A 288,358-nucleotide genomic window follows, 5' to 3' on the forward strand; every position below is an offset into this window, starting at 1 on the left:
TGAAACCAGGAGCTGGTCCTTTGAAAAGATCAACAAAATGGATAAATCTTTAGCCAGACTCATCAAAAAAGGAAGAGAGAGGTGATTCAAATAAATAAAATCAGAAATGAAAGGGGCGCCTGGGTGGCTCAGTTGGTTGAGCATCCGACTTCAGCTCAGGTCATGATCTCACAGTTCATGGGTTCGAGCCCCACGTTGGGCTCTGTGCGGACAGCTCAGTCTGGAGCCTGCTTTGGATTCTGTGTCTCCCTGTCTCTCTCTGCCCCTCCCCAGCTTGCACTCTGTCTCTCCCTCTCTCAAAAATAAATAAACATTTTTGGGGCGCCTGGGTGGCGCAGTCGGTTAAGCGTCCGACTTCAGCCAGGTCACGATCTCGCGGTCCGTGAGTTCGAGCCCCGCGTCGGGCTCTGGGCTGATGGCTCAGAGCCTGGAGCCTGTTTCCGATTCTGTGTCTCCCTCTCTCTCTGCCCCTCCCCCGTTCATGCTCTGTCTCTCTCTGTCCCAAAAATAAATAAACGTTGAAAAAAAAAATTTAAAAAATAAATAAATAAATAAATAAATAAACATTTTAAAAAATTTTTTAAAAAATGAAAGAAAAATAACCACAGAAATACAAAGGATTATAAAAGAGTATGATGAAAAATTATATACCACCAAATTAAACAATCTAGAAAAAAATGGATAAGTTCCTAGAAGCATGCAATCTTCCAAAACTGAATTAGGAATGGAAAATTTGAATGAAACAACTGCTAGTAACAAAACTGAATAACTAAGCAATATTTTTAACAAACAAAAGTCCAGGACCAAATGGCTTCACAGGTGAACTCGACCAAATATTTAAAGAAGGGTTGATATCTATTCTTCTCAAACTATTCCAAAACAGAAGAGGAAGGAAAACTTTCAAATTCATTCTACAAGATGAGCATTATCTTAACACCAAAATCAGACAGAGACACTACAAAAAAAAGAAAACTACAGGCCAATATCTCTGGTGAACATAGATGCAAAAAATCTCAACAAAACATTTGCAAACCAAGTTCAACAATACATTAAAAAAAAAAAAAAACCTCGATCAATTGGTTCAATATTCGCAAATCAATGTAATACATCACATTAACAAGAAAAAGAATAAAAACTATATGATCATTTCAACAAATGCCAAAAAAGCATTTGACAAAATACATCCATTCATGATAAAAGCTCTCAACAAAGTGGATTTAGAGAGAACATACCTTAAAATAAAAAGGCCATACATGAAAAACCTGCAGCTAACATCATACTCAGTAGTGAAAACCTGAAAGCTTTTGCTCTATGATCAGAAACAAAACAAGGATGTCCACTCACCACTTTTATTCAACATAGTATTGCAAGTCTGAGCTGCAGCAATCAGACAAGAAAAAGGAATAAAAGGCATCCAAACTGGTAAGGAAGAAGTCACTATTTGCAAATAATATAGTATATATAGAAAACCCTAAAGCCTGCATGAAAAAACTATTAGAACTGAAAAATGAATTCAGTAAAGCTACAGGATCCAAAATTAGCATACAGAAATCTGTTGTGTTCCTGTGCACTAATAATGAAGTAGCAGAAAGAGAAATTAAGGAAACAATCCCATTTATAACTTCACGTAAAGGAATATAATACTGGGGCACCCGGGTGGCTCAGTCAGTTAAGCGTCCATCCGTCTTTGGCCCAGGTCATGATCTCACGGTTCGTGAGTTGGGCTCTGTGCTGACAGCTTGGAGCCTGGAGCCTGCTTCGGATTCTGTGTCCCCCTCTCTCTCTGCTCCTCCTCCACGCTCAGTCATGTGTGTGCGCACGCTCTCTCTCTCTCTCTCTCTCTTCTCAAAAATAAGTAAACATTTCCTTAAATTTTTTAAAAAAGGATACCTAGGAACAAATTTAACAAAGAAAGTGAAAGACTTGTACTCTGAAAACTATAAGAAGTTGTCGAAAGAACCACAGATGACACAAACAAATAGAAAGATAGATCATGCTCATGAACTGAAAAAATATCGTTAAAAAGCCCATGACACCCAACTCAATGTACAGATTCAGTGCAATCCCTATCAAAATACCAACAGCATTTTCCACAGAACTAAAACACATAATCCTAAAATGTGTATGGAACCACAAAAGACAACAAACAGTCAAATCATTCTTGAGAAGAACAAAGCTAGAGGGATCTCTTCTCCCAGGATTTCAAGATACATTACAAAGCTAGAAGAATCAAAACAGCATGGTACCAGCACAATAACAGACACACAGACCAATGGAACAGGATAGAGTCTAGAAATAAACCTGCATCCATGTGCTCTAATCTACAACAAAAGAGGCAAGAATATACAATGGGAAACAGACAATCTTCTCAATAAATGGTGCTGAGAAAACAGAACAGCTACAATGCAAAAGAATGACACTGGACCACTTTCTTATGCCATACACAAGAATTAACTGAAAATAGATTAAAGACCTAAATGTGAGACCTGAAACCATAAAACTCCTAAGGAAAATGCAGTCATCTCTTGGATATTGCCCTTAGCAACATATTTTTAGATATGTCTCCTCAGGCAAGGGAAACAAAAGCAAAAATAAACCATTGGGATGACGCCAAAATAAAAAGCTGTTACATAGTAAAGGAAACCATCAACAAAAAATTATATAACCAATAAGGGGTTAATATCCAAAGTGTATAAATAACTTCTACAACTCAACACACACACACACACACACACACACACACACACACACACACACACAACCCAATTAAAAAAATAGTCATGGGACCTGAACAGACATTTTCCCAAAGACACAGAGAAAGCCAACAGAAACATGAAGAGATGCTCAATATCACTAACCACCAAGAAAATACAAATGAAAAACACAATGAGGTATCACCTCACACCAGTCAGAAAGGCCAATATTAAAAAGACAAATAACAAGTGTTGGCAAGGATGTGGCAAAAAAGGAGAGCCCTGTCGGTGGGAATGTAAATTGGTGCAACCATTATGTTGAAATTAAAAAGTAGAAACACCACATGATCCAGTAATTCCATTATTGGTATTTACACAAAGAAAACAAAACCACTAATTCAAAAAGATATACACACCCCTATGTTTACTGCAGCATTTACAATGGCCAAGATATGGAAGCAAACCCAAGCGTCCACTGACAGATGAATGAATAAAGATGTGGTATATATATATACAATGGAATACTACTCAGCCATAAAAAAAGAATGAGATCTTGCCATTTGCAACAACACTGATAGGCCTGGAGGGCACTACGCTAAATGAAGTAAGTCTGACAGAGAGAGAAAGATACCATATAATTTCACTTATTTGTAGAATATGAAAAAACAAAACAAATGCACAAACAACAGAAACCAGACTCTTGAATACAGAGAACAAACTGTTCTTTGCCGAAAGGGAAGTAAGTAGGGGTTATGAGCAAAACAGATAAAGGGATTAAGAGCTACAAACTTCCAGGGCACCTGGGTGGCTCAGTCGGTTGATTTTGGCTCAAGTCATGATCCCAGGGTGGTGGGATTGAGCCCCGCATTGGGGTCTGCACAGAGCATGGAGCCTGTTTACCATTCCCTCTCTTTCCCTCTGCTCCTCTTCCCTGCTTGTGCCATCTCTCTCTCAAAATAAATAAACTAAAAAAAAAAAAAAAAAGATACAAAGTTCCAGTTATAAAACAAATGACTGAGATGAAAAATACAGCATACAGAGTATAGTTGATATGAGCACTGAGTAATGTATAGAATTGTCAAATCAATATGCTATACACCTGAAACCAACATAACATTGTATGCTGATTATACTTCAATAAAAATAAATAAATAAGCTAGGAAAATTTTTCTCCAGTGATTTATATGTAAGAAATGATAAAGGACACCTTTCCAATTGCAGAGAAACTCAGATCTACAGAAAGGAATGAAGATCTCTAAAAATGGTAAACATATACTGAATAAATATAGAAATACTATGCTTTTACTTCTAACCTCCTTAAAAGGCAACTATTAAATACAAAAATAATAACAGTGTAAACAGAACATAAGTAGAAGTAAATGACATAAATATAGCACAAAGGAGTGGGCATAAGGAATTAATCTGTTGTGAGGTTATTACATTTATGAACTGATAAAAAAAGAATACGAAATGGAAAGTGAGTGGTGCTAAGGTGACAAACGGGAAATGCAAAGGTGTTAAATGAGAGGCAGGAAATAAATGTAAATTGTGACATAAAGTGGTACAAATATTAAAGTAGATTCCAATAAGTTAAAGTAAACTTTGATCATTTAAAGACGCTACTGCTAGGTGTAAAAATATTATATAAAGAACTATAGCTTAAAAGCCAATAAAGGAATCCCCCAAAACATTCACTATCCCAAAATGTGATAAGAAAACATCAAGAGAAGAATAAAAACCAGAAGGATCAAATGGGGAAAAAAGACAACTGGCAGACCAACACTCAACCATATCAGTAATTACATTAAATGTAAGTGGACTAAACATTTTAATTATAAGTAAAGACTGTCAGATTTAGAAAAGCAACATCCAGTCATACAGTGTCTACAAGAGATATTTTATACATAAAGATACAGATGGTTTGGAAATAAAATAATGGGGAAAAGAAATCCTATGCAAACAGCAAGCATACAAAAAGTGGTACAGTTATATTATATCTGACCAAGAGACTTCAAGACCAAAAAAGAAATAGGGAAACATTTCATTATAAATGAGTCTAGTCATTTACAACACAAAACTGTAAATGTATATGCACTTAATACCAGGTCTAAAATGGCAGATCCTCATAGTTGATCGAAGGAGTAGACAAAAAAAAAAAATCAGTAAGGATACAGAAAATCTGAACACTGTAAACCAACTTACCAACTTGATCTGACGTTCAGACTCAACAACTATAGAATACACATTCATTTCAAGTGCATACGAATCATTCACCAAAGCAGACCACAGGCATGATTACTTTTCAAAAGATTACAATCTCAAAGTATATATGCTCTGACCATAATACAGTGAAATTAGAACTCGGTAACAATATCTAGAAAATGTCAATATATAGAAATTATTAAAAAACAAAACTCTTAACCTATGGCCAAAGAAAAAGAAGGACAATGGAAATTAAAATGTTTTCATATTGAATGGCAGTGAAAACACAACATATCCAAACTTATAGGAGACCACTTACAGAAAACTAGAGGAAAAATGTGCAGTTTTAAATAAACATGTCACAAAATTGAATAAATATACAAGCACCCTTCATAATCTAAATCTGTTTGGCTCCTGAGTTTTAAATAACAAGTAAAAAGATTTCAAAGATCAAGAGACTGATGCGTAGATTTATTCAGATTTATTTCCTTCCTGAATTAAGAGTGCATAGATTACATTTCGGGAAAGTGACATTTAGGGAAAACTGTAAATCTTGCATTTAAACTTGATTTTAGTAATTATATCCTAACAAAATGCTAAGTAAAATGTCTCAATTATTCCAAATTAAATTATTTTATAAAGGGTGTAGTTTATAACCCAATGAGTTCATGAGAACCTAAAAACACTTCAAGTTATCCCAAATGCATAGTTCTTATTAAAACTCTAACAAATGAGAATGAACTTAAAATATACTCTTAGGGGGGCACCTGGGTGGCTCAGTCCTTAAGCGTGGGACTTGGCTCCAGTCATGATCTTGTGGTTCCTGAGTTGGAGCCCTGCATGGGACTGTGCTGACAGCTCAGAGCCTGGAGCCTGCTTCGGATTCTGCGTCTCCCTCTCTCTCTGACCCTCCCCTACTCATGCTCTGTCTCTCCCTCTTTCAAAAATAAATAAAATTTTTTAAAAATTAAATATGCTTTTAGGTAAGCACGCTTACTATGAATGTGCATACAAGTAGCCCTTTGTTGTGTACCTACTATTGACAAAGACTCTCTCCTTAAGCAAAATCTAGTCAAGCTCCTGAGTCCTCTTTGTGACTTGGTCTGGCCTTTCAGCTCTGCCCTTGACCCTTTGAGTCCCGTTTCAGCAAGAATCTTGCTGAGTCCAGTAAAGGGAAAAACCCTCATCTTTGAGAGCTGGTTAAATGCTACATCCTAACGTTGTATATCTGACCACCCCTGATATCTGATCAAAGTCCTTAGCACGCGGGCCTGCCTTCGGCTAAACTCCTGTCAAGTCGGTTCAGCCCGTTCCCTTTACCCCACGTTTCCTTAGTAATTTTCCATCCACTGATCCTCCCCACGGAGCTCACTCGTCCTTGCTGTATTCGGAACACAGCCCAATTTCTCTCTGCGCCTGCAAAACCCCGTTGCGGTCGGGCCCCTAAATAAAAAGCCTGCCTTACCGTCCACAAGGAGACTTAGGAGTAATTTTTACTCCAACAGCTACGCATCAGCTCCTTATTAGGCCCTGTTCCTGCCATTTCTAATCCTGGCGGATTAGGAACCTCTGATGTTCACAAGGGGCGGCCGAACTGGAACCCAGGAAGCTCCAAGGAAGGCCTGTGCTCCGGGGAAGAGGAGCCCCCAACGTCGGGAGATTTGGGGGGGGGGGGGGGCGAGTTTCAAGGCTGGTTCAAACTGCAGGGGAGTTAGGGGAGTGCCGCTGGCATTCTGCGTCCTGGAGGCCGAGGCGGCGCTCCCCACCCAGGTGTTCTCCACGCCGGGCCCCCCAGCACCCTTGGCACGCCGGGGTGGGAGGCTCCGGGCTTCAGCGCACGAGGGGCCCCTGCCTTCCAGCCTCTGGGGGAAGGCACAGGGAGCGGCCCGGTTTAGCTGCCAGTCTAGGGGCGCGGCCCGGGAGTCCGGCGGGGTACGCAGGATCCGGGGCACAGAGCCAGCGCAGGGCAGCAGCGTCCCCACAACCCCTGAGCCCGCTCGGCCCCGCCTCCCTGCCCCTGCCGCGGCCCCGCGCCCTCCGAGACGTCCGGGCGCGCGTCCGCCGGCCCCGCCGTCGCCCCTGCGGGCCCAGCTGAGCCCCGCGCGGACGCGGGAGACGCCACGCCCGACCCCGGGTGGCCGCGGCCAGGCCCGCCCAGCCCGCGCGCGCTCACCTCGGCCCGCGACGCCGGCTCCGGGCGCATTTCCGGGAGGCCGGCGGCTGCGCGCGCCGCCGGCGCCGGCGCCGGGACGGAGGGGCGGGGCCGGAGCTGGGCCGCGGGCTCCGATTGGCCGTCCGCGTCGCCCCGCCCCGCTCACGTCGCCCAGGCGCCGTGGCCGCTCGCGGTTGCCCGCAGGGGGCGGCTGGGTCATTCATTCCAGCTTGGAGCGTTCGTCCCTTCTCTTGTCGCCGACAGGCTGGGCCGAGCGCTGCGGGGGTCTATCAAGATAATTCCCGTGTGTGTCGCATACCCCGTGCCCAGTCCCACACCTTTGCGACTCTGCCCGTGTCCTAGGTGCTCAGCCGAAGCCTCCCTGCTGCATTGGATTTGCTCCCCGACCTCCTCGATGCTCCAACTCACACTAGCTCTGCACTTCCTGGGCTCTCTCTTTCCACTCCCCCGTGTTGGCATTCCATGCGTTGCTAACCTGTCTCCCGGCCTTGGCGTCCCGTGTGTCCTTCTGTCTCCCTCCCTCTGCCTCCCCCAAACTCACTCTGCTTCAACAGGGATGCCATCCTCCCTCCTCCCCTTCTCCCTCCCTTTCCCGCAGGCCAGAAGCTGCGAAGTGCTACTATTTTGCCTCATCGCCCAGACACCTTGCCCTCTCTCCATTCTCCACCTGTCTCTTCCACACCCATCCTGCGCTCAGCCACAACAGTCGTTTTGTGATACTAAATTGCGCTGATAGAAGTATCCAAATCTGGAAATCTAGATTCCTACGTGTATCCTATGTGTGTTCAGTCTTGGGCAGTTGGCAACACTGGGGAGCGTTCGGAAACAGAGTTGCAGTGTGGCGAGCTGCCCTGTGGCACGTTTAGCGGAATTGGACACATCTCTGGAGAAAAAGGCTTTGGAAAGGGGGGAGGTGTGAATCATGGTATCTTCACATATCTGAAAAACTAACCAAAGTTTTGGGAAAAAAAAGAGATTTAACGTGTTCTTCCTGTTCCCAGGGCCAGAACAAGACCCAGTGTGTGAAAACCATTTCAGCTTAACCCAAGTGGAAATTTCTAAAGTCGACTTGTATAACAGTGCTACTTTATGAGTTCCTGAGCAGCAGGGTAGCAATTAATTGGGGGCATTTTAAAGGGATACCAGCAGTGGCTGTTTCTTCTGACACCGAGGGCTTTGCTTCTAAGAAAGTCAAGAGACAAGCTGGTTTGGAAAGGAAGGTGATGAGTTTTTATCTTCAACATAGTAGCTCTTAGCTGATCAATACACAAAGAAGATCATAACAATCCAAACCCTTTAATTGGGCCATAGATACTTTGTGAATCTGATGGAAGCTACACTTCTTTTCCCAAGGGAAAAGAAGTCTACATAAGTCTACATACAACGTTTTCCACACAAATTTAGGGAGTTCGCAGAGCTCTGAAGCCCATCCTCAGAACCCGTGAGAACTCTAACCCCGATAGATGATTCCTGACATAGAAATGACACTTGGTAGTTTAATAATGTCTTTATAAACTGGCACCTTGAGGTGAAGCATGAAATCTCCCTTCTTTCTGAACAGACTGAACCACTAAAAAATATGTCTTAAAATTTGGGAGATCTATACCTCAGTTTAGGAAATAAGGGAAAGTTATCATCTCTTTCCATTCATTCACTCATTCATTCAATAAATATTTATCAGATGCCTCCTACAGAGGCATTGTTCTGTCAGCTGGCTATGCAACAGTGAACTGAACAGATAGAGTTCCTGCCCTCAGAGGGCTTCTATTTTATGAAGGAGCTGGACAATAGATACACAAGTAGTAATAAGTATGTTGGGTAATGATAAGAAAATTAAATCAAGGTGAGAGGGGATGGACAGTGTTAAGGATGGAGTATAATTTAAATGTCTTTTTTTTTTATGTTTATTTTTGAGAGAAAGAGATACAGGGCATGAGCAGGGGAGGGGCAGAGAGAGAGGGAGACACAGAATCCGAAGCAGGCTCCAGGCTCTGAGCTGTCAGCACAGAGCCCAACGTGAGATTCAAACTCTAGAACCATGAGATCATGACCCGAGCCAAAGTTGAACTCTTAACCAACCAAGCCACCCAGGTGCCCCTAATGTTTATTTTTGAGAGAGAGAGAGAGAGAGAGAGAGAGAGAGAGAATGGGGGAGGGACAGAGAAAGGGAGACACAATCTGAAGTAGGCTCCAGGTTCTGGCTGTCAGCACAGAGCCCAACATGGGGCTTGAACCCATGAACAGTAAGATCATGACCTAAGCCAAAGTGGGACGCTCAACCCAGGCACCCCAGGATGGAGTGTAATTTAATCAGACAGTCAGGGAAGAGCTAACTGATGAAATGACCCAGATATCAGACCTTAAGTGAAGGAGCAAAGCTTATGGATATCTGCAGGAGCTTCCCTTCCCGGGTAATAACAAATGCCCAAATCCTGAGACAATGAGTGAAAGGAAAAGAAGATTGTGGGGAGTGAGCCCTGGGATACACCCAACATATTAGGGTCAAGGAGATAAGGAGGATCCATCGAAGGAGAAAGAGATCAAGGCTCGTTGAGGTAGGAGGCAAACAAAGAGAGAATGGTGTCCTGGAGCCCAACTGTACAAAATGTTCAAAAAGGAGGCAGTAATCAACTGGGTCAAAAACTAATGATCAAAAGTATGACAAGGATTGAGAATTGACCATGAGTTTTAGCAACAGTGGAGTCATTGGTGACCTTAACAAGAGTAGCTGAGAGTGGAGAAAGCCTGAATGGAGCACTTCAATAGAGAAAAATTGGAGTGACAAATATAGACAAGTCATTCCAGAAGTTTTGCTATAAAGGGAAATATCAAAATGAGAGAAATGAGGAGGGAGGTACAGGGTGTTTATATGCTGAGTGCAATGATCCAGCAGAGAGGACAAATTTGCAATGCATGAAAGGGAAGACCAATAATTACTGAACACTATCCTTGAGCAGAGGAGAGGTTGATCTTTGAGTAACAAAACTCCAGGGTACTCCCATCGGGGCCATGTGGGGCACCCAAGAAAACATTCTTCCCTGAGGAGAAGCTTGAAAGCAAAAACTATAAACTGCACCAAAAACAATGCATCAAAAGAGACAGCCACCAGTTTTTTGGGGTTTTTTTAATGAAATTGTACCCCCCAAATTAGAGATAATAGAGCAATCTGAAAGAGATTTTTAAAGGAAATATTCTGGGTTGTTCCAAGAGTGAAAGAGCTAGAAACCATGAAACAGAGGACATTATGGAAAGAAGAGAAAGAGGGAGAGAAGGAAGGATAAAACAAAATAAAACCGCAGGGCCAATTATGTTCTTTACAAACTAAAAGGTGCTCACTTGGAAAAGAAAAAGTCCAATCCTCATAACAGCAGACACAGCAAAATCCTTGCTCCTGAAACCACTATAGAAATGTAAAGACGGATGGAAACAAAGATAGATACATTGCTGCGTCCTTCGAGGCTTGACTTTAAACTAAACACATTTTTCTCTTCCTCATTCTTGAAGCCTCCCCCTCTCCCCACCCCCACCCCCGCCCCCAACCCCCTGCCTCGGCCACCTTCTCTTGTTTTTCTGTGGAAACCTTTGTTCCAAGGATTCAGTATCGATATTGACATCTCGCTGACCTCAATGTATACTTAGTAACTGAGACTCCGATCGATCGCCGGTGGCAATGCTAGTCATGAGACCACCTTGAAGATGTGACAAACACGGCCGGTAGCATGTTCCAGATTCCTCGGAAACCGTCCAGATCCTGTATTTTCCTGCAAAACCCCTCAGCCTTTTACCCTTGGCCATCCTGCAGTTCTGGAGGCATTAGCCTGCCACAGCCTCCTGTGCCTGGCAAAGTAATAGACCACCTTCCTTCTTCACCCCCAAATTCTGTCTTCACGTTACATATTTCAGCTCCGGAGCACAGAGGTTGGTTTTTACGACCGCACCTCCACTGTGAAAATAAGGAAACAGATCCAGGGGGGTAGGCGCCTAACTCAGAGCCACAGAGATATTCGGTTGCTGACTCTAAACTCTTTGCCGACTCCAAATTTCACATTCTTGTCTCTCTCTGCTGCACAATGCTCCAGGATACAGCTAGGCAGCCAGGACATGCTGCTCAACGGGATTGTGTAAGGTGTGAGAGTATAAAAGGAGACCTCTTAGGAGAAAAAATTTACCCTTTCTATGAGGATGAAGTTAAATTGCATGGCATTGCAGTAGACCAGATGAGTTACCTCATTAAGTCATTGTCTACAACCTAGGAACAGAAATTTGAAAAGAGATGCCTAGGGGGCGCCTGAGTGGCTCAGTGGGTTGAGCATCCGACTTCGGCTCAGGTCATGGCCTCACGGTTTGAGGGTTCAAGCCCCGTGTCGGGCTCTGTGCTGACAGCTTGGAGCCTGCTTCAGATTCTGCGTCTCCCTCTGTCTCTCTGCCCCTCCCCCGCTCTCTCTGTGTCTCTCTCTCAAAAATAAATAAACGTTCAAAGAGTTTTTTTTTAAGAAAAAAAAGAAAAGAGATGTTGACTTGAGGGGGAGATTCAGGTTGACTCCAGGCTCAGGAAGTGAAGGATACCAGTGGAAGCTGTATGGAAACACTGACCCCACGGACTAAGCAAGGAAGGGAGACTGGAACAGAAACCAGCCTCGATACGCTCATCAAGAGGTGGTTTGTATCCTGTTGACTTCTTTGAAGCGAACAGTGATTCAACCCATGGCAAACGGAAGCCGCATTGTCTTCTAAGGGCTGTTTAGAGAGTAGAGGAGTTTTAAGAATACGGCTTTTTCCTGGTGAGAAGTCCCAATGTATCACTTGTGTTATTGGGAATGTCCTGAAGGAGTTCTTTAAGATGTTGAAGAAGGTTCAGGTGGAACTGCGAGAAGACGTCCTGTGTGCTTACAAACAACACAAGGGACCACGGACCTGGCTGGAGACATCTGAGTCCTAGAATTTATACCTTTAAAGAAAACCTGTAGATGAATCCTGATGACCAAATCAAGTTCCTGAGGACATTAAATGTCTTTAGACAAGGGGTTCTTTCCCAGTCTGAGGTTTCGGGATTCCAGTGACCAAGGCCCTTCTGCAGGTTGTTGGGAAGTTTTCCGGAGACTTCCTCAAATAGACCTATGATTTTTTGGGGGGGATATTTATTTATTACTGGGAGACAGAGAGAGAGAAAGAGAGAGAGAGAGAGAGAGAGAGAGCAAGCGGGGGAGAGGCAGAGAGAGAGAGAGAATGAGAGAGAGAATCCGAAGCAGGCTCCAGGCTCCAAGCCGTCAGCACAGAGCCCGACGCGGGGCTCCAACCCACAAAGCGTAGGATCATGACCTGGGCTGAAGTCAGAGGCTTAACCTACTGAGCCACCCAGGCGCCCTATGATTTTTTTTTTTTTTAATATAAAAAGTCATTGCATCCTTAGGCAGATGCCTTTAAACATCTAAATCCACAGACCTGGAGGGGTGCCTGGGTGGCTCAATCAGTTAAGCTTCCAACTCTTGGGTTTGGCTCAGGTCACGATCTCACTGTTTTGTGGGTTCAAACCCCACATCAGGCTCTAGACTGGCAGTGCGGAGTCTGCTTGGGATTCTGTCTCTCTCCCTCTCTCTCTGCCTCATGCTGTCTCTGTCTCAAAAATAAATAAACTTTAAAAAAATAAAAAAAAATAATAAATAATAAGTCCATGGACCTGGAGAAATGAGAAAAAAATTCGGCCCCACCAGTATTGACTATAATGGACTGGCATGTCCCCTCACTTGTCATGCTGAGCAGACTTGAGTCACAGAAGGGGGGTGCCATGAGGGAAGAGGAGAAGGTCCATGCCATGGGGCAGTTAACAGTAGGGTCCCACATCTTCCTTTGCTTTCTAATTATTGAAATATAATAAGCGAGATATGCTGAGATTGACATGTGTTGTATTCAGTGGAATTATGGATTACATTACCTAGTTTTAACTGAATGAATCCTAACAAAATGAACACATCATTTTTAAAGTTCCTGCAAAGTAATCTCAGTTTGAAGGGCACACTAATAATGCAGGGACAGGGGTGCCTGGGTGGTTCATTCAGCTCAGGCCATGATCTCACTGTTCCATGAGTTCGAGCCCCGTGTCAGGTTCCATACCGAGAGTGCAAAGCCTGCTTAAAATTCTGTATCTCCCTCTCTCTCTCTGCCCCTTCCCCTACTCTTGCCAGTCTCTGTCTCTCTGAAAAATAATTACATACACTTAAAAAAATTGATGCAGGTACAGTTAACCAACAGGAAAATGATAGAACTACACTTGTAGCATGAGCTCTTGTTCAGATACGTTGGGAAATTGTGCCAACCTGATCGGACCTGACCAAAACTCAAGCAAAGTAATTTCAAATATTAAGGAGTCTACTAGAGGGGCGCCTGGGTGGCTCAGTCAGTTGAGCGTCCGACTTCAGCTCAGGTCATGATCTCACGGTTGGTGGGTTTGAGCCCCATGTCGGGCTCTGTGCTGACAGCTCGGAGCCTGGAGCCTGCTTCGGATTCTGTGTCTCCCTCTTTCTCTGTTCCTCCCACACTCACACTCTGTCTCTATCTCTCAAAAATAAAGATTTTTGAAAAATTAGAGTCTATTAGAAACGTCTATTAGAGTCTATTAGAAAGAAGTCTATTAGAAATGTACGATTGTATCCACTATTACATAGTTAAGGTGACTATTATGTTATCCTAACTATATATGTATGTATATTTATGTATAGTATATATACTTATATATACAAAAATATGTCTACTTATATATTCTATATGTAAGTATACGTATGCATGTATATATATGTATAATTACACAGGAAAATATAAGTATATACTCTGTATGTAAACATGTATGTATATGTGACAGTGTATATATACAGATTATTAACCATATACAAATTACAAATACATAAAGATTATATAATACAGATTAGATACGTATATATACAGAGAGAGAGATTATATACATACAGAGCATATATTTAATCTATCCAGAAAAAATATATATCTAGAACATGAAGATAATTTTTCAGCAATGTTTAAGGTCTTACCCTGTCAAGTACTTTATGAATTTTCATTAAATCTAATGAAAAATGCTTGATATCCCCTTTTGAGGTCCTAATGAATAAAAATCCATCCGTGTAAAAAAAAAAAGTTTTAGTGCTTCTCGTTTTAAGTCTGCAGGTTAGCGTTGTTAAAATGCAACGTGCCTTCCAATTAGTTTGCAAGAGGTACTGACTTACATCAGGGACTGTGGAAAGTGGTAGCACCGTTTCATCAAAAACTTTTGCTTAATTAGCGGACGGTACTGAAAAATGAATGTGTACTGCCTATGATGTACTTTTTCCATTTGGAGGGTTGTGTGCGTATGTGTGTGTGTGTGGATTTTCGCTTATGGCCACCATTAACGCTAAGTGTCAAAAATAAACTTAGAACAAGACCTGAAAAATCTCGGCATAACAGAGCACGAAACCAAGACTCGATCGGGGGCGCCTGGGTGGCTCAGTGGGTTAAGCATCTTGATTTCTGCTTGGGTCGTGATCTCACAGTTCAGGAGACGGAGCCCCCTGCTGGGCTCTGAGCTGAGTGTGGAGCCTGCTTGGGATTCTCTCTTTCCCCTCTCTCTGCCCCCTCCCCCACCCCACCCCCTGCGCACACACACACACACACACACACACACACACTTTCTCAAAATAAATACACTTTTAAAAAAAGAGAAAAGGATGCTTGATTAGAAAAGAGTAGAGCCCACTGCTCTACATCAGGCTTCTCAAATCTGGCTGAAAATCCATGGCACAGAAGGCATGTTAAACCCAGATTTCTTGCCTTTGCCCTTAACACGATTCTCTGCAAGGTAGGACCTGGATGTAGGACTTTTAAACAAATTTCCAGCGTGATGCTTTTAGCACTGATCTGAGGAGAAGCATTCCAGCACACGCTATCGATGATGGTCTATTAAGTCAAACTTGAAAAGACAAACAGGTCTAGCGGGTTTCCAAAACTTACTTGAGCACAGCGCAGGGAGTAACACAGTTGACGGGTAATTAGGATGCTTTTGACAGAAGCTAAAATGGAACAAGTTTTCAGTGCTGACTTTTATCCATAGAAACCTCTTTAGGGGACACCTGGGTGGCTCAGTCAGTTAAGCATCCAACTTCATCTCAGAGCATGATCCCCTGGTTCCTGGGTTCGAGCCCCGCATCGGGCTCTTTGCTTTGGATCCTCTGTCTGCCTCTCTCTCTGCCCCTCACTAGCTCCTTCTCCCTCTCAAAATAAATAAACATTTTTTTAAAAAGAAAGAAAGAAAGAAAGAAAGAAAGAAGCCTCTTTATGATTATAGTGTAGCCACCTTTGGGCACCTCAAGTTTTCTCATTGATAAAATGAGAGATATAATACCATCTACTTTGAAAAATTTTTTTGAGTTTATTTATTTATTTTGAGAGAGACAGAGACAGTGAAGGTTGGGGAGGGGTAGAGAAAGGAGGAGAGAGAGAATCCCAAGCAGGCTCCACACTGCCAGCACAGAGCCTGACATGGGGCTCAAACTCGTGAAGCTGTGAGATCACGACCTGAGCCAAACCCAAGAGTCGGGCACTTAACCGACTGAGCCACCCAGGTGCCCCATAATACCACTTACTTCTTAGGATTGTTAAGAGAATTAACTGAGATGATGTATATAAAATGCCTGCGATGAGGGGCACCTGGGTGGCTCAGTTGGTAAGCATCCGACTTCGGCTCAGGTCATGATCTCGAGGTTCAGGAGTTCAAGCCCCGCGTCGGGCTCTGTGCTGACAGCTCGGAGCCTGAAGCCTGCTTCGGATTCTGTGTCGCCCTCTCTCTCTGCTCCTCCCCCACTCACACTCTGTCTGTCTCTCAAAAATAAACGTTGGGGCACCTGGGTGGCTCAGTCAGTTGAGCATCCGACTTCGGCTCAGGTCATGATCTCACAGTTTGTGAGTTCGAGCCCCACGTCAAGCTCTGTGCTGACAGCTCAGAGCCTGGAGCCTGCTTTGGATTCTGTGTCTCCCTCTCTCTCTGCCCCTCCACCGCTCATGCTCTGTCTCTGTCTCTGTCAAAAATAAATAAACAATAAAAAAATAAAATAAAATAAACATTTAAAAAAATGAAAATGCCTGCGATGAGCCTGGCACGTAATAAAATCTCCCTGTTACCAGTATCCTGATTTTTATATACCATCCATTTTAGAATACATTCATGAAAAGAATTACCATAAAAAAATTATTATATCTGAGCATAAGCATTTTTGCCACAGCGTTTCAACATGATGCCCCAATATCAGAGAAGGAAAACAAAACACTTTGTAATGATTAGACGTGTGGTCTCAACTAAATGAATTTAGTAACCTAAACTGTGATACAGTCTGCAATAGTGTAGTACATTTCATCTTCTTCTTCAAGACTACAAGTAATCCCAGAAGAAAATTGTGGATGCCATCTCAATCTACAGTTTATTGTATCTCTCTTTGTTCCGAGCTTAATCTCTGTCCTTGTAGAGACCAAGACTCCAGTTTCCCTCACGAAGGAGAGTGTTAGGCCTAAAATTCACTGAATGCTGGGATCAAACCTGGTCAAGACTCTCTATACACGTTGATCCCCCTTTTGAATTTCAGTTTGTGCCAGAAAAAGAGCTCCAGCTTCTTTCTCTGGAAAAATGCTGATCTGGAAAGCATCTGACTCGAGAGGTGATTCTTCATTTCATTAACTGACCAGGGCCCCTTTAAAACTTGGGGAGTTCTATTCAGGTAACAATCTTAGAGGATTGAGTAAGAGGAGTCAGACCCCCTGAAACCTTCCACCACCCAGGATTCTCCTTCTCTGGCCCCGTATAAGTGCCTCATCTCGACCCCTTGTTAACTGACTCCTGTTTTTTGCATGGTCACTTCTCGGCACCCATGAGCCTCCTTTGGCTTAAGCTGCATGACCTTTTACTGAGCGGACAGACAACTAGACTTTGCCCCTGCTATGTCGGTGACATTTACCTCTTCTTGATGGCCTTGACTCCAGAAAATCCCATCAGCACTGAACAGTGGGGAGCCCCATCTGTGCCTGCTGTCTGATGCTAGGAATGGCTGGACATCTGCCCATGTTGAGTTTCTGTCAGCACTGGCTTTTGCAGATTGAACTTTCCTCTCTCTGACAGAAGCTTCCAGGAGCATGTGGTGACTCCTGAAGGTCTCCTAGATCAATAGGAGAAGCAAGCTTTTTCTTCCCTTGGGGAGATAGCAAGACAGGTGACTCATCTGCCACAGCTAATTAGCAGAAGGGGTCTGAACATTGGAGAACATACAGACGCAAAAGCATTGGGATTAACCAGACACCACGGTTTGTTTGTTTGTTTGTTTGTTTGTTTAATGTTTTTCCAGAATGTAACCTATTCATTATGTAGTGTTAGAAGGGGGAAAAAAGGAAGTCAATCAACAGTGGTAGCCCGTCTTAGAAAGTCTTGAAGAGGGTCACCGCAGGGAGGCTTGGGTTGCCCGTGGAAACGTGCAGAAAAAACAGCATGTCCCAAAGGCACAAAGCAAGCCCATGTTGGAAGGAGCCGGTCACCAAGCATTAGGCACGGCACATATACTTTAAAGCAAACAGAATTCTATCCAAGACCCCTTCTCTCCGATGCCACTGTGGACCCTCCAAACCAGGAGTTGCAAACTGGCAGCCAGTATTTTGTGTGACACACACAATTTTAACACTTTCTTTGAATGGGAATGCCTTCTATGGTGCATGCTCTCTGTTCATCCTAAGTCTGACCATCCCTTTAAATCAGGTCTCTTTGTATGTTCATAGTACTTTACTACCTGGCCTCTGAAGGCATTTGCATCAGATTGCTCAGGAATATTATCTAGAACACAGGAGATGAGATGTGAATGATGCCCAACTTGGATTCCGGGGTTTAGAGCCCATTGGGGATGTCTAAGAGCTTTGCCGGCCAGAGGGTGTAGGGGTACTCGGCGGAGAAAGACACGGCTGACTGCTGCAGACGGGGCTGGGCATCGCCTTTGTCAGAGCCGTATTCCTTGGTAATACCCTTGTGTGTTCACAGCTTGCTCATCTGGCTGAGGCACGAGGCATCTAGGAACTTTGCTTCTCCAATTTCCCCATTTTTGCAGGGGAACTTCCAAGAGGGAAATACTAAGGAATTGGCCAAGGTCAACAGACAAGAGTTCAGCCTGGGTGTACTGTACCTGTATTTCCAGAACCAGAATTGAGATCTCATGGTTCATAATTGGGAACATAGTATTTGCAATTGTGACTGCCCTGGAAAATTCATGATATACGAGAAGTAGAGTTATATAGATCTCAGCCAGTGTGCACTGGGGGCAAAAAAAAAAAAAAAAAAAAAAAAGGAAAGAAGGAGTTAGAATCTCAAGTCCCATCTCGGAGAGGGAAACAAGAACAGTAAAACCTTGGTTTGCTAGCGTAATTCATTCTGGAAACATGCTTGTAATCCAAAGCACTTGTATATCAAAGCAAATCTCCCGATAAGAAATAATAGAAACTTAGACGATTCATTCCACAACCCAAAAATATTCGTATAAAAATGATCACAATGCTGTAATATCATACAAAATAATAAAGAAAATACAAAATATAAAGAAAAAGAAACAAATTCACCTGCACTTACCTTTGAACACCTTCGTGTTGGTGTGACGGAGATAAGAGAGAGGAGGGTTATTGCGTAGGAAGACGTTCACTATCGCTAACAGAATCACGGCTATCTATTGGCTCAGTGGAATCTTTTTCTTTTCGTACAACTTTAACAAGGAGCCTATCCAATGACACTTGCTTTGTTTGCCTCCTTTTGAGAATTTCAAGGAAATGTGACATTGCATTGAACGATCACCCACAGTCCCTCAGCAAGAGAAGAACCATTGTGATCACTCAGTTGTGATTGTGTGACGTTCAGCATCGTGTGACGCATATGGCAAGACATCGATCATGTATTAAGTTAAAACTTATTAGAAATGTTTGCTGGTCTTGTAGAACACTTGCAGAACAAGTTACTCACGATCCAAAGTTTTGCTGTATTTGGGGTTGTCCTCACTTATAAAGTGGGATCTGTACTCTTTCCTCAGTGAAGAATACACTCAATGCTCTTGGATTTCCTCCATGTGCCTGAAAACATATACAGTGGGCCTTTGGACCACATGGGTTTGAAACGTGTGGGTTTTCTTATAAATGAAGTTTTTTTTTTCTCTCAAAAAATAAAGTGCAGTATTGTAAATGCACTTTCTTTTTCTTGTGATTTTCTTAGTACTATTTTCTTTGCTCTAGCTTACTTTATTGTAAGAATACGATATATAATACATATGATATGCGAAATACAACTTAATTGACTATTTGTGTTATTGGTAAGGCTTCCAGTCAACAATAGGTTTTATCAGTTAAGTTTTTAGGGAGCCAAAAGTTATGAACAGATTCTCCACTGGGGGTGTGGGTCAGCACCCCCAACAGTCACATTGTCCCAGGATATGTTCCAAGAGACACGGACTGGTGTAGACAACCTTGTTTGTGAGCCTATGTGTCCCACAGAGCTACTCTGAGAACCACTCACACCACCCAAGTTTGCAAATTAAAAGAACCAATGAAGACTTTTTTTTTAATGTTTATTCATTTTTGAGAGAGAGAGACCTTAAGCTATAGAGGGGAGGCGGCGGGGGGGGGGGGGAGGGGGAGGACAGAGGATCCAAGGCGGGCTCTGTGCTGACAACAGTGAGCCTGATGTGGGTCTCGAACTCATGAGCCATGAGTCATGACCTGAGCCAAAGTCAGACACTTACCTGACCGAGCCACCCAGGACCTCCGCCAAAGAAGACTTCTAAGTAAAAAAGTACTATCGATGAATTTTGCTGTATTAATCCAGTAATAAATGTCTACTGAATTCTTACAGGATTCATCATCTATGTATCTTATAATTCTTTGGTATTCAAGCAGAATGGTAGCCAAGAATAAAAACTCAGTACATTTCCGATTTAATAAAAAGAAAAATGGAAACATTTTCTGGAAGTCAAATAGAATCTATATGTATAAGAAAAAGACCTTTTTATAAAATACTTCAAAAATAATTTATGTTTTTTGGGGGCGTCTGGGTGGCTCAGTCTGTTGAGCAGCCGACTTTGGCTCAGGTCATGATCTCGTGGTCCGTGAGTTCGAGCCCCGCATCGGGCTCTGTGCTGACAGCTCAGAGCCTGGAGCCTGTTTCAGATTCTGTGTCTCCCTCTCTCTGACCCTCCCCTGTTCATGCTCTGTCTCTCCCTGTCTCAAAAATAAATAAAACGTTAAGAAAAAAATAATGTATGTTTTTGAGTCATTGTAAAAGGTAACTGTTTAATCGCTTCTCGGCCTTTTGGCTAAGATCAAGTGTAAAATGTAACTGTTTAGGGGCACCTGGGGGGCTCAGTGGGTTAAGTGTCCGACTTTGGCTCAGGTCACGATCTCGCGGTCCGTGAGTTCGAGCCCCGCATTGGGCTCTGTGCTGACAGCTCAGAGCCTGGAGCCTGCTTCAGATTCTGCACCTCCCTCTCTCTCTGCCCCTCCCCTACTCACGCTTTGTCTCTCTCTCTCTCTCTGTCTCACAAAAAATGAATAAACGTTAAAAAAATTTTTTTTTAAATAAGTGTATCTGCAGGAATAAACTCCTAGAAGTATATACTCTTTGGGTTAAAGGGAAAATGCATTTGTAATTTTGATAGATATTGCTACATTGCCCTCCAGTGATTGTGCAAATATGTATTCCCATCAGCAATGTATAGAATGTCCATTTTCCACACTCGTATCAACATATTGTGTAAATTTTGCTTGTTAGATAATTGAAAAAAAATGGTAACTCGGTGTGGTTTTAATTTGCACTCTGTTTTCTTTTTAATTTTTTATTTTATTTATTTATTTATTTTTTCAACGTTTATTTATTTTTGGGACAGAGAGAGACAGAGCATGAACGGGGGAGGGGCAGAGACACAGAATCGGAAACAGGCTCCAGGCTCTGAGCCATCAGCCCAGAGCCCGACGCGGGGCTCGAACTCACGGACCGCGAGATCGTGACCCGGCTGAAGTCAGACGCTCAACCGACTGCGCCACCCAGGCGCCCCTGCACTCTGTTTTCTTTGAGTGACGTTAAGCATCCTTGCCTTTTTTTTTTTTTTTTTTAAAGTAGGCTTCACATAGTTTTGGGCTTGAGCTCATGACCCTGAGATCAAGACCTGAGCTGAGATCAGGAGTCCGATGCTTAACCGACTGAGCCACCCAGGCAACCTAGTCTTTGCATTTTTAAAACTTTTTTTACGTTTTATTTATTTTTGAAAGCAAGAGGGACAGAGCATGAGTGGGGGAGGGGCAGAGAGAGGGACACACAGAATCCGAAGCAGGCCCCAGGCTCTGAGCTGTCAGCACAGAGCCGGACATGGGGCTCCAACTCACGAACCACGAGATCGTGACCTGAGCCGAAGTCAGACGCTCAACCGACTGAGCCACCCAGGCGCCCCAAGAATTGATTTTTAAGTAATCTCTACGCCCAACATGGGGCTCGAACTCACAACCCTGAGATGGAGAATCACATGGTCTACCAACTGAAGCAGCCAGGCGCCCCCAAATCTTATTTCCTTATAACAAATTCTGAGGTCACATCAACGGAGAGTCTTAACAACTCTGAACTGGTATGAGGATGCGCCTGTGTTTTGTGAGCTATCAGGGGCCGTGTGCCAGCTTCTGTCTGAGAACTGAGATAAGATCAGGGGGAGCCCGCCTTTATACGAATGAAGTGACTTTAGTTAACCAAAACCTTTCTTCAAACTAATGGCAGCTTGTACCTGAAATAATTCATTTGTTAGAAAGGTCAACAGAAGGGGTGCCTGGCTGGCTCAGTCAGCAGAGCATGTGACTCTTGATCTCAGGGTCATGAGGTTTGAGCCCTATGTTGGGTGTCAAGATTACATAAATAAATACTTTTTTTTTTTTTTTTTTTAAGTTCAACAGGGCACCTGGGTGGCTCAGTCAGTTAAGTGTCCAACTTTGGCTCAGGTCAAGATCTCACAGTGTGTGAGTTCAAGCCCCGTGACAGGCTCTGTGCTGACAGCTCGGAGCCTGCAGACTGCTTTGGATTCTGTGTCTCCCTCTCTCTCTCCTCCTTCCCCACTGGCACTCTGTCTCTCTCTCAAAAATAAATAATAAACAGTAAAATATATTTTAAAAAATAAAAAAGGTCAACAGGAAAATATATTATCTAATCATATTTGTCTATTTTCTAAGGAAGTGTATATTATTATTTTAATGCATATTACTATAATTATGAATGAGACTTGGAATCACTTGTTTATAAGTTATTTGCATTTATCTTTTACTCATTTTTTTCTATTTCATTGTTAATGTTCATTTGCTGGTTTATGTGCTTTTTAGGTATTAAAATAAATAAAAGTTGGGGTGCCTGGCTGGTTCAGTAATTACAGCATGTGACCCTTGATCTCAGGGTCGTGAGTTTGTTTTTTCTTTTAATTTTTTTTTAGTATTTATTTATTTTTGAGACAGAGAGAGACAGAGCATGAGTGGGGGAGGGGCAGAGAGAGAGGGAGACACAGAATCGGAAGCAGGCTCCAGGCTCTGAGCTGTTAGCACAGAGCTCGACGCGGGGCTCAAACTTGTCAACTGCGAGATCATGACCTGAGCCGAAGTTGGACGCTCAACCGACAGAGCCACCGAGGCGACCCTCAGGGTCGTGAGTTTGAGCACCGCAATGAGCATAGACATTACCTAAAAAATAACAATAATAAAATTAAAACTTCAATAAAATTTGTCTGGCATTTATGTACCACAAACAAATAAACAAACATATGAAGTGTTCCTGGGGTTCAATGGGGTAGTTTTCATAGATGTATTATTTAGTATTAACAAAACTTGTAGCATCTGGCTAATGTAAGGTTAAGTTTCATTTTCCCAAAGACTCTATCTGCTTTGTCTTTTTATAAAACCTAATTCTGACTTTTTGTTCTTGTGACATCTTCTCTCCTGCTCATTAACATTTTTATGCCATGTATAGTGTATGACTTCATTATTAATTCTGAATATTGGGTAATTCGATCTTTTCAACATTCCAAAAATAGAGAATTCCTACATGTCTAGCAATAATTTGTCAGTTAATCTACATTGCTGATAAAGTACTTTATCAACTATTAATTAAGTTTGGTTACTGATTCTGATGGTTAGAGTAAGCTAACAGCTCTGTGTATATCTCTTGGGAAAAGGCACAGCTTTCTTGAGCTCTGATTGGTATAGTTAATGTAGTCTGATTATACCTAAAGTGACTGATCTATGGTCACAAGAGTTTGTGCTGTGATGGCTCTTCTTCTTTTTTTTTTTTTTTTTTTTTAATTTTTTTTAATGTTTATTTATTTTTGAGACAAAGAGACAGAGCATGAGCCGGGGAGGGGCAGAGAGAGAGGGAGATGCAGAATCCGAAGCAGGCTCCAGGTGCCGAGCTGTCAGCACAGAGCCTGACACGGGGCTCAAACTCATGGAGTGTGAGATCATGACCTGAGCCGAAGTCAGACGCTTACCCGACTGAGCCACCCAGGTGCCCCAGATGGCTCTTCTTGAAATGAACGCCTGATTTTATTTTTATTTTAGTTTATAAAATATACAGTGTCTGCCATTGTGCATTTCAGTGGTCACTGCAGGTGTATACAATGTTAAATACAATGTCCAATACAATGTTACCCACAAGCGTAGCTATAATCAGGCTGAACTGTATACTTCAAATGGGTGAATTATATGGTATGTGAATTACAGCTCAAAGCTGTTACAAAAAAAAACAACAACAATGAAACAAAACAATGTTATTAAATTCAAACCAGATATTGTTACTTAATCTGGAAAACAAAAACCACAATGTCCTCCTTTAAGTAATTATTAAATCCTAAGATCTTGACTTAGCTAGAGGTGCCCGTATGGTCTCACTTAAGTCCACAGCAACATATATCCTTGCACATGAGGACCCTATACAGCTGTACCCTAGGTGATTCCTTTCCTTTAGATAAGAAGTTTCAATAATTTCTGATTTTTATAAGAAACCTACTCAATTAAATTAGACAAATTTATACTCAGTCATTAGAAGTTATATTACTTGGTTTGTAATTTTGGGCAAGGAGGCAATATAATTTAGCAATATGTTTAATGTACGTGTGATTTTTGGTTTTATTGGGTTTTTCATTTCCCCCTAATATTTTATTATGAAAATTTCATGCAATTGAAAAAAATCGTTCACACCAGTCTACTCACTACCTGGATTTTGCACATATGTATCCATTTATCCATCCCACTATCCTTTCATTCGCCATCTTGTTTTTGATACATTTCAAAGTCAATCGCAGATATCAGTATATGTTCTCCTGAAGACTTTTACATTCATACTTTTAGCTAGAACTTGATATTTCTAGATTTTTTTCTTTTGATGTATACTTTACCCACATTGAAATGCACAAATCTAGATCATATATTTGCAGCATTTTAATGAGTGCATACACTTGTGTAACCCAACCCCTGTCAAAGTACAGAACATGACCATTGCCTTAGGGAAAGTTCCCTTCTGCCCCTTTCCAATCATGCTTCACTCCTTCCTTCCCCCCAGAATGCCCACTGTTGTTGTATTTTTGTTTGTTTGTTTGTTTCATTTTGTGTTTTTGTTTTGTTTTTGTTTTTCTAATAGTGAAGATAGATCGACAGAATATAGAATATGAAGACAGCCTGTGGGTATGTTCTGGCCCATGAGAATCATATCCTTCTAGTATATATTTGTATCAGGTCAGACTATGGCTAATACTTTCAATGTCACTTTTCACATAGTGGTAAGTGACTTAGAGTGAGGTATTTCCATTTTTCTACTCTTTGAACAAATTTTTAATGTTTATTTAGTTTTGAGAGAGAGACAGAGCATGAGCGGGGGAGGGGCAGAGAGAGAGGGAGACACAGAATCTGAAGCAGGTTCCAGGCTCTGAGCTGTGAGCACAGAGCCCGACGCGGGGCTCGAACTCGTGAGCTGTGAGATCATGACCTGAGCCGAAGTTCGAGACTCAACCTACTGAGCCACCCAGGTGCCCCTTACCTATCAATTTGTATATGCATGCATGATTTTTAATTGTCAAAATCAATTAATGTTTTTTTATATTCAATTATTTTGAGAGAGAGCGAGTGGGGTGGGAAGGGAGGTAGAGAGAGGAGAGGAAGAGAATCTCAAGCAGGCTCTGTCAGGGCATCGTCTGACACAGGGGCTCAAACTCATGACCTGAGCTGAAACCAACAGTCGGACGCTTAACCAACCAAGCCACCCAGGTGTCCCTAATTAATGCCTTCTTTTAGCAGAACTCGACAGAATTTTGGCTCTTTTGATGGCAGTTAAAAGCTTCTCACATGTGCTTTATTTCCAATTAAATGCAATACTCAACCAATACCCAGAAACCCACACAACTTGCAGCCCTCTGCCTGGGGAGGCAAAAATCAGTCATTGGATGATCTGGTCTTGAGCCCTCAGTGATGGGGGGGGCGGGGAGTGGACAGGAGATGGTTTTGCTCAAAGCCAAGCTGCTGAGCCTTTAGAGGGGCTATGATAATGGTGATTGGCCGAGCCAAATAGTGGTGTTTGACCCTTCTTGCTTTCTCAGAGGCTGACATTGGGGTCCTAAAGTGAAATCTAGTTAAATACTATTACTTTATTTGGAATGTGAAGTGAAACATGTCTCTGGAATCTAACCATTGAGACATAGGTATCAAAAAGAACCAGCCAGGGATCCTTGGGTGGCTCAGTCGCTTGAATCTCCAACTCTTGATTTTGGCTCAGGTCATGATCCCGGGGTCATAAGATCGAGTCCCATGTCTGGCTTGGCTCTGAGCATGGATTCTGCTTAAGACTCTCTCTTCTCTCTCTCTCTGTCTCTGTCTCTCTCTGTCTCTCTCTGTTTCTCTCTCTCCCTCTGCCCCTCCCTGCCCCTCCTGTGCTCTCTCTCTCTAAAAAAAAAAAAAAAAAAAAAAAACACAAAAAACAAAAAACAAAAAACCCAGCAAGCTAGATTTCTAAACAAAGATGATCCCAGCCGCAGATATGCACACTTCTCTGCACCCTCTTTTGGGACAACGTACTCTGATATTGACATACATTGCTCACAGCAATGGTCTTTTTAAAAAATTTTTTTAAAGTTATTTTTGAGAAAGAGAGAGACAGAGAGCGAGTGGGGGAGGGAGACACAGAATCCGAGGCAGGCTCCAGGCTCTGAGCTGTCAGCACAGAGCCTGACACAGGGCTTGAACTCTAAGAACAGAGAGATCATGACCTGAGTGAAGTCAGCCACTTAACCTACTGAGCCACCCAGGCACCCCCATGGCAGTGGTCTTAATCTGTCATTCCCATCCTTTTTAGAAGGAAAGAAATATCATTACATGGCAGAGCTGAGAGCTTCGAGCTCATTTGGGGATTTTCTCAAGGAGCTCTTCCAAATGCGAATTTTTAAAAAGATTGATTGATTGGTTGATTTATAATTTCTGTACCCAACATGGGGCTTAAACTCAAGACACTGAGATCAAGAGTTGCATGCTCTTCTGACCGAGTCAGCCAAGTGCCCATGAATTTCTTGATTATTGACACTTAATCGCTTAGTGGCTTTCCCACTCCCCAAAGGTTATGCCAAGTACTCTTATTATTACTAAAAGACCTATCCTTTTAAGCAATTCATTTTCTGAACCATGTATGAGTTGGCGAAGGCTGCCATAACTAAGTGTCACAGACCAGGTGGCTTAAACAACAGGTATTTATTTTCTCAGAGTCCCGGAGGCTCATAGCATGAGGTCAAGGTGTTTGCAGGGTTGATGTCTTCTGAGGTCTCCTTGCTTGGTTTGTAGATGGTCACCTCTTCCCTTGGGTCTTCACACAGTTTTCCCTCAGTGTGTGTCTGTGCCTTATTCTCTTTAGAAGGACACCAGGCAGGGCGCCTGGGTGGCTCCGTCGGTTAAGCGTCCGACTCTTGGTTTCGGCCCAGGTCACGGATCTCACTGAATCACTCCTCCTCCTTTTCTTGGTCATTTGTTCTCTTTCCAGGAGCACCACGCAGAAGCCATAGATGGAATACTTAGCCTGTCCTCTGCACTGAACAGCCTGGACGGGAAACTTTTCTTTCTGGTTCTCGTAAGATTCCCCCAATGACCCCACATACAGGATTCCCCAGGACCAACAAGATGGACTCCTGATGCTTAGACGGCGATTCGGCAACGTTTATAAGGAGCTAGACTTGAAGACACTCAGTCAGCCAAACCTTCTGAGGGCAGGCCTTTCCGAGGCAGACTCCGTGAAAGGCTCTCCCCTTAAGTACATCTTCCTGTTTTCATCTTCAATATGCCTTGGTTGCCTCCCCGACTTACTTTTCCTAAGCCCCATCTGCAGCCCCTGTTAGCTTCTGAGCAATCATGAGGAGGCTGAGGTTGGGTTCACAGCAAGAAGGCAGAGGGCCCTTGTGACCGAGGACACGCTTTTCCAACATGGTATGAGGAAGTTCCAGCACAGATAAGGTCTGTGTGGAAGGAGGTTTGAAAACGAGGCCCTTGCATACATTGTGCAATGCTTCCAAAGGGCAGGGATCGTCCAGCTCCACAGTTTAGATTAATTGCGATAGTGCACAGTTGGTCATTCAATTATAGGCAAGACATACCCCTGCCTGGAGACCCGGGTCTCACCATATCAATTACATTTCCATTGGCCCAGAAACTCTTAGCCTCACAGAGGACTATTTTTTTCTGCTTTTAGCTGCTGCCTTCCTAGAATCAAAGTCTCTGTGCAAAGCACTGGAGGAAACCTGAGTTTGGGGGGGAGGTTTTCATTTTATATAGTTGGTAATAATGACCATGGCTGGTCTTCTACGGTGTAGAGCAGGTGGGCAAAGGAACCCAGTGTGTGTTGAGGGGGAGTTGGGGATGTAAATTGTGTATTTTGGGAGGCCAGGGAGTGTTGGGGGCTTAAGATACCGTTTTTCACATTTAAGGTTCATACAAATTACTTAGAGATACTATTATTATTTAAAAAAAAAATTAACGTTTATTTATTTTTGAGAGACAGAGAGAGAGAGCACAAGCAGGGGAGGAGCAGAGAGAAAAGGAGACACAGAATCCGAAGCAGGCTCCAGGCTCTGAGCTGTCTGCACAGAGCCTAACCCAGGGCTCGAACTCATGAGCTGTGAGCTCATGACCTGAGCCGAAGTCTGACGCTTAACTGACCGAGCCACCCAGGCGCCCCTCCTGGGGATATTATTTAGAATGTAGATTCTGATTCACAGTTTGGAGAAGAGTCCGGAGACGTCGCTTTGAGTAGCACCCCGTAGCAGCCCCCAGGTCAGCGTGGAGGGTTGGGGTGTTGGGCGGAGCTTAACAGGGGCTCCTGATGGGACCACAGCTAGAGCCAGCGTGCCCTCTGGAAGTGCCCTGCCAGAGGCTGGACAGGAAGCACGACCCCGGGGGTCCTGTTCAGCTCGACCGGTCTGATTTCGGCTTCTGTGGTTTCCAGCAAGGGGGCCCGTAAACTTCTTGGGGTCGCAGGCCTCTGCGGGAGCGACGAAAGCTCTGCGTCCCCTAACCTCCCCGGCGCACCCGCGCTCGTAACGCTGCTGCAAAGCGCCTTAGGCCCCGCGAGCCGGCCCGCAGCGCCGGGGCAGCCCGGCCGCCCTCCTCCGGGGCCGGGCACCCGCGCCCTGGGCGGTTCTGCGGCTCCGCAGCTGGCGCGGCTCGGCGTCAGGCTCCGGAGCGCGCGCGCGTGTGCGCGCGCGCGCGGGGAGGCGTGTCCGGGGGCGGGCCGGGGGCGTGGCCGAGGCGGGCGCTGGCCGCGCCCCTCGGCCGTGCGAGAGGCCGAGCTTGCTGCATTGCAGCCGCCGCGGCGCCGCTCGGCTCCTCACTCCCAACAATGGCGGCTCCGAGCCCGAGCGGCGGCGGCGGCGGCTCCGGGGGCGGCAGCGGCAGCGGCACCCCGGGCCCCGTGGGGCCTCCGGCGCCGGGCCACCCGGCCGTCAGCAGCATGCAGGGTAAGGAACGCGCCAGCGCCGCGACCCCCGCCCCCCCGGCGCGGCCGTCGGCGTCGTCGCGGCCTGTCCCCGCGGCCCGCGGACGCCCCCGGACCCGGCCGAGGAAGCCGCCGGGGCGGCCCGCGCCCCCGCCCGCCGCGCGCCCGGCCCTGCCCCGGCCCCGCGCGCAGGCCCCGGCCCGCGGCCTCCGCGCGCACCCCCCACCCCACCCCACCCCCCGCCCCGCTCGGCCCCCGCCGGGCCCGCGGGAGGCCCACCTGGCCCGGGCCCGCCCCCGCGGCCGCCCCCGCCGCCGCCGCTCACCTGGCGCCGCCCCGCCCGCGTTTCCGGGCCCGCGCCGGGCTGGCCTCCCGCGGGCCGGGCCGCGCCGCGCAGGTAGGCGGCGGCGCTGCGTCCCCGGCGCCCCGGCCTGGCGCCCCCCCTGCGCCCCGCCGCCGCCGCCGTGGGGCCCCGCGCAGGGCCATCTTGGCTCCCCGCGGGGCGCCGCCAGAGCCGGGCCCGCCCGCCGACTGGGCGCCCTCCGCGGGGACCCCCCGCGCCTGCAAACTTTCCCCGGGGGCGGGGGCGGGGGGAGGGGGAAGGGGAAGGGGGGGCGGGGGAGGGACGGGGGTGGGGTGGGGGAGGGGCTGCTCCGGCCTGTGCCACCTGTAAGGTTAGTAGTTCCGACGGCCGTCGGGCCCGGGGTGACCGCGTTGGCGTGGCACAGGCTCGAAATATCCGCAAATACGCGAGAGCCCTGGATTCGGTTTCAATGGGGGAGACGCAGGAGACAGAAAGGCAGGGGGTCCCAGTGGTACTGGGTCGCGTCTGGACGTCCGAGGCCGCCGCCTCCTTAATGAATTAATGCTTCTCCCCCACTGGGAAGGCGTATTCAAATCCGCGTGGCTCCTGACCGAGGGGGTGTTGTGAAAACACCAGCCCCCCACCCCCCACCCCCACCCCCACCCCTCCCCAGCCCATCAGGGGCCATTCCCTTAAGTTTTCGGGGGGCTTTCGGGGGAGTCCCGTTATTTTTAAAACCGGGAATCTCAGCGACCTCTTGGACGACTTCAGCTAACCGCTTGTGTTACATTATCAGCAGGATGGGTCGCGATACCCTCGGCGGTCAGTGTCACCATGGTGACATTTTCCTCTCTGATTACAACCTTCCCGACAGGGCTCCTTGCTGTGTCTTGAGCCGCGTGCCCGGGTCTGTCTCAACCGCCTTGGGGTCTTCGTGTCGATGAGAGGGTGCGTGATTCAGGAAAGCAGAGACAGGATGCCCTCAAGTTTTCCCTCCCGGCTGGTTGCGCTCCCTGGGAGATCATTTCAATACACGTAAAGAATGGTGATGTACAGACGGGATGATGTCAGAGCTCCGAGGACACTTTCTGTGCAGGCCCTCATGATTAATTCAGACCGAAGTAGTTGTTGGCCGCTGCTGTGTTGCACAGCCCAGTGTGTATATGAGTGTATGCCGACGACGTAAAAGATGGGTTTTCTGATAAGGACCGCTTTGCAGTCCAGTTGTTGCTGGAAATGAGGCGGAAAAACGACAGGTTAGGATTGTATGGCTTTTGCAAAATGGGTGACTTCTAAAGCTTATAAAAATAGTGCATTTGTGTGTGTGTCTGTGTGTGTGTGTGTGGTGGGGAGTTTATTTTGGTGAGGGTAGGGATGCTGATAGTTTGAAAAAGCTGTATACATTTATCATTAATTATTATTATTTTGGTTAAAAAATGTTGAGCTTCCCAGTGCTGGGCATAGATTCTAGAGCTGGGTATACAGCAGAGAGTTAGTTGGGCATTCTCCTCCCTCCTGATGAGACGGGGCAGGAAAGACAGTCCGCAGGTACATAAGAAAAGTTACTCACGGAGAAGAGTGTTAGGAAGGTAACAAGCGGGGTTTTGCGATGGAAGATAAGAGAGGAGTGTGTGCTGTGCTTCGACAAGAGGGGTAGAGAAGACCTGTCTGGAAAGATGACTGTCGTGCTCCGGGCAGAGGGGACACTGTGTGTGTGTGAAGCTTCCGGAATGGGGAAGAGCTTGCGGTGCTCTTGTGGTTGGGCAATATTATGAGGCTCTCCATTCTTCTCCGCCACCTCTGTGTTCTGATGTCTAGTAACCTTTCCAACAAGCGGAACCTAGTTTGAAAAGGGAGAAGGCGGACATAGGCCTCTCTTTGGATTATTGATGAATTTTCTTTTACCAGCATCATGTCTAGCCTTGATTGGCCGAGGAACCTGCTAGTTATAAGTGTCTTGTTCTTGAACCTTTTTTTGCTGACTCAGAACGAAGAGAAGCACCTGAAAGTCGCCGGACGTTGTCTAGTGCGATCCAGGTTATAATCCATGAGCTTAAAGAGCAGTTGAGGACCTTTTTTGTTTACTTTGTATGCTTAGAGCCCAACCTTTCATGCTTCCTCTGCTTGAGACCTTTGGTTTTAGATCGGGCTTCAGACCCTTAGAAGATGTTTTGTATATACCACCCCCTTCCTCCAATCTGTTTCTACTTGCTGCCCTGTAAAACATTGCCTTCCTGGGAGGTGTTAATGACCCTCCTCTTTCAAACAGCTAGTTGCAGGACTTACGGAATACATTTCATCTAACAGACATGCGAGGTCCTTCTGTGTGATAAGCTCTGTGCTGGGCACTGGGTAACCCTGTACACTGTTTTCATGGCTTGACGTTTGTGACCCAAGAGTGTGGTCCCCATTGGGAAGTATTGTTTTCCTAATGCCATAACATTTAAGAGCTCTGGAGTCCTGGATTTGAATCCCCTTGTCAGGATTTAAGAATTTTGTGACCTAGGGCAAGATACTCAACCTCTGCAACCCTCAGCTTTTCAGTTGGGAAGTAGGAATAATGTTCACTTCACAAGTTCTTTGTGAATGCATGTAGGGCATGGGTCTGACATAGTAAGGATGTGATACATGTCAGCCATCATCATTGTTTTAATGTTTTTTTTTTCTTTAATGTTTATTTGGGGGGTGGGGAGGGAGGGAGACACAGAATCTAAAGCAGACTCCACGCTCCGAGCTGTCAGCACAGAGCCCGACGCGGGGCTCGAACTCATGAACCATGAGATCATGACCTGAGCCGAAGCCGGACACTTGACCCACTGAGCCACCCAGGCGCCTCCCTCCATCATCATTGTTAATAGCAACAATGCGTTGTTTGTAATATGGTGTCATTAATAGTCTCTTTCACTATTAGTAGACAAGCCCCTAATCCCTCATGATGTACTACACAGTTTCTTTAGCTTCATCATTACTGGGTCCCACCCTTCTCGCTAATCTGCTGATTTCTGCTTTTCATTATTGAGCCTTTCCTTTAAGAATATCCCTGATGGGTCTTTATTCTACCTGGATTCAGGAAACTGCTCACTCCTCTGCAGGCGCTGTGACTTGGGGCATTTACTCACCTTTTTTGAACTCTGAGTTTCTCATCTGCTAAAATAGGAATAATACCCATATGGCCGGGCTGTTGTGAGGGTCACGTTATTAGAGTAATGCACATGGAAATGTTTGGAAAATGATAAACTATCAGAAACAAGGATTATTATTAGACATGGTTATTTACCTCCTTGAGTTACGATTCGCTTAAAATGTATAGATTTGAAAGCTCTCATAAACACAAGAAGTTTATTCTAGAAGACTTAAAGCAGGGGAATATATAAAACTTCCTTAAACTTTACTCTGGTAGTTTAAATGTGGTTAGAATAGTTAGAACCTGCAATTGATTCTGAAGGATCAGTTCTGGAGGCATTTGTAAAGTACTTGTTACAGGAAATAGTCCTAAAGTATACATTGTAGTATACAAAGTATACATTGTATACAAAGTTTACAAAGTATACATTGTATATAATATAAAGCATACGTTGTGGGTACCTCTCATAATAAGCTGTTCTAGGCAGGCAGTTTTTCCTTTTTTCTTCTTGGGTCTTAAATGCAGATGTGTAACAAAACTTATGGACCAGTCCAGTCCTTACCTACTTAGCTTCACCTGAACAGTTAATAAATATCAATTTTTTAAAAATGTTTATTATTTTTGAGGGGGGGGGGGCAGAGAATCCCAAGCAGCCTCTACACTGCCAGTGCAGAGCCTGACACGAGGCTCAGTCCTACGGCTGTGAGGTCGTGACCCGAGCCAAAATCAAGAGTCAGATGCTTAACTGACTGAGCCACCAGGGCACCCATATAAATACCATTTTAAGTGAAAAGATGATAGCTTGATTGTCCTTAAACACACAGAAAATAATGTACGGCCTGGCAGCTATGATTAATAATGTCATATTGCGTATTTGAGAGCTGCTAACAGCAAATCTTAAAAGTTCTCATCACAAGAGTAAAAGTTGTTTGTGTATGCGATGGATGTTAACAAGACTTACTATGGTGACCATTTTTGGAGATATACACATATCGACCCATTAAGTTGTACACCTGAAACTAATGTAATGTCAGCTATACCTCAATAATAAAAAAAATGCAAAAGTAAACACACAAAACTTTCAAGTGTAATGACGCATATCTGTTAAGAAAAAAATGAAGATTTAAAATCAATGCACTTTTTTTTTCTCCCAGTAATATTGGAATACATAAAAGATGTGGGAAGCACCCTATCTGTGATTATATTTGACTATTTGTTTTACCAGTTAGTCTGTGGTTTTCAAGAACTATGGGGAGATTCCTTTATCTGGATTTTAAAGAACTGAACTGTGCAGACAGTGGATATAGTTCCAAACCCTAGAATTTCTTGCCTTTTCTTCCCAGTGTGCTGAGTACTGTTTCTCTACCATTTATTTGACATAACCTGAAACAAATGCAGCTTATAGCAAATTGGTCCCCCCGCAAAGCACATGGCATTTCTGTGTTCTCTTAAAAATCAAGCAACCCTGATCTTCAAAGACAAAAAAGTAGAAAAACCATGCTTTCAACACACTTTCTCACCTTTCCCTCTCACGTGCTTTCTAGTGAATGTGTCCTGAAACTTGTTTTGAGATGGGATATTAGCTAACCCTGTGTTTTGAGTCCTGTTTTCTTCTTTCAGAAATGTCTCTGTTTTCCTTCCGCTTTGTTTACCTAATCAGAGAGGCTGGATGGATTTGGGCGCAGAGAGTTTCCCTGATTTCTAGGGGTCAGGAGATCACAGCTCCTGCATACGTAATCCAGGTCAGTCTCCTCTGCGACCTCCATGTCTCAGAGGTAGAGATACGGCCCACATTACACAACCTGGGCAACTGTAATTCAGGTTTAACCTTAAGAAGGGAAACTGATAGTTAACACAGGTCTTTTCCATGGTCTCTACCTAATTTGATGCTCACCAGCACCCTCGAAGGGGAGGTGGGCACAGTCCCCTTTCGTAGGTTAGGGAACTGACCACTTCAGGTAATTCGCCCCAATGGAGGCAGATTTTAACCCAGCCTTTCTTCTTCCTGGTCAATAACACAGTTTCTCTGTGCTCTAAGTCATAGAACCTCATAACACAGGTTCTCTGAGCTCTAAGTCATTTCAGCCATCAGGTCTGAGGGAAGAATGTTTGCCAGCAGAGATGCAGATTCAGGAATAGAAAGGGGAGATTATTTTAAGTTGCAGTCAGGGGGTGGGAGCTCTAAGCCGCCAGCCATGTTTGGGTTGTTTCTGGAGCCTTGTCCTTCCTGATGCTCCTTTTTATGTCACAGTTCTAAACTTGCTGGAGGGTGGACAGCAGCATTTTGAATTAGGGGGCGTTTTTCTTTCTTTTTCTTTTTTTAAAAATTTTTTAAAATTTCTTTTTGAGAGACACAGAGTGAGTGGGAGAGGGGCAGAGAGAGGGAGAGAGAGGGAGACACAGAATCTGAAGCAGGCTCCAGGCTCTGAGCTGTCAGCACAGAGCCCCACATGGGGCTCGGACCCACGAACCATGAGATCATAACCCGAGCTGAAGTCGGATGCTTAACCGACTGAGCCACCCAGGCGCCCTAAAAAAATTTTTTTTTGATGTTTACTTTTGAGAGAGAGACAGACAGACAGAGGGCAAGCAGGGGAGGGTCAGAGAGAGAGGGAGACACAGAATCCGAAGCAGGCTCCAGGCTCTGAGCTGTCGGCACAGAGCCCTATGTGGGGCTCAAACCCATGAACTGTGAGATCATGGCTCGACCCGAAGTCAGACACTTAACCGACTGAGCCACCCAGGCGCCCCTGGAACATTTTAATTATGCATTGGCCCGGGGGGGGGGGGCAGTATGGATTTGAAAGGTAGTGGAACTCTTTCAACACTACACATGCCATGGCAAAGGAACCCAGTTAGCAAAAGAGTTCATAATTGATGTCACCATCCTGACTGGATCTGTCATCTGGGGCAAATTACTGTCTCTGCTTTGTTTCTACCCTTATCCCCCCAGCTCCAGAAGAGGAGACACAGTCTTCATGTGTCTCCTCACACTCCTGGCAAAGTTGAGAAGTAACGTGTGCTTCTAGAAATGATTCGAGGGCCAGGAGTGACAAGATCTGCCTAATTTGGGGCTACACAGTCAAAGGGAGCATTGGTTAGTAGTTAACGCAAGATGGGCCCCTGGAAAGACGATGCCGTTGCTACAGCTGGATTCCTGAACAGCACATCATTCTCCACGACGTGGAAAGATGATCGAGGTAGACACCACAGCAGCTTTTTCAGGGCCTACCTTGTTTCCGCTTACCAAAGATCGCTCCGACAAAATTTTTAAAAGGGGGGAAACCAGAAAGGTGTTGCCAGACATATTTGGTAATGCATTCATTGTCTGACTTTGCTGGAAACACTAAGTGACACTGAGTGGCTCCTCCTGATGGATGCCGGTATCCCTGAGATCTGGGTTGGGATCCTGCCAGGGAAACTGTCCACCTTCGTGGACACCAGGACACCAGGCTGTGTCTAGGAAGGGCTGTGGCAGAATGTAGAGCCCGGGGTGGGGATCCCCGTGCTGTCTGGAGTCCCTCCCTGTTTCCTCCCTTAGGGTGACAGGAAGTAAAAGGAGGGGGACTGGTTTTGTGTAGGCGGAGCTGGTCCCGATGGGGAAGGTGCCACAGCCATTGCTCACCTGAGGGAGGGACCAGGAGGAATTACTGTGGTGGTAATAACCTCTAGTCCAGGCGCAGTGCTGGACGTTTTAGATGTGTTGATCATCACAAAGCACTTTTGGGTAGGACTCTTGTGTTCTGCAGATGAGAAAATGGAGGCTCACGGAGGTTCGATACTTGCCTCAGTCACAGTCAGGTACGCTGGGGCTTCAGTGAACAGGTTGGAGATGATAATATAGCCTTTAGTTACATAGCCAAAGAGTCAATGGGGTAGTTTATTGGCCACAGGCAGAAAAAAGAAATGGCTTAGGAGGACTGACAAGATCCCGAGTTAAAAACAACTTTGGAGAGGATTTGATCGCTATTTTTTTAAATTGTTTGTTTATTTTTGAGACAGAAAGAACATGAGCAGGGGAGGGGCAGAGAGAGAGAGAGAGAATCTGAGGCAGGCTCCAGGCTCCAAGCTGTCAGTACAGAGCCCGACGCGGGCTTCAAACCCACAAACCATGAGATCCTGACCTGAGCTGAAGTCAGCTGAGCTCTGCAGGCACCCCGGATTTGATCAGTATTTATGAAATCACGAGTGGTTCTGGATGATGCAGGCAAGCTGGAATTAGTGAATTAGGGTGGCTCCCCCTTTCAGTTAGTGAGTGGCGAAGCAAGGGAGGCAGGAAGCAAATCTTGCGGAAACCACTCTTGAGCACAACGAAAACACACATTTTGGACAAGCGGAGATCAGTCCTCAGATGTTAGAGCCCTAATGATGTATTCTGAATAACTCTGCAGTTGGGGCCACATGCCACAATTTTGAGGTTGATTTTGGAAAGCAGCGCACACGAGGCTCTTCCTGCTCCTGCTGGAAGCAAGACTGGGTAGCTTGCTCTATGGGCGTGACCCAGTAAGGGGGTTCTGATTTCCTTCCTTCCTTCCTTCCTTCCTTCCTTCCTTCCTTCCTTCCTTCCTCCCTCCCTCCCTCCCTCCCTCCCTCCCTTCTCTTTTTCTTTTTCTTTCTCTCTTTCTAAGTTTATGTATTTTGAGAGAGACAGAGAGTGGGAGCAGGTGAGGGGCGGTCAGAGAGAGGGAGAGTCCCGAGCAGGTTCCGCACTGTCAATGCAGACCCCATCCAGGGCTTGAACTCACAAAACCATGAGGTCATGACCAGAGCTGAAATCAACAGCCAGACGCCCAGCCGACCGGGCCACCCAGACGCCCCAGGCTCTGATTTTCTTTACACTAGCGTGGATGTATACTGCGGCCTATAGTCCGTTTTCAGCAGTACCAGACTCGGCTGTGAGGGAGCTGGAAGGAACTGCCCGGGGAGCTGGAAACCACTGGTGCCCCTGTCCCGCACCCTCGCTGGGTTATACCATCAACCCAGAGAAGGGGACCCGGGATAATGCAAAGCCCCACGGGGCTGTTTCACAGGCATAGCAGGTGTCGACACACTGTTCCCAAATTCTAAGATAAGATTACCTGATTACTATTCTTGTTTGTTTTTAATTTTTAAAAAATTATTTATTTTTTAAATTTACATCCCAGTTAGCATATAGTGCTGATTTCACAGTGATTTCAGGAGTAGATTCCTTAGTGCCCCTCACCCATTGAGCCCATCCCCCCTCCCACAACCCCTCCAGGAACCCTCTGTTTGTTCTTCATATTTAAGAGTCTCTTATGTTTTGTCCCCCTCCCTGTTTGTTTTTTTTTTTTTTTTTTTAATGTTTATTCATCTTTGAGAGAGCGTGAGCAGGGGAGGAGCAGAGAGAGAGGGAGACAGAATCCAAAGCAGGCTCCAGGCTCCGAGCTGTCAGCACAGAGCCCGACTCAGGGCTCGAACCCACGAATCGCGAGATCATGACCTGAACCAAAGCTGGATGCTCAACTGACTGAGTCACTCAGGCTCCCCTCCTCCCTATTTTTCTATTAATTTTGCTTTCCTTCCTTTATGTTCATCTGTCTTGTATCTTAAAGTCCTCATATGAGTGAAGTCATATGATTTTTGTCTTTCTCTGACTGACTAATTTCACTTAGCATAATATCCTCTAGTTCCATCCAGGTAGTTGCAAATGGCAAGATTTCATTCTTTTTGATTGCTGAGTAATACTCCATCGTGTGTATGTACATATATATATATATATATATATATATATATGTATGTATGTATGTATATGTATACACACACACACACACACACACACACACACACACCACATCTTTATCCATTCATCCATCGATGGACATTTGGGCTCTTTCCATACTTTGGCTGTTGTCGATAGTGCTGCTATAAACATGGGGGTGCATGTGTCCCTTCGAAACAGCACACTTGCATCCCGTGGATAAATGCCTAGAAGTGCAATTGCCGGGTCGTAGGGTAGTTCTATTTTTAGTTTTTTGAGGAACCTCCATACTGTTTTCCAGAGTGGCCGCACCAGCTTGCATTCCCACCAACAATGCAAAAGAGATCCTTTTTCTCTGCATCCTCGCCAACATCTGTTGTTGCCTGAATTGTTAATGTTAGCCATTCTGACGGGTGTGAGGTGCTGTCTCATTGTGGTTTTGATTCGTATTTGGATATCTTCTTTGGAGAAGTGTCTGTTCATGTCTTATGCCCATTTCCTCACTGGATTATTTGTTTTTTTGGGGTGTTGAGTTTGATCAGTTCTTTATAGATTTTGGATACTAACTCTTTATCTGATATGTCATTTGCAGATATCTTCTCCCATTCTGCCGGTTGCCTTTTCGTTTTGCTGATAGTTTCCTTTGCTGTGCAGAAGCTTTTTATTTTGATGAGGTTCCAATAGTTCATTTTTGCTTTGGTTAATTTTTTTTAATGTTTATTTTTAACAGAGAGACAGAGTGTGAGCCACCGAAAGGCAGAGGGAGGGAGGGAGGGAGGGAGGGAGGGAGAGAGAGAGAGAGAGAGAGAGAGAGAGAGACAGAATTAAGTAGGCTCCAGAGCCCGATGTAGGGCTCGAACTTATGAACTGCAAGATCATGACCTGAGCCGAAGTGGGATGCTTAACTGACTGGACCACTCAGACACCCCCCTCATTATTATTCTTAATTTTATAGTTAAAGGAGGAAACGGAGGTTCAGGTGAAATGACTTGACTTTCACAGTTGGAACTAGGACCCTGGATTAACATTTTTTATTTCGTGTTCTTTCTCAAATACTCTCTGCCTTTTGTTTTTGTATACACTTGCTCGCCTCCTAAATGGCCTTCTAAACTAATGCAGACAAGCTCACTTTGTCTGGCAGATACCGTAATGGTAGGTTTCCAGTCCTGGCCAGTGAAGGGCTCTCACGATTGGGGTAAGAGCGTGAGGTTGAGGAGTGTGGGAAAGAGGGTGGCCCAGTGAGAAAGGGGAGGAGAAAGCCCCACAGAGCTCCAATTCTCTTGACCGCTTCCTAACACATTGTCATATGTATACATCTGGGTATTTAGTCTTGGTTGGGGGTGGGGGGGAGGGTTAAGATTTAATGCAAATAAACTTACCTGGGACCAGATGAAATGAAGATTCAAAGTGGAGGATCATGTAAAATTTAGTCCCAGCCTACAGATACGAGGATAAAAAAGTGGGAGGAGGCCCCTGAGATTTTCAAAATTACCTGGTTACCAGCAACAGATTGAACTGGTACCTCGTGCTCCTGGAGTTGTAGTACATGAAGCGAGTGCGTGGAAAGACAGAATGGAGATACGGGTGACCTCAAAAATTGAACATTTGTGAATGAATAGTGATGGACTAATTATAGCCTAGCCACAAACTGGCTTTTTATAAAGCTGAGAACATTGGAAGTTTTCCTCATCATTTCTTTCCTCCAACCTTTCTGTTCTCGGACAAGGTTGCTGGTGGTCCCCTTGGCCCCTCCCTGCCCTTTGAGTTTAATGAGCTAGGGGAGCTCTAGAAAGATTTAGCTAATAGCCTTTTGTCTGGTTTAATTGATAGGATTAAGTGGGATTCCAAGGTGAGCCATTATGTTTGAGTTAGTTTAACCCTCCTTGCCTGTGAACTCCGCGTCTGGTAGCAAGCCTTTTTTAATTTTATTTTTAAAAATTTTTATTTTTGAGAGAGAGGGAGACAGAGAATCTGAAGCACACCCGCACTGTCCGCACAAAGCCCAACACGGGGCTCGAACTCATGAACTGTGAGATGGTGACCTGAGCTGAACCTCAGCTCAACCCACTGAGCCACCCGCAAGTCTTTTCTGAGGGAGAAGTAATGCAGAGATGGACAGATCCGTTCACCTGGTCACTGTATCCGTAACTAGATAAAAAGAACAAGTCTGTACTTAGGTGGTGAGCATTTCAGCCTCCTCCCTTTTTATCTACCTGCGTTGATTCCTGTATCTAAGGTGGATTTAACCTCCCATGTGGTTAGAGCAGTAATTGGTGACATTGTAACACTATCAGTTACATATACATTTAAGCATTTTTTTTTTTCTGTTTCTTAAAATTACCCTGTAACTTATTTTTAGCAGTTGTGCAAACAGCCCCAACTCCTTCTTTTTCTTGTATCTTTCAAGTTTATTTTTCTTGCTCCTTTCTCCATTCATATTGTTATTTTGTTTTCCTCTCCTGCTTCCCTTTAATTTTGCTAACTAGTATCGAACACTGACTATATTTAGAGCTGAAAAGAGAAGAGTGACTATTGCCTTCAACTTGTTTCAGTCTTTCATCAGTTTCCCCTCCAGCTGTCAGGTGGATTTTGCCTTCAGCTCAGCAGGGAGAGCTGGAGACCCGCCTTCCGAACTGAGGCTGGGGTTCCTCTGTGCTCTCTATGCCACTGCTGCTAACAGAGAGCCAGTTTCCTCTCCTTCCGACCTGTGTTCACCTCATTGGGCCCGTGGGAGGGTGGCTGGGCTGGCTTTTAGTTGCTTAGGCTTACAAGGGCCACGGATCTCCAACTTTTTTCTTTCTGAAGTCTGTTCCTGCCACACATCTGCTGGGGCAGCAAGTTGAACTTGAGGGGTAGCTGCCTCCAGGTTTTCCCTGGGTCCTCCAGCCCGGAGCTCCCCGGTGCCCACTCCCCCTGTGTTGGCATTTGTGTGGTTAGCTAGTAAGCAGTGGGTTACTCTTGGGCAAAGTAGCTATGTTGGAATTTTTCTGGTATTGTACCTGATAGGTGATATCTTTATCTTAGAATCCTAAGCATTCTGATAATTGGATGGGAGAGAGTACTTAAACACATCCTTCTTTTAGTCCTGGCTCTTCTCCTAGAAGTTTTGGTTGAATTCCCATAAATACAGAATGAGTAGTGATACTCATTCTGAATTTCCCATGTTGTTTCTGAAGGCATTAATAAACGCACTCATAGGTGGACTATTGAGAAAGCCAGGCATTCACCCCCTAAACCAAGGGGGTGAAAGAATATTTTAAGAATATTTAAATATTTTATTTAAGAGCCTTAAATATTTTGTTGTCAACAGCTTATGTCACTGGGTGCATTTTACAAAAAATTGACATCTATATAAATGAATACATAAGGCGTAATCAGGTCCAGCTGGATTTGGGAAATGTGTCACGTTCTTAAGGAGATTTCACAGGTTTTCTTCCTGTAACTTGTAAGGTCCCACCCTGCATATCATTCCTAGGGACACCACCTCCTCTCAGGCCTCCTAGAAGAAGTTGAGTACCTCCTCAGTAGTTCATGATTTTACCAGTGAGGTTAGCGAATTGACTAGAAAATGTTGCTTTGGTTTAGATTTCGTAATTTATGAACTGCTTTTGAAGCTTTTGAATCAGGGGTAGTAGTTAATCACAGATAGTGTTAAGTCAGCAATTAGGGTTAATAAAAGTCACTTGTAACATGTTCTGAATTTGTAGATTGAAAGCATTGATAAGATTACCTTAAAAGTTACTCTTGACTTCCAAGGGCTAATGGCTATTCTGTTCATCGAATAGACGTGAAACATTAAGGTAATTGCAGAATTTAGAATTTCAATCTAATTTCAGCTTCATTTAATAAAGTACTACCCCAGAGAGAGCTGACTTTTTAAAAGAAAGCCCACATGTTAGAGTTTTCACTTTCCTAGTGGGGGGTATGTGATTCGAACTGTTCCTGAATCGGTTTTATTCAAATGTGATATAGGAATGCAATGTCATGTTCTAATTTTGGTTTGTTTGATTTACAGTCAATGAACTGGAACTTATCTCTTTTACTTTAGGCTTTCAGATAAACTTCTGTGAAAAGGCACAAAGTAAGCTACAAATTTTATGATCCTATGCTACTTGGTTTTTTTCATATCCATCTTGGTATTGGGAATGTGTCCACGACTGTTTCAACTAACCAACCATGGCGGTTTTACACTCAAAGAGCTTCCATTTCTCATTCTTTTTCCAAATACAACAATAATAATAGTAATAATAATAATAGTTCTATTCTTGATTGTAAATTGTTTTTGCTCAAAATTGAAATAGATACAGGTATTCAAATGCTTGTAGGTATAGAAAGTTGTATGTAGATGTGCAGATAACTTACAGATATTCAGATGTATATACGTACAGAAATCATAGATTTGGAAAGAGGTATACAGGTATGGAAAGGTATATTTATGTGTATGAGTTATGAAAAGATATGCATAGGTATTTGGATTTCGCCATAATGCAAACTACAAGCTGAGGAAAGTTCTCTTTTAAGATTGTGGTGCAGAGTATTTCATGGTACTCAGAGATTTCGTGCTTTAAAGTTGATTTTTTGGAACCATACACATAGAGTGTTTTCATTTTTTTCTTTGAAACGAAGCTTGTTTCTTCCTCCTGCCTCCCCCTACCTCAGTTGGACTAGTGTTCTCTATTAGGACACCAGTCTTAAAAGAATGCAGAGTAACTTTTCTATTCAATAACAAGCAAAACTTATTAAGCTAAAACAAATGCATTAAAAACATTTTAAAATTTATTTATATGTTTTTAGAGGAGGGAGAGGCAGAGAGAGAGGCGGGGAGAGAGAATCCCAAGCAGTCTCCACACTCAGTGTGGAACCTGATGTGGGGCTCGATCCCATGACCATGAGATCATGACTTGAGCCGAAATAAGGAGCCAGCCAGCCACTTAACCAACTGAGCCACCTAGATGCCCCCAACAAATGCGTCTTATTTATTTATTTGTTTAAAAAAATTTTTTTTAACATTTATTCATTTGTGAGACAGAGAGAGAGAGAGAGACAGAGCGCAAGTGGGGGAGGGGCAGAGAGAGAGGGAGACACAGAATCTGAAGCAGGCTCCAGACTCTGAGCTGTCAGCACAGAGCCCGAAGCAGGGCTTGAACTCATGAACTACAAGATCATGACCTGAGCTGAAATCAGATGCTTAACTGACGGAACCACCCAGGCACCCCAGCAAACGCATTTTGTTTTTTATTTTATTTTTTATTTTTTATTATTTTTTTTAAAAAAAATTTTAATGTTTATTTATTTTTGAGACAGAGAGAGACAGAGCATGAATGGGGGAGGGTCAGAGAGAGGGAGACACAGAATCTGAAACAGGCTCCAGGCTCTGAGCTGTCAGCACAGAGCCCGACCCGCGGCTCCAACCCACGGACCACGAGATCATGACCTGAGCTGACATCAGATGCTTAACTGACTGAGCCACCCAGGCGCCCCAGCAAACACATTTTAAACTTAAATATCATTTGTATAAATGCAGTTAAGAACTCCCCACTCAAGGAGACTATTCTTCAGTTAACATAAAAAAAATCCCCAAATATAATGTAACTAGTTTCATCTTATTTATTTACAGAGTGAGGAAGAATGGTGGCCACTTTTTGATACACATCCTTCTTCTCCCCCAGCTTTATTGAGATGTAATTGACTTGCAATTATGTAAGCCTAAGGTGTACAATGTGATAACTTGTATGTTGCAAAATGATGATCGCTGTAGGGTTAACACCTCCCTCACCTTGCATAATTAATACTCTTTTTTTTTTGTGCTGAGAACATTTAAGATGTACTGTTTTAACAATTTTTTAAAATATTTTTTGATGTTTATTTTTTTATATTAGAGAGAGAGTGAGTGAGAGAGAGAGCATGAGCAAGCAAGGGAGGGGCAGAGAGAGACAGCGGGAGAGAGAGAATCCCAAGCAGGCTCTGCACTGTCAGTGCAGAGCCCGATGCAGGGCTCGAACCACAAACTGTGAGATCATGACCTGAGCTGAAATCAAGAGTCAGAGGCTTAACCAACTGAGCCACCCAGGCACCCCTAACATTTGCCGATGGAATCAAAATGTTTATAATTTCCATTGATTGAACATTGTGACTTCCTTTGAAATGTAGTTAGCAAACAATGTATTTCTTGAATGGCTCACTCATGACACAGACCCTAGGATCACAATTTTTTAAAAAATTTTTTTTTCAACGTTTATTTATTTTTTTGGGGACAGAGAGAGACAGAGCATGAACGGGGGAGGGGCAGAGAGAGAGGGAGACACAGAATCGGAAACAGGCTCCAGGCTCTGAGCCATCAGCCCAGAGCCTGACGTGGGGCTCGAACTCACGGACCGCTAGATGGTGACCTGGCTGAAGTCGGACGCTTAACCGACTGCGCCACCCAGGCGCCCCTAGGATCACAATTTTTTAATCGGTTCATTATTATCCTTCTCTTACCTTAAACTGAAGATATTATACAATTGCCTGCCCATATTTGATATATATCTGTGTATAATGAAGTTACAACTTCTATTTTATGCTATTTTAATTTTAATACACTTACTATGATAATTTTTTGCTTTTGCTTATATTTTAACATGTTTCTCTTTATTATAATTTTTAGTTTTTCTATATTGGCAACATTTAATCTAAGAAAAATGCTGACATTTAAAAAATGTAAAGCTGCATTCACATTGTTGCCCTTTTTTCAAACTTAGTCCAGTTGTGAACATAAAACCAGATTTTGTTAAGCTTAAAGTTGTGTATGCAGTGTCCATAAAAAGCTCTGTAGCTAGATTAAAAGTGCCTTTGGACTGTCTAAATGGTTCTGTCCCTTCTCCGTTGTTACAGAAACGGCAGATTTGTGGTGCTGCCTGCCTGGAACCCGGAAGAATCGAACAAGGAAGCATATGTATATAATACTCCCGCTTTGATTCTCACCTCTGGGTTGTCTTCACTGCCTCTTCACATTGACTGCCTTCTCACATCTCCTTTTTTATTTCCCCCTCTCACTTTGGGACATCCTCCTCCTTGTTTTCCAGCTTTTGGGATTCAACACCGTTTGATACGTTCATTCACGAAGCACCTGTTGCACGCTTCGATACCAGAAAGTGGGGGAGCCGATGGGTCCGGAAATGAATAGGTCCCTGCGCTTGCTGACTCTTAGTGTAGTGGACCTGAGTTGATCCGGGTTTGATTCTGAGTGTTCAGCTGCTGATGCCACAGATTGATTAGCAGCTGAACACAGGGTGAGGTGGTGCAGGAGGCAGGGGTACAGGGCACGTCTGCCCTGCTGTTGTGAGAGAGAGCAGCATGGGGCTGGGTGGGGGTGGGGGTGCCATGGGTCTCCTGAGAGCTGCTTTCCTGATTGGAGAACGGGGCTCAAAGATCCAGCGATGGGCCTGCCCTACTTTGGAGTTAAGCAGAGCTCTCTGCTGGCTGGGACCTCAGCGGAAGACTCAAGTAAAGGGAGGGTTGGAGCAGGGATGTTGGTAGGGATGGCCGGCTCTAAGTTGACGGTATTTATTTTTGTACTAAACGTTTAACTTTCCAGTTGCTTACATACATTAACTTTTTTCCAAGATCGGTCCTGTCCTAAAGATTAAAGTACAACTTTGTAATGTTTGTAGACAACCAGGCTTACGTTTGGGATATAGACATTGACTTTATGTTAAAGGCGGTCACTGTCTCTTTAAAACTAAAGGGCTTGAAATCGCGCAGGTAGCATTTTCTCATCGAATAGGACCTCCTGTAGGGCCAGAATCTCCCATCTTATTCTCAGGATGTTTCAGAATTCTCAGAAGGACTTAGATTTAGTTCATTAAAAACACTTCTGTGCATACGGTAGTTGTAGGAGGGGACGGAGCGCAAAGAGCACAGAATTATCGTGAAGAACCCAGTGAGTGCGTGCAGTGGCCTCACATGCTTGATTGATTCTCCGTCATAAGTCAGAAAGACTTATTTTAAGACGATTCTGATGACTAATGGAAGCTCTGAAGGATTCACTTTTTCCCATTGTTTGACTTTCACATAGTTTTTGTTTTTCATACTGTGTTATCACTATTCCAATGAGTGTATCACAATCGCCTGTTACAAGTTAGTGGAGCTTTATTGGAAATGTGTGGGGGGTGTTTTCGCACACGGTATGAGATCACTTTTAATTTTGGAACCGGATTTTTACAGATCGTCAATAAAAATCCACTTTGCATCTCATGGCCTTCTTTTGATCAATTATAGTTTGCATTTACTTGCTTTTTGGTTTTTTCTATATGAAGTTAGTATGTATTTAAGGTAATAAGTAAACAAATGAAGTTACAATTATTTATTTAAGACAATGGTGTTATGTTTCTCTTAACCCTGTTGGATTGTCAAATTATTCTGAAGTCTAAACGAAAGACTACTTCAGGGAAAGATACTCTTTCTGATTGAGAGTGCTTATGTTTAGAAGGTTGATTAATTCATCATTCGTCATTTGGAGATCATGATTCTGTACTTCTAAAGGTGTTTATGTGACTTATGACCAAGTTTTGAATGATCATATCTCGATGGCTTTAATCAGAGAACTTGTAAGCATGGTTCTTTAGAACATGATTTGCTTTGGTTTATAAAACCAGTGTTTTTGTTTTTGTTTGTTTGTTTGTTTGTTGGTGGGGGAAGATGTACCTAGAAACACTTTTTGAGAAGTCACTTTTTGAGATGTCAAATTGACCCTAGTGTGTTAGCATTCTGATTTTCTTATTTGGATGAGAAGACTCATTAAGGATCCCATGGCTGTAGGGGTCTTGGCTGAAGACAAATTTGGGTAGTATTGAGTTTTGTAGCTTTTATACTTTTGGTAGCTTTAAAAACTTTTTTAGTAGCTTTTAAAAATTGTTTTACTTGGGGATGTTTGCATAAGCAACAGGATGTTTCTTTCTTTCTTTTGATTTATTTAGAGAGAGAGAGCATGGGGGTGGGGAAGAGAGTGGGGGGGAATCCCAAGCAGGCTCTGAGTTGTCAGCACAGAGCCCGATGTGGGGCTTGAGCTCATGAATCCTGAAATCATGACCAGAGCCTAAATCACAGGGCAGACACAACCTACTGAGCCATCCAGGCGCCCCAACAGGAGCTTTATGTAGAAAGTTATATGCTCCAGAGCTGACTTTTATTCTTGAAGTCACTAATAGAAATTAGATTACAGGTAGTGATTGCTTTTGGTAACACTGCACATCAGAATATTTTTGGAGAAAAAAGTGGAGGTATTCTAACCACAGATTCTCATTTAATTGTGAAACTACTCTTTTACAATAAGGATCCCTAATTGGTTTTAAGTTGGTAATAGTAAAAAGGAAACAATAAAGAGGAGGAAGGATGTTTTGTGAATGCAGAAATTTGAGGAAGTCATTAATACGTTTACTGACCTGATAAGAAGTGTCTGTAAAAGATGATGTGTTGCTCAAGAGAGTATTTGATTGTATTGGAAGTAGGCTGTGTAGTAAACCAGGAGAAGGAAGACGTGGAGGGGGAGTCAAGCCGTTCTACCTTTACACTAACAGCTTAGGAAATTCACCTGGTTAGATTTCTTTCTTTTTAATGTTTTATTTATTTTTGAGAGCGCACGCAGGGGAAGTGCAGACAGAGAGGGGGGCAGGAGAGAATCAGAAGTGGGCACCCCACTGACAGTGGTGAGCCCAACGCAGGGTTCGAATCCACGAACTGCAAGATCATTAACCGAGTCAAAGTCGGACGCCCAACCAACTGAGCCACCCAGGCGCCCCACACCTGATTAACTTTCTAATTTTCCATTTTATGTAGCAAAAAATCTACACAGTGACTAAAATTTTATCATTTGGAATTTATTAAGCTCAGCTGTGTTTTTCAGCAGTCATAAGAAACAATGCTGCTATTGGAGATTAACAAGTTTTATTTAAATTTCTATAGAATTACTTATATTTATATTTTTATTATTTGGTTTGATTTTTTTTTTTTAATGTTTGAGATAGAGGGAGAGAGAGAGAGAGAGAGCACATACAGGGGAGGTGCAGAGAAAGAGGGAGACAGTGGATCCAAAGCAGGCTCCATGCTGACAACAGAGAGCCAGATATGGAGCCCGGACCCACAAACCTGTGAGGTCATGACATGAGCTGAAGTCAGATGTCCAACTGACTGAGCCACCCAGGCACCTCTATTTATTTATATTTTAAGTTTATATGCTGAATTTAGTTGAAAAATGAGATCTTGTAAGATTTGCCATAAGCCCGACTAGCATCCAGGAGATTCATCACTATCTTCATGGACCTCGTGGTAAAACTGCCAATGGAAAATCCATCTGCTTGAAAACAGCTTTTTACAAATTAAAGCCCAAGAATTGTAGTAACGGTGTAGGCAGAGGCGACATTCACATATTCCCTTTGTACTTCCTCCCATTCCGAGGGGAATGTTGCCTGATTATCTTTGATCTGGAAAGTAATGGGAACATTCATTTCTCCTGAAACATGGTTTTCATTGCTAGAAGAAAGAAGGTTTTGAATAGCCATTGCACCTTAATAATCATTTAGAGAAACTTAATGTGTGATATTTTTGCATGAGAAAAAAATGAGTGATTCTCCCACAGTGCAGAAAGTTTCCCATGTGCCAGTCGAACTTCGCTATTAGCAGTGCAGGGCTGTTTGACAAAACTTTTGTGGCTGGACAGATACGGGGCAGAAGTGATGTGGAAAGTTTCCAGAAGGTGTTACCAACCAGATCTCCAATTCATCAAAGTGGTTTTCTTTTCTTTTCTTTCTTTTTTTTTTTTAATTTTTTAAATGTTTATTTTTTTGAGAGAGCATGAGTGGGGTGGTAGGGGGCAGAGAGACAGGGAGACACAGAATGGGAAGCAGGCTCCAGGCTCCGAGCTGTCAGCACAGAGCCCGACGCGGGGCTCGAACTCACAGACCGGGAGAGCATGACCTGAGCAGAAGTGGGACGCTCAACCGACTGAGCCATCCAGGCGCCCCATCAAAGTGGTTTTCTTTTCTTTTTTTTTTTTTTTTAATGTTTATTTATTTTTGAGACAGAGAGAGACAGAGCATGAACGGGGGGAGGGTCAGAGAGAGAGGGAGACACAGAATCTGAAACAGGCTCCAGGCTCCAAGCTGTCAGCACAGAGCCCGACACGGGGCTCGAACTCACGGACCGCGAGATCGTGACCTGAGTCGAAGTCGGATGCTTAACCGACTGAACCACCCAGGCGCCCCATCAAAGTGGTTTTCAATTTAGCTTATAAATTGAGGGTGATGGTTTTCAAATAAGGTATAGTAAATACTTGAAATTCTCACGACATGATTTTACGAGTGCTTTCAAAATTGAGACACAAGTGTCTAGATGAAAAGATGTACTAGAAGAAACTTAAAACACCCGGGTTGCTGTTCATCTGATCGTTACGTAGAATTAGGTGAACATTAATCAGAAATGAAAATCAAGTGTATGTAAGCATACTCGCTCCCCTTTAGAGCACCCCTTCCAAGATTAAATGGGCACAAATGAAACACTTAACAGACACATATACTGCTAATGATAAGGGGCCCTGGGGTCTTTCAAGAAGAGTTAGATGTAGAGCCTACTCTGAAGAAGCTTATGTTCTTTGAGAGATTGAACTTGTAGAGTCAGTCTGTGTGGCAGAAATAATCGTAGCTCATTCACTGTGTGCCAAACCCTGTTCTAAGCACATTCTGTTAACTCCTTTAATCCTTACAACCCTGTGAGGTTGGTATAGTAACTAGTATGGGTGAGGAAACTGAGGCACAGAAAGGTTAATAAGGAAATTTTTCAAAGTCATCTGGCTAATGAGTGACCCTGGTCTGGTCAAGTTTATATGCTATAAACAATAGTGTCTTATTCTTGAAAGAGAACAGTGGGTACTCATAGGAATGATTTTCTTTCTTTTTTTATTAAAAAAATCTTTTAACGTTCATTCATTTTTGAGAGAGCGCAAGCAGGGGAGGGGCAGAGAGAGGGGGACAGAGGATCCCAAGCAGGAACCGTGCCGACAGCAGCAAGCCCGATGCGGGGCTCGAACTCACGAACCGTGAGATCGTGACCTGAGCTGAAGTCCAGCGCTCAACCGACTGAGCCACCCAGGCACCCCAACATATGGCCAATCTTATTTCTTGTGTTCCTCCTCCCTACACCTATCTCTACTGAAATATCTTCAAGCAAGTTCAGATTATCATTATTTCATTTTTTTCTGGCCACATCTATGTCAGTCACATGCCTTGTCAGTGATAACACTCTTAAATGCAGAGCCTCAGGCGCTTATCACAATGTTAAAGAAACAAAACAATATTATCAGATAGCCCCTCGTTGCTCAGATCTCCTCGAACGCCATACAGATGCATGTTTACAGTTGATTTGTTCAAGTTGCGATCTCAGCAAGGGCCACACATTCTGCATTCTGCGTTTGATTGCTGTTTCTTTATAGTAGTTCCCCCTTTTTTCTCTTTGCCATTTATTCACTGAAAAAATTGGGTCATGCATTTTGTAGCGTTTTGCACATTTCACATTTGGCTGATTACATCCTTTTAGTCATTAGTGTTTCATGGGTGTCTCCTTGCCCTGTAGTTTCTGTTAATTGGTGGTTAGGTGGAGAGGCTTGATCACATAGAGATATGCATTTTTGGCAAGAACGCTTTATAGGTGGTGCTGGGTATTTCTTGTTGCCTCACATCAGGGGGCACATGATGTTTAAAAATTTTTTTTCAAATGTTTATTTTATTTTTGAGAGAGAGAGACTGAGTGTGAGCAGGGGAGGGGCAGAGAGAGAGAGAGAGAGAGAGAGAGGAAGACACAGAATCTGAAGCAGGTTCCAGACTGATCTGTCAGCACAGAGCCCATGCGGGGCTCAAACTCACAAACCGCGAGACCATGACCTGTGCCAAAGTCGGATGCTCAACCGACTGAGCCCCCCAGGTGCCCGATGAAGGCGTATGATTTCTGACTGTAGCTCTTGTTAAGATTAATGGCTGGGTTTTAGGTGCTGTCCATGTGATTCCTATAGGAGAAAGTTCCCCATCAGCTTTTCACCTGTTGTTTTTGGCCATCGTTGATGATTTCTGTCCAACTTATTTTGTTAGGTACTGGTTAACTCATACTGCCAAATATCTGTGGGCTCTTCAAATAGTAGCTATGATCAGCCAAAACCCAACATTTGTGTTTGGGGCATACCAACGAATGCAAATTAAATGAAGCATTAATCCTCTCTGACTTAGCTGTACCAGTGTTGAAGGATACGAACGTATGTGTATGTGGGCACACATGTGTACACAGACGTTTATTGTGCTTTTCTGTACTTGGAGAGAATTAAAACTGGAAATCTGTCTCTTCTTCATACCCTGGAATATGAGCCGACCTCTTCATTACCAGGGTTTTTTAGCTTTTTAAAATTTCTTAATCTCTGAAGATGATTAAAGAACATGCCAAATAATTCTTGACGTTTTTTGGTGAGGAAGAATCCGTGGGTTATGGGAAAGCAGTTCTGCCAAACTGAGATCAGTTCCAAACTGGAGTCCAGCCTTGCTTAAAATTAATTTGTATTCCGTGCTTAGATGGCTCAGGTCCTGTAGGGCTTCGCCTTCCCATTACTTGGGAACCAGGATTAGTCCTCAAAAGGCAGTTTGGGGAGAATAGAAGTAAGTATGAGTTCTCAACCAGGGTATAAAAAAGCTTGGCGAGCTCCTGCCTTCCAGTGAGCACTTAACCTTTTCAGTGACTGTGTGTTCTTGTCCAACAGGTGTCATTCTTCACCCTTCCGTAATAGCAGCTTCTTAACCAGCTCTTCTTTCTTACTCTTCCTGTTTAGCTACCCATCTTGTAACTAAATTATTGCAGTCTCCCCTTGATGGTGTTCTGAAACTGATTTGGTCTCGCACAGTTCGTCAGTAACTGATTAGAGAACTTGCCATCAAAATACTCTCGTGTGCCATATATTCCGGAAGCAGAAGGGATACAACATACCCTCTTTGCCATTTACTGTCTTGATTAATCTTACTTCAATTCTAACCTTTCAAAAACTTCAATTTATAGAAGGCAGGTAACATGGTGGAGTATTCATGTGTCATGCAATTCTGTCAGGAGCATTTCTCTAGCTAAAGCTTCTGGCTAACTTTTTCAGAGAACTTAATTTCTAGTTACAGGTATTTTGATCAATGAGGGGGAAAAATGAAGCAAAACCTGACCTTGGATTATCCACTTATTCAGGAAATATTTGTGTTGCTGAGATATGGCAGGTGCTGTTAGGAAAAATACTGAGTCCTTGGAGGGCTGGATCTCATTACCATGGTCAGAAGTCATCCGGATGAACATTTAGGTTCCGCATGGGGAGATGCTGGTGTTCAAATACTGACTGTTTCTGAAGAAAGAAATATAAATGGTGGCTATGTGATAAACGATGACTATTTAAAAATGGTATAGTGCGATTTTCCCCCCTCCTATGCAGTTATTAAATGATTGCTGAGCCACCGCTGGTGTTTTAGAATTGGGGGAGTTATCTTTGAAATAAGGCTTTCCTTCTGCATTAGGTAGTGGAAGGTACCGGAAAAAGGCTTGTATTCCCCTTCTTTACAGCAGTGAGCAGCTCACATTTGAAGGCAGGCTGTCTCTGCATCAATACAAATGGTCAGTAAAAGCCTTCTTGTCATTCACGAGTGCCGTTTAGTGGTAACAGATTACCGGAAGGCTCTCCAAATTACCTTAATTGAATGAAGATATACGCAGAATCGTATATATGAAAGAAATTGATTCCTGCCTTTGCCTTTCTGGATTCCTAGTGACATATGACGATAAAAAGGATTATTACAGGTGAAATTTTATATGCTGGTGTCAACTTTTGCTTTGGGATAAGCTAGTGGGGCAGTACAGCACGGGAGTTTAGTGTTCTCCCTTCCCAGAGTGAAGTCAGCTTGGAATAAAAAGTAAACTCTGATCCTTAAGCAGCCACATAGAAAGGAAAAATAAATAAGACCCTCTATCTGATTTTCCTGAGCTAGCCTAACGTGGTCATGTATGTTCATTCTTTGCTCTAAGAAGACCTTTCTTAAATCAACATCACAGGTGGATAATATGTCCATTCAGTTTATAAATTGAAAATTTATTGAAATTTTATGAAATTTATTGAAAATATATTCATAAACCACATTTTCTCACTTTATCTCTAATTGAATTGGGGTATTTTCCTCCTGTTTTTGGCTTGCTTGTAGATTTGGATAGCATAGAAAAATCAACGACAAGTGTTCATGGAAATAAGAAAAGATTTATTCCTTGAAACTGACCTCATATTCTTCACCTTTCAGTGTTTCAGATTTTAACACTGCAGTGTTTTCTCACCCCCAAGCATTCTCCAGTTCTCTGACATCAGCTGGGGGTCCAACAATTCAGTTGCTGGACACTATCTAGCTGGAGTTGGAATCAGATCCCCACGTTAAAGGGGTCAGCCCCCCAAATGGCCCCACTTCAGATCCAGCTGCCAGTGGGGTACTTAGGCACCCACACTTCTGCTTGGCCAATCATGAATTAGATAGGGCTCCCCTGACTCCACCCCCAGGTTGCGTTATCTGTTAGGGCAGCTCACGGAACTCAGGAAAACACTGTACTTACGTTTATCAGTTTAGTCTAAAAGAGACAACTCGGGAACAGTCAAATGGAAGAGCTGTGTAGGGCTAGGTATGGAGAGAGCGGGCAGAGAGCTTCCATACCTTCTCTGGGCTTGTCATCCTTCTAGTACTTTGATGTGTTCACCAACCTAGAAACTCCTGGAACTCCTTCTTGGGGGAGGGTTTATGGGAGTTTCATTACATAGGCACAGTTGATCAAATCATTGGCCATTGGGTGATGGAACTCAGTTTCCAGCCCTTCTCCCCTCCACGGAAGCTAGGGGGTGGAGCTAAAAGTTGTAGCCCTCCTCTTTGCCAGGTTTGTTTCTCTGGAGACCAGCATCCCCTCCTGAAATTATGTGTGTGTAGTGCCTGTGGGAGAGGCCCTCTCCTCTGTCCCCTCATTAGCACAATCTCTGGTTTGGTTGAAAGGGGCTTGTTATGAATAACAAAAGACTCTTCTATCACTGGGGAGGGGGGTGGGTACTGGAAGGGTCATAGGAGGTCTGTGCCAGGTACTTGGGACAAGTACCAGATACATTTTTTATTACAACACAGACACTATAGCAAAACTACCTTGCACACATAGACCCAGAGCTTTGGATCTGTAAGCTTTCTAGGAGGGCTAATCTATACTTGCCTGGAAAGAAGAATGGGTACTGGTATCATTTTGGTAACGGATGGTTGGTTTTGTGTTGTGAAAAAGATTCATATGCTGTATCTCCCAGGACCAAACGGGTACCTTCACTGTGATGCTAAATTGCCCGTATCTTACAGTTTCTTTATCCTAACCTAGTCATTAGTGAAATTCATATAGGATTGGGTCTAGAAGAGTTATTTATGGCTGGTGGGAATCCTTATTGGCATTGTAGGAAGATGAGGGAAGACATTAATGTTTGACAAAAATATTAAGAAACTAATATTTGCTTTGTGGCTAATAACATTCCTCTAAGTAAACTCTTCAAGGAGAAGTCTGATATGACTGTTTTGCTAGCTCCTCAACCTGGGTGCCGCTAAGTTACCTGTCAGCTGAAACACAGAATGCCTTGGCCTGCGGCCTGGGGCCACTCGCTGCAGCTCAGGTCAGTGGCCTTTAGCCAAGAGCAGGCTTGTGTTTCCTTCATTGGGTTGCACGCGTGCTCTTTCCTTCACTTCGTGGCACATACGAAAAAGGTTTGAAGCACTGATTGAAACAATACTGACGGCATCATTAGACAATATGGTTAGTGTCCTTATTTCATTTATGGGTGGCGGGAAGTTAAAATGGTATTGTTAGGATCTTGTGGGATTGACCAAGCAGGAAAAATAAATGCGACCTAAGACCGGCGGGCACTTTGGTTCCTTGTTAGAGTTCGAGCGAGCCGTTCTGAGAATATCTGCTGTGCGATGCGTTGCCTCTGCCTGGACAGTGAGGTGGGCTGGAGGCCACTTGTGTGGGCTCTGGGATGTTGATGAAAACCGGAGCAAGCCTTTGGCTTTTCTTGACCCAGTTTTCACAAGTTTGTGTAGTAGGTGCCCTGTCCCACTAGAAGGATGCTACCAAAAAGTAGGAGTTCGTTATGTGGGTGATTTTTCAGAAATCCTAATATCTCACTACTGGTGCGTGGTAACAAAATAACTTGAAACTTTGGGGAGCTGATGAGGAACTTAAGTAGAGTGTGGAGGGGTCTGACTGGGAGGCAGAGGTTGCCACATGGCCTACCCATCGGAGAAGAAAGGCTCACTGACCATTCTGAATGGCAAGTTTTGTTGGATTTGATCAACACAGCATTTGTGTCTTACTTGTCTCTGTGGGACCCCTTGTTGATGTGTTGGAAGATTTAAGGCTTAACCTAAATGCCCTGTGGATTTGGGTGAGTTTTAGGCATGACGTGGATTTAAAGTGTCTGAGCACCTGGACAGGGTGCTGAGTAACTAGAAGAATTTGATGGTTTTTTTTTTTTTTTTGATTCTATGCGTACTCTCTCTTTGTGAATTACCTGTTCCTAGTCTGTGTTTATTTTCTAATTGGGGTATTTGCTCTCAAATCCATCAGGAAGTCCCTTATGTCTATGTACTGACCTGCTGTGCTGTAAACCTTGCCCCTTCCTGGCCAGAACTCTCAGCGCCCTAAGAGCAGTCATGCTGTGTGAATGGAACTAGTGCAGGTGCCTAGCAGGTTAGGCCTTTCTTGTTAAGAATTGTGATGGGTGATGGTATAAAAGAGAGCTCCGAACAAGCTGGGGACAAATGACAAGCTCAGCATTATTACACATTCTTCCCCTTCTCCCCTAAACTGGGGGTGGAGGCGTGCTGGCAGGGATGGCTGCCACCTTTTGGGTGTCCACTTGGAACCTTCTCAAGGTGGGTGTGTAACTGGAATTTCTACCCTTAGATTCCCATGGAGGCTGTGCTTCCCAAATCTGTGGAGTGTGACTTTTGGGGCGAGGGGGCTGTGTTGAATAAGCTTTTCCTGTTTTGGGGGGGGATTAAAATATTATTGAACTTAGCTGGTACATACACCTTAAAAAAAAACTCAAAAGATATGTGTGAAATATTACAAGATTTTAGGGGTATGGAAATGTTCAAGTTGGATTAGCAGATAGATATATGAAAGTGCCTAGATTTGTGTTTTTAAGGACATTTTACTTGTTCTCTAGGCCTCAGTAAATTTGGGTTTAGAGAACAGATTGGTCTCTTTTAGAAAGCTCGGGTGTGAGTAGCAAGGAGATTATAATTGAAACAGAAACAACAAATACTTAGTGTAGAAAACCGGAAACACAGCAAAGTAGAAAAAAATGACCCATAATTCTAGCACCTGGAAGTAATCACCAGTCATACTTTTGGAGAAAGACCTGTGTGTGTATTATAAATTTATCATATGCACATATGCTTTACTGAAATAATTTATTAGACACATTACTTATTGCTTGATTTAAAAAAATCTCTTACTATTACTAATGTCAGTAGTCTTTTATGGTGTGGGTTTTTTTGTTTTGTTTTTGTTTTTGTTTCTGGGTTTTTTTTTTTTTTTTTTTTGGTGGTGGTGGTGTAGTATTCCTGTTACGGATGTGTCGTAATTTTTCTATCTAGTCTAGCATGAATATCACGACGCTGAATACTTTTCTTTGCATAATCTTTAACTTCCTAGAGAATGAATTCTTAGGAATGGACTTCATTAATCATCAAGGACATTTGGAGATGTTTGCAAGATCTTGCCCTCTGGAAAGTGGGCCAGTTTATATTCACAGCAGTAATTGGTTCATTTATTTGTCTCTGTTCATCTGTCTACTGGACAGATGTTAAGGATCTGTGCATCAGGCGCAGTTCTAGGCAGGGAGGCAGGTGAGAAATAGAATTTCTGTGCTCCTGGAGCTTAAGGTGTCGTGGGGATGGTAGGCATCACATAACCACAGACCGATGTGAAAATACAGCTGTGGAAAATTCTGAAAAGACTGCCCACTTCTTCCTACTCTTATTAACGTTAGTATTGGGATTCCTGGAACGCCTGGGTGGCTCAGTCGGTTAAGCGTCCGATTTCGGCTCAAGTCACAATCTCACAGTTCGTGGGTTTTGAGCCCCACGTCAGGCTCTGTGCTGACAGCTCAGAGCCTGGAGCCTGCTTCAGATTCTGTCTCCCTCTCCCCCCCCCCCCCCCCCCCCCCCCACCGCTCCCAGTCATAAACGCTGTCTCTCCGTTTCTCAAAAATAAATAAACATTAAAAAAATTAACATAAGGATTCCTTTTATTTACATGTGGTATTAGAGGCAAAAATTGAATTTTAATTTTGTGGATAGCTAGAAGAATTTGATGGTTTTTTGGATTCTGTGTGTATTCTCCCTTTTGTTAATTACCTGTTCATATTCTTTGTTTATTTTCTAACTGGGATATTTGCTCTCAAATCCATCAGTCAGTCCCTTATATCTACCCCAACCCTCCCAGCCCCCCCAGTGGGTCATTTCAGCTGGGGCTATGTAGTTTAGACAAAAGTACCAAGGTACAAAGTTGTTTTCTTTATCTCCTTAATGAACCTGCAGCCCTCACAGGAGCACTCGGGACCATGGGAATCCAGAGCAAGTTCTGCTGGACAGTCTGTTGACTCTACCCGCATGAGTATCTGAAGTCCTGTTTATCTCAATAAAGCCTTGACATTTGTGCTGCATCGGTCATCCTGAATTAGCTGTCCCTCTGGTATTTTTAAAGAGTTTGGACTAATCAGGACTTGGTCAGTTTAGCCTGAGGAATTGTATTTGTTTGTTGGTAGGAGACATCCGGCTCAGAGTCTGATCAAAGCAGGTGTTGTTGGCTTAAATGCTAGCTCAAAGGTGTGGCTGCACATAGAAACTCATAATAGTGACATTGTGCATAATTGAGGCAAAATCACTGGTGACCATAGAGGGGCTCATGTCATCAATGTCAGAGTTAATGGTTAGTGGGATCAAGGGACGAAGAATCATCACGAGTCTCTCTAATGTTAGGTTTGGAAGGATGTTAGGGCAGATTGTCTGTTTCATTCCAGGAAACTTGATGAACTCCCCATTTTACTGTGATAGAAAATGAGCTAAAAACATTTTTTTTTTTTTTTAATTGTTGATTGATCAGCTTTGGGAGCAAGTTGGGGGCTTTTCAGCCTTTACACTCTCCCTGAAGACTTTTGTTAACCAAATAAGGTCTCATAGTAAAATGTAGTCTACAGAAACTAAAATGCTTCTTTTGCCTTTGCCTGGAGTCCATAGAATCTGCTAGAAATTGTTATGCCATTGTGTCAGAGCAGTACCCCTCTAGGCACCGATAGAGAAATAGCAGAGTTCTCGATATTACAGGTTAAAAAAAAAAAATCTGTCTACCCCAGGAGAGGTCCGTGAATCATCCGCCAGAGGTTGGCAAGGCAGAGAGTGAATCGTTTCGGTTCTTTCTTTGGCAACAGAGCCTCTGAGGCCCGAGCTTATCAGATGAGGAAGATGCTTAATGTTTAGGAAGCACTGGTGTTAGTGGTCTCCCACCCACCCTGGTTCAGGACCTTGCCACTATAAACCTGCACCCAGCGGGTAATACAAGGTGGGAAACAATGAGTGATGGTTGGCTGACCCTGACCTACACAGTAACTCCTTTCCTCCTGCCAGCCCCCCTCTGAGGAAGGTACTATCAATCCCATTTGGCAGGAATGGGCCTGTGGCAGAGAGATGACGTCACCTGCCTGAGAGTGCATAGCCAGTAAGTGGAAGAGCTGAACTCCAAGACTAGGTAGACGGGCTTCACCACTGGTTTTCCTAGTTTCTGGTTGAGCACCACTGGGATGCTGACTGTGGGTAAGAACAGGGACTTTTATTGGCACAGTAGTTAAAGGGAATCTACAGAGCCAGTCGCATTTCTTTCTTGTTGCTCCTACGTGTTTTTGGTTTAAAAGGTATCAGACAAGGGGTGCCTGGGTGGCTCAGTCATTTAAGCGTCCGACTTCGGCTTGGGTCATGATCTCACAGTTCAGGAGTTTGAGCCCCGCGTCGGGCTCTGTGCTGACAGCTCAGAGCCTGGAGCCCGCTTCGGATTCTGTGTCTCCCTCTCTCTGCCCCTCCCCTGCTCATGCTCTGTCTCTCTCTGTCAAAAATAAATAAACATTAAGGAAAAAATTTTTAAAAGGTATCAATTTTTCCCAGTTTTTTTCTTTTTTAGAGAATTTAATAATTTAATCAACTTTTCAATTGGGTTTCAGTACTTCTGACTAATCTCACAGTTAGTTGCCATTTTTTCATCGTTACTCGTTACCAGCCATTGTATTTTTAAGGTATATGACTCCTCCCTGCAGCATCACCAGAGCAGTGAAAACAGTAAGGGACTGTTTTTGTCTTGATTTTACAGATGTGTAAATTGCTTGACCGCGGAAATAGCCCTGTGTCATCTTTATCAGTATTTCAGTGATCATCATTTAGCGTCTCGCAGAAGTAATTTTCTCCCCTAGTCTGCCATTTAGCCCCCTCCCACCACATTCCTTTTTAATTTTGCTAAGGTGAGAAACAAAGCAGTCTTTGTGGGTAGGTCAGCCAGCTGCCTGATCGGTTTTTTTTGTCTATACTGCCTGGCACAATAGCTTGTGTATAACCGTGACGTTTCTCTACCTCTGGCCGTGTGAATTACTACGTTGGACTTCCTCCAAATCCATCTTCCACACAAAAGTGTTGAACTGTGCCAGAAGGGCCTGTTGGCATATATTTGTTTATCTCTTCTACCCAGAACAAGCCACCTTCCAAACTGCTTAGCTGTATGGATGAATAACCGTGTTTTGCGACATCAATGGGAGTTCAGAGTTCTAAGTGAGATTTTATAAATTTTTGGAACTCGTTCACTCTTACGTACCCAGGGCTGGAGGAGGAGAGGCGCGGTATGGTATTAGCCGACAGTGACTCATTCAATGCTCAGATTGCTGAAGATTGCAAGACTGGGACATAACGGACAGTTCCGAGTCTAACATCCTTCGTGTCCTGCCCTTCTCTTGAGCTTATCAAAGAAGTTAGGGCCCTCATCACTGTAGTAATTTAGGTAGAAAAGGAAACGAGAGTAAGTCCTTGTTTACCATTTTATTTTCTCGTTTCTGAAATTACTCGAATATAAAGTTGTGTAGCTGGAACTGTGTGTTCCTCATTTTATAGCCAGTGATTACAGATAATTGAACGAGTTACTCCGGATACTCCGTTTGGAAATGAGGTATGAAGAGTTGGAGCCAAGGGAGAAATGAGAATTTCAGGCGGTCCTCACCCCTCCGTCCCCTGGCGGGATGCTCTGGGTACTTGTAGGTCAATCGCTCATGTTTTTGAAGGTGTTCTGTGAGTGATTTGTACATCGTAGTTTCAGTTCTCGCTTTTTCCTCTGCTAGGTTCTGGGAAATCCCTAGTGGTGGCAGTGGGGGTTCTTAAGATCCCCAGAGAGACTGATTCTTACTGGTTTTTTGATGATTCCTACCTAGCTCCTTTGGCTTCTGAGTAGTGGCTTTAAAGAGTAACTGTGACGTTTTCGTGATTCTGTTTGGTAGTCGGGTGGTGGTCCTGCTGGTTTAACCTGAGCTCTGCTATGTGTCTGTATTCAGCTAGTAGGTCTGTGGGTGGAGACGAAGCTCAGTGGGGATGACTGGGCCCTCTGGACCTTGTGCATGTGGATTTCCATCATCAAGGATGCTACTTGGGCTGCTTCACGTTTAGACGTGGTCACTTTCCAAGAGGGTGAAAGTGGACGCTGTGGGGCCTCCTAAGGCTTAACTTTGGAAGTCCTACAACAACCCTTTCTGCTGTGTTCTTGGGGTCCCAGCGAGTCTGAAATCCAGCCTGATTAGAGAGGCAGGGAATAGTCACATTCTAAAGAGGTGATTCACTGGTGGCTATTTTGATAACAATCTACCACATAACCTGAAGTGATGCATTAATATTACAGCAAAAAAGCTAACTTCTCGATGCATCATTGGATCCTTCAGTGATCTTTATTGCCACCAGCAATGGGAAGTTTTGCTGTTACTATTTCAAATTTGGTGAAATCACGTGTCGAAGGCACGTAGATTGACTGCAGTATTTTAGAGATGGTCTCCATTCTTACAGGTTGGGTGGGAAGAATCTGAATCAGAGGAACAGAATCTTGCTTTCCTATGATCAAATAAAAGAAAATAAGCCCTCTAGGTTGTATGAGAGGTTAGTGCAATGTTGATAAAAAAAATTAATAATTTGAATTCAACAAATATTTGTTGCACTGTTATTTCGTCGTAGTTACCTATTACAGGTGATTTGTAGAATTCAAAGATAAATTAAGCTAGTTAAACATTTAGGACAAAATTGCTCACAATTTGATTATGGGAACAGGCTTGAGAAGGATGGGAGAGAGCAACAGGGTGGACCCCATGTAGACATAGTGTCTCTCTGAGGACAGGCTGGTTCTGACGTTTTGGACATAGAAATAGTGTTAGGAAATACTTTTTCCTCATCTGTGGAAGGTCGGGGAAGGATGTTTTGGTGACCTAGATTGCAAAGACTGGTCATCTTGCATAGTTGACTGGTAGACTCTTGGCTGCTCTCGGATAGAATTTTTGACCAAGGTTGAACTCAACTACTGGGCCAGCTTAGCCGATTGTGGAAAGTGATGTTAAGGGTTTGTATCACTTGAGAAGTTGGTGGAGTACAATATTCAGGGATGGCTCCTTTGTCTTCTTGCTTAAGGCCAAGTAAAGTTGAAAGATATCTTCCACCTTCAAAATTCTGTGAGTTGCTCTGTGGTCAGAATACAAGCCAAACACATTCCTAGGCCTTACTGAGTATGGATATCAGTGGACAAATCCTTGTTCTTCAGAATCATAGCTCTGAATGTTCTTGAAGATCCCATCCTTGGGACTGTGTCTTTCATGAGAAGCGTGAGGAAGAATTTGGATGTCGATGGGGAGAGGTTGTTTGAGGCAGAGCTTTGAAACCAGACCTTCAAAGGGTGGTGCAGAGAGGTCGATCCCCAGTCCTTGGCGAGCCTGAGTGGGACATGAGGCTGTGAGCCACCTGGGTCGGCCGGTGGGCTGGCGGAGATTCTGGTCTTGCCGGTGTGCCAAGCAGGTGTCCTCATTTCCTGTATGAGCCGGCATGAGAAAAGCTGGGCAGTATTACCCTGAGGGGTAGAGCAGTGCCTTGGAAGTATGATGATGGGACGAGGGCACACACTGTTGTCCTTAACAGTCAGGGTTCTTGGTTACAGATGGCAAGAATTTATTCTAGCCAATTTGACCCACATCGGTGTTGTCTGGGGCAATCTGTGTGAAATTTGTTCTCAGACCGATCTAATACGCATTTGAGAGCATTTTCTGTTATTAGCCGCACTGAACTTAGTTTTTAGGTACACAAAGACCGTCTTCGCTCACAGGAGACTCCTTCCCTATGAATACTTTAAGATGTTTGATCAATGGCTGTTTTCTCTTCTGCTGTAGATAAAGGGGAGGCTCTGTTTATCTCTGACTGGTTAGGGATGGGGATTATTTGGTGACAGTCTCCCCAAAGGGAGAATTACAATCACAAGTTTATAATCTCTTTTGATCAACTAGTTTAAAGCCTGCTGTACAAATAACTTAATCTCTGTTAGCTTCTAAAAATCTCCATAGGCCATTTGTAGGAAAACTTCCTTCCTTACTCCCTCTACTCCCTGTAGAAGTTGCAGGCTTTTGAAAAAAAAAAAAAAAAAAAAAAAATCCCCGTTGCTCTAATGTCGTATTTGTGTGTAGTTTTGTCACTAAAAATAACTGGCATAGAGACGGGTTGCCTTTAGGATTTAGGTTTTCGGGGTGAGAAAGAGAAGATAAGAACCAGTCATAATAAAGGTTCTTACTTAGAGAAAGTGAATGGGGGGGAAAAAAGAAATGCTGGGGGAAACAATGTTCATGTCCACAGAGATAGCCTCTCTGAAGTATCGTAAAAACTGCTCTGCTCCTTTCTGCCTCTCCCCACGTCTCGTCTTTGACTGACTTTCTGGGACCGTCCTTCTCCTCCTCAAAACTGCCCTGTGAGTTCATCTCCAAATGGTCAGCCTTTGGAGAGTGGGAGCCCTGCAGGACCAGCCCATGCAACTCGATCCTCCCCTACACCCCCTGGCACTGGTTCCAGGCCCTGAGTCATCACCTCCGCTTAGAGAGGCTGTGAACTTTTATAGAATTATTTAGCGTATTTTGTTGGTGGACGATCAGAACATGTGCTTGGACGGCGTTCAAGACAGTTGCAGATGTGGTGAAGTAGGGCGTGTGTTCAGACCTAACCTGTGTAAGTCACGTGGTGTGATGTTTGTGTGCTTGTTCATTTCTGCGGGAAATGGCCTTCAAGACCCCAGTTTATTTTTGCTCAGGTGTGAAAACAGTGCTGAGGAAGGATGTGTGTGTGTGTGTGTGTGTGTGTGTGTGTGTGTTTGTGTAAATATTTACTTTCAAGAAAACAGTTTAAGTTTTAATTGTAGTAATAGATTTTGTCTGCCTGCAAAGGTTAGCTGCTGTCCCCTCAAACTGAGCTTTGGAAGAAAGGGCCAGTTTTGGTGTTTTCCTCGGGATGGTTTTCACAATGATTCTTTGTTCTGTTATTGTCCTGAATTTGATCTTAGTGTGTTTTCGGTTTTTCACCCTATAGGGTGGTTCCAGACACAACCACATGACACGTGGTGTTCAGCTTTTGATTTGGGGGGTTGGTAGGCATTGAGCTCATTCAGAACTTCATTTCTTTTATTTTCTTAAAGTTTATTTACTTTGAGATCTGGGGAAGGGCAGAGAGTGAAGGAGAGAGAGAGAGAATCCCAAGCAGGCTCTGCACTGCCAGTGTGGATCCCGATGTGGGGCTCGAACTCACAAACGGTGAGATCATGACCTGAGCTTAACTGACTGAGCCACCCAGGTGCCCCCAGAGCTTAATTTAAATTCCAGAAACTTTGTTCTATAAAGTAACATTCATAGGTTCCAGGGATTGATTAGGACCTGGTGTCTTTTTGTTTGTTTGTTTTTTAATTCTTCTTTCAGTGTTTATTTTTGAGAGAGAGAGAGAGAGAGAGGTGGGGAGGGGCAGAGAGAGAGAGGGAGACAGAATCAGGAACGGGCTCCAGGCTCTGAGCTGTCAACACAAAGCCCGACGCGGGGTTTGAACCCATGAACCGCAAAATCATGACCTGAGCTGAAGTCGGACGATTAACCGACTGAGTCCCCCAGGCATCCCATGGACCTGATATCTTTGAAGGCCTCCATTTTCACTGCAGTCCACCTGTGGCCCCCAAATATTTACATCTTCTCCGTGTGCGGACGATACTCGGTGCTCCGGCTTCCCCCAGAGCCTTAGGTCACAGCATCAGCTCGAATCCAGATCTTATCCAGATGCCACCAGTTCATCAACCCCCAGTCTCATCAGAATCATCCAAATCAGGTATGGGTGAGGCAGAGTATGATCCGTTGTGACACAAGATTCCTCTCCATCCGCGAACCTAGAAGCAAGAAGACAAGTGACCTTGTCAGGCATCGGATTGCATTTCTAGAGATACGCATTCAAAATGGGAGAACACTGAAGGAAAAAAGGAAACAGCAATCCCAAGCAGTTTCAAAATCCAGCAGAGCAAATTCCGTTAGGTTTCAAGGCCCGGGGATAGCCCTCTGCCTTTAGATAATTCCTAAAGACAGAGTTCCAGGAAGTAAAAGAGCCTGTTCATTAAAGACGTTTTCTTGTATGTTGCTGAACATTTCATCAGAAACAATTGTATCAGTTTACTTTTTTTACCAGCAATGTGTGATACTAGTGATTCTTTTACCTGGTCACGTTAACCCATTATCATTGGGGGGAAAATAGGTGTACATATAAACGAGACCTGAGTTTTGCCAGTTTCACGTGAACAAAATTTTTAACTGTTTTTGGTGTTAGTGCCTTTCATAATTTGTTCTCAGTTTTGCTTTACTGAGCAAAACTTTACTTTTTCATACCCTTGCCAATTTTTCTATTTTTCTTGACTTGTGTGATGTCTTCATGTATATTTAGAGTTTCCTGTTTTGTATTGCAAGGATTTTCCCCAGATTTCCCTTAAAATTTTTTAAGTTTTTTTTTTTTTGTAGTATACGGAATTTGCTTTTTAATACAGCCAAACCTGCCGATTTTCATAGAGAACCTTTTGCAATTATAGAAAACCCCTTCTCTACTGGCTTTCAAATGAAACTGAATTTAAAATAAATGTTTGGCACCTGAATGGGCAAGTTACGTGGAAAATTCATGTTGTACCATGCTTACTTCTAATTCTTTTTTTAAATGTTTTATTTATTTTTGACAGAGAGAGAGAGAGAGAGAGAGAGAGAGAGAGAGACAGAGTATGAGTACGGGAGGATCAGAGAGAGAGGGAGACACAGAATCCGAAGCAGGCTCCAGGCTCTGAGCCATCAGCACAGAGCCCAATGCAGGGCTCGAACTCACAGACTGAGTTCATGACCTGAGCCGAAGTCGGACGCTCCACTGACTGAGCCACCTAGGCGCCCCCCATGCTTACTTCTGAAAATGATGTGTCTGGGCTTCTTGGGAATTCACATTATCCTCTAGTAAAGCCCGTCTCCCAGAGCTGATCCAGGAGCCACGGCCAGGAGCTCTCTGCTCTTGTCCTGCAGTCCCGTCCGGCTAGTGTGGCACCCTGAAACTTAACAACTGTCATCAGAAACACCAGGCTGAGTAGATGGAGCCCCTTCATACATCTTCTGAACCCATACATCTTCTGAAGGGGTGGGAAAGGGTTTGGATTGTAGACGTGTTGTTTGGGAAGGTAGATACATGCATAACAAACCAGGAGGTGTGTATGCTGGAAAAAGTATCCTTAGTATCTTCGGGAAGCTAAGATGTGTTGCAAATGCTTAACAAACCTGACTTTGTTACAGAGTTTCCATTCGGTAGAATCCCAGAGAAATGATCTTGTAAGCTTTATTGACATAGAGAGGAATATGGTCAGTGAGTATAGCATGTTACAAAACATATTGTGGTCTGATTTTAATGGTAGAGAAAAAAATGGGTGTCTATGTACAGAAAATAGTTTCCAAGAGACAATGATTATTTGGGGATAATTGGACTTATATATAATATATATTTAAAAAAACCCCATATATTCTGTAGGTGTATACATAATATTATGTATATTTTTCTTTATCTTTCCTGACTTATGTATAATATATATTTTTAAAAACTCATATATCCTGTAGGTATATAAATAATACTCTGTGTATTTTTCTCTTCTTTATCTTTCTGAAATTTTTGGCTTTTCTATACTGGACATGTTTTGTTGGCATAATGTAAAACATTGGTACCTTACCTCCCCTTTCCCTAACCCCAAAGAAATGGCTCCAGATAAATAATTATTTGAAATACCAGTGTATTGAACTTGAAGTTGACCATGCCATGATGTTTTTTTTTAGCTTGTAATGGTTGCAGAATGCTTGAGATTCTTCGCTCGGTCATTTATGCTATGTTTGAGGGAAAACCATTAAACTATGGCATCGAAGTGTAACCCTGGAAAGGTGGTAATACTTTAGTATTTTTCAATATATTTGCTGAGGTAAATGATTTTTGTAGTGGTATTTTCATTTGCAAAAGTGTTAGCGTCTCTGAACAATATAAACTTGAAACACTGAACGTTGTTTTCTATTGTATTGAAGCATAACGGGTGATTTGTAGTTAGTAACAACTTTAGGTCATTTTTATTTACTGTTTCTTAATTCTGAGAAATTCTTTGTTGCCTTTCAAAATATTATATTAACTGTATGTTAAAACACATTTTTCTGCTTTTTGGTATGAATTTCTTATGCCCTCAGAGTGGTATCTCTTTTATAGTGCTTGAAACTTTTACTTTTTATTTGTTATTTCTTAGGTAAACGCAAAGCACTGAAGTTGAATTTTGCAAATCCACCTTTCAAATCTACAGCAAGGTTTACTCTGAATCCCAATCCTACAGGAGTTCAAAACCCACACATGTGAGTATTCTGGTAATCAACTAAAAGGCTCAGCTCAAGCAAAGGTTTTAACGTTACTGTATTTTATGAATTTTCCCAAGTTGAGGGGTTGGTATTTTCATTATTTTATGGGTCATTTGAAATACTACTATTTGAACTTAAGTAGAAAATTATTGATTCTGTAGTCTGAAGTAGGTAAGCATAATTTTCCTTGTTAAAGTTTAAACCTGAAGGGAAAAAAGAGCTGAAGATCCAGATACCTTGAGATCGTCAACATTTTTCTCTTTCTGAACTGAGACTATCGTTTAGACTTTTCCCTCTGGATTTCCATTTAAATTGTAAGTGGTACTTAGGAAACATAACTCTCGCCTCTAGATCTGTACAAATCGTCCCTGCTTACTGGGTGACAAAATAGAGTCCCATTCTATTTTATTATGATGAACTAAATTCCTGTAAGATTTTCATGTCACAGTAAATTGAAAGAATGTGTGCCCGTCAGTGTACAGGTGTCAGTGAATATTTTTAAAATTTATTCCCTACATATATATTTTCCCTAAGTATTTTTATTAAAATGTAAAAATGATATTTTAACATCACTGAAAGTCACTGAGTGTATTAGAAACATCTGTTAATTTAAAATACCTCCAGAATAATATTTACAGACACCTTTGAATTGAAGTGATGTATTAAATAATGATGCCTCCCCCTTTTACCCCCCAAGACCTATCATGAGTATGAAGGGTCAAAGCCAGTGGCTTCACATTCATACTCACGTTCATAAAATTAATTTTTCCTAGTTCCGGGATTGAGAACGATAAAGCAAGCAAATGGCAGAAGGTATGGTTTAAAAAGCAGTCAGAATATAGTATCTGCACTTTTTAATCATTCCTTAACAATTTTTATTCAAACCTTGTTAGACTACAAATTGATTCATACTTCCCAAAAAAGCATATTTATGGCTACTTTCTTTCCTTTTGATGTCTGGCAGGCGTCGTATTTGCAAACAGTAACGAACTGGTAGGAGGTAGAGTGTCTTGGAATAGGAATGCTAAAAACTATTTTGTTATTTTTAAACCATCAGAGTATAGAAGGGGGCTGTGTGTGTGTGTGTGTGTGTGTGTGTGTGTGTGTGTTCGTTCTTAGGTTTTCACCTGTGACTTTAAACCAATGAAAACTAGAGTGACAGCAGTTCATTCGACTGGGAATAGGTCCGCTAATTTTATTAGACTGGTGTCCCTAAGGAGATTTCTTGTCAGAGCTCAGTTTAGCGTCCCAGCCTTTTTACCTCCTCGAAAACATCAAGTGGGGGCTATATTGAGGAAGGAAACTCTTAGTACCTCTTAATTAGTCAGAACTCTGGCAGCAAGGAAACATTTTTAAAAGAACCTCCTTCCTCATTTCCTAGAATTTCTGGTGAAAGCTAGTACAAAACTAATTCTTGAACATGGTCCATTTCTATTTACCTTGGTTGCTAGCTGAACTATGTAGTTGAAGTCTGCGAAAGAGGATATATAGTAATCGCCCAACTTAACAGGTCCTCCCCCTCCCCCTCCTTTTTTTTCAAAGCCCCCTTGGACACACAGAAAAACACCCTGACTTACATTTAGAACTGCAAAAACATTTACATACTTGTACTCTCATCCTTTGAGAGTTTCATGTATTCGGGAATTCATGGACAAAATCGTGTGTGTGTGTGTGTGTGTGTGTGTGTGAACGGTAAACAGGGTGAAAAAAAAGCTTTCTTCCAAAATTTGGGTCCATCATTTTTTTTATTTAAACCTACCACTTTATAATATCCTTATAACCAGCTAGGTTTCTTATCCCTTGTCTCATCCCAGCAGATGTTAAAAGTTTGAGAGGACATGGTAATAAGCATTCTTATTCTATAAATCAGAAGTGTTTATTCTATTTTATGATAGAATCTTAAGATTTTGGTTCTGGGGTGTAAACATTTTAGACCCAGACCTTGTTTTAATTTTCTTACTGCGCTGGTCTGTTATTATGTGGATGAGGAACAGGTGAAACTATTAGCATTGATATTGGTCAAAGACCATCGCTTCAACCTGTTATTTATTGTCTTGCAAAAGAGAGAGAGAAAGCATGTGAGCAGAGGAGGGGCACAGAGAGAGGGACGCATGGGATCCGAAGCAGGCTCCAGGCTCTGAGCTGTCAGCACAGAGCCGGACGCGGGGCTCGAACTCACAAACCGCAAGATCATGACCTGAACCAAAGTTGGACGCTTAACCGACTGAGCCACCCAGGCGCCCCTTAAGACCATTGTTTCAGTATGTAGGGCAGCTTATGTCTTCTGACTCCCTACACCCTTCCATAAGGGGATCCTTCTGTGCTCTTTCTCTGGGTTGTGCACCATCGGGCACTAAAGAACCACTGTTGGTTACTTGCAGTGTGGGCAGTTGAAAAAGCTACCTCTGTGCCATTTATATGTGTTACCTCCTTCTAAAATTTGCTTGAACTCTTTTTTTTCCCCCTTTAACTTTAGTTATAGATATAAATAGAAAACTTGCTCTTGAATTTAGGGAAAGATAAGGTGAAGTATAAGCAACTAATGAAGTTGAGAGATGTAGCTCCCAGGAGCTACTCTCACATCCATCTGGCATGTAAGATTTAAAATTTTAAAACTGTGTCCTTATTTTCTGGGAACCAACAGTTCAAATAAAATTCTAAGAAATAACAGTTGGCTGTAGAGATTCAAGAAATGAGGCATAAAGTAATACAGATTGAATGTCAAATGAATGGTGCAGGAGGGGATAAGATCACTTTCGGATAAACAACTTGGTGAAACCTTTCACAAAGAAGCAAGATTTGAATTGGGTTTTGAAAGATGGGCAGAGAAGGGAGAATGACATTCTGGTGAGTGTAAGTACAGATAAGTTTTGGGGACTGTGTGTAGTCTGTTTAATTATAGCACAGATGTTACTTGTAGATTACCTAGTTCTATCACTGGAAACTTTTAGCGTTTTTTTCCTTTATTCTTGCTGTTCTATAGTTATATGAAGATCTATCTAGGTCTGGATCATCTTTCTGTGCATGGAGGAACCATTTTATTTAGTTCAGGTATCTGTTTCTGAGAAAATTGCTGCTTTTGTTTTGATCAATTCCTTCATGTATTTCCTAGTCTCCTGTTGTTTGGATGTTGGACCTTTTGAATTTCCTGGGTCTTTGATTTTTCTTTCATGTGTTTTTTATCTTTTTGTTTTCTTTTTCTGTATCCTAGATTTCCCTTATTTACTGATCCTTCTATGAAATTTTCTATTTTGGCATTTGATTTTAATTTCCATGAGTGGATTGTGGCTTCTTCTTAGTATCTTACTCTTTTTTTTTTTTAATGTTTTATTTATTTTTGAGAGAGAGAGAGAGAGAACATGAATGGGGGACGGTCAGAGAGAGGGAGACACAGAATCTGAAGCAGGCTTCAGGTTCTGAGCTGTCAGCACAGAGCCCGATGCGGGGCTCGATCCCACGAACCATGAGATCATGACCTAAGCCGAAGTTGGATGCTTAAACGACTGAGCCATCTTTAGTATCTCATTCTTAATTTATCTGGAATTAAAAAAAAATTTTTTTTTAACATTTATTTATTATTGAGACACAGAGATAGAGCATGAGCATGGGAGGGGCAGAGAGAGGAGGAGACACAGAATCTGAAGCAGGCTTCAGGCTTGGAACTGTTGGCACAGAGCCTGATGTGGGGCTCGAACCCACAAACTGCGAGATCATGACCTGAGTCGAAGTCGGACGCTTAACTGACTGAGCCACCCAGGCACACCTACTTTATCTGGAATTTTAAGGTTCTTTTCTATCCTCTTGGCAATCCATTTCTTCAGGGTGTCAGTTTTATTTTCCTTTGTCTTTCTTCTTTGTGTTAGTTTATTTACATGTGTCTTGTAATTCTTGGTTGTCCATTGATAGTTGAGAGTGAGGAAATTAGAAGGCTGATGGGTAGCTCTGATACAGGTGAGTATTCTGTGAATGGTCTGAGAACTGGCTGTCAGGCCAGGAATATTCAGATGCCAGAGTGAGTAGAGCCAACATTCACCATTAGAGGCCTTTTTCTCCTCAGATAGCATGTTTATTTTCTTTAAAGACATGCTCTCTTCCCATTTGGGGGGGGTGGGGGGAGGTAGAGAGAAAAGGAGGAACCAACTGGACCTTTCTTACAGAAAGAATTTTAATGAACTTTTCTGCTTCTAGGCATTCATACCTTCCAACTTTGGATCCTCTCTATGATTCTTTTGGGACTATTGTTTATTTCTCCTCTCTGCTGAGTGTTTCCCTCCCAATGTGTTACAGGTGGTAGTTTTCTCTATTACTGTTCCTCCCCCACAAGGAAAGTCGTCGTCGTCATCGTCTTCTTCTTCTTCTTCTTCTTTTTTTAAGATTTTGGGGCGCCTGGGTGGCGCAGTCGGTTAAGCGTCCGACTTCAGCCAGGTCACGATCTCGCGGTCCGTGAGTTCGAGCCCTGCGTCAGGCTCTGGGCTGATGGCTCAGAGCCTGGAGCCTGCTTCCGATTCTGTGTCTCCCTCTCTCTCTGCCCCTCCCCCGTTCATGCTCTGTCTCTCTCTGTCCCAAAAATAAATAAACGTTGAAAAAAAAAAAAAAAGATTTTACTTTTCAGTAATCTGAAACATGGGGCTCAAACTCACAGCCCTGAGATCAAGGGTTGCACACTCTACTGACTGAGCCAGCCAGGCACCCCATTACTGTTTTTTTAACCCCTTATTATGGAAAGTTACAAGCATATCCAGAAGTAGAGAGTTATAGATGAATCTGTATGTATTTATCTGTATGACAAATACATAGAAGTTTTAGTGGTTAATGTGGCCAATACTGTTTTTATCTATTTCTCCACCTTCCTTATTTTTAACCAAACCTCAGATGTTATTCTATCTATAAGTATTTCAAGATATACTTCTTTTTTTAAAAATTCTTTTGGAATGTTTTTAATTATTTTTGAGAGAGAGCACAAGTGGGAAAGGGACAGAGAGAGAGGGAGACACAGAATCCAAAGCAGGCTCCAGGCTCTGAGCTGTCAGCACAGAGCCCGACACGGGGCTCGAACTCACAGACCGTGAGATCATGACCTGAGCCAAAATCGGACACTCAACCAACTGAGCCACCCAGGTGCCCTAAAGGACTCCTTTATAAAAACACAGTCACAATACCATTATTACATCCAGTAGAATAAATCTTTAATATCATCATGTAAGTGAATTACTTCATTTTTTTAAAAAAATACTTTGAAGCAGGATCTAAACAAGGTCCTGTACTACAATTGACTGAGGTCTTTGAAACTAGAGTCCCTTCTTTTAGAGGTGATTAGTTTTGCTTTGTCTACACATTTGTGTCTGCTTTCAGACCTTCAGAAATTTGCTGGAATCTCTCAGTTTCTTCATCGTTTATTTCCTTTTTTTAAAATTGTACTTTTCTTGTGCGTCCTTCGAGAGTGAGGAGAAACCTGAACAGGAAGTGTAGGTTTTTCCCCCTCTGATACCCCACGGTGTTCTTATAAATGTGGGAGTCTTGTGCTACAGTCATGTTCTGTATATAAATCGGACACGAACAACAGTAGATATTCTCCTGTGAGGTCTCTGCTTCCATCGCACTGAGTAATGTGTGAGTGCTCGTCGAGCACAGAACCCCTGAGAATGCACCAAATACAATTGTTTTCCTGAAAGAACAGCCCTTTTATCCTCACAACATATCAGAATTGTACAAGAAGAAACACTAGCTCAAAAGAATACGTATTAGAAATAATGCCGAGTACAGATATATTTGGGGGCTTGAGCTAAGCGGTTTGAAACCATATATTCCACATTTAAAAGAATCTCTTTGTTGAGACCAAGAAGGTCTCTGGGATCTCATTTATTTTTATGACATTTGAATGTCAAAAGGCTCAGTTTGTGCTATGGGACACTAGGAGTCGTTTGAAAGAAGTTTTAAAGCTAGTTAATAGCTAGTGGTGTTCGTCATTTCATGGTAAGCCTACTCAGTAGAGCTTTACAGTAAAGCATAGAATAGCAATTAGAAATTATGTAGCCGTGGGGGTACTTGGGTGGCTCAGTCAGTTGAGCGTCCAACTTCAGCTCAGGTCATGATCTTGCCGTTCATGAGTTTGAGCCCCATATTGGGCTCACTGCTGTCAGCCTGTCAGTGCAGAGCCCTCTTTGGATCCTTGGTCTCCCTCTCTCTACCCGTCCCTGCTTACGCTCTCCCCACAATAAATAAATAATAAAAAATAAATCATCTAGCCACTGTTGCTGGTTAAATTGTGGAAAATTTGTCTTTTAAACTTTATTATTTTGGATTAACCATTTTAGTTAATGTTGGAAGACCTGGTTTCTATCCTTACATCATCATTATCCCTGTGACCTTGAATGTGTCATGTGGCACTCTGATCGCAATTCAGGTGTTGAATTCGCATAGCGACTTCCATTCTTGTACATGGTAAATTGGGGCAGGGAGGGAAAGAATTCAGCCAGGTGTGTGCTTTCTTCAAATCAGAGGTTATGGAAAAGCCCGGGGGGCTAAGTGTGTGTGAGTTGGGAGAGGTGTCTGTAGTCTTGCCCGTCCTTTCTCCAAAATAGTCCCTGGGACATCTCTGCTCAGCTCCTAAGTGTGAAAACCATGAGTCTACACGAGCTGCAAAGGTTTCCCCCATCTCTGACATTTTCTGATGCAGGCCTAGTAACTTCTGTGCTGGAGTACTTTCATAAAATGGCAGTCGTGGTAGAAATATTTATAGCTACAAACTAGTACTCCAACATTTAAAACACCAAGTGTATTAAATATGATGGGATCTTTTAATTTTTGGCTGGTTTAGATTTACTGCTGGAAACTTTTTCTTTCTGACTCCCCGTGCCAAATATACATAACATGCAATTTAGCATCTTAACCATTTCCAAATGTGCAGCTCAGGGGCATTAAGTATATTCACATTTGTGTGCAGGCATCACTGCCATCCATCTCCAGGACTCGATTTCATCTTCTCAATTGAAACTGTGTCCGTTAAACGCTAACTCCACGTTTCTCCTCCTGCCCGCCTTGGTTCTACTTTGTCTCTAAATTTGGTCACTCTAGGTACCTCATATAAGTAGAGTTATGATACAATATTTGTTCTTTTGTGTCTGGCTTATTTCACTCAACATAATGTCTTTACACTCTATCCATGTTATGTGTGTCAGAATCCCCCCCCCCCCCGCCCCTTTTTAAAGTTTTATTTATTTTGAGAGAGAAAGAGAACATGAGCGGGGAAGGAGCAGAGAGAGAGAGAATCCCAAGCAGGCTCTGAGCCATTAGGACAGAGCCCAATGCGGGGCTTGAACTCATGAACCGTGAGTTCATGACCTGAGCCAAAACCAAGAGTCACACGCTTAACCAACTGAGCCACCCAGGCGCCCCAGAATTTCCTTTTCAAGGCTGAATAGTGTTGTATTTATATACGGCATTTTGTTTATCTGTTCATGCAGATGGACATTTAGGCATTTCTACCTTTTGACTCTAGTAAACAATCCTGTCGTGTGAGATTGTCTTCTAGAACTTGCATTATTGTACTTCTTAAAGTTCAGAGGCATGCAATCTATTCCTCAGTCCCACATCCTACCTCGGTGTACCTGATGGTTGTGGCACATTTCCTAAAGTTAGTGTTTCACGGGAGATGTGATTTTCAACTGAGCATAGCGGTCATAGCTGTGGTTGAACTGATTCTCTGTGTGTTGTCCCCCCCTGCCCCCCGACCTGGAGATTCACTAGTATAATTTTCCTCAAGCTGGATGTGTATAGCTGAGATATTGAAGTTGGTTCTGGAATATTCATTTAAAGAAATTAATAGGAAATGTGCTGACTTGCTTGTTTGCTAAAGATGAATTTAGTTTTGGCATTTTCAAGCATCTTGTTTCTTGAATCAGAGACTTAGGCACACATTGAAAGGGGTCCCTGTTTTTTTTTTTAACCTATAGAGCTGTAGAACTGTGTTCTTTAAAGAAATGCCTAGGTTTTTTGGTTTTTGTGTTTTGTGTTTTTTGTCTTGCTTTGTTTTTTGTTTTGCTTTTCCTGACTTTCCAACTGTTTCTGATAAGGCAGCAAGACTGGGTTCCGATTTAGTTCAGAATGTTATAGAGGTCCTTTGCCTTCATGTTACGGGCATGTTTCTGGAAACTTACCTATGAATAAGGAATTAAGCTGCTTAAAGGAAACATCCTATCTTTTCAGAGTGTTCTTTTTTATTATTATTTACCACTGAGTGTGATTACATTACTGATCTTGAGCAGATTTGTTTTCCTCAGAATTAATAATTGCCTCATTTAATGGTTCAGCGTGAATCTCCCTCAACGTGAAAGAGTAGATGATCACTCAGTGTTTTTCTTTTTTCTTTTTTTTCTTTTTAAGAGTTGTCTATCATCCCTAATCTTGCTGTAATCTGGAGTGGTTGCATGTTAGGCCTGCTTCATGGCTGTTGACAGTGGTTTGTGAATGCCTGTATTACTCTCCTGATCAAAATCTCCTGATTTTGATTCCCTGTCTTTGGGAGTCATGTCCTCCCTCCCTCCTCTCTCTCTCTCTCTCTCTCTCTCTCTCTCTTTCTTTCAGAGGTGTATTTTTTTTAGTGTTTATTTATTTTGACAGAGAGAGAGAGAGAGAGCAGGGGAGGGGCAGAGAGACAGGGAGACAGAGAATCCCAAGTGGGCTCTGTGCTGTCAGCTCAGAGCCCGATGTAGGGCACAGTCCCAAAAGCCTGGGATCATGACCTGAGCCGAAATTAAGAGTCAGGTGCTCAACCGACTGAGCCACCCAGCTGCCCCTCTTTCCCTTCCCTTCCCTTCCCTTCCCTTCCCTTCCCTTCCCTTCCCTTCCTTTTCTTCTCTTTTTCTCTTTCCTTTTCATTCTCTTTCTCTTTCTTTCATTGTGGTTTAGTTTCCCTCCATTTTGAGGGAGTATATCTTCCAACAGCTTCCTGAGATAAGTGTTCTTTCCTAGTAAGTAGGGTTTTGGGGTCTTTGCATGTCTGAAAATGCCTTTATCTCACCCTCCTGCTAGATTAATATCTTTGTCAGTCTTAGGATTCTGGAGCAGAAATTGTTCTTCAAAGTTGGAAGGTGCTGCTCCAGGCTTCCGGACTTGCAGGGTTACTGTTAAGAACGTATGTGCCGTGACAGTTCTGAGCTTCGGAATGTGACCTGGTTTTTCCTTTGTGGGTGACCACAGAGTGGGCTTTTCCCCCAGTGTCTCAGATCTCACTTTTCTGCTTTGGTTTTATTTTTCTTTTCTCTTCTTCCTTCCTTCTTTCCTTCCACTGAGCTCTTGGTGTGGTCTCTCTTTTTTTTTTTTTTTTTTTTAAGTCTATTTATTTATTTTGAGAGAGAGAGTGAGAGCCAGAGAGAGCGACAGGGGTGGAGCCTAGGTTTACTGAAAGGATACGGACGAACAGCCAGATGAAGAGATACTCAGGGAGAGGTCTGGAAGGGTCGCAGGCACCAGAGTTCCTGAGGAGCTGGTGTACATCTCCTCTCCTTCCTGGGGTGCACGTGTTCACCGGCCTGAAAGCCCTTGGAACCCCTTCCTGTTGGGATTTTGTGGGGACTTTGTCACACAGGTGAGATGAATCAGGGACTCTGTTTCCAGCCCGTCTCTGCTCTCTGGAGGATGGGCGCTGGGCCTGAGAATTCTAAACTTCTAATCCCGGCTTGGGATTTCTGGTGACCAGTCCCTCCCAGGAGCCATGCAGTGTCCTCTTTAGGACAAGAGATGCTGCTAGTGTTCATATCATTTAGGAGATGACAAGGGTTTCAAAACTTTTTGTTTTTTTTTAATGTTTTCATTTTTGAGAGACAGAGACAGCACGAGTGGGGGAGGGGAACAGAGAGAGAAGGAGGCACAGAATCCGAAGCAGGCTCCAGGCTCCCGGCTGTCAGCACGGAGCCTGATGTGGGGCTTGAACCCACAAACCGCGAGATCATGACCGGAGCCAAACTCAGACGCTTAAATGACTGAGCCAGCCAGGTGCCCCTGAAATTACAAGCGTTTGAGAAGCTTTGTGCCAGGAGCTGGGAGTGGAGACCAAGATATATTTCTTCTGTTAGCTTACGTTATTACATACCCACCAGAATGGATACAGTTTGAAAGGCCACACAGTATATTAACAAGTACGTATGACCAGAATTCTCATATGTTATGGGGGAAGTAGAAAATGGCACAAGCACCTCAGAAAAATCTTTGATTGTCACTTAAGGGCACACCTACCCCGTAACTCAGCAAATTCTATTTCTTGTTATTTACTTAAGATAAGAGTGTCCTCAGAAAGACTTGCATGTGAAGGTTCATGAAAACTCAATTTATAATGGCCCTCCAACTGGAAACCACCCAGGTATCCTGTGATGGAAGAATGGATAATATGTGGCATGTTAATCAGTGAAATACTTTTCAACAACCAAAAGGAACAAAGTACTGAGGCTCGCAGCCTGCTTGATGAATCTCCAGAAATGCTGAGCAGAAGTCAGGCATAAGGGAACACTGTTTCATTTTATCTGTATCAAATTCTAGACCAAGTGATGGAAATCAGAACAGTGTCTGTGGAGGGGCCGGACGGGAATGGCGCATTCCTGGTGTGGTGGGATCTTCTCCGTCTTGTTCAGGTGTGAGATACACGGGTGTGTGTGTTTGGTAACTCGGCCAACTGTATCCTTACGATTTCTGCATTTCATTTGGAAACCACACTTCAATTAAAAAACAAAAAAAAGATGGCGGAAGACTAACAGTAAAAATGCTAAGTCTATTATTTACTCTCATTGAATGGTACCTGTGTTTTTCTGTCTTTGTTTTCAAAGCCCGTATGTGTTTCAACAATCACTTGGTAAGGGTACGAACACTGTTTTTATTGAATTCAACTCTTAGGCCCGTGGAACGGTATGGTGACGGATTTTATTCCTGCCCACGTGGTTTCCCGTGTCATGATGTTTGAGACAAACCTAGATGGAAATTTTTAATGTAATTTGAAGATTAATCTATAGCATCTGTGGAGTCACAGCGGGTGTAGCGTACCCCTGAATAGCGGGAGTCCCCTAGAAAAAATTGTGGGGACAGGTTGTCTATATTGGGCTCTAGAGCAGTGCCTGGCTGGTGCAGTCCATACAGCGTGCAACTCTTGATCCTGGGGTTGTCAGTATGAGTTCCACAGTGGGTGTAGAGATTACTAAAAAAAAGTAAATCTCGGGGCACCCGGATGGCTCAGTCGGTTGAGCATCCGCCTCTTGATTTCAACTCAGATCATTATCCCAGGGCCGTGGGATCGAGCCCCTTTCAGGCTCTGAGGTGAGTGTGGAGCCTGCTTAGAATTCTCTCTCTCTTTCCCTCTCTGTCCCTCCCCTGCTCATGCTCTCTTTCTCTCAAAATAAATGAATAAATAAAAAGACCATTTACTAGTCTATCTCCTTCCTTTCTTCCATCCTTCCTTTCAGAAAAGTTTAAAGAAGAAAATCAAAATGGCTCATAATGTTACCATCCAGAAAGTTCATGTTACCATTTAAAAAATGAGTGGTATATGCTTCTGGTGAAAGAATTCGTTTGGTACGTAGTTCTCTCTAAAGATAACACCCTTTTAAGTGTAGTATGTCCTTATAGAAAAACTTGTTCAAATACGAAAATATATAATAATTTATGTAATTCTTGAAAATATTTATTCAAAAAGCCATTTAGTACCCTACTTTGTGGCTTGATTTTTCACTTAGTACATCTTGAAAATGTATTTCTAAATTAGCACATTCATTTTCAGAAATCAGTTTTATCTTTCATTACATTTGAATTGATGTATTATGTAATTATATACCAATTATGTGATTATGTAATTAGTTCCTTACTGATAACCATTTAGATTATTTTCATTTTTTTAAGTTTATTTATTTTTGACAGAGAGAGAGAGAGAGAGAGTGTGTGTGTGAGCATGAGCGGGAGAGGGGCAGAAAGAGAGGAGACACAGAATCTGAAGCAGGTTCCAGGCTCCGTGCCATCAGCACAGTGCCCGATGCGGGGCTCGAACTCAAAACCGTGAGATCATGACTTGGGCTGAAGTAGGATGCTTAACCAACTGAGCCACCCAGGTGCCCCTTCATTTTTAAATTAAAAATAATGCTTTAAAAAACAACTTTGTGCTGGTAAAATGTTATATATAGAAATATTTTTTAAAGATTTTATTTGTTTAAAATTTTTAAAAATTGTTTTAATGTTTTGTTTTTGAGAGAGAGAGAGAGAGAGAGAGTGAGTGGAGGAGGACCAGAGAGAGAGGAGGACACAGAATCTGAAGCAGGCTCCAGGCTCTGTCAGCACAGAGCCCGATACAGGACTTGAACCTAGGAACTGCGAGATCATGACCTGAGCCAAAGTCAGATGCTTAACTCACTGAGCCACCCAGGCACCCCTAAATTTTCTTTTTAATGTTTCTTTTGAGAGAGAGAGAGAAAGTGGGGGAGGGGCAGAAAGAGAGAATCCCAAGCAGGCTCCACACTGTCGGCACAGAGCCTGACGCGGGGCTTGAGCCATGAGATCATGACCTGAGCCAAAGTCAAGAGTCGGACACTTAACTGACCGAGCCACCCCATGCCCCTCCTAAGCTTTTAAGTAATCTCTACACCCAACATGTGGCTGAAACTCACAACCCTGAGATCAAGAGTCACACACTCCACCGACTGAGCCAGACAGGTGCCCAGATTGACAGTTTTGGGCCCTACTCCTATCTTCCAAGACTGTGGGAGCAGCTGTATCTTCTCCACCTTGGTGCTATTGGCGTTTTAGACAGGATAGTTCTTGGTATAGCTGGGCTGCGCACTGGAGGATGCTTCCCGGTAACTCTGGCTTCCCCCCACCAGGTGCCAGTAGCACTCCCCTCCCCCGAGTAGGAACAACCACCTAGTTGTTTCAAGTGCAGGGAATCTCCAGATGTGGCCATGTGACCCTTGAGGTACAAGTGCAACATTGCCTGTGGTTGGGGACCATCGACCAGAGAAGCATTGTAGGTTCACGTGGACGGTTACCGTCGCCTCTGTCCTGACCTAGGAGCTGCCGAAGTCAGATGTCAGTGGTGTGTTCCTCCATATCTTGGGGTTTGAGTGGATGTCAAACGAGGGGGAGCTTAGGTTACGGGGTATCTCCTAGAGTCCAGGGAGTGCCTCGGAGCTTTATGAGCAGCTGACTTGGTAGCTGTCAGAGACCAACCCCACGCACGTTCTATTAGACTTTCAGCGGCTGTTTGTTGAATGCCACCATCTGCCAGATACTACAGTGGACACTGGGTATTTCATGTTGAAAAAAAGGAGATTCTGCTGCTACTTAATGAAGCTTAAGGTGTTGGGATGACACATTCAGTGTGTGTGTGTGTGTGTGTGTGTGTGTGTGTGTAATTACAGGTAGTATTCATGCTGTTCCAGGAAAAGGGCCAGCTGAGAGTATATGAGGGGCTTGGTTCAGCATGGAGACGAACAAGTTGTCACTGAAGGCTTCTGAGCCCGGGCAGGTTCTTACTAGATTTGGGGAAGGGGGCTGCTGAGGGCGTTCCAAGTGCAGGGAATTGCAAGTATTTGAAGAGGCAACGTTTCAAGGTGGAAAAGATTCAGCTTTTCAGGGAAACAAAGAGATGCCAATTTGATCAGAAAACGAGGAGAAGTGCATTTAAGGGTGGAGAGAGAGTCACGGGCCCGATCACATGTGGCCTTGTAGGTAACCACTTGGGATGGCATTTGCGAGTTGGTGCGGGCGCCTGGGTGACTCAGTCATTCAAGTGACAGACTCTTGATTTCGGCTCAGGTCATGATCTCGCGGCTCGTGAGATCGAGCCCCACCATGGGCTCCACACTGATAGTGCAAGGAGCCTGCTTCTGGTTCTCTCGCTTCCTCTCTCTCTGCTCCTCCCCTTCTCGTACTAGCTCTCTCTCTCAAAATAAATAAACTTAAAAATAAAAGAAAAACCCAAAGGGAGTGGGAAGCTAATGAAGGGTTATGAGCAGGCGAGTGGCACCATCTGATTTACACCCCAGTGCGATCACCCTGGCTGCTGTGTGCAGTATGTATTGTGGAGAGGCAAGAAAGGAATTCAGGAGTCCTCATGAGGCGGTGGTAGTGTGGCTATGGCATGATGGGTGATGATATTAGTTGATGACAGGGACATAGAGGGAAATGGAGCTTGTGAAGGAATTTTGAAGGAAGCATGAACAAAAACAAGAAACAATTTGAATGTCGGTGGCAAAAATGGGAAAGTGTCCCTGGTCACTTCCAGAATTGTGGGTTGAATGATGGGTTGAGCTGCCATTGCTGAAATGGGCCCACTGGCCATGGAGTGTCTGTGGGGGAGGGCACAGAAGAACAGGAGTTCAGCTTGAGGTATGTCAGATTTGACTGAGATGCCCGTGAAATATCCTGCGAGACCAAGGGGTAAATACAGCACCCACTGTGGTGTTGAAAATGGAAGTCTGGTACCTAGAGAAGACGGGGTAGCTTGGAAATTAAAGGTTGCGAGCTGTCAGCATGTAGATGCTGATGTTGTCCGGGGAGAGAGTGTATCTCGATGAGAGAATCGGATCCAGGGCTGAGCCCCGAGGAAATCCAACATGTCGAGGTTGGATAGCAGAGAAGCGACAGGCAGAGAAAACAAAGACGCTTGAGAGGTAGGCAGCAGATCGTTACATGTGATGTCACAGAAGAATGACATGCATTTTTTCCAGGGGCAGGTGGGAGCGATTGTGGTCAGCTGTGCCTAATATTCTGCGAGTCCTAGTAAGGTGGCTGTCTCGATGCCTGCTCCTGACATCTGCATGTAAGGACCCTGATTTCTTCCATACTAGTGGGGAAAAGGCGTTAGGTAGCCGCCCGTGGAGATGGGGGCCCAGACAGGGAGAGGATCTTAGGAAAACTTGTAACCTGTTGGTTTAGCTAAGGCACCTTTCTTAACTTTTGTCTGTAAGAAACACAGCCCAGAGAAACTGTGCTAATGGTAAACGCTGAGTACAGCTGACACGCCATCAGCTCGTAGGGAATATGCTGCCTGTAGCCACAGGATGCAACCGTGGATGCTTGTCTTATACTCTCTAATCTTACTCTTTTCCTTAGTGGTGGGAAATTGCTTTCTCCTCCCTAAATCAGTGCTGCTCAAGGCACTGCAGATCTGTGTCATTAGTATCTTCTCCTCACTGCATATGAATATCAGAATTTGAAAATTTATATTTGGAGTGTTTGAGCAATTCTTTTGGACATCTTTCCTTCCTTCCTTCCTTCCTTCCTTCCTTCCTTCCTTCCTTCCTTCCTTCCTTCCTTCCTTCCTTCCTTCCTTCCCAATTCTTCCCTTTGCCTCATCTTAGGTCTTAGCAAACATACTCATTTTGTTAGTAGTGGCAGGAAGCAGACAGTTTCCATGGCAACTGACAGACCGGGTTTACTGTGGAAATTTCCGGAATTAACAGAGCTGCATTGCAGAAGGATGCATAAAGCAGTATTCATCTAGAGATGCTAACAGTACGGACACAGAACGGTTGCAGTGGTGTGCAGGGTATGTGTTCTATTTATTTTCCTGTCTTAGGAGGAATGCTAGTTATATATATGTATATGTGCCAAGGAGAGCATTAAAGCAGCTTGAGGCATTTTAGAGTATGTCAGCTTGATAAAATCAAGGCTGCTTACAGGGCAAAAGGAGGAATAAGTAATTTGGAGAGAAAGACATGTTTGATAACGTTGGGAGGAAATCAAGAGTAAGATAAATGAAGGGGAAGGATGTGATCATGAAAGAAGAGGAGAAGACATGCTTCAAGCCTTCAAACATGCCTAATTAGATAATAGAAGGTTCTGGGCACCAGGAGATGTTTATTTATCAAAGGAAAATCTGTAGGCACTGGCAGGGTTGGGGGATCAAGTTCCTATGCCCAGGAGGAAGAGATGTGTTCAGGTAATTAGCTGTCATTTTCGGAAGGATACGTAGATAGGAAGGATGCCCAAGGCATGGAGGTCTGCTGCCTCTTTAGTGTACTTATTTAGGTGTGTGGTAAGAGAATCAGGGATGGGTTACAGACCCCCAATTCCACTGCCTGCTGATTTGCATGTGTGTGTGTGTGTTTGTGTGTGTGTGTGTGTGTGTGTGTGTGTGTATGTGTGTGTAGGGGGGAGGAGGGGCCGTGAGGGTTAAGAAAGAGCCTGAAATGTATCTTGAGCTTAAATTTTGAAAATAAAACTATAAGATTTGGGTGCATTACTGGAGTTTCTTATCTTCCAGAGAATAATTATAAAGTTGAAAGAGGAAGGATATGAAAAATGAGTAGATGTGACAGAGATCATCTGAATGATAGGTCTCATTTAGTACTCAAACTACAGTTGAGTATTCCCGTAGTACTCAAACTACAGCTCAGGAGCCAAATGTGGCCCTGCTGCTAGTTTTTATAAATAAAGTTTTATTGGAACATAGCCACACCCATTTGGTCGCATAGTTGCTACAGAGAGGGGCTGGCAATGCCTAAAATGTTCATCTGTTTCTTTACAGAAGAAGTTTGTTGACTCGTGGTTTAGATGGTGTATTGGATTCCTACGGCTGCTGTAACAAATTACCACAGACTTGGTAGACTAAAACGACAGAAATTTATCCTCTCGCGGTTTCGGAGGCCAGAAATCCGAAATCAGGGTGTTGGCAAGGTGATGCTTCTTCAACAGGCTTTGGAGGGGATCCTTCCTTCCCTCTTCCAGCCCTGGTACCTCCTGGCATTCCTGGGGTGGAGGTGGCAGGACCCCAGTCGCCTCTGTCCTTGCTTGAATTTCCTCCCTGTGTCTCCCTGCGTCTCTGTCTTCCTGTCTGTCTCTTATAAGGACACTTGCCATTATATTTAGGGCCCACCCAAGTCCAGGATGACCTTTCCTCAAGATCTTTATCTTAATTGTATCTGTAGAGATAAGGTCACCTTCTGAAGTGGATAAATCTGTTGTTGGGGGACCCCAGTTGAGCCCAGTGCATGTGGTATTGGAGAAATGGGTTTTGGCTTCTCAGACCACGTTTTGTGATAAGAGTAGCTAGCTCCTTAGGGCGCCTGGCTGGCTCATTCGGAAGAACACGCGACTCGCAGTAATCTTGGGGTCGTGAGTTCGAGCCCCACATTGGGTGTAGAGATTACCTAAGTAAAAAAATGACTAACCAGCTCCTGGCAAGTGTCCTCTGGAAACCCGTAGAGCATATGCTCTGTGATAGACGTGACCTGCTGGAGAGGACGTTACGTTCACTTTTCAAGAACAGAGTGGTGGAGACGTAGTTGAAATCGGAGCAGACAGCCTCTGTGATGCAAATGGAAGTCGCCGGGCAGAGATAGTCTCAGAATATCTGGGAGAAAAAGTACCCACACATTTGCGGGAAGCTGACGAAGGGCAGGGCCTAGTGCCTCCTATCAGTCTCTCCTTGGCTCCCGCCCCTGAGAAACAACACAGTGGACTTGGCATTTTGGTCCCAAAAGAATCAGAGCTTTGCGGAATTAGAGTCCTGTCCAGATCACAGCAGTGGGGAGTACGTGTGTGTGCTTGAAGATAAGTAGACTTGATTAGCGAGCGGAGGAGCCTCCTCGGCGTGGAGTGGATACGCCGGTGGACAGAGCTGTGAACTGGAGACCGGACTCCGGGTGGGCGATGTGTGTCGTTGTGGGAGAACGGGAGCTGTTGGCCTGGGCAGGAGAGGTCTGCGGTGTCCCCCTCCTATCAGTAAGCCACGGTGTCCTTGCTCCCGTGGGATGTTTCCTGAGGCAGATTGGGGAGTACTTGGGAACGTTTAAGAAGTGACACACGCCCATGGTGAAGAATCAGGTTGTAGACAGGAGATTCCAGCCCGGGTGCCTGAGCTGCGGACAGAAGCCTCCTTGTTCTGCGACTTGAGGGACCCTGGCCTGTTGCCTGTATCCTCCCCTGTGCCCCTTCAAAGGAGACCTCTGAGTTTGACTCGATAGAGGGAATTATCAGAAGAATTAAGCACAAACGGTTAGATGTGGACCCACAATAGGGCTCACTAAGAAGTACCAAACTAGCCTAATCTACTTTAAAGAAAACGTTGCTGGGACTGCAGATCAGGAATTTGCCATGGACTGGGTATTTCTTTTTTTTTCTTTTTTCTTCTTTTAATTAAATTTTTTTTTAATGTTTGTTTATTTTTGAGAGAGACAGAGTGTGAGTGGGGGAGGCACAGAGAGAGAGGGAGACAGAATCTGAAGCAGACTCTAGGCTCTGAGCTGTCAGCACAGAGCCCGATGCGGGGCTCAAACTCACAGACCGTGAGATCGTGACCTGAGCTGAAGTCGGACGCTAAACCGACTCAGCCACCCAGGCCTCCCAATTTTTTTTCTTAATGTTTACTTTTGGGGAGGAAGGGGCAGAGAGAGGGAGACCTAGAATCCAAAGCAAGCTCCTGTCAGCACACAGCCGGATGTGGGGCTCCAACTCCTAAACCGCGAGATCATGGCCTGAGCCGAGGTCAGACGCTTAACCGACTGAGCCACCCAGGGGCCCCGGACTGGGTGTTTCCTGATTTTAGCATACGTGGGTGCTGAGGAAGAGCACTGGACCCAATCCAGGACCTCCAGGCAGGGTTTTCTGAAGGACAAGCCTGGACGATTCTGTTAGTCTGTGACTGTGTGCATCTGAAACCCAAACGGAGATGTCCGGAAGCTGGGGGCGTGAAGAATGTTTTCTTCTTTTCTCCTTTCACAGGCTATTTTGTGCATTAACTAGCACACAGGTTGAGTTGTGTGCTTTGGCTTCTCTTCACAGAAAGATCCAGATTCAACTGTAATTAGATATTTACCTTTTTATTTTTCTGTAGGCACCTAGAGTATACATAAGGAAGTAGAGTGAGTTAAGGTCTACAGCCTAGACTGGTATTAAATTAAGCTGGTTTGGGCGCCTGGGTGGCGCAGTCGGTGAAGCGTCCGACTTCAGCCAGGTCACGATCTCGCGGTCCGTGAGTTCGAGCCCCGCGTCGGGCTCTGGGCTGATGGCTCAGAGCCTGGAGCCTGTTTCCGATTCTGTGTCTCCCTCTCTCTCTGCCCCTCCCCCGTTCATGCTCTGTCTCTCTCTGTCCCCAAAAAAAATAAATAAACGTTGAAAAAAAAAAAATTAAAAAAAAAAAAATTAAGCTGGTTTGATCACAATTCACACAAGCTAAAATGTAAGCACTGTAGGAGGTTCAAAAATACCCTCTGTTTCAAGTAGGTATATTATATAAAATAGCCTGTGTTCCTCGGTGTGTCTGTTGATAAATCTTTAGATTGTGTCTGTAGATAAATCTATAAAATCTTTTTTTTTTTTTTTTCTCATTGACTAGTTTGGGTAAATGCCCGCCCTGCCCCAGAATAATAAAGGTGAGCTTGAGAATGTTCCATAGTTTACAAGACAGTTCACACAGCTAGCTACAGGTTATGAATGAAAAGGAATTAAGATTCTTGGTCCTTCGTTACTTCAGGAACTAATGTTCTGACTTCGTAAAAGCAATTTCAGATTTGTAGGGCAAAATGATGTAGGAGAAGCAGCATCCTGCTAAACTATTTATTAAGGAACAAGGATGGATATATGAAACACAGAAAATTGAGACAATCCCACGTGGAGTCTCTATAGGAATCAAGAAGAGGTTTACCGAGGATTTCTCTTAGGGCATTGCTGCAGACCGCAGGAGAAAATGTGGCCTCTTCTGAACCATTAGTTTAAGAGACAGAGTGCCTTCCCCACCCCAAGGCCTCCTCCCTGACTAGCAAGTCCCAGAAAATAACTGGGGAGGGAGGCCAGATGGATGTCGGTCCATTTCCTCTGGGCAGCGTGGACGCAGAGAAGGGTCGTGGTAGCAAAACAGACTGAGGATTATATTCTTCGGTTTGCTGCTGTCCGTTGAAGAGTATGGAATTCGAGGACAGGGGCATCAAGAGAGAATTTGCCTCTGGAGCAGTGCGTGCTCTGATTGGGAATACCCTGAGCCCCGGGGCCCTGAACTACAGACAGGGTTGGAACATATAGACACGGGATGGACACATCCCTTTCCCACAAGGAGAGTGAGGCTCAAAGGCAGTCTCTTTCTGTCTTTCCCATCAATCTTACTTAGGTGTAGTTGACATATAATAAACTGTACGTAGTGAAAGTGTACAGTTTGGGAAGTTTTGACGTGCGTATACCCTGTGAAAGCACCACTCCAGGCAGGTTAGTGAACATACCTACCACCCCCAAAGTTTCCTCCTGACCTGTTCTAGCTTTTCTGTCTAGACGTTTGGTTTCGTTGCTTTTTGTGTATCCCACGTCTGTCCAATGTATTCGTCTGCCCTTCAGTTTCTCGAACACACACCATAGAGTCATAAACACGGTTTCATCGTCTTTGCTAATTCTGGCATCTTCGCCATTTCTGACTCAGTTAGAATTGGTTGATCTTTCTCTTCATTTTGGGCCATCTTATTTTGCTTCTCTGCATCCTTGCTGAGTTTTAGATTGCAGGCCATACTTTGGGTGCCAGGTGTTTTTGCGTTCCTACGAGTCTTTGGTTAAGTTACTTGGAAACAGCTGGATCCTGTTGACTCTTGCTTTTCAGCTTTGGTGGGTGTTCTGAGTACCGCTCCAGCCTGGGCATTGTTCCCTCTAATCCTTTTGGGGGGTTCTTTCCCCAGGCGAGTGTAGGGTCTTTGTAAGAGCGTGCTGACCAAGGAGGGCTCCGTGCCTATCTGTGGGGTTCTCTTTCTGTGCAGCGCTCTCTTATCCCGGAACTCTGCTTCTTAGACTCTGGCTACCTTGGTCTCCTCAGACACCCAGATCTGTCTGCTCAACACCAGGATACGGCCAGGAGGTGCCTCGGTCCCCCTGGTCCCCCGTCCCCTCGCAGTGTCTGGACCCCTCCAGACTGGAAGCTGGGGACAGCCGTAGGCTCACCGTGTGTATTTCTTGCCTCTCGGTGTTCACTGCCCTTTGATGCCTGACGTCCAGTGTCTTCAAGACCATCTCAGACTTTGTCTGTTTTTTTACTTGTTTCAAGTGTGAGAGTAAGTCTGTGTCCCTGATGCTCCACAGTGGCCCAAGCGTGAGTGCCACACGTATCCTCCCTGTGAGATGGGAGCAGGCATTCTGGAACTAGGAAGCAATGTCTTCTTGACTTTGAGAAAGCATCTCTGAACGCGGCACTTTACGGCATTCTTAACACAGTAGAAGACATCATGATGTTTATAAAAAAGGATCAGCAAGTTTTTTTTTTAAGTTTATTTTTGAGAGAGAGAAAAAGTGAGAGTGGGGAGAGACAGAAAGCGAGAGAATCCCAAGCAGGCGCCACATCTCAGCACAGAGCCCGACGCGGGGCTCAAACCCACGAACTGTGAGATCATGACCTGAGCCGAGGTTGGACGCTTAACCATCTGAGCCACCCCGGCACCCCCAGCAAATCTCGAGGGGAGAGCAAATTTGGATAAATAGGGAACAGGATTATTGATTAGGTGATAGGTGAGAAAATAAGGCATTGGCAGGAAGCTGGAAAGGCAATGGTGGAAGGAAGTCCATTTCACACGCGGAAGTGAACTTGAATGATACTGCGTGGCAGAGTGAAATGGCACGATCGACTTGAGAGCATGCACGTTTCCGAATGTTTTACAGGTATAAATTCATAAATAGAATGGAAGGTAAACATGCTCTGGAGAAATATTTACAGCACAGGACCAAGAGTCAGTCGATAAGTTAATAACATATACTAATAACTCTTAGCAGAAGCAGCAGCAGGAAAACAAAGCCTTGGCAGGAGGGCTCAGGGGTGTTCTCCCAGGGACTTACCCAAGGAAGAGACACTTTCTCGCCAAGTGGCAAAAAAAAGTCCAACTCTAAGAGTAAGAAACCAAACTGCAGCTTAAAAGAGTGATCTCACCCCTGATCACCTTTTAGGTGGGCGTGAGGGAAAAGGGCGCTGTGGATGGGGCTCTGTGGGCACTCGCTTAACAGTTTAGCCCATACCCTTTATATTTGTCCGAGTACTCATCCTGCTGCTGAATTAGCACAGAAGGGTGCCCTCTGGATTTAGCAGAGGGTAGGGGTGGAAGATGAACCAGAGACATCCCAGGTAGCCGTGGCCGTGCTGGCTATATTTCTCCAAAGAACAAGTCCACCCACCTATGTGCAAAGCCGGGCAGCTTTATTGGACACTTTAGATAGAAATAAAGCTTTTCCCAGTGTCCAGTCTCAGGAATGCTCTGGAACATCATGTCACAGTTTTTTATTTTTTTGCAGGGGGAGGGGAATCTGTAGGATTTTCGAAACTTGTACACATCAGTCCGAATCAGTGAAAGGATGGTAGTGAAAACGCAGTAGTGATGATTCAGTGTTCAGTAAGTAGTAAAAAGACAAAGTGGTCATTTCTGTCCAGAGGGTCGGTGATCAAAGAGGGTACACTAAAGGACTTCACTGCAAACATATGGGCTCAGAAATGACAGCTTTCAGATTTTCATGTAACAAGATGTCCCCCTTATTTCAAAAAATAATTTTCTTATATCGCATTTGCGTCTTAATAAGGTCTGTATTGCGTGGATTCATTCTACCCATCATTTTGCATGTTTTGTAAAAGAAAACACACATATTCTGCTTATTTGTGATGCCCACAGTATCTGTGTCGGTTTCTTTGTGTGTGTGTGTGTGTGTGTGTGTGTGTATGTGTATGTGTATGTATATGTCTGTCTGTCTGTGCATGTTTACCCTAGAGGTTGAAACTGCTAGTCTCTGGGAACAGGGATGATTAGGGCTGGCTGTAAGAAATGAGGGATGCCAGAGTTAAGGACTTTATTCAGGGAAGTGTTCTTGGCCTGTTTGTAACTGGTCTGTGGATTTGAAACCATTTTAGCATCATTGACCCTCAGCCACTAAGTGCTCATAGCACTTCCCAGTCTTTGTCATGACCAGACTTCCACCTGTTCCCTCCCTCTTCACCACTGCCAGATGCTAGGGACCTCCTCCCGTGACAATCACTGGGAAATAAGATATCCTTGGGGGCTGCATTAACCGGAAATGAGTTTGCATATCAACAGCATCAGCGGTGAGGACAGATAGCGGCTTAAGTAAGACAGTTTATTTCTCTTTCTGGAGATGTTGTCTGGAGATAGGTAGGCGTAGGGTTGGTGAAATGGCTTCATGGTCATCAGAGTCTAGAGAGCCGTAATTTTCTTCTCCCTCATTCTCAGTACATGGTTTCCATTCTCAAGGGACTTGAGGGTGATTGGAACTCCAGTCCTCACCAGTATTCCAGGCAACAAGAACCAGAAGGGGGAGAAAGAGAAGAAAAAACCCATGACCTTCCTTCTGGCTGAGTCACCTCCTTTTATCTATTTATTTTTGGGACAGAGAGAGAGAGAGAGAGAGCGCACAACAGGGGAGGGGCAGAGAGAGAGAGGGAGACACAGAATCTGAAACATGCTCCAGGCTCTGAGCTGTCAGCATGGAGCCTGACGTGGGGCTCGAACTCACGAACCGCGAGATCATGACCTGAGCCGACTGAGCCCCCAGGCGCCCGAGCTCAGCTCCTTTTAAATACTGCATTCATCGTACTCTCTAACCACAAGGAAGTTTGCCTTCTCCATCCGCTCGGGCCATCATAACAAAACACTACAGCTTGGGTGGCTCCAACAACAGAAGTCTATTGCTGGCAGTTCTGGAGGCCGGGAAGATCAAGGTGCCGACCAGGTAGGTTTCGTCCTGAGGATTCTTCCCTTGGCTCGTTGGTGGCCGCCATCTTGCTCTGTGACCTCTGCTTTGTGCAAGCGTGAGGGTGGGGGAGAGTCTGTCTCCACTGGGGTCCTTCTAAGAAGGACACTAGTCCTATCCGATCAGGGCTCCACCCTTATGACCTCGTTTAAACATAATTATCTCCTTGTAGGCCCTGTCTCCAATATGGTCACGCTGGGGGTTAGGGCTTTGACATGAATTTTGGCGGGAAAGGGGGGAGGGGGGGCGCAGGTGATTCCATAGCAGTTGGGAAGAGTAGCGTTTTAGCTGCGTGTAGTGTTTCCCCGAATAAAGAAGACCTTATCTTTCCCCGAATAAAGAAGACCTTATCGAGAAGAGGAGGACAGGTGTTGGCTGGCAGCTGGCGTAATTGCCACGGGAGGCTGCTGGCTCAGTTCCCCGGATGGATCATCAGGTGCTTGAAGGCGGAATCCTATGGAGGATTCACTGAACGCAGCTAAGGATACTCTGTATAAAATCATCCACAGAGAAGTGGGAAAATGAGAGATTTGGAAGTCATTGCTGATAAAACACAGTCCCTTAGTCTCAAGAAAGTGGTATTCCAGGAAAAGTCAGGAAACCTTTCTTCCCCTTAGGAGTGTAGCTTAGGAGTCAGGAAACCTTTTCTCTCCATGAGTGTGTTTTCTGCTATTCATATATATATATGTGTGTATATATATATATATGTGTGTGTGTGTGTGTGTGTGTGTATATATATATGTATATATATATATATATATATATATTTTTTTTTTTTTTTTTTTTTTTTTTTTAATTTTCTTCTCTAGGCCTGCTATTTAGTTAGGACAGAAATTATATCTTTAAAAAAATTTTTTTTAAAACGTTTAAAATTTAAAAATTTTTATTTTTGAGAGAGAGAGTGAGCGCAAGCTGGGGAGGAGGGCAGAGGGAGAGAGAGAGAGAGAGAGAGAGAGAGACTGACTCTCCAGCAGGCTCCATGTTCATTGTGGAGCCTGGTGCGGGGTTTGCTGCCTCGACCCTGGGATCCTGACCTGAGCCGAAATCGAGAGTCAGATGCTCAACCAATCGAGCCACCCCGGTGCCCCCAGAAATTGTATCTTAGGACAGAAATTGCAGTCGGCAGGCTGCACGTGATCTCCTTGTTGCCCTTGAGACTCTGGGTGAGCTTCTAGAAGTGGAATAAACTGGGACTTTGAAGCTACAGCTGTGACTCAGGTCACCAAAAGTATTTGTCTTTCGTCTTTCTGAGCACTTGTACAAGGAGGCCGAAGGGAATTGACTTTAGTTTATAGGGTTAGCTGCAAAGCGGTGAAATTCTTGGTGTCTGGAGGCTCTGAGGTCACATTGAAATTGTTATATTTTCTTTGAACCCTAGGAATTGCACGATCGCACTTCGTTTTATTACTGTCTAATACTTTGTGAAAATGTTTGAAAATCTTGGTTTTTGGTTCTCTAGAAGTCTAGTTAAAAAATGGAAAAGGCTTCATTCCCTTTGTATTGGGCACCAATTGAGAGAGATGGTAAGATTTGTCTTATCCTTGATAAATGCTTGTTTCTTTATTTTGAGAGAGAGAGAGAGAGGGAGAGAGAGACTCTCCAGCAGGCCCTGTACTGTCAGCACAGAGCCCGGCATGGGGCTTGATCTCACGAACTGTGAGATCATGACCTGAGCAGAAATCAAGAGCCAGGCGCTAAACTGACCGAGTCACCCAGGAGCCCCTACCCCTGTCTTATTCTTGACAAAATGGGAAATGTAGCTCTGCATTTGAGACCTGAATAGTTTGCTGACTCCTCCTCGTGGCCTCATGTAATTAGACTTCCCCATCCTGTGAGTGGCAGCCTCTCATAATGCATGACAGAGGGACACCCAGAGCATCCGTACCCTCTGTGTAGGAAGGCTGGTTTCAAAAGAGAGGACTTGACCTGAGTGTGTTCAGTTTCTTTATTCGTGTTCTCTGGTCAGCCCGTAAGGGCTCAGGTGAGACACCAGATCCCCCTCCATGGAAAGATGAAGCCTGGGGGGCAGGGGAATGAGGGTTCCCTGAAAGAGTAGAAAAGGGAAGGCCTAGAACCTCTGTTTTTTTTTCATTCATACGGCATCCCTTTACAAGGCCAGGGAGCATAGTCTTTGGAACATGACGATATAACCACAGGGGACACAGATCCAGTCCATTCACGTTAATTAGCGAATCTGGTGGTAAGATGCACTGTGTCCACGAACCGATTTTTTTCAAGTTTGATTCAAATTGGTTAATAAAATGGATCCATTTTTTTTTCTTTTTAGGTTTTAATCCTTCATGTTGGTGTCTGTAGATATCACCAAGGTTTATTATTGCCACTCAACTCCTACTTCCCTTTATATAAGAGAAAATATTTTATGGTGACATCAGTCTGTATCTAAACAGCTTCCCTGGTGTTGAGATCTATCCCCAAGTACATCCTGTTGGAAATACTGTATTCAAGAGGGGTACTCTTTAAATCTGATTTGTGATCTGTAGGCATTAAATGTGTAAGTGTATAGCTCACTTGTTAACTGGAGTGTGTATCACTTGATTGTCTAATTACAGGTCTTCTTACAACAAAAACTATTAAAATTTGTTTCCATGTTGAAGACCTCTAGATCCAGAGGAGAACGTTACCGATTTTCTTAGGGACTTTTCTGCGTAGGTGGTTAGATATGGGGCTGGGGTTGTGTTTCTGTATGAGATTTGGGTTAATTTGAGACTTGGAACCTCCATCGCTTGCTTGTTTCTTGAATAAGCCCAACAGAGGGAATGGGTAAGATGTCTGGGTTAAGAATTGCTCATGTGGACCACACTTACCATGCATTTTAGAAGGCTGAATATAAGAGTAAAGAAAAGGTCATAGGCTGAACTTAGTTACTGATGAGGCAGAGAAAGGCATTGGGGATCGCTTACAGATTTGTGGAGTTAATCTGAACTAATTTTCAGGTAAGAAATTAATAATGAAATGACTGGGAATTTCTGATATGCCTAATAGAAGTAACACTTAAATCTTGATTGACACATTTGCCTCCATAGAAAACCACAACTAAGGTTTCGGGCACTCGGTACGGTTGCTTCACTGGTTGACTGCTATAGTGTGAGGGTAAAGGGTCAGGTCAGGCTTCCAGGTGTGGTCACTACAGCGCTGTATCTCTATCCAGTCCTTCTTTGGAAGCCACTAACTCTTAAAACAATAGCTGTGAAATTGATTCAGTTTCGCTGGGAAGGTTGCCAGCCTGGTAGGAGCAAAGACTCCATGAACACACCTTCATGATGGCATAACCGTAGCATGTTTTTTTTTTGTGGTTTCCACAACTTTTTTCCAGTCTAAATGAGAAAATGGACTGTGGGTGGTGACCACATTCTGCCCTTCATCTTCTGTCTTCACAGCTTTATTGAGATATAATTCACATCCCATAGAATTCACCCCTTATACTGTACAATTCAGTTGTATTGTATTGTATTCAGAGTTGTGTACTTTCCTGTATTCAGACTTGTGTACTCAGTTTTTGAACATTTACATTAGTCCAAGAAGATAACCTGTACCCCGTAGGTGTCAATCTGTTCCCTTAAAAAAAAAAAAAAAAAAAAAAGACCTTCTCCAGAAACTACACAGCAGGCTACAGTAAGCGAAATTATTAGAAGAGCTACTTCATAATTCTGAAATTTGATCTTTAAATAGGTAATATTATAACTTGCTATTCTGTGATTTAGGTAGTAATGAAACACTCCTTTCATTTCTCAGGAATGCTGTATGACACAACGTATTCATGAGAATGATGTCTTTTGCCACATTCTCTTGGTTAGAAGCAGGTCATAGGTCCCATCCACACTCAGAGAGAGGAGCCTACACAACGATGGGAACCCCAGGGATGTACAGATCGCGGAGATCACCTTTGAGCCTGTCTACCATGTCCCATAAATTAGCGAATAATTTAAAACACGTTGCTTCCAATTTACATGTAATTTTAACTGTTTTTCAGCTACGCTCAGCGGTTGCCCACTGCTGGACATTTCACCAGTGATTACACTGAGTCATAGGGATGGTATTTACTTGCCAGTGATCGGAGAACAATGATCATTACAAATGAACCTTCTTTTTCTTTCTTTGTTTCTTTCTTTCTTTCCTTGCTTCTTTCTTTCTTCTTCTTTTTGTTTTAGTGCTTATTGCTTTATTTTGAGAGAGAGGGAGAGCGTGTGCACGCAGGGAAGGGTCAGAGAGAGAGGGAGAAAGAGAATCCCAAGCAGGCTCTGTACCATCAGCACAGAGCCCGATGTGGGGCTCAGTCTCGCGGACTGTGAGATCATGACCTGAGCCGAAATCAAGAGTTGGACGCTTCACTGACTGAGCCACCCAGGCGCCCCAAAAACGAATCTTCTTTACATTAGGATACTTCTGCATCATGAAAAAGATTACTAAGACAGTTCGTCACTAGGTTTGGTTGGTGAAAATATGTCCTAAACGAGACAAGAATTTGCGTGAATAAAAGCTGGTGGTATGACTTATTATGATCCTGGAATCTGGCATTGGGAATGTGGGTTCCCTAAGTGGTTACTTAGACAAAGTGTATTAGTCTTTGAATTACAGTCTTGAAGCATGATAATTATGAATACTAGTATATGTGGTAATTCTGGGGAAGTGATTTTAAAATTCTGAGTATTTTGAGAACCTTAAAAATAGCTACAAAAATCCATTTCTAGTAACCTGAGAAAACATTTCTGAATTTTGGAAGAAGTAAAAGAAATAACCAAGCATGTCAACTTTTCTTGCTTGTATTACCTGATCAGATTTTAAAGAGATTCTGACCATTTCGTATGAAATTGAAGAAAAATATCAATGATATTCAAGAATCTTTTTCTGGCATGTTGCCCTCCCTGGCTTGATAGAGTTCATTACTGTATTGATCTGTGGGGGCAGGGGAGAAAGAGACACAAATGAGGTGGTTTTCCCATTTTTCATTTTGGATTTGCTTTTTTTGTTGTTAATTTTTTTAATCTTTATTTATTTTTGAGAGAGTGAGAGAGAGAGACAGAGTGAGAGCAGGGGAGGAACAGAGAGGGAGGGAGACACAGAATCCAAAGCAGGCTCCAGGTTCCAAGCGGTCAGCACAGAGCCCAACGTGGGGCTCGAACCCACGAACCGCGAGATCATGACCTGAGCCGAAGTCGGACGCTTAACCGACTGAGCCACCCAGGCGCCCTGGATTTGCTTTTTTACAAAGCATGGTTACAAGTTCATCCTTTGATCTCCAGGTTGGAATTTTGGAGATGGTTTTAGAATGTAATGAAAATCTGTAAGGAGTGGGTCCTTTTGTCCATGAATCATTTGTTTTCACCTCGTTGCTATATCTGGGAACAAAGACTGAGAGGTTCAAGTTTGAATAATACATGACAGTTTTTCTCTTGGTGCCTGCTGGCTATTTATGTAACTAATCCCCTACCCCAGCATGGCACAAACAGGGACAGGGACAGGGACAGGGCAGTATGGTAAGGTGTTAGTTCCCAAACTCTGCTGGGGTCACCTGGGATCTTTAAAAATACTGGGTCTTTTGGACTCCTGCCCCCAGATACTCTGATTTAATTGCTATGAGATGGTAACCTGGGCATCCAGATTTTAAGAATCTCGCCAGGAAATTCTAATGTGCACCAAAGTTTGGGAGTGCCTGTGCCACAGGTTGAGGGCCTGGAGTATGAATGTCGGGTAAGGTTGGATAAGAACTTTCTGGAAATGAGGTCTGTCACTCCTGGGCGTCTGCATTTAACAGTGCAGTTTTGCAAAGGTTTGAGAAAGCTCTCACGAGTCTATAGAATTACTTCCTTCAGTCAATGGAACCTTGGTTTTCTGAATCCTCTTAAAGCTATGATCATTGACTCCCTAAATTTAGGCCTTCCTTAATGAAGTCAGTGTGTCAAAAAAAGAAGACGATACAAAACAAACAAACAAACAAACAAACAAAAACAACCCACTAAAAACAACAACAACAAAAACAAAACAAACAAAACAAAGCAAAAAAAAAACCCCTCGAAAACCCTGGAGGTCAGACTGTGTTTTTTCCCACGCGTTCATCGGTGCTAGCTATCAGAAAAAAGGTCCAAACCTGTTTAAAATGTGGCACAATTGCTTCCCGGTATTTTAACAGAGAGAGGCTGAGAACACACAGCATCGAATCGTCGGGAAAACTGAAGATCTCTCCTGAGCAGCACTGGGATTTCACCGCGGAGGACTTGAAGGACCTTGGAGAAATCGGACGAGGAGCTTACGGTTCCGTCAACAAAATGGTCCACAAACCAAGTGGGCAGATAATGGCAGTTAAAGTAGGTGACGCCCGTCCTTCTTTTTCCGGTGCTTTCAGCCGTTAGGTGCAACTTCCTGGTGCAGTCACTCCACTGTTGTTCTGTCCTCTCCCGGCTTGTGTGGCGAACGTGGGTGTTTGTAAAACCGTTTCTCCAAATCCTTCGAGGGTGTGAATCGTCCCCAGGCTGTCTGGCCGCTGGCATGTGTTTCCCTCCCCTCCGGAAGCGCCGAGGGGGTGAAGTGCGCGTGTTCGCTGTGCCCTTGGCATGATGCGCTAACGTGTTTTCAACTCCAGGCCCTTCCGCTGCCAAGGTGAGTTCAGGCTGGGCGGCCGCACCCCTGGGAGCAGGGCAGTGCTGCACCGAGCCAGGCGGGGAGCTGGACGAAGAGGCAGTGCACTGGGTTGGGCAAGGTGCGGGGCTAGGGCTAACAGCAGTCTCACTGAAGGTTTCCTGGAAACCACGCACATGCTGTTGCCACTAACCTCAACCTTACTCGGCCCTGACCGGCTCGGCTTCTGTTTGTTTTTTCGTCTCCACCCAGTACTGCCCTGTTCCCCGGTTCGAAAGCTGGACTTGAAATGCGTACCTCGTGATAATGCCGTCACATTCCGTCCTTGCTGTGAGTGTCTGCCACCTAATACGTTCATGTGAAGAAGACAGCAGGGTGGCCCGGAGTGGAGATCGGCCCCACAGGCTGTCCTTGGCGGGCTGATGTCGGTGCCTGTTACGCATCGATGCCGTCCATCCGACTCCTGTGGGGCCCGCGTAGCTGTAACGTGTCCGTTTGTTTGTTTAGATGTCGAGCAGATGTTCGCTGTGTCTCAGATGTTACTGGAAAATGGACAGTGTTGGGGGTGGCGGTTTAAAAAGAAAAAGACAAAAGGGGATCCGAGTTACAATTCTTACGGAAGCAGTAAATGCCTCAGTTTACACCATGGAGAATGGGTTTGCAGACAGTGTCGGCTAATCATCTTCCTGTCGAAACGCCTGTTTGGAGACTTTTTCAACGTGGCTTGATTGACTAGGCGCCTCAGTGTCGTAATTGACTTTTGGGAGGGGATTCGCATCACATTAATAGAAGATGCTCTCTGTGTTAAAGTTTACTGTGAGCAAAATGTTACTCTGTTTTTGCCTCCTTCACTGTTGAGCATTTCTCTTTGTGGGGTCATATAAACCGATGAGAAATTCATGATGGGGAAAACTTGTATGGTTCTTCACCTCGTTTTTGGTCATTGTTCTTTTGCATTGTGATGACGACTGTGGACCTTTTTCTTAGGATGCTGCATACGTCTGCAAAATCTTGCACGTGAACGGTAGACCTCTAAAGACGCATAGGCTACACCCTCTGCTTTGGATTATCTCTTGAAATAAACTGGTACTCTTCTTGGAACGTGAAATGATCCCTCTGTATTTATTTTGTGCCGCTGCAATGGAAGTGGGAAGTCATTTTATTGAGATTTTTCTGGATGAGTGTTGCACTGCTCTTCTGTATGCTGTCTGTGCATGACACTCGCTTTTACTTGGCTGGGTCTTAAGGGAGAGCTATCCTATGTAACTAAAGCTCTAAACTTTCTTCCAGGTACTAGGGAAAGAGCTTTTAAATAATTATGTCCTGCGATTTTCAGCCTGCACTCGATGTGTTTTACTATGTTGACCGTTATCATAATCTGTTTTAGTAATCTGTGTCGACTTTGGCCACAGTCAGTAAGTTTTCAAGGGAAATGAAGAAGGTACTTGCTTCATTGTGACTTGAAGGAAGTTTTTCTTAATTTGAGAACTTTTGAAACTCTGTAGTGCTCATTCAAGTTTTGAAGGCATTTAAGAGTGAAAATAGGAAGTTGTTGTCTGCTGTTTGTAATTTGACCTTATTTTGAGAGCCCCTGTTGGCGTGGCTTTGAAAATCCCAGCTCTTCAGAAATACTTGGAGGGGGTCATGGGACCTCCAGATGGGTAACTCTCACATCTATACCTATCAGTTGGTACTGTCTCCGTTTGTTTATCACCTTGAGTTCTTTTTAATTTTTTAATGTTTCTTTATTTTTGAGAGAGAGACAGACAGAATGTGAGTGGGGGAAAGGCAGAGAGAGAGGGAGACACAGACCGCGAGATCATGACCTGAGCCGAAGTCGGACGCTCAACCGACTGAGCCACTCAGGTGCCCCGTGTTTATCAACTTGAATTCTTTTTTTTTTTCAATTTTTTAAATGTTTTTATTATTTTTGAGAGAGAGAGAGAGAGAGCAGGGGAGGGGCAGACAGAGAGGGAGACACAGAATCCAAAGCAGGCTCCAGGCTCCGAGCTGTCAGCACAGAGCCCCAACTCAGGGCTCGACCTCACAAACCGTGAGATCATGACCTGAGCTGAAGTCTGACGCTGAACCGACTGAGCCACCCAGGCTCCCCATCACCTTGAATTCTTGAGCAGGTGGGTCTGTCTAGTGTGGGGAAGGTGGTGATGTGACGTTATCAACCAACCTATCAGTGGGGCGTGCCATTGGATTCCATGACGTCATATGATACTGGAAGAGGGTTTTTCCATTCACATACGTGACAGTTTGATACCAATTTGCAGACTGGCGTTTGCCTCCCACTGCAGTTTTTAAATGTGTATCTTGTGGATCTCTCTGAAAAAGCTTAGCCTTTCATTACACCTGAGAGAGTGTATTCCTTATCACGTAGGCACGTGGACAGATGGACAAGAGCAAACACCCAGGGACAGTGTGTGATCAAGACATTAGGTCTGAGGTAGACAGCCTGATTACTAAGCGCCCTCTGTGTTTAGCCTTGAGATAGGACTACAGAAATTTAAAAGAGTGGGAGACAGTGGTTCCCACTCCTGTGAGTTTTCCCTGGTTGTTGGTAAAATGAGAAAGGCACTATACTAGTGTTTTACTATGCACTGGGGAATATGGAGGGGTTAACTTAGTAGATACTAAGCTTATGTTGGAAATAAGTCATCCTTAAGACCTATTTGCAGTTCTGTACAAAAGTGGACTGTGGTATTAGCCTGGTTTTATTATCATTATTCCTCATTTTTAGTTTTGGTATTTTAAATTATTTTAAGCCCAATGTGGGGCTTGAACTCACGACCCCAAGATCAAGGGTCACATGTTCTAAGTGAGCCAACCAGGGGCGCCCCTGAGTTTTAGTTTAGTTTATTTTGCCACCTCTAAGAAATGTCTGAAAAGACCTGTTAGTGAGTAGAAACGGTTATCTCCAAGACGTAATCTAAAAATCAGCTAAGATATAATAAATCAAACTCAGCGAGGTAGCATACAGCATGTGTAAGAGTTGTACATACAACAATTTCTCTTTTTTTTTTTGAGAGAGAGAGAAAGAGAGAGGGAAAGAGAGAGGGCACGTGTGCATGTGTATGGGGTGGGAGGCACAGGAGTGGGAGAGAGCTTCCCAAGCAGCCTCTGTGCTGGGTGTGGGGTTCGATCTCATGACAGGGAGATCGTAACCTGAGTCGAAATCAAGACTTGGATGCTTATCCTACTGAGCCCCCCAGGCACGCCAACAATTTCTTGACCTTTGGCCCGAGGACAGTTCCTGAAGCTGCCAGTGAGGTTCAGCATTAGGACCTAAGATGTGGAAAATCTTGACCCTTCAGTTTTTTGTTTTTTTTTTTTTAATTTTTTTTTTCAACGTTTATCTATTTTTGGGACAGAGAGAGAGAGAGCATGAACGGGGGAGGGGCAGAGAGAGAGGGAGACACAGAATCGGAAACAGGCTCCAGGCTCTGAGCCATCAGCCCAGAGCCTGACGCGGGGCTCGAACTCACGGACCGCGAGATCGTGACCTGGCTGAAGTCGGACGCTTAACCGACTGCGCCACCCAGGCGCCCCTTGACCCTTCAGTTTTAATCGCACACTCGTGGGAAAAAGGTCTTCCTCTTCTGTGACGGGGAGTGATACAGCTGGTTTGTCTTGTCTCCTGAATGACTGAGTCACGGGGCTGCCCAGGGCAAAGCCGTTGTCCTGGCCACCAGGTCTCCTAAAGCTCAGGAGGGACCACCTTTGGCTCTGGTTGGGTACTTCAGGCTTCAATCAGCATCTTCGGCAAATAACATTTATTTAATATCCCATTTCGCATGATGTTGGAATAACCACTAAATGAAAAAAATGAGACCCACACAGACCCTGTCCTCTAAGAGTAAAGTAGGTGTCTGGTTAGCTCCCTTCCGGGGCTAATTGTAATGGGGAAAGGCCCGACATTCAGATCAAATGTTTGAGGAAGGCATTGGCATCAGGATTAGGTTTCTGGGCTAGGGTTAGAGAAACTCACGTCTGGGAGAAACACCCAGCAGAGTCAGGTCCTCAGATGATCCGAATCAGCATGTCTGAGCAAATCTGGGGACACAGGAGTGAAGAGTTAGAAAGAGTTCAGGCCCGTGGGCTGGAATGGAGTGGTATGACAGCCTCAGGTTGTCAAGGGAGTGAAAGGATTGATGCCCCTGCAGACGGAGGGCAGTGGAGTTGTTTGTTAGAGGCTTGACCGTTGGGCGAGGCTGACCTCTCGTGGGAGGATGAAACCGATGGCAGGCAGGTAGGTGGGGATGGGAACGTGTCCGGTCAAGGTTGCCAGGGTTGATACTACGATGAGCATTCAGCCTTCAACCTGAGAACTCATCTGTGCAACTCAGGAAGACGGACTGGCTGTCTCAGATTAGGTGCTTAGGCCACACTGAGTTAGCAACATGACCTTGGACTGAAGGGTTTCAGGCGTTTCCCCTTTCTCGAGGATGGGCCTCGCTCGTCTTGTTCTTTCAACCCTCCCTCAGAGTCTTCTCTCTACTGTTCCAACTCTACTGGTGTATCCGTTTCAATCTTCCCGGTCCATCCTAGGCTGGTAACCTGATCTCGATTCCTGCTTCTCCTTGGTATTTGGATCTCGCCTTCAGCGTCCTTGATGTACAGTTGAGACCTAGGTTAACCCTCATGCCTGGTGGGAAGGACCAGAGCCGCCCCCCCCGCCCCCAGCCTTGGGGCTGCATGGTGCTTGCATCTGCTCCCTAGGTAGGCCTCCCCCACGCAGACAGTGCTGTAAGTATGGCAACGTGGGGGTCGGCCCCTGTGGACACCTTGCCACTTCTACCAGAAGTTCCCTTACTGAATAATTTTGGCGGGAACTGTGAGGCTCACTGGAGGAGATTCATTGCAGTCCTTACACATTGGTCTCGCACACTGTTCCGAAAGCGCTAGAATGAGAGTTGACGGGAGCGGCCTTACATTTGCAAAGCTCCTTTCGGACGGCGTAGAGCGCTTTGTTAGGCAATTCTACCGCGTGTTGGAAGGCCAGCGTGCGTGCTAGCGTTTGATTTTCCAGATCACGTGTGGAATGCAGAAGTCATGGCTGCCTGGTTTTGAATTGGGACTGGATTCCAGGGCCTTCCACTCTTCTTTGATCGGCTACATCCTGTGGCTTAATTAAGCAATCCGTGGCTGCTGGAGCCATGTTACAGTATGTTCCTAGCGTTGCTTGAATGTCACGGTGTTCCAGGTGAAAAGTGCTAACAGAGGTGGGCAGATCCAAAGGCTGTGGTAGGACTGCCCTCCGGTCAGCTTGGTTTTTAACTCGTCTTGTGTAGCTCGGAACCCCTCACAGAGACGTGTTCCTTTTGTTCCTAGCGGTTTTCCTCCATGGGTTCTTTCTGTTGATAGCATCGTATGTAGACTCCAATCAATAATATAGACTAAATAGCACTGTTCTGGCTGATGTAAGGGATAGGGGATGGCAACCCCGTGCCTGCCAATATTGGAAGGATGCTCTGGGCTCGTGAGCTCTGAGGAAACCTTTGGAATCTGTAGCTCAGCCTGTGTCGCAGTTTGGAGAAGAACCTGTCTTCCGCTCTTTGGTCTAAATGAGGACCATCTGACCCCCTATTTGATATGCCTCCTGCAAGTGTCCTGTCATTTTTGTTGCTTTTGTCTTACGGTCATGCCCCGGATGTTGGTGGTACGTCATTTCCACTTGCGTCGCACTTCGGTGTCATGGGTATGGAAGTAATGACCTGTCACTTGTCACCGATGATCTTTCGGCCCTTGTAAAATGTTAGCGCTACGGCTGTGCTCTTTTTATGTGGATGATGTCATTAGTAAAGAGGAAGCCGGTGATCAAGACACGTCCAGCTTGTCCCATTAACCTTGCCCTCGGGGCAGCCCTGCCCATGACGTAATAAATCCTCCATATATTTTTGGAACCGATCTCCCCAGTTCTCTGGTGACACATCAGAGAGGATATGTACAAGGAATTGCTTGGGCCTCAGTCTCCTCAGTGAGGAGAATAGGAGGTACTACTATTAACTAATTAATTTGATCAAGAGACAATTGAGAGTTCATTAAATTGCTTCTAAAGGCTTGGATGATTTGGCAAGTAAGAATTAGTATTCTTTCTTCCTGCCCTGGTAGAAACATGTCTTCCTAATTTAAAACAATTGATTTAACAGGCACACTTATTATCTGTTACTCTTTGACGTGAAAACCAATTTTGCATCTGTGGTCGGCATTCCAAATACTTGCCTTTTTTAACTTGTTTCGGCTAATGTTGCTGTCTGCCTTCATGCCGTTAGTGACGGCATTGTGAGAGTGACACAGTGGGCATTTTTGTATGTGATCGATTCAGAAGATTCCAGCAGCCACGGATGAACCTGGGTAGCAGGGAGGAGCCTTGCTGCAGCTGTGGAACATAGAATCTTTGTTTTGAACTTAAGAAAATGAAAATGTGGCCCAAAGGGGATGATAAAGAGCACGTTGACGTGCTGCCGTGGTTTCTGGGGTTTTCCACCCTTTGTATTGGAACTGAATTCTGGACGTTTCTGTTGGGGAAGCAGCGTGTTTGTAAGGATCCACTGGGACTCTTGGGGGATCTGAGTGAGATCCTGTCTCCGGTCCCCTGCATCACTGACTTAGGTTGCTGACTGCAGTGGACCCCCCTTCATATTTTACCCACAGACGCTAATCATAGGAGGGTTCTTTGCAAGGAACGCTTAACAAATGGAATGCATTTATGGCATAGCAGTATTGGCATTTGTGATTCCAGGAACGGGACACATTTGCAAAATATCACAGCTATATCAATTAAGATAATCCTTGTTCTTTTCGTCCTTTGATTATATTAAAAAACTTTATGTTTTATTTATTTTTGAGAGAGAGAGAAACAGAGTGCAACTGGGGGAGGGGCAGAGAGAGAGGGGGAGACACAGAATCCGAAGCAGGCTCCAGGCTCCGAGCTGTCAGCACAGAGCCCGATGCGGGGCTCGAACTCATGGACTGTGAGATTGTGACCTGAGCCAAAGTCGGATGCTTAACGGACTCAGCCACCCAGGTGCCCCACCTCCTTTGATTTCAAATGGAATAGTTCCTTTGGAGAGGAGTCTCACCTAAGATCCCACATGATCTGTTTGCTCGTGGGTCAGTTCTAAGATTTCTGTGTAGCTGATATTTATCAATGTCCACTTGGTACAGACGGTCAACACAGGGAGCTTTGGGTTTCGCTTTTGTCCTGGGAGTGGTTGGTCTAGCTATCATATCACTCTGGCAAGACATTTGGTAGTTGTTGTTGTTTTTGTTGTTGTTGTTTGGCAGTTTCTTGAAATACAGAATGCTCATGCTTTTGGTAACACTGGTTGGTGATCAGTGATTACGTGTAGGAGTGAGCCACAGTCACAGTCATTGGAGTTTCAGCTTTTTGCCAGTGATCACAGACCCTGCACGGCTTTGCTGAAGAGTATATACCTTCTGGTGCTCTAGTTTGGATAGGTGACAAATTGAAAGTGACACTTTGTCAGATTGCCTTTTTTAAAAAAATTTTTTTAATGTTTAATTTATTTTTGAGAGAGAGACAGAGAGAGACAGAGAGAGACAGAGAGAGACAGAGCATGAGTGGGGGAGGGGCAGAGAGGGAGACACAGAATCCGAAACAGGCTCCAGGCTCCGAGCTGTCAGCACAGAGCCTGACACGGGTCTTAAACCCACGAACTGTGGGATCATGACCTCAACCAAAGTCAGACGCTTGACCGACTGAGCCACCCAGGTGCCCATGATGTCAGATTGCCTTAATCAACACCCAGATCGTCTTTGAAGCCACCCACTCATTTCTCGTACAGTGACGGAGCCCATCTCCTTGCGGAGTCTCATTGTATCCGTGCCCTAATTTCTCATCGGGGAACTCACTTCTCTCACTTTTAAATACTCGTACTTTATTCCAACTTCTTCTAGGTAGTTGGAGATGAACATGTGCGGCAGGGGTATGAGTCACTGACCTTACCCTTAATGACCTTGTTATACTGCCCTCGGGACCCTCACCTGAGCCCTACAAAAACCTGACAAGATTTTGTTTGAGAATTTGGGGGGCCTTATCTGCTGGGGCCTAGCGGTCATGCCTTGCCACATTAATTACCCTATTTCTTCTGTGTCCCCTCATCTCATTCCCCCCATACATATTTTCTCCATTTCAAAACAAAAACAAGAAAAGAATATCAGTTAGAATTGGTAGATATTTGGCAAGGTTATTTGACTGTGTTGCTATTTTCAAGTCTGTCTTTGTAAAAGTTCATTCCTGGACTCCTCAGTTCTCGACTCCTGGTTGGTTTGCAGATGACTTTTATCTTTTTTGTCTGGAATGATCCAGTCCTGGGAACGAACATCTGTCCCACACATTGGGGAGCTGCTGTTTTTAATCAAGAGCATATATGACTTGTCATCAATCTCACTTTATTCTGTGTCTTTCGAGAATATGATGAGCTGTTTTCCCCTTCTCTGAGCAGGACTGGGATCCGGTAACCCAGAGGGCCTTCCCTCGCCATACACACAGACTGTCCAAGAGGTGGAGCTTGTCATCTGACTGTAGCCTTTTCTGCTAGCTTGAGTTGGCAGGAAGAACCCATGTCACCTGAACATAAGCAGATGCAGACTGGGCCATTTCGAGGCAAGCCTCTGCGCAGTCCCCGGTGGTGTATGTCCAGCCTCCCTGGCAACTGAGATGGCTTTGAGAAGTCTGACATGGGGCTGTAAGGGTTTGCTCTGAGTCAGAATGAGCGTAAGCATCACTGCCAGCTGGGTATTTAGTCAGCACCCAGGCGCAGTGCTCCTTGGTGACCTTCTGAGGACCGACCCTGTGGGCCTTTCTTCCTTTGCTTCTTCTGTGGCTCATCCCTTGGCCTTTGTGTTGCTAACCTTTTTCCCTTTTCTTTTTGCCACAGTTGAACCATCCCAGCCGCATCCCCTAACAGCGACTGGGCCGCCGTCTCACCCTTTCCTCCTACCCCTTCTCCTTGTTCCTGAAAATAAATGTAGGACAGGAAGAGAAACAAGCAGAAACGACACGTCTTCATATCTCTAAGGGGTGAAAGCACTTTCTCTGAGAGTGTTTTCCTCTATCTTCTTTGCTTCTCGGCCCCCACCCCTCCACCCCTGCTGCTTGAGCAAACAGGTTTTTAATAGTTCCCACAATCTCTTTGCATTATAACAACCGGTCTTAATCTACTGGAAAGTTCTTCCCACTTACTGCTGTTAGTTTCATCCCTAGTCATTTACCCCTGAGGAGAAGCAGCACACTGCGAGGGGGAAGTGGGGCTGGTAGGGTTTGGAGTTAACGGGCGAGAATCGTGTCCGTGTGAAGGTCCCGGTGTATTTAGAGGCCATCTGGAAGGACACCACATTGGAATAGCTGTTCACTATCAGTAGAGGAGTATTTATGCCTTAAATTTAAATGGTCGCACATTGAGGCATTCCAAACAAAGGCCACGTATAAGCTGTCAACATTTAGATTTACCAATGACTTCCAGACGTCACGTTCCACAGGCACAAGGAAAGCGACCTTTCAGCAACTTCTAGATGTTTCTGTCACCGTGGATCGGCACTGTCCTCAGAGTGGACACTGTTGCGTTTTATGCACGAGGTAGGAGAGAGCAGGAGGATGATTTTGAGCTGAAACTTTTAGCTTGTCCTTTGGAACCTGTTAACTATCACTACAGCATCATTCCCAGGCCCCTGCCAGTGGCATGAGTTGGATTGGAGGTTTTAGGAAAGTGAAGCTCTGTGGACTTTTTTCTTTTTAATTGGATAAGAACCACGTACAACCCTAACAGTCGTAACAATGGAGAACTGGTCAGTCAGCGCATCCCTTTTCTGGGTCACCGAAAGACTTTCGCTGGGGTCATTTGGGCATTGCCGCTCTGTAGCTACGTGCTGTTTTTATTGGCATCTGCCTCCTCTTGTGTGGAGTGTGAAACAACCTTGAATACAAATTTAGACGACAATTTTTAAAATATTTTTTTAGGGGCGCCTGGGTGGCTCGTCAGTTGAGCGTCCGACTTTGGCTCAGGTCATGATCTCACGGCTGGTGAGTTCGAGCCCCACACTGAGCTCTGTGCTGATGGCTCAGAGCCTGGAACCTGCTTCCGATTCTGTGTCTCCCCCTCTCTCTCTCTGCCCCTTCCCCGCATAGTCTCTCTCTCTCAAAAATAAATAAACATGAAAAAAATTTTTTAAAATATTTTTTTAGCTTCAAGTATATACATTTCTTCACTGTGGAAAATGGCTTTTTCACGTAGGGTAGTCATTCTTGTTTGGATTTTAAGTGTCTTCTCTGCATTTTGTTCCAAATAAGGTAAAACTTGCAATGATTTGAAAATACGTCATTATTGGAAAAGCAGTGTGGCTCAGTTTTCAACAAGTACAGTTGCATTTGTCCTGAGAGCATGTAATAACTTAAGTTAGGTTAAGAAAATAGTGACAGGTAAAAGAACTCAATAATGAAGGCAGGAGTGATTTTAATGAATTCTGATATTTGGTTGAAAATGAAACTTAAAAAAAAAAAACGTTAAGGTTCTTGAGATGATTTTCTTAAATGTTTTGTGGTTTTGTGTGAGCTTTTCAACTCTATTTTTTATGAGAGGGAAAAAAAACGTTTTCCAAACTCAAGTAAACTCTAGTCTTCTCTTTTTTTTTTTTTTTTGAAGCTTATTTATTTCTTATGAGAGAGAGAGAGAGCACACACGAACAGAGGAGGGCCAGAGAGAGGCAGAGAGAGAATCCCAAGCAGGCTTTCACGCTGTCAGCACAGAGCCTGACGTGGGGCTCGAACCCACGAACCGTGAGGTCATGACCCGAGCCGAAATCAAGCTGGATGGTCAACCATCTGAGCCACCCAGGCGCCCCAGTCTTATCTAACTTTTAAATTTATGGCATGGGGGCGCCTGGGTGGCGCAGTCGGTTAAGCGGCCGACTTCAGCCAGGTCACGATCTCGCGGTCCATGAGTTCGAGCCCTGTGTCAGGCTCTGGGCTGATGGCTCAGAGCCTGGAGCCTGTTTCCGATTCTGTGTCTCCCTCTCTCTCTGCCCCTCCCCCGTTCATGCTCTGTCTCTCTCTGTCCCCCCCCCAAAAAAAAAATAAATAAATAAATAAATAAATTTATGGCATGAATGAAAATTTTCTGTGACTGAAGACATTTATGAATACATTTGATTTCTGAACATTCTAGTTAGGGGAGATTTTTACGGATACATTGGCAACGCCTTTGTACTTTTATTTTCCATCCCCCTCCATTAAGAAAAGCTTTTTTTTTTCCTCTCTCTTTAATTTGAAGATCTAATTGGCTTTATGAAGCAATCCATGAATCAGGCAGCATCCCGTTTGGCAAGGACAGTTTCCTGAAGGGAAGGGGGGTTTGTTCATGTCTTCAGTTTTCTGTGATTTTCTGCCTGAATATTTGAGAATCTTGGCTGTTCTTACCTCCAGTGGTAGAACTCTTACCCGTACACATTGTTTTGTTCTATTAGAAAGGCTGTCTTTGGTCGTGACTCTTATTAACTGTTCTCTCATTGGTTATTGTTAATCATTGACCACTGTAAGTATTCTCCAGTGTGAACATTTATTGAATTATTGAGTTAAAATCATTGATTTGAAGCGACCACTGTTGTAGGTGTGTGAGTGGTTAATCCTCCTTTTTGAGTCCTTTAGGATTTTTGGATGAGTTTATTTTATTAAGTATTCCCATATAACAAATGTTGCAGTAGAATCCTGAAACTTACGTATAATTAAGAGTTAGCCCCTGCTTACTCAGTCCCAAACAGCCCCGACGTGTATCATCAGCTACTCTTGTACCCACTGCCTGCCCCGTGGGCCAGATGTTCAGAGAGCGTGAAGAGGTGTTCACCCGCTGACAAGCATCCAGGAGCCGAATCTATTTCCTGGGGGGCCGGCAGGCCACACACAGCAGCCCGTGTTCTATTTTGTGCCAGTGGTGGCAGTAAAGAACAGCTTTCAGATGAGTCGGTTTTACTGCCATGCCGATGAGCTCAAACGTTAGAGCGGGGCCAGGGACTCTCTCCATTCTGGCTCACGGGAATCCTGTCCAGGACTGAGAAGGAGATATCAGTCCGATGCTGGGGCTTCCGTGAGGCCTCCAGGCCATGTGGGAGCATGCATCCTTGCTGTAGCTACAGCAGTATTTTTAGAAATTGGTCCTCAAGAGTCAGTTAGAGTAACTCTCGAGGTTTTGGCCGTAATGTGATTTCCCATAGTCGAAATGCAAACAGTTGTACAAATTGGAAACTTAGAAAACTGTATAACCAGCTCAGGAAAAGAATCTAGCAAAGAGGGCATCTTTTACAATAGTGTCTTGTGAGTGTGAGTGTGTTTATACTTGTCCGTATATCCATACAGGCAAAAACAGAAAAAAGTTTTTAAACCTTTAAAACCTTTTTAAACCTTAAAGGGAGAATCCTTTAGTTGATGGACATCTCCCCCAGATTATCATTTCCTTTTACGTCCCCCATTTGTCTCTGATCACGAGCTCTTTTTCTTTTAAAAAATGTTAAAAAATGTTAAAAATGTTAAAAAATTGCCTTCCCCAAACGAGTATTTTCACAGCTATTCTTTTAACGTTCTTTCTTTCTTTCTTTTTTTTTTTTTTTAAGTAAACTCTACACCCAATGTGGGGCTTGAACTCACAACCCCAAGATCAAGAGCTGCACACTCCCCCAACTGAGCCGCCTTAAGTTACTTTTTTTTAAAAACAGGAATAAAATGTAATTTAAATGTTTACCAGAATTATCCATGTCATGGTTTTGAACTGATAACAAATCTTATCTCTGGGCTGTTTTGACTTTTTACAAACATACTTTGTGAGCAAACGTTATCCCAATGTTGATTAAAAAAAAAAAAATTATTTATCCCCAAACTCTGATCATCTAATAGTCCATAAAATATAGAAATGAGAGAAAGAAGGAAACTTTCTTAATTTTACAAGTATCAGCCTTATTTTGTCATTGTTTTTCATTTTTCATATTTATTTCTTGTTTATCTGGCCAGTTAATATCCAATGTAAAAATTTTAAGTAAATCAGTATATATGAGATGTATGGGAGTCAGTAAATTCTATTTGCTATCAAGTACTGTAGCTAACGGGCTATAAATTTTAAGTAGCACAATGAAATTTGTTTGTGTGGGGAATATATGGAATGTCTCATTTAGTGGGGAGAGAGGAAAACGAAAGAAGCTGCTTCTATTCCTTCTACAACCGCTTATTGTCATGTTACATGGAATACGTCTTTTGTATCTCTCTGTGCCTCTGGCTTCTCTTCTGTAAAATGGGCTCAAGGATTTAATTGTCTGCCTTCATCCCTTTCAAGAACATTGAGGACAGATACCTTGAAGTCTTTGGAAGACAAAATGCCACGTTGTGTATTTTTTGATATACTAACTTGCCTTGTAAGTATGTACTATACGTTGTACAGAGCAGTGCGTTGTGACCTTGTGAACTTCTTAATGAGAAAAACGTTTGCATGCCTCGATGTTAAACTATAACCTCATTATTCATGTTTTACGCTTTCTGAACTTGATTCTTTCCTGTCTCGCTAGTGCAGTGGGAACGGTCCCTCCGGACGTGTCCATGTACAATACCGTTATGTGGTGGGAGGTGGGGGCGCTAAGTTTTCGAGGCAGTCTTTTAGAATTTGGCACAGAAGTCCTACAGGTGGATTAGGGATATACCCCAGGTCTGCCGTGTACGAGAAGAGGGCCTCATCAGTTTAGGGATAGACAAAGAGCCCTCTGTTTTTTTCACTTTTAGATTTTTCTTCCATATGTTATTACTACCCTACATTCTGACTCCTGGGGTAGAGAGTCAGGTAGAACTTTTTGTTCTTTTTTTTTTTTTTTTTTTTTTTAAATGTTTGTTTATTTCTGAGAGAGAGAGAGCACATGCAAGTGGACAAGGGGCAGAGAGAGAGGGAGACACAGAATCTGAAACAGACTCCAGGCTCTGAGCTGTCAGCACAGAGCCCGACACGGGGCTCGAGCCCACGAACCGCAAGGTCATGACCTGAGCCGGAGTCGGACGCTTAACCGACTGAGCCACCCAGGCACCCCAAAACTTTTTGTTCTTAATGCACCAGAAAGTGTGGCAAAGGGGGACTATTGCAGTCTAGGATTTGGGGGGCAGGGACTGGGGTCCCTGAGCTTCCCCTGAACTGATTCCCGTTTTGACCTCTTCTGGACTCTTTTTCCAGCTCTCATGAATGAGGACGTGAAGCTCACGATTGTTCACACGAGAACTGCTTAAAGTCTCGCTCATTGTGGTTTTCTTTATATTTGCATGTGAGGGTTAATTTTCACTGCTAGGAACTTTGTTATATAACTTCCAACGTCATTAGTGGATGCTTGTGGTTAAAAAGTCCTGTGTCCTTTAAAGAAATTCTTAAGTGCTGTTTTGCTTCAAAACAAACAAACAAAAAAAAAAACCCAAAACACATAAATACGTAAAACAAAATCTCCTAAGTGCTATTTTGTTTTTCTGCGATAAAAATTATCCTTGTAAAGTCTAAGGAAGATGATCATTTTTTATGTCTGGTTAGCATTTATGACATTTGCTTATAAATTTTCAGTCTTGTGGTAGCCTTTGTTCTCAGGTTTCTAAAGTTGTTTTATGTGTTTGTGACATCTTTTGTCATTCTTTTCCAGAGAATTCGGTCAACAGTGGATGAAAAAGAACAAAAACAACTTCTTATGGATTTGGATGTAGTAATGCGCAGTAGTGACTGCCCGTACATTGTTCAGTTTTATGGTGCACTCTTCAGAGAGGTAGGAGCAAACACTTTGGGGTTTTAGCCGGCGAATAAATATTGAATTGGAGTTGATAACAGGATGACAGGCTTAGGTTCTGATCTTCAGTTAATTGCCATACAGTAGCAGTAAGCTAACTGCTCAATGTTTAGTGTATAACCGTGAGAGTCTACGTATTAATTTCCAGCACTCACCATTCCTCAGTTAAGGGGCGAATCTTGTACTTTTTATATACATATATGTATTTATGGCTGTTGTATGTGAATCCCATATTTCCTTTCTTAGAGTTTCTGTTCTTTAAGAACCTGGCAAATCAGCCGACTTCTGAATATTAACCCTCTACCATGGGTTAAGTTCTTCCTCTTGTTGACTCTGAACTCCCTTGGTGTTCCCCCCACCACCATCCCCCTTTTGAAACTTTATTTCTGTCATCAGATGTATCTGCATTTAATATAAGCATTTACTCGTCCTCCTCCAGAACCCTCAGTACAACCCAGGTGGAAATAAACAGGTATAATAGAAATTATTTCTTTTATCGAATCTCGTTATCCAGAGTTGTTTGTAGAAACTGCACGGTCTCGGATGGTCTTGGGCTCACGTGTCTTCTTTCGGCCTCTGGGTATTTTGTGTCCTGCTGAAGGTTGTCACTTCTGTCATTTCCAGTCCTTCCACTGCCTGACGTAGGGCAGGGAGTTAGGGCAGTGGGCGGTACTGGAGCTGGGCTTGGATCAGATACTTTCTGGGGTCTGGGACAGTCCTCACGCACTTGTGGTATTTAGTTAGGTGAGTAGGACTTCAACTGAATGAACCTTTAAGCACTTTTTGTTTTTTAATGTTTATTTTTGAGAGACAGAGAGACAGAGCACAAGCGGGGAAGGGGGTAGAGAGAGAGGGAGACACAGAATCCGAAGCAGGCTCCAGGCTCTGAGCTATCAGCACAGATCCCGATGCGGGGCTCAAACCCATGAACTGTGAGATTATGACCCGAGCCAAAGTTGGATGCTTAACTGACTGAGCCACCCAGGTGCCCTGAACCTTTACATACTTTTAATACTCTATAAAATACCAATCTAATTTCTTTTTAAAGTTTATTTTTTTTTTTTGAGAGAGAGAGTGTGAGAGAGCGCACACGAGCTGGCGAGGGACAGAGAGAGAGAAAGGAGAGAGAGGATCCCAAGCAGGTTCTGTGCTGTGAGCAGAGTCCGGTGCAGGGTTTGAACGCACGAACCATGAGATCATGACCTGAGCTGAAATCAAGAGTCGGACACTGAGCTGACGGAGCCACCCAGGCGCCCCAGTACGATTCTCATTTTGAAAATGTTAGGCTGAGTTTGTGCTGGTGGGGTCGTTACGAGCTGGTGAGGAGCCCCCTGCCCCTTCTTTTTGGGACTGGATCACAAAGCGTGTATGTCGCCTTGGGGGTTTTGTTGTGGCTCCTGCCTTAAAAAATACTGTGTTGTGAGACAGCACTGACTGTAGCCCTGACTAGAAGTGTATCAAATCTTGTCACGCAGAGGTTAGTCAATTGATTCCCCCACTTGATCCCTACATTTGCATTTACTTGCTTTTCTGTGCTTTTGATGGGTGACTCTGTCAATGGAATCCTGCTTCATGATCGCGTCCGCTGCTTTGTTGAATCCGTAATTCATGACTGTTAAGTCTAGTTTCATGCAGTTTCTTTCTACTCCTGTCCCTGTACTTTTTATGACTCAGATACTTGTTTTTGTGGCCAGACACACCGAATCTGTTGACTTACTTCACCAAAGCACGTCGGTAGTGTGTCGCGACAGTGTGCAGTTGTGTGTTCGGGAACGTACCTAAGTATTACATAATATCGTGCCGTTTGTAAGATCACATCTGGAACTTTCTTCATGTCGCCCAAGGCTCTTGCCATCTCCTCCTCCCTTCTTCCCCCAGACCATGGATTTATTCTTCATAATCACTAAATCCTCTGGCCATTTTACTCTTCAGATCACATGCAGGATGGGAGTTGTTGAGGGACTCGACTAGAGGTTCTGTCCTAACCGCGTTCCACGTCCGCTTTCCCAGGGCTGTATTCACTGCTGCTCTGGACTCCTGCCGGCTCAGTCTTAGCCCAGAGTGCTGGCACATGCCACCCTGTTTCCTGTGGCCACTGTTTCATCGTTCCCGCAAGCCACACTTCAGTGCGTAACCCCAGCCTACACAGTGTGGACGTCTGATTTTACGAATAGAAGGAGGCAGAGTGATGCCCATGATTGCAAAGTATCAGAAACAACACAGAACAGCTTGGAATAGGGTCTGAACAGTATGCTCATCTTTTCTTATCAACAGCTGGGTAAAATTCAGTTTTATGTATCTCAGGGAGGTTGCAAGGAGTTGAGATATGCAGCTGTAAGCACAAGCATCTATCGAACATTCTAGAGTTTTCACGTGTATTCTCTTGGTAGCAGTCTCAGGGGGCTTAGAGGCATTATCCCCCTTCTCCAGAGAGGAGGCTGAGGTTTGAGGACTGATTTGATAGGCATCACATAGCCAGGAAGTGATAGAGATGAGACTTCATGGGCAAAAACCTCACTGTTGTTTCTGTGATGGAACAAGTGGTCCAGGGATGAGGAACTTTTCAGCTTCATTTAAAAAAAACAATCTGCTGGGGCACCTGGTGGCCCAGTCGGTTAAGTGTCTTACTTGGGCTCAAGTCATGACCTCATGGTTCGTGCGTTTGAGCCCCGCGTCAGGCTCTGTGCCGACAGCTCGGAGCCCGGAGCCTGCTTCGGAGTCTGTGTCTCCCTCTCTCTCTGCCCCGCCCCTGCTAGTTCTCTCTCTCTCTCTCTCTCTCTTTCAAAAATAAATAAAGGGACGCCTGGGAGGCTCAGTTGGTTAAGCACCGACTTCAGCTCAGGTCATGATTTCACGGCTTGTGAGTTCCAGTCCCACATCGGGCTCTGTGTTGACAGCTCAGAGCCTGGAGCCTGCTTCGGATTCTGTGTCTCCCTCTCCCTCTGCCCCTGCCCTGTTCATGCTCTCTCTGTCTCTCTCAAAAATAAATAAACATTAAAACATTTTAAAAAAACTAAAGATAAAAAAGCAATCTACTTTTTAACATTGATACAGTTCAGTTGTATAAAGTCCCAAACTGCCCCAACAGGCTGATCGTCAACTTCCCTCCACCCCCACCGCCAAGAAGTAATGGGGCCCTGCTGAATAATACAAAATGAAATTCAGAAGCAAAAAGTTCACCTTTAAAGAGTGCATGGGCAGCGTGTTTCCTGATGTTACAAAGGTTAACATTTTAAACAGATTAAATAAAGGTTTAGAGGAACATTTTTCTCTCGAGGGTGATCACTTTTAGGATCTTTTTGATGATGTGACCTTCAGTTCCAATAATAGACCCAGAATTCTGGGTTATGAAGGGAAAGAGCAGAAGTGAGTGGATGCAGTCTGGACTTCTTTTTTTTTTAACGTTTATTTATTTTTGAGACAGAGAGAGACACAGCACGAACAGGGGAGGGTCAGAGAGAGAGGGAGAAATAGAATCTGAAACAGGCTTCAGGCTCTGAGCTGTCAGCACAGAGCCAGACGCGGGGCTCGAACTCATGGACCGTGAGATCATGACCTGAGCCGAAGTCCGACGCTCAAACCGACTGAGCCACCCAGGTGCCCCTGGATTTCTTACTTAACTACCGCTGTGAGGAAGACAAATCGCTTTTAATTCCCGTCACCTTGAGGAACCCACCAGAACATTTCATTTCATAATTTGTATCCCCCATAGGACATTGGTTCATGGTCTGGTTCAGTCAACCATCCATCAAGGAGCTTGCAAGACATTAATTTTCTTCTTGCAGCTGCTGCGAGGAGATTAATCTTGCTGTTGGGGGAATAATTGAGCCTCTGAAAGTCCCATAGCTTTACTCAGACAGTGAGTGAATAATATTTCATACTGAAGTTTGTAACTCTGTTTTTTAAATTTTTTAATGTTTATTTATATTTGAGAGAGAGACAGAGCGTGAGAGGGTGGAGGTTCAGAGAAGAAGGCACAGAATCCAAAGCAGGCTTCAGGCTCTGAGCCGTCAGCACAGAGCCCGACGTGGGGCTCGAACTCACAAACTGCGAGATCATGACCTGAGCTGGAGTCGGACACGTAACTGACTGAACCACCCTTTTGCCCCTGTAACTCAGTTTTTTGCCATTGTCTCCAACCATTTGCACTTCTTTCTATGGTAGAACTGAACTCAAATAAAAAGCCCAAAGTACAACTTGGATTTGATGTAGATATGTTACTAAGACACCTAATTGCATGGGTTTCTCAACACGTTTTCATACTTTGTAGACAGGAAAACAAAGAGCTTGACAGCGTTGAATAATAAACGTAATTTCTAGCCTGTAGCTTGTGTAAAAGGTCCGCACCTGCCATTTATTTTATTAACGCTGAAACCTAGAATCACTTAAACAAATGTCCTTTAACATATATATTTTCACAATTCACTGAGTGGAAGTCCTTCCTTCAGGTATCTTTTGAGGTTGGAGAAATTCCAGTCTGGAACATACACTTCTGAGTAACCATAGAAGTTCACCAGATTATATGGAAGGCAGTGATATTAGCTGAATTTCATCTCCTTCTCGCTTTCTACCCCTGCTACTACTCATGCTCTTTCCTTTCCTTCTCGCTTGCAAATTTTAAGTACAGCTTTATGGAGATAGAAGGGACATACACTAAAATGCACATATTTAAAGTGCACAGTTTCATATGTGTGAACAAGTGTGTTCACCTGTAGGATTATCACCGTAATCAAGATAACTGGACATTTCCGGGGTGCCTGGGTGGCTCGGTTGGTTAAGTGTCCGACTCTTGATTTCAGCTCAGGTCGTGTGTGATCTAAGGATTTGTGAGGTCAAGCCCCATGTCGGGCTCTGCACTGACAGTGTGGAGATAGCTTGGGATTTTCTCTCTCTCTCTCTCTCTCTCTCTCTCTCTCTCTCTCTGCCCCTCCCCTGCTCTCTCTTTCTCTCAAAATAAATAAACTTAAAAAAAAAAGATAATGGACATTTCCATCACTCACACATTTCCTTGTGCCCTGTATGTAACACACACACGTCCCTTCTGCCACCGTGCAGCTTTCTGCCACTATAGATGAATGTGCCTTTTCTAGAATTTTGCATAAGTAGAGTCCTACAGTAGGTACGTGTTGTCTTTCTTCACTCTGCATAATTATTTGCAATTCCTGTTGTGGTGTGTGGCAATAGTTGGTTTCTTTTTTTGCTGAGTAGTGGAAGTGGTCTTCCATTGTGGGGATACACCATAGTTGTTTTACCCCTTTATACCCGCTGCGGGACTTTTGGATTGCCTCTGGTTTTTGTCTGTTACAAATAATGCTGCTGTGAGCATCTGTGTACAAGTCTGTGAGGGGGACCCATGGTTTCATTTCCCTTGGGGAAATAAATACCTGGCAGTGGAGTGGCTGGATCATGTGGTAGATGAATGTTTGACTTTGTAAAGCTGTTTTCCAAAGTAGCTGTACCATTTTCAACCTTCAAAAGTAATGTATGAGAGTTCTCTTTCTTCCACATCTTTTCCACCACTGGGGATGGTCTGTCTTTTTAATTTTTAGCCATTCTAGCTGGTGTATACTGGAATCTCATTGTGTTTTAAATTTGTGTTTCTTTAGTGGCTAATGATGTTGAACAACCTTTCATAAGATTGTTTACCAACCTTATGTCTCCTCTGATGAAGTTTCTCTTTGGACTTTTATCCATTTTTTTAAAAACTTGTTTTTTTGTTTCTTACTGAGTTTTGGGAGTTTTAAAAATACGTATTCTGGATACAGGTTTGTTACCAGATAAAGGATTGCAAATATTTGCTCCCTCATCTGTGGCTTAGCCATTATACTAGTAATGGCATTTTTTTGGGAGGGTGAAAGTTTCTAATTTCAATGTGGGCCAATTTGTTTTTTGAAAAAATGTATTGGGATTGCGCTAAATCTGTAGGTCAGTTGGAGGGGTATCAATATTTTAAAGACATCCAGTGTAATGACTCATTTGCTTGATATTTTACTTCATTTATTTACATTAATTTTTCTCAGCAATATTTGTAGGTTTCACTTTATAGTCCTATCACTTTTTTTGTCATTGAGTTTATCCTTAAGTATTTAGTATTTTTTGGTGCTGAATAAATGATCTTCAAAAAAAAAATTTTTTTTTTACATTTATTTATTTTTGAGAGACAGAGACAGAACACAAGTGGGGGAGGAGCAGGGAGAGAATGAGACACAGAATCTGAAGCAGGCTTCAGGCTCCAAGCTGTCAGCACAGAGCCCGATGTGGGGCTCCAACTCACAAACCATGAGATCATGACCTGAGCCAGAGTCAGATGCTCATCTGACTGAGCTACCCAGGCATCCCAATAAATGATATTTTAAAGAAATTTGTCTCCTCTTGTTTTGTGATTGATATAAAGAAATGCGGTTGATTTTTGTTTGTTTATCTTGGCTACCCTAACGTTGTTAAACTCACTTGTGAGTTTTGGTAGCTTTTTGTAGACTCCCTCACATTTTCCATGTAGATTATCACGTTGTCTGTGAACAAAAAGAGTTTACCTCTTTGTAGTTTGGGTTGCATTTATTTCTGTGTTTCTTGCCTTATTGCACTGGCTAGATCCTCTAGCACACTGTTGAATAGAAATAGTGAGAGGAGACATCCTTGTAATGTTTCTCATCTAAGGGAGGAACCACTCAGGGTTTCACCAGGAAGGGTGATGTTAGCTGTAGGATTTTTGTAGATGTTCTTTATCAAGCTGAGGAAGTGCCCTTCTGTTTCTTATTTGCTGAGGGCTTTTTTTTTTTTTTTTAACGTTTATTTATATTTGAGACAAAGAGAGACAGAGCATGAATGGGGGAGGGTCAGAGAGAGAGGGAGACACAGAATGTGAAACAGGCTCCAGACTCTGAGCTGTCAGCACAGAGACCGACGTGGGGCTCGAGCTCATGGGCTGAGAGATCATGACCTGAGCCGAAGTTGGCTGCTCAACCTACTTAGCTACCCAGGTGCCCCAAGTCTTTTTTTTTAATGTCTGTTTATTTTGAGAGAGAGAGAGAGAGAGAGAGAGAGAGAGAGAGAGAGCATGAAGGGGGAGGGGTAGAGAGAGGGAGACCCAGAATCTGAAGCAGGCTCCAGGCTCTGAGCTGTCAGCACAGAGCCCGATGTGGGACTTGAACGCACCAACCATGAGATCATGACCTGAGCCGAAGTGGAATGGTCAACCAACTGAGCCACCCAAGCACCCCAAATTTGCTTTTTTTAATCAGGAATGGATGTTAGAGTTTTGTCACATTCTTTTTCTGCATCCTTAAGATGATTGTGTGTGGTGTTAGAGAAATTCTTTTTTTCATATCCAAGTTAAATGGATTGCTTTTCATATGTTAAACCAACCTTACATTCCCAGGGTAAATCCACTTGATTATGATGTGTTACCTTTTTAACATATTGTTGGATTGAGTTTGCTAAAATGTTATTTAGATGTCTTATACCTGTGTTCTTGAGAGATACTGATCTGTAGTTTTCTTGTAATGTTTTTGGCTTTTGAATTTTTTTTTTTAACGTTTATTTATTTTTGAGACAGAGAGAGACAAAGCATGAATGGGGGAGGGTCAGAGAGAGGGAGACACAATCTGAAACAGGCTCCAGGCTCTGAGCCGTCAGCACAGAGCCCGACGCGGGGCTCGAACTCACGGACCGTGAGATCGTGACCTGAGCCGAAGTCAGCCGCTTAACCGACTGAACCACCCAGGTGCCCCTGTTTTTGGCTTTTGAATCAGCATATCAGTTTGTATCTGTGTATCTGAGCTAGTCTTACAAAACGAGCTAGAAAGTAGTCCCTGTCTGCAGTTCTCTGGAAGAATTTGTAGAGAATTGGTATTTCTTCTGGAAATGTTTGGTAGAATCCACCCCTGAAGCCATGTGAATGTAGAATTTTCCTTGTGGGAAGATTTTTAACTACAAATACAATTTCTTTCAAAGATAGAGCTCTATTCAAGTTATCCATTTCTTCTTGAGTGACATTCGGTAGTTTTGTTTCTCTGAAGAAATTTGTCCCTTTCATCGGAATTGTCAAATTAATTGGCAATTTAATAGATAATTTGCATCTTCTCTATTTTTTCCTGATGAATCTGGCTAGAGATTTATCAGTTTTATTAGTCTTTCAGGGAGCCAGCTTTTAGTTGCATTAATTTTCTGTCATTAGAATTTTCTATATTCTTTTTTTTTTTATGTTTATTTTGGAGAGAGGAGAGAGACAGAGTGTGAGTGGGGAAAGGGCAGAGAGAGAGGGAGACACAGAATCCAAAGCAGGCTCTACACTCTGAGCTGTCAGCAGAGATGCCAACACGGGGCTCAAACCCACAAACCATGAGATCATGACCTGAGCCGAAGTCGGACACTTAACCAATGAGCCACCCAGGCATCCCTGTTTTTCTATTTTCTATGTAAAAATTTTTTTATTATGATCACTCTTCCTTCCTATTCTTTGCATGTTTTGGTTTAATACGCTCATCTTTGTCTAGTCTCTTAAGATAATTCTTGCTTATTTTAAACTATGAAATATTTCAAACATACTGAAAAATTACAAAGGAATTATAGTGTACCCAACACTGCAGATTAGCACTTGGGCATATTTACTCTTTATTTGTCTTAAAAATTTTTTTTTTAACGTTTATTTATTTTTGAGACAGAGAGAGCATGAATGGGGGAGGGTCAGAGAGAGAGGGAGACACAGAATCTGAAACAGGCTCCAGGCTCTGAGCTGTCAGTGCAGAGCCCGACGCGGGGCTCAAACTCATGGACGGTGAGATCATGACCTGAGCTGAAGTCGGACACTCAATCAACTGAGCCACCCAGGCACCCCGCTCTTTATTTGTCTTTAAAGTATAGCTATGGTTGAGGGTCCCATCCTAATCTCCTTCTCACTGTACAGTTTTAAACACTGTCTTGAGTTAATATTTCTTTCAACTTCTTTATTTAGGCTTTCCAATGTGTATTTTTCCCTAAATAATGTGTAGTATTGATGTATGTATTTTTAAAGTTTACATAAATGAAATTTTCCTGTATGTATCCCTCATAGCATTTTCTATTTACCATAGTTTTCAAGATTCATCCATATAGATAAATATAGATCTTTTTTTTTTTTTTTAATTTTTTTTTTTTCAACGTTTATTTATTTTTGGGACAGAGAGAGACAGAGCATGAATGGGGGAGGGGCAGAGAGAGAGGGAGATACAGAATCGGAAACAGGCTCCAGGCTCTGAGCCATCAGCCCAGAGCCTGACGCGGGGCTCGAACTCACGGACCGCGAGATCGTGACCTGGCTGAAGTCGGACGCTTAACCGACTGCGCCACCCAGGCGCCCCATATAGATTTTTAATATATAGATTTGGGTCATTAATTACTTTATATTATTTACTTATTTTTTTAGTAGGCTCTATGCCCAATGTGGGGCTTGAACTCACAACCCCTAGAACAAGAGTTTCATGTTCTACCAACTGAGCCAGCTAGGCACCCCTGATTTGGTTAATTTATCTTAACTGCTATGTAGTATTCTAATGATTAAATATACCATTTTTTACATTTCTTCAATAATCCCCAACAAAGGTTGTTTCTAATTTTTTGCAGTTATAAAACAGTGTAAAAATGAACGTCTTTTTGCATTTCTCCTTGACAACTTAGATTATAGATTCCATACAGCACACACCTAGAAATATAATTGCTAGGTTAAATCATATGAACTATTACCACCTTAGTGGCTATTGTGACATTTCTCTTCATAGTGGTTGTTCTAACTTGTGTTCCTACTAGTAAGAATGGGATTTCCTTGTCAGGAATTGTATACAGGTGTCAGTACTGGAAACTGTTAGTGGCTTACTGAGTTTGTGGTTTACATTGTTAAGATTGTCCTGTGGTTCAAGTTGGCTTGTAGAGTTCAACTGTGATGTCCATACAAAGGAAGAGAAGAGGGAAGAACCACAAAGACCATTCTGGAATCATCAGCCAACTGTTTTTGTGGATATCTTGTTGGCTGCCCTTCTCTGTGTAGAAGACAGAGAAATGTAGTTTCAGCTGGGCACATTGTATGTAACAAAGAGGGGGTAGTTGTTGGGGAAGCCATTTATTGTCACAGACATATATTGTCACAGACCTCATTGCTAACATTTCGTATTACTAAATGTTTTGGTTTTGACAATTGGGTGAGTTTGAAGTGGTATCTTTTTTTTTTTTTTTTAATGCTTATTTATATATTTTTGAGGGAGAGAGAGAGAGAGAGAGAGAGCAAGCGAGCGAGCAGGGGAGGGGCAGAGAGAGAGGGAGAGAGAAAATCCCAGGCAGGCTCTGCACTGTCAGCACAGAGCCCGATGCGGGGCTTGATCTCGTAAACTGTGAGATTATGACCTGAGCCGAAATCAAGAGTGGGACACTTAACCAACTGAGTCACCCAGGCGCTCCTCTTCTGGACAGGTTTTAGGGGCACTTGGGTGGCTCAGTCAGTTAAGCATCCAGCTTTGGCTCATGTCATGATCTCGAGTTTCTTGAGTTTGAGCCCTGCATCTGTCAGGGTGAGTCTGCTTGGGATTCTCTCTCTTTCTCTCTGCCCCTCCCCCTCTTGCAAGTGTGTGTGCACGCTCTCTCTCTCTCTCTCTCTAAGTAAATAAATAAATAAACTAAAAAAAAAAGTTTAAACCTTTGCTTTCCAAAAAATCCATTTGGGATTTTTATATCTTTATTTGTGAGTGATCTGAGATAATGATCTAATTTAACTCTTTTCCATCTGGAAGGCCACTGGTTCCAGCAACATTCATTGAATATTCCATGATTTCGCCACTCTTTGCTCTGCTACATCTATCATACTTCATATTTCCATGTGTTGCATGGGCTTTTGAATCTATTGTATTGGTCTGTTTACTTTTCCCCCTGCATCAGTACCACTGTCTTTTATTTTGACAGCTTCACGGCTTTATAAAAAGTCCTTGTCTAGTAGACTAGGCTCCACTTTGCGTCTCTCTTTGGTCAGTTGTTATGTCCCTTAGTCAAATTTTATACGTGTTTTCGTCAATGTTTTGCTTCTTTTGTTAGATACATTACTAGGTGCTTTATAGTTTTTGTATCGTGAGTGGTGTCTTTAAAAATTTTTTTTAATGTTTATTTTTGAGAAGAAAGAGAGAGAGAGAGAGACAGAGCGTGAGCAGGGGAGGGGCAGAGAGAGAAGGAGACACAGAATCCGCAACAGGCTCCAGGCTCCAAGCTGTCAGCCCAGAGCCCAATGTGGGACTCGAACTCACAAACCATGAGATCACGACCTGAGCCAAAGATGGATGGACGCTTAACTGACTGAGCCACCCAGGCGCCCCTTGAGTGGTGTCTTTTTAAACAATTTATTTTCTGAGTGGGTACTGTAGGCATATAAGCATGCCATTGGTTTTATCTGGTTCTCGTCCCTAGGAACACTTATCTCGATCTCAGTGGTTCAGGTTTTCATCATCCTTCACTTTTCTTTTCCGTAAATCCATATTTAGTAATTTCTACTTTCGCATTTCAGTCATGTGAGTGTCCCGTCTCGTGCTTGACCATGAAAGTAATGTTGCTGTTGCTGCTTTTGGGGCCACCTCAGACCATCCCCCCCGCCCCCCACCTTTTTAAAAATTTTTAAATGCAGCTCACCGCTGCTCCTCCCTATTCTCAGTTATGGTCAAAAGGAACTGCCCGAAGAGATAAGAAGTTTACATTAGGTTATGTGGCTTAGCAAGCACAAGATCTCTCTGTCTCTGGAGCTGATGGCTACCCCCACCCCCATTTCTAGTTTCCTTCCTACCTTTATTTCCCCTGTTCTGTGTCTCTCTTTCTCTCTTGGTTGCCTTCCTCTTTTTCCCTGCTTCTTCTCCTCCTCTCATTTCTTTAACTGTCATTTTTCAGCACCTGCCAGGACACTTTATTTTGTACTTTACATATGTGAACTCATTTGATTATATCCTAGTCCATTGAGGATGGCGGGGCAGCCCTATTTCCTAGATGAGGAACGGAGAGGGGGGCCCAAGCTTGCACAAGTGGGGGAGTCTGGATAAGAAGTCAGGCCTTTCAGTGATCTTTCCACTTTGCTGTGCTGCTGAAGTTAGGTTCCTTCCTTGTAAGTAGATGAGTTCAGTGGGCTATCTCTCTCTCTAATAAAAAAAGTTTTTTAGTGTATCTACTGAGATGGTGTCTTTAGATTAAAATAAATTCGAGCGTTTGTTTTGGAGAAAGGGTGCTACTCAGCCCTTTGTGAACAGCAGTCTGTAAGAGCACCCAAAAGAAAAAAAGCCGCAGAGAGAGAAGAAAGAAAGTATAGGTTGAGGGGCTCCGTCGGTTGAGCGTCCGACTTCGGCTCAGGTCATGATCTCACAGTTTGTGAGTTCCAGCCCCGCGTCCAGCTCTGTGCTGACAGCTCGGAGCCTGGAGTCTACTTCGGATTCTGTGTCTCCCTCTCTCTCTGCCCCTCCTCCACTCACGCTCTGTCTTTCTCTATCTCTCAAAAATAAATAAACATTAAAAAAAATGTTTTTAAGAAAATGTAAGTGGAAATTCGCTATGTCAAATATGTTTTACAAGTAAGAATTCCGTGAAGCCAGGTAAGTTCTGGCAGGTGGTGCCTCCTGTCGTGAGGGCACCGTTATGTGTCTCAGTCTCCATCACAGCGTAGGCATGCTTCCTGTGTGTACATGAAGGGTCCTTGCTTTTAGGTGTTGAGGGGAGCCAGGAGTTAAGTAAACTGGGTTCTGTTCCTGGCTCTGTCGCTGATGGGCATTGTTATTCTGGGCAAGCCGTTTTGCTTTCTCGGGCATTAATCTCCTACGTAATCAATCCAGGTAGGAGCTTAGTGGGAGCAAGTCTGCTAGGATGCAGCTGGTCCACAAATTCCTAACAACACGCAGAGTCGTCATCATCCCAGTAGCTGTTCTCACTCTCGCAAGGTCCTCCGTAGTCCGCGTTCATATGTACACGTCCTCTTGGAGCGCTATCCCCGTGGTGTCTGCTGACATCTTGTGTGTTCTCATGCGGACCTCCCACGAACCCTAGAGCCTCCAGATTACTGTCATCGATTTTCTTTGTTAGCGACAACGAACAGTTTCCCACATATTTTCCATACCTGTATTTAATTATGGGAAAATTGGAACTCTTTGTGAAAGCACAGAAGTTTCCCTGTAAGACCATCCCCGTCTTTATAATTAAGAGCGGGGACATTGGGCAAATAGGTTTGGGTTTACAGAGGAGGGGACTCTTCTGCCCAGGGCTTTAAGGTGGAACCAGAAATGACTGCTAGTTGCTTTTTCTCTCATTGTATTTCTATTTTAAGTAAAGGAAACATAGTACTTAATCCTGAGATGTAAAGGAATAACAGATATTTGTTATTTTATAGGGTGACTGTTGGATCTGTATGGAACTCATGTCTACCTCGTTTGATAAGTTTTACAAATATGTATATAGTGTATTAGATGATGTTATTCCAGAAGAAATTTTAGGCAAAATCACTTTAGCAGTAAGTACCTGGTTTTCAAATTGTTCATTCTGTCTATACTTCTGTAAAGATGCTTTTGGGGTTTTGAATGTCCATATCTGAATGTCCTTCACAGAATGGTTTTGACCTTCCTGGAAAATCATTTGTAATAGGAAAAGAGACACAGTCACTTCTGTGGGGTAACTAATACAAGTCCTAAGAAACAATTTTCAAAATATATTCTATGTAAAAACTGTAATACTCTGTTCATTAAAATCACAATGAACCATAATACATTGTGCTGTAAATAGGACCAGAAGAAATTTTCTGCTCCTTTTTAGCCCTGTTGCTTTTCCTACTTTTAAATCGGTTATATTCTCACCATTGTCTCTGAATTAATCAGAATTACAGCAGTTCCCTTGAAGTCCCTTACACTGAAACTCTTAAACAAAGCATATTTCCTGTGGTTTACGTTTTGAGCTGCCCACTCCAAACTATTTAAATTTTTGCCTAGCAATTTCAGTAACCTGCATTGCTACTAATTGGGTCAATTCACTTTCACCAGACTACCAAAAAGAGGCCAGGTGCTTTTTTACATATGTGTTTGTCGTTTTGAAAGTGAATTCCTCACCATTTTCTTTCTTGCTCTGAACCTTTCAGTTGACCAAAGTTGTCCACGAAATCCTTTTCGGTAGGGTAAAATTAGTAAGACTCTCAGAAACCCGTAAGAATCTCAGCTAACGACACGACTTAGGTTAGTGAATGTGCAAAATAAGTTTTCTAGGGATTTGTAAGGTAGATATTCCGGTCGCGAGTAATTTCCCGCCTCTTCCTTTCCTGCATCCTCTATTTTCAGTATAGTCTTCCTGCTAACTGCCAACTCATCCCGTTTTATCCTTAAGGGTTAATGTAAAAATATATGGGCAGTTTCTGATCTGTATTTTAGTCATGAAAGGTGTGTGTGTATAATTGGAATTTTAAAAATCAGATTAAATGCTGATCATCGAAATCTTGAGATCCATGGGTCTCGTTAATATTTTAATTTATTTAGCTAAATTGATTCATAAATTTAAATATTTTATGAGCCAAAGGTTAAGTTATACACCCTTTCATATGGTTTTATAAAAAGAAGCTGAATTACACTAGAAACTTATTTCTGGGAAGATAAATGAAATTTTGTCATCTCTCCAGCATACCAAACCCAGTATTCATAGCAGTTATAATGCAACAGTAGTAGAATAATGATAATAGCTAATGGTTATTGAATGTTTATTTTGTGTCAGGCCAAGATCTTTCGACATTTTCTCTTCGTAGTAATTCTCTGTGGTAAATAGTGTAGCCCCCTTTTTACACATGACAGATCTGGAGCCTGTAGAGGTTAAGTAGTTAATTTGCTCTGAATCTCATACAGTTGTAGATGGTGAATGATTTAAGGCCCAGGCAGCCCCATCCCAGAATCCTGCTCTTGACCGCCATGTACCAGGGTGGCCGTGAAGTTGGGAAACATAGACAAAATTGTTTTATTGTATAATGCAGTATATGTAATATAGAAACACTAGTAAATCATTTATTACATGTTTGCCTATGTTTCCAGACTTGGCGATCATCCTTCCTCTTTTTTTTTTTTTTTTTTAATTTTTTTTTTTTCAACGTTTATTTATTTTTGGGACAGAGAGAGACAGAGCATGAACGGGGGAGGGGCAGAGAGAGAGGGAGACACAGAATCGGAAACAGGCTCCAGGCTCTGAGCCATCAGCCCAGAGCCCGACGCGGGGCTCGAACTCACGGACCGCGAGATCGTGACCTGGCTGAAGTCGGACGCTTAACCGACTGCGCCACCCAGGCGCCCCTCATCCTTCCTCTTAAGCACAACACATTAACAACCCAGTGAACACAAGAGGCTTAGCTGCTTCAAACATTGCAAGTTCTGCGTTCCTGACACCCAGCAGCTTGATGGGGCAGAGACTTGACCTTTTGATAGCAAATGGTTGGCCTGTCCTTTAGTCCTCTTTTAGTTGGAGACTGTGGAAATTTTAACTCAAGTCCCTGTTCCCTATATTCCTGAAGAAATGACTGATTTTCTGAGCAGTGATCAAACAATATTGTCAATTCTGAATAAATTGCAATAGAGGTTGAGCAGAGATACTTTGGCTCTGTGAAAATGACCTTGAAGGCTTTGCACCGAGTGAAGGGGAATGAGTAGTAGACACCGAGGAAATTTGGAAAAACTTAAATTAGAGGTTGTAACGGAACCAGACTATATGGACTCTCTTGTATGGAATATTTCCATTCTTAAAAGTTTGAAGGTGTGAGAAATGTACAACTTTGTAATGACTTACTGAAAAATTATAAGTTATTGGGTTCTTTTAATTATTGGGGACCAGCATGTAAAAGCAACTAAGTTTTCAGATCTAAAATGATCATGTAGCATTTTCACTTAACACAAGAAGTGGACAGAATATTGAAATAATGGAGCCTAAAAGAATATAAAGGGCTTCCGGGGCTGTGATAAACTGCATGCTTTTTGATTAAAAGGATATTACTTCTCTCATCTTTGCTTTTTCTCCCCAGACTGTGAAAGCACTAAACCACTTAAAAGAAAACTTGAAAATCATTCACAGAGGTGGGTAGGAATTATTTTTTATAGATTAGAAATTAACCTATAAAATTTCCTTAATAGGAAAACATTATTGAAAATTACAGTGTCACTGTCTAAGCTTTCCTGAAATACTTGTGTTTTTAGCAAAACATATGTATCCTAACACTATTGTTATTTTTTCCCTAAAACTTTATTAATTTAAGGTATTTTTTCCTTTGGGATTCTATAAATTTCAGCTTAGCTTATTCATATATTGAGTTTAGAAATTGAAATAGATTTTGCTGCAAGTTGTTAGTACTCTTATTTGAAAAACACTTATTCATTTGCTTGATAGATAATGTTTCTCTGTGTCTACAAATGGGCAGGAAGATGGTCCTGGGGACATTCAAATGATTTGGAGGATGTTACCTTGAGCATTTTATTTTTACATATGTATGTATGTATTTATGTTTATTTTTGAGAGAGAGAGAGAGAGAGAGAGAGCATGAGCAGGGGAGGGGCAGAGAGAGGGAGACACAGAGCCCGATGTGGGGCTTGAACCCACAAGCTGTGAGATCATGACCTGAACTGAAGCTGGATGCTCAACCGACTGAACCACCCAGGTGCCCCCCTTGAGCATTAAAAAAAAATGTTGTTTTTTTTTTTTTTAATGTTTATTTTTGAGCAAGAGAGAGAGAGAGCGCAAGACGGGGAGAGGCAGAGAGAGAGGGAGACACAGAATCTGAAGCAGGCTCCAGGCTCTGAGCTGTCAGCATAGAGCCTGATGTGGGGCTCAAACCCATGAACTGCGAGATTATGACCTGAGCCGAAGTCAGACGCTAAACCGACTGAGCAACTCAGGCCCCTCGACCCTCTGGAGCATTTTAAAGTCATGTTACTGTCCCTTTCAGGTGTTTCTTCTTTACTTTAGAAGATTTTTTTGAAAATAGAGAGAGATGCTTTGATTGTTACTGTACATTGAAATTCATCTAAAGCATTTGTATTTGCATGAACAGTGATCTTGGCCTTGTTAGACACAGGTCCAAATGTAAACATTTGATGTAGATTTATTGGAAGTCGGGGGGAATCACGAAATTAATTCAGCAAACAGATTTCACAGTTGCTCTATTTATTACTATGCTAGACTCAGGGCCGTGTGGCGGTGGCTTTGAAGAAGCGGCCAAGGTCACTCTCCTCACGAAACTCGTCATGGACAAATCCAGGACAGTACATGGCACTGTGTGGTTCAGCCGAACAGTAAATAGGACAGAAAGTAGAAGGTCGTATTCAGAACAGCGGAAAACCTTGCACTCTAGGAAACATGGTGTCTAGTGCTTAAAGAAATTAACAATTGGGGCATTTGTTTAAGTCACTTTCATTTGGCGTTGACTCAGGACCGCTGAAATTAGTTAACCTTGAACATCAGCATATGTTGTATTATCAGGAATAATTTTGCGTGGCTTAATGTTTGTTAAAAAATAACAGGAGGTAGGCTTCTTATTTCCTCTTTTGGCCTAAAATCATGTAGGGTTAGGTCGCTAACCAAAATTATTTTGTTCTTGTTCATCTCGTTCTCGTTTTGGGATTTTTTTTTTTGGCTGTATTTTGCGCCTATGAGAGTATCCCCTTTAGGGCATTTAACAGTTACCTCGAGGATACTCGCCAATCACAGTGAAGCACTAAGACAGTGCCAGAGGAGTAGCTGAACGAGAGGAGTAGCTGAATGAATGGGAAAAGCTTCAAAAATAACTTCGGTTTTCCTATTAATAAATGAAATGATGAGTTTATAGCAGTCTCTTTTTTCTTTGTTTTTTTTTTTTTTTTTAATTTTACTTTTGAGAGAGAAAGACACACACACAGCGTGAGTGGGGAAGGGGCAGAGAGAGGGAGACTCAGAATCCGAAGCAGGCTCCAGGCTCTAAGCTGTCAGCGCAGAGCCTGACGCAGGGCTCAAACCCACAGAGTGCGAGATCATGACCTGAGCTGAAGTCGGACGCTCAACCGACTGAGCCACCCAGGCTCCAAGTCCCAGCCCGAAGTCTCTTTTTTTCTTATCCATTATGATCAGTTAGCTTTTTTGCTGTAGTTAAGAGTGCTTTTGGTTATGAGTAACAGAAAATCCTGATAACTGCCTTAAACTTCACGCAAATTCACCATCTGTCCTGACAAGTCGAAGGGTAGGGTGGCTCCAAGCCCAGTATGTTTAGGGTTCAAGTTCCCTTCTTTTGACTCCACCCTTCTTAATATGTTGGCTGTGTCCTCAGGGTGCTAACTGCCACAGCAAGTCCCCAGCGTCACATGTGGATGTGACAGCCTCTTGGAGAAGCTCTTTCTCTTCCCGTTTGGCTATTTTAGGAGCTGGGAAATCTTCCTTCTCTCTCTCCAGTGTTTTCTCTTGTCTCATTCACCAGAATTGCTTCATGCCCTTGCCTCAACTGGTTACTGGTGAGGAACGACCCTGATAAGTTTGGACCAGTCAGGCCCCAGTTTGGGAGGTGTGGTTAGAGCTACACAGAGGAGGATAGATGCCTCAATAAAATCAAATGTAGATTCCGTTAGAAGGGATGGGCTGGTTAGGATGGACGTTTGATAGGCGTCAGCCTTGTCAGTGCTGGTAAGAGACCTTTTCTGGACTTTTCTGTAGCTCTCCTTCTTCTGAGTTATAGACAGACATTTTTTGTATCTCATCTTTTTTATCCTTGCTTTTTATTCATTGAGATTTGATAGTGATAATGCAATGGATAGAAGCATTGAGACAGGGATAGAGAATTAGTGAGCAAAGGGGGAGAATTGGCCAGACAGTGGGTCTAGCACATTCTGGCAGTGAGTTCATTGTCCGTGAGGAAGGGGTGAAAATCCAGGGGCCAGTTTGGCAAGACCATAAAACTCAGAGAACCAAATGGAAGGGATTTGGCTTTCTCAAATTTACAGGACAGCAGACACACACCTTGGAAGGGGTGAAAATGAAAATGAATCTGGTTTCTCAAGGATGACTCAAAGGATTAGTCGGGGGGAAACTTGATGAAGTCAGCTAAGGTCAGAAAAATCTCTTAAGGAGGAATAATTACTAAGTGGATACGTATCATTTATTGAGTACAAATAAAGTTCAGGTACTGCATCCGGTGTTTTCACGTCCAGAGCCCTGTGAATTAATGATTATTTTCGTTTGGTAGATGAGGAAGTTGTAGCTGCTGAGAGAGTCGACTAGCTTGCCCCAGGTCACATTGTGAATTTTGGACCCAGATTTTGAGTCTTTGCTTCTTTGGTCCAAAAGCTGTGGTTTTGAGGTAGACTGGATTGGATACTTTTCTAAGTTAGATGAAGCTTGACTTTATAACTAAATTGTGGCTGTATAATTCGCGTAGTTTGCGTGTGGGTGGATAGTCTTTGCCATCCTGTAAGGTAGCTTGGTTTGCTCTTGTAGGTTAAATTCATTCTTTGTATTTTGACCAGTAAGTAATGAATTTGAAACAGGTAAATGAATGTAAGTCTTTTGATATAAACAAAGAAAGCATTATAGAATGCCTACATTTACTGTGAAACATTTCTGAGCCTGCATTTGTAAGCATTGGCATTCAGAGTATTCTTTCCTCATTTTCCTCCTTTTAAATACCTGAATTTTAAGGACTTGATCACTTGCATTATCTAAAGTTTTTCAGTAATTTTGCTTAACGTGCTTTAGAATATAGCTCATTTGACCGTTCACTTGTATGCGGAATGACCTCTCTCTCTCCCTTGCAGATATCAAACCTTCCAATATTCTTCTGGACAGGAGTGGGAATATTAAGCTCTGTGACTTTGGCATCAGTGGACAGCTGGTGGACTCCATTGCCAAGACAAGAGATGCCGGGTGTAGGCCATACATGGCAGTAAGTACGAAGGCCAGATCTTCCTGCTTGGTAGTCTTTGCCCCGAGATCCCCTGCCCTTTGGTGCTCTCCTTCTCAGGGGTCTGACACTGGTCAGCAGTTTTACCATACTGGAATATTTTCCTCTTCCCTAAGAGCCAAATTCAGGTTCTAGCTTCTCCATGGAACTATGAAATTGTCCCAGTGAGTTCCTGTTTCCTTGTCTTCCTCTATTCCACTAACCCCCAGGTGGTTCTCAGAAGGCCTCTCTGCTTCCCGCGCCCCCTATGCTCTCTTGACTGTCGTAGATAACATTGTAGGGTCAGGGATACTATGGATCTTGTGTCCACATCATCCGTTAACACATGGAGAAAGTGTCCTGGGCCACCCAGTGACGCTTTTCTTCCAGTTGGAGAAAAACGGGAGACTGGAGTTCCCAGAGTTCCTAACAGAGCTCACAGTGTCTGGAAGAATCTGAGGCTGTGTTCTGAATATTGTTGGTCCCTTCTTTGGAGGTGGATGAAGCACGCTGACAAATTCAAGGGTAGAGGTCTTGGGCATTTGCCAACTTAGATCCTGTTTGTCCTCGGAGCCAGACTTACACTAGCCAGACTTACACTAGCCATCCACATGGTTCACACTCACCTTATCCGTGTATGTATGCATAGTATGTATGCATATACTGTTCCTACAGGCTGAATTTTCATCTGTATTTGATTGGAAATTCAGTGTCTATGTTTGAAGCGCTTGCCCTAGGTGTTGGTGTCTTCTTTAATGTGGCCGTGGTTCTTTGGGGACCAGCATGCTGCTTGTAAGTGGTGGCATGTGGGTGTGCAGCGTATTGACTCATTCCATTTAGCAGCTTTGGCCGCAGTCTTTATGGACGTGTGTGTGTGTGTGTGTGTGTGTGTGTGTGCGCGCAAAAAGAGATCTTCATTTGCAGTTTGGGCTTTGTGGATGTTGGCTGGGCAGGCAGATTATTGGGAACATTTGGAAGATCTTGCATTCATCATGATAATTAGAGATAAATGGAACAATTTCAAAAGTAAGAAATAAAACATATTAATCACTGAGCATTTGCGAATTCATATAATTTACACATTTAGTAATGATGCCCTGAGAATTAACTAGAAACTGTCACCTTCATTTTTCGGGCTTGTCACAGCACTAAGGTTGACTGAGTACCTTTGCTGTGTAACACTGATGAAAAAAAATTTTTTTTTAAAGATAGTTAAAAATTTCTTTAATGTTTATATTTGAGAGAGAGAGAGAAGGGGAGGGAGGGAGGGAGAGAGAGAGAGAGAGAGAATGAGTGGGGGAGGGTCAGAGAGAGAGGGAGACACAGAATCCGAAGCAGGCTCCAGGCTGTCAGCACAGAGCCTGATGCAGGGCTCGAACTCTGAATGGCGAGATCATGACCTAAGTTGAAGTCAGACGCTTAACTGGCTGAGCCACCCAGGAGCCCCTGTGTAATTTATGCAGGTTTTGCAAAGGTAATTGCAGCACAGCTGAAGCTGAATGTTTGTACTCAGCTGAATGTTTTTTTTTTAATGTTTATTTGTTTTTGAGAGAGAGACAGAGCGTGAGCCAGGGAGGGGCAGAGAGACAGGGAGACACAGAATCCAAAGCAGGCTCCAGGCTCTGAGCCATCAGCACAGAGCCTGACGCGGGGCCCGAACCCACAAGCTGTGAGATCATGACGTGAGCTGAAGTCGGACACTCAACCGACTGAGCCGTCCAGGCGCCCCTGTACTTAGGTGACTTTTAAGAAAGAAGGAGACTTTGAGTCTTTGTGTGGAAATAGGGCTCATAGGCCCAGGAGCTGCACTGCTTTTCATGTCCTGCTAAGCTTCTTCAGCTCTGGAGTCAGCAGGCAGATCATAAACTTCTCCGCCTTTAATCCTTCCTGGACTAAATGAAATGCTTCTGTCCACTCGAGTCTTGTGAGGCCTGTAGATGGGCAGGAGTGTGGTCCACATTAATTTTATTACAAGCCTTAAGGTGGCTTGACTCTTCCTTGATGCATCTTTACATCAGGTATCAGAAATGTATCTTGTCTTTTTTTGTTGTTTTTTAATGTTTATTTTTGAGAGACAGATAGAGATAGAGGGTGAACAGGGGAGGAGCAGACAGCAAGAGGGAGACAGAATCCGAAGCAGGCTCCAGGCTCTGAGCTGTCAGCCCCACACGGGACTGGAACTCATGAACTGCAAGATCATGACCTGAGCCAAAGTCAGATGCTCAAACCGACAGAGCTGCCCAGGCACCCCATAGCTTGTCTTTTTATTTAAGATTTATTATTTTATCTTTGATCTATAGGAATTGTGATTTCTTTTTAGATTATTTATTTATTTTTTTAAATAATTATTTATTTTGGGGAAGGAGCAGAGAGAGGGGGGTAGAGGATCCCAAGCAGGCTCTGTGCTGACAGGCTGATGGGAGCAAGCCCGAAGTGGGGTTCGAGCCCACAAACTGCAAGATTATGACCTGAGCTGAAGTCCGACACTCAATTGAGCCCCATCTTTCTAGATTATTTAATATCATCAAAAGTGTATAAAATGTAGAGTTGAAGCACAAACGTTTCCATAAACCAATAGCTAACCTTTTGCAGCCTCCTCGTCTCCTCATCTAGATGTGCATAAACATAGATGCAGATACACATGTATGTATGTGCTCTGGAGCATTTGAAAGTACGTGGCTGATGAATCTCATTCTAAACACTTCTGCGCAAACCTCCCCAAAAAAGTGCACTTTTCTTTATAACCACAATGTCATCACCACACCCAACACAAAAACCTTAAATGATTAGCAAGAATTTCATAATATCACCTAATATGTACTTCATGCACACATTTCCCAGGAATGTCCCACATTCTGGATTTGTCTGATTATCGGTTCCTTGTGGTTAGTTTCAGGCATTTTCTTTGCATGCTTTGTATTTTTGTGTATGTGAAAAACTGGACATTTTGAATATTATGACATGGTGATTCTGGAACCCAGATTCTTCCCCTCTCCTCATGGTTTGTTTTGTTCCTTGCTATGAGACGTAGCTGTTTCTTTAGAGATTCTTTTTTTTTTTTCTCTAAAGTCTTAACATCTGTGTAATGGGGCTGCCTGGGTGGCTCAGTCGGTTAAGTGTCTGACTTCGGCTCAGGTCATGATCTTGTGGTTTGTGAGTTCGAGCCCTGCGTCAGGCTCTGTGCTGACAGCTCAGAGCCTGGAGCCTGCTTCAGATTCTGTGTGTCCCTCTCTCTCTGCCCCTCCCCTGCTCACACTGTCTGTCTGTCTCTCTCAAAAATAAATAAACATTAAAAAAATTAAAAAGAAAAAGTCCGTATAATAAATCCTATGTGGTCTCTGATGTCTCTTTTCCTAGCTTGTGTTCAGCTAATGTTTTGACAGTTTTGTTTTTTGTTTTCCTTAGTTTTTGTTTTGCTTGTTTCCTTTCGGATACCAGTATCCAAAAAGAAAAGAAAAAACAATCCATAAAGAAAACAAAGGGAAGGAAACCCACACAACTACTGGAGCCCTTGCAGATGGCTTTTGTGCTGGGGCCTCCCCTCCGATGCTCAGCCCCTCCATTCACATATCTGCTTTCCCTTTCACTTCCTACCTGCCCTTGGCCTGTCCTCTGGTCTTTCTGAGTGCGGGTCCCCCACTGGGCATGCACCTGGCTTTCTAAACTTCCCAGCATGCACGGGGGAGTGTGAATGGCTTCATTTTCCAAAGAAACTCTGCCGTCTACTCTTCCTGCCACATCTCTGGGGGTCTCATGTTTGTCTCAGTCCTTATCTTCTGCACCGGCCATCCGCAAGTCACGCGTTTGCCTTACAGTGTTTTTGAGGCGCGTCCTCTGACGTTATGCCGTGAGCGAGTCCCCAGGTGGGCAGGACGAAGGCAGGCCCCACGGCCCATTCTCCATCGCTCCCCGGACAGGTTGGAACAGACCAACTCACTTCTTCTTGATTAAGGTCTGCTCTGCTTCCTCTTCCCTCTGGACCCAGAGTCTAGGGTCTGAGACCCGGGATCTGCCGTCCGTAAGACAGCTTTTGAGCTGGAGCAAGGACAGGGGCAAGGTCGAGTGGAAATGCTGCAGAGGTTTCTTATCATTTTTGAGTTGGATTTTCTTGATTCATTGTTTGCTTGGTTGCTATAAACTTTTTAAAAATATGTTTATTTATTTATTTTTGAGAAAGAGAGAGCATAAGTTGGGGAGGGGCAGAGAGAGAGAGAGAGAGAGAGAGAAAGACAGAGCATGAGCGGGGGTGGGGGGCAGAGAGAGAGGGAGACCCAGAATCTGAAGCAGGCTCCAGGCTCTGAGCCGTCAGCATGGAGCCCGACGTGGGGCTCGGACTCACAAACTGTGAGATCATTCCTGAGCTGAGGTTGGATGCTTACCTGACTGGGCTACCCAGGCACCCCTGGTTCCTATAAACTTTTGATTCTTTAACCCCAGAATTCTGACAAGGTTGGTTATTTTTTTGCTTTATTTTTTCATGTTTCTTTGGAAGGATGCTCCCTTGGATTTGCCTGCTCTGTCGTTTTCGCTGTTGTCAGTCTATGTATCGTTTTCAGTGAAGGCCATGTTCTGAACACTCATCTTGTTCAGAAAACTGGGAGACTGTGTAGAGTGGCTTTTTAAAAATTTTGCATCTGGATGACATGTTATAGGTAGTTTGTCAAAAAAGCGTTCTGGGACCCAATGACTGGGAATCGCTGTATGCTATTTTAAGGGTTTAGATACATCATGTATGTTAGCACACTAATTAAAAATGCTGAGAAAAATCTCAGTGAAGAAACAGCTTTTCTAAACTTAGCATTCCCCTGATATTTGTCAGTGGAACCCACTTTATTTTGTGGCTTGCCTGTTAATAACCGGAAAGCAGTTTATTCAGGAGTGTTGTTAAGGATGTAATGGTCTCAGTTAGGCTTTTCAGTCGGGAAGAAAAGAAATTTTCTTCGAGGTCGTTAGCTATTGCTTTGACGGCTTATCAATCCGTCTCATTCCAGTTCTTCTTGGTTTAAAAATTGAAGACTTCAAACCACAGTGAGGCCCCACCCCACACATCCACTAGGATGGCCAGAATCCCCAAGTCAGATACTAATAAGTGTTAATGAAGGTGTGGAGAACTTGGAGCCGTCAACAGCCGTCCCGCTGTTGGTGGGAGAGTAAGATGATACGGCCACTTTGGAAAAAGATCCTGGCAGGTCCTCAAACATTTCAGTGCAGAAGTTACGGTAAACTGGACTCCCAGGTATATCCCTGACAGCAATGAAAGCCCACGTCCATAAAACTCGCACATGAATGTTTGCAGCACATAACGACATGAATGTGTAATACCCAAAAGGCAGAAATAACCCAAATGTGCCCCAGTGGGTGAATGGGCACACAAAATGTGGTCTGGGTCGACTAGTGGACTCGTGCCCCGTCTCAAACCAAAATGAAATACTGACACATGTTACGATATGGATAAACCTTGAAGACATTACGCTAAGTGGCAGAAGCCAGTTATAAAAGATTACATGCTGTATGGTTCCATTTATACGTAAGTGCAGAAAAAGGAAACCTGTAGGGACAGAAAGTAGATTAGTAGGTCTGGCGTGGGGGGGTAGTTGTGGTACCGTGAGGGGGCGATGGCCAGAAGTGCGGGGCGGGGGGAAGGTTCTACAAGTGACCTTGGTCATGGTCGCGCAGCTCTGGGAATACATGAGCAACCCGTGATTCGAGTGCTTCAAATGGGTGGGTCGGATGCTGTATGGATTCCATCTCAGGAAACCCGTTTCAAAACCAATGGAAGGCTGCCGTTGTTTGAGTCAGTACTGAGACTGCGGCTGGTGCACCCAGCCCTGGAGAATTGTGACTTCACAGACATCAAGCTTAGGAAACAACGGTCCATGGGCAACCCTGCTGCCACCTTTGCACATGGGGATTTGTGGCTGAGCAACCAGTGCTCTTTCTTTCTGTAGCAGTTTGAAGGCTTATTTCTGAATGTCAGCTAACAACTCCTCCCTCCCCCCCATCCTCCCCCTGCCCCTGCATAATCTTGGGTGTTAAGTCCATGATGGTTTTCTTCTAAGGAGAGCTTTTTACTCTAATTTTAAATATAGTAAAGATTCTCCCCCCCCTCCCCATTCAAGGTTACAGTGTAACCTTGACTTTAGGAGTAGAACCCAGTGATTCATCACTTACATATAACACCCAGTGCTCATCCCAGCAAGTGCCCTCCTTAATGTCCATCACCCATTTAGCCCATTCTCCCACCCAACACCCACCAGGAACCCTCAGTTTGTTCTCTGTATTTAAGAGTCTCATGGTTTGCCTTCCTCTCTGTTTTTATCTTATGTTTCCTTCCCTTCCCCTATGTTCATCTGTTTTGTTTCTCAAATTCCACATATAAGTGAAATCCTACAATATCCGTCTCTCTCTGACTTATTTTGCTTAGCATAACACCCTCCACTTCCATCCACATTATTGCAAATGGCGAGATTTCATTCTTCTTCACCGCCGAGTAGTGTTCCATTGTGTGTGTGTGTGTGTGTGTGTGTGTATACAAACACATACCATATCTTCTTTATCCCTTCATCAGTTGATGCACATTTGGGCCCTTTGCATAATTTGCCTATTTTTGATAGCACTGCTATAAACATTGGGGTGCATGTGCCCCTTCAAATCAGCATTTTTGTATCCTTTGGATAAATTCCTAGTAGTGCATTTGCTGGGTCGTAGGGTAGTTCTATTTTTAATTTTTTTGAGAACCTTCCATACTGTTTTCCAGAGTGGCTGCACTAGCTTGCATTCCCACCAACAGCGTAAGAGGGTTCCCCTTTCTCCGCATCCTCGCCAACATCTGTTTTTTCCTGAGTTGTTCATTTTAGCCATTCTGACAGGTGTGAGGTGGTATATCATAGTTGTTTTGATTTGTATTTCCCTGATGATGAGTGATATTGAGCATCTTTTCATGTGTCTGGTACCCATCTGGATGTTTTCTTTGGAAAAGTGTCTATTCATGTCTTCTGCCCATTTCTTCACTTCAAATTATGTTTTTAGGTGTTCAGTTTGGCAAGTTCTTTATAAATTTTGGATACTAACCCTTTATCCGATATATCACTTGCAAATATCTTCTCTCATTCTGTCAGTTGCCTAATAGTTTTTACCTAGCAAAACATTTTGGAATATTCAGGAAAAGATTCCAGATCTGATTTTTTTTCTCCCTTGGTGTATGTGTGTATATGTATGTGTGTGTGTGTGTGTGTGTGTGTGTGTGTGTGTGTGTGTATGTACATACATATATATGTACACACATATATATATATATGGTGGATGTATGTGTGTGTGTGTGTGTGTGTGCGCACACACACACACACACACACACACTCCCAAAGGAGGCGTATATGTCACTTTTTCTGTTTGTACACATAACTTTGAGACACACAGCTTATCCCCAGTGGCTTGATATTTCACTTCCTGGTGACTTTGAAATCCCATTGTATTATGCCTGTTTTTTTAAATGTTCAGTGAAATAACTCCACGTTTGAAGAACTCTACCATTGATAGTGTTGCAAATGTGTTTCTTATTGGAAGATTATGTCCTTGTTTGATATGTTAAAAATAAAGTACAGACTAGGAAAGTGGAGAATTAATTACCCATCGTTCATTCATAAAGGGAAAAAATTGTTCTGTGAGTATATATCCCGCTACATTTTTATGTAAATGAAATCCTATGACACTTCTGCTTTTCGTCTGCTCCGTAGGCATTTGCAGGCGTGTTTCCAGGTCGATGCACCTTCATGTATAATGAATTTAGCCACTAGACATGAACTGACTTTCTATTTTTGCCTGCTTGTGATTTTTTAGTTTTTTGTTATTATCTTCTTCTAATTTTTAAAAAATGTTTATTTTTGAGAGAGACAGAGATAGAGCATGAATGGGGGAGGGGCAGAGAGAGGGAGACACAGAATCTGAAACAGGCTTCAGGCTCTGTGCTTTCAGCAGAGTTTGAACTCTCAGACTTGCGAGATCATGACCTGAGCCGAAGTCGGACGCTGAACTGAGCCACTCAGGCGCCCCTAGTTGTTTTTCTAAATACTGCTGCAGAAATTTTTAAGCTGTGTCTTCGCACAACTCTTTCGTATCTTTCCTTGGCTATATATGAAAGGATCACACTTCTCAAGACCTTTGGGGAAACGATATATGATTAAAATGGTGTGTTTTTTCAGTAGGTGTCATTCTGCATTAGAGTGTTACAGCTTTATCTTTGTGGAGTTGGTAGGCCAGAATGGGATTTGTTAAAAAAACTTCAAAGGGGGGGGCGCCTGGGTGGCTCAGTCGGTTAAGCGGCCGACCTCGGCTCAGGTCACGATCTCGCGGTCCGTGAGTTCGAGCCCCGCGTCGGGCTCTGTGCTGACAGCTCAGAGCCTGGAGCCTGTTTCAGATTCTGTGTCTCCCTCTCTCTGACCCTCCCCCGTTCATGATCTGTCTCTCTCTGTCTCAAAAATAAATAAACGTTAAAAAAAAAAAACTTCAAGGGGTTCTTCTTACATATTTCAAAATTATTGAGAAAGTTAAATACTTTTGTATTTTTTCCTATATTTGGCCACTTTTCTGTATTATCCTTTGCCAGATTTTCTATTAGGATGCCAGTCTTTTGTACTGATGTATAATATAATGAGGACTTCTGTCTTTTCTTGTTAGGTTTCGTATGTTTTCCCAGAAGTTGTCATTTGTCTTTAAATCCTACAAATTTTTGATTGAATTATAGAAATAGAAAATTTCAATGTGGTTAGCTTATCAGGGTTACCGTTACGGTTTCTGGCTCTTAGCATATCTTGAAAGGTTTTCCTGGTGCCGAGATCAGAAACGGTTGTAGACTCACATTTCAGTACCTAAGTTTAGGCTTTTGTTTTTTTACTTCTCAGGTAAAAAAAAAAAAAAAAAATTTTTTTGTTTTGTTTTTTCAAGTAATCTCTACACCCAAATGGGGCTCGAAATCACAACCCCAAGAGTCACATGCCCCTCCCAGTAAGCCAGGTGCCCCTAACATTTCAGGTTTTTAATCCTGATGTAGTCAGGATTAGTGAATTATCAGGGGAAAGAGTGTGACTTTTCTCCCCACAAATGATTAGTCATGAATTTTTAAAACTTTTTACTTATTTTTCTCAATTCAAGATAATTAGCATACAGGGGTGTTGGTCTCATTGTACAATGTAATGTACAATATGATGACTCAGCAGTTCTATGCATTACTCACCGCTCATTGTGACAAGTGCATTGTTAATCAAACCCCCTCACCCATAAAATAAAAATTATATATATATTTTTTTTTTTAATTTTTTTTTTTTTTCCAACGTTTATATATTTTTGGGACAGAGAGAGACAGAGCATGAACAGGGGAGGGGCAGAGAGAGAGGGAGACACAGAATCGGAAACAGGCTCCAGGCTCTGAGCCATCAGCCCAGAGCCCGACGCGGGGCTCGAACTCACGGACCGCGAGATCGTGACCTGGCTGAAGTCGGACGCTTAACCGACTGCGCCACCCAGGCGCCCCTAAAAATTATATTTTTAATTATCTGATTATTCAAATTCCATTGTTCAGAATCAGTACTCTTGTACTAAATCCTTGGATTTGGGACTGTTTCTGGACTGTGTTGTATCCTCTTTCTGTATGTTTCATATGAATAGTGTATCATTATTAAAAATAGCAGGAATTGTATTGGCATTTCATTAGAGTCTTAAATTCCTTTGGTTACTGCATTTTTATATTATTTAGTCCTCCCAGTGAAGAATACTTTGTTTCTATTTGCTCAAGTTATCTTACTGTCTGTTAATTTTTCCTTCTTAACTGGCTGCACACATTTCTTAATAAATTCTTTAAAATATTGTTGTCCATTCTGGGAATGCGTGGGTGGCTCAGTCAGTTAAGCATCTGACTTAGGCTCAGGTCGTGACCTCACGGTGCATGAGTTCAAGCCCCGCCTTGGGCTCTCTGCTGTCAGCACAGAGCCTGCTTCGGATGCTCTGTCTCTTTCTGTCTCTATTTCAAAAATAAATAAACTTAAAAAAATTTTTTTTGTTGTCCATTCTGAATACTTGTCTATACCCACTGTCTGTCCTTTTTCTCCTTTTATTCTTTCTGTCCCCATTCTTATGGGTTCTTTTACCCCCATCACTCAATGACATCACTGCTGTCATTAGAGCAATCACCATCTTTTTTGTTGCTGAAGCCCATGGTCAGTTTGGAGCCATAACCTTCCTTAATTTTCCTGGGATGTTGAAAATACTATGTTCTTGAAGACTTTGTCTCTTGGTTTCCATGACATTTATGTGCTCTTGGCTACCTTCCTGACTGGCCCCTCTCTCCTGGGTCTCTAGGGCCTTCTCATCTTCCTGATCTCTTTTATTTTGGTATGCCCCAGGGCTGAGTATTCAGTCTCTTTTTTTCCCTTAACTACCCAAACTCTTCTAGTGAGTCCATCATCCAGTCTTAGGGATTAATACTTTCTTTGTCTCTGTTCCGTGATGTACAGCTTCTGTCACTTAGTAGATGCTTGGGGATGATGAGTGCCCATACATTTCTTACTGTCCACACCTCACTTGTAAACCCCAAAATTACATGTCTGGTTTCCTACTTTCTATTACTTCTTAGATCCCACAGAAGTTGCACGTATAATAAGTTTATTCCCAAGCTCTTGACCTCATCATATCACTCCTCTGCTCCCTACAAAATCTGGGAGCTGCCTCCCCTTCCCCAGTTTCTCTATATTTCAGTAAATACTTACCCGTCTTTCCAGTTGCTCAAGGCACAGACTTTAGAGTTTTATTTCCTTCCTCTTCATACTCTATATCCTGTCCATAAGCAAATGCTGTCTGCTTTACTTTCAAGGCATAGAACCTGCTCTCTTTTGAAAACAACTAGTGTTCCTTTAAAGAAAAAACGGGGGTGGTGTCCCTGGGTGGCTCAGTCTGTTAAGCGTCCAACTGCGGCTCAGGTCATGATCTCATGGTTCCGTGAGTTCAAGCCCTGTGTCGGGCTCTGTGCTGACAACTCAGAGCCTGGAGCCTACTTCGGATTCTGTGTCTCCCTCTCTTTCTGCCCCTGTCCCGCTCACAATCTGCCTCTATCTCTTAAAAATAAATAATAAAACATTAAAAAAAAAATGTTTAAACCACCAGTGAGTGTTTCTTGGTCCGGCCACTGGCATGTCTCGCCTGCCTGATTGCTCTAGTCTCTAGAATGGTCTTCCGCTTAACCTTGCTCTAGTAGTCTGTGCTTCATGTAACAGCTGGTTACCCTCTCTGACCATTGTTAAATTATGCCATCTCTCTGCTTAAAACTCATCCCCGAATCCTCATAATGGGCCTAGAAGGCTCTATATGATCTGGCCCTCAACTGTCATTCAGAATTGTCCACACGTTACCTTCTGCCTTGCTTGCCACACTCTGGCCACCACACCGACCTCTGTGTTCCACGTGCATCTGGAGGATGTTCCTACCTGGGGGTCTTTTCCTTTCTCCCTTGAACTCTCTCCTCTGTGAATATTTTTAACGTTGGCGGTCTTTCACTTCAGTTAGGTCTTGGAGCAGATGCCATGTGCTTGGCTAGTCCTTCCTGGACCACCACATCTGACCTGTTCCTCTCATCTCCTTGACCCCACTTTGCTTCATAACCCTCATCACCACCTGATTCTTTGTTTTTGTTTTGTGTGTGTTTTGTATTTTGTATGTGTATATGTGTCTCCTGACTAGATTGTGAGCCCTTTGAGACCCCCATCTTTGCTTTTTTTTTTTAGAATTTATTTTTTTTTTAATTTTTTTTTTTTTTTTAACATTTATTTATTTTTGAGACAGGGAGAGACAGAGCATGAACGGGGGAGGGCCAGAGAGAGAGGGAGACACAGAATCCGAAACAGGCTCCAGGCTCCGAGCTGTCAGCATAGAGCCCAACGCAGGGCTCGAACTCACGGACCGCGAGATCGTGACCTGAGCCGAAGTCGGACGCCCAACCGACTGAGCCACTCAGGCGACCCTAGAATTTATTTTTAAGCAACCTGGAGCCAACATAGGGCTCGAACTCACAACCCTGAGATCAAAAATAGCGTGTTCTGACTGAACCAGCCAGGCGCCCCAAGACCTTATTCTTTATTTAGTTGGCTCCCTGCTATATTCTTGGGTGCTAAGACAGTTTTTTGTTGCTATTTTAAATGTCACATAATGTGTTTTCCTAACATTGCTGATATACAGGGAAGCTATTTAGATGACTATGTTAATTTTATAACCAGCCAAAGTACTAATCTGCCTCATTTTTGAATTTGAATTGATCTCAGATGGTACTCAAAGTACCATTCTGCAAATAATTTTTGCCTTGGCTCTCCTTCTATTGATTGATATTTCTTATACATTTGTATGTATTTACTTTTCTCATACTTCTAGATCAGTACTGAATGGCAGTATTGATTGTACGATTCTCATGTTTTTTCTCACTTGAAACCAAATACTTTTTTTCTGATTAAAGTCTGTGCATTTCTGTGTGTGTACGTGTGTGTGTGTGTGTGTGTGTGTGAGAGAGAGAGAGAGAAAGAGAGAGAGAGAGAGAGAGAGAATGAAGATGAGCATGAATTAGGAACAGCTATTAAAATTTTTATTAAATGCCTTTTTGGTATTAATCATGCCATGAGGAAATGTTTCTCCGTGTGTAGCTACTGGTATCACAAATCATAGTAACATGTTTTCTGCGGTTGAACCATTCTGGCCTTCCAGAAGTGATCCCTACATGGCTCATAGTTTACATGTTTAATGTATGTTTACATGTGGTATGGTAATATAATTTCTGCATAAAAGTGTTTAAATGAGATTGGTTCATACTTTATATTATGAAGGTCTTCTATAGGCTATGCTAGCTTTAAAAATCGAATTGGGAAATTTTCCATCTTTAGTTTGTTCATATAGTAAAAAGTTAGTGATCATCTTGTGAATGAAACATATCTTTGATCTCCTTGAGCCCCAAAAAGTTTCCCCAGACTTCAGAACATTTGTGGTGGTATAATTTTCCGTTCTTTGAGACTGAAATCCTTCTGAGCCAGAAGTCTTTGGGGAAAGGTAGATGATTCTTCAAAATCTGTGAGGTTTTACTATTTCCTCAGCATCAGATGCATGTGGGCGTGTGTGAACGTGTACATGTATTCACATACGTATTTTTGTTTTCTTAGTTGGTTTTATTTATTTATTTATTTATTTATTTATTTATTTAGAGGGTACAAGCTAGGAAGAGGGGCAGAGGGAGAGACAGAGAGACTCTTAAGGAGGCTCTATGCTGAGTGCAGAGCCCAATGCGGGGGTCGATCTCACGACTGTGAGATCATGACCTGAGCCACCATCAAGAGTTGGACACTTAACTGAGCCATCCGGGTGCCCCCTTAGGTTTTTAAATATTAGTTTTAAGAACTGCTTATTGGAATGTTTTTTAGTAGCCAGGTGTGTGGTAGTTTAAAAAGATGTCCACAATTTCCTTAATACACCTCCCTTTATAAGGTGGAGACTAAGTACTGCCTGATGTATGGGCCGAACTTAGTGAGTCACTCCTAATGAGAGCATATGGCAGAAAGGACAGGGTGTCCTTTCCGAGAGCAGGCCGTATAAAAACACTGTAGCTCCTTCTTTCTTTCTTGGATTGCTCACTTTGGGGGAAGCCAGCTGCCATGTTGTGAAGACGCTTGGGTAGCTTTATGAAGAGACTCGTGTGGTGAGGAATTAAGCCTTCCTGCCAGGAACCCGGTGAATGAGCTTAGTGCCAAATCTTCCAGAACCCAGAAAAGCCTTAAGTCTTAGTTGACATCTTGACCTCAGTCATGAGATAACCCGAGTCAGAACCGCCCATCAAAGCTATTCCCTGAATCATGACTCACAGAAACCGTGTATAATATTTGTTGTTTTAAGCTATTCAGTTTTGGGATAATTTGTTATACATCATAGCTAACCAGTACAAAGAGTTTCATTGATTTCTTTTTAATTTCCTGACTTATTTCTTATCAAAGCTTTTTGGCCCATACGTTTCTGCCTTTTGAGACATATTAAGATTCTTTTTAGCATGATAAATGATCAATCAAATGTGAAATATTGGAAAAGACCTGTATTATTAATTACATATACGTAACACCTCTTTTTTGCCTCTTTAATACAAACAAATTGAGAAGGATTAGTTCAAAATGTGTAACATTCAGTTGTCAGTTTCTTCTTATTTCTTGGTTTTTATTTTATATGTTTGCATACAAAGTAACTTGTGTATTTATTGTTATATATGTTTTTGGATATAAAATTATTTTATCTTTTTTTTTTTTTTTTTTTTTTTTTTTGCTATTTTTGTTAATGTGACATATCCTCTAAGTTGATGTTTTCCTTTATACTTCTGGCAAGCTTTTTGTTTTTCAAACCTATGCTTCGATTTTAGATTCAGGATGCTGGGTCTTTAACTTCTTGAATCTTAAATATCTACTCCTCTCAATGAATAACTTTTAGATGTTAAAAATAGTACACTTGGAAGTAAAGAAGGAACATGTCAAAATGTATTTAACTCATTGGGAAGAGCACTGGGCGGGTAGGATGCTGAAACTAGCATAAAAGCATTTGTGTCATTTAGTATTTACAGTCACTGAGGAAAGAACGAGATGGCCCATCCAAATAAGATGCTGCTAATTATCTCCGGGTCAATGAAGAAGTAACGTTGGGGGTTACGGGACAGAAATCATTTGCATCCCTAATGGACAAAAATATACACGTAATCCTGTAACTGAAGCGGCCCTAATGAATAAAAAATATCAAGCAAACTGAAAAGGGCAGTTAAAAAATCCTTGGGTTGGCCCCAGTGTGAGTGAAAGGAAATGGAATCCTTTTTTGACATATTCACAGGAGTTGGGGAAGTTTTCACGACACACACATGCTAGAAACATAGAGCAGTTTCAGAATGACCTGCCCCCCAAGACCACAAATGGTACCCATTTTAAGTGCACACTTTGAATTTTGACAAATGACTGCTCGTCAGTCAGGAGAGGAAGATGTCTGTTACCGAGAAAAGATCCTCGGTCCTGTTTTCTGTGCGTGCAGTTGGATTTTCTCATCCCGGAGATTCATCCAAATGCAATCTCACGCCGTGTTCTTGTCTGGCCGCTGCCTTTCTCTAGCGCGATGTGCTGAAGAGGTAGCTGTCCTGTGGGGTATGTTAGCTCATTCTTGTTATTGCCGAGAAGTTCCCATCGTGTTGGTGGACCACGATTTGTTGTCCACTCACTGGTGCGGATGTTGGCCTTGGCAAGTGCTTCGGCACCTACAGTGCCTCCATTTATTGAGGGCGTTTTGCTGCCAGCCACGTTTTGTGGTTTTCAGTGTAGGAACCCTTGAGCGCCTTTTACGTTTATTCCTAACCGATTCACGGTCCTCGATGCTACTCTTGTAAGTGGAATTTTAAAACCTATCTTCCAGCATGTTTCTGTTGTCATAGATAAATACAGATTTGCGTATTTTGACATCACGCCCCGTATCCCTGCTCGTGTTGCTGTTAACTTTAGTAGGGACGGTCTGTGTAAACAGTTACAGAAGTTCAAGTGTCTCTGAGTAAAGGCAGTGGTGTGGTGTTTGGTTTTTTCCTTCCCTCCTTAGCTTTCTAGACTGGCTAGGACCTCCAATATAATGCTGAACAGAAGTCCTATTAGGTGTTAATTAGGAAAAGAGTGTTCCAGATTTCATGGGTAAAAAGTATGACATTTGCTCTTGGTGGTTTTTGGATGCTCTTTATGACATGACGTTTCCTTCTTTTCTCGTAGCATGCTGAGAGTTGAATTGTGAATCTTCTCAGATGTCAATCCTACATTTATGGAGAAGATGGTGTAACATTCCTCCATTTTTCTGTAAATACGGGGCATCACATTGCTTTTCAGGTTTTAAGCCAGTATTTGTATTCCTGAGATAAACACCATTTGGTCATGATTATTATGTGGTTCACATGTTGCTAGATTAGATTTGTCCCTATTTTTGTTAATAGTTTTTGAGTTTGTGTTTATGAGGATTACGAATTGTATCATAATGTCTTTATTATGTTTTACAAGTGAATAAATTGACCTCATAAAATGTTTTCGAAAGAAATTCATGTAAGACTGGTCTTATCTCTCCCTTGCATGGTCGAAAGAGTTCACCAGAACATCTGGGTTCGACTTTACTTCACGGGAAAGTTTTTCATAACAAATTCATTGAAAAAATAGCTTTACGGCTATTCAGATTTCTATTATTATTTTTGATAGGTTTCATTTTCAAAAACTGTGTCCATTTTGTCTGTTTCTGGAAGAACGGCAATGTCCCCCCTTTCGTTCTGATTTCAGTAATTGGGTTATGTCTCCTTTTCTCTCATTGTAGCCAGAAGTTTATCCGTTTTGTTGATCTTTCCGAAGAGTCGGTGTGCATTCCGTTGTCATTTTTGTTGTTTTTGTCTATTTCACATACTTTTCACTCTTCTTTTGATTATTTTTTTTTCTGAGTGGTTTGGCCTTGGTTTGTTCCATTTCAAACTCCTTAAAGCTGTGAGGTTAGGTTTTGATGGCTGGCTGTGTCTTCTCTTCTAGTATTTGCATTTATTCAGTACTATGAATCTCCCCCCTGAATACTGCTTTCGCTGCATTTCCTGAAGCTTCATGAGTTCTATTTCGTTTTCACTTAGTTCAGGGTATTATTTTACTTTATCTTGAGGCTTCCTCTGTGATCTGCGGGTTGTTTAGAAGTATGTTGTTTCACCTCCAAATATTTGGGGATTGCCCACGTATCTTTCTGTTACTGGTTTCTAATTGAGTGACTTCGCGATCTGAGAACACGCTTTGCATGATTTCTTTTCTAAAAAATAAGGTGTGTTTTATGGCCCAGAACATAGTTTATGTCAGTAAATGCTCCATGTGAGCCTGAGAAAAGTGTGTATACCCTGGCTCTTTTGGGCACAGTATGTGCCTCTCTTGGTTGACGGTCCGGGATTTTTATGTAATGTGTATCTTCTCAGGTAAATACACATACCCGCAACTAAAAACTAAGTAGCCTCCAGTGAGTATTTATACAGCCTCGGTACTCCTGTTCAAAGCAAAAATATCTAAAATAAATCTGCAAACTAGTTGTTGCTGACGGGCAGAGATTATAACAGTCAACTATCAGACTTCTGGACGTTTCTTTCAATAGTACTCACTCTCAGTCTTACCTAGGGACGATCAGCTCTGTGCTACTGGTTCTCTTCTCCATCCCTGACACGTATGGAACTAATGGTCCCTTATTTCAAGGACATGTAAAGAATGCTCCCTTCATGGGAATTACTAAAGATGATTTCCGCTGTTTGCATGATAGGATAATCTATTTTGCCAGTGCCTTCATTTGGTTAAAAATGACTAATAGGTATCTTTAAAGCTCTGCATAGTGTTAAATTTAGCTTTATGATGAAGAGTGGGTAGAATAATTATAACAAATTTATTGAGTTTATATTTGCTCTTGTATTTCAGATATATTGTGGTGTGGCTTCATTCCCTGAAACAGAGAAGATCTAGTCTTTTTCTTTTTTCTTCTTCTGTTTACCACTACTTGCTTACTAATCTGACCCCGTAATTATTTTTTTTTTTCACTTCTCCAGTTTTCTTCCTTTTTTCTTTGTTCTTAGCTTCCGGTTTGCACATGCTTTGGAGTCGTTAGGGGGGAAAATGAGAAGAGTCACTTTGTTTTCCCTTTATGGAGGTGGCCGTTAGGTTGGGTTTTGTGGATTGTTCTTGCTTGTTTTCAATACAATGATGGCTTCCTGTTGCTCCAAGTCTGACCCCACATGTGGATTCTTCTAGAAGTATGCTGGCATTTCAGCCACCTACCCAGCGGTTGCTTCCACCCTGAACCTTGAGGGTTTGCGTGGTTAATGACTGTGACTTCTCTTTGTGTTCCAGCCTGAAAGAATAGACCCAAGTGCATCTCGACAAGGATATGATGTCCGCTCTGATGTCTGGAGTTTGGGGATCACATTGGTACGTTCGTCATGGTAGATTTAGCATTGAAAGAAAATTTTATCGCTCTTCCACCCCTCATTAAGAACTGCCTTTCTCTCTCTCTCTCTCTTCTAGTCTTTGACTTTACTTACCTGTTTTTTTCCTCCATGGTCATAATCACAGGGACTATATCTTCTAGTTGTTGAAAAAAACTATGTGTTTTACTTTAAAAATCAAACCAGAGTTGACAGTTTCCCTCAAGGTTTAGGAAGTGCCTTGGGCTCTTCGGTGTAGCGTTGGGTCCCTTGGCCACAGATACGAGGTGTCAGCAACCGCACTAGGAACAGGAACGGGGGAGGGCGGCGCCCCCACGGGCAGTGCAGCGGTGAAGGCACCTGTCTGCTGCCGCCTCCAGCGGGAACAGCATGTACTCTCTGTACAGCATGTGTATTAGGCGTATGTGTTTACACGGACGAGCAGAGTTTCCACTTGGAATCTTCTACTCACCGAACAGAAAAGTCACACGTGAATGGGCTACAAGTAATTCAGTTCTTGTGGAACCAGAACAGCCGAGGTAATAAACCTAATGAAAGTTCTACCTTCAAACAACACTAAGAAGAGTAAGGAAGCTACTTAACTTGCAGCGAAGCACAATTGAGCAAATTCTTCTTTGTCACCTTTACCTGTACTGAAATTTTCCTTCTATCTTAGAAGTTATCTGTATTTGCTCATCACGTATCTTTGTTACCAAATGTTGTTTTGAAATTTTCGATTTCTTTTCTTGTGCTTGCTGCTCTGTCACGGCTTGGTGGTGTTTTTCTGACCTTGGACAGCTTCTTCTACATGGGCTGTGAATTCCCCATCACTAGATGGGGCTGTGTCCTGTTTGGTAGGCAGCCCCAAACTTTCCCGTCCATTTCCTCCCCTTTGTAATGAGGTCCCACGGCCCTCAGCTGAAGAAGCCCTGAGACGCTGTCCTCAGTGCCGCCTCTCAGGTGCCTTCTTCTCTCATGAGCTTGGGGTCACACCCTCACGTAGCAATCACCTACCAGCGTACCTAAAACGGGGCTCATTTAGGCCATGCTGCGGACTTAGACCAATTTTTTTGGAAAAAGCACAATTTCTGGGTTTTCATTATCCTCAGAACAGAGCAAGAGAAAGGGGAGAATTGACCTTTGACCAATTGGGACATAACGTCCGTAAGATCCTTCGGATCTGGTTTGGCATGGTTGAGAGATGCTGTCCTGAGCACCCTGCCATTGGGGTTTTGATCCAGACTTGATTTCTTCTGTTGTGGTAATACCTGGCTGCGGTCAAAACTGTGGTAACCACAGGATGGCTGGAGAACAGAATCGCACATTGCTTCCTTTGAGCTCAGGTTGGGCTTTTGTTGATTGAACCTTCTCTTCCCTTAAAAATGAATATGACCACTGTTCTGGACGTGGCCTTCCATTCAGATAACTGTCGACTGTGCAGACTTTGTACCAAGAAAGTTCTAAAACCAACCTTCCAGGATCCTTCACACAAAGGAATCAGAATTGAGGGCTATCCCAGCTCTTATGTGGTGGGCACATGGTCCGGGCTTAAGTTTGGGGTTTCCTTTAGTCCCAGTCCTTGAACTCAGTTGATGTGGAATTCTCTGTATTACCTTGATTTCTAAACACCCCTTCTGCTTAGCCTTACTAATTGGGAAAATTATATATCTTGTATATCTTGCTTTTCCCTCTGTGTTCTCTTTAGTACGAGTTAGCCACAGGCCGATTTCCTTACCCAAAGTGGAATAGTGTATTCGATCAACTAACACAAGTCGTGAAAGGAGACCCTCCACAGCTGAGTAACTCGGAGGAAAGGGAGTTCTCCCCCAGTTTCATCAACTTTGTCAACTTGTGGTGAGTACGTGATGTCCAAATGCACAACAAACACGCTGTGAGAACAGCCAGTGTTCCTGGCTCCCCGCAGCACTGGGCCTCCATGCCCTAGAGGGGGGGTGGCCTTCTTCCTGTCGCTCTGCCTCTGTGCCGGAACTCTGGGCCACTTTGGCCACACGGAAGGTTCCAGCGGGCCCGGAGAGCATTGCTCTTGTGTTCTGCTAGTTGGATACTGATTTCTAGTACCCGGTATAAGAAATCCAGCCTCTGCGAGACTGATCATCTTACTCAGGTGCGGCTCTAACAGTGCAGTTGTGCTAGAATTTCGGGGAAGCTTTTACGAAGTCAAGAACCTACCAGGTCAGACTGGCATTTCAGGGCTGGCCCTCTGCTCCGACACAGCCTGTGACATAGTGCGATGCACGTAGGAGAGACCACCCAAAGCTTGGTGGGTCGGCTGAGTACTGGCTCTCTGAAAGCCGCTTCCGGGGAAGGTGTGAGCCCGACACCTGGTGTTGTTTGTCCACCTTTTAACAGGTGTGTGTGCATGTGCACACCTGCGTGTGCGTAGAACGTAAAAATAAGAACGTGCAGATACAGCAGGAACACAGTCGTGCTTTGTACTGTTTCAGTCTGTATTTTAATGTTTTATTTATTTTTGAGAGGGAGAGAGACAGAGAGAGACAGAATGTGAGGGGCTAGGGGCAGAGAGAGAGGGAGACACAGAATTTGAAGCAGGCTCCAGGCTCTGAGGTGTCAGCACAGAGCCCGACGTGGGGCTCGAACTCACCAACTGTGAGATCATGACCTGAGCTGAAGTCGGGTGCTTAACTGACTGAGCTACCCAGGTGCCCCTGTTTCAGTCTGTGTTTTAAATGACACCTGTTTTGTTATCATTTGAATATTTTTGATAATTATTCTGTTTATCCAACATGATTTAAAATAATGTGTTTCTGGGCAAAAAGCGTTCTTGAAAATGCTTTCCTTTTTCTGCTCATTTTTTTCTTGCAAGAACGCTATCTCCCTCCTCTTTCTAGGCCCTGTAAGACTTACATTTCATGGTCCAGCATTGCCCTCTTTTTGAATAATTAGAAAACATTTGTTAGACTCTAATTTTTAAGTCCCTTTCATCTTTTGTAATGAAAATCTCCGTTTGCAATGGTTTCCCAGGGGGTGACGGATACCTCAGGGTTTTCTAGGTGGAAGAGGACCATTAGCATGACTCAAATTGGCTGCTTTTTCCTTTTTTATTTTTTTTAAGCTTATATATTTATTTTGAGAGACAGAGAAAGAGAGAGTGAGTTTGTGCAAGCGGGGGAGAGGGGAGAGACAGAGAAAGAGAAAGAATCCCAAGCAGGCTCTGCATGGTTAGCACAGAGCCCAACATGGGGCTCGATCCCACGAACCTGTGAGATCATGACCTGAGCTGAAATCAAGAGTCAGATGCTTAACCAGATGAACCACGCAGGTGCCCCTGCTTCTTCCATTTTTACCAGTTTGCAAACACCTATACAGTTTATATAATTGCATGTGATAATTTTATATATTCCATTTTAATGAAGTAATTTGGTTAAAGTAATCTGTGTGAGTCAAAGAGCATAATTTCTAAAATAATTAAGAGTTGTTTAATCCCTTGATCTCTTTGTTTTATTTTTTAAATTATTTTTTAAATTTTATTTTAATTTTTTTTAATGTTTATTTTTGAGACAGAGAGAGACAGAGCATGAACAGGGGAGGGTCAGAGAGAGAGGGAGACACAGAATCTGAAACAGGCTCCAGGCTCTGAGCTGTCAGCACAGAGCCCGACGCGGGGCTCGAACCCACAGATTGCGAGATCATGACCTGAGCCGAAGTCGGACGCTTAACCAACTGAGCCACCCAGGCGCCCCCTTTATTTTTAAAATTTTTTAATGTTTATGCATTTTTGAGAGAGAGAGAAAGAGGGAGAGAGAGTGGGGGACGGGCAGAGAGAGGGAGACAGAATCCGAAGCAGGCTCCAGGCTCCGAGCTGTCAGCACAGAGCCTGATGGGGGGCTCAAACTCACAAACTGTGAGATCATGACTTGAGCCGAAGTCGGACACTCAACCGACAGAGCCACTCAGGAGCCCCTGGTCTGGTCTTTTTTTAAGTATTTATTTATTTATTTTGAGAGAGAAAGAGTGTGTGCGTGCAGGGGAAGGGCAGAGAGAGAGAGAGAGAGAGAGAGAGAGGGAGAGAGAGAGAATCCCAAGCAGGCTCCACACTGTCAGCTCAGAGTTTGATGTGGGGCTTGATCCTACGACCCTGGGATCATGACCTGAGCTGAAATCAAGAGTCAGACGCTCAACTGACTGAGCCACCCAGGCGCCCAGTCCCTTGATCTCTTGACTGGTTTTGTTGCATCTATGTGTAGTACTTGTATATTTTTTTAAATTTCTGTGTCTCTCGTTGCCAGTTCTCCCCTGTAGATAATGGTTATAGACATCAGTGTCCCATTGTTTTCCCTGAGTAGGCCCATGGTTCCATCTCATTCCAGATCATCAGGGGCCGTAGCTGAAGTACATCTGTCTTTATGACCTGCTCCTATCAGCTCTCTGCGTTTGTCCATCCTCCCTTCCACTGTTCCTGGGCATTTTCTGTCCTCACTAACCTGGATCATTCAGGTTTCTGATTGGTTTCCTCATAATCCAGTGCCGTTTTGTGCCAAACCATTCTCCTTTTTGTCAGAGTTGTATTTTTATTGATGTACGTCTGATCATGTTACTTTTTGTTTAAAACTGCCTAGAGCATGCATTTTTAACAGCGTGCTATCACCCCAAGGGGGCAGAAATTTATTCTGGAGAGGAAAACCTCTTGGATAGCGTAATGGTCTGCAGCCCTCCAAAGGGCTGCTACAGAACGTCTGCAGATTGGCGGAATTGAAATTTCACAGGAAGGTAGGGCAGTAATGAATAAAAGATTAGAGAGTACTGGTCTAGAGGCTTACCCTGGCCCTTAAAATAAAGACTAAATTAACATGGCTTTCAAAACACATTATTATTTAAAAAAAACTTTTTGTTGTTGTTGTTTATTTATTTTGAGGGAGGGAGAGAGAGAGAGAGAGCAAGCGAGAGCATGAGTTGGGGAGGGGCAGAGAGAGGGGGAGGGAAAGAGAGAATTCCAAGTAGGGTTCGAGCTGTCAGCACAGAGCCTGAGGAGGGGCTCACACTCACGAACCGTGAGATCATGATCTGAGCCAAGATCAAGAGTTGGACGCTTAACTGACTGAGCCACCCAGGGGCCCCTCAAAACCCATTATGACCTGGACCTGGTTTATGGCCCTGGCCACATTTCTCAGTACTCCCCTAGAGCTGTTTTTCTGCCAAACTGAGTTTCTTCAGTTGTGTGGGTTAAAAGCGTATAGGAGATATGGGAACATAGTCTCACGGTCTTTGGGTAGATTAAGATTTCTCCCAACAGCACACAGAAAGCTGCTAAGCATAAAAGAAGAGATTGATAAAATTCAATTTCATTAAAACTGAGAACGTCTTTTGATGAGGAGACACCACTGAATGAAATGCCCTCCCATGCGGTCTCCTTGCCGTACAGACACTCAATACGGGACTTTCAATCAGAATACGTAGAGAGTACCTATGAGTATAGAACACTTACACTATGAAAGTGACAACCGAAAATGGCCAGGTACTTGAGAAGGTGCTTAAAAAGATGATATTCGGGTGCTCTGTCAGCATATGAAAGGGTGTTCCTCGGGTGTGATGGGACATCAGGGGAACTCAAATGAAATCCTACGATGAAATACCATTACCGTCGCCAGAATTGACCACAGTTTCAAAGGCTGACGGTACAGGAGGGTCGGGAAGCCCCTGGAAGTCCCGTGCAGTAGCTGTAAGACTGTATGTGCTGCAGTGTCATTGGGAGATTGGCAGTGTCTCATACAGCCGGTGGAATACAGCTGGTGCCTACGTTACGCTCCAGCAGTTCTGTCCCAAGTGGATGCCCAGCGAAAGCAGAGACAGAGGCACGCTGAAGGACGTGTGGAAGAACGTTCAGAACGGCGTATTCGTAATAATCTGCAGTCAGAAAGGAGCGCCTGGGCGGCTCACTTGGTGAAGTGGCCAACTCTTGATTTCGGCCCAGGTCGTGATCTCAGGGTCCGTGAGTTCCAGCCCCGCATCAGGCTCTGCACTGACAGCGCATAGCCTGCCTGGGATTCTCTGTCTCCCTCTCTCTCTGCCCCTTCTCTGCTCCCTCAAAAATAAATAAATAAATGTAGGGAAAAGAACAGCATTTATCCCCAGGAGAGTGGACAGTAAGTTCTAGCATTGTGAGCACAGTGGTCCACAGCATCGGAGGTTGGACTGTTGCTACACTCAGCCGCGGGTAAACCTCAAACAGCGCTGAGTGACAGAAGCAATACGTAAAACAGCGCGTACGGTTTCATTGACGTGGAATTTCGAAAAGCAGACGAGAATGAATAAAAGGTAATAGAATCAGAATATTGATACTCTTTATTTTTGTTCCATGCTTAGGGCGTGTGTGTTTTTCTGAATGTATGCTTCAATCAAAAGTTCGCTTAAGGGGGGGCGCCTGGGTGGCTCAGTCCGTTGAGCGTCCGACTTCAGCTCAGGTCATGATCTCACAGTTCGTGGGTTCAGGCCCCACGTCGGGCTCTGTGCTGACGGCTCGGAGCCTGGAACCTGCTTCGGATTCTGCGTCTCCCTCTCTCTCTGCCCCTCCCCCGCTCATGCTCTGTCTCTGTCTTTCAAAAATGAATAAATATAAAAAAATAAAAAATAAACAAAATAAATAAATGTAAAAAAAAGTTTGCTTAAGGAATAAGAAGAAGCACTTAGGGACCAAAATGATGATGCCAGCTCACTCACAGTTTAAATTCTCCCTGCTTTAACTTCCTATTTAAATCATTAACAGATTTGTTGACGTTTATTTATTTTGAGAGAAAGAGAAAGTGTGCACAAGTGGGGGAGGGGCAGAGAGAGAGGGAGACCCAGAATCCCAAGCAGGCTCAGCACTGTCAGCACGGAGCCTAGTGCACGGCTCGATCCCATGAACCATGAGATCATGACCTGACCCGAAACCAAGAGTCAGACACTTAACTGGCAGAGCCACCCAGGTGCCCCTTACGTCATTAATGGAATTTTTAAAAGGGAAACCCAGCCTTTACTTGCACTGTCCTCAAGGAGTTCTTGTGAAATAGCACAGATGAGACTGACTTCAGGGATGGGCCAACTGATGGCAGAGTCTGCATGCACAGAGGGAGAGCGCCACGGGGACGGTAGGAGATCTGCACAGGAACTGCTCAGCTGGGCACAGCAGGACCCGGAAAAAGAGGCAGCTTGAGGGACAGGCAGTTAGGAAGCTTATCTCAATCCGAAAAACGTCTCGAGGGAGCGTTCTCTACTGGATCCCAGGCACGGCCGGGACTCTTCGGCAGTGTTCACCCCTGCCTTCTCCTTGGCTCAGGCTCTGCTGAAGTAACTCCTGCTGAGGACACTTGTGTTGGTCAGAGTCTGGGAGCACAGCGGAAGCTGTCCTAACAACCCAGGAAACGCATCCCTTGGCAAGGTGACAGTGCTCCAGAGATGGCCCTCTACTCTTTCTCCCAGTCACCCAGGGCTGTGACCGGGGTCAGCTCGTCACATTCCACGAGCACTGATGCCCTGGGGGTGTGAAGAAACACCAATGAAGATGAGCGTCGTATCAGCCTGCAAAATTGGAGCCAACACTCCCTTGTAAAATTTGCCAGTGAAGAAGTCAGGGGTGAAAACTGGTCAGAATGGACGAATTTGAATTCAGGACAGGTTTTTCAATGAACAAACACAGTTTCTGAATTGAAGAGGAGGAAATGGTGGTAAACAGCATATTGGGTATGGCACGGTTGACCGAATCTATAGAGCAGGAAACACCCTTGAGTGAATCCTGCAGACAAGAGGGGTAAGAAAGACGAACAGGAGACACACGATAGGAGTCCTGGAGAACAAAATCCAGGAGACCCCACTTAACTGATTACAGTAGAGAGAGAATTAAAATAAAAATTACTTTACTTGAGGAAAACCTTGAGTCCCTAAATTAAAGTACCAGACCAAATTAACTCGGAGGGGAGGGGAAAAAAAAGCCATCTAGGGATGTTGTAAGATTTTGTTGTTGTTTTTTGCATTCAGAGAGAAAACTTGACAAGCTTTCGTTGAAAACACAGGCACACATTAATGTTCACACCAGTGTAGAAAGACATAGAATCAGAGCAGTACCTGACGAGAGTTATGATGGGTGAGACCACTTTAGATTACTAGGGTGCATTCGATCCAGGACAGTAATTGCACCAAAACTACTAAAATACTGGTTAAACGTTTCATGGTGTCTTTTAAAATGTAGCAGCACTAGAACAACGCCATGGAGTCCACAGAGTTCTCAAACTATGTGCAATCAGAAATTACGGGAGGTAAGATCTCCAGTAAGGCGTTAATGTCCAAAATATGTAAAGAACTCGTACAACTCAACACCAAAAAACTGTAAATAATACCATTAAAAAATGGGCAGAGGACCTGCATAGACATGTTTCCAAAGAAGACATCCAGATGGCTAACAGACACAGGAAAAGAAGTCCAGTGTCACTCATTGTCAGGGAAATGCAAATCAAAACCACAATGAGGTATCACCTCATACCTGTCAGAATGGCTAGAATTAAAAAGCCTAGAAATATCAAGTGTTGGCAAGGGGGTGGAGAGAAAGGAACCCTCACGCAGTGTTGGTGGGAATGCAAATTGGTGCAGCCATTGTGGAAAACAGTATAGATGGTCTTGAAAAAATTAAAAGTAGAAACATCATACAATCCAGTGGTTCTATTACTGGGTATTCAGCCGAAGAAAATGAAAACACGAATTCAGAAATAATGCATGCACTGCTGTGTTTACTGCAGCATTTTTTAATAATAGCCAAGATATGGAAGCAGCCTGTATCCATCCATGGTTGAACAGATAAAGATGTGGGGTAGGGTGGGTGTGCACGTGCCTGAGTGTAATCAAATATTACTCAGCCATAAAAAAAGAAAATCTTGTCATCTGTTACAACATGGATGGAACTAGAGGATATTATGCTAAACGAAAGGAATCAGAGAAAGATGCCATGATTTCACTTATGCGTGGGATCCGAAAAAACAAAACAAATGAATAAACAAACAGCAGAAACAGACCTGGGAAAACTGAGAATTGATGGTCGCCAGAGGGGAGGAGGGCAGGGGAGGAGTGAAAGGGGTGGAGGGGGGAAGGAGGGCCAGGCTTCCAATTGTGCGATGAGTAAGTCATGAGGATAAAAGGCACAGCGTGGGGAACGTGGTCAGTGACATTGCAATGGCGTCGCATGGTGACCAGCGGGAGCACAGCCTGACGCACAGACTTGTTGAATCACTGTGTCGTACGCCTGAAACTAACGTAACAGTGTGTGTCAACTGTACTTCAGGTGAAGAAAAAGTGACTTCAATAAATTATGGGAGGTAAGGATTCCAAGAGGCTACTGATCAGAAAGACTAGTTGTTCGGCAGAAGCAAGACCAGATCCTTCAAGCCAGGTCCCCAGAATTCCCCAGGAAAAAGTCGAATGCAGTGTGAGTTCAGAAGAAATGCCAACACTCACTCCCAAGCACAAGGAACGAGAATTAGTAGAAACAACCGATGGCAGGGATAGATCCGACGACTTCAGATATTAGGACAATTAGAAAAAGTCTTTTCATACATTTAAAGAAAAATGAAGAAGCTCGGAAATAAAAGCAAAGAACACGAATCTATGAAGAACAAAAGGGAACGTCCAGAGATAAAAAGCATACATTAAAAATTCAGTGGCTGGAATAAACAGATTAGGTGTGATTGAAGAGAGATCAGTAAACTGAAAAGTGGGTCTGAAGCTGTCAGCAGAACTTTTGAAATGATGGGAAAGTTTTGTAACCTGTCCTGTCCACTCTGGTGGCCATAGCACTCCAAGTGTGGCTAAGGAGGTAAATTTTAAAATTTTATTTCATTGACGTTAATTTGACAAGTGACTAAACCTTATTGGATGCGCGGGGTTTAACTAGTTGGGTTTCACGTGATAAGTGGGACCAAACTAATGGCAGTAGTAATTCTGAAACAGAAGATCGTCAGTGTTAATAAGAATTTGGTTAAACATTTCTACTCAGATGGCATCATAAGTTTATACATTGGTGCAGCTTTCTGCTACAGTAGTTGACATGGAAAAATTAAAAACCTAAGATTGTGGCAACTTTACGAAGTAAACATCTGTGTGGATGACCGATGTGATGGAAATGCTCTGGAGGTCTGAAGCCTTGGCCTTGCTCTGCCCAGGACATCACTTCCTGCACGATCAGGGGTCGACAAGTGCTCTTTTCCGGACAGGGATCCACAGGAATTGGGCTCTGCCTAGAAATCAGGATCTGGGGAGTGAAAACCTGCCCATGTCAGTCACTGCCTGGGCCACCGCATGCTGCAGGGACACAGAATGGCAAGGGCATAGATACTGTTTGTGTAACCAGAGGACTGGATATATAATAATCCTAATATCAGCAGGGGGCTGGAACTTCAAAGAGCCGTTCGGGGACCTTGTTCTGTAGCGGTGGACCCAAAAAGGAGCAGCAGCGGTGAAATGGCTCTATCTAGCTCTAGCTCCTGCTTCGGGTTGTGGTACCGGCTAGGCACTCTGAGCTTTGCGGAACACGTGCATGCATAAGCGTGCGCACCGTGCAAGCCAGAATTCCAAAATACATGGAGTCTGATGCTAAAAAAAAAAAAAAAATCAACTAATAAAACAAAACATGAATTTACTTTAAATCAAGCTGAGCTTGTGGACTAGTCCAAAATACAGTTCAAACTAAAATCAGTATATTTAGGCTGTGTGACGAAATGAGGGTGTAAGTTCGATTAAGACCGAGAAAGAGGTGGGGCTCCTGAGGGGCTCAGTCAGTTAAGCGCCCGACTTCAGCTCAGGTCGTGATCTCGTGGGTCATGGGTTCGGGGCCCGTGTCAGGCTCTGTGCGGACAGCTTGGAGCCTGGAGCCTCCTTAGGATTCTGTGTCTCCCTCTCTCTCTGCCCCTCCCCTGCTTGTGCTCTGCCTTTCTCTCACTCTCTCTCTCTCTCTCAAAAATAAAGAAGCCTTAAAAAAAAAAATTTTAGAAAGCTGACAAAGAAGTAACACAGAAATGATAAACAGTTGTCTGTGAAAACTGATGCAGAGATTTAGAAATGAAAAAAAATGTAGCCGTTGATACGAAAGACCGCATATTTGATGTACTCTAGGCCGGAAACAACTGGGGATAGAACTGGGGAAGTTGGCAGATAGGCCACAGGGATTTCCCAACATGACACAGATTCAACTGTGTGAAAGACTGCTTGAGCACCAGGGGGAACAGAAAGGGAACTGGTAAGATAGATGTAGCGAACGTGACGGAACAGAATTCTGGAAGTTGGAGAAGCAGTATTGGAGATCATGTGGCGAAGCATTTGAGACCCGATGTCCTCAGCTTGGAATCAAATCTCTGTGCCGTGTGGGATACACAAAGGTATCTAAATGTGTATCTAAATGCCCTGAAGGATGAGTGGAGAACAGTAATGTAGAAGTTAGCAGGCACGTAGACTGTCTGGGAAGGCGTAATCAATTAGACTGACAGCCACCTCGCGATGAGCCACAGTAATTGCCAGAAAACGAGCCATAGCTCCTCCTTTCCACGGAGGAAAAAGAATTGTTAGCCTTGTCCTAAAGCTTTCTACGCCGGCACTCCATTATAATTCAAAATAAGGAGGAAATACAGATTTTTCCAGGAATGGAAAGAGTAAGAGTTTACCATTCATAGATTGCTTGAAAAGATATACTTGGCCCAGAAGGAGAGTGAACCCAGAAGGGTGTTGCAGCTTGGTTCCCTGGAAGGCAGGCTTTTCTCTTTGTTTTAAGTTTATTTATTTTGAAAGTGAGAGATAGCGTCACTTGGGGAGGAGTAGAGAGAGACGGAGAGAGAGAATCCCAAGCAGTTCTCTGCACACTGTCCTCCAGAGCCTGATGTGGGGCTCAAACCCACGAACTGGGAGATCGTGACCTGAGCCAAGGTCAGATGCTTAACCAACTGAGCCCACCCAGGCGTCCCAGAAGCCAGGCTTTTGAGGCAGAGATCAGTGTGTGGGAAGCGGATGAGATGGCAATGACCCTGCCATCAACAGCTAGAGGAGCAGAGGGAAGTTGGCCTGCAGTGAGATCTTCACAAAGACCTCTACAGGCAAGGCGTACCACTGGGATGACCCTCCAGGGTTGGCCTGACGTGCGTGAGGGTCTTGATTTCCCTGCCCCTCTGTGGAGCAGTCATTAGCTCAGGCTGCCCCAAGGAGGCTAAGGTGGGTCTCTTCAGCCAAGGTCATCCCGAAGAGGCTGGCCACTGGGGGTTGTCTGCCAGGAGAATCCCTTCATACTGGAACTCGGTGTAGGTATAGTCGCCATAGCACCACACCACATCCCGCCCAGAAGGTGTGGAATATAGAAAACAGCACTGAGTTTGGAAACAGGTGAGGGGGCTCAGTCGGTTAAAGGCCTGACTCTTAGTTTCAGCTCAGGTTATGATCTCACGGTTCGTGGGTTCAAAGCCCACGTCAGGCTCCATACTGATGGTGCGGAGCCTGCTTGGGATTCCCTCTCTAGCCCCTCCCTTGCTCTCTCTCTCTTTCTCAAAATAAATAAAAATCAATTAATTAGAAAAAAGAAATAGATGAACTATGTTGTCAGTGTTAATTAACTTTTGCGAGTAAAAAAAAAAAAAAAAGAATTTAATTGAGATTGGAAGAGAGGGGTGATTAAGATACATGGTCCCAGACCAATATGGTAAATATAAACAACATGAAAATACCTCTGGCCACATTAATTAGACAAGGTAGGATTCAAGGCAAAAATATCAGGGCAGAGTGTTTTATTATATCAATATAGTCCTTAGTAAGGCGGTGGTGCTCTCCACGTTTGGACCAAAGGACACAGGATTGAAATAGAGAGCGCAAAAATTAAAAAAAAAAAAAAAAATCTAAGGGTAAATTGATAAAATTTGTATATAGTTTACTTCCCAGACTTCTGGTTTCTCTTAGGTGGTGTCAGTATAAATACTCATGTATGTATTTAGAAAACACGTGCCTACACACGATTTTATACACACATTCGTACATTTATTCGTAGGATTCGCAGCTGTGCTGTAATCTGTAATCAGTAGTTAACTTGTTTCTTGTTTTCACTAATGCTTCTACACTGAATATCCTGAGGACAAATCCTTAGATTATAAATTGTTTAAGTGTGTGTGTGTGTGTGTGTGTGTGTGTGTGTGTGTGTACGTACATCTGGCAGGTTGTTCTCTTTGTTCCTTTTGTATCTGAAGGAAAAAAACTGCTTGATTCTTTGTGATACTTCACTTGTGAAAAGAAAAACACTTCGGTAACTGTGTTTCCGTTTTAATAATGGTATTTTTCTGTTATTTTAGCCTTACGAAGGATGAATCCAAAAGGCCAAAGTATAAAGAACTTCTGGTAAGTATGAGACCTTGGGAATTTTAGTTATTTGTATGAGACCTTGGGAATTTTAGTTATTTCCTTGCCCAAATGCTCTTAGCATGCTCATTCTCTAGGCAAGTAATGGTCTCCTGTGTTCTCAACAAATAGCCTGACCTAATTGAGTATTTTATTATTATGTTTTTAATAATTTTATTTTTTCTAATGTTTATTTTTGAGAGAGAGTATAAGCAGGGGAGGGGCAGAGAGAGGGAGAGAGAGGGAGAGGGAGAGGGAGAGAGAGAGAGAGAGAGAGAGAGAGAGAGAGAGAATCCTAAGCAGGCTCCCCATTGTCAGCGTGGAGCCTGACGCTGGGCTCAAACTCACAAACGCCAGATCATGACCTGAGCCAAAATCAGGAGTCGGAGGCTTAACCAATTCCACTACCCAGGTACCCCCACCGCCAACCCCCACCTCACCATTGAGTATTTTTTTTTTTTTTTTTTTGGTAATAATGTTTGAAACCAGTATTTGGAAAGAGAAAATTTGAAGTTACATTTTCCTCCTAATTTTTGGCTACATTCTCATGGAAAAATTTGGCCTTGACATGTCATAAAAATTACCCCCCAGAATTTTAACATTCATTTCAGGAGCCACCGTCCACTGCCTGCCCTGTGTGTGTGTAACAAAGTTATTTTTTTTTTTAAGTAATTAAAAAAATTTTTTTTAATGTTTTATTTATTTTTGAGACAGAGACAGAGCAGGGGAGGGGCAGAGAGAGGGAGACACAGAATCCGAAGCAGGCTCCAGACTCAGCTGTCAGCACACAGCCCAACGCAGGGCTCGAACCCACAAACCATGAGCTCATGACCTGAGCTGAAGTCGGACGCTTAACCGACCGAGCCACCAAGCTGCCCCTACAAAATTATTCAAAGTTATTCTGTATTAAACTCTCTCAATGCAAATTTACATCCTACAGCAAATTCCCATTTCTTCAAAAGCTCACCCATCCCTGGGACTTGGTTGTTTTAAACAGCACTGGAATGGCTCCGGTCCTGGCAGTGAACAAAATGCTGTGACCTAATCAATAATGTGGTGATAGTTGAAGCAAAGACCCCCTTGCCTAGCTGTCCAGGGTGTTAGGTCAAACTTCTGGTCTGTGCCAGCAGGGACTCTGAAGATATCCAGCCCACGTACTTAGAGAAGCCATGATAGGAAAACACTGGTAGAGATGGCGTGTGAAAGGGTGGGCTGGTGGCTTCGGAGGGGACGGGGGCAGAAGTTCACAGGATGGGATTCTGTCGAGCCTCTTTCAGAGCAGGGTCTGGAGCACTGAAACAGCCTCTTCTCTAAGATCCTTCTGCACTTGGGGGATATGGGAGGTTGAAGCTTATGCCTGTGTCCCACGGGGAATGGCAACCCATACTCACGTGGCTCTTCCTGGCTCTCAGAGGGTGGCAGGGCCTCCAGCTGTGTTTGGGGCTGAGGAGCAGCTCTCCTGCTGTCTGCCTAGCAAATCCTCCCCGGTGTGCAGAGAAGCCTCCTGACCTCACTGCCAGGATGGCTCTTCCAGATCGGGCTTGCCCACACCCACTAACCCGTCTCTGGGAACGAGCGTGACCGTATTTCACAGCCATTATGTGGTGGGAGCCTTCCGTCCCGTGCCGTATCGAAATTGGGAAAAGCTCAGTGTGGGCTCCCCTGCGAACTTTGATCATCTTTTCTTTTTTCTTGCAGAAACATCCCTTTATTTTGATGTATGAAGAACGTACCGTAGAGGTCGCATGCTACGTTTGTAAAATCCTGGATCAAATGCCAGCCACTCCCAGCTCCCCCATGTACGTCGACTGATCTCGCCGCTGCGTCAGACTCTAGGAAAAAGGGCTGAGAGGAGGCAAGACGTAAAGAATTTTCATCCCGCATCGCAGTGTTTTTATTGCTTGCCCAGACACCACGTGCAGTGAGATTGGTGTTCGTTTCCATCTTGTGTGTATGCTCCTGTCACCTAGACATGCATCCCCGTGATACCCGATTGATCACACAGTGTTCGTGCTGGTCAGAGAGACCTCACCCCGCTCTTTTGTGACGGACGTGTCCGTGACATGTGGAAGTCAGTACGATCAATTTATTGACTGTGATCAGATCACATCTTAACTTCATTTCTAGACTCAAAACCTGGAGACGCAGCCACTGGAATGGTGTTTTGTCAGACTTCCAGAAACTGGGAGCGCACGGTGATGGATGTACGACGTCTGGACACAGAGACTCGGGCTTGAGCGAGAAGGGTTTGCACAGCCAACGAGACGCATTGCCTTCTGGAGCTGGGAGACAAAGGAGGAATTTTAATTTTCTCTCTTCACCAAGTGCAATAGATTTACTGATTTGATACTCTGTTGCTTCACCGTCACGGTCGATGTTCGGGGATCGATGTGCTCAGCCAAATTTCCTGTTTGAAATATCACGTTAAATTAGAACGAGTTTCTCTTTACCAAAAACCGTGTTGCGTTCAAAGAGGTGAACCCTGAAATACGGAGACAGGACAGAACGTGTTCTTTTCTCCTTGACTAGTCCTTCTCTTCATCGGGAAGACTCAGGAGTCTGCCACTTGTCACAGAAGGTGCTGCCCCTAAGAATTTTCTTTCTCAAAGTTCGGTGTCCTGCCAACTTGATGTTCCGTCTGCCACAAACCACCAGGACTGAAAGAAGAAAAACGTGCTGAGGGCCAAGTTTACGGGTGTTTCCAATTCTAGCATCCGATCTGGAACAACTTACAGCACCCTGTATTTCCCCTGGGTCCCAAGCCTGATACTTCAGCCATCATAACTCACTCACAGGGAGAAGTAGCTATAGAAGCGATGTGCCTTGACTGATGACGTAGAGATTGCTTATAGGCAGCACGAGACCAAACCTCAGTCGTCTGCCCGCACTGGCCCACATCTTCGGTTTCTGGATCCCTCCCCCTGCCCATGTGGTCTGTTGCCGCTAACTGACTTTTGCTCAGTCCAATATTTTGCCTTTTACCCCCCACCCCTCCATATCAAAACCATTTTTAATCATCCGGGATATTTAGCCCCAAATCCCTCCTGCACTCTAACGTGTAAAAGGCTGAGGAGCGTGGGGCCCCACTGATATGGTAGGTGATGAGGAAGCATCTTCTAGAGACACATTTGACCAGATGAGGGTCTGAAATGGCAGTCTTTAGAGAAGCTCGTCACCCATGAGAGTCTCTGGCACAGGTCACTGTCGTTTCTTGGAATTGGAATTCTACAAAAAAAAAAAAAAAAAAAAAAAAGACAACAACAACAACAACCAAAAACCCACAAAACCCCAAAGCCCAAAACCACCCCTAGAATCTGCTCTCTTTTGCTATGCTGCCTCACTTACCCCTTAGCCGGGTCTTCCCTAGGTTTCGCTCAGGCCTCCCTGGCACCGAGCGTTGGGTTCCGTGTAACAGTTAAGCAGCCCTTGGGAGTGGCTCAGGCACACTGGGTAGGAAACAGCCGTGGGCCGAGAGGCACACAGTGCCATCCAGGAACCAGGCGGTGGCAGGTGTCGACGTGTCTCCTCCCAGGGTGGCCGTTGCAAACGGTATAGAACGATAGAGGGGAGACGGTGCTGTTTAAGGTTACGTCCCTGTCCATTTTCAGAATTCAGAAATGATTTCTCACTTTGGTCCGCCTGCCCAGTCTCCTTGTTTTTCTCCCCCCTCCCTGGCTCCCCAAACCTTAGACTTCCCAGTGTTCTGAACGGAGGCGTCGTTGCACGTCTTCCTTCGACCGCACCAAGCCATCATCCTCCGTTGCCCCCGGCGACTCAAGAGGAATCTGTTTCTCTGCTGTCAACTTCCCGTCTGGCTCAGCGTAGGGTCACTTTGCCATGAGACACATGGAGATCAAAGCAATTCTGACTGTCCAGGAGCTAATCTGACCGTTCTGTTGTGTGGACAACCACATAAAAAGGCAATTTTAGTGTATTAATCATAGATTATTATAAACTATAAACTTAAGGGCAAGGAGTTTATTACAATGTATCTTTATTAAAACAAAAGGGTGTATAGTGTTCACAAACTGTGAAAATAGTGTAAGGACTGTACATTGTGAGCTCTGGTTATTTTTCTCTTGTACCATAGAAAAAAATGTATAAAAATTATCAAAAAGCTAATGTGCAGGGATATTGCCTTATTTGTCTGTAAAAATGGAGCTCAGTAACATAATTGCTTCTTGGAGCTTTGGAATATTTTATCCTGTATTCTTGTTTGAATTCCTCCTCTATTTAAGATATATACATGGAATCGAAGTGTTTATGTAATAGTTCTACCCTTTGCCTGCAGGTCAGTTGTAATAAATCTAGGCTGTGATGATGACTTTGTAATTTGATTTTCTGAAGTCAGACCCTGAGAGGGGAAAAATCAAGTAAATTCCATTAAATTATCTGTGCATTTCACATTGGGACAAACTCCCTTCTTCTGGAAGTGTTTATGGCTCCTTTTTTTTTCCCCCCTCCTCCCTTCTTGTGGTTGCTCTCTCTCTCTCTCTCTCTCTCTCTCTCTCTGTGTCTCTCTGCTCACTCTTCTTGAAACCACAGAGGTATTCGTGAAGCACCTGTTGAGTGGGTGTGATGCAGTCTCTTTCCAGTTTGCTCCTCTGTTGGTTGCCCTCACCTGCCCTGGCTTTCTCGATGCTAAAGGAAAAGGGTACCGTTCTTCAACCTGTGTCACGGTGGAGGTACACAGCTCGTAAGAACCCAGCCCGCCTCACACTGGTGCCGTCGCTGCTGGGTGAGCACTGGATACCAGCTCAGATTGCGGTCACCACTACTTTAGAGAGAAGGGTGGGGAGGAGGTTTGTGGGCCAAAGGCCTGTGGAGGTCAGACCTGAGAGGTTTATGGGCGGGAGGATAGATGTTGCTGAGCAGAAAGCCGTGGGAGCCTGGAAAGTGGGGGAGGGAAGAACTTCAAAGCTCCAGCGCTGAATGTATCTGTTACGTTAGCACCTCTCAGCTATTGGCCAAATCCTGACTCATTGATCATATGCAGATTCAGCACCTCACTCTTCCCCTGTGCCTGTTTCCTAACCTGATCTGAGATGCAGGAGGTATCGTTCTGGAACCAGCTGTGGTAGGTGAGTATCAAACGTTCTCCAGGGAATGGCCGTAGATAGCCTCCCCAGCTACGCCTTTGCTGCCAGGGGAAAGGATACCCCGCGGAGCTTCCAGACCCTAGCCGTGCAAGGCAATGTCATGGGAAATAGACTGTGAGCAACCTGCCTCTCCTGTATGTGTTCATCTCCTTTGATCCTGACTGTAGCCTTCCAAAGTCAGTCTGTAGTGTCTCGTCTTAGATAGAAGAGAGGAAAACGAAAGCAAAAACAAGGCTGAGAGAAGCAAACTTGTGGCTCCGGTAGCAGCAGGGAGGGGAGCTGAGATTCAAATCCACGTCTGTGACATGTACTGTAGGAAATGCTACATTAATTAAGAAAACAAAAAACTGTCACCCAAGAAGCAGGCCGGAGTTGAGAGGGAGAGGGAACTCCAGCTGGGGTAACTCTGTTCATAAACCTGACCAAGGCCAGCTTCTTTGTCTTGGGGATGAGTTGACCTCAGGTGTTCTGGAGGGGGGTGCCCAGTGGGGCTTAGTGGCCAATACAAAGGCAGCGTCAGGTGTAGCACCCCCGGAACTCAGGACAGAGGCCTTCATATCCCTATCAGCATGATGACATCGTGTGGCAGTCGCTGGTAATGGGGATTTGGCAGGAGAGGAAATTGTGATGGCTTTTGGTTAGTATTAAAGCGCCTTTTCGCTTCCTGGTTCCCTCCATGTGTCTTAGCTGTGGGAGGATAGAAACGGGACCCAGAAGGGCTTGGAAGCGTTCTGGAGCACTGGCCGCCTTGTCTCCGGGGTCCAGAGGTGACTTCTGTCTCCAGCTCTCGACCAGGGCTGGATATGCCAGTCACATGCATGGCATCTGTACCTATTACTCGGGGTGTGAGGGATGGAGAATCTAAGAACTGTTGGCCTTGAACTTGTCAACTCCTTAAAATACCTCATGAAGTCGGCTGAGGGAAAATCCAATGGCACGAGTGACTCACTTCTTAGGGTGCACTCTTAAGACACGCGCGTGTGATGGAAAGCTGGCGTGAGACTGCGCGCGTAAGGAATACCGTTAGTCCGAACCACCAGCCTCCATGTACCTTCTGGGAATTTGCTACGGACTAAATTGATGTATTTCTTTCAGATAAACGAGTATCCAGGAAATCTTTCCGATAAACGAATATCCAAGGATTCTCGTCTCAAACCTTGAAATCATTACAAGGTAACGCAACGTCTGCGTTAGCGTTTTTATTTTTGTTTTGTTCTTTTCCTGAGGATCTGCCAAAGTGTATTCTGCTTCTTAGATGTAAAATGTGACTCTGCCATCTGAAATTATCAATCTGTAGAGCATAGTGTGAAGTCACAACTGAGTAAGGATAATGTATAAGGAATCAGATTTCTATCAGCCTTTGATTTGCTGAAGCACTGAAAAACAGGACTTCTGGTTTTTCCTAGCTTTTCTGCACAGATTCAATGCGAATGCAAGTCTGTGAGGTAGATAGTCCCACACGCCGGGTACCAGTCTTCAAGAACTTGGTAGCTTTTGTAAGGCAGTGCCTGGGCAGAGGCAGACCATCTCTGTCTCTCGATGCTTTGTGGAGAGTCTTCCGGAGAAACCATGTGTTTCCTATTCAACAACGTAACAAATAAGAAGGTGTGTGTATAAGATGGCTAAAAAAATGTTTTAAGCCAAGATTTGTTACACGCACATGATTCCTTCCTATCTTACGAACTCTACATTGATTCCAGTCCGTGGAGCCATGGATGAGAACATTTTTTATTTCTTTGGAAAAAATGCCTTCAGCGTGTGGTTAGAAGCATCACGCTTCCCGCTCGCTTTTGATCCCAGGTGGTATTTCGCAGCTTCATTTCTTTGTTTGCAAGACTGGGTCCCAACACATCTGCCCGTTTCTATAAAGTCAACCCAATTCCAAAGCATGGAGAGTTGTTTCAACCGAGGGCAGAGAAAGCAGAAGCACTGGCTAGAATCAGCTTCTGTTCCTGAATGTGTCAAGGCTTGCCTTGAATATGTGAGACTTGCCTTCTGGGGACCTCTTTCTCTTCACCTTCTTCTTCTGGGTAGGAGCCAGGTGCTTTTGGTTGGATCCCGTAATTCTCTCTAGTTTCTTTTGTTTCTCTCTACTCAGATTGACAACGTGACACATTCATTTCTCACTGTGGGTTTCTGCCTCCTAGTCGGTCTTCCTCACCTCTGGGCTTGTTCCCCTTCAATCTATCCCCATGACTGCCCTTCACCTCTCTTTTTTTTTTCCTTTTCTTTTTTAAATGTTTATTTATATTTGAGAGAGAGCAAGAGCCGGGGAGGGGCAGAGAGAGAGAGAGAGAGGCTCTGGCAGTGCGGAGTCTGATGCTGGGCTTGAACTCACGACCCACGAGATCATGACTTGAGCAGAAACCAAGAGTTGGTCACTTAATCGACTGAGCCACGCAGGCACCCATATTTTTTAATTTTTTTGATGTTTATTTATTTATTTAAAAAAATTTTTTTTAACTTTTTTTAAATTTATTTTTGAGACAAGGAGAGACAGAGCATGAACAGGGGAGGGTCAGAGCGAGGGAGACACAGAATCTGAAGCTGGCTCCGGACTCTGAGCTGTCAGCACAGATCACGACACATGGCTCGAACTCACGAACTGCAAGATCATGACCTGAGCCGAAGTCGGACGCTTAACTGACTAGGCCTCCAGGTGCCCCAGCCTTTGTAAAGTGCTGATTGAATTGTGTCATTCGTCTGTTTAAAATTCTTTAATAAGTCCTGGGGATATGCAGGATGAAGGCCAGGCTTATGTGTGTTTCCATGTATAGCTTTATTTAATCCTCAACACGTGGGTAGAAACTATTATCTCCGTGTTAAAGATTAAGAAACAGACTCACTGTGGCTAGTAATCTGCCCACTATCTCAGAGCCAGTGAGGAGTCTGGAAAAGTCAGGAGTAGGGCACGAGTGTGAAAAGATGGGCAGGGTCACAATCGTACATGAAATTGCACATGCCAAGGATGAACTTTTTCTCTTACATGCTGGAGAACCATAGGGGATTTTAGGCAAGGTCATGATCTCACGGTTCATGAGTTCGAGCCCCACGTCAGGCTCTGTGCTGACAGCTCAGAGCTTGGAGCCTGCTTCGGATTCTGTCTCCGTCTCTCAGACTGTGCTTTTGGAAAATCATTTCAGTGACTATGTAGGCTGGAAATGGGGAGGTTTGAAGGCCGATTAAGAAACAATATTCGGGGCGCCTGGGTGGCGCAGTCGGTTAAGCGTCCGACTTCAGCCAGGTCACGATCTCGCGGTCCGTGAGTTCGAGCCCCGCGTCAGGCTCTGGGCTGACGGCTCAGAGCCTGGAGCCTGTTTCCGATTCTGTGTCTCCCTCTCTCTCTGCCCCTCCCCCGTTCATGCTCTGTCTCTCTCTGTCCCAAAAATAAATAAACGTTAAAAAAAAAAAAAAAAAAGAAACAATATTCTAGGCAAAAGTTGGGGAAGGTAAAATAGTGGAATAGGAGGTGGAGAGGATTTAAGAGATAATGTAGGGGGTGGAATTAGCTCCATGGGCTCCTCATCAGATGTGTGCGGTAAAGAAGGAGGTAGGGGAGGGGGCCTGGACGAATGTTGTTTCCTGGCTTGGGTGACAGATTGCCTTAGAGATCTGTTGTGCCATTCACAAACTTTCATGGTTCATCAAACCTCCTGTGCTTTTCAGTACCTTCTTGTTGTCTAAGCCGGTTCCTTCTGTCCAGAACTCTTTTTTTTTTTTCCTGCTTTTGAAAGCACCTACCTACTCTGAATTAGAGGCCTGAATTAAATCATACACCCTCTCGGAAGCCTTCCCAATTCTGTCCTCTGAGCTTCACTTCTCCCTCTCTCTCTCTCTCTCTCTCTCTCTCTCGTGATATCTCTGTGTAGCATTAATCATGTTCAGTTATGGTTATCTCTTTCCTTCCTTGGTTGTGAGTTATCTGAAGTCAGTCTAGTCATCCTTATGGCCCAGTGAGCAGAGTCCTTATACCTGTCCTACAGCGTCTGTCCTCTTCTGTTAAAAAAGCCTTTCAATCCCAGTTTTTTCACACTTGTGGAACATAGCGTTTCATTCTCTCGAGCCTCGATGATGTTTTCCCAGAGCCATGCGAAAAATTGGATTTATATATCTGTGGCATATTTCTGCTAAAAACAGAGAAGCCAATAGAGACTCAGTTGACTGCACAGTCAATGGTGAGTATCCAAAGTTTAGGCACTGTGTAGACAGAAGCAGGCAGGTACTATCACTAAGAAAGTACCCATGGCTTCTGTCTCTGAGAGGATGTTACAGTAGACACGCTTGGCAATCCTCCTAATTAATCTTTTCACGTGGGGATTGTGCTTACATTTCCCTAATATTCAGCCGTCCTGTAAACCATTCATTAGTTACTAGGATAAACACAGCTTGGTGGTGTTTAAGATTCTCAGATCCATAATCCTGAGTGATATGATCCTATAATTTTCCTTTCTTGTAAGACTTATTTTTTCTTTTTCTTTTTCTTTTTTTTTTTTATATCAGGTTACATTTGCCTTATAGAATGAATTGGAGTTTCTTTTCTCTTGCCTGGAAGAGATCGCCCCAATTTTTATTCCTTGAAAGCTTTTCAGAACTTTGCCGGTAAACCTGTCTTGGCTTGATGTTTTCTTTGTGAGAAGATTTTTAATCACGGTGTCAGTTTCTTTAGAGGATGATTTATATACTTGGAAGAACCCTTTTTTGTGTCAGTTCCTGGAAGTTGATTTTCCTATGTTATCTATATTGCTACATTGGTTGCCATCTGATTACTAACACTGTCCTTTCCCTTTTTAACCTCTGCTTTATTGACTCCCTCTTTGCCTTCATGATGCTCTTCTCGTCTTTTTTTTTTTTTTTTTGATAAGTCTTTCCAGAGGTTTGTCTGCTGAGTTAACTATTTTGTTTTGTTTAAAATTTTTTTTTAATGTTTATTTATTTTTGAGAGAGAGAGACAGAGCATGAACGGGGGAGGGGCAGAGAGAGAGGGAGACACAGAATCGGAAACAGGCTCCAGGCTCTGAGCCGTCAGCCCAGAGCCTGACGCGGGGCTCGAACTCACGGACCGCGAGATCGTGACCTGGCTGAAGTCGGACGCTTAACCGACTGCGCCACCCAGGCGCCCCAGAGACTTTATTCTTTTTAATGTAAGCATGTTAGGCTATGCACTTCCCTCTAAGAACCACCACTGATGAGTCCCATACATTTTAGTACAGAGAGGTTTCATTATTACTCTGTTTTAGGGTTTCTTTCCAATTTTCATGATGATTTCTTATTTTGCTCAAAGAGTTCTTTTACATCATATTTTAAAAATTTCCAAATATCTTTTCATTATTAACTTGTAATTCATTGACACTGCAGTTAGAGATGGTAACATATGTGGCATTTATTTGAAATTGGATATTTTTTTAGAGCCAGTAAGTGGTTTGCATTTTAATGTCACAGTTTTCTCTCCCTCTCTCTCTCTCTCTCTCCGTGTGTGTGTGTGTGTGTGTATGTATATATATATACATATATATATATATACACATACATATATATGTATATATATACATACATATATAGATGTATATGGTATACATCTATTTTCTGTATTGAATGTGGAATTCTCTAGATGTATCAGATCAAGATTGCTTACTTTATTGCTCAGATCTTTTATATTTATGCTGACTTTTGTTTGCTTAAAGCAGAGTAAATCCAAGGAAAACAGAATTAGGAGCAGAAACGAATGTGCGAGGACCCAAAGACAGAATGTGGTAGAGAGGATCAGGAAAGACAAAATTTATGTCTTCGAAAAGGGCAATGAAGGGGTAAGTCCTTGGCAAGATTACCGTATAAAGAAGGAAAAGGTGGAAATTACATTAGGACTGAGTAGGAAGCTTTGGCTGTACCTGGACCAGTCATGATTTGTTGTGTATCCATTAAAGTCAGTGAAACACAGTTTGAAAATCCTTAAAACCACACCGTATTGGATGCCTGGGTTTAGCGGTGGTTTCCCCAAACATTTATGGAACAGAGAATTCAAAACCGTGCCACTATCTTCCAGAGAATAGAGTAAGAGGGGGTCATTCTGCATATCATTTCTTGACGAACTGACTAGAGACTCCACTCATGCATATACCGAAAATTTGACTTTCATAGTGTGGGCAACCCCTGGGGAGAAAGGTGACATTGTGGCTCTAGGGCAATAGGTCTTTAAGATGGAAAAGAAAAAGTGAAATGAGAGCCTTAATTTTACATTTGTACACAAACATCAGTTCTAGATGGATCTAGAATATCAACAGACTGTAGAATTTTAAGGCTTTCGAAAACCATGAAAGATAGTATCTTCATGACTCGGGGCATCCACAGTATATAAAAAAGTCCCGTGACTCAATCAGAAAAATACAACCGACCCGATAAAAAAATGGGGAAAGACATCAGCAGGTATGAGACTGTCCACATACGAAAAGAAGCTTGACCTTCTTGGTGTTGGGGCATGGTAGATTAAAACCACAGTGAGACAACGTTTTCACACTCAGTAGGCTTAGAAGCTTTGAAAAAGAGGGACAAAACCAAGTGTTGGTGGGTATGAAGTCCTCTGAGAATTCGTATACACTATTTTTGGGAGTACAAATGGATGTAAATATTGGGGGGGGAATCACCATAATCTAATCATTCGGGTGTAATGTTAACTTGCAATCTAACCGTGCCCCCCTAAGCTTGCATTCCAGAGAAGCATTCCAGCGTGCAGCAGGAAAAACATGTAAGAATGTCTATATTGCCTGTAGTTACAGAACCCAGAAACACTCAAATGCCCACCAGTAGCCGATGTATAACTAGGCATCCATAGATACAGATGGCTACAGCTGTGTGTAATCTTTTACGATACATCTGTGTATGATAAAAGAGTTATTATAAAGACTTGAAAGTGAGGATGTTGATAAAGTGTAACTTTAATTCTATGAAGCAGATCACAGAAGGTCATATCAGCTGTGAATCCATTTGTATAAAGCTCAAAACCAGACAAAACGGAGGAAACCCTATTTTAAGAATACATCCAGAGGCGGGAGACCTCTTAGGCAAACCAAAAGAATGATCGATTCAAAACACAGGATACTGATTTTCTCTGGTCGAAGAGGTTGGGAGACACCGTCAGAGACGGGCCAATACCTCTCAGATGATATGAACGATCAGTTCCTCAAGCCGGATTATGGTGGGGTCGTTGGTGTTTGCTCTGTTCTTTCAGCCGCACATGTATCTTTTATATGTGCTTGTCTGTGTAAAATATTTCACAACAAATTTGAAAAAAGATACGAGAGAACAGGAACACAGAAGGAGTAGGGGGAGCGCCTTGGCGGTTCTGCTTGGGCTAGACTAGCAGTCCGGGTGCCCTGCGTTCAGACAGCAGCAGAGGTGACCGCGGCCCCGCCTTCCACTGTCTCCCGCTGAGTTACGGCTTCTTGGATCGGGCAAGATCAACGCAACCCTAGGCTAGCCCACAACAGGGCCTGGTATAAAACGATGAGCGGACCCATCATTTGTTCTTTCCCAGGACTGTGGGCGGGGAGACACTGAGATGTTGAAGCAGGCGGCAGTGGGGTTCACCCAATGCTTGGCTGAACGGAACACGGGAACGAGCGTCCCCGAGTTAGCAAAAGCATGCTGTGCACGTCATGGGCAAGTCAAAGTCCATGGGGCGGGACCTTCGAGGTGGACAATGTCCACGCGGAAACCCAGTGCTCCTCTTAGGACGGGAAGAGAAATCTGTGGCCTAGAGGCCGGGGGTGTAGAGTGAAATTCACCTGGCACCCCCTCCTGAAGGCCCCAGAGCTGCCACAGCCCCACGCAACCTGCAGGGCCAGCGTCTGAGCCCGTCCTTGGGGGCCCTGCCAGGATCAACACGCTACCTGTTTCAGGGCCGGGGGCGGGGGGGGGGGGGCAGCATCTTGCCTCCTTATACCCTAAGCCCAGCTAACGAGCAAATCGGTCCTTCTTTTCAAAATATTGCAACCACCTGGAAGGCTACTGGCCAAGGTACAGGGCTCATTCTCCAGCTCATCCCCTCTCTCTCCCACGACAGCCAAGACTCCAGACAACACGAGAGGCAGCTAGCTCCCTGTGGACTCTGGAGAGCAGGTGCATCAGGGAAAGGAGTTGAAATTTGGAAGGCACGACTGTGCCTTGTCAAAACTCAGAGAAGTGTCCATCCACAGGAGTGAATTTTACTAAAATAAAGAAACCGATCTTTAAACAACTGTATGTGAGAGAAGACAAAGAATGGGATGTGGGTCCAGAAGACCTGGGTTTCCCCAGGCCCAGCCACTTTCTGGTTGCTCGATCTCGGTCACTTAATTGAATCTCAAATCAAAAGCATGTTCCGGAACCACCCAGAAGCAAGCAAACCAGAGTAAGGTAATTTCAGTGCACTTTCTAATACTCTTTCCAGTTCTGCTGGATATAAGAGGCCTGTGTTAGGTGGCTGACAATGTGGGGGCGAGGCTCTGGGTTCCACAGGGGCCTCCACCGGCTGCTGAAATCCTTTCTGACCCGAGGTGGGGAGCCGGGGTGGGCGGGTTCTTCAACTTTTTCCACATGCAGGTGGACGGACATTCATAACCTCTCCCAGTGATGTGCCAACACTGAGAAAGCTCTTCCAGTCTTGGCTGTTCATCCATTCTTACCCCTGGACAGTGACGTATCCCGATGGGTACAATGGTCGGGAGTTAGACTGCACACTTAGGACTGCCCGGGCGTGAACACTGCATCGACACTTTCTGCTGCAGTCTTGAACCCGGTGTCCCAGTTTCCCCCTCTGTGACATGGGGATAAACACAGTAATTGCCTCGTAATGTTCTGGTGAGGATTTAATGAGATAATGCATCTAAAATGGTATCCACGCTGTCTGACCCGTAGGTGAATGATCAGTACATGCCTCAGGCTCAGCAGTCACGACGTGACCTGCGAGCTGCGTTCACCCCATTGACCACTTGGGGGAGCCATATAGCCAAAAACCAAAACAGTTCTCAGGACCGGTTAGGATTTTTGTTTTTGACGGAGAGGGGGAGTTAAAGTGCATCTGGTTCACTCCCTCTTTGCATTTGTGCAGAGGCTCTGGGAGAAGGAATAATTTGCTCACAGTCATGCAGATAGCAGGCAATCTGAAGACTGGAGTCTTTTTCTTTTTTTACTTTTTTGAATGTTTATTTATTATTGAGAGACAGAGAGAGACAGAGCATGAGCATGGGGGGGGGGGGCGGTGCAGAGAAGGGGGAGACACAGAATCGGAAGCAGGCTCCAGGCTCTGAGCTGTCAGCACAGAGCCCAACGCGGGGCTCGAACTCACAAACCGTGAGATAGATCATGACCTGAGCGGAAGTCGGAAGTCGGACGCTTCACCGGCTGAGCCCCCAGGCGCCCCTCATCTACCTGACTTCTTATACAACATTTCCACTTGGAAGCCTGCGAGATATCTCCTGTCATTTAAACCTGAGCTTCTTATCTCCTCCCATCCGTGTTTCTCCAGCAGACTTTCTTATTCTGGTGAAGCATGGCTCCGTGTCTCCATTTATTCAGCTAAAACTTTGAGTTGCCCTTCATCCCTCTCTTTCTCTCGTGGTCCACATGCACCAACAAAGACGCTGGCCCTGCCTTCCAGCCAGACTCCGAATCCCATCACTTCTCACTTCTTACCACCTCCGCTGCTCCCATGATGATGTCAGCCACCATCAGCTTGTCTGTGGTCGTTGCCAAGCCTCCTGCCAGCCTCCCGCTCATGCCCGCCCACAGCTTACTCTCTGCAGGGCATGTCCCCCACTCCTTGGCTCCAAGACCTCCAGTGTGTCCCCTCTCACTCAGGCCCTGATGGCTGCCCTTCCCAGGGGTGTCTGCAGAGGTCTCCAACCATCCCTCCTTTCCCACCTGTCACACGGACCTCCTGGCTGTTCACGAGCAGTCCTGGAGTGCTCTCCCTTTTGCTCCTGCGTCACCTGCCTGCCCTGGTGTGATCCCCATGCCTGCAGAGCCACCCACTCCCCGTCTTCCTCCCCGTCTACACCCTTGTCACCTTCACCCCACTTCTCTTTAAAAGACTGCAGCACCTTCCCCCCTACCCCCCCCACCCCCGCACTGCCTCCCTGCTTCCCTAGCCCTTACCAGCCAACATTCTATGCATTCTATTTACTCATTTTGTTGAACGACTGCCTCCCCCTTCCAGAATGAAAAACAAGTCCACGTGTTGCCGAGGGGAGTTGGGGGGGATGGGTGAAGCAGTTGTAAAGGGCCTTAGAGCTACAGACTTCCGGTTGTGAACTGAAGAAGTTATGCAGGTGAATAGCGTAAGGAATAGGGGTCCGTTGGATTGTAATATGGTTGTTTGGTGACAGATGGTCGGGGCACTTATCCTGGGGAGCACTGCACAACATATGGGATTGTTGAATCATTACGCTCTACACCTGAAACTCATCGAACGCCGTGTCTTAATTATAGTTAAAAACACAGCTAGTGAACGTGAGGCAAGGGGTGCTAGGAGTAAAATGGTTTTGGCTTACTTATCCCTGTTTGATTTGGGGCAATTACAGGATCCCTCTTGGGAGCAAGCAATCACCTAGCCCCATTCCTGATATTACAGAGAAGGATGCAAGGGTGTCTCTGCTCTAAAAGGTTGACGTCACGTGCTCAGACCCTGCACACAAGGAAGTGTTGCACTCAGATCCTGCAAGTTCGAAAGTCAGTATGAGGCAGGAGGCGGTACCTACGGGCTTGGATAGTCACGGGCCCAGAGACGGAGTCCGATGTCACAAGGCAGACAGCAGTCGGCATGCAGGAAGTGTGTGGGGGTGGGTGGAGGGCAGGCCAGACAGTAACAGAAGGGTTCTTGGGGGGTGTGATGGAAAACACCTCTAAGAAGATAGGTTGAGGGCATGTTTGCAAAGACTTGTCCCTTTCACGGGTGAGGCACAAACAATTTTGAGCAGGAAAGGATCCAAATAAGTGCTTAGGAAGATTACTTTATGCAGGATGCCACAGAGGAAGTGGAATCTGTGGCGGCGGGGGGGGCGGGCAGTTAGGAGGCTGTGAGAGATTTTTATTCCGAGGATGATAAGGACCTGGACCAAGATGGTGCCAGTAAGGCTAGAATTGGGAGAACAGATTTGAGAGATGTTGTGATGGGAAACGCAGTAAGTCCTGGAACTAGACAGTTGCAGGAGAAGGAAAGGCAGAAGAGAAAATGCACTTAGGTATACAGTCCAGTAACAGAAGGAAGAACGGGAGAGGCAGGGAAAAGCTAGTTGTGGAGGAGGGGAGAGGTTCATGGACTGTCTTGGTCAGGGTGGGCCACTTTAACAAAAACATCCTAGACTGGGGGGCTTAAACAACTCTATTTCTCATAGGTCTGGAGGCTGGAAGTTTCCAGATCAAGGTGCAGGTAGATCTGGTTCCTGGCGAGAGCCCACTTCCTGGCTTGTAGGCAGCTGCCTTCTTGCTGTGTTGGCACAGGGCAGAGAGAGATTGTGTCTCTTCCACTAATCCCACCATGAAGGCCCAAGCCTCATGGCCTGATCTAACCCTAGTTACCTCCCAAAGGCCTGCCTCCAACTGCCAGCACATTGGGGATTAGGATTTCAACGTATGAATTTTGGGTGGAGGCAACCAGTTCATACTACGGGCTGTTGGTATTTCATTGGAGAGGAGACTCAGGGTTGAGGTCTCATTTTGGGTGTTCCCAAGCAAAGCACCAGAGTTCAAGAGAACCTTCTTTCCTACATGGGAAGATCTGTTGTTGTTTGAAGGCAAGAGGGAAGGAACCTGAATGCTCAGGAGAAGATCAAATATGATAGGTAAGGGACAAGATCGGTGAGGTTGTGCTCTATGGGGAGAGAGGTATCCCATTCATGGAGCCTGGAGGAAATGTGGGCAGACTAGAGAGAGAAAACATTCGCAGGCAGACGAGGGAAAAGTAAAGGGGTTTATTGCTATGTAATACTTCCCAGTGAACAGGAGGCAAAGGTATCTGGCAGGAGTGGTGGATAAGACGCAGACGTGGGATCGGGGCTTACTACAGAGGGGAGATATGGGGCACGGAATGGTTTTCCATGACCGGCAAGTTTGAAATAGCCCCACCTCCCTGCCATGACTATCTATGCCCTTACCCTGCTTTATTTACTTGGTTGCATTCATCACTCTGTGACATCATCTTCTTTATTTATTTGAATACTCGTCTGTATCTTTCTCTTTAGAATGGAAATAAGGGGAATCTACTGTATGAATGATGGCAACAGTGAAGTCATGGGTGGGAGCAAAGCCTGGGGGCCAACACCTTGACCCCATGGGACCCTCAGTCCATTGATCTTACCATCTTTTTTCCATCCCTTGCTCCCCTCATGGTCTTGCTTCCTTTATGTTCTCCTTCATGTCCATGGTCGATCATTTAAATCATTTCTCCTGGGTAGACAGGATCTGTCACCCCAGCCAGGAGAGTAACTCCGTCCCTACCTGTTGATTCAGAGGCACGAGGATCTCAAAGTGACCAAGTGGTAATCTTAACTTCCTGGTCAAGGGAACCACTGTTGTATTTCCTGGTGGAAGCACTCCTTCCTTTGGAACTAAGACCTCTAGCTCAGGGGAACAGGAAATAAAACTTTTGCTAGCATATAAGTAGGGGTAAGTGTGAGTGCCCCCATGTCCATTTCTGCCTCTTGATTCCTGGACCCATGGATCTTGGCTACGAGAGAAACAGCACCCTGTATTAGATGTGGATTTGGGGCATATACAGACTCCTGAGAACCTTGCCTCAGCCCTGCAAAAGATTACCACCTAACTAGTGTCATAACTGAGTCTTCAAAAGGCGAATCCTCCATTATGTCAAGCCAGCAGCTTCAGGACAAAGAGTAGTTTGGAAAGATCAGTAAATTCCATGAGCATGAGCCCATCGTTGCACTTCATTTGCTGTGAAATGAGTTCCTTGATCAGAAGCAATGCTGTGCAGAATGGCATGATGGTGGGTAAGGCTTCCTGTAAGTCCACAGATGGTGGGTTTGACAGAAGCATGTGTGAAGGCACGCGTATATCCCATAGTTAAGTGTCTATTACAGTGAGCAAAATGCTTCCCCTTCCATGATGGAAGTGGTCCAGTGTAACCAACCTGCTGAATGAATCACTCCAGGGAAAGATGCCATATCAGGGAGTCAGGTTTGGTCTCTGCTACTGGCAGATTGGGCACCCAGCAATGACGGTAGCCATGTTGGCCTTGGTGAATAGAAGTCCCTTTTGCTGAGCACATGCATTACCTCCATTTCTGTCACTATGGCCACTTTGCTAATGAGTCCGTTGGGCAATAAGGAAAGTAGCTGAAGAAAGAGAATAACCGGTACCCATGGAACAGATCACGTTATCCATCCGGTTATCAAAATCCTTTTGCCGAAGCCACTTCTTGGTGAGCAGTCACGTTAGATACAGTTTATGCATGCATGTATTTATTTACTTTCTTATCTACTTATTTATCCATTTAGAAAAGTCTATCTACATACCTCTTCCTCAGACATCCTTATCACCAAATTTCTAATCATGTTCCTTCCAAGTCCCTAGCCATCCAGCCGAACCATTGGTCACAGCTTGTGATTCCGTATAGACTCCTACCTGTGGCCATTTCTCCTTCCAAGAAAAATGAACAACCTGATACATTGCCTGGAGTTCTGGCCACTGGGAGGACTTACCTTTGCCACCATCTTTCAGGGATGTCCCGGAAAGTGGTGCTCCAGATGTCTACTTTTGAATGGTGCCTGTATATCATGGAAAACTATCTGTAACCCATGCCTGAGTTTTCTCTTTCTTAGTCAACTGATCATAGGGATCTGCCCTCCCCCACCTGCCAATAAGGCTGGAGGTGCCCTCTAGAGAAGGTTATGTAGTGGGAATGGGGACCGTGGCCATTGGGCCACATCTTCATTTAGCTTACTCACACCGCTTCTATTTGATGCTGGACCGTGCTGCCATGCACACGCAGCTTTATGGCTTGGGGATCAGACAACACCCAGCTCATGATGGGCATTTCAGGTTGCATGGTAACTTAGTGGCCTGTGGTTAGCGTTCAGTCTTTACCAAGGCCCAGCAGCAGGCCACATGCTGTGTCTAAAGAGGATAATAGTTAGCCACGGAGGGTGGCAGGGCTTTTCTTCAAAATCCTAAGGGCCCATGCCATGATTCACCTCCGAGCAGCAACCCTATTTTTGGCATTGCTACTTGAAGCACCATTCAGCCTGCTGAATCATATGGCCCAGCAGGCATACCCACTTGCACAGACGCCTAGACCTGTCACAGAGCCTTCTCTTATTCTGGGCCCCTCTCAAAAGTATCAGCTTTTTGGGCCATTTGGTAAACAGAATGGAGTAGACCCTCAAATGAAGAACATGTTGCCTTCAAAACTCAGAGCCCCAGGTAGGCACTGTGCTTCTTTTTCGGTTGTGGGAGAGGCCAGATGTAACAACTCATCCTTCACCTTAGAAAGGATAACTCAACGTGCCCTACACCGTTGGGCCTCTAGATGTTTCACCAAGGTAGCAACTTCCTGACTTTTTGTTGGATTTGTTTCCCACCCTCTGACACATGAATATCTTACAAGTAAGTTGAAAGTAGTTGCTAATTCTGCTCACTGGGTCAAATCAGCACATGAACATCAAGGTAATGAACCAATGTGATCTCTCGTAGGAGGAAAAGGTGATTACCATCTCTGAAAACTACATCAGGACATAAGGCCAGAGAGTCGATATATCCCTGAACCTATCAGTGAAGGACAATGAATGTATGCTGCTGAAAGGAAGCCACTTTGGGTGATTCTTAGTGACAGACGTGGGGAAAAAAGCATTTGTGAGATCAGTGGCTGCATGCCAGGGACCAGGGGATATGTTGATTTGCTCCAGCAATGAAGCCACATTGCTAAGAGCAGGTGTGATTAGTCACCATGTGCTGAAGTTTACAGTAATCTGCTGCCATTTTCTAAGATCTGTCTCTTTTCTGTACAGACCAAATAAATCAGTCAGGGATGGGGTGGGGATTTCTGGCTTTACCTTCCAGAACTGGGTGAAACAACCCCAGGATGGGTTCAGAGAGGCACCGCACCCACCGTTAGCTGTACCTGAGTGAAAACTCCATTGATCACCTGACTTCCATAAGCCTACTCTGACTGGTGAATTACAGTGACATTTTGCGTCTCTTGGAATCAATGTCATTCGGAACCAATGCCCAGTAATATCCCCAGAGCCTTATTTCCCTGACCTCAGTGCACAGTCGCCCTGATAAAAGGCTGTAGGCACCTTTGGGCAGGGGGAAGACTAGGAGAAAGATTAACTCTATAAATTTTTGGCAGTGTGCCAGGGTCCTTCCTTCCTCAAAGGAATGTGACCTTCCCTTCATTCAATGGGTTCTGGTTCTGTAAACTGGCTTAACTCCGGGAACTGATTAAGAAGCCATGATTCTTTGTTCTGATGATTCAAGTTAGACTTCTGTTCATTTGACCTAGAACTTGTCTGCTTATCCAGATCGAGTAAGAATTTAGTAGACTACCCATCTGTTTCTCTTCTAGGGACACCAGGATCCACTAGCCAGTACCATAGGTCTCTGTGAATTGGACTGTTCTGGTTCCATATTTGACTCCACTGTCCACGATGTTGATTACACCCATCTTGTCTTTGGCAGTTCAGGGCCATCCTTTGGCCCCTGCCAATCCAAGATCCCATTATCCCTCTTGTAATTAAGGATCTCTGTGCAGGAACAGCAGATCCCACTGTCATTTCTCACTTGCAGAGAAGAACTATTCAAGGATTCTGGGGCTTTCCTCTGTTTTTTTTTTATAGTTACGGTGAAAGGGGTGTCTCGCATATGGCTGTTCAGGGTATTCACTTAGAATCTTTCTTATTTTGGTAATGTCATTAATGATCTTGCTCCTTTTATTTCTGACTTAAGTAAGTCAAGTTTTTTCTCCTTTCTGCTTAGTCAGTTCAGCTAACAATGTGTCAATTTTACTGAACTTCCTGAGGACCAACTTTTGGTTTCATTGATTTATTTCCTTGATTGCTTTTCTTTTTTTTTTTTTTTTTTTTTAATTTTTTTTTCAACCTTTATTTATTTTTGGGACAGAGAGAGACAGAGCATGAACGGGGGAGGGGCAGAGAGAGAGGGAGACACAGAATCGGAAACAGGCTCCAGGCTCTGAGCCATCAGCCCAGAGCCCGACGCGGGGCTCGAACTCACGGACCACGAGATCGTGACCTGGCTGAAGTCGGACGCTTAACCGACTGCGCCACCCAGGCGCCCCTCCTTGATTGCTTTTCTACGCTCTTCTATTTATTTCTGTTCTAACACTTACTGTGTCCTTCTTTCTGCTTGCTTCAGGTTTAGTTTGATCTTCCTTTTCTGTTTCTTTCTCTTTGTTTAAAAATTTTTTAATGTTTATTTTTCAGAGAGAGGAAGAGACAGAGAGAGAGAGAGAGGGCACGTGAGCAGGGAAGAGGCAGAGAAAGAGATACAGAATCCGAAGCAGGCTCCAGGCTCTGAGTTGTCAGCACAGAGCCCGATGTGGGGCTTGGACCCACAAACCGTGAGATCATGACCTGAGCCAAAGTCAGATGCTCAACCCACTGAGCCACTCAGACGCCCCATAGACATCTCTTTTCAAATTTCTATTCCTAGGTTGTAGAGAATGATTTAATGAGGTAACTCAACTGTTCTACTGCAATGCCATGCAATTTAACTTCATCCTCATAGTAAGTTTGCAATTTTATTTATTTATTTATTTATTTATTTATTTATTTATTTATGGTATTTTTAAAATTTATTTGAGAGAGCGAGTGTGAGTGGGGCAAGGGTGGGGGTGGGTGGGCGGAGACACAGAATATGAAGCAGGCTCCAGGCTCTGAGCTGACAGCACAGAGCCCGACGCAGGGCTCGAACTCACAAACCACGAGATCATGACCTGAGCCGAAGTCGGACGTTTAACCGACTGAGCCACCCAGGCGCCCCCCACATCTTAAAGTATTTTCTAATTTTCCTTATGATGTTTTCTTTGACCCGTTAGTTATTTAAGAGTGTGTTATTTTCCAAGTGTTTGTGAATTTTTGGAGTTTCCTTCTGTTGTTACTCATTTCTAATTTCATCCCATTATAGTCAGAGAATATGCTTTATGTGCTTCCAGTTTTTTTAAGTTTAATGAAACTTCTTTTATGGCATACCAGATGGTCTGTCCTGGAGAATGTTCCATGTGCATTCAAGAATATAATCTGCTTGCTGAATACCTCTCTATAGATGTCTGTTAGGTTCATTTGGTTTATAATGTTGTTTAAATCTTCTTTTTCCTTATAGATCTTCTACTCCTTTTTTCTTCCCTTTGTCAAAAGAAGGATATCAAAGTATCCAACAGTTACTGCTGAATTGTCTGTTTTTCCTTTTCATTTTGTCATTTTTTGCTTCATTTATTTTGAGACTTTGTGAAGTGCATTATATGTTTATAATGGTGACCTCTTCCTCTTGCTTGACCTTTTTATTATTATAATATGTCCCATTTTTTTTCCTAGTAACATTCATTGTCGTTTTAAAGTCGATTTTGTCTGTTTGTGATGTTGTTGTTTAGCTTGCTTGCTGGTTTGTTTAGTGATGTGATCAGACTAGTTTAGCGAAGTCTGTTTCCCCATCGAGTGTGAAACCTTTGGCGTTGTTCCTCAGCATGCTTTTAGACATTTTCACCCCAGAGATGACAGTGGTTTTAGCCCGGTTCTCTGTCTTTCTCTACTATCTCTGAAGCTCCTGACTGGTGTGTCTCTGTTGGGGGGTAACACACAGCTTTATACCACTAATTGCTAGCTGATTGTGTCGTTGTTCTCAACCACGCTTTTGGACATATGTCACTCTGCCGTTTGATCCAATCAAAGTCAAGTTCTTTGCAGAGGTGAGTTTCTGAGGCCAGCCTTTGAGGCTTGTTTCAGTCCCATGATAGCTCTTACTTAGCCCTCTGCCTTTCTTCCCTGGTTCTCTTTACTAAACTTCTAGCTGACCTACCATTTGCATATTATTATCCTGGACCTACTAGTCTTCTCTGATTAATTGCTTTCCAACAAAATCTTTGCTATTTTTGAAAATGCCTTTTGGCTTGAACTTCCCCACCCTTCCTCGCAGATAAAGTCAGTCTTTTGGGGGAGATATATGGAGCTTGCCTCCCCCACTGGGCAAAGCCTCTGCACTACTTGTCTGGGGTTGGGGCTGCAGACAAGGGTCTACTTCCCTTGGGGTGGTGTCCCTGCTCCATGAGCACAGATCTGGGTAGGGGTGGTAATCTCTGGTTTTCTTGGTTTGCCTCTCCAACTACTGAGCCTCCAGCCTGCAGTGAGCCAGGGTGAGGGTGATGTGGGCCAAGTATTCTTGGCCTGCTATGTCTGGGGTAGAGTTTCCACCCTATGAGTATGGGCTGCATGGAGTAAGTTTCTTCCTCCTGCAATGGAGCTTCTGAGACAAGGAGCTATGGGGAGGGATGGGAATTGCTTCCACCTGTTCCTCCCACGGGGAATCTGAACCCTCAGAATGAGAGCTGGGGAGGTGGGAGCCCTGTCTTCTTGGCCACATCTGCCCAGAGTGGAACTTCTTTTATACTGAGCTGGAGGGGTTGGCCATGTAAGGAGTGGGTTGTGGCTCAAATACACAGGCTCTCACTGTCTTACTGACATTTAGATTTTCTCGAATTAGTGTTTCTCCATTTGCCCAGTGCCTTTAGGACAATTTTCAGAGACTTCAGGTGGTTGTTTTTAGAATTTTTGCCAGTTATGGTTATTTCACTGGGGAGAGTGCTCTGGTTTGAATGCGTTCCTCCCCTTGCCCAAGTCCATATGTTGAATCCTAACTTCCAAAGGTGATGGGATTAGGAAATGGGCCTTTGGAGGTGATTAGGTGGAGCCCTCATGGTTGGGATGGGTGCCTCCAGAACCGTGAGCAATAAAGTTTTGTTCAAAAACTACCCAGTCAGTAGTCTCTTGTTAGAGCAGCCCGAACAGACTAAGACAGAGAGGTTATGTGTGTGGGGCTTCTCAAATTGCCATTCCAGAAGTGTTTTTTCTTCTTGTTTTTTTTTTTTAACGTTTATTTGTTTTTGAGAGAGAGAGAGGGAGAGAGAGCAAGCGAGCACAGAGGAGAGGCAGAGAGAAGAAGACAGAGGATCCCAAGCGGCTCCCTGCTGACAGCTCAGTGCCTGATGTGAGATTCAAACACATGAGCCATGAGATCATGACCTGAGCCGAAATCAGACACTTAACTGACTGAGCCACCCAGGCGCCCCCAGAAGCGTTTCTTGAATGCTGTTGTGTTGATGTGTTGATCTTGTGTCTGGGAATCCTGCTGAACCATCACATTCATTCATTCATTCATTTACTCATCCATTCAATAAACATTTATTAGTTTAATTACTTTGACCTTTCTACGTAAACGAGCATAGCCTCTTCAAAAATAGCAACTCCTTCTACTGTTTTCAATCTTCTGCTTCTTTTTTATCTTACTGAGTTAGATAAAATCTTTCAAACCATGGCAACAGTAATTTTTTCTCTACCTTCTAAAGAGTCTCCATTATGTATTGTGTTTGCTATAGGTTTTTGAGAGTCTCTCGATATCCCTGTTTTCTGAAAGCTTTTAATGAGAATGTGTGACACATATGAACTGCTTTTCCATTATCTATTAAGATAATCATCTGAGGGGCGCCTCGGTGGCTCAATCAGTTGGGCGTCTGACTTCGGCTTGGGTCATGATCTCACAGCTTGTGGGTTTGAGCCCCATGTCAGGCTCTGTGCTGACAGCTCGGAGCCTGGAGCCTGCTTCGGATTCTGTGTCTCCCTCTCTCTCTCTGCCCCTCCCCCCCACTCTCTCTCTCTCTCTGTCAAAAAATAAACATTAAAAAATTAAAAAAAAAAAAGATAATCATCTGAGTTTCCTGTGTTAATTTTTGTGAATTAGATTGATAGATGTTGTAATGTTGAATCATCCTTCAATAACTGGGATAAATTGATTATGATGAATTATTTTAAAATATATGTTGGGAAGCACCTGGGTGGTTCAGTCAGGAAGCATCTGACTCTTGGTTTCAGCTCAGGTCCTGATCTCACAGTTTGTGAGTTCGAGCCCCATGTCAGCCCCAAGTGGAGCCTGCTTGGGATTCTCTCTCTCTCTCTCTCTCTCTCTCTCTCTGCCACTCCCCTGCTAGCTCTGTCTCCCCCTCTCAAAATAAATAAATAAACTTAAAAATATATATGTTGGATTCTGTTAGTCTATATTTAATTTAGGGTTTTCATCTCTGTTCATATGTGACATCGGCCTATAATTTTCTTTCCTTGTTTTGTGTCTGTTCAGTTTTGGTATCAAGGTTATATTTTTTGCTCCTCTTTAAAAAAACTTTTTTGTGGGTGGCAACTTACATGACATGAGGATTATTTATTACTTGAAGGTTTGCTACACTCACTTGTCAATCCTTCTGGGCCTGGCTTTTGTGTGTGGGTGTGAGGCAGGAGAGAAGGCTTTTTATCATTTTCTCAATTTCTTAAGCATTATTGGTCTAAATAAATTTTCCAGTCTTTCATATTAAAATTTATGCATTTTGTGCTTTTTAAACAATTCATCAATTGCTTTTGAGTTTCAAAACTTGTTAGTGTCTGTTCATGATATTATTTTAAAGTTATTAGAACATCTTCTATGTCTTAGTTGTTTCTCTTTTTTTCTTTTGTGTTTATTTGCACTTTCTCTTCTATTTTCCCCTTAAACACTCTTTCTAAAGTTCTCTTATTAGCCTCTCTGTGAACCAACTTTTGTTAACCATTGATAATTTTTTGGTCCTTCTTTGTTGACCCTTGTCTCTATGATTTCTCTTCTTATTTCCGTAAGTTTTTCCTCCATGATTCATCATCTACACCAATGAGTCCATTAGAGTCTTTCGTGTGTGGACAGCTTTTAAGATATGCTCCCTGTGGAAGAGAACCATAGATGTTCTAGAACATTGACTTGTAAGCATACTTAGAGATCACGTATTCCCCTGAAGGCAAATATTCGATGAGCTTCGATGGGCTTCTTTTGAATGCGTTTTTTTTTTTTTTTTTTAACCACATTCACCTTTCCTGAATTAAGGCTGGATACATCCTCAGAACTCTAGCAGGGTTCTGTGGGCAGCCTTTACCAGTGGAATAGGAGCATAATTAGAGATAGTCCTGCAGGTGAGGACTTCTGACCATCATGATTTCTCTTCGTACTCAAAGTGAGCTTCATGCATCAACAGCATTGAAATTACCCGTGACTATGTTGGAAAAGCAGAATCTTGGACCCCACTACAGGATTCTGATGCCAAATCAGAATTTGTGTTTTGTCAACGACCTCAGAGGAATAATTTGCACATTCAAGTTTGAGGAGCAGTGGATCTTATACCTTCATTCTGCAGGTGAGAAAATGAAGGTCTTAGATGTAAAGTAATGTATCCCAGTCTGTGCCCAAGAAATGTTTTTAATGTTTATTTTTGAGAGAGAGAGAGTGAGCACGTGTGCACACAAGTAAGGGAGGGGCAGAGAGAGAGGGAGACACAGAATCCAAAGCAGGCTCCAGGCTCTGAACTGTCAGCACAGAGCCCGATGCAGGGCTCAAACTCACAAACCGTGAGATCATGACCTGAGCCGAAGTCGGATGCTTAACTGACTCAGCCACCCAGGCACCCCAAAGAAAGGGGTTTTTATAGGAAAATGGGGAGAGAGAGTGTATGAGAGACAGAAAGCCAGTTAGGAAAAGTGGACAAGGAGAGACGGAGGGGAACCAATCTTCATTCATACATAGTCCATCTAAGGCCAACCTCTGGGCATGCTGAGTGGCTGGGAGACATTTTATTTGCAACAGCACAAAATTTACCCCAGTGTTCTTGGTATCAGACTTGAATCACTGTCAGAAAACACACCCAGATTTCAACAAACCTCAAGTGCTTCTTCTGGCAGTGACTGGAGCAGTTAAAAAAAAAAAAAAAAAATCCAGAAAATGGAAACCTCTGTTATGTGGCTCTCCAGGTGCCCAGATGTCCCCGCCATGGGACCAGCTGTCCTCATGTAGCTTTTCCGCTGGACCTCCCACTATCTACGGGCGCTGGCCCTCACCTTGTAGAGCCTGCAGACTCAAAGACGCACTCATAAATCTGCAGTGACCCTACCTTGTCTGCGCACAGAGCTCCTTTCCAGGAACATCAGGGATTATTTATTGTAGCCCATAGAATTCTCTGTAAGGTTTCACCCCCAGATGCGGGAGATGCATGTTCTATTTCTGTTTGACATCCCATGTCAGGAGCGAGCCGTGGAAGAGGCGTAAGTAATTCAGCATTATATACAGAGGGTGAAGTTATGTGGTTATATATCAACAGCAGGCACTGGAAGTCCTTGGAGATCAGGAGAGTATAATTTTAGAATGAACGTAATGAAAATGTTACAGGGAGATCCGTTTTTCCCCTCTCCCTCTAGGATGTGCTAAGAAAGAATTGGTAGAATTCTCCACGTGGGGATGGGGGCCTTAGGCTGAAGGTACCCCCTTGAGGAGGACCCAGAGTGGGGAGAGAAGAGCTCATCTCACAGCCGTGACCTCTCTGCCCTTCTGAGGCCCCAGATTTCCAGCTGCTTCTCACACATCCTCCCAAGATCGTCTTGCCTTAGTAGCCCCTCAAATTCACCACGTCTGAAAACGAGCTCCTCATTTTCCTTCCCTATTCCCCCTCCTCCGCTATTTCATATCTACGTTACTGGCACCAGAGATCAGGTTCTGGGAAGTGGCTATCCTTGCCTTCCATTCCTCACTCCTCCCATCCAGAGGGAGCTTGGTTCCTGTCAGTTGTGTCCCCTGAGAAGTTCTCAAATCCATACTTGCACTCCAACCACAATGGTCCTAATTCAGGCCATCTTTCATTTGGGCTATTGTAATGAGCCCCAAAGTGCCTCTAATCTCATCCACACTGTCCCCAGATTCATCTTCTAGAAAGTACCTCTGCCTCATCAGAGAACTCCCCTCTCTCTTTCAGGATAAAGGCCATGCTTCAGAGCGCGGAAAACAGTCTCCCCTGCAAGTTGGCCCCACCTGCCCATTTCATTTCCTTTGCTTTGGCCACCCCCGCCCACCTGCTGTTTTTCAAACTCTCACATTTGAGTACCTCTGGGCCTCCGATTCCCAAGGTCTAGAATGCCCTTCCTTTCCCTATATATTAAAAAAAAACCCAACTACTTTAACAATTCTCTTCTTTCCCCCCTCAGCTCCCTGAGGATATGGGCTCCTCTGCACTTAGGTGAAATCCTGGGTGGCCAACAGAGCCAGCCAGCTCATTCTTAAGAATTAAAAAGTCCTCGGGCGCCTGGGTGGCGCAGTCGGTTAAGCGTCCGACTTCAGCCAGGTCACGATCTCGCGGTCCGTGAGTTCGAGCCCCGCGTCAGGCTCTGGGCTGATGGCTCAGAGCCTGGAGCCTGTTTCCGATTCTGTGTCTCCCTCTCTCTCTGCCCCTCCCCCGTTCATGCTCTGTCTCTCTCTGTCCCAAAAATAAATAAACGTTGAAAAAAAAATTAAAAAAAAAAATTAAAAAGTCCTCTGGTCGTTTTTAGCTTCAAAAGCATTTTTATTTTAGTGATTAGTTTATCTAACCCAATGCAATGTTGGAGGAAAAAAGGACCTCCGGTTTCGTTCAAGGTTAAAGTGTCTGTCCCCTCTCCCATCCCAGCCATGCCAATGATGGAAAAGGTGTGTGTGTGTGTGTGTGTGTGTGTGTGTGTGTGTGTGTGTCTGCACTGGGTACGGACTGAGAGGAAAACTCTTTTCTTCCTCCTGTCCTGCCCCAGAATACTGGCTGCAGTTTCTGACCCTCCAGGTCTGAATGGGGGAGGGAGGAAAGATGGCAGCCAGAAAGGTCTGGTGTGATGGGTGGTGTGTAATCTCGTGTTGATACTTCTGACTGTAGCAAGGTAGTAGATGAGCAAAGCGGACTCGTTGTCTTGGAGCTCATTTGTGGGTTCTTCGTGATCTGTACGGGGAATATTCAACTATGCTTCTTGTAGCATATGTGATATGTTCACTTCCAGCAGCCACTTATGTTTCCTCCCTCTGCTCTTAGGAATTCAGGCTTAACCATCCATCTCTGGTCAAGGTCTTCTTGCCTTTGTAGGCAGGTCTCTCGGACGGTATTTAGGTGCTCCTATGAAAGTCCTGTCTCTCCTATGGCCCATGTCTGATCTGTATGACACAATCATGCATCTCTGCCCCTGACATGGGTGGAAATGTCTGCCTCTTTGGAGTTGAGTAACAGCTGCCTTATAGAAGACTTAGGTTAGCCACAGTCCCTACTCCTCCCTTGTATATGCTCTTCAGCCTGCATTACTCATGTATGCTACCTCTCTGTCTCAGTAGAGGCGTTCTTTGGGGATCTTGCTCTGAACCAGTCATTTCCAAACTGTTTTTAGCAACAAGTTTTTGTTCTTAAAAAGAAGCAATGAAATCTTGTAAAAACTTGAATATATAAAACACTGAAAAGCAGAGTTGCTTTGGTTGAGGGCCAGAAAGAGTAGTCGGGAGCCCCTTATCCGCTCATGTCCACTGCGGGGAGCCATGAAGCTCTGCAGGATATAGTTTGAAAAGCCCTATCCCAGACGGTGAGAGTCTGTTGAAACTCTGACCTCCCCCCCACCCCCCACCTGCTGGCTCTGGCCTGACAGTCCGCAACCACATGTACAGCCAGCTAGACCTTCAGGTCTGCCCATGTCCCTTCCCGTACCCTCTGCCCTGTCCAACACACAGTGCTCTCTTTCCTCTGCCGGGTGGATAAATTACCCCGTGTTCCTGGTCTGTGTGGCCTTGTAGCTGATGTGGTCAGTGAAGGACCTGCAGGGAGATGTTTTCGCAGAATGCTCCATTGCTGTTTGTGTTTCCTCTAGCATTTTACAGAACTATTGGATTTCATTGCAACGTCAGTACTGCCTTATGAATTCAAACAAATGAGGCAAATATGAATTAAATAGTCATAGGAAGTGGAAACAGTTCAGGAGGAGGGCCCTTGGTCTGTGTATACAATAGTCCCCATCTTCTTGTTCCCTAAATATTTGTAATTCTGAAGGCCAGAGGGGGAGCACGTGAATGAAGAATGCGAGCTTGTCTTTAAGATGTTTTGAGACCAGGCCAATGTGAGGCCCTGCCTTTGGTTTGGGCTCAGGCAGTGAGTATTTGTTCTGTACTTTAGTTCTGCCTCTGTCTTCCCGAGGTCCTATCTTGGGAATAAAGATGGCTCTTCTGTTTGGTCTGACATCAGATGTTCACCTGCTCAGAAGGCTGGAGGCTAGCTCAATGGTCCTTCCTATCCTGATCTTCCCCCCAGGTTGGCCTAGAGGTGGTGGGAATGCCAAATTGTTTTCCACTTTGGAAAACAGGTTAACGGTGTCTCATGAACATTCACCTACCCGATGAACAGGCATTCACCCAGGTGAAAAGAGTACGTCTATTCAAGAACCTGTACTCAAATGTTTACAGTAGCTGCATTCATAATAGCCAAAAAATTTTTACAAATACTCCAAGTGTTCACATGTGAACGGATTAATAAATTGTGTTATATCCACGCCATGGAGTACCAGTCAGCAGTAAAAACGAACAAACTTGAGGAATATGCAAGAACGTGGATGAATCTCAAAACCATTATGGCTAAGCAAAGAAGCCAGACACAGAAGACTAAACTAACTGTTGTGTGATTCTACTTTGCACGCGTTTGTAAAAAGAGGCAAAACCGTAGTGACAGAGCAAGCAGATGATTGGTTGTCAAGGATACGGGAGGGGGTGGGAGGAGAGGGTCGGCTGCAAAGGGGCATGATGGATTATTTTAGGATGAAGTTTTGTAATTTCAGCTTTTACACTTAGGTCTGTGGTGCATTGTAAGTTAAATTTTGTGTATGGTGTGAGGAAAGGATTGATGTCGGTTTTTGTTTTTTGTTTTCGGCATATGTATGTATCCAGTTTTTCCAGCACCATTTGTTGAAAAAATTCTTACTTCCCCATCAAATTCCTTTTGCACCTTTATCAAAAATCAATCGGCCATATATATATGTTGGTGGGTTGTCATTATTTTTTGTTTTTTAATTTTTTTAATGTTTATTTATTTTTGAGAGAGAGAGACAGAGCATGAGCAGGGGATGGGCAGAGAGAGAGGGAGAGACACAGAATCTGAAGCAGGTTCCAGGCTCTGAACTGTCAGCACAGAGCCCGATGTGGGGCTCAAACTCACAAACCGTGAGATCATGACCTGAGCCGAAGTCTGACGCTTAACCAACTGAGCCACCCAGGCGCCCCTTAAGTTTGTAATTTTAAAAATCTGAGTTTTCTCTCTAGTTATAGATGCTGCCCTTTACATCACAGATTCCAACTAGTGATAACAGTGATTCCAACATTTATTGAGCAATTAACCATTGGAGCTGGCACCATGCTGAAAGTTTTACGTATAGCAACTAGTTTAATCCTCACAGCTATCCCATGAAGTATATTTTATTGTCTCCCTTTTACAGAGGAGGAAACTGAAACTCTTTAACATTAAAGAAGTTGCCCAAGTCCCGGAGCTAAAGTAGCAGAGCAGGGATTTGACCTCTAGGTGGTCAGGCTCTCATACAGTGCTTAAATTATGTACCATAACCCCTCTCTATCTCTTACCAGCTTCTGGCATATACCACGTGCTCAACAAATATTCGTCGAATTAATATAATTATAACACTGCATTTGGATTGTTTACCTGTTTATCATTCCCACCTGATGGTATGCTTTTTTTTTAAGAGAAGGAAATGTGACATTTATTAATTCTAAAACATTCAGCGACGCTTACTATTATGCTAAACAGTGTGCCAAATGGGAAGAAGATGATTATTAACAAATGGGCAGTGAGGAAGGAATGAACCAGTACATTGGTTTTAACTGATAGATTTTGTTCCCCAAAGGGCTGACTTAACATGCAAAAACTATCCATGTGATTTAGATCCTGAGTGGGAATCCCACCGCTTGATGCATCTTTAGCCTCCTGACCTTTCGTCTGATCACCCATAGGGGTGATCACCCAATGGGGCCAATAAAACCTGCCCTGTGTACCCGTTAGGGTTGCTGTGAGATCACAGTAACGCCACCATCAAAAGAACATCTGACCTGGAAAATGATCAACCGATTCTGTGCCGGCCACCGGGACCGTGACGGCCCTTCTACACACCCCAGTTTGTGGCCTGAATATAATTCCTTCCCACAAGTTGAAGTACTAGCTGGAGATATGTGTTTGCATAGGTGTGCATGGCACTGCCATGGACAGTGCTGGGTAGAGAAAAGTCTCCAGGGGAGACTGGTTGAGAGAACGCTGGACAGAGGCTTTAAAGTCCTTTGGGTTAGGGAATGAGCATTAACTCTGTCAATACAGTAGGCTGTTGACTTATCTCTGGATTAGAAAAATGTAAAAAAAAAAATCCATTGAAAGCCAAGTACCCTCAGTGGGGAAAGGATAGTCTCTTCGACTTCCCAAATGGTGTTGGGAAAACTGGACAGCAGCATGCATCAGAGTGAAATTAGGCTTGCATGGTACATCACTCAGAAAAGCTAACTCAAAATGGATTAAAGACTTAAACATAAGACCTGATACCATAAAAACTCCTAGAAGAAAACAAGCTCCTTGACATTGATCTTGGCAGTAATTGCCAAGTTTTGGATGTGGTGTCAAAAACATAGGCAACAACTAAAAAGCTTCTGCAACAGCAAATGAAAACAATGGACAGGATGAAAAGGCAATCTACAGAACGGTAGAAAATATTTGCAAACCACATATTGGGGAAGGGGTTAAAATCAAAACATATAAAGAACTCATTTAACTCAATAAGAAGAAAGCGGGGGCACCTGGGTGGCTCAGTCGGTTAAGTGTCCAACTCTTGGTTCCGGCTCAGGTTGTGATCTTGCGGTTTCATGAGTTCAAGCCCTATATTAGGCTCAGTACTGGCAGCACAGAGCCTGCTTGGGGTTCTCTCTCTCCCCCTCTTTCTTCCCTTCCCCTACTCCTGCTGTCTCTGTCTCTGTTTGTCTCAAAATAAAAAAATAAACTTAAAAAAATAAACAAAAAGAAGAAAGCAAATAATTAAAAATGGCAGAGGAAATGAAAGGACATTTTCCCGAAGAACACAGCCAAAGGACCAACATGTACGTGGACAATGTCACTCATCATCAGGGAGATGCAAATCCAAACCACAGTGAGATATCAACTCATACCTGACAGAATGGCTAGGATCAAAGAGACAAAAATTTTGGTGAGGATGTGGAGAAAAGGGAACGCTGTGTACTGTTGGGAGGAATGTAAATTGGTGTAGCCCCTATGGAAAACAGTATGGGGATGGCTCAAAAAATTAAAACCGTACCTACTATATGACCCAGAAATCCCACTTGTATTTCCAAAGGAAATAAAATTAGGATTGTGGGAAGGTATGTGCACTCCCATGTTTATTGCGGCATTATTTACAATAGCCCATACATGGAAGCCGCCTGTGTGTGTCCATGGATGAAAGGATAAAGGAGAGGGAATGGAATGGAATGGAATGGAATGGAATGGAATGGAATAGAATAGTATTCAGCCGGAGAAAGGAGATCCTGCCATTTGTAGCAACAGGGGTGACCTTGAAGGTGTCCTACCAAGTGAGATAAATCACACCAAGGAGGGCAAATGCAAATGTGGAATATAAAAAAAGCTGAGCTCCTTGAAACAGAGAGCAGAATATGTCTACCAGGTGGGCGGCGGTGGGGGGGTTTGGGAGGTGTTGTCAGAGGTACAAACCTGCAGGTAGAAGATGGGTAAATTCTGGGAATCTAATGCCCAGCATGGTGATTATAGTCACCATCAGTATTGTACCATATACGTCAAAAAGTTGCCAAGAGACTACATTGGACATTCTCACCACATAAACATTAAAAAAAAAAAAAATTAAAAAAAAAAACGGGGGGCGCCTGGGTTGCTCAGCCGATTAAGTGTCCGACTTCGGCTCAGGTCATGATCTCACAGTTTGTGGGTTTGAGCCCCGTGTCAGATTCTGTGCTGACAGCTCAGAGCCTGGAGCCTGTTTCAGACCCTGTGTCTCCCGCTTCTCTCTCTCTCTCTCTCTCTCTCTGCCCCTCCCTCGCTCATGCTCTGTCTCTTTCACCCTCTCAAAAATAAATAAACATTAAAAAAGATTTCTTTTAAATGTTCTCACCACAAAAAAAAGAAGTGATAGTTATGTGTTGTGATACAGATGTTAGCGTTCACTCTGGAGGTCATCGCGTTGCACTACATACATAAATGTATCAAATCAATCCGTCGTACCCCTTAATCTTCCACAATGCTAGATGCCAATTATATCACAAGTAGAAATATCCGTGTTAATACAGTTCAATTCCCTTGATGCATATTGAGCACTCGCGATGTGCCTGCAGGGACCGTAAAGATGGGCAAGCCCCCAACCCTATCTCCATGGAACAGGCGTGCCCCCTCCCCCCCGCTGCTTAGCAGAGGCACAAAGCAACAGACTTCTAAAAACGTGTAACCCATTGAAGTTTGTCCTCTGTGTCTCCATGGGCTCCCTTGGCTTTGGTCTCATCTTGATCTTGATTGAAGCCTCATACTCTTCCTTGGTTTCCACAAGAAAACAATGTGCTGCCTACAAGCCTGTTTGGTGCTTTACTGAGGGTTTGTGAGGTCCTGCTGGAGGGTTTATGTTCCTCAGCTCTTAGCATTTCCCTTAAGGCCTCCTGTTCGACAGGTTCCTCCCTAATCTCTCTGCTGGGAGGCCCTCCCACCCTCTCCTTTCTTTTCCCCTTGGAGTGATGCCTTTCCTTTCACAGAAACCCCGCGCTCGCTCCCCACCGTCCGGGGAGGCTCCGTTCGGTCCATCGATCCCAAGTGCCTTCTTTACCAACAAGGAACTCAGAAAGAAGCACTTTTCAAAATGCTGCACATGTATAGGATTTGTGGGTTAGTTTCTTAGTGGGCTAAAATGCACAGAACATGAACTTCACCCCGTAACCAAAGGGTACAACGCTGTGGCTTTTAGCGTCTTCATAGTGTCATGCAACCACCACCACTGCATAACTGCAAACATTTTCATCACCTCTCCCCGCCCCCCGAAAGACACCCTGTACACACCAAGCAGTCACTCCCCGTTTCCCTTCCCCACGTTCTCCTCTGCAACTTGCTCTTATTTAACTAGACATCAGGAAAGTCCTTCCAGGTCTAAGGACCCATTCTTTTTTTTTTTTTTTTAATTTTTTTAATGTTTATTCATTTTTGAGAGACAGAGACAGAGTGTGAGCAGGGGAGGGGTAGAGGGAGGGAGATACAGAATCCCAAGCAGGCTCCAGGCTCCCAGATGTCAGCACAGAGCCCGACGTGGGGCTCGAGCTCACCAACCGTGAGATCGTGACCTGAGCCAAGGTTGGACGTTCAGCCCGCTGAGCCACCCAGGTGCCCCTACACACTTTTAGGGCTTTGTGTGCAAAATCTTCTCTTTCACCTGTCTTTGCAGGCCTTGTCTGGGGATCAGAGTGGGCACGGAGGACTGGCGAGTTCTGCCTGGGAGAATTCGAGAAGACTCCTCGGAGAATGTCGTGGTGAGCTGGGCTTTCAGGGCAGAGATGGGCGGAAGCATCCAGGCAGAAGTGACTGTGTGAGGGAAGCCAGGCGGGGTGGGGGGCGGAACGTGTTGGGGGTCAGCCCAGCAGGGGAACCATGCGGGCGGTGGGGAAGCTGCATTGTGCAGGGCACACAGACAAGGCTATTTTAGAAAGGGCTCTCATCCTCGAGGATGTCTTCCTGATCTCTTTTTCAGACGTGGCAAAGGAAATGGTGTCTCAGGGGGAGCAGAGACCCTCCTCAGCACTGCCCGAGTCTAGTGTTTTGTGGGACAGACTTCCAATCCGGTTGCCCCCGCTCTCTGGTCTTGCCCTTTCTCAGGAAACGGCAACTCACGTCTGCTTCCCTCGCTCCTATTGAAGCGTGGACCGTGGCCTTTACGGGGTTAATAAGGGACATCGCTTTTCAACTCTATTAGAGATTACTTTACAAAGTCATAAAAATGCACAGTTCCACCAACGTTATATTACAGTTGCTAAAAATATCCCACGGCCATTGGTTAGCTCAGAGCAGTAGATGTCCCACAGACTAATTTAACCATTGGCAGGAGGCCATGCAGTCTCCAGACAGGATCAGAATCAAACTGGGGGCTGCTAAATATAGAAGTATAAATTTGGGTTTGTTTAGAATCATCTGAAAACTGAAAGAACACATAAGCCGGTATGCAAGCGTGGTAGAATATTCCGAAGGCTTCCCTTCATCACCTGGCACCTGGGTCGGCCCTGCGCGCCTCCCCCCTACCCCCAACCTTGCTGTCGGCTTTGCAGTGGGAATCTCGGACAGGTGTCCCGTGTTGGAAAGTCACTGCAGACTTTTGAAGCCAGTCTGGGTGGGAAGAAGGGTTCTCTTGTAGGGGGAATACCACTCTCACAGGTTTACCGTAACGCCCCCCGTGGAGCAGATCAGTTGCGGGTATGACACCAACAATTCTTATAACCCTCATGCTCTTTGCTTCTTTTCCATCCAGCTGTGAGAACGAGTGTCTATGGCGTCTCCTTGAATTTCATCCAAGGCCAGGGGAACCGCGAGTCCCCTGGGGCACGGTTGCACGGGAAAAGGGGGCAAAGAAAAGTCTTTCTTTGCCCTACGTGTCCCTCTCGTTCGATGTTCATTGCGAGTAGGTGCCTCAAAGCGCAGATATACTTACCCCAAGGAGCTTTGGGTAGGTAGGGATTCAAGCAAAGGGTGGATAGGTATGAAAGGAGAGGGGAGAGGCTCACTCATGGTGGTGTTTGGGACATCCCCTCCCCCCCCCCCCCCCGCAAATCCCCCCCCGCAAATCAGCACGGTTGAATCAAAGGGCTCCTGGGCGCACGTCAGGACAACTGGCCAGTTTAACCAGTCCAAAGGGCTGGTCACGTGGCTGCAAAGACCTGACTCATCTAGCCTCTGGCTACTGTGCTCACGTGGTTCTTGACCACTCTCCTCTTGCCACGATGCTACCATCACACCAGCCATTTGCCGTCCTTTGGACACCGCAGATCCTTCCAACTCGAGGCCTTTGCCTTCTCTCTCCCTGCCTGGGACGCTCTTCCCTCGGGGGATTTCATGGACTTCCTCTCCCTTCTTTTAGAGATCCGTTCAAATATCACCCCCTGAGAAGCCTCGTCTAAAGTGGATCTTTTATGATTCTCTCCCCTCTGTCTACTTTACCTTCTGTGATATGACTTGTTATGCCTGTTATATATCCTGTCCTATCCTATCCTATCCGCCTTTGGTTATCGGCTGTCTCCCCCACTCGAATGCGCATTGCATAAAGAGACTCAAACCTTCATGCTGGCTGAATACACAGTCACAGTTGTGTTCATGCCTCATACCCAGATACAGCTGTCTTGAATCATGCATTTGCACGCAGATTCAGGCGGGAATTCAGACTCTTTCTTTCAGTGCCTTATTTATTCCTCTTCTGTGGCACTGTAACTACACTTTTTTTTTATAAAAAAATTTTTTTAAGTTTATTTATTTATTTGGAGAGCAAGCAAGCAAGCAGGGGAGGGGCAGAGAGAGAGAGAGAGAGGGAGAGAGAGAATCTCAAGCAGGCTCTATGATGTCAGCACAGAGCCAGACGCGGGTCTCAAACTCCAGCTCGAACCGTGAGATCACGACCTGAGCCGAAATCAAGAGTCAGATGCTTCAATGACTGAGCCACCCAGGTGTCCTGTGACCCCACTTGTAGATGTGTGATCACAGACTGAGACACAAGGTCTGAAGCAGGGCGATGTAGACCATGAGAGGAAGGAGGCTGGAGAGAGAAACCCTTAAGCTGGGGATGGAGATCAGGAGGGGTTGGCCGAGTGAAGGGTAGAGAGAGAACACTCAGGAAAAACTATGTGTACCCAGCAGTTTCCAATTGCTGTGACACACACACTCCCATTTCTGAATTTGGGCCAAGTCTCTGTATGGAGGGCATCTCACGATCACTTCTGGTCTGGTGCCAGTCCTGACATAGTGTCATTGCCTGCCCACATGAGAATCCCCTTGTCGTTTACGATGACACGGCTGGACAGTTTAAGAGCCATATCGAGAAAGGAATAGAAGTCTTTTTTTTTTTTCAATAATTTTTAAACCTTGGAGGATGGAGATTTTGTGCAAGAAGCTGGACACCAGGCCTCAGGGCTGAAAAGAGATCCCAAATACGAGTCTCCATGTGATGAGACTTCAGAAAGACCGCCCTCAGTTAATTTAGCTTCTATTTTCCTTCTCACACAGGTACGAGAGCAATAAACACTTCGGTCCTCTATCTAAGCCTTAACAGAACTCTTTCGAGAAGTATAATCCAGCAGTGCTGAATGTTCAGAGAACGTAGTGTCAACGTTTCATGGGCAGGGTTTTTTGGCTTAAAAATAATTTTTTTTTTTAACATTTATTTGTGTTTGACAGACAGAGTGTGAGCAGAAGAGGGACAGAGAGAGAGGGAGACACAGAATCCGAAGCAGGCTCCAGGCTCTGAGCCATCAACACAGAGCCCGACGCGGGGGTCGAACTCACGGACCGTGAGATCGTGACCTGAAATGAAGTCGGACGCTTAACAGACTGAGCCACCCAGGCGCCCCTCATGGGCGGGGGTTTTATTTCTTGGAGTCATTTGCAGTAATGGTGCATCTGAGAATGAGTGAGATCCTGGATTCGGTACAGTGGGAACGGTGAGCGTGGACACGGGAGCGGAGAACAGCAGGTGACAAGGACAAGTGGTGAGGGTCACCGGGTGCGGTGGGAGGTGGGGGGGGGGGCTCCAGCAGGGGCGCAAGGCACTCTGGGAAGGGATGGTGTCCCCGAGGTGGGTCCTCTGCTGCACTGGGGTGCTGTCCTCTTAACAGTCCTCTGTGCAAGTTAAGTGTAAGAATTTCTTTGCTACTGGGGCACCTGGGTGGCTCAGTCGGTTGAGCGTCCGACTTCGGCTCAGGTCATGATCTCGCGATCTGTGAGTTCGAGCCCCGCGTCGGGCTCTGTGCTGACAGCTCAGAGCCTGGAGCCTGCTTTGGGTTCTGTGTCTCCCCCTCTCTCTGCCCCTCCCCCATTCGCACTCTGTCTCTCTCTCCCTCAAAATAAATAAACATTAAAAAAAGAATTCCTTTGCTACTGACATTGAGGAGAAACAGTGCATAGACACAATACTCACCCTCCAAATTACCCCAAATAAATAAATAGAAGGTTCTAGGCACCCCCAGGGATCCATTGGGAAGAAGAAAAGGCAAGGCTGAGCTAACACGTGTGGGCCGGGCGCGGAGAGGAGCCGTCTGTGCAAATGCTGTTCGGCCCTCGTTCCAGGTCATTCAGGATTTGCAGGCAGTAAATGAAATTGCCCAAATTTGTTTTCTCATGAAAATGTCAGCTTTGGGGCTTAGCAGGAGTAATTCTTTTCTTAGGGGCTGGAAAAAAAAAAAAAAAAAAAAAAAAAGCAGCAGCCCTTTTTATTTTGTTGCCCTCGGGACAAAAGAGGCTTTTTGTTCTCGATCCACGTCTCCAGCTTGCTGGTGTTCGGATTTGCTTCCACGGAGGCGGAGGGCCGAGGTGAACGTCCAGGTGGAAGAAACCAGACGCCGACTCGTTGGCTGGGTCTGAGCCAGGGATGGGGCTCTTGGCTTTGCTTTGGCCGGTTCCCCAGGTGAGACCGGCCGCCCCCAAACGCTGCTTTCCTCGCGAGACGTTTTAATGGGATGGGGCGAAAACGGGGTATGGCTACATAATTCTTGTTAATAAATGTCTTGTTGAGTGACCTCATGTTAATTGTTCACCAAGCAAAGGCGGCTGTCACGTTTTGTTTGGGCTCAAGCCTGAAAATAACTTGGAGCTCTTGTGTGAGTGCTTCGTTTGATGCTCCTTGCTCCCTCCCCTCCCTCCTCCCTCCTCCTCCTCCTCTCCCTCCTCCCCTGCCCTCCTCCCTCTCCCCTTCCCTTCCCTCCTCCCCCTCCCTCCTCCTCTCCTTGTCCTTTCTTCTCCTTTCTTCCCTCTCCTCTCCCTCCTCCCCCTCCCTCCTCTTCCCCTCCCCCTCCCCTCCCTCCTCCCCTGCCCTCCTCCCTCTCCCTTCCCTCCTCCCCCTCTCCCTCCTCCCCTGCCCTCCCCCCTCTCCCTTCCCCTTCCCTCCTTCTCCTCTCCCTCCTCCCCTCTCCTTTCTTCTCCTTTCTTCCCTTGCCTCTCCCTCTTCTCCCTCCCTCTTCCCCTCCCTCCTCCCTCCTCCTCCTCTCCCTCCTCCACTGCCCTCCTCCCTCTCCCCTTCCCTTCCCTCCTCTCCCCTCTTCCCTCCTCCCCTCCTTCTCCTTTCTTCTCTCTCCTCTCCCTCCTCCCCCTCCCCTCCCTCCTCTTCCCCTCCTGCTCCTCTCCCTCCTCCCCTGCCCTCCTCCCTCTCCCCTTCCCTTCCCTCCTCCCCCTCCTTCCTCCCCTCCTTCTCCTTTCTTCTCCTTTCTTCCCTCTCCTCTCCCTCCTCCCCCTCCCTCCTCTTCCCCTCCCCTCCTCTCCCTCCACCCCTGCCCTCCCTCTCCCCTTCCCTTCCCTCCTCCTCCTCTCCCTCCTCCCCTGCCCTCCTCCCTCTCCCTTTCCCTTCCCTCCTCCCCCCTTCCCTCCTCCCCTCTCCTTTCTTCTCCTTTCTTCGCTCAGCTCTCTCTCCTCCCCCTCCCTCTTCCCCTCGCTCCTCCCTCCTCCTCCCCTCCCTCCTCCTCTGCCCTCCTCCCTCTCCCCTTCCCTCCTCCCCCCTCTTCCCTCCTCCCCTCCTTCTCCTTTCTTCCCTCTCCTCTCCCTTCTCCCCCTCCCCCTCCCTCCTCTTCCCCTCCTGCTCCTCTCCCTCCTCCCCTGCCCTCCTCCCTCTTCCCTTCCCTTCCCTCCTCCCTCTTCCCTCCTCCCCTCCTTCTCCTTTCTTCTCCTCCTCTCTTCCCTCGCCTCTCCCTCCTCCCCCTCCCTCTTCCCTTCCCCCCCTCCTCCCCTCCCCTTCCTCTGCCTCCTCCTCTCCTTCCTTCTCTGGGTCCTCTCACTCCCACTTCCTCCTACTCTTCCTCCTCTCCCTCCTCCCCCCTCCCCCTTCCTCCTCTCCTCTTCTTCCCTCTCCTCCCTCTCCCTCCTCTCCATACTCCTCCTCCCCCTTCCTCCTGCTTCCTCCCCTCCTCTCCTCCTCCCTCTTTATCCTCTCCTTCCCCCTTCTTCTTCCTCCTACCCCTCCCCCCTCTATCTCCCCCTCCTCTTTCCTCCTCTCCCTCCTCATCCTCCTCTTCCTCTCCTTCCCCCTTCTTCACCTCCCCTCCTTCCCGCCTCCTCCTTTCTTCTTCTCCTCCTCCCCCTCTTCCCTTCCTCCTCCCCTCCCCCTCCCCCCTTCCCCGTCTTCCTCTTCTCCCCCCTTCCTTTCCTCCTCTTTTTCCGAAGACTACAGCAGAGACCAATATTTAGTAGTCTGGCTCCTGAGGGAATCATCAGCTATTACGGCCGGAAAAGCTGTATTCAGACTGCTCTGAGGAGTCAGAGGGGTTGTCGGGGCCAGTCTATGGGAAGGGACAGAAAGGCCTGGCTTTCGCCCCACCCCCTCTGACTCAGCTACTGGTGGCTGATTTTCTTTTCCATTCTGTGTGTGCCGTTTCCGTCTCCGAGTTCGTGAAGAGAAAAAGACTTGAGTCTTGGGAAGGTCTGAAAACTGCTGATGCAAATCCAGCCTCTTCTTTACAGAGGGGTTCAGAGAGGTAGAGCGATTTGCCCGGGGTTGCCCAGCTTCTTAGTACGGGAGTCTGGACCTGGAGCCTCGCCCTTTCCCTGCTGCCTGGCACTGGGTAGAGAGGCAGGGAGGCCCTGAGAAGCAGGGAGAAAGCTGTAGGTGCCTCGGGCTCTTTGGTGTGCAAAGCAAATGTCTCGACACACCTCTTGGGCCACAGAAAATGGTGTCTCCCTTTGGTCACCAAGAACAGCGATGCAAACATGACCTGGTCCTGTGGTCCCTCTTCTGATTGGATGAGAACACGTCTCTGCTGTAGGGTTTCAGAGTCGGGCGTGGGACCTCAGCCACTTCTCAGTTTCCCTGTAAATGAAGTTTTTTTCTCTCCCTTTTTCTTGTCTATTGTCATTTTTAGGGTGGGCTTCAGGAGAGTGGATTTATGGAAGTATACCCCAAGTCCGCCGCATCTCCAAGTAGTGGGAATTTCATATTCAGGTTGGAGTCTTACTTACATCTATTGACCTAGAGGAAGTTTTAAAATGAATCATTAGATACATCAATAAAAATGTTCTGCATGTCTATTTTTTAAAGCGTTGCCTTTGGGGCTGTAATTAAAACACTACAGGTTTTTCGAGAGAGAATGTAGGATAGTATTGTGATAAGAGGCTGGAAACCCACCTCTGCTCTGTGCCAGCTGTGTGACACCGGGCAAGTTACTTACCCTCTCTGTGCCTCGGATTTCCTCCTCTGTGATATGGTGATGATAACGGTGCCTGCAATCTAGGGTTGCTGTGCGGATTCAACGTATTGACATATAGTGCCTTTACAGCAGGGCCCAGCGTGGGATTCGCTGTGATTCATGAATCTGAGCACTGGTATCTGTGGGCAGCTCTAGAAAATTCTTGGTCTGTGTTGCTTTAAATAGTATCTCTTCCCCATTCTCTCGGACCTTCCCAGGACCTGTGGCCCGTCTTTTATGTTTCCACTTGCCTCTGGAGGGTCTTCTGGATAATTTCTTTGGTTCTACCCTTCAGTTTACGGAGACTCCGATGCACTCTGTCCCGATGCTTTGTAATCTACTTGCGAAGGAGACGATTGGCTGTACTCAGTGGGTCATTCTCTCCTTCTTCTGGGTTAATAGGGCTGTAGTTGGACGCATGGCTCTTTGGCTGTGCGGCGTTTCCCGTTCTGTGGTTGGATGTGGCCCGGGGACTAAGTCTTCAAGGTGTGAGTGGAGGTGTGCGCCTTCCATACCTTTCCTCCCTCTGGGGCGCTGGGGTAATGTCGCTCAAAGAGCTGCCTGTGGAACACAGCAGGGCCATCACCCGTCACTGGTTTGCGGCGGGATTGGTTAAAAAATAGAAAAGCATTCAGGTATGTATAGCAATTCAGTCCTGTCACAATCCCTGAGCATTCTGGTAACGATAATTATAATAATGATACTGATAATTCTCTTCCTCCTCTCCTTCCTCCTCCCCCCTCCTCCTCTCCCTCCTCTTCCCCCCTGCTTCTTCCCCTCCTCCTCCTTCCTCCCCCTCCTCCTCTCCCCGCTTCCCCCTCTCTTCCTTCTCCTTCTTCCCTTTCTTCCCCTCCTCCTCCTCCTCCCCTTCCTTTCCCTCCCCCTCCTCTTTCTTCTCCTTCTTCTCCCCTCCCCCTCCCCCCTTCCACTCTCTCCTCCTCCTCCTCCTCCTCCTCCTCCTCTTCCTCTGTATTTTACAAAAGTAATGCTTCAAAAAGGATTGAGGGGGATAAAACCTGTCCCATCACCTGTGCCTGTGGCCAGATAGGGTTAACGCCCTTGGGGATTTGCTGAGCAACAACACGGAAGGAACCTGTGTCCCCACATGACCGCCGACCCTGAGTGCTCACCGCAGCCCGATACACAAAAGGGAAATACACACCACCTTTTTTAACCCCCTGGATTATCGTCAGCTCTCTTCCGGTGACATTCAAGCCTTGCCCCGTTGCCCGTCCGTCCCATTTTTAATCCCAATCATTATACATTTACTTCTAGAAATCCTATTTGGTTCTTTTTCACATCTCTTTGGTGGTTTTTTTTTTTTTTAAATAGATTCTCATTCCTTGATCATATTTGCCAGTCTCTGTTGTTTTTAAATCTTACGGCATTTGTTCAAATAAAGTCTTGTTTAAGCACCAAGATAGAACAGATAGAAACTTTCAAACAGAGGTGACAGATCACCACATGCAGATTTTCATCAGGAATTTCTGAGAACTTGGGCTGCAGCTTTAGATTCTTTGAATTGCTTGGAGCATATGAAAGGATTAAGAGAGCAGATGAGAGAAAAGATTTTAGGGAGAAAGATTCCTTTAGGGAAACTGACATTGAGAGCCCCATCCTTTCTCCCCGCGGAAGTGGGTCCAGCATCGCATTTGAGGGGGGGTTGGGGGGGCACAGCAAAGCGAGCGTCCAAGCAAGAGAGGACAGCAGCTGTCTGGGTAGATTTGGGCCAATTCGCTTAAAAACTGGTTGAACACGTCTTGATTTGTTTCTCTCTCCTTTAGTTGGCTGAGACGCAGAATCTTAGAAGTAGCATGCGTTCGTTTTTCAAGGTTTAAGTAACAGTACTACAAGCCACTGCCTCGAAATGACAGAAATGTATTGTGTCGCAGCCCTGGAAGGGGGTGAGGGTCCAAATTCAAGGCGGCAGGGCCGTGCTCCCTCTGAAGGCTCAAGTGAAGGATGTTCCTTGTCTCTGCCAGCTTCTGGTGACCCCAGAATTGCCTGGACGAGGGGCAGTATCATTCCACGTTCTGCCTATGTCTTCACATGGCTGTCTTCCCTCTGTGTCTGCATTTTCATTTTTTAAAAATGTTTATTTACTTTTGAGAGAGAGAGAGAGAGCACGAGTGGGAGAGGGGCAGAGAAAGAGGGGGTTAGAGGATCTGAAGCGGGCTCCGCACCGACAGCAGAGAGCCCGATGTGGGGCTCGACCTCACCGTGAGATCATGACCTGAGCCGAAATCAGACACTTAACCAACTGGGCCACCCAGGCGCCCCTGTGTCTGTGTCTACCTCTGTTGTCCTCCGTGCGAGTCTGTGTCCCACTGCCCCTCTTCCTCTAAGGACCCCCGTCCTACTGGATTGAGGGCCCCGGCTACTCCAGAAGGACCTCATCTCTACCGGTTGTACCTGGAACAACGCTTTTTCCAGATAAGGTCACCGGCGGTGGGACTGGGGGTCAAGACTCCAAAATCTCTTTTGTGGGGAGTGGGCACAATTCAACCCATAACAAAGGGAGACGAGGCAGAGGACGCGGGGAGTCACAACACGGGTGAGAAATTCATCTTCTCAGCCTCTGCTTCCTGTAACCCCTGTTTCTGTTCCCCTCGGTTGGCTGAGGTCCTTGCTGTCCCAACACAGTTGGGGTGTAAACTTCCTCCTCCAAAGAATCTTGATCCTCAACCCCCCTGCCTTATCCTCTGCCCCATCACTGAAGACCTCCCCCCACCCCGTCTCCCCCACGGCACACCCCTGGTCTCCAGGAGCACTCCGGCTCCCCTCCCCTCCCAGCCCCACACCTCGGCCGGACACACAGACATAGTCACAGCCCTGACCTTCCTCCCACTCCTGACAGGATCCATATCCTGCTTCTCTGGCTTCCTTCCCAGCACACAGTGAGCCTCAACACGTCCAGAAGGCTTGCCCTCCAGTCCCCTTCCCCCCCGACCTCCGTGATCAAACCACCTGCTGGACGCCGGGCCCCGGCCATCGGCTTGAGGCCCACTTCTGTGTCTCAGAACTTGTGACCTCAGAGGACCCCGGAGGGGTGAGAAAGTTCTCACTGCAGATCTCGCGATCCCCGATGATTTTCCGTCAGGGCTAGTATGGCAATAATATGCATCCAGCAAAGCATCGGGACCAGTGCTCGTAGAGGGGAAAGGTGGAATTGTTGGAGGAACACTGAATGTCAGGACTGGGGAAGGGGTTTCCTTGATTCAACTGAGGACCACAGTTCAGACTTCCTGCCGGATCGATCCTTTGTATTTCTACAGTCTCTAGTAAAATGTGTGCCCAGTGCATTAGAGAAAAAAAATATGTCGAGCTTTTAGTTCAGGGTAACCCAGGAGCACGGGTTTACTTACTTAACATGATATTTGCCAGAGAAAATGCCTTCCAGAGGAAGAAAGGCGTATATTAGGACGGCAAGAGCTTTGGGCTAAGTGTGAGGGAGCCACACTTCCTTTCTGTTTCCTCACCTGCAATATGAAAAGCCAAGCCCGTTCACAAAGTCCTTTTAGCCCCAGTATTCTAATTATATGGAAAAGAAATGGGGCGCCTGGGTGGCTCAGTCAGTTGAGCATCTGACTTCAGCTCAGGTCAGATCAGAACCTGATCTCAGGTTCGTGGGTTCCAGCCCCACGTCGGGCTCACTGCTGTCGACACTGAGCCCTCTTCAGATTCTCTGTCCCCCACGTCACTCAGGCTCTCTCTCTCTAAAATAAATAAATAAAAATAAATGTTTTTTAAAACGATTAAAATATTTTAAAAAATCAAAATCCTTTAGAGTACATTACATCAAACCTTTTAAATATCTTGTACCTCGAGTCAATATTTATACACTTTTGTTGCCAGAGAAAACTCCAGTGACTTTTTATTTCTGTAATAATACTCCAAAATCCAGGAGAGAAACAAATCTACGAATTAGTTATGGAAAATTAAAAAACAAAACTATGAATCTGGAAAACTTAAAACCCTCAAACTTCATAAAATTCACATTTTTGTTCCCCCTTCCTCCCAGCACATGAGCAGTCTAAAAATTGTTTCATCCGAGCACATTGTCCAGATATATCTCGACCCATCCCTGCCGTGGAGTAATGCGGCCAAAATTTCTTCCCCCCTGTAAAGCAGTTCTAAATCAAAACCAACTCTGCTTAATGCTTCCAAGTTGAAAGAAGCCTTTTTGAATGATGCAAAAAGCCATTCAGACACGAGACTGCTTGTCTCCTTTGTCCTAATGAATTTAGGGTTCACATTGGGGAAGAGTTCTTTGAAGATTGTGCACAACTGTAGGTATATACGGATGGGGCCATTCAAGTAGTCTTTGTAAAATACCATTTTCAGTGCATTTGGAGGCCTCTCAAAATCGATTCATCGCTTTTTTAAAAAAAGTTACAATCTATGTGTGCATAGACTAGTAATTTGTCCGGGAGCTTGCCCAGCTAATTTGGGCCCCGGGGCTACACTGGGAGTTTGGAGAGACAGGTGGGGTTGGCTGGTGTCTGTGGGGGTTCATCGGTTGTGCATTTGGCCTCCGTTTCTCTTCCCCTCCCTTCCAGTCTGAGCGCGATGTTCCCTGCATTTGTTTGGAGCTCCAGGGCTGGGCCCTCCTTGGGGTTAGCGCTCCTCGAGGAAGCCCCGCCTCCTCACTCACCCGAGGGCCGCAGGGCTGCGTTCAGAGCGCTCAGGTGGTACAAACACCTGTCCTTCCGTGGGGCGTGGCTTTCCGTGGATGCGAATGAGGAAGCGCGAAGCCCCCCTTTCCGCGGCTGGCAGCCACTTTGGCATCCTGAGGGAAGCCCACCTGAGGATAAACGTGGACAAAAATGAAAAAGCGTGAATGATCGTGGAGGAATCTGGTGGCGAGAATAGAAGCGGGGAGGGGCAGCGAGGTAAATGAGATCAGCCTACAAGGAAATTAAGTAGGGTCACGCGACGGGCGTGAAGAGGGGGTGGGGAACCCTTGGATGGGCCCGGCGGGGCGGAGTGTGAGCACTAATCAGGAGGGAGCTCACCCTGATGCGGAGCTTTCCCATTTCTCTTTGCAGCCGAGGAGCAGCGGCCCCCAGGACCTCCACGCAGCCTCTTGTGTCGCGACCCCACGCACCTGATCTCCTCGCAGCCTTCCTGGCCTCAGGTACCACAGCCCCTGTGCCACGGCTCATTCGCTTCCAGGGGCCGAGACTTCCGGCTTCTGCAGTTTACCACGGGGAGGGGGGCATAGACACGGGAAATAAACGGCCGACTCAGCCTTGGTCTGCGTCTGCCTGGAAGGAGAGGGAGAGGCACGTCCACCTTACAGCTTCCCGGCCTCGCAGGCCTGCCAAGGAATGTGGCCTGGGTGGGAGGGACGTCCACAGCTATGCGCAGGGCGGTGCCCTCCAGGACCAGGCCTCCACCCGGTGGAGTGAGCCCATGTGGACGGTTTGGCCTTTGCGAGCAGGTCAAGGAAACTTAGGGAAAAAAAAAAAAAAAATAATGCAACGGATGGAGGCAAGGAGGGTGGGCAAAAAATATGACAAGAATTGGGGCTATTTGTCCTTGAAGAGAGGAGTCTAAAAGCAGACGACTCATAAGGCAGCTTGGTTTGGAGGAAGGCCTTCTGTCTTTCCGGGCCTGCACTGCTCATCTGGGAAATGGGGCAGATGAATTGTATGATCCACACACGGCTGCTTCGAGCCCTAAACTCTGTGACTCCAGGCATAACTTTTAGATGTGCGAAACATTTGTTATGCACGAGGAGGTAGGGGCTGCTTGTCAAATCCATTGCAGCAAAGGAAGGAAATATGAGGTCTGAGGTGACGTTTCTTGACCGTGAGAGCTGTGTTGGGGGGGGCGGGGCGCAGCAGAGATCACAAAATCCCAGTTCCCGGTCATATGTGAGCAAATAACACACGGTTATTTTTCTGGGAGGGAGTACTCTCCAGAAGCCACTTCCTAAAAAGATGAGTTTGAACTACACGGCGATTAATATGTTGAAATGTTACTCTTGTGTCCTAAGTGCTTAAAAAAAGTCCCCTTCACATTAACGGGGTGCTCTGGGGTGACTTCTGACTTGGTGGCTGTGCATTTTCAGCCCCATGAATTTTCTTTGCCCCATGGGCAAAGAGCAAAATTTGGGAGAATTGGGGCTTTTTTTAAATTAATTAAAACAACGCCCTAAGGGTAATAATTTTTTTTACTGTTTATTCTTTTTTTTGAGAGGGAGAAAGAGAGAGAGCGTGCGTGGGGGAGGGGCAGAGAGAGAGAGGGAGACACGGAATCCGAAGCAGGCTCCAGGCTCCGAGCCGTCAGCACAGAGCCTGACGCGGGGCTCGAACTCACGAACCGCGAGATCATGACCTGAGCTGAAGCTGGACGCTTAACTGACTGAGCCCCCCCCCCCCCACCAGGCGCCCCCATGAATGCTCTAAGTTTAAAGTGGGTGACAGGAACGTGTCCAGGAACGTGTGAATATGTTACTTCCCAGGCTAAAGAGAGTTCGCAGCTGTGATTAAATGAAAGATTTTGAGCTATTTATTTTGGATTACTCAGCTTTGCCTGATGTAATCGCAAGGGTCCTTGAAGATGGAACAAGAGGGAGGCAGGAGGGCCAGAAAACGGGATGTGATGACAGAAACAGAGGTTGGGGTATTATAATTGCTGGAAGGGGCATTAGCCAAGGACTTCAGAACCCTCTAGAACCTGGAGCAGGCAAGGAAACAGGTTCTCCCTTCGGGCCCCGGAGGCAGCTTGGCCCCGCTGACACTTTTATTTTGCTCCAGGGAAATAAACCCATTTTGGACTTCTGACTTCTGCAGCCGTAAGATGGCACATTTTGGTTGTTTTTTTTGAGCCTCTGAGCTTGCAGGAATTTGTTACAGCAGCAACAGGAAACTCATACAAAGAGAGAAGCCAGGACAGATGATGCAGCAAAAAAAAAAAAAAAAAAAAATCTCTTTGGAAGAGGAGCTGGAGAGAGTCAAGATCCAGGGGCAACAGGAAACACAGAGCTGGGCTTGTAAAGGGGACCCGCGTGTCTGTGGAAGCTGCGAACTGGGATGCTGATCTCCCAGAAGCCTGATGGCCATGGGGGTAGCGGGTGCCAGGAAAGGCAGGAGGTGACGTGGGAGGGCGGCCGGCCAGAACATTTCCTTCCTAGTATCTCAGCTGCGGTGCCCTGGAGTCAGAGCCCGGGGCCCAAGGCTTGTGTGTGAGTAATTAGTCTGACGCTCAGGGGTGGGGAGGGAGGCAGGTGGCCACCGTCCTGGTCCCTGACCAGCCCGGCCAGGGGCCCATGCTTGTGGCACAGTGACCACGAACTGTCCCGCTCATCGGATTCATTCGTGGTCACCAGCTGCCCCTTCGATATGCAACTCACATTCGGTCTTTTTAATAGTTTCTCTGCTGCTAGTCTCAGCATCAAACAGAACAGAGAACTTACTCACCCGTAGCCTGGGCCTCCGGAGCTCAGAGCAACGGGTCACATCCGGCCGGCACCGGAGGGAGTAGGGGAGGCAGAATCACTGGCAGGTGCGTGACATAGTGCCCGATTGGATTTGGGCTCCCACGTTCAAGGAGCTGTGCAAGAGGGGCCCTCCTCACTCCCACTTTCCACTTGGGCTTGTGCTCGGGCGGCCGGCTCTCCGCCCCACGGGAACAGCGTCCTTCCTGTCCCTCTCCAATGCCTGTGGTTGTTATCATTCTTTGCGATGGCTCTTTATTTCCTTTATTTCACTTCCGCTCATGGGCCTGTCCTCCCCGGGTTTCCCTCTGTGCTGCACAGCACACAGATCCCTCCGGACAGCCCCAGTCACCACTTGCCTGTCTCTTTGTCATGTTTTGATGGGGCTGCTCTTTGCTTTCCCAAGTGGCAGCTAGATGATCTGCTTCCTCACCTCGTTTACTGTGGGCACTTATGTGAGTGGCTCATTTTGACTGGGGATGAATATAATCCCAATCCGGCCTCATTTCTTCCTGCCACAGTGGGTCAGTGGGTAAGACTACATACCATGGCACTTCCCCCAAAGAGATAGATGTTAAGTACCCTTATGCCCCCCAGCAGGTTCAGTGCTGGCTGCAGAGTAGAATCACCAGAGAGACTTAAGTACAAGTTCACAGGCTCCATGCCAGTACAAATAAATCAATTTTCCTCCCTTCCTTCCTTCCTTCCTTCCTTCCTTCCTTCCTTCCTTCCTTCCTTCCTTCCCTCCCTCCCTCCCTCCCTCCCTCCTTCCTTCCTTCCTTCCTTCCCTCCCTCCCTCCTTCCTTCCTTCCCTCCCTCCCTCCCTCCCTCCCTCCCTTCCTCCCTTCCTTCTTTCCCTCCCTGCCTCCCTCTCTCCCTCCCTCTCTCCCTCCCTCTCTCCCTCCTTCCTTCCTTCCTTCCTTCCTTCCTTCCTTCCCTCCTTCCTTCCTTCCTTCCTTCCTTCCTTCCTTCCTTCCTTCTTTCCCTCCCTCCTTCCTTCCTTCCTTCCTTCCTTCCTTCCTTCCTTCCTTCCCTCCTTCCTTCCTTCCTTCCTTCCTTCCTTCTTTCCCTCCCTCCCTCCTTCCTTCCTTCCTTCCTTCCTTCCTTCCCTCCCTCCCTCCTTCCTTCCCTCCCTCCCTCCCTCCCTCCCTTCCTCCCTTCCTTCCTTCCTTCTTTCCCTCCCTGCCTCCCTCTCTCCCTCCCTCTCTCCCTCCCTGTCTCCCTCCTTCCTTCCTTCCTTCCTTCCCTCCCTCCCTCCCTCCCTCCCTTCCTTCTTTCCCTCCCTGCCTCCCTCTCTCCCTCCCTCTCTCCCTCCCTCTCTCCTTCCTTCCTTCCTTCCTTCCTTCCTTCCTTCCTTCCCTCCCTCCCTCCCTCCTTCCTTCCTTCCCTCCCTCCCTCCCTTCCTCCCTTCCTTCTTTCCCTCCCTGCCTCCCTCTCTCCCTCCCTCTCTCCCTCCCTCCCTCCCTCCTTCCTTCCTTCCTTCCTTCCTTCCTTCCTTCCTTCCTTCCCTCCCTTCCTTCCTCCCTCCCTCTTTCCTTTTCTCCTTTATTTTTATTTCTTTATGTCTTTTTGGAGCTGGGTATTTGTGTTCAGTTACTTGGTCACTAAACAGCATTGAATTAACCATTGCTTCTGGAGCATCCCAATGCCACACAGCGTTCAAGGGGCTGGGCATGTGTTGCTGGAAAGACAGACCGATCCCTCTTCCAACGACAGTTACCTCCTAGTTGAGGGGTGAGGACAGTCCATAAGCAGTAAGATAAATTACTTCAGATCAGCGAATCATGGCATGGATGAAAGTAGGGGATGTGACGGAGAGGGACTGAGGGTGTTTTGCTACCTTGAAATAGATGCTTCTGGAAGGCTCCCAGAGGAGGCCACAATGGAGCTGATCCTCAGGGGACTGGAGGTAATCGTCCCGAACTATCTGGAGCAGAGTGTTCAAGGCTGAGGGAACCGCAAGACCACTTGTCCCTCAGCAGCAATTTATCTGGCAGATTCCAGAAACAGAAAACAAGGCCACTGTGGCTGGAGGGATAACCCAGGTGCACAGAACCCAACTGGGGAAATAATAATAATAAATAAATGGATAGAAATAGAGTGATATCTGGCAGCGATCTGCTAACCTGTAAAGCAGGCAGCCTGCCGGAAGCCACGGGGTCTATAGGCTGGTTCCTCTCTCGTTCCCGCCACCAACTTCCTCCTGTTTCCAGGGTTCACCGGGCAGGCGGGACGTGCGTTGTTCTCCATCCTGCTTTTCCCAGCACCTGGGGGAGCCTGTGTCTTGTGTGCCCTGCAGAAGGAGCTTGGATTGCGGATGGCGGGGGTGGGATCCTGCTTCAGACCTCCTGTGCACCCTCTAGGAGGATGTCAGAGGACGCCACGGGGATGTGCTGGCACGCCGCAGGCATGTGACAGACCAGGCATGCCCGGCGAAGGTTAGTTTCCAGCCCTCCCCATAAGGGGAGGGCAGAGAGAAGACACTGGTCCATCCCTACTGGGTTGTGTTTAAAAAAATTTTTAATGTTTATTTCAGAGAGAGAGAGACAGACAGACAGACATAGTGTGAGCAGGGGAGGGGCAGAGAGACAGGGAGACACAGAATCCCAAGCAGGCTCCAGGCTCCGAGCTGTCAGCACAGAGCCCGATGCGGGGCTCGAACCCACGAACCATGAGATCATGACCTGAGCCGAAGTCAGACGCTTAACCGACTGAGCCACCCAGGCACGCCCCCCCCCGCCCCCCACTGGGGTTTTGAATGAAAGTAACAGAATACTAAGTCTAGATGAAATAAATGGAACAGAGCAGTAAGTGATGGGTAGCTATGATGACTTTGAAACCTGGGGCCTGGCTTCTGCTAGCACTGAGAAAATGGAAAATCCGGTCCTTATCAGGCTCCCAGAATAGCTCAGCTCTCAGAGCTAATCTCAGCCCCCAAGGTGGGCCTCCTCCTTCCGGGGGCTTCCTCATCAGGGGGAAAGCATTGCCCTGCTCTGCCGGCCACCCTCAGCCGCTCGTCCTCTAAGCCGGGGGACGCACTCCTACCCGGAAGACCCTACCGGGGAGGGCGCCCCGGTTCTCCATCGCTATTTAACACACAAGTGGGTCGGTGCTGGATTCTGCATTCTGTTCCCTGGGGTGAATGACGCTTCCCAGCACACCCTCCTTTCCCGGCCGAAACCGTGGGGCCTGAACAATCGAGTGTTTTCCTGCCCCCAGTTGGATTGCAAGACGTCAAAATTATCTGGGGGAAAGCAACTTTGCCCAGAGCCAGTGTGGTTCTGACAGCTCGCCCTGCCCCATTGCGGTTCTTGTAAGTCACCTACAGGGCGCCTCCTTTCTGGCTCAGCTGAGGTGCACCCAGGTACCCCCCAGTGTGTTCTCAACTACTCCTATCTTTTTTTGAGAGAGAGAGAGAATGGGGGGAGGGGCAGAGGGAGAAGGAGAGAGAGAGGATCTGAAGCAGGCTCTACGCTCAGCACAGAGCCCGATGCGGGACTCGATCCCGCAACCCTGGGCTCACGACCTGGGCAGAAATCAAGAGTCAGACGCTCCACCGCCTGAGCCCCCCAGGTGCCCCATTACTACCCCGTTTTGAAGGCTTCTTGTGTGCCTGGTCATTTGCCTGTACGGATGCCGGCCACCGCGTGCGGTCACGTATTCAAGGCGTGACGTGTCCTGGACGGGAGTTAACAGGAATGAGGTGGGGAGGGTTCAGCCCTGGATGTGGAACCTAAACACCCGGTTGGGCCCCGTGCCACTGTCTACCCGCCTTTCTCCCCCATCTTGGAGGTGGGCAGAGGGCCCGGCCAACCTCACAACTGAATCAAGGCCGTGGTGAACGTCACGATCTGAGTTGTGCTCTCCGGACACGAGGTGTTGCGGGCCGCTGAGGCATCGGTGAGAGAGTGTTCTTAAGGCTATGTTCTAGCAGGCTCTGAGGAGCCAGAAGGAGAGCAGGGGAGAGGGAAAGAGCCAGGGGCCGGGGCTGGGGAACGGGGGAGGGGAGCAGACGACAGATGTGGAAACTCTCCAGGTGTTTCCAGCACAAGAGCACCTGCGGTGTGGCCTGGCCCCGTGGCCGCCCTGGCGCCTCTCTCGATGCTCTTTTCGTGGGAAATTGCAGCTTTTTTCTTTCCCTGGGGCAGCCTCCACAGCCTCCCCCTCCCCGTTCATCCATCCTTTCCTTTTCAGGTGGAAAGTCGTTTGCACCGAAGCAGAATTTAGATTGTCTCCGCCGTGGCTTTCCGTGTCCGCGTTTTGGGGACAGGCTTCTACTAAACATGCATTCACCCTTTATCCGAAATCTGAATCGAGGTGGGCCTGGTGTATTTTGCATTTGCTGAATCCGGCCACCCTCCAAGAGAAGAAACTCACTGAATATTTATTTCTATTTATCACACTGAATTATGGGCCCTGGGGGCCCCCAGCGAGAGGCAGAGTCTGATTACTTTCTGGGGGTTCTTAGGAGCGCTGTAACTACGTCGGCTGCAGCCCCAGATCTCGATAAGAAACCAGAACAATGCAATCGCCCCCTGACCGTCGGGATGTTTGAGGCGGGTAGACAAAATATCGAGACGTTTGGCAACGGCGTGCGTGTGTGCTTGGGAAGTCTGGCATCCTGCGTCCGTAGCTTTCCAGTTCGCCCTGTGCTGGGACAGCATTGACAGCCCGGTCCTCTGATCTGCGATGACCCTGTGTCCTCCCCTCTCCTCCCTCCTCTTCCAATGGGGCCCCGGACACGCTACCAGAATTTTCAAGGATTCAGCAGAAGCCTGGACGTGCTTGACATTCTGTTCATTCTTTGGCCCGGGGCTCGCATGTACGTGGAGCTGTTTAAGTTCACTGTGCTGATAACGCCTGCACTCCTGCGGACTCGTTTCTCGTAGTTTCTGTTACGCAGGAAGCCCAGCGAGAAACATTTTTTTGGTGCTCCCCACTGGAGCACAGAGAACTGACATAAATCCTGGGCGCACGTAATAACGTCGTGACCCCATGAAGAAGATGGATGGAGAAAAGTGACTTCAAACAGCACTGGGAGCCCCGAGCAGCCTTGGGCTTCTTCTGGGAAAAGGCCCATCTGTTGATTCAAGCATGCGCGCATGCATTCATTCGTTCGCTCGTTCATTGAGTCCACCAGCTTTATGGACCCCTCTGCCATATAGGAGAGCGGTGCTGGGACCTCTGGGGTCCCTTGGCCCGGGCCGTGTTCTCAGTTCTCAGTTCTACGGCTCATTGGTTGTGCAGCCTTGGGAGGTCACTCTGTTTCTCTTCGTTACCATTTCTTCCTCTGTAAGACGGGATTAATAATGGCACTGACCACACAGGGTTGTTCCAAGGACCACATGGGAATGTAACCGCCTAGGAGCTATATCTGACATGTGGTCAGCGCTTAACGAGTGTTCGCTGTCTTGCCGGATGTCGAGCCGTGGAGATAATCCCATCTCGGAAGGGGCAGGCTCCTGTCCCTAGAGGTAAAGCTCAGAGTTCTTGTTTGACCAAACTGATTCCGAGTCGTGGCTGCGGGAGCCTTGTCCTGGGTCTCATGACTACCCGTGATCTTGGCTAGCGGCTGGTCTAGGAATGGCCCCGACCCAGAGCTCTGGCTAATGAGGTACAACTGGGTATATTGTTGTATATTTATGTATACGTTCATATTTATATAATAACAAACAGCTTCTTGCTGAGACTTCTGGAAAATCTTTGGCTTGCCTGATTAAAAAGAGAGGGGGGAGGTTGTGTGGGTGTCTCAGTCGGTTAAGCATCTGACTTCAACTCAGGTCGTGATCTCACGGCTTGTGGGTTTAAGCCCCGTGTCGGGCTCTGTGCTGATGGCTCAGAGCCTGGAGCCTGCTTCGGATTCTGTGTCTCCCTCTTTCTGCCCTTCCCCTGCTCACACTCTGTCTCTCTCTCAAAAATAAATAAAAACACTAAAAAAAATCTCTTAAAAAAATAGAGAGAAAGAGGGCTTTTGGCCTGGAACACAGTTACGGTGGTTGGAGGTACAGCAGCCATTAGGTGATCCTGAGGTCACAGCATGGACAAGATGCTACGGCTGATAAAAAAAGAAAGGTAGAAAGAACCCAGGTCTCTGGAAGGGTACATTCGAGTAACCCTACCAGGTCACCACCTCCAGACTTATGTGAGGAGCATTAACGTCTAATTCTCAAACCACTGCAATCACCTTTTCATTAATTTTGTCTTTTCATCAATGGGGCCAAGTAAGCAAAAATGGAGTCTGTTTCTTCACAGAATCCTAGCCAGATGAAGGAAAAAACACAGCGTGTCCCAGCATAATAAGATTTCCGAGCAAAGTAACCAAAGCGCTTGGTGCACAGAGAGAAGGAGCATTTCGCGGGTGATGGGGTATCTCACTGGATTGTAAAGACAGAGTCCTGCCCCCTCTGAAGTAGACTCTTGACCCCAAGGCACAGACCTGCCATCTATCACCTGTTTCTCAACCAGAACGCATCCCATGGAAAGGAGGAGAGTTCCCCACCTTAATGAGCGATGACGGTCACATGATCTGTGCTCCCAGGCTCGGTGCTGAATCGGCTGACGTTTCCCTCTTGGCCCAGGGCTCCCGGGTTGTTGATCCTCACTGTGTGGCCTGGATTCAGCTGCTTCCCTCTTTTGTCACTTACACTGAAGTCTGCTTCAACTGCTGACCCTCTGTGACATAATGAGAAATATATTTTTGGTCTCTGCCCCCAGACACAGAGCTCCTACAACCCTTGGAAGTTTCCTGAGCGATGGGGGTGCTGGGAGCTTCTTTTGTTATAAAACAGGGTCTTTGACCCTGGTTCCTGACACAGAGCTTCTAAACCCCTTGGAATGTCCTGGGAGGGTCTTTTGTTCTAATACGGTGACTCCTGGTGGGCTCCTGGATGCCTTCAGAATGGGGGCTGGTCGCCAGAAACACCAAGCCATGATTCAGAGCTTGGAACTTCCATCCACACCCCCATCATCCAGGGAGGGAAGGGGGGCTGGAGTTTGAGTTCATAAGTGATCATGCCTATGGGATGAAGCCTCCATTAAAAAAAAAAATCCATAGGGGCACCTGGGTGGCTCAGTCAGTTAAGCGTCTGACTTAGGCTCAGGTCATGATCTCATGGTCATGAGATCAAGCCCTGCGTCAGGCTCCCTGTTGATAGCACAGAGCCTTCTTGGGATTCTCTCTCTGCCTCTATCTCTGCCCCTCCCCGGCTCATTCTCTCTCTCTCTGTCTCTCAAAATAAATAAACTTAAAGAAAAAGAAGACAAAGGATTGGTAGAGACGAAGGTGGGGGGCTGGGGACTGAGGATAGCATAGCAAGCATCCTAGAGGCAGGTGGTTGGTGAGACGGGCTGAGCAGAGAGGGGTGACAGGCACCTAGAGAGGTGCGGAGAGGTTGATGGGGGGACAGACTTAGTCTGGGAACAGCTGTGACCCAGAGTGCCAGAAAGGAGTTCAGCCACAGTGTCCCTGGCTCCAGGGCGCCCCTTGAGGTCCTGAAATGAGAATATGGTGTTTCTGGCAGATGGGGGAAGGCTAGTTGGCAATGTGTAGTACTGATTAAAAAACCAAGGGAAACAAAGATTTGCAGTTATTAAACACAAGAAGAATCTTCCCCCAAAGTGTTAGAGGCATAATTGGCCACTTCAAGGTAGATGTGGACGCTGGGCGCCTAGGTGAGTCACTTTGGGGCTCTGTTTGGACGTCCTCGACATAAGCTCTGCTGACAGAATTCACCAATAAGTGTTGGCTGAAGACAGCTGGTTGAAAAGCATAAGCTTCAGTCAGGAGGTGTCGTAGCTACACAATTTATTTTTTCACTCAACCGGGAAGCAGTTCCTGTGTCTTAGAGACAGTCTATGGGGAGACTTCCCCTTGCTGTGTTGGCCTGTCTAGTAAGAGAAAATCAACTCAAATGGGAAAGTTGGAGGTATTGTACCGTATGGCAGTTCCCTATGGGAATGTTTAATCTTTCATTAAAGAGTTAGCTGTGTGTCCAGCCCTCATTTAGAGCTTTCCATACATCAACTCATTCAAATACCCAAGAACTGTGTGAGGTTGGTCCTACGCTTAGCCCCATTCTACGGATGAGGGGACTGAGGCTCAGGGAGGGGCGAGGTCACAGGTTAGGTGAGTGTCCTTGGCTATTAAATGACGAGGCAGCATTTGAATCCATGCCGCCCAATCTGCCCCACCATGCTGCCTCTGATTTTTTAAGTGAAAGGGCCAGAGATCACGGCCAAGTCCCGAGGGTGAACGGCAGCTGCTTCGGAGTCTGAATGTTGCCCAGAGAGTCGGTGAAGCACCAAATGGAAAAATGTCCATGCTCTGCATCCTGTTATTACCGGTGCAGTGCTGGACTGCAACTTATAATTCAAGGGCAGTGTGAGTCCCAATGATGAGAAGTGACCTGGGAGCCTGGTGGGGTGGCCACATCCCAGTGTGAGTGATTGCCGTCTCGGCAGCTGACGGAGCCTGGAAAGAACTGTATATATTTCCTTAAACAAACAGTTGCGGGGTGTGGGGGGGAAGAAGACCCAAATCCAAAAGGGACATCACATGGAACTTCTGAGGGTGTTCTAAAATAGGAAAAAGTCATGTTAAGATCCAATGGACCCCTTAGGGGCGCCAGGTTGGCTCAGTCGATTAAGCGTCCGACTTTGGCTCAGGTCATGATCTCACGGTTCGTGAGTTCGAGCCCCGCGTCGGGCTCTGTGCTGATGGCTCGGAACCCGGAGCCTGCTTCGGATTCTGTGTCTCCCTCTCTCTCTGCCCGTTCCCTGCTTGTGCTGTGTGTCTCTCTTTCTCAAAAATAAATAAACATTAAAAAATTTTTTTAAAAATATCTGATGGACCCTAGAGCTTTGTGCATGTGAATGTGCTGTGTCTCAAAAAGCACTATCAGAAATATCTACGTCGCCATGCTAATAAGTCTTTGGCCCTTCTAGTCAGCAGGGCACTGCATTATGGGAGCTAAGGAAACTGTAGCCATGAAAGGGAAGGGGCGATGCTCTCCGTCACCTGGTGATGCAGAAGCATTGCGATATACTGTGCTGAGACAATGCACAGGGATTGCATGTTTGATATGGAATTATCTCTTTCAGGTAGATACGTGCAAAGCAGCAGAGAAGAGCTTGCAGAAGAAACAAGGTTAGGCCAGGTGAGCCCTCTGTAATTCCCGTGGGGCTAAATATCAAACCACGCGCCTGCCATGAGGGGCGTGATGTTTCACGCTTCGGTTCAAGGTCCTTGTTCATCACGCCATGAGCCTGTGGTAAGTGACAAGCCAGTAAGAGCACCAGATCAGCACAGATTTCCTAATAGAGGCTGGAGTGCTGGCTGCTCTCCGTAGGGCAATACTCAAGTGCATTTTTAGCAGCCAAACGTCATTTGTGTGACTACGGTCAAGGATCATTTGCTGTACTTACAGAATGGTAAGACAGCTCAGTGACCGTGAACATTGCAGATTCTTGTGGAATCAGAGAACCCGGAACGGGTCACTTAGTGTTTGACTGAAAGGGCGCTCGCAAAATCAAAGTTCTTTCACAATTTTTCCTGGCAGTTGAATGCATGGGCTGAATCAGGATGCGGGTTTCAGGCAGAAATCGAGCGACTGTCTTCTGAGCGGTTGAAGATTTGGTGAAAAATGAATTGGCTGTGATGAGTGAGATCGCGTGGCTAGCGGGAGAGGAGAAAGTGTATATCATGTAAGAGATGGCGGAAGAAAAGGAAAAAGGAAACCACTTATTCAAAGTAGATAGGTGTTAGGTTCCTAAACTGGGACGGAGTTTGGTCTGAAGTTCCTAAGTTTTTGTTCTTTAATAGGGGAAGCCCCAATGGCGTTTTTTTATCCTTGTCACTCTCACTAGGTGTTTAGAGCCACTTACCTCCATGAGCAGATCTCATGAACACCTGAACCACAGCCTGTTAAAAAAAAAAAAAAAGTTCTTGCCCTGAATTTCCCCTGTGTCCATGGATATAAGCATCACCGTTTCCCCCTTTAACCTTTTCTTCACACTTTTAATTTGGGAACTCTTTTCTTTTCTTTTCTTTTTTCTGTTTTCTTTTCTTATTATTTTTAAGGAGGCTCCACACCCAACACCAACACCAACACCAACACCAACACAGGGCTTGAGCTCACGACCCTGAGATCAAGACCTGAGCTGAGATCAAGAGTCCCAATGCTTAGCTGACTGAGCCACCCAGGCGCCCCATAATTTTGGAACAATTTTGGATTCACAGAGCAGTTGTAAAAACGCAGAGAGTTCCGGTATGCCTCTCACCCAGTTTCTTGCATTACCATGGTGAATTTGTCAAAATTAAGAAACCTTACCGTTAACTACATTTCAGCCGTTATTTGGATTTCCAATCTTTTTCCATTAATGTTCTAACTTTCTCTTTCAGGATCTCTTTCTAATCCATGGTAGCATACCGCAGTGAGTTTTCATGTCTCCCATGAAAACTGTGGTCTGTGATAATTCTGTGACAAGTTTTTAAAAATGTTTATTTACTTTTGAGAGAGTGCAAGTGGGAGAGGGGCGGGGGGGGGGGGGTGGTGGGCAGAGGATTCAAAGTGGGCTCTGAGCCGTCAGCCCAGAGCCTGATGTAGGGCTCGAACTTACTAACTGTGAGATCATGACTTGAGTCGAAGTCAGACACTCAACCGATGGAGCCACCCAGGTGCCCCTGTGATAAATTTCTCAGTCATTTCTTGTTTTTTTTTTTTTTATTTAAATTTTTTTTTTCAACGTTTATTCATTTTTGGGACAGAGAGAGACAGAGCATGAACGGGGGAGGGGCAGAGAGAGAGGGAGACACAGAATCGGAAACAGGCTCCAGGCTCTGAGCCATCAGCCCAGAGCCCGACGCGGGGCTCGAACTCACGGACCGCGAGATCGTGACCTGGCTGAAGTCGGATGCCTAACCGACTGCGCCACCCAGGTGCCCCTGTCATTTCTTGTTTTTAATGACCTTGAGAGTTTTGAAGAGTACCAGCTGAGTATCCTGCAATTTCCTCCAGTCAGGGTACAAGACGCCCCTGGGAGTGTAAACCCTTGTCAGTTGGGACCTTCCTGTTTTCCCTTTCTCTTCTCTAGTCTCTGGAATTAAATCACTAAGTGATTTGTAATTCCTACTTCCTTTCTCTAGAATGGTTTAGACAATTCTTTTTTCTTCCCCCCCCCCCACCCCGGAAAGTTCTAAAGAATCCACTCAAAGAACCCCATCTGGGCCTAAAGTCTTTTTAGAGATAATTTTTTTTTTAATGTTTTTTATTTAAGTAATCTCTACAGCCAACGTGGGGCTTGAACTCACGACCCTGAGATCAAGAGCTGTGTGTTCGACCAACTGAGCCAGCCAGGGCCCCTGGAGATAAATTTTTAAGAACCTTTTCCAAAAATTTTTCTGGTTAGTTGTTTATAATGGTCTTCTACATCTTCTATTGTCAGCATTTGGGGGTAACACAAAAAAGTTAAATGATCCATTTCATCGTGGTTTTGAAATCTGTTAGCTTTTTGCCTAACATTTTCTATTCTTGTATGTTTGGTACCTTTTCTCCCCCTGATTTCTGACATGGATGTGCATTTTCTTTTTTCTTCTTTTAGTATTTACTTTTGAGAGAGAGAGAACATGAGCAGGGGAGGAGCAGAAGGAGAGAGGGAGAGGGGGAGAGAGAGAGAATCCCAAGCAGGCTCTGCACTGCCAGCACAGAGCCCAATGTGGGGCTTGAACCCACAAACTGTGAGATCATGACTTGAGCTGAAATGAAGAGTCGGATGTTTAACCGACTGAGCCACCCAAGCGCCCCGGATTTTCTTTGCATGAGTAGCATGCTTATTTCTGTTTCATCGGTGGAGGACGTGGGTAGGGCACCCCAGACTGGTGAAGCTTAATGCGGGAAAGCCCAGAGATGCGAATCAGTGGGAATATCCCTGGAAACAGTGAGCTAGAGGCTTTCCTGCAGCAAAGAACACTGGAGCCCAGGGGCAGATCCTTGGCTCGAGCAGGTCTAGATGATGGTAAGCTGCTAACACTTAAGACTGAGTTTATCCTCACTTCCCTCAGAGGCTCTTTTTGACAGGTGTTCTAGTTTGAGAGTGGAGAGGCAACACAGTACCCAGGAAGAATGTGCTTCCCACCGCCTAGCTCCTAAATGATTTTCTGCTAACTATCGTCACACAGGGTCTGGTGATGCCACCCCCAGTGGATTGCCCGCCAGCTCGAGGATTCGTGCCATTTGGCACCGCACTTTGCAATCTGTTGGGAGTGCGTACTCTTGGATCTTTGGGGGGCAGAAAAGACTATTGGACGTCACATCCGTGGGGGACCTCTGGTTCAGGACCATGTCCCTCTCCCCTTGTTTTAAGGATACGAAACCTGAGTTTAAGCAAGACAAAACAGACTTTCCAAGTGCGCAGAAAATCTAAACTTGTTTATTCTTGGCGTGGTGCTCTTTCCGTATGCCACACTGCCCTTCCTTTTGACAGAGCAGAACTAGAAGCCATACAGATGGTCAGAGAAAAGTTTAACCATGCTAACTGCAGGGAGATTCCCCCTAGCCTGGGTGTCTCTGCGCTCTTTATGGTAGATATATATGGCTGCCACGGGACCTGTCTTGGCCACACCGCTCATAAAGGGATTGACCTGAGAATCTTCCTCTACTGCAGTTCACAAATCCCCACGGAAAAACAAAGGCATATTTGGAAGAGTTGCTTTATCTTTCCCATCTACTTCTGAAGTAATCCTGAACTTTGCGTTCGAGGCCAAGGGCTGGGATGCTTGCCAGTCCGTATACACGCTGTCCATCTGTAGGGGATATACCAGGATGTAGGCTCAATGGCGATTCTCTCTTTTGGCTGCTGTGTGCTGTGTCCGACTGTGTATCTTGAAGCAGGATCCACATTCTTGGCAGGTCAGCTGTGAAACGTGTTTGACGTTGGTGGAAAAGAGCCGTTCTTGGATCCAGGGGCCTGACTGCTGTGTCTGTCTGCACTCACGAGGAGCAGGCCTGATTAGGGCCCTTTTGCAGAAGCCAAGTGTTGGAGAGTCTGTTCGACTCTATTTTGGCCACTGATGGACTGGACCAGGCCGACTCCTGGCTCGGAAAGGTCCCTTTCCTCTGCTTTGTGCACAACACATACAGACCTGCCTGTGACTCAAACGGGTATGTTCACCGGCCGTTTGAATTCACTCTTCGTAAGAAGGCTTATGGGAAACACGAAAACCAATTGAGATGATGCTGTCCAGATGGGATAAAAAGTTAATGAGGGGAAGACTATTTGCCCTCTTCTCGACCTCTAAGACCCAGGGGCGTCTTGATTTGTTTTTTACCACATGCCTTCTGTCTGTGCAATCACACTGTAGCGTAACAGATTTCAGACCCCAAATTCCGGGCTCCCAACATGAAGCCCAAGCTAGATATGGGCTCTCCCTCCAGCACCATGTGCTTGAATGATTTCAGATGGCCCGTCTGGGGTCATCTTAAAGTTCTGCTCACAAGGTAAATAAACTCTTCAAGTGGAAGCATCTGGTTAGTACCTACACAGACCCAGAGTAAACAAGCCGAGGTAAAAAAGACGTAGCACTCTGAGAACGTGCTCTATGCTTTGTAATGATGCCTCACATCCTGCAGCCCTTGCTGAGACAGATCAACTGACGGGGGGTGCTGCTGCGCCCCAGATATTCAAGACACGGGCAGAGGCTGCACTGCATAAAGAAAATCCAGGTCCTCTAGCAAAATACACGTCACCTCTAATGAGGAACGTGAAAGGCTCAGTTAAGCACACGCCTCTCTCGACAGCCAGTGTAATTCAGACTAGCTGGACCAAACACATGGGCTCTAAATGCCAACCTCCTCCTATACCCAGCAGCTATGTGTGCAAGATAAGATAATCTAGCTTGTGTGGATTCCAGAAGAAATAGGGTGAGGGCGGGCCAGGGTGAATAGAGAACACAGGGAAAATGCAGAGAACGGAGCGTCTTTCCCAGGCCTATATTCGGCCAAGCTCTATGGATATTTTCAGCTGCTAATAAACATATAGCAAACTTCCCCTGCTCAGGGAACTTACGTAGCAGCTTACTTACTGAACCAATATTTAAACAGAAGAAACATTTCAGCAAGGTTTGAAGTCTTTTCTCCTCTACCCTAATAACCTCTTGTCTATGGTCGTATATTTTTGTGCTCCTCAGTCTGTGAGTTCAAATCTGCACAGCAATGTATATTTTCATGCTCTCGTCTTTGAGTCTCTTTGGATCTTGTTATGACTTCATACGTAAAACTCAAACATGTATAAAATCTTTCAAATTAGAGGTGAGTGAGATCCTTAGCCCGTGTTCAAAATTCTGTCACACCTGCCATCCCAATGGAAAAATGCAACTATGAGACAGACTTCAGGGAAAAGCATTAAAGTAGCTTTAAAAAAAAAAAAATGAAAACAAAGGTTACTTAATATTAACTTTAGAATGTTTAGGAAACACAAGAGGGAAGTTAAAAAATGAAGTCACCGTGGCACCACCTTGACTTAAACATTTCGGTGTATACAATTCCAGGAGGATAGGTTGGTGATGGAATCATTTAAGAAGTCATTTTTAGAAGTCATTTTTACATACCTTATTATACACTTCTTCGATTCTTATTTTTTTCTGCCATAGTAGCTTAATGGGTAAACATTATTCCATTATACAGATAAACCATAACCTGTCGAATCGATGCCCTATTGTCAGAAATTTAGGTTGTTTCCAGTAACTCACCATTATTACCAGTGCCATGATGCCATTATGGCAGTCATTGTAGCTATATATTTGTACCACTGTCATGATTATTTCCTCACGATAAATTCCTGGAAGTGGGGTTGCTGGATCAAAAGATATGCAAAATTCTAAAACACACAAAATGTTGCCTAATTGCCTGCAGTCTGTGTAGATATATCTTCCCACCGCCGATCTGTGAGTAGGCTGATTTCCCTCTGTCGTTGGCAATAACTGGTGAATTATTTAATTTTTTGCTAATTTGCTGAGTGGTAAACACTATATAGTTTTAGTAAGCGCTTACTTAATAAGCAATGGTGTTACATTTTTTATGTTTACTATCAGTTTAACTTACTAGGTTTTACCTTTCCATCTTTTCCAATTTTTTGTTTTTTAAACCACGTTGTTAATAGCTAATTTACTGAATCATCTTATTAGCTGAATCATTCTTTAGCTGTTGCTTTTAGATTTTCTGGGAAGACAATTATGGAATCTTCGAATTATGGTAATTTCTGTTCTTTTCAAGTATTTATCCTTTTTTTCCTTAGTACTAGAGCTTCTCTTTGTCCTTTCCTTTAAGTCCTGGAAGGATTTCTTAAGCTGGTTTTAATTCCCTGATTAGTTTTCTTCAGCATGTACCATGTTGCTTATAATCTGCATTGTGTTTTAAAATTTGATGTTTATATCTTTTATCATTAGGCATTTTTTCCTGAGTTGAGATTTTTTTTTCTGTTTCTCCTCTAGTTTAAATTTTTTTTAATGTTTATTTATTTTTGACAGGGAGAGAGAGACAGAGTGTGAATGTGGGAGGGGCAGAGAGATAGGGAGACAGAATCAGAAGCAGGCTCCAGGTTCCGAGCTGTCAGCACAGAGACTGACATGGGGCTCAAACTCATGAACCGTGAGATCATGACCTGAGCCGAAGTCGGACGCTTAACCAGCTGAACCACCCAGGTGTCCCATTCCTCTAGTTTTTTTTTTTTTTTTTTTTAATTTTTTTTTTCAACGTTTATTTTTGGGACAGAGAGAGACAGAGCATGAACGGGGGAGGGGCAGAGAGAGAGGGAGACACAGAATCGGAAACAGGCTCCAGGCTCTGAGCCATCAGCCCCGAGCCCGACGCGGGGCTCGAACTCACGGACCGTGAGATCGTGACCTGGCTGAAGTCGGACGCTTAACCGACTGCGCCACCCAGGCGCCCCCCATTCCTCTAGTTTTGTACGTGCAGTGTGCTCTTGAATCTCACTGAGATGACACATTAGAGGCTTCCCTGAAATTTCCTCTTATTTCCTGAAATAACACATGCTCTTATCCATTCTCTTCTTTTGAATTGCTAGATATTTTCATTATAGGTAGTGATTTTTCTTTGTTCATTCTTAGAGTGAGCACTTTATGCCTGTCCAAAATGAAAAGTGGAGATGGTCTTTGCCCAACGTAGAGCAGGTGTTTGCTCAAACACTCAACACATTCGTTCAGAGGTTGGAAGCTGCCTGCCTTCATTACAGGCCCTTTGTGTTCACTGGAAGTTGTGAAGCCAACATGTTTCCAAGGCTTGCTCATTTTATCAGAGAAGCTGATTAACACTGACCTGTCATTGACTGCCTCATGGCTTGCCCACCCTCTTAGTTGCTGTAACTCAGACTTGGGGGCCATTTGTAGTGATTCTTCTGCTTCTAGCGTCTCTTTTTTGGTCTGTCTCTTATACGTCAGTGCTCTACGGACTTTACCTTTATCCTCCTTTTTCCTCACTCTCCACCCTCTCCATTGTCTCTGTTGCTCCCACATCCAGCTTCGACTATCTCCTGTATGCTCATGAGGACCCAAATCAATGTCTCCAGCCCAGACATCTCTTCTGAATATAAAACTCGACATCTCGTGGGTGTTCCCCCAGGTGACTCAAACAGAACACGCACAAAAATGATTTAACTACAGGAGATTCCTGAGATCCACAAATACTCCTCACCCTCTCTGGAAGCCACAGTGACAGCAGCAGCACAGTGACAGTACCAGAAGGCTGGTGAGCTAAGTTACCACCCGCACACTTCTGCTCCTATCAGAAAGTCAATCATTTATTCTCCCACTTGGTTATGTCACCGGTACTTATCACGCGAAATAATGAAACATGAACAAGAAAGGTGGTTGATGTTATGAAAACCATACTGAGAAGCTTTGACAAAGAATTTGATAAAGTTGATTCACTGAAAAGTGCTGGTGACTTCGATATGGCTTGGTTAGCCATAAATCCAGGGACTTTGGCTTTGACCACGATGGAGTAATGAGTGCCAGGTTTACCCTCCCACAGCAACAACGGAAATTCAAAGCAAAATATAGAAAGCAATGGTTTTCACATATTGGAAATCAGGTAGCAGAGGACAGGGATCATGAGGGGAGAAATAAAGGAGGTGAGCCTGTGACTGTCCAGCAGTGGGTCTCTCTGAGTCTCAGGTGGGGGGCTCAGCAGCTCAGGTATGTGAAACAACAACCCCAGACCTGGAGAAGGAACCACCCAGAAGGATTGGAGGAAACGATGCCTTTATTTTGCCTCTGAGGGCACTGTTGGAGATACTAAGGTTGAAGGAGAGAGACCAGGGGCCTGGAGAGTCAACAGGACATGGGTGAGGAAGTGAGTCATGGAGGGCTCGTGCTTGGGCAGAGTGGATATTCTGGGTGTCCCGTGTTTTGTGGGTTTTTGTTTGTTGTTTTTTTTTTTTTTTTACATTTATTTACTTATTTTTGAGAGACAGAAAGAGAGCACAAGCGGGGGATGGGAAGAGAGAGAAGGAGACACAGAATCCAAAGCAGGCTCCAGGCTCTGAGCTGTCAGCACAGAGCCCGACGCGGGGCTCAAACCCACAAACCGAGAGATCATGACCTGAGCTGAAGTCGGACGCTCAACTGACTGAGCCACCCAGGCACCCATTTTGTTTTGTTTTAAAGCCTAGGTGGCTCAGTTGGTTAAGCATCTGACTCTTGATCTCGGCTCAGGTCACGATTTCATGGTGAGTTCGAGCCCCGCGTCAGGCTCTATACCGACAGCACGGAGGCTGCTTGGTATTCTCTCACTCCCTCTCTCTCTGCCTCTCCCCTGCTTGTGTGCTCTCTCTCTCTTTCAAAATAAAGAAATAAACTTTAAAAAATAGATATTTAAATGGAAAAAAATACACATAAAAATGCATACAAATCATGTGTTCGCTGAGTTTTCACTAACACACTGTGTAAATCAGATCAAGTAATAGAGGGGCGCCTGGGTGGCTCAATCAGCTAAGCATCTGACTTCGGCTCAGGTCATGATCTCGGGGTTTGTGGGTTCGAGCCCTATGTCGGTCTCTGTGCTGACAGCTCAGAGCCTGGAGCCTGCTTTGGATTCTGCGCCTCCCTCTCTCTGCCCCTCCCCTGCTCATGCTCTGTCTCTCTCAAAAATAAACAAACATTTTTTAAAAAAGGATTGGGTAATAAATATGTTAAAAACAAACAAACAAAGAAGCAGCAGCACTAGAAAGCTCCCAGAAGCTCCTTTCCTGCCACCCCCGGTCTTGAAACCCCTCCCAGCCCCCTCTGCCCAGTACCCCCATTTCCCTCAGCTGGGCCCATCTACAGTGCTCTCTAAGCGACTGCTGCTGTTTCTCTCTCTGGTTGACGCTAGCCAGCCAGTTGTGAGCTCTGTGTGGAGCAGCAGATGTCCAGACGCTGGCTGTCTTGGGGGTGTTGCTTGAAGTCTTTGGAACGTCCTGTGGGGCCTCCCCTACTGCCGTTTCCCTGACACGGGCATTCTGGCTCTGGACTGATGTCCGTTTTTCGTCAGCTCCATTATTAAAGTTGGCTCGCCTGGCAGGCAGCCTTCTTGGTGGGGTACCAGAAAGATGGCCCAAACCCAGCTGCATTTCAGTGTCCTCTGGACCCATGGGAAACACGTGTCTTGTCCATGCCCAGTGGTGGGCTAAGTCCTGCTCGGTGATCTCTCTCTTCCGTTTGCCCCCAGGTCAGTTTTCTCCTATCCAGACAGATATACGTGCCACTTGGCAAGTCTGTTAAGGATGGGGATCACCTGGGTGGCCCGGTCAGTTAAGCGTCTGACGTCAGCTCAGGTCATGATCTTGCGGTTCATGGGTTCGAGCCCCGCGTCGAGCTCTGTGCTGCTGACAGCTCGGAGCCTGGAGCCTGTTTTGGATTCTGTGTCTCCTTCTGTCTCTGCCCCTCGCCTGCTCACACTCTGTCTCTCTCTCTCTCTCAAAAGTAAACATTGAAAAAATTAAAAAAAAAAAAAAGAATGGGGATCCCCAGTTGGAGAATGGAATGGCCGATCAGCGTCCTGTGGGTCCCTGTCATTACTATAGGACATGGTCCTGTATTGTCTCCCCTTCCTTGTTTCTCATGAGGCTGATGTCACTTATACCCATAATCTTTCCTTTTCTTTTTAAAGGGGGTTGGGGGGGGGAGTCTCTGGGGAGCAAGGCTGGCGTTTTAAGGGTACCCAAGATTTGTTTTCATCAGGCGTGGTGAGGCACGTAGACCCCGAAATGACTGTCACGAAGTAAGACAATTGTTATACTCACAGATTCCCTGGAAACAGGAGACATGGCATACGGGGACACATGGGGAGCCAGGCTGGAGTCGGCACTGGAGGTGGGGGCCCGGGGGGGGGGAGCTGCGGCCACTAGCGTTTGTTGTGGCTTCTGCAGGAAGGAATAGGTGAGGCGGGGTGGGCAGGCTCAGGATTAGCCGTTTGAATAGTTTCAGCTGCCTCTGGGGCACAGAGGCCATCCTGGCTGTCTGGTGCGTGGCCCTGGGGTGATCAAGGCAAGGTGAATAGTGGCCCTGAGCGTGAGAGTCTAAAAGGAAAAGCAGTTGGAAGCGTGGCCTCTGGACTCGTTGGTTTGCATTTCAGTGTTCATCTCCGGAGCATGGTGTTTGCTGGGAACTGAGTCCCTCCATGGCCAGCAAATCACCAAGACGACAGAGCATCAGAATACAGAAACGAAAAGCCATGGTAAGGGCGCCTGGGTGGCTCAGTCAGTTAAGTGTCTGACTTCGGCTCAGGTCACGATCTCACGGTTTGTGAGTTCGAGCCCCGCGTCGGGCTCTGTGCTGACAGCTCAGAGCCTGGAGCCTGCTCTGGATTCTGTTTCCCTTTCTCTCTGCCCCTTCCCTGCTTTCTCTCTCTCTCTCTCTCTCTCTCTCTCTCTCTCTGTCTCTCAAAGATAAATAAACACCAAAAAAAATAAATAAATAAAAGAAAGAAAATAAAAGTTCGATGCAGCCAGTTTGCCCCACAACAAGCTCTGAGGGAGGTTTCTACTTGTTTTTGGTTCTTTTTAGAATGTATGATATTTCTTACCTCTTTGACTCCAGTTTTGGGGCCTGGCTGTTAATTCTGAGACAACAGGAAATATCCCATCTGACATCCTGTTACATAATCATCAGTGAAAGACACGTAGTATTTCGTGTTACCTAATGTTCACATTGGAACTGAAGGAATTAGAAAGTAAAGTAGCATATGCTGAAAGGGACTTAAAAAATTTTTTTTAATGTTTATTCATTTTTGAGAGAGACAGTGCTACTTGGGAGGGACAGAGAGAGAGGGAGACACAGAATCCAAAGCAGGCTCCAGGCTCTGAGCCATCAGCACAGAGACTGAGGCAGGGCTCGAACCCATGGACGGTGAGATCGTGACCTGAGCTGAAGTCAGACGCTTAACCCACTGAGCCAGCTCCAACTGAAAGGGGCTGGGGCTCTGTGTCTGAATTCTTGGGTTACCCCAGCAGCCGATTTAAACAGACAAAGATCACCTGCTGATTGGATGTGGAGTAGCTCGGGGAGGAGAGGGTCCTGCCAGACTTGTGAAAGTGCAGAGGGTCACCGCTGGTGTAGACCTGTTCCAGCGTCTTCAATATCCTGGAATCCTTGCCCGGAGGTTAGGGTTGGGAGGGAGGGGGGATTTTGATTGATATTCGTACCAAGACTGCATCACGAGGGGGAAGGAATGACTCCCCAGAGGAAAACGAGGTTCAGTTCTGCACTAAGAGAAGAAGGCCTAGGGGCACCTGGGCGGCTCAGTCGGTTGGGCGTCTGGCTCTTGATTTCTGCTCAGGTCGTGATCTCACAGTTTATGAGTTCGAGCCCGGGGTCGGGCTCTGCGCCTACAGCGCGGAGCCTGCTTGGGATCTTCTCTGTCTTCCTCTCTCTCTCTCTGCCCCGCCCCCCAAATAAAGAAACTTTAAAAAAAAAAAAGAAAAGAAAAGAAAAAGGCATGACGTCTGGGTGGGCCAGAGCGAGAGAGGTTTGCTACAGGTAGACAACATCGGGAGCACCGATCTGGCTTCAGAAAAGCCACATTTGCATTCCGTCCCTGCCACGTATCACTTCGATCACCATCTCTAGGGGCTCCTGTTTTCTCCCCTGCATGGGAGGGAAGCAGTGGCTACCTTGCCTCACTGTTGAAACAGGCGACTGGAAGTCATGTAAAAAGACATCACCCACCGGGCGATTCGCGGGGCCCTGGAACGAGCTCCTGAGTCTGTCTGCTTCTGGGTCCCTGGAACGAGCTCCTGAGTCTGTCTGCTTCTGGGTCCCCATTATCCTACAGACTGGGGCGTGTCACTGCGTGTTGAGGCTCTCCCCGTGAACACACACACTGACGCGACACCAAAGCATAACGTCTTTCCAAGGCCCGCATAAGGAACGCCAGCGGGTTCTAATCCGGTAAGTGTTTGGACCCCGAATCCCCACACGGACTGGGTGTTGAGAAACAGTTGTCACTTTCCACACCACTAACTCTAAGCGACTGCCCCAGACCTGGTTTTCCCAGATCCTCTATGTATCTTGAAATGGACAGGAATTGAATTAAGAGGACTCCATGCTTCTCCGCAGGCAGAATGCATGCCAGACAGATCTTATCTGACCTGTGGCCGCCCCCGTGCACAGCCCTGAGCGGCTCCAGAATCTGTGTTGACAATATTCCAACGTGTTCCACTGACGTGCCAAAACCTATTGAAAATCCTCGGCCTGGATTGTGCTAACAGCACCCTTTAAAGTCCTTGAAATCCAGGCCTGTCTTGCGGGGAAAAGAGGTCTAAGAGGCGCCTCATCTTTCTTAAAACAGACGCGGCGGGGAAACGGTGCCTCCCTGGATCCAGAGAAAGCCTTGGGCATTGCGAGGACGTCTCCCGATTCGCCACTGGACAGAAGAGGTTTCAGCTTAACCCCGAGCCCTGTGATCTGCTGTCTTGCAGGCCACACCCCTCCGAGCCTTTGTGTGAGAGTCTGAGGAGCCTCTGGTGAGAAAGAAAACTGATCCCGAAGGAATCCAGGGGTCAGGCACACTCTTAGTTGCCTGGACCCTTGGTGGTTGGAGGAATGGGGTAATTCTGAGAACGGGGTTTCCTAGCCCACTCTCCCCACGGATGGGGGTGATGGGGGGGCGAAGTGTGAGTTTCTGATGAGGGTTGGTTGTGAAATACACCTTGTCTACCTAAAGTACAGTCTTAGGTCAGGACACAACATTGCTTCGCTGTCGGTGTGGCACAGAGCGATGGAGCAGGGAGAGAGAAGGTGGTTTGATCATCGGTGGCCACCTGACAGTCTACCCCAAACGTAGTGGCTTCACACGATCACCATTCAGTTCGTTCTCAGGGTTTATGTGGGTCTCCTGGACCGCCTGAGGATGTTGATCTGACGCTCTGGTCCAAGATGGCGTCATTCACATCCCTGGCATGTTGGCAGGGGACGGCTGGATGGTTTGGGTCAGCCAAGCCTGCCTTTTTCTCTGTATGGTCTCTGCAGCCGGGTGTTCATGCTTCAACATGGTGGCTCAGGGCCCCAAGGAGAGCATGACAGAAACTGCTAGTCCTGTTACAGGCCGCAATGACATCACGTTCACGTATTCTCTTGGGCCAAGTAGTCATAGTACAGCTGACATTCAAGGGGAGAGGAGGCAGACCCACCCCCGGTCAGGAGGAGGGTCAAAGGATGTCGAGTCCTATTTAACCTGCCATTAGAGGCAGTCTGCCCTCTTCTGCAGGGGATTTGGGGCAGTTCCTGCACCGTGTGGGCTCTGGGGAAAGCACTGGCCACTTGTTTGCCCTGTGTGACCAGTGTCCTGATGAGGAAGCTTGCCTGGGTGTGATACAGCAGGTGGAGATAGGGTCCCCCATCCCCTGCTGGGAGGGGAAGAAGACGACCCAGCAGGTGTCAGCTGACTGGACTTGGGCACATCACTTGGTGACCCTCGGATGTACTTACCAGGGCGGTGGTAGTGTGGGGGGGGTGATGGACAAAAGCCTTGCACCTCGTACTCTGCAGGGATCTTGAGCTGCAAAAGTAGATAAGTGCAGCAGAATCTGGGATTTTACTGTAAATGACCGACCCCATCCATACATCGTCACCACCTTCCACCTTGCATGCAAAGCCATGGGCATAGTTTCTGAAAAGGTCCATTATGTGTGTCAAGCACTCACCCCAGCCTGGTGGCTTCTTCAGTGCCTACAACTCAGAGGGCAGCAAAGCTGTAGGCGTGGCCAACCACACCCCTGTCCACCTGCACGATGACGTCATTTAAATGTAATGAAGCCCTAGTGAACCCCATGCCCCTCTGTGGAGGGGCTCACCAGTATCTCCTGTGGCAGCTTTCCTGTCCAGTCCTTACAGCTCCGTGAGCCACCACATTCGTGCCCTCGGTTTAACAGATGGGGAAACCGAGGCAGAGAGCTCACACAGCTCAGGCAGCTTATCTGACTCCCAACAGCCGTCTCTCCCTGGAAGTCCATCCAGGGACTGGCTCATGAGCCCCCTGAGAGGCGGGCACCCATCTTTCCTCCCCCCCCCCCCAGGGTGCCTTCAGCCGAGTTCACGGAGCCCGGTTTTCTTTAGCAAAGGATTCTGTGTAGCTCTTGCAGGAAGTTGATGCAGGACAAAGGTGGGGTGCTTCCCAGGCTGGATGGGCCCTGCTGGGTTTCAGTGGGACTCACAGGAGATGGGAGGAGCGTCCTCTGGTTTCAAGACTTTTCTGTTGGCTGCCCCAGTGCTGGACTCCCAGGAAACACTGTTGACTTTTCTGGCTGGTGACGGAGTCTCTGATTGCAGGCATTGGGGTGCGTGGGAATCCTGGGGCAAGGGAGCAGATGTCCAGGTACCTACCATCTGGTGCCTTTGCCCGACAGAGATTCAAGCCTCACTGTGTCGGGCCTCCAGCCTCTATCGAGGGAGGACACCCTGTTTGTCTGTCACGGGTGTCTGCCGGGAAGCAAATGCATTTGCGGATACTGTCGACGAGAACGATGTTTTTCTGCAATTAAAAAAAAAAAAATTTCAGCCCTACGATGCCATATCCATTGCTATTTTTGCAGTGCTGGTTCCTGAAGCCAGTCTTCAAATCCCTTTAAAGAAGCAGTTCAAAATATGCTATATGTGTGTTCAGCGTTCGGCATCTTGCAGAAATCGATTCTGAGGCGTCCAACCGGGGACAGCTTTGAGCTCAAATGATTGCCGGGCTCTGTGGAACCAATGGCTAATGGATGTTAACCGGTGACCTCAAACTCCTCTCCTTCCTTCCTTCCCTCTGGGCCTTCCTCTCTTCCTAGTTTTCCTTTCCAGGATTCCCACGCATCTCACAGCACCCAGAAAACTAAGACCCTGTGAAAGTTTGGGGTCCTAGTGTGAAAGTAGATGTGTTCCTCTTTTGTGTTCCCTATGCAGACAGACATGAACCCGTCTCTCTGTCCAACTGTTAGCAGATGATTCTTGCTGACGTACAGCCATGAGGGTTTATCTCATCCCTCGTCCTCAAAGTCTTCCCGATTGCATATGGTGGATGATTCGTGTTTCTCAACGTGCGTTCAGTGCCCTCCACCTGCCTGCTCCAGCTTCCCTTTCCAGGTTCCCCTTCTCCGCAAATACTTTCTATTTCTGTGTCTCACTGGTATTAATTCTTCTGTCTACAGTGCCCTTCACTTCCCCTTCTGGTTTTCAAAAGATTACTCGTTTCTCAAAGCCATGCACAAATTTCTGTCTTCTTGGGGAATCCTTTGAATTTCATGGCTCGAATCAATCTTACCTTTCTCTGTTCTCACAGCATCTTGTAAGTACTTATCTTATAGCCCTCATATAGTAGGAGCTTGGCAATGTTCGTTGACTAGTGAGTCAGTTATTTGTGTACATGTCTAATTAATTACTGAAGTTCAGGGACTATGGTCTTGCTTGTCTTTGGGACCTTTCCTTTAAACCCAACAGATGCTCAATAATTGTGTGGATTATTACCAAATGATGGTCATTACCACACATATTTCTTTCTTTCTGAAATTGCTTTATAGTATCTTGAAAAAATGTTTATAATCTTAAACTATTTTGATAAAGACTCATATTTTTGCTATTCAAAAGGAGACAACCTTGGCTCATATACTGTATTTGTTGAATAGGTGGCCCATGAATCCCAGGCACAGATTAGGTGGATTTTTAATGTGAGCATGGCATTGACCACCACTTGGTGGCGCTGTACCCCAGTTACAAGACCTTGCCAAAGAGAATACCGGACCCTGATAAGTGCTAAAATTACAAACCAGAAGTCAAGGAGTGACAGTTACAGCCCATATCTAGATTCTATTTTGGTGACAGAGATTCTAGGACAGTATCATGTGCTTAAATACTTTCTAAAGTCAACCTCTTTGGGTATGTCACTATTCCCCTGATGAACACGTATTCATTTTCCTTTACTTATGGATGAAGAGTAGAGATAATGAGGATCTTGTGAAGAAAAGGCAGAAAGTTAATCACTAGCAGCAGTAACACCACCACCCCACTTTCCATTAACCTGTTCTTTTCATTAGAAAAATTAAGTTTTATTATGTATGTTTAAATGTTAAAATAAGGTGTTTATATATGGGTAGGCAGGTTTAACCCCTCAATGTGTTTTTTTCAAAGTTTATGTATTTTGAGAGAGAGAACATGCACATGTGTGTGAACAGGGGAGGGGCAGAGAGAGAGAGAGAGAGAGAGAGAGAGAGAGGGAGAGAATCCCAAGCAGGCTCTGCACTATGAGTGCAGAGCCTGATGTGGGGCTTGATGATCTCATGGACTGTGAGATCATGACCCCAGCTGAAATCAAGAGTCAGATGCTTAAGTAACTGACTAGCCACGCAGGCACCCCTTCCCCTCCATGTGGTTTTTAAAATCTGGGGGCACCTGGGTGGCTCAGGGGGTTGAGGGTCTGACTTAGGTTCAGGTCATGATCTCATGGTTCATGGTTCGAGCCCCGCCTCGGGCTCTGTGCTGACAGCTGGGAGCCTGGAGCCTGCTTCACATTCTGTGTCCCCCTCTCTCCCTGCCCCTCCCCCACTCATGCTCTGTCTCTCTCTGTCTCTCAAAAATGAATAAATGTTAAACAAATTTTTTTTTAAATCTGTGCATCAGGAAAAGTTCTATGTAAACTTTTATATTCATCCAGAAAGCAATTCAAATGCAATTCTGAAAGCAACAAAGGACTCTTTTATCTCTGAGAAAATCTAAACCCACAAGTCCGGGAAACATCAGCTGGGAGTGTCACCTGCAGGGGCACTGGGATAGGATCAGGGAGGAAGAGGGGGTGGCTTTGGAATGTGGTCACATTATCTGAACACATGTGTTTGGTGCTGTATGTGCTCCTTTAATCGTGTAACTAAGCTTGTGACCAGAAAAGATGAAGCTGTGTTTTGCATTTGAAGGGAGAGTTAGGGATACCAATGGAGCAGACCAGGGACCTGGCCAATCAAGCAGACTGGGCCACTGGGCAGAGTGCATGTCCTGGCTGCCCCCTTTCATGGGAGACCCTTGCTCCTACAGGTTGTGGGCAGACAGTGCTGCTTAATAGCACCTTTATTTATAAACCCAACTTCTGAGCCAGGGTTAATGAATGGGAGCTCGGAAGGCAGTGGGGACTACTGGGGGTAGAGGTGACTTAATTTCTGCAAGGTTACCAAGGACCTTGCCTCTCTGCTTAATAGGAAGAGAATGCGACTGTATGTTTGATATGTGGAGGACCCTGGTTGCAGGAAACACTCTGGATGGCTTCACTGATAAGTAAGATTTATTTATTTATAGTTTTATTTATTATTAGAATTTTAATAAATGCATAATCTATTTTGTGATTTTATTTTATTCATTATTTAATTATAATTAAGAGGGTAGCTTTGGGTTGAGAAAGATGGGCAGTTTACAAGACCTGTTTTGAGTTGAGCATCATTTAGTTAGAATCCTTCTGGCTAATGGATCTTGCATCAAAAGGTACAATAACAGGGGTGCCTGGTTGGCTCAGTTGGTTGGGCATCTGACTCTTGATTTCGGCTCAGGTCATGATCCCAGGGTCATGGGACCAAACCCTTCATCAGGCTCTGTGTTGAGTGTGGAGCCTGGTTGAGATTCTCTGTCTCTTTCTCTGTCCCTCTCCCCCAACTCATGCTCTCTCTGTCTCTCTAAAATAAAAACTAAAAAAAAAAAAAAATTATTTTTAAGTGGAATAACAACAAAAATTTCGACTCATATGGAATTACTAATGCTATTATCAGACTCTTATGAGTCGTATTACATAGTCATTTCACTTAATCCTTCCATTACTTGTATGTGACAATTATGATTATCTCTCTTGTAAAGATTAATAATTCAAGGCCCAGGGAAGTTAAAGAACTAGGTGAAGTTTAGACAGTCTGTTGTGGGGCTGGGACCCAAAACCTAGTTTCTGGTCCATCTTGATTTCCCCAAGGCAATCAGCCTTTGGGGACAAATGGGCCACAGAAGAAAGTGAGCAAAGATTTGTCCAGCAGATGTGGTCCACATAGATGACTACAGGGCATGCTCTATTCTAAGAATGGTGCCCCTGGAGTTGTGCAGAACTGTGGGGCTGTTTGACTGCCTTCTCATGTAATAGAGATAATCCAACTGATTTCCCATTTTGAGATGTTATAAGTTATATCACCAGAACCTAGTAAATAATGATGCCCACCTCTCTGGAGTACTGAGGTGTTTCGGTGACCAGAGTCTTGATTTAATCTACCTGCTGGGTCCTGGAAGCTTGCCTGTTTGAGCTTCTCTTGGCCAGAGTCTACGGTGCCATTCCTCGTATGTGCAGGCCCCACTAAGAGTAAAGTTAGCGATTAACATGTAATCATTGTTCAACATATGCCAAGCACTTTCCATATATTGTCACGTTCGATCATTACCATGAATTTTTATTTAAATCTTCATTTTATGGATGAGGGAATGGGATCCCTGAGAGACAAACAGGGTACTCAGTGACGGAGCCAGGGCTTGAGCCCAGGACACATGATTCCACAGCCATCTTTAATCAGTCATCTCTACTGTGTTGGTTAGCAGTGCAACCTTATATAAGGAGATGGTCATGATATTGTTGGAAAGGGCTTACTAGCTCTAGGGAAACTGTCCTTCTGGCTTAGGAAGTCTAGCTCAGAAAAATTTTCAACCATACTAAACTGGCTAAAAATCCATTCCTTACCATCTGTATGATCTTGGGCAAATTATTTAACTTTCCTATTTTCTCATCTATAAAGTAGGGCTAATAATAGCAGCTAACCTCTTAATATTATTATGGGGTGTAAATGAGGCAATGTATGTAAAACACTTAGCAGAATTGTGGCATATAGTAAGTGGTCAATAAACGCTCGCTATCATCATCAGCTACATCATCATCATCATCATCATCAGGTGAACACTCTTCTCATTTCAGCTACTGCCCTCAAGAAGAAGCAAGAAGAAAAGCAAGAAAAGCCAATAAACCTAAAGCACAATAGCAATGCCTTTTGAGATTTGATAGGTAAACAGTGAGGCTCTTCATGCATGCAACTCTGGCCTTCATGCCACAAGGACCCCTTAACTGTTCTCTCCAGAGGACAGGCTGCCCTTCCCCCTGTAGACTGGAGCATGGATAACCATGCTCTCTACCAAAAAGAGATCTGCCATTTATGCTTTCCTTTTGGTTGTCTAAGCAGGGCCACATTTAGCCTTTCCTAGACCTTGGAGTTCTTGGAAGGGATCACCTGGGACAATTCGGAAAAGTCTGCATAGTAGGGCCAGGCAGAAGGGAAATCAGGGGACCAAGCAAGGGCTCTATTGTGGCTTATAGAGGCCACAGAATTTTCCATTTAGGCCTGATTCATATTCTCTCTTAGACCAAATGGAGGCATTACTCCTTCGATAGATGTGAGAGCTCATGTAGGGAGCCCCTGGATGCCTTGGAGGCTTGGAAGGGAATCTAGTTCAGAGGGGAAACTACCAACTTCTACTATGAAAAGTCTTCCACACTCTTGCTTTGGTGCTTGAGATGCCAAAATGTAAGCTCATTCATAGATTCATGGTATCTTTTCTGCGCTTCCTGATCTGAACTGATTGTTGTTTTTTTCCTAAACCCAACTTAAAAAAATTGTTTTTAACTGTGACAAAATACATCTAATATAAAAATTACCATTGTTACCATTTATTTATTTATTTATTTATTTTAATGTTTATTTATTTTTGAGAGAGACACAGAGACAGAGCATGAGTGGGGGAGGGTCAGAGAGAGAGGGAGACACAGAATCTGACACAGGCTCCAGGCTCCCAGCTGTCAGCACAGAGCCTCACGTGGGGCTCGAACTCACAATCCGCAAGATCATGATCTGAGCCGAAGTCGGACACTTAACCGACTGAGCCACCCAGACACCCCACATTCTACATTCTTTTCGTGCAGCCATTACTGCCATCTACCTCCAGAGATCTTTTCATCCTGCAAAACTGAAACTCTGTCCCCATTAGACAATAACTCCCCCTTCCCCTCTGCCCCCATACGAAGCCCTTGGAACCACCATTCAATCTTCTGTCTCTATGAATGTGACTATTTTAGATAGAGTCATCCTCATATGAATGGAATCAAGCAATGTTTGTCCTTTTGTGACTTTGGGTGAATGCCTTATTTTTACTCAGCATAATGTCCTCAAGGTTCATCTATGTTGGAGCAGGTGTCAGGATTTCCTCCCCCCCCCTTTTTAAAAAAATTTCTAATGTTTAGTTTTGAGAGGGAGGGAGAGAGAGAGAGAGAGCACAAGTGGGGGAGATGCAGGGAGAAAAGGGAACAGAGGATCCAAAGTGGGCTCTGCACTGAGCCCAATGTGGGATTTGAACCCATGAACCATGTATCATGACCTCAGTCAGACACTTAACTGACTGAGCCACCCAGGTGCCCCAGGATTTCCTTCCTTTTTAAGGCAGGTACTGTTCTGTTGTGTGTATATAGCACATTTTTCTTATCCATTAATCTCTTGATGGACATTTGACTTGCTTCCACTTTTTGGTTATTATAAATAATGCTACTATTGAATGCAATTTTTTATTGCCTTGTTTGGTAGTTGTGTTTCCTCCTAAAGGGAACATTAATCAGCCAGAAAGATAGGATTGAAGCTTAAGGCATGAAGAGAGAGGGAAATTTACTCTTCAGGGCTAGGGACTGGTTTTCTTCTAGAAACCACCACACTCCCTCCAAGAATCCAGGTGCCCCAGAATGTTCTTATTCCTCAGCCATGGTCATTCTTACATCTGGGCAGCTTGACTTAGCTGTGTCCCTTTGTGTTGATTTCTCATCCAGGAAAAGAAAAGAAAACTGGTAAACATATGACTCACCAAGTAGCTGCTGGTACAACAGTGGTATGGTAGTTGACATTCATTGTGTTGACTTTAAAGTTTGAGACTCTTTTTTTAAGATTTTATTTTTTTAAAAGTAATCTCCACCCCTCAACGTGGGGGCTCGAACTCACAACCCTACGATCAAGAGTCTCATGCTCTTCTGACTGAACCAGCCAGGTGTCCCAAAAGTTTGACACTCTCTGAGTCCTTTTAGGTTTAGGATTTGATTTTCCCAGAGATTTTGGATGGTATGAACCAAGTTGCAAACTTGCAGTACAGTTGAGAAGAAACAGTTATGGGAAAAGACTGGCAATCTTTCTGTTTTTCTTCATCAAGTTTATATCAGAGTATTTCTTTTTACCAGATTCTCATCTTTGAATCTTAATCCAGTAATCTTATGGGGATTTAAGAAACTAAGGGGCTGGAGAATTTGCAGGCAAAGCTAAACTTTTATGAAGAGGGGAGAAGCACTGAGAAAAACACTTTAAACACACACAATATGCATGGGGAGAGTAGCAGTTTGGTTGGGGGAGTGGCCAGTTAAAGATTTAAGAGCAATGACAAGGAAGTTCATTGAGATTAATTGGCTCACGAATGCCCTGGGACATAATGTAGAATAAAAAATAAGAGAATTCTCAGGTCTCATTCTCTTTCATACGATAAGGAAATGATTGGTCTAGTCTGGAAGGAAAGATAATTGAAGCATGACTGCTGGGGCGGGGGAAGAATCCTCAGGTTAATTATTAAGGACTTTAGAAAAAGATTGAGTCTGGGGTGGATATGAAGTGTAAGAGAGAATGTGTGTCTGTCTCCAAACACATTTCCTTTGTCTTATTCACAGTGAAGTCACAGTGCTTGGCTGAGCTCCTCATAGAGACAGCTAAAGTTTGATTAAGGAACTTATTCATTCCCTTATTTATTCATTCAACAAATATTTATTGAGCATGTCCTAGCAGTAGGCAATTTTTGAGGCTCTGGGAACATAGCCGGTAACTTTTGAAGCTCTGCGAATATCTATATCTATATCTATATCTATATCTATATCTATATCTGTATTTCAGAGAATATAGTTCTTCCTGTCTTCTATAAGGAAATAGTTCTTGATGAAGGCAGTCAATAAACACATATAATACAATACAGATCAGATGGTCGTGTGGTCTAGAGAAAAAAGGAAATCTGGGGTGATTGCATTAGTTTCCTTTGGATTGCTGTAACAAAGGACCACAGACTAAGTGGCTTGAACAACAGAAATCTATTGTCACAGTTCTGGAGGCCAGAAGTCCAAGATCAAGGGGTTGACAGTGCCTCTGTTGCTTTAACAGTGCTAGGGAAGGATCTGTTTCTCCCAGTGTCTGTTCTTTCCGTGACTTGTGGCAATGTAATTCCAATCTCTATGTGGTGCGCTCCCTGTGTCTCTGAATTAAAATTTTCTTCCTTCCTTTCTTTCTTTCTTTCTTTCTTTCTTTCTTTCTTTCTTTCTTTCTCTCTCTCTCTCTCTCTCTCTTTCTTTCTTTCTTTCTTTCTTTCTTTCTTTCTTTTTCTCCTTTTTTCCATTCTATAATATCTTTTTTTAAATGTTCATTTAGTTTTGAGAGAGACAGAGAGACAGTGTGAGTGGGGGTGGGGGGCAGAGAGAGGGAGACACAGAATCTGAAGCAAGCTCTAGGCTCTGAGCTGTTAGCACAGAGCCTGATGCGGGGCTCGAACTTGCAAACTGCAAGATCATGACCTGAGCTAAAGTCGGACGCTCAACCGACTGAGCCACGCAGGTGCCCCAAATTTCCCCTCTTTCTAAAGACATCAGTCATATTGCATCTTGGATTAGGGCCCACCCCAGTGACCTCATCTTACCTCGATCATCTGCCAAGACCCTATTTCCAAACAAGGTCACATTCACTGGGGGTTAGGACTTAACCTATTTTGGGGAGACACCATTCAACCCATAACAAGGGCTATGGGTTTGCTGCTGCTTTATGTGGGCAGTCAGGTGAGGCCTGATAAAGTGACATTTGACTGTGGGCATGAAGAAATTGAGGTAGTGAGCCATACACATATATCCACTTTCCGGGCAGAGTCCAGAAAGGGAGAATGCTGCTCATGTTCCAGGAACAACAGGAGGTCCAAGTGATGGAAGCCAGCTGAGAGAGTGAGAGACAGAGAGACAAAAATGGGATCCAAGAAATTGTGGGGGTTTTCCCTGTAAGGAAACTAGAGAGCCATTGAAAGGATTCTTCCAACAGCTCTGTTGCACCGTAGACAGAGGAGGTGAGGTTGGAAACGGGGGTGGAGGGGTGGAGGTGGCAACATTGCTCAGGGAATTAATGGCAGCCTGGACCAGAGCTGGAGTGATACAAGGGGAAGGGAGAGATGGTCAGATTCAGGACATGTCTTCAAGGAAGAGTGAATGGGATTGTAGAGATAGTAGGATATGGGCCGAAAGAGCAAGAAGAGGTTGAAGGATGATGCTTAGGCTTTTGGCTTCTGTAGCTGACAGGATAGATTTGCCATTTTTTGAAATGGAGAGAAAAAGTTATTGTTGGGATAGAAATAAGAATTTGATTTAAGATGTGTTGAGTTTGAGATGATTTGGGGGCATCCTAGTAGAGATAGCGAGTAGATGTTCGGAGAGATGAATCTAGAGTTCAGGAAGTTGTCAAACATGATGGTATATAAAGCCCTGTTTGGGATTAAATCATCTAGTGAACAAACAGAGCTGGAGAAGAGAAAGGTTCTAAGACAGACCCTTGGGTCCTCCAGCATTTAGGCTGGGGAGAAGCAGCAGTACAAGTGAAGGAGATGAAACATGCATGGCAGAAGGGTAGGAGGAGAACCAGGGAGAGTGGATTCCATGAAGTTAAGTGAAGAGAGTGTTTGGGGATGGGGTTGGGGAATCTGTGGCCAGCACGACAGCCACTGGGAACTGGCCATGACGTTTGGTAATGTGGGCCCATAGTGACTGTCATATGGGCGTTTTGGAGAGTAAATGGAAAGAAAGCCAGGTTATAGCAGGGGCAATAGGGCCTGGGTGAGGAATTGCCCTTACTCAGTATCTCCGATTCCTTCAAGAATTTACCTTTATGGGTGGGGTGCCTGGGTGACTCAGTTAGTTGAGCATCTGACTCTTGATTTTGGCTCAGGTCATGGTCTCACGGTTCATGAAATCAAGCCCTGCAACAGGCTCTGAGCTGACAGTGAGGAGCCTGCTTGGGATTGTCTCTCTCCTTCTCTCTCTGCCCCTCCCCTATTCTCTCTTGTACTCACTCATATTCTCTCTCTCTCTCTCTCTCTCTCTCTCTCTCTCTCTGTCTCTCTCTCATAAATAAACTTAAAAAGAATTTACCTTTATGGAAAGCATAAGTGTTGGTGGTGGTGAATGTAGGGTCAAGGGAGGGATTCTTTTTTTTTAAATGGAAGATAATATAGCATTTTATATTCTAATGGAGGCAATGCAGTAGAGAGGGAAAATTAATGATGGGGAGAGATGGCAGAATTGTTGAAGTTACAGCTTTGAGTAGGTGAGAAGTTGTGGGATCCAGTATCAAGATTGGATATATTCAGGAGTACAGACAATTAGTCTGTGATGAACAGGAAGTAGGCGAGGGAAGGAGGTTTAAATGGGTACAGATATAAGTAGCTTGGTAAATGGGGTGGTAAGAGTGTACAGAAGGATTTTTTTATTTGGTTGTTGTTTCTTTTGTCAGACAAATTAGAAGCAAGGGCACTAACAGATAATGGAGGGAGATGTTTAGGATTTGAAGACAGAAGTGATGATGTGAAAGAGTCTCTGGGGCGCACGGGAGCATGACTGGTTTAGGGAAGTATGGTGGATGGCTGAACAACACCAAGCACCCACTTGAAACAGGTGACCATTAATTGAAGGTGACTCTGGTCATCATGATGGGATGTTTTCCTCCAGCCATGTTCAAATGCACAGGTTAACACTCAGAGAAGGAGAAGAGGGCAATTAGCAAAGAGAAAAGAAGAAAAGGACTTGAGGGAATATGCAAGTATGTGATTGTAATGGTGGACTGTAGGATCTAAGCCAGGTAAAAGGGGAAGTAAGGGCACGAGTAGCATGAGGGACAGAAGAGAGTTCACTGGATGAATGGACTGAGGTCCTGGTGGAGTCTCAGGATTCTTGGATTTGGGGAAAATTCCAAAAAATGAACTGAGAAGTAGATGGCAGTCATGAGGGAGTCATCAGGTAGAAGCACTTAGGATTGTGGAGGGTGGGGGCAGTTATAGGTAATAACCAGGTATACAGCCACAAAGTGGGTGGCTGAGAAAAGGCAGAGGACAATACAAGTGGAGGCAAGGAGAATAAGGGTATGAGAGACCAATAGATGGTGCAATAACCAGGAGTTCTAGAAGTCCGTGGAAGACTGAGGCATGACGACTTTCCCAGTGGTAAAATCTGTAGGCATGAGCTTTTCAGTTGGGTGTTAGGGAGGAGAGAGGGAAAATGGCTTGAGAAAAGCCTGGGAGAGCAGGAAGGACATAACCCCACCTTCAGGTCCAGTGGCATGAACCGTGTGAAGGAGACTGTGCTTAATTAACACTTTGGAGGGCCACAAGGAAGGCTGTGTCCTCGGGGGTGAGCCAGGTTTTAGTTACAGCAAGAAGGGGATGGGAATGTTCAGAAGGCTCAGGATGTAGAGAATTTGCTAGAGTTGGGTGAGTGTAAGAAGGTGGGGAAGTGTGAGAGATGGGGTTGGGCTCAAGGATGTCCAGAGTGGAGATGCAATGAGGGATGAAGAAGTCCTGGAGAGCCTTGGACTTCCTGCAGTTATCAACTTCAATGGGGAGGCAGACCAGAATGCGCTCTAGGGCAGATTGTGGTAGTGAGGCCGCTGGAGTGGAATGGGGTCGTGTTGGGTGGGAGCTTGATTCTGCTCCTCGTGTTTGCAGCCTGGAGGGCCTCAAGTTACAGCTTTGAACTCTGGGACCCTCCTTCATTGCTGCTGCTGGCTGCATTAGGGCCACAGAGGGAGGTTGCCCACACCCCCAAACTTCTGTAGAGATGACAGAGCCTCCTTTTTGGAGGTTCGTTTTTAAAAAAGATGGTTTTATTGAAAAGTAATTATTGGCTGGCTCGGGAGGTAAGCTCATAGGTATGTATCAGGTCTCATGTTTAGTTACTGCCATTTGTAAATGGACTTTGAGATTTTACCCCATTACCTAAGTCAATGCCAATTATCCAAATAGATTTACAATTTTTTTTTATGATTTGAATATAAAAGATCATTTGCCCCCTAATGATCCTCAAGAAGAAAGTTTTTTCAGCTGGATAAAAGATTAAACTATTCTTCATTGTGTTTTGTCTTCAAAGCTCTGATAGAAGAAACTTTGGTTCTTACCATTTATAGCTATGTAAAAAAAGGTAGAGTTTTGGGTAAGTACAGTTTATGGAAGAAATTTCAACACGTGTGACTTGAATAGAAAAAGCAAAAAGGTCTGTTTTACAGAAGGGCTAAAATATCTTTTCTAGGCTTTTCTTCTTCTTTTTCTAATGACTTCAGAAGAGAGAATCACTATGATTTCTAGATTAACGAAAGGAAGGGATTAGGAGGAGATAAATTTTGAAATGGGACTTTAAAAATTTTTTTAATGTTTATTTATTTTTGAGAGAGAGAGAGAGAGAGAGAGAGAGAGAGAGAATGGATAAGCCAAGAAGGGGCAGAGGAGAGAGGGAGACACAGAATCTGAAGCAGGCTCCAGGCTCTGATGTGTCAGCACAGAGCCTGACGTGGGGCTCGAACCCACAAACTGTGAGATCATGACCTGAGCCAAAGTCTGGCACTCAACCAACTGAGCCACCCAAGCGCCACTTTTCAGGGTGAGAAGCATTTAGGATAGTGTCTGGGAATTACATGGGGGAAGATAGGGTAGTAGAATTTTAATAGATAGAAATAGAAAGTGGGTTTTATTAAGTTTATTTATTTTTGAGAAAGAGAGAGAGCGCGAGGGCAGGGGTGGGGCAGAGACAGAGGGAGAGGAATAGAGAATCCCAAGCAGGCTCTGAGCTGTCAGCGCAGAGCCTGATGTGGGGCTCGATTCCACGAACCACAAGATCATGACCTGAGCTGAAATCAAGGGTCGGATGCTTAACTGACTGAGCCACCCAGGTGCCCCAAAGTGTCTTATCAAGCCTCCTACAAACAAGTTTTAGATGTATTATTATTCTTTTCCTAATAGAAAAGCAGTGCGTGGAAGGTGTTGCCAACAAATTGGTGGATCTACCTGACTTGGACAAGGGATCCCTTTTGTGTCACAAATGCATAAAAATTCTGCATGCATTATTATAAAAGATATTTTGTAAGCCCTAATCAAGTTAGAAGAAAGAGGAGGAAGTCACAAGATGACAGAAATGAAGAGATAGATCTAGGCCAGAACATTAAGTAGAAGTGGCGAGGCACTGTGAGCCCCACATACAGTACTGACCCCCCATGCAGGGACAGGAGGGATGGGTGGGACCTGCTGAAGGGAAGCTGGAGTAGATCTTCCTGTGGAGAGCCTGGAGCCTCTAGGGGCCCCTCCTTTATAAAAACCTCTCTGGCTGCTCTCTGGGGAAGCAGCAAGGCAGTTGCACCTGGAGGTCAAACCCCAAGCTTGTACCACCATGTAAATGTAAGCGATAGAAGATTACTTGGTGTGAGAAGAATAAGCCAAGAAATTAACAGAAAAACTCTTCTAGAAGGAATGGAACCTCCAGGGCTACAGCATAAGCACACCCAGTCCTGCTCCATCAGGTTGGTTTCACACAATTAGTGGCACAGTGTCCACAGGGGGGTGATGAAGAATGGTACACTATGAGGGAGCGTCTATATGTACTTAAGAAAATGATAAATCCCACCCACTGTGTAGGTGATATCATACAGTATTATTTAAATACTCCCGTTATGCGCTGCCTTCCACATTTAGGTCACCAGCTTGAACCTCTCTCTCCTCTTAACTCCAGATGGTCCTCAAATCCAGATGACCTTCAAGAGAGCTGCCCTGAGGCATCAGAGAAGAACTTCGAGTGTGATGTGTGTGGCACCTAGCCCCCAGGATGGCCCAGAAGATCTGGGCTCCTGGCATTTGTAACCTGAGCAGCCCCTCCCATGCCACACTGGGGGCTAGTTAGTGGGATCAATGGAGGATGGCAGGAGAGACATTATTTCACTTTTGGTTGTAAAAACACCGTGGCTTTTCTTTGGGCTCCTCTTGCTTCTTGCTGTCCCACACTCTCTCTTGGGTCTCTTGCTCTGGAGGAAGCCACCTGCCAGGTGTTGACACTCAGGTAGCTCATGTAGTGAGGCACTGAGGCCTCATGAACAACAGCCAGCACGAACATCACAGGCATGTGAACCAGCCCCAGTCATGTGTCCAGCCCTGGTCGAAGCTTAATGCAATTTGGTGAGCCATCCCAAGGCAGAACCAGCCATGTAAGCTGAGGTCATATTCCCTACCCTCAGACCCTGAGACATAATAAGGGTTTGTTGTTCCTGCTGCTAAATTTGGGGCCAACTTTTTATGCTGCAATGGATAATGAATACAGTGCATCCAAAACAAACTCCCTATCTTCCCCCAAACCTTGTCCTCTTAGAGGCTTTCCTGCCTCTGTAATTGGTAACTCCGTCCTTTCAACATCTCAGGCCAAAACCTTGGAGTCATCTTTGAATGATTGATTAATAGGTAGAGAATCATGCCTGTGTTTCTCACAACCCACATCTGATTTTTCAGCAAATATCTGTTGGCTCTTTTTTCTTTTTCTTTATTTGAGAAAGAGAGAGACAGAGAGCATGAGTGCAAGTGGAGGAGAGGGGCAGAGGGAGAGAGAGAATCTCAAGCAGCCTCCACCTCAGCATGGAGCCCAATGTGGGACTCGATCCCATGACCCTGGGATCATGACCTGAGCTGAAACCAAGAGTTGGATGTTTATCTATTTCTGAGAAAGAGAGACAGAGCATGAGAGAAGGAGGGGCAGAGAGAGAGAGAGAGAGGGAGACACAGAATCGGAAGCAGGCTCCAGGCTCTGAGCTGTCAGCACAGAGCCTGACATGGGGCTTGAACTCACAAACCACCAGATCATGACCTGAACTGAAGTCAGATGCTTAACCAACTGAGCCACCCAGGTGCCCCTATCTTTAAAATGTATGCATAATATGACTCCTTCTTACTCCCCATAAATGCTATCCTGGTCTGAGCCATGATCATTTCTCACCCGGATTAGTGCAGTAACTCCTATTGGTCTTCCTGATTCTGACCTGTTTCAGTCTATCCACAACAAAGCAGCCAGAGTTATCATTTAACATTACAGATCAGATTATGTCACTCCTCTGACCAAATCCCTCACATGGCTTCCAGTATCACATAAGTTAAAAGCCAAGGTCTTTCCAGGGGCTCTGATGTCAGGTTTGGCCTTCCTCTGACCTCACCTTCTACTGTCCATCTGGCTCCCTATCCTCCAGCAACACTGGTATCATAATTTTTACTCCAACAGGCAAGGAATAGTCTTGTCTTAGGGCTTTTACACTCATAGTCCCCTCTTCCAGGAGTGTCCTCTCTGACAACTGTAGGGCTTGTTTTCTTGTTCCCCTCCTTATCCAGTTCTCGTCCATGAGAGCCCCATTTAAATTATAGCCTCCATTCCTGTCCCCACCTTCCCTGCTTTATTTTCTCCCTCACTTTATCATCATCTCACATACTCTATATTTCACATAGCTTATATATTGCCTCTCTTTCACTAGACTGTGAGTCTGATGAAGACAGGACATTTTGTTGGTTCTGTTCACTGATGCATTTCAAGTCCTAAGAACAATGCCTGGCACCTAGCAGGCATTCAAATATTTTTTTGAGGAAGCAAATACAGAAACAGGAGACATAATATGACAGTATTTGGAAAAGATAGGAAAAGTTGAAAGAGACTATAAAATAAATATGTTTAAAATTATTAAAAGGAAAGGAGTGAGTATAAAGCAAACGAAGGCATTCTTCAAATCACTCAGATTTGAAAAACAACTGATTCACTTTAGGAAGTGAAGAACAGGGGCGCCTGGGTGGCTCAGTCGGTTAAGCATCCGACTTCAGCTCAGGTCATGATCTCACAGTCTGTGAGTTCGAGCCCCACGTTGGGCTCTGTGCCAACAGCTCAGAGCCTGGAGTCTGCTTCGGATTCTGTGTGTGTCTCTCTCTGACTTTCCCCATTCATGCTCTGTCTCTCTCTGTCTCAAAAATAAATAAACATTAAAAAAAAAAAAAGAAGTGAAGAATATAGTGACTTAAAAAAACCCCGAAACATAATGGATCAGTTAGATTTAGAAGACAGGGGTGCCTGGGTGGCTCAGTCTGTTAAGCGGCCGACTTTGGCTCAGGTCAAGGTCTCATAGTTCATGGGTTTGAGCCCCACATTGGGTCCTGTGCTGACAGCTCAGAGCCTGGAGCCTGCTTTGGGTTATGTGTCTCCCTTTCTCTCTGCCCCTCCCCACTAGCACTCTATCTCTCTTTCTCAAAAATAAATAAACATTAAAAAAAATTTTAGAAGACCAATCTGAGGTCTCAATGGGGCACAGAGATAGGATGAGATAAAAATTATAAAAAAGAAGTTAACACTTGGAATGAGATGGCCTGGCATGTGTTTAATAGGTGTTCCAAAGGGAAAAAAATAGTGGAGAGGAGAGGTGGTATTTAAAACAAACAAACAAACAAACAAACAAAACAATGGCAGAGACTTTTCCAGATTTGAAAAACAAAACCAAACATAAATCTTCAGATTAAAATAATATATAGAGTCCCAAGCAGGATTAAAAAGCAATTTATATGTAGATACATTGGGGTAAAACTGTAAAACACTGGGAAGGGAAAAATTCTAAATATAGTCAGAGAATGAAAGAATATTCTCAAGGGAACAACTATGACACTGACAGCAGACTTTTCATAGGTAACAATATATGTCAGAATGCAGTGTAATTTTACCTACAGTCCACTAATGGAAAGAACCACCATCGTAGAATTCTATACCCAGCTAAAAGTATCATTCAAGAGTGAGGGCCAGGGGCACCGGAGTGGCTCAGTTGGTTAAGTGTCCGACTTTGGCTCAAGTCATGATCTTGTGGTTTGTGAGTTTGAGCCCCATGTCAGGCTCTGTGCTGACAGCTTGAAGCTGGAGCCCACTTCAGATTCTGTGTCTCCCTATCTCTCTGCTCCTCCCCTGTTCACACTCTGCCTCTCTCTCTCTCTCAAAAATAAATAAACATTAAAAAATTAAAAAAAAATTTTAAAAAGAGTGAGGGCCAAATGAAAACATTTTCAAAAGAACCCTTATTGACCATTGCCTGAAATAACCACTAAAATGTGTTTATCAGTAAGGAGAAAATTGAACACAGAAGATTGGAGAGGGATTGGAGTTACAATGGAATGAAAGAAATTGGTGAACATTTTTATTACTCCAGATAAACATTCATTTATAAACGAGAGACTCATTTGGAAGAGGGTTAAAAACAAAGAGAAATTAAAATACTAAACAATAAGATGGCAGATGGGAGGAGGGAGATCAGAATTGAACTGTTTCATGACCTGGAAGATACAGATTTTGACTGCCTTTTTAATGTCAAGTATGTGTTTTAAGTATCTAAAAGAATGAAATATAAGGTGTAATTTTCAAGCTACTAAAGGGGAAAAGGAAAATGAAAAATGCTTAATCCATTTAATAGAAGTCAGGAGAGGAGAAAAGAGATTGAAGATTAAGAGGAGAAAAAAACAGGTACCAGTACAACACTGAACAAAAGGAAATTTGGTTAGTGATATTCTTAGACAAAATTAATTGTAAGGCAAAATGCATTGATGCAGATAAAGAAGAGTATACTGAATGATATGTGAAAAAATCCACAAGATGCAGCAATCCCAGTCTGATGATCTAGACTCAAATATATAAGGGAAAAAAATGATGAAACTACAAAGAAAAAGTAACAAGTTCACAATTATAGTAAAAGATGTTAAATATCTGTATCAGACACTAATGAAAAAGAAGACAAAATATTAGGAAGGCTATACCAGATATGAAAAACATGATGAACAAAGATGACTTAATGTTTAAGTCATGATTAACAAAGATGACTTCATGTCAAAATACATATTCCTGGACACAACCTTCCCCATTTTTTTAAAAGTGCACAGGACCCTTATGTTTACTGACTACACACACCACATAATTGATAACATACAGAGTATATCCCTCGACCACAGCGCACAATTTTGAAAAATTAAAAATAAAAATCCCTTGTTCTTTGGAAACTAAATAAATACATTTACAAGGAGTGGTTAAAGTGCATTGGAAATTCTGAAATAATTAGAATCACATAATAATCATTGCAATATGTGCCAAAACATATGAGATTCAGATTTATATAAAAGGAAAAGCACGAAAGATTGAGAAATGAATGAATTCATCATTCAACTCGGAAAGTTAGCAAAAGAGAAAACCAAAAGAAAAAAGAAATTATATATAGAAGAAATACATTGAAAAAAAAGAAATAATAAAGGAGCACAAAAGCAATGCATATTCAGTAAAATAGGTCAATACAAAGAGGAAAAAATTTTTAATATGAAATTTATTGTCAAATTGGTTTCCATACAACACCCAGTGCTCATCCCAACATGTGCCCTCCTCAATGCCCATCACCCACTTTCCCCTCCCTCCCATCCCCCTACAAAGAGGAAAATTAAAATCACCCACACCTCTCATTATGCCAAACACTTCCTATGAGTATTTTGGGGCAAAGCCTTTACATTAGAGACATAGAACCAAGGCAATAGCAGGACAAGGATGGTAGGAGACTTGCCATGCCTTTCCATAAAATATTTGGAATTTTGAAACAGGAAAAGTACTTTGAAATTGACAAGGGGATAAAGGAAGATTCCTAGCCTATTTTTTTTTTTTTTTTTTGGTCTTGAAAAAGATTTTTTTGGTCTTTGAAATATCAATATAGTCTTGGTGGAGACCAAGGTTTCAACTGGGTGAGGAAGAGACAAGGGCTTTCAGAGAAGAGATTGAGGACACAGGAGAGTTTTTGACTAGAAATCGGGAGTTCTAAAGATAACGTTAAGAGGGTTGGTGGATTGGATGAGACTGGAGAAAATACCAAAATATAGGGGGAAGCTCCAGGGATAATGGGTCCTTTGGCTTAGATACGTGGAGAGGACTGTGACCCATAGGGAGGTGGGCATGATGTGATTGTTCCTCGTGGGTGAGAACAAGTGAAAAATCAGGGTTAGCTATGGTCTCAACACTTGAATAAGACAGTGAGGACATTTGTGGGGAAGGGGCCATGGGGAATAGGAGGCTGGGTGCACCTCTGTTGCTGCCTAAGTCTTGTCTCTCCCTTCCAGTATTTTCTACTAACTTCTGGCCTCCTGAGGTCTTGTATTTCAGTACAATCTTGAATTATCTTATTTTCTTCTGCCTATTCCAGGATTAGGGGGCAGGAGGAAAAGGTTGCACCATCAGGATCCGGACATAGAGCTTCGGTTTTGACCCTATTTTTTGCTGACTGTGGGGGTCAAGTTCTCTCTGCTTAGCTACTTCAAAAAAACAGGTATTCCCAGGGTTCACAGTTACTGATTAGAGCTTTCTAAATGAACAAGGCAGGCCATAATATAAGCAAAAAAAAATCTCCAGTGAAGGGACTTCAGTTACATTACATCTGTCCTATCAATTACGTTTCCTCTGTCTTCCCACCCCTAACATGTCCTCTGTTAGGATCCTCACAGGGACCCGGGGCAGGGAACAGGCTGACTTTCCCTCAACACCGCAGTCACCGTGGCTTCATTGGGAGTCCTTACGCTTACTACCCCATCTTTGTTCCCAAGTTTATTCTTATGACTCCAATGACTCAGGCAGGACACGTGTGTGCAGGTTTACAGGTGACAGTTTTCCCAAATGCTCACAAACTCGATGTTTTACAAGTGTATCTGCTCCTCACAGACTTTTGGCTGCAGTATAAGCCTTGGGCTGAGAAAGCATAGTCGAGTCTGGTTATCAAAGCTTTGTGTAAATAAACTGGGACGTCACTATATCTCTCTTGGCTATAGAGCTAGGTATATGGACAATCCCTCTTGGATGCTCTCCAAAGTGCGGTTAGTTATTGAAGTGTAAAAAAAGACCTCCTTATAAGGAAGTTTTACCTAGAAGGAAGAGCCCCCAGCACTGGCTTAGCAAATAGTATTATAGTGTAGCTGTGAGGTACGGGAGCCAAATATGATTCTCCCTGCCCTCCACCGAAGGCCCAGCCTCGTTTTTATAGGCCAGACATAAATCTGGGAAAGTGTTTATAAAATAGACTGGGTCTATCTGGAAGGTTTAAAAAACAACTTTTATAGGTTAATTCTTAGGAAATCGATTTGAGGCTATTTAGAGATGTGGCTTTTGCAGGGAATGGGATCCGTCTCACCTTATCTTGCCCTGTCCACTTGGAGTGTGTGGTTCATTCAACAAAACAGCACAATTAATTTTAGAGAGGCCTGCTTTATTGTGCCAGTATGAAAAGACAGGGGCAATCCTTATGAAATATTTATTAGTGGACCTCAAATCTCAATGCTTTTTTTTTTTTTCCTACCTTGTTACGCCATTTCATATCTGCATTCCCACTTGGGATCCAGCTTCCAATTGTGGCAGGGATGGCTGGAGTAGATCTTAAAACTCTTGTCCTGGTAGCGACTTTAAAACATATTTCACGAAACCTGCCAATCTTGCAAACGAGGAGGACGATGCTCCGAAGGGACTCTTTTCTTTCAACGAACACCCACTGTGTGCAGAGCACAAGGCGTGGCCCTTGGTGGGATACAAAAACACAAGTGCCAATGTTCTTGTTCCTGGGAGCGTTCTCTACGATAAGGGAGTTAAAAAAAGAAAACAAGTTGTGCTTGCTTCGGCAGCACATATACTAAAAAAAAAAACAACAAGTTACAAATAACTGTGATATGGGATATGATAAGAGCTGTAAATGAGGGAACATACCAAATGCAGTGTGCTGGAGTTTGTGGGTGTTAGCTTTTCTTGGGGGAGAGTGCAAACTGATAGTGATCATCAAGTTCTTGGCATTTAAGGGCGATCCGGGTGAACTGGTAGGACTTTTGCCCAGTGCCGATGGGAGTTAACTGTAAGCCTACTGTGATAGGAACTCCCCGGGCATGGAAAGGAAGCTGTAGGAGTCCAGTTTAGACAGAGGGTAAACCACAGCAGGGAAAGACTAATTAGTAAGGTAGGAGACATGGGCTGGGGCAAGATGACAGAGACCCTTGAAGGTTGGGGCAAACAGTGTGTGATTTCCTGGGTAGGCAGTGCTGGCCATCAGGGGCTCTCCCCGGAAGTGGGATGGATGGGATAGCAGGGAAACAGCAAGCACAGAAACAGAATAACAGCAAGAGGAATTTCAGGAGAATGTCCCTTCCCAGAAGCAAGGAAGAAAAGAGGTTCGAAGGGTAGACGGTGGTTCAAAGGGTTTACTGTTTCCAAGAGGTAAAGAGAATGGCAGAGAAGTATTTGGCGCAGGAGTCCGATTTCGGGGGGACGGGTTCGGCAGTGAGTGCTTGAAGGGAATGTGGACAGACTCTGGGAAGTTCTTATGGGTAGTTTGCTAGTAGGAGAAAAGTAAAGTTATGAAGATAGTTTGTGTGTATGTGTTGGGGGCAGGGAGGAATAAAGTCTCAGGGAATGATTATAGGGAAAAAAATTAATTGCAATGAAAGCCCAGATTTTCAGGTGTCTAGAACCTGATGAGAATGGGTGCTAAGATTCTTGATGTGGTTTTTTTTTCTTTCTTTTGTGCATGGTATTGATATGGAGTATTTCCTAAAATCGAAAAGCTGTGTCACCTTCCTATGTCATCACTAATGACCTTGGATTTGGAAATCTGGACTCTATCTGACCCTGACAGCGCTGAGAGTTGGGTTGATGAGAAGAGTAGGGCACCACGTAGCAGGGTGGGCTCACAGCATGCATCGTCGGGGACCCCAAGGTTGTACCTCATGATGGCAGCCGTTCCCAAGAATCTGCAAAATACAGCGACTAGCCATTTGGATTATCCCGACTCTGCAGACCAGATCAAAGGAGATTAAATTGACGCGTTACCCCCTTTACTCAAGCATTTGGCAAATGTCTCATTCTTTTAGAGATGATTTTGAGTTTTGTAGAATTAAGACCTTTTTTTTTTTCTTCTCTCCCCAAGCATATTTCTCTCAGTTTTCAAAAGGTTGGGTACTTGTGGGAAATTTAATCCACATGTTTATGATTCATTTCGACTCCACTCCTTTCAAATTTATCTTTGGAGCATGAGTTGGTACTTGAGAAGCCTTTTAAAGTTCAGGACTTTTAGAACCAGATAGTTATTTTGCTAGCTGTGTCTTGAAAACACATATCAAAAGTTTTCGTTAAGATCAAAACTCAGAGTTTGGAGGGTCGATTGAATGTAGCAAACTCCCAGGTCATGGGCAGTGTATTTCCCACAGCAAATCTGCGGATAAAAGACGAGGAAGATACACAAGGAGCCACTTCCCTGAGTGGTGAAGAAAGGGTATCTGTATTTAGGGGAATGTCATCCGGGGTGCTTCAAATATTCCCAGAGACAGCAGTTCTGGGAAGCATCATGGCATCTGTGTCCTCTCTGGTAGGCCCTGCTTCTTTTTATAGATTCTTCTTCATAGATCTTTGAGCTACTGGAACATTCTGGGACCCCCTAACTGCTCGTTCAAACCCCTCACTTGAAAGATGAGATTGAAGTTCAGAAAGGTTCAATGTCTTACCCAAGATCTCACATACTTTAGTTTAAGACTGTCTACAAGCTTCTGCTATAGCCATCTCACCCCGGAGAGAGGAGTATTTGATGAAAATCAGGGTCACACTGGAGGTACTTGGGATTGGGTCTAGGCAGGGTGGTGGTGCCATTTTTTGGAGCATGAGAAAGAGTTTGAACCCTGCTTGTACATGGAGTACCCGCTTTTGAGTTCGTCTCCTTTGGGTTTTCCTTTTGGGGTTCTACCTCCTCTTTGGAAGAGGGGAGTGAGAAAGAACTCTGAAGGAAAGGACTTTCAAAGCCTGAAAGTCACATGGAATTCTCTGATGTGAAGCCCTATTTCTACAACATTATTTAACAAAGATTGTTGGGGCACGCTGATTACTCTGTAAACAGATGCCTTCCATGCTCAAATGGATACATATTTCCTGTTCCAGAACACTAATGCTTACTGGATGAGTCAGTGGGTGACCATTCTAAGTATGTTGGATCCCCTCAGTCACAGCAGGGGAAATCTATTGACCTTGGATACAAACTTTGGCCCAGAGCAACTACACTCAGTTATTTCGTTGTAAAAAATGTGGGAAATAGATGCATATCAGCAAAGGTCTTGGTCTTTGCTCAGCAAGGAAACTAGTGGTGAAATTTATGAAGGTTTTTATCACAGTGAGGTCAACAGAATATATTCACACACATGCCATTTAAAATAGCGTTTATTTGTTTTACAAATGATTATAAAAGTACTATATGTTCGTGGTGGAAAACTCAAAAAATGCCAAAAGTGTAAAGAAGAAAAAATAAATTATAATTCCATTACCAATGTTAGAGATAACCAGTGTTAACATTAACTTTTGAGAGTTTCCTGTCTTTTTAGTGAGTGTATAGATTCTTTTATTTTTTGTACAAAGGTAGTCTTTTCCTATGTTGTAAACTGTTTTTTTTTTTATAACTGTAAAGATCAAAAGAAAAATGTCTCATAAGCATCTAAGAACAATAGCCACAATTGTATTGGGTCTCAGGTCTGGTATGACATCCAAAGCATCTATAGGATCTGAAGCAGCTCAAGTTCATGGATCTTTAGTCTCTACATGTTGTTTCTTTTTCTCTCCGTCTGCTTTTCTTCCCACCACTGATAACCAACGTCAATTTTTCTCTACCTGCTAGCTTCTTCTCACACAAGGTTTCTCATTTCTTATAGCTTTGGCTTGCTGTGACTCACACACGGGCCCCCTTCTACCTTGGGGCCATTCTTTCTAAATACCATTTGTGTGACATTTCCCAGTTCCGACTATTCAGAGAGAGAATCTGATTTAGTCACCTAATAACTCTTATCTCGATTTAAGCACAGCTTGGTGCACAGGCTCTCCCCTAAATTGTTGGCCAGCTGGTCAGTCACTTCTCTGATCTATTCAGGTGTGGGCAGATGAGGACGAGATTCAGGTAACATTTAGACACTAATGTTGAAGGCAATTTGAATCACCCCAAACCCGGCTATTCAGTCACAAATGCTGTTTATGTTTTTATGATTTTTCCTTTCATTTTTTACATGATAGGTGCACATATGTGTGTGTGTGTGTGTGTTTGCATGTGCGGATATGTATTTTAAAAATTTGATCACATCCCACATTTTTAGCCAAACATGGTATTCTGAACATTTTCTTAGGCATTTAGGTGTTTACAAAACCTGATTTGGAGGGGTGGGCAATAGTTTACTTTATGGGCATACCAATAGTTGATTTCACAATCCCAGCATTTCTGGGCGCTATCTGGTGTCTGCAGAGGAAAGAGGGACTCTGTTCCTGTGTCACATACTGACAGTTTCTTATCATTGGGGGGCGTGGTCAGTTGCTAGGAGGCTAAAAATTGGCTCATATCTACTCCAGGCTCTTCAGGTAGATAATTCAGTTTCGTGAGAATAAGGATACTTGCATTCTGTTTGTCTTATTTCCTCTCTCTTTTTTTTTGCAAATTTTTTTAGACTATATAGAATTTATTTTGATGTATGGCATAAGGAAAGACTTTAACTTTTACATTTTTTTTTTTCTTAAAAATGTATTGTCCCGGGGCGCCTGGGTGACTCAGTCGGTTAAGCGTCTGACTTCAGCTCAGGTCATGATCTCACAGCTTGTGGGTTCGAGCCCCTCGTTGGGCTCTGTGCTGACAGCTCAGAGCCTGGAGCCTGCTTCAGATTCTGTGTCTCCCTCTCTCTCTGCCCCTCCCCCCACTTGTGTGTGCATGCTCTCTCTCTCTCTCTCAAAAATAAATAAACATTAAAAAAAAATTAAAAATTATTTTCCCAGAACAATTTGCTGTCCTCTCTTTCTCAGCTGATTTGGAATATCATGTAATTTACTTCCTTGATTCTCAGATGAAGTGGACTGTGAGAGTCACCTCTCATTTAAAAACAGAGCGATTGAAAATTCTTGAGTCACATCCTGATATCAGAAATATTACAGTCAAGAAATACAGTACCAAACTGTCCGATCTACCTAGCTGTTTCTAGACTTTCTACTCTTTGGCACTGACCTATTTTGGAGGTTATTATTATTTTCATAGTTATGAGTTAGAATGTGTTTTGGCATCTAGCATGTTTATAATTTGTAATATTTTAATTCAATTAAATACAATTACAATTATGTTGTATTTTGCCCAAATCTTGTCCATTTGTGATTCTTTATGATCTTCAAAATGAATTCTCTCTAATGCTATTCTTCAAAGAATTAACATTGAATTTGCAGTTAACGTTGCCATAAATTTGAAAGAACTTACATGTTGATGCTATCCATACTTTGATAACTGGATTTTTTATACTACTTATTATTAATTCTAATAGATTTTCAGCTGGTTCTCTTTAGTTTTCCATGTGTGTGCCGATTTGATATTGAATATCTTATTAATGTTGTGTCTGATTTTAATGGAAATCCTTCTGGTGTTTAACCATTCTGTATGATATTGTCTATGGGTCCAAGGTCTATCAAGGACACACTCTATATTCTCTTTTTATCTTACTGGATTTTAAACATTTAGCCATACTTTCTTTTTTTTTTTTTAATGTTTATTTATTCTTGAGACAGAGCCAGAGCGTGAACAGGGGAGGGGCAGAGAGAGAGAGACACAGAATCTGAAAGAGGCTCCAGGCTCTGAGCTGTCAGCACAGAACCTAACGCAGAGCTTGAACTCACGAACTGTGAGATCATGACCTGAGCTGAAGTCAGATACCCAACCGACAGCCACCCAGGCGCCCCAGCCATACTTTCTATACAAACTCTACTTTGCCTCTGTGTATGTATTATATTTGTCAGTGTTTCCCATTCTGCAGCCATATTCATAAGGGAGATTCAGTCTATAGTTTTCTCGGTTTTTTCCTTTTCCTTTTTCCTTTCTTTGTCCTTTTGGATCATCCCTGGTATAGAGGGTTGAATTATTCAGGTGCTTTACTTTTGGTCTGTGGCAGATGTTACCATGTATTTATTTACTTGTCTACCTGTTTATTTATTCCCGTTTATTCCCCTCCCCCTACTCTCCTGCGCCTCCTGTCCCCCTCCCCCACAAACAAGTATTTGTAACATTTTACAAGTGCTTTTATTTGCCTGGGTCCTTTGAAAATGTGCCTTGCCTCCATGATGGATGTATTGTTAATTTATTTTGTTATAGATCTCATGCTCTTTTTTCTACTTTTTGAACTAAGCCCTCTGTGTTAAGGACCCAGCCACATTGCTGCAGAGCACTTTGGGTGCGTCATTCAGTGAACTTCTTTAATTGCGGATTTTGTGACATGGTTATTCCAGCTCCATTAAGTAAATGTTGACGCACACCATGTTTTATTTTTTAATATTTTGGAACGGAATACTTGTTCCTTGAACACTTACAAAGTTTGAAAGTTCACTTCATCCGTAAAACTATTTGCACCTGATGCCTCTTGGGGATGAGTTGTTAAACACATGCACAGCCTCTTCCATCATTATTGGTATGTTTAAGTTTTTTGGCCTCTTGCTGGGAAATTTTTAATAGTAATTTTTTTCTGAGAAAATTATTACTTTTCAAATTTAGTAGCATAAAGATATTAGTATCTTTATAACTTCTAAATAATCTTTTTCACAGTGTGGTTACATTGGTTTTTTTGTTCCTCATGCTTCATATTTGTGTGTTTGCTCTTGCTTTTTTAAAAATTAAACTTTTACTCATTATTCCTGATACAGAAGTAATATACGCGTATTTAATAAGTGGGCTTTAATGATTTTCTTTTTGTGCAGTTAAGCCTGTCCACCATTGGTTCTATTCTACCATTTCAAAAAAAGAAACAAGTTTCTTTTTTTTTTTTTTTGGTTTGTTTTTTGGGGTGTTGAGTTTGGTAAGTTCTTTATAGATTTTGGGTACTCACCCTTTATCTGTAATGTCATTTGCAAATATCTTCTCCCATTCCATTGGTTGCTTTTAGTTTTGTTGATTGTTTCCTTCTCTGTGCAGAAGCTTTTTATCTTGATGAGGTCCCAATAGCTCATTTTTGCTTTTATTTTCCTTGCCTCCAGAGACATTTTAAGTAAGAAGTTGTTGTGGCAGAGGTCCAAAAGGTTGCTGCCTGTTTTCTCCTGTAGGGTTTTGATGGTTTCCTGTCTCACGTTTAGGTCTTTCATCCATTTCGAATTCATTTTTGTCAGGACTACACTGTATGTTAACTAACTTGAATTGAAATTAAAAAATAAATAAAATAAAATAAAAAAGAAACAAGGTTTTTTTATTGATAAGTTTAAATGCTTCTTAGTTTTCTAAATAAATTTTTAAAAATAACTTTATATTTGTCTCTCTCTTCCACCTACATTTTTTTAGATTTACTTTCTTGGGCTTTTTCAGCTTATTGAATTGAATACTTAGTTCACATACTCTCAGTCTTTCCTGCTTAATAATAAAATCTCATTGCTACTAATTTTCCTTACTATATCTTTGGTCACAGCTCCTATATTTTACATATTCTATTCTTATAAGTTTTAAGAAAATTTTTAAATGTTTTTATTTATTTTTGAGAGAGAGAGAGAGAGAGAGAGAGAGAGCATGAACAGGGGAGGGCCAGAGAGAGAGAGGGAAACACAGAATCCGAAGCAGGCTCCAGGCTCTGAGCTGTCAGCACAGAGCCTGACATGGGGCTTGAACTCACAAACTGGGAGATCAAAACCTGAGCCAAAGTTGGATGCTTAACCGACTGAGCCACCCAGGTGCCCCTGTTGTAATTTTTAAAATAGTCTATACTTGCAGTTTTGATCTCTACTTTGTCTTGAGAGTTATTTAAAAGAGTCGAACATTTCTAGTGTTCTTCTGTTATGAATTTCTGAGTTTATTACCTTGTGGTTACAGAAGATGAGAACACGGTCAGCATTGTTTCTGCTTATTGAAAACTGTCAGGATTTTCTGTGTGGCCTAATACATAATCCATTTTTGTTGATGTTACAAGGCTTTTGAAAGGAATATGTATTTTCTGAATCTATTTGAAGCTTGCTGTACGTCTATTAAATCAATCATATGAAAACATCTTTTTTTTAAGTTTTTATTTATATTTCAGTTAGATAATATACAGTGCAATATTAGTTTCAGGTGTAGAAAACATCTTTTTTACTTTGCTTTTCCTCATATGTGTGTCTATGTGTGTTGGGTCTACCTAGCAGATGAGGCCTGGAGATGTTATATTAATGACTCTCCTTGTAACTGTGGTTTTGTGACTTTCTCCTTGCGGTTCCAACCGTCTTTTGTTCTATTTCATCAGTGGGATCACTGAAATATCTTTCAACATTTCTTTCACTGTGTTCTCTAAGATACTGCAAGGGACAGGTATGTTCCAGAGCAAAGCATGGCTTAATTTTACTAAGTCTGCTTTGATTGGTGTTAGGTTAGGGGAAATTCAGACCATATTCTTTTTTTTTAATGTTTATTTATTTATTTATTTATTTATTTATTTTTTAATTTTTTTTCCAACGTTTTTTATTTATTTTTGGGACAGAGAGAGACAGAGCATGAACGGGGGAGGGGCAGAGAGAGAGGGAGACACAGAATCGGAAACAGGCTCCAGGCTCTGAGCCATCAGCCCAGAGCCTGACGCGGGGCTCGAACTCACGGACCACGAGATCGTGACCTGGCTGAAGTCGGACGCTTAACCGACTGCGCCACCCAGGTGCCCCCTTTTTTTTTTTTTTTTAATTTAATGTTTATGTATTTATTTTGTAAGGGAGAGAGAGAGAGAGAGAGAGAGAGAGAGAGAGCACATGAGCAGGGAGAGGCAAAGAGATGGGGAGAGAGAATCCCAAGCAGGCTCCATGCTGTCAGCACTGAGACCAATGTGGGGCTCAATCTTGTGAACCACAAGATCATGATCTGAGCTGAAATCAAGAGTCAGACACTTAATGGACTGAGCCACCCAGGCGCCCCTGACCATATTCTAACACTAGTTCAATCTTGATGATTGTTATTATGTGAGTTTTTACATTTTTCTTCTTCCTTCCTTCCTTCCTTTATTTTTTTAAAAAAATTTTTAATGTTTTTATTTATTTTTGAGACAGAGAGAGACAGAGCATGAGCAGGGGAGGGGCAGAGAGAGGGGGAGACACAGAATGTGAAGCAGGCTCCAGGCTCTGAGCTGTCAGCACAGAGCCCGACGCAGGGCTTGACTCACGGAGTGTGAGATCATGACCTGAGCTGAAGTCAGATGCTTAACCGACTGAGCCACCCAGGCACCCCCCTTTATTTAATTACTCAGGGTATATCCACTGAAGATGCCTTCCATAGATCTCCATTGAACACCTAATATGTATTTATTGAAAATCATTTAAAATTATGCGTGCCCCTTCCTGCGAGAGGATTATTCTTTCCCACCCCAAAGAGGTCCATCAGTGCCACTTGACTTGCTATGGCTAATGGCATGTGACCACCAGTGATACATGCTATATCTGAGTGCCATGCTTTGAACGTTGTTGCTTAATCCACATTGTTTCCTTCTCTACTATAAGAAAAGCTCATCCAAATAGGGGCCACTTCTTTGTCCGAGTCCCTGAACAAAGTCAGCGTGGTGTACCACAACCTGTCAAGAACATGTCATGTGCGTGGGAAACAAACCTTTGTTGTGGCCTCTGAGATTTTGGCATTGTTTGTTAAGAATGCATAACTTAGGAACAGCTGATGAATATGTACATGTGCTGTTTTATCCATTAAGGGTCTAATTAAGACCCCAAACAGACACGGCCCCTTCTCTTGTGACACTTACGGGAAGTGGGAAGTGTCTGTAGGAAGGGTTGTAAAGCCACCGTTTACATAGATTTTGGTAATATCTACTAGTTTTCTTCATATAGAATCTTGTTGGGCTTTTACAAAATATTTTGCATTTTTTGGTTATTGGGAATATAAGCCTTTTCATTATGTTATGTAAGTACATGTGGCTAGTATATGGGAAATCTACAGATTTTTGTATCCATGTGTATCATCTGGGCACTTTATTAAGCTTTCACATTTTAACAGCTAAGTAGTTATTTGTTGTATTTCCTAAGTATATAATCATATTTCTACTAAGAACTTTGCATCGTTGCAATGGTTATAATCAATTTCCATCTTGTATCTCATATAATTGGCCAGATTTCCATAAAATAAATAATAATGGTGAGAGCAAACATTCCTGCCTTTCTTCTGATTCTGATAGGAAAGTGTCCAGTGTTCGACTCTTAAGTTCCGACTTACTGAAGAGAAATTATCTTTGCCATGTTGAGGAGATCATTTCTTGTCTGTGCTTTTCTCTGAGTTTTTATTCTGAATATGTGCTGCATTTTCATGGGTGTTTATTTACTTTCTGCTCAAATGATTACACGTCTATCTTTGATGTATTTTGCTCATTGGATTCCTAATATTAAAACACTCCTGCATTCCTTGATAACCCTAGTTGATTATGTTGGATGACCTTTTAATATATGATTCAATTCAATTGGCTGCTCCTTTATTTGGTGTCTTGAGATCTGTGTTCATAATGGGTTTGGTTTATAGTTCTTTTTTTGTGGGGGCTATCTTTGTGAGCATTTCATATCAAGATGACCCTTACTTGCAGTGAACATTTAAATTTTTATTATTTATTTATTTTTTTACTATTCAGGAACAGTTTATATGCAGGGGGATTATCTGGTCCTTGAAAGTTTCAACTGACTTGATAATAAAACTGTCTGGGTGAACATCTCTTCAGGAGGTGATGCATTAGTAACTTCCTCAGTTGCTTTGATGGGTTTATTTTCCACGTCAGGTTTTGTATGTCTTGAGGCAGTTTTTCAGTGGTTCCTCCAAGACCCGGATTTGGTTTGGATCTGAGTCCATCCTTGATGGAAGATTCCATCACCTGATCAGACAAGGTCTTTAGCTGAATTCTGCTTCTAGAATCATAATATTTGCCTTGAGTCCCAGAGGGCGGGGAGTTCACTCAGTGGTCTATCTGTTGGTACTTTTGCTCCTTCATACATGTTTTCATGTGTGCTAGGATTTGAGTTGAGACTTTTGCTTTCACTGTAACATATATCAGGAAATGGGGGTGGGAGGCAGACCGGGAGCCTCGCAGGCTCCTAGCCATTGCATCTTGCTGGTATTCACCAAGAAGAACTTGGAAATTGTACAGTAGCCAGATTGGCTCACGTTGTATGCTCTCAGAATTCCTCTTGCTGTATGTGGATGACATTGGAGGAGGGGTATTTTTGCCTCAGAAAGGTGTTCCTCACACAACAAAGAGAGCCGCCATTATCACGAGCCTTGAGTACCTGAGTGTATTTGTTTCCTTGGGTTGTCATCCAAAGTACCACAGACTGGGTGGCTTGAACAACAGATATTTATGGTCTCACGGCTCTGGAGACCAGAAGTCAAGGTGTGGGTAGGGTTGGCCTCTTCCAAGGGCTGCAGGGGAGGCTCTGTTCCAGGCCTCTCTCTCAGCTTTTGGTAGATTTGCCAGCAACCTTTGGCTAGGAGCTACATCACTTCATTACTTAGTCTTCACATGACATTCCCCTGTCTCTTCACTTTGTCTTCCTTGTTCTGCGTGTCTGCCTGTATCCAAATTTCTCCTTTTATATGGACACCAGTCATATTGGATGAGAGCCCATCCTAATGACTTCATGTGAATTTGATTACCTCTGTAAAGACAGTTTCCAAGTAAGGTCACATTCTGAGGTACCCGGGGGTTGAGACTTCAATGTGTTCTTTTTGGGGTTGAGGGACACAATTCAACCCATCCTCCAAGTAAGACTACCAATAGAAGGTAGGTCAGAAGGACTTCCTCACCACCCTTTGGACTGATGGCATTCATTGTGTGTCATGCAGCAAACGTGAATGGGTACATCACCAGCTGTCTGTCTGAATCCACTCCATCAGCCTTCTTAGTAGATAGCTTTTTCAGATTCTACTGACAGACTGTTCCAATCTTCCCATTATTAAGTTTTGGGGGAACAAGGGAGGCTTTGGCAATTCTTTGTTTCTGTGACAGTATTTTTTTTCTGGGACGAGGAGAGAGGAGAGGGGCTATTTCAGGACCTGCTAATTAGAAGCCAAGGATTGTAAGCCAGAAGTTGGTCTGGGTCTAGGCTCCATTTTTCTTTCTTTACGTCTTCCCTGTGTGCAGTACGGCAGATTGCCCTCCCAGACCACACCTGTGACAGCATCCCTGCCTTGGGGGCTGGAGGAGCAGAGAACAAGTCTAGGATGCAGGGCATCCTTTATGCAGACTGCCAAGGGAAGGATTTCTGTGGGGTTAGAGCTTCTCCGCATACCTCTGGTGTCATACCGATGGTCTCTGTGTATCCTCTGCAGGGATTCCTGGCTGTCTTGGTTGCTCACAACTCTATTATCTTCTGCAGGCTCACAGCTTATAAAATAGCTGTTTGCGCCAAAGCTGTAAAATAAAGAATCATATTTGACTCTCAGGTTTTGCCTCCTCTCTCGCTAGCTAAGTGATGTGACATTTCGAATTTGGAATTTTCAAGTTTAGCTTACACTTCTGGCTTTTACTCATTTTATCAAGGTCTTACTGGGATGCTTGTCAGTTTCCAAAGCGCTCTGATATGATCTCATCTTATTCTCGCCATGGGTTGCTTTTCTGCTCATTTTTCATGGCGATAACTCACAGAAGTTAACTGGAGGCACAGGGGCGAGTTGGCCAAAGCCACACAGATAGTGGTAGAGCCAGGACTGTGATTCTCAGCCCGGCTCCTTTCCATGAGGTCATTCTGCTCCCCTGCTACCTCACGGGCAGGCCAAGTCTCGGCTCTCACTCAAGAGCTCAAAATACCACCGCATCCTTCCCGGAGCCCTCTCGGGTTAAACAGATGGGAATAACTGACAGCTTTCTTCTGGCTCCCATGGCCTGCTTTCTCTAGTCTCAGAATGGTTTTTACAGGAACAAATTTTTTTTTTAATGTTTATTTATTTTTGAGAGAAAGAGGGAGACAAATCGCGAGAGGCAGAAGGGTAGAGAGAGAAGGAGACACAGAATCCGAAGCAGGCTCCAGCCTCCGAGCTGTCAGCACAGAGCCCAAAGCAGAGCCCGAACCCACGAAGTGCGAGATCATGACCTGAGCTGAAGTCAGACGCTTAACCAACTGAGCCACCCAGGTGCCCCAGTTTTTACATTTTTTTTTTAAGAAAATGGAGAAGAGGAAGGAGATGTGACAGAGACCCACGTGTGGCCCACACAGTCTTTTCTCTTGACTGCCTGCTGGCTCCTGGTCTAGATGGCTGTGTCTCCTTTGATCCACTTTTAAAATTCACTTACGCTCCATCTGTATTTATGACGTCAGTTTTGGTCGACGATTTACTTATTTGTTGCTTTTGAACAGTCAAACTCCTGCTCGATGTTCCTGTTATATTTCTCCCCCTTTTCTATCAGGGGCTGAGGAACAGATGCAGTGTGGAAGGAACCACCTCTTACAATTCATTTGCAAAGAGCGTGAGGGTCTTGGCATCAAAGATGTTAGTTCATACTATAGACCTCGTGGACAGTACATCCAGTAAGTACTCTTAAAGTTCAAGAGGGGGGAATTCCCGAGGACGGGATAGTGAGCCCATGGGGATGTGTTCCAGTTTGCTGCTGTCCCCAGCCTCAATTAACTGAGGAAGTTTTGGGGTAGGAAATGGAACCTTTGCTGAGTTTCAAAAAAGGGGTTAAGGACTGAATAATAAACAAATAGGAATGGAGATTGTACTTCAAGCAGGTAGACCGATAATAATAAGAAATAGCCTGGTGTGAGTCTTCTTCATAGCATTTATTATCAGTGAAATGAGTGAGCAGTTGATAATCTTGATTTTTTCAATTTTTAAATAATTTTTAAGGACTCCTGGGTGGCTCAGTCGGTTGAGCATCCAACTCTCAATTTCGGCTCAGGTCATGATCTCATGGTTTGTGGGATCGAGCCCCACATTGGGCTCTGCGCACTGAGAGTGCAGAGCCTGCTTGGGAATCTCTCCCTCTCTCTCTGCCCCTACCCCAATTGTGCGTGCGCGCTCTCTATCTCTCTCTCAAAATAAATAAATAAACTTAAAAATAAGTAAGTAAATTTTAAATCATTTTTAGAGGAGTTTCAGGTTCACAGCAAAACTGAGCAGAAAGTCCAGAGATTTCTCATATACCCTCAAGGCCCCACACATGCGTCCCCTCCCCGTTACCAACATCATGCCCCATCAGATGGGTATATTTCTTCCACCCGCTGAACTATATTGACACATCACCATCAGGAGTCCATAGTTTACATCAGGGTTCACTCTTGGCCTTGTACATTCTGCGGGTTTAGACGAACGTTTCCACCATTATAGTATCATGCAAGGTGTGTTTAATATTTGATCCAGCAAGAAACAGTAAGCCCCTGAGGACAGGGGCTTCCCCACCGAGTACAGGGACTGTGACTTGTTCTCAGCACATCCCCACTGCTTAGCACAGTGCCCGCAATGGAACAGGGGCTTGAGCATTATTTGTTGAAAAGAATGGTGGTCTGTAAGACTATGAAAGCTGATTAGGATATGAGAGTGGGTGGTCTTCAGTGCCAAGCTAAGTGCCTGGACATTTATCCCATCTATAGTTAAAGGATCCACAGACCATAGCCTGCAGGCCAAAGCCACATATCGTCTCTAGCTGCAGAGTAGGGCAGCAATTAGAGATGGTGAAGTCCATCCCCTGTATGATTTGCCCATGATGGTGGTGGAGAAAGGCATGGGGAAACCTACTGCTTCCGTGAAGGCAGTACTACGTTTCCAGGAGCTGGGAGGTCTGGCACAACGAATCCATCAAAGCCCCAAGTCCAAGTGCCCTCCCCCACCCCCTAGCCCAGGGACTCCCCTGGGCACCCCCATCTTGGCCAAGAATTCTCATGGTCACAGTCAGAGAAGCATTCCATTCTCAGGAAAACATCCCGAGCTTTGGGCGCCTGGATGGCTCAGTCGGTTAAGCCTCTGACTCTTGGTTTTGGCTCAGGTTATGATCTCACAGTTTGTGAGTTTGAGTCCTTCATCGGGCTCTGTGCTGACAGTGAGGAACCTGCTTGGGATGCTCTCTCTCTTTCTCTCTGCCCCTCCTCTGCTTGTGTTCTGTCTCCCTTTCTCTCAAAATAAATCAATAAACATTGAAAAAGACAACAACATTGCGAGCTTTGCTTACGTCTACACAACTCCCTCTCATCTTGTGCCTTGGCTACATTTACAATTTTCGGAGAGGTGCCTAGCAAATGACTTCCTCGGGGATTCCCCAGGCTTCTTTATTGCTCATAATTCTCTTATCTGAAGGTTAACAGTTTATAAAATAGATACTTTGGCCAAGGTTGCATAACAAAGAATTACATTTGCTTCTCGGTCTTGTTTCCTTCTCCTCTTGGTGGTTGAGGAGTATGGCGTTTGGGATTTTGAATCTTTGTGGTTAGGTACATTTTTGGCTTTTCCCAATTTAATCAGTGAATGATCATGCAGGCAGCTTCTCAGGGACTTTGCTGGTTATTCGTTAACGCGCTGTTTAAACTCTGAGAATTTTAGGCCATAAGATTCAAAAGATGCTCCAAAGAGTAGAGTTTCCAGAGAAAGTAGGTTAGATCCAGAGAAAGTGATCTTTACAGGCTGGTGTGTGATGTTTTGTATGACTCTCCCTGCTCAGCTGTGCCTGATACTCTAGAAATATTCCTTATTTATGTTCTTCTTACTTTATTTTCATTATATGGTGTTCTTCTTTAGACATATTAATAACTCTTGGGACTCCAATATTGCCCAGTTTTAACTTTGTTAAGTGTTTATGTTCCAGTGTAATTTAAGATGATTTCAGGGCCTTCGGTGAACAATAGGGTCATAAGATTTGGGGTAAAAGGCACAAGTGTGTGAATTACTCAATAGACCAAGTGTTTGAGCCTGCAATTTCATGGGGCAACATCTATGATCTCACAAAGGTGTATAAACCACATGAAAGCTTGCTCTTTGTACTGATAATACAGAGAATTTTCACAGCTAGAGCCTTGTTTTCCCTCATTTTGCCCACCTCACTTCACTAGGTCTCTACAGATTATGTAAGAATCTTCCCCAAATATGGGCCTTCTAAAAGTGGAATATTTACTTCGCAGGACTTCTTCATATGCTTGAGGATTCTGATTTGGGTGGAGATGGGTAAATGGGTATTTTAGCTGGCTGGGAACTAGGATGTAGACATCCCTGGGGAGGGAAGTCATCTCCTTTTATACGTCTTCCAGGCTCCCCATCATCCTTCTGATCCCAACCAAGCTGGGAGTGGGGCCACCTTGACTCATCTGCAGAAGGCTTGGGGATTCCCTCTGGGAATTTAGAAAGACACTAATCCCACCGAAAGACATTTGGCAGACTGAAGAGGGCCCAGAACAAGCCAAAACTGCAGGGGGGAAAACAATCCACCTGAGCCTCTGAAAGGGAACTAACCCTAAGGCAATGGGGGTCTAAGTGGAGACTTAGCAGCAAGAGGATATTGCCAGTTCTGGAAAAATCTACAACTGATGCTACACACTCCCCTCCTTGGCCATCCTGATACTAGCAAAATGAAATCAATTACAAAGCATACTTAGGTTTTTTTATTTATCATTTTTTTTTGCTTGTTTGCGTTTGTTTTTGTTTTTGTTTTGCACCTATGACTAGTACTGTGTGTGCTTCGACCAGGCCAAACTTTTCTTTTAATGTAATATCCTGTATCATTCTATTTTATGTTAAAGATGGAAAATGAAGGTGTGTTATTGGGATTTAGAAAAACACATCTCTATTGGGTCTTCGTCCCAATCCCTGCCACAGAGCTCCTAAAATCCTTGGAATTTCCCAAGTGATGAGTGATAAAGGTGTCTTTTGTTATGTTAATGAGATGACTTTTGGACAGTCCCCAGGTCACCTAAGGATGGGGGCTGGTTTTCAGGGGAACCAGTGATGAGAAAGTCAGAACTTTCAACCCCTGGCCAATGATTTAATCAGTCATGCCCATGTAATGAAGTCTCTTGAATAAACCCAAAAGGATGGGGGATGGAAAATTTCCAGGCTGGTGAACACATGGAGATCTGGGGAGACTGGCACAGTCAAGAGAGAGCATGGAAGTTCCTCACCTTTTCCCTACACCTTTCCCCTGCCTCTCTTCCATCTGGGCATTCCTTTCATCATAAACTGGTGATCTAGTGAGTTAATGGGTTCCCTGAGTTCTGTGAGCCATTCTAGCACATTAATCGAATCCAAGAAGGAAGCTGTGAGCTGTGGGAACCTCCAATTTAAGCCAATCAGACAATATTCGGGGAGGCTACCTCACCACAAAGATGGGGTTCCCTGCCAGCCACACAGCTGCGGGACACAAGCACTGTGATTTAGGCAAGTAAATAACATGAGACCTCAGTTCTCACAAATTGATGAGGTCAGGGATGTTTCAGAGGCACAAGGGTTTTGAGTCAGGAAACAGGGGAACAAATGAGCAGGCAGAGTAAAGGTGTAAAGGCACTGCAGGGTGGAGGAAGATGAGTCAGGATAGGGGTGGGGCTCTGAACCAGGCCGGTAGGGGCAAGAGGGGATGGCTAAGGGTAAAACAGAGTGTAAGCCCAGCCAAGGGGGTGTTCCAAAGGGCACTGACATGACAATACGGATGGAACTCGTAATCCTATAGAGTGAATAAACAAGCATTAAGTGAAGTATCTTCTTTTTCAAGCAACTAGCATATTTTGCATCTCTGGGACACAGTAGAGCACTGATGTTTGAAAACAGTGGCACGTCCATAAAATAAAGTCCTATTAGCATGGCCCATTATCTATGTGACTTTCTCACTGCATCTTTAACATAAAATAGAATGACGTAGGTTGATTACCTGAAAATACAAAGCTGGGTCAGAGTGTACAGGACTCTGTTCAGATGTATGACAAAAACAATCTAAATTTCATTATACTTTGCAACGGATCTCATTTTTCTGGTCCCTTTTCTTCTTCAGTGGCTGGAAAAGAATTTTTTTTTTTTTTTTTTTTGCTTTTACTTTTTTGCACCCTCTTGCCTTTGTTAGCCTCTCACAACGAAGTAATCTATATTAACAAATTAATGCATACGTTTCATATTTTCTCTGTACACATATAATTCAAAACAGATTATCAGATTAACAGATTATCAGATTATCAAAACACACACACACACAAATAAACACATACGTATATTAGGGGGTTGGATTTTAAAAAATTGGTGGGGTGCCTGGGTGGCTCAGTCGGTTGAGCATCTGACTCCAGCTCAGGTCATGATCTCACAGTTTGTGGGTTTGAGCCCCACGTCGGGCTCTGTGCTGACAGCTCGGAGCCTGGAGCCTGCTTTAGATTTTTTTTTTTTTCAACGTTTATTTATTTTTGGGACAGAGAGAGACAGAGCATGAACAGGGGAGGGGCAGAGAGAGAGGGAGACACAGAATCGGAAACAGGCTCCAGGCTCTGAGCCATCAGCCCAGAGCCCAACGCGGGGCTCGAACTCACGGACTGCGAGATCGTGACCTGGCTGAAGTCGGACGCTTAACCGACTGCGCCACCCAGGCGCCCCTGGAGCCTGTTTTAGATTCTGTGTCTCCCTCTTTCTCTCTCTGTCCCTTCCCCACTCTCACTTTGTCTCACTCTGTCTCTCAAAAATAAATAAATGTAAATAAATAAATAAATAAATAAATAAATAAATAAATAAAATAAAAAATTGGTATACCAGTATACACACTTTTCTGCATCTTGACTTTCTTTCTTTAAATAATATTTTTTTTAACCTTTATTTATTTTTGAGACAGAGAGAGACAGAGCATGAATGGGGGAGGGGCAGAGAGAGAGGGAGACACAGAATTGGAAGCAGGCTCCAGGCTCTGAGCTGTCAGCACAGAGCCGATATGGGGCTCGAACTCATGAACCATGAGATCATGACTGAGCCAAAGTCAGAGGCTTAACCGGCTGAGCCACCCAGGAGCCCCAGGTGTCTTGATTTTCTTTCACTCAGTTATGCCTTATGGAACTCCCTCCAAGTCAAAGGGATCACTCTAGTTTCTTATTTTCATTGGTTGTGTATTTTTATCTACTGTGTAGATGTAATACGGTATATACGTTCTTCTATTGAGCTGTATTCACTTTGTTTCTAGTGTTTTCCCTCGAACATGGTTACAGTAAGCATACTGTGTACATCATCTTATGCACTAATGAATCGCAGTCATTTCATGGTTGGGGTGGGGGAAGGGGTCGGGACAGATACGGATTCTGACGAAACTCTATGAATATCACTTAATTTGGTTGAATGAAGCTGATAGTAAGCTGATAAAAATAACCCAGAATTTAAGGTTTCCCAATTCCTTTTTTAAATTTAATTTAATTTAATTTTTTTATTTTTTTAACGTTTATTTATTTTTGAGACAGAGAGAGACAGAGCATGAACAGGGGAGGGGCAGAGAGAGGGGGAGACACAGAATCTGAAACAGGTTCCAGGCTCTGAGCTGTCAGCAAAGAGCCCGACGCGGGGCTCGAACTCACGGACCGTGAGATCATGACCTGAGCCGAAGTCGGACGCTTAACCGACCGAGCCACCCAGGCGCCCCATCCCAATTCCATTTTTTAAAAAAATTAAAGTTTGTTTATTTATTTTGAGAGAGAGAGAGAGAACACAAGCAGGTGAGGGGCAGAGAGAAGGAGAGACAGAATCCCAAGCAGGCTCTGTGCCATCAGCACAGAGCCCAAGGCAGAGCTTGAACCCACAAACTGTGATATCATGACCTGAGCGAAGATCAAGAGTTGGACACTTAACTGACTGAGCCACCCAGGTGCCCCCAAGGGTTCCCCATTCCTGTGTCAATCCATTTCCACTGGCTGAGTGATACTCATGATTAAGAAACTGCTATTTCCTTTCTTCCTTTATTCTTTCACCAATCTATCCATCCACTCACCCATTTATCCCTCCATCCCTCTGCCACCCAAGCATTAGCTGTGAACATGTACTATGTACCCAACACCATTTTAGGAACAATAGACAATACAAAAGATATATACGTGAAGGGGCTATACTATAGGGTAGGATATATAATATGTGTAGGAATAGTCACTCAACAGTAGTGGCTGGGAAAAGACAGGACTGAGGGGCAGGACCCTAACCAGGGTGCTTGCTCTGTTCTTGCTTGCTTCCTGCTCATTCTGGAACTGCAAGGTCCATCCATCTCTCCAGACCTCAGTTTTCTCATCTGCAAAAAACATCAGAGACCCGGAGGCCGACTCCAGCCCATAGCCATCTTGTCTGTTTCTTCCCAGTAAAACAAAAACAAAAAACAAAACAAAACAAAAAAACAGAAAAACAAAAAACTCAGCATTTAAAATCCAGCACATTTCCCCTAAAAATACAAAATGTTGGCTTCTCTCCAAAAACAATGGGAAAGTATGTTAATGCACCATCGACACGCAAGTCCCACCAAGCAAAACCTGGCTAATGCGGGATGGTGGTTGCCCACTTCAGACAAGAAACTCACTATGGTTCAGCCCAGTCTCCACCATTCCCTAATGTCACCCTCCCAGCTGAGCTGTCCGTGCCCAATTATATATTATGCCAGCGTGGTTGATTTCCTTTTTTCTTTCGGTGCAGAAATACACTGCTTGCATCTGTGTTAAAACTGGGAATGCCCCAGGTGGCCTGAGAGGGCTGCATGTTTCTAGAAAACGGCAGGGGTTATACAGAGCCTGAGAGTCCTTGGTGTTTCCTACACAAACAGAAGCTCTCTGCTGAGAAGCGTACCTGGGCCCCATACTTCCAGGCTGCTGTGGTGTAGCAGTCCAGCCCCCCCTCCCCACTTATGTGACCCTTGTCATTGCCAGTTAGGCACAGCAACACCAAGTTGCACCAGAGGAGAACAAGGTAGGAGCCAGCTCTAAGGAAGGGGGAGGGGGGGAAGGCAGAGAGAGAGTAGGCACTGCTGTTCAGAGAAACTTCTGTGCTCCTGCAAAGGCAGTGTCTTGGAGGGCTCGCGGTCTCTGATTTCTATATGGTTTTTGGCACAACGTTTTAATCAAAAGAAGAAAAGGAAACAGTGCAAAGCCTTCAAACCCCAAACACAATGAGCTGGCAAGGACGCTGTTAAGTCATTCCTATAATATGCCAGGCTCAGAATAACAACATCTGTTCCTGCGGGGCAGTTAGCAGAGGATTAAAAACAAGAAAGAAACCTCAGATTTTAATGCGAATTGATTTACTCACTGTCCACTCGGCTTGGTCGTTACCATCAGCGTGGCTGTGCCCAATTGCAGGCTTGCACAGGGCTGGGCACCGTGGTGGGTGAGTTGGAGAGAAATGCTCCCCGCCCCCCACCCCGGCCTCCATGATTTATAATCCCTGCACAGAAACACTCTAGTGCGTTAAAGAGTGCCATGGGCTTTCTTGGCAGGAAGTCATTGAACCCTGAATGATACCCTCTGAACACCTTATGGTCTCACTGAGTTTTCTCTGGGCATCAGCACAGCAGACACCTCTACAGGTATGTCCTTTCCTGATGCTCCTTCTGTGGACTTCTAAGTCCACGGAGAGAGGGAGCCTCAACTGGGTATTAATCATAAACACCTAATTTCCCTCAACCCCTAGGGCAGGCTCTTTTTGTTTCTAAGAAATGTAGCCTTGCAGAAATGGCACATAAGTATGAGATCTTTCCACGACCAGGTCCCCAACCCACCCTCTCCAGCCCCATAGCTTACACTTTCTAGATTTGAACCCAGGGCGTGTCAGTTTCTGGGCCAGTCTATATTATGGCCGTCATCTTCTTCCCGCATCCTGTAGTATGTTTCATTCATGGGCCCTCCCCCCTCACCTGTTGACCCCTGCATATTCTTCAAGGATTACTCAAGGATCATCTCTCCCAGGATCCTTGCCCCACTCAGGCTCAGGGGGAGTGTTCGTCCTATGTCCTTCTACTTGCTGGGTGTTTAGACCTGCCAATGCATTTAATACACTGCCGTGTAGGTGGGAAATTCTGGCATCACGTGACTGTGGTAGATGCTACTTACCTTTTGATTGAATGCATGCAATCATTTCTTCTGGATTTCTTGGTTTGTTTTCTTTTCTCGTAGTTGTCCCATGGGGCACATGATGAACAACTAGTCTTCGTCTCCATCCTCAGTGGACAGGGGAGAAAAGCGTGTCCCCCAATCATCACGCCGTGACAGGCATTCAATTGCCAGAGGCAGTTGGAAACAAAACATGTTGAAAATACACTCATTTACCTGGTTGGTCCTGAAGCTTTGCCAGTTTCTTCTGCATCATTGGTATTTCCCTCCCATTTCTCCAGCTTCCCGTAAAATGGGAGACCTTTAAACTCCCAAAGTCTGCATTTCTTTTTTTTTTAATCCCTTTAAAATTTTACTTGAGAGAGACAGAGACAGTGCCAAGGGTGGGGGGGGGGGGCGGGGAGGGCAGAGAGAGAGGAGAGAGAGAGAATCCCAAGCAGGCTCTATGCCGCCAGCACGGAGCCCGATGCGGGGCTCAAGCCCATGAAACCCTGAGATCCTGACCGGAGCCGGAACCAAGAGTCGGACGCTTAACTGACTGAGCCATCCAGGTGTCCCCCAAAGTCTGCATTTCTGAATCACCCTTTCAATTGTCCTCAACCTCTCATACCTGAGATACTGGAGATTTCTGCACATTTTTTTTTTTTTTTTTACTTAGGGTGGAAAAATGCGTTTCCTCTGTAGATGAGGTGGTCAAGGATCTAAATCCAAGCTGCTCGGTTTTAGATGCAAAAATGCCTTTCTTGCCTTGAATCGTGTCAAGCAGGCCTAGATCTGAATCATGGCTCTAGTTCCAGTTGATTAGGTGACCTTGGGGGTTGTTACTTACTCTCCATGCCTCAGTTTCCTCAGTTGTAAAACGGAGATAAACTCACACAGTTCACAGTTCAGGGTTGTTGCAGTTATTAAATAAGATACAGTAGATGGGTTGCATAATACTTACCATGTGGGGAGCATTTAATGGATGATAGCTTTTTAATGACTATTTTGTCCTTTCATCCAGCCATTCCGTCTAAGCAGTGGCTTTATTATGAGTATTATTGGACTAAAATACTTTTGCATGAGTATCGTGACATGTCAGAGCAAATTATTGCTGTTCAACTGCCCTCAGGGTGGCTAATCAGCTGGTGAAGGCTTTGAGTCAGAATCAATAGTAGGTTTGTCTAGGTGACACAAAGCATCGTGGGATGTCATTTTATTATTTTTTATTATTTATTTATTTAAAAAAATTTTTTAAATGTTTTTATTTATTTTTGAGACAGAGAGAGACAGAGCATGAGCAGCAGAGGGGCAGAGAGAGAGGGAGACACAGAATCTGAAGCAGGCTCCAGGCTCCGAGCTGTCAGCACAGAACCTGACACGGGGCTCAAACCCATGAACTGTGAGATCATGACCTGAGCTGAAGTCAGACGCTTAACTGACTGAGCCACCCAGGCACCCCCTTTTTTTATTACTTAAAAAAAATTTTTTTAATGTTTATTTATTTTCAAAGGAGAGAGAGACAGAGTGTGAGCAGGGGAGGGACAGAGAGAGAGGGAGACACAGAATCCGAAGCAGGTTCCAGGTTCTGAGCTGTCAGCACAGAGCCCGACGCGGGGCTCGAACCCACAGACTGTGAGATCATGACCTGAGCTGAAGTCGGATGCTTAACTGACTGAGCCATCCAGGCGCCCCAAAACTTTATTTATTTTGAGAGAGACAGAGACAGCGCAAACGGGGGGAGGGGCAGAGAGAGAGGGAGAGAGAGAGAATCCCAAGCAGGGGCCTGCACTGTCAGCACAGAGCCTGATGCAGGGCTCGAACTCACAAACCGTGAGATCATGACCTGAGCGGAGATCCAGAGTCAGGTGCTTAACGGACTGAGCCACCCAGGCGCCCCCGGACATCGTTTCAGATTGCTGAAGTTAGTAGCACTTCAGCTCTATGATTAATGAGAAGGGGTGTAACAGTCTGCGAACCTTGCACAAGCGAGGTGGAAGGAAGGAACCAACCAGCCATGAAGTTTGTGTCGACTGGGTGTCACTTAAAGCCTGCACTCACTGGCCCCGCCTCTCCACTTCAGAGTGGGGCTTCCTGCTTCCTCTGTCTGCAGGACCTGTCGGGAGCATGCTTCTGGAATTCTCAGCCTCAGAACTGGTAGGGAGGTGGTAAGGAATGGGAAGTTCATTGCACCTGTCCTCACCCGCCAGACTCGATAACAGGGATCCAACTTCACCTGGATGCCGGACCAGCTTAGGATGGTCTTGTCTACCAGTATCTCCCATGCCTTGCCCACGTGTGCATTGTACAAAGCTGTTCCCTGTTGACACAACCCTCCTCCTTCCTACCGACCTCCCCTACCCCAAGCAAGGCTTCCTGAAGCCACCTGGCCTGGAAACCAATATTGCAAACATTGACGGTGTCTGGTCCTCATTTTTGTAACAGTGCTGTTTCCCTTGGTGGCTGACCACTGCGGGGCAGGGGGAGGGGGGGCAGTGTGGGAGAAAGGGAGGCACAAAGATGGATAGTTCAGGATATTCTCTTCCTAAGCACATCGGCTCATGGAATCCTCCTAACCACACAACAGGAGTGGGGCACCATTCAGTATCATCCACATTTCAGAGCTGGGGACGCTGCGGTCCAGAGAAGCCGATGTCCTGCCAGAGATCACAGCGCCAACAGCGACTTGTACTCCAAATGTCCCCAGTATGGATTGCACGGTAGCCACCCAGCCCTCTGGGGACTGCAGGGCAAGTGTGGCCCTCCATCTGCCCTCTGAACTGCATACTCCTCCAGTCTACCTTTCGGAAGCAATGATACAGAGAAGGACGCATTGCAGAATAGATATTTTTATCAGGGGCTAGGATCTCTGACATCCCAGGGCACGTGTGTGCCATAAAGAACGGGAAAGCATCCATATTAAACATAGAAACACCTGATTCAGTAAGTCACTTGAAAGGTCAATGTATCCAGCCTTTGGCTAGTTCATTTCAAGTGGACCCTGGCAAGCTAGGGGCATAGGGTGCCGTAAGGCTCCAGGAGGTGAATTTTCTCTCGGACGCTCTTTACGTCCTGCCTGCTCCTCCAATTTCTACTGCAAACTCTCCATGTCCAGACATTCCCTTTCTCTCTCTCTCTCCTTATGTTTCCAAAGCCTGGGGCTGATGGAGCATCGTTGCCTTTGGGAGCTGACGAGTTGGGAATTTTGTTTTCCAAGGGTCTAGTATTTTTTCATCTTCATCACAGATTCTTCCAGGGCTCTTAATACCATGTTTTAAAATAGCCTCCAGGATTCCTGGGGGTTATTAACTTACAGTGTGACGGTTCATTTACCCTGCAACCCCCATGCCTACATTTTTTTTTGTCAAAGTTCTATTTTCAAACATTAAATAACTATGTGATGAGCATCTTTCCTATAGTATCCTTTTCCACAGGGAGGCTGTAGACATGTTTGTCTTTTGGGCAAGTCGGGGGTGGGGTAGCTGCGTTTAAAATGAGAAAATGAGTTTGATGCCTTTTTTCTTTTTTGTGACACAAAAATAAATAACAAAAGTTACCATTTTTACCACTTTTAAGGGTATAGTTCAGTGGCATTAAATTCACTTACACTGCTGTGCGACCATCACGACACTCTTTCTCCAGTGTTTCAATATGGCCTGGCCCCTCTGGACAGTTACATGGTGAAATTAGTGAAAATGTTTGTATCTGTGAGCTCAGGGTGCCTTAACACAATACCACAGACAGGGTGGATTGAACAACAGAAATCTGTTTCTCATACTTCTGGAGCCTGAGAAGAGGAAGGTGCTGGCAAGGTAGGTTTCGTTCTGAAAATTCTCTTGGCCGGTAGGCACCTGCCGTCTTCCTGTGTGATCACGTGACCTCTTGTCACATGACCTTTTGTCTTGTGTCCTCTCGTGGGGGAAACAGGGAGCATTTTTTTTTAATGTTTATTCATTTTTCAGAGAGAGAGAGAGAGAGAGAGAGAGAGGGTGGGGGAGGGGCAGAGAGAGAGGGAGACACAGAATCCGAAGCAGGCTCCAGGCTCCGAGCTGGCAGCACAGAGCCTGATGCGGGGCTCGAACTCACAGACCACAAGATCATGACCTGAGCCCAAGTGGGATGCTTAACTGACTGAGCCACCCAGGTCTCCCTGGGGTCTCTTCTTATAAGGACACTACTCCTGTTGTGCGGGCCCCACCCTCATGACCTCATCTAACCCTAACTACCTCCCCCAAAGCCCCATCTCCTGATACGATGACATTGGGGTATGGTTTCGCCGTGTGAATTTTGGGGGAGACACATTCAGTCCATAAGAGCGATTTACCTGATGATTATTAAGGACTCACTAGAAATAGACAGAGTCCTAATGACGTTGCTAAAAACTTATTGGAGAGCTAGGGAAGGGGCTGGTCTACGGGGAAGAAGGTAATCCAGTAGGTTTTGGAAATAGTGCAGGAGCCCAGGTGGCCCCCAAGTCTACTCTGGTCATTTTGAGACACAGGGGAAAAATAAAGAGCCCAGGACGCTGAGCTCTACTGGAGCCCCATGGTGACGATGGAGTGGCCTTGTGTGGGCTATGACTGCATTTCATCACATGGATCTTGAAAATACATTGACCCAAGGAAGATCAGAGAATCAACCCAAACACGTGGCTAGGAGTTGAATGGGAATTTTGCAAGCACGAATTTAGGAAGAAACACAGAGCACTTTCTATACTTGTAGACTTAGGTTCCCTTTTCTTTATAGTTTTAAAATTTGCTATTATTTAGTATAATAGTATACTCGGATGTAACACTAGTTGGGGCATATACACCCAGCCATTTTTATTTGTTTATGTGTTTGGTAATAAGTCTCATGCATTATTTTATATTTAATACATATCATGGAAAATAATTCCAAAGGTATAAAAGGATATGTAGCAGAATATGTCTCCTTCCCACCCTGATTTCCCAGACACCCAGAGGCTAGCTTCTGTGTGTTTGTGTGTCCTGTGTGTGTGTGTGTGTTGTTGTTGTTGTTGTTGTTGTTTTTACAAAAACAGCAATTACTAGGCATATGCTTTTACATCTTGTTTATTTTCCTTGCTCTATCTTTTATATCAATACAGAAAGTGCTGCCTCACTTTTCTAATTTTTTTTTTAATGTTTTTTATTCATTTTTGAGAGAGAGAGAGACAGAGCGCGAGCAGAGGAGAAGCAGAGAGAGAGGGAAACGCAGAATCCGAAGCGGGCTCCAGGCTCTGAGCTGTCAGCACAGAGCCAGACGCGGGGCTTGAATTCACGAACCGTGAGATCGTGACCTGAGCTGAAGTTGGCTGCTTAACTGATTGAGACACCCAGGTGTCCCAACTTTCTAAAATAACATTATAGCATACCAAGGTATGTATGAACCAGAATTTATTTTATTGGTCTCGTATTTTTATTTAAAATTTTTTTAACATTTATTCATTTTTGAGAGAGAGAGAGAGAGAGAGAGAGAGAGAGAGAGTGAGAGAGAAAGTGTGAGCAGGGGAGGGGCAGAGAGAGAGGGAGACACAGGCAAGCTCCGAGGCAGGCTCTAGGCTCTGAGCTGTCAGCACAGAGCCTGACGCAGGGCTTGAACCCGCGGACTGTGAGATCATGACCTGAGCTGAAGTTGGCCGCTTAACCAACTGAGCCACCCAGGCGCCCCTTGGTCTTTTTAATTTTTTTATGGTTTTCCTTTACCCAGAGTTATTTCCTTCCTTCAAGACAAAATTACTTCCTTCCTTGAGTAGAGGAAGGATTTTGTTACCTGCTTTATCTTCGGCAATAAGAAGAGGACTGACACATAGTAGGCTGTTAACAAACATTCATTGAATGGAATGTCAGTGTGAGTTGACTGCATCATTTCATACGTCGTTTCATATGTAAGCAAGTTGGATTGCTGGGACACGGGGTACGTGTCGTTGTGATCTTGCTAGATCGTATGTCTTCTGAGTTTGTTTATGGTATTTTTCCACTCAGATTTTCTTTTGTTTTTTAATTCTTTAATGTTTATTCATTTTTGAGAGAGAGCGAGAGAGCGAGCATGAGTGGGGGAGGGACAGAGAGCGAGAGAAGAAGACACAGAATTTGAAGCAGGCTCCAGGCTCTGAGCTGTGAGCACAGCGCCTGATGTGGGGTTTGAACTCATGAACCACGAGATCATGACCTGAGCCGAAGTCGGACGCTCAACCGACTGAGCCACCTAGGGGCCCCACTGTTTTCACTGCTGTTAACATCTGTGATCTGCACTCCCGCTTTTGGTGACTCCTAGACCCGAGGGTCAGGTGTTAGGACTTATTCTCTAGTGAAAAAGATGCTGCAGATACCACACATCCCATATTAGTTTTCTGTGCTGTATGATAAATCGCCACAAACTTAGTGACCTAAAGCAACAGGTACTGTTACATCACAGCCTTTGTGGCTCAGGAGTTCAGACCTTGATCCCTGTTGAGGTCTGACAAGGCCACAGTCACTGTGTCAGCTGGCAGAGAGCTCACCTTCCAGACACTTTACAACTTTGCTTTTGCTTCTTCAAGGTCAGCCAGGGACTTCTCTCTGCCTTTGGGATGGGGCAGTTGCCCTTTTAAGGATTTTTCACCTTCCTGGGGGCACCTGGGTGGCTCAGTCAGTTAAGCGTTTGACTCTTGATTTCGGCTCAGGTAGTGATCTCACAGTTTCCTGCGGTCTGGCTTTGTGCTGCTGGTGTGGACCCTACTTAGGATTCATTCTCTCTCTCTCTCTCTCTCTCTCTCTCTCTCTCTGCCCCTCCCCTTGCTTGTGCTCAATCTATCTCTCTCAAAATGAAGAAAACAACTTAAAAAAAAATGTTCACCTTACTAAGTCAGACCCACCCAAGATAATGTCCCTTTGGACTAAAATAAAACCAACTAACCTGGGACTTTAATTATACCTGCAACCCCCTTCATCTTTTTTCATAAAACGTAACCTAACCAAACCTCAGCGTGAGAGAGGCTTCCCATCCCCTTGTGGTGTTGTGTTGGTTGGAGTCTACTCGGGTTCCACCAGTACTCGAGGGGAGGGAGTTATACAAAGGCACGACTCATGGGGAGTCCCCTTCTGCTCTGTCCAGTACGTAGCCCCTCTGCCTCCCTCTGTGTTTACTTGGGGGACAGGTGTGCGTATCGGGAGCTTTCCATCTGGGACGCCAGCCACAGCTTTCCCCTTCTCTGCCTAAAGGAACTTCTCCTTTAGCGGCCCAGGGCATGTAGGACAGCTGGCAATGCCAGAGAGAATATTCTCTGGAGCTGCTTGCAAGTGATGAGGGACAGGAGTCAGTGATAAACACCCAGCTTATCTTCCCTGGATGGGAAAATTCGGAGGTACATTCTTCATGATTTCCTAGTGGGTCCTCAGCAAATCTGAGATTTCCTATTTCCCTCATTTCACATGCTAATTTTGTCTCCCTTTTCCCCCTTTCTTCCTTTTGTCCTATCTCCCAAATAAACTATGTGCCTCAGTCTTCCTCTCAGATTCTGCTTTTGGGGAAACCCCGACAAAAACACGTGGTTTGGTAGTATTTTAATTGTGCTAACTTTCCTCTCATTGCACTGAGGTCTGAGGGCCTAAGTACTTCTTCCATACATTTTGGAATTTGATGAGGATTTCAATGTGGGCTATTTTGTGGTCAGTTTTTGCGAGTCTTTCCAAATATCCATTTCCTGTTTCCACATGATGGCATTGGACATTTGGCAATTAGGTCTGTCTTAGCTTTCTATTGTTACCGTTATGTTATCCATATCCTTAGTAAATTTTTTTTTTTTTTTTGTCCACTTCATATGTCCCTAACCGAGGGAGGTAAATTAAAATCTTTTACTGAATGCATTTTTTCCTTATTCTGAGAGAACTCCTATGGGGGTGGGGGAGCTTGCTTCTCTTTTAAAATCTTTTCTTGCTTTTTGTTTTGTTTTCTATTCTTGCTTTTTATTTTATTTTTTATTTATTATTATATATATATTTTTTGCACGGGTTTGTGTGTGTTTTCCTTCTGATCATTCGAATCCATTTCTCTGTTGTTTTTCCACCGCTTGTTTTTAGAACCACACTTTTACATTACATATTTAATTCTTTCTTTAGAGAGTAGCTTTTGGCTCCTGTTGAGGACAGCGATCATTCATTGTCCCTCACCCCGTCTTTCTCTCCTGTCCTGCGACGCCCCCCGCCCCAAGCACAGTGGATTATACACGAATTCACCTTTATCTGCAGATTCGCTGTCCGCACTTTCCCTTCCGTGGGTTCGGGTCACTGCCAACCGGAAGCCGCGGATCCTCCTTCTGACGAATCTGCAGACGGTCAATAGGAGCCTAACGCTCCGTCGGGACGCCTGGTCGTTTACCTGACTTCGTCTCGGCCCCGAGAGGAGATGAGGGGACGTCATCCTGCGCCGTCACCAGAGGAAGGTGAGTACAGGCCAATGAGATGTTTTGAGAGAGAGGCCGCATTCACACAACTTTTTTCTTTCTTTTTTTTTTTTTTTGTTTAACAGCCAATTGTTCTAAGGGTTTTGTTTTTTTAAGCTTATTTATTTATTTGAGAGAGAGAGAGCAGAGTGCACCCGCATGCATGCACATGTGGGAGGGGCAGGGGGAGAGAGAGAGGAGAGAGAGAGAGGAGAGAGAGAGGAGAGGGAGAGAGAGAGGGAGAGAGAGAGAATCCCAAGTAGGCTCCATGTTGTCAGCAGGGAGCCCACTGCTGGAGGTGGGGGAGGGGAGGGGGGCTCGATCCCACAAACCGCGAGATCATGACCTGAGCCGAGACCCAGAGTCAGTTGCTTAACAGGTCTGAGCCACCCAGGCGCCCCAGTGTTGTATTTCATTACCGCTGTTGATAATCTCTTGCTGCGCCTGATGTGTAAGTTCAAGTTCATCACAGGTATGTCCCGTTGGGAAGACACGTAGTACGTGTTGGGTTCGATGCTCTCCGCGGTTTCCGGCATCCCCTGGGGGGTGGGGGTGGGGGGGACTTGGGGACAGATTCCCCAT

At 44.7% G+C, this 288,358-nt stretch overlaps 2 protein-coding genes and 1 long non-coding RNA gene across 5 annotated transcripts in view; 2 read left to right on the top strand and 1 right to left on the bottom strand.

Moving 5' to 3' along the window:
- The window catches only part of ZNF18 (zinc finger protein 18), a 29,882-nt gene extending 22,731 nt beyond the window's left edge, over positions 1–7,151 (bottom strand). The window contains exon 1 of one of the 2 annotated variants that reach the window (XM_045487403.1): positions 7,069–7,151. The gene's annotated coding sequence lies outside the window, so the exon portion shown is untranslated. Of the gene's footprint in view, positions 1–6,360; positions 7,038–7,068 lie in introns of those variants that run through there. The other variant, XM_045487402.1, reaches the window with a different exon arrangement.
- Positions 7,152–28,934: 21,783 nt separating this feature from the next.
- On the top strand, positions 28,935–168,082 carry MAP2K4 (mitogen-activated protein kinase kinase 4). 2 transcript variants are annotated; one of them, XM_045487404.1, is made up of 12 exons: positions 28,935–29,117; positions 42,291–42,323; positions 67,217–67,319; positions 97,159–97,333; positions 112,281–112,400; positions 125,794–125,913; positions 128,443–128,494; positions 132,191–132,318; positions 150,240–150,317; positions 152,019–152,167; positions 163,633–163,678; positions 165,377–168,082. In XM_045487404.1, the coding sequence occupies exons 1-12, from the start codon at positions 29,000–29,002 to the stop codon at positions 165,488–165,490; spliced, it is 1,236 nt and encodes a 411-aa protein (XP_045343360.1). In that variant the 5' UTR covers positions 28,935–28,999; the 3' UTR covers positions 165,491–168,082. The 2 variants fall into 2 exon arrangements, with proteins under 2 accessions (XP_045343360.1, XP_045343361.1); XM_045487405.1 differs by lacking the exon at positions 42,291–42,323 and having other exon boundaries at positions 28,936–29,117.
- On the top strand, positions 97,340–98,712 carry LOC123603028. Its single transcript, XR_006714687.1, has 2 exons — positions 97,340–97,625; positions 97,857–98,712. It is a non-coding gene; the product is annotated as an uncharacterized LOC123603028 (long non-coding RNA).
- Positions 168,083–288,358: the final 120,276 nt, after the last annotated feature.

The sequence above is a fragment of the Leopardus geoffroyi genome, chromosome E1 (assembly GCF_018350155.1).
Source record: "Leopardus geoffroyi isolate Oge1 chromosome E1, O.geoffroyi_Oge1_pat1.0, whole genome shotgun sequence".
NCBI classification, from domain to species: Eukaryota; Metazoa; Chordata; class Mammalia; order Carnivora; family Felidae; genus Leopardus; species Leopardus geoffroyi.

What these genes read in the sequence shown, in the direction of transcription:
- MAP2K4 (XM_045487404.1), top strand. Translation starts at nt 29,000, where the DNA reads ATGGCGGCTCCGAGCCCGAGCGGCGGCGGCGGCGGCTCCGGGGGCGGC. An exon ending in ATGGTGCACTCTTCAGAGAG is followed by an intron (nt 112,401 to 125,793) that starts GTAGGAGCAAAC and finishes GTTATTTTATAG; the next exon opens with GGTGACTGTTGGATCTGTAT. An exon ending in ATCAACTTTGTCAACTTGTG is followed by an intron (nt 152,168 to 163,632) that starts GTGAGTACGTGA and finishes CTGTTATTTTAG; the next exon opens with CCTTACGAAGGATGAATCCA.